At 41.6% G+C, this 288,358-nt stretch overlaps 1 protein-coding gene and 1 pseudogene across 3 annotated transcripts; one reads left to right on the forward strand and one right to left on the reverse strand.

The window, feature by feature from the left end:
- The first annotated feature begins 1,930 nt into the window (after positions 1–1,930).
- Positions 1,931–230,417, forward strand: REPS2 (RALBP1 associated Eps domain containing 2). 3 transcript variants are annotated; one of them, XM_036840950.1, is made up of 18 exons: positions 1,931–2,256; positions 68,053–68,176; positions 79,098–79,246; positions 81,876–82,002; positions 91,653–91,750; positions 109,826–109,964; positions 115,247–115,310; positions 117,310–117,452; positions 120,789–120,883; positions 125,813–125,882; positions 127,342–127,395; positions 131,791–131,836; positions 134,901–135,037; positions 167,192–167,253; positions 197,662–197,745; positions 198,802–198,947; positions 206,750–206,855; positions 225,052–230,417. In XM_036840950.1, exons 1-18 carry the CDS (start codon positions 2,023–2,025, stop codon positions 225,118–225,120), a joined length of 1,947 nt encoding a protein of 648 aa, XP_036696845.1. In that variant the 5' UTR covers positions 1,931–2,022; the 3' UTR covers positions 225,121–230,417. The 3 variants fall into 3 exon arrangements, with proteins under 3 accessions (XP_036696845.1, XP_036696847.1, XP_036696846.1); XM_036840952.1 differs by having other exon boundaries at positions 125,816–125,882; XM_036840951.1 differs by having other exon boundaries at positions 81,879–82,002.
- A 16,716-nt stretch (positions 230,418–247,133) lies between these two features.
- Positions 247,134–248,069, reverse strand: LOC118888946 (annotated as a pseudogene).
- Between the last annotated feature and the right edge of the window lie 40,289 nt (positions 248,070–288,358).

Below are 288,358 nucleotides of genomic sequence, written 5' to 3' on the forward strand. Positions count from 1 at the left end.
ACAGTTTAGCACTTAATTATATATTGTCTTTTATTGTTTGTTTTTATTTGTTGTGTTAGTTTTGTCTTTTCCAGTGAGGCGGCAACATGTCTTGTTTTTTGTTTTTTTTTAAATCTCTCACAGTACTCCAGTAGGAACAGAGTTAATACTTCTTGGTCTACCCATAAGGGTTGACTGATGGATTGATAGACACAGATGTGAGACCTCCTACCCACCTCTGCAGTGCTTAATAAGTATCTGTCAAATTTATTAAACTGACTTGAGTAACAAAGATCAACTCGGAATCTAGTATTCAGCTGGGCAAATCACACCATCTTTGCATCCATTTTCTCATCTGCAAAATGGAGATTAAAATGGGAAACCAGCCTACCTCAGAGAGGTACTATGAGGCTTAAATAGACATCGTAGTATGAACTATATGAATGTTAGGGATTGTTATATCTCACATTTCTTTTTGCAGGAGTCACAGGGAAAAGTGGGGTTTGGCGTTTATCACGGGGAATGGGTCCCTTTCTCACCTTTGTTAGAATGGTGGGCCATGCTCAGGGAAGTCTGACCACAAAGGGAAAGGTAGGAAAGGAATAAACATGATCTCTTGGCTTCCAGTTTTCCTGAGAAGGTTTTACACTTGTGGAAAATACAATGGTGGTGAGATTTTGAAGTGGAAATTCCCCAACTAAGTTAGTCTTTGCTGCTCCTTAACTTACCTATTCTTTTGGTACTCTTCTCTCCAAACCTACCGCTGTCTTAATTCTCTCCTGGCAGGTCTGAAGCAAAAAATGGTATAAGGAAATCTTAGTGATTTTGGGGATCCTCTTTCTCTATTTCATTTTTTTCAGATTCCAAATGGGAAATATTACTCTGGCTATCATTTATGAATTGACATAATTTCTCTTTTTTCTTATGTATCTCTCTTCACTTTTCCCCTTTCCCCCGTCTTTACCTTCCTTTTTCTTTTCCTCTCTTCCTGTCCTTGGTCCTTATTTTAGTTGATCAAAATACCAAAGTATACTTGTTATCATCAGTGCTATTTCCTGAGATGGTTTTTGTTTTGTTTTTAATTAAAATAACACTATTTGGGGTGAAAGATATCTATATATCTCTCTCTATCTATCTATCCATCTATCTATCCATCTATTTATCTAGTGTTTAGTGTTTAACCCTGGACTGATTTTTTTCGCTTGGGTTAGTGTTTCCCAGCCAGGCTTAATGCATATACACGTGCAATTCTTCCCAGGGCCCTTTTCACTCCTATTACTCTAGTATTTAACACTAACCGATGTTATTCCTTTTTAAGGCTCAACTCCAGGTTTGAGCCTTGCCTGAGAAAGTGGCCTAACCCCGTCGCCACCTAGAACACTATAGGAGTCAATGGGACCCTGGTTCGTATGGAGATCTCTGCCCTCCAGCTTTTCAGGACACAAGGGGTACTGTCATGGAAAAAGCGAAGCCTAATTTCCCATGCCTCGTCCCTTTCTGGGAAAGGCACGGCGTGTCGTGGGTACTACACTTGCTCCAGCGTCCTAGGGAGAAAACACCACAGCCTTTCCCGCCCCATGAAAAGCGCCATTCTCCAGGTGGGTCTAGATGTTCCCCTTCGCGGCCAGGGAGAAGGGCCAAAGATGCCCCTCTCGCGCAGGGTGGACGCGGAACAGCGCTAGCTCCTACTCTCTAGACTCTGCATCGCGGACTGAGCAGGTGACCATCCGTAAGGCGGGCAGCGCGCGGAGTTACTTACCTGGCCCGGCGCGCACGGGGCGGGGCGGGGCGGGGCGGGGCCGGGGTGCGATCCCAGGCCGTGATTGGGCCGCGCCGCGCCTGTCTCCATGTGCCGCGCGGCGGAGGCACAACATTCAAGTCCGGGGGCGGGGCCGGCGCGCGCCGGGAGGAAGCGGCCGCGCGGCAGCTGCGGGGCGTGGGGGCGGCGGCGGCCAAGGCCGAGGCTGAAGCGGCGGAGGCTGTGGTGAAGGCGGCGGCGCCTCAACCGGGGACGGTGCTCCGCTGGGCCCCCTTTCAGGCTCCATGGAGGCGGCAGCAGGCGGGGGCTGCGGCTCTGGACCGCCGCTGCTGCTGAGTGAGGGCGAGCAGCAGTGCTACTCTGAGCTCTTCGCGCGCTGCGCCGGCGCCGCAGGCGGGGGCCCCGGGTCCGGGCCCCCTGAGGCCGCCAGGGCCGCCCCCGGCGCGGCCACCGCAGCCTCGGGCCCCGTGGCCGACCTGTTCCGGGCGTCGCAGCTGCCCGCCGAGACGCTGCACCAGGTAGGTCCCCGCGCCCCTGCCCCTGTGGGTCTGTGGGGACCATTTCTACGGGGACAAGGGGGCGGGGTGGGGCGACAGGGCTGCCGACAGGCACCCGGAGGCCTTGGCCAGGTCGCGGAGAGGGGCTTCGCAGCCGGGAATGGCGGCGACGCCCTTGTCCCCCAGGGGACACCAGCCTCCTCCGCAGCTCAGCAGTGCTGGGTGCGCTCCTCATCTTCCTCCCCTGAGACGGACGGACACTCCCTCCCCTCCCCGGCCGTTTCTGGGGCTCTGCAGCCGCCCAGACCCAAAGTTTGCCTTGTTCTGGAAGTGGTGTTTGTTTTGGCTGGTGTCTGGTTTAACCTCTGCTCGAGGCTCCTGCCCTTCCCTCTCCTGGGTGGGTGGGCGCTTGCAGGATTGGAACTTGAAGGGTGTGTGTGTGTCTGTAGGGCCGGGGCCCCACCACTGACTGTTGTCCGCTTTATATAGTACTTGTAATATATACGTATCTACTATATATATTTGCCTACTAACATATTTCTGCATATTAGCGTTAAACTGGAAAGCCTAATGACAAATTGCAGAACAGGGACACAGGGCTGCGAGAGGACGTCTGTCAAGGCAGAGCCAAGCTCCCTATTTAGGGCTAGAGGTGGACCCCAGACGTCCACCGTGGGGGACAGTTGTAGTTTCCCATCTTATCATTATTTGGACTTGAAATAGAATTGCAAAGTAATTGTGTCATAGCTACATCCTTTTGGCTGCTCCACACCTGAAAAAGAACGAGGCGGATGGTGCGCAGTAGATGCTGTTTTTGTTTTGTGCTTTCCTTGGAGCCTGGAGAAGGACTACTTGGTGGGCACTTTGTCTGTCTTTTGCTGTTACTAGCACTTCATGGTGATAAGATCCTTTTTTTTTTTTTTTAGAATTAATGACTATTTAAAAAAAATTTATTTTTGGCTGCGTTGGGTCTTCGTTGCTGCACGCGGGCTTTCTCTAGTTGCGGCGAGCGGGGGCTACTCTTTGTTGCAGAGCACGGGGTCTAGGCACTCGGGCTTCAGTAGTTGTGGAGCCTGGGCTTAGTAGTTGTGGCTCACGGGCTATAAAGCGCAGGCTCAGTAGTTGTGGCGCGCGGGCTTAGTTGCTCCGCGGCATGTGAGATCTTCCCGGACCAGGGCTCGAACCCGTGTCCCCTGCACTGGCAGGCGGATTCTTAACTACTGAACTACCAGGGAAGCCTGGTGATTCTTAATATCAGGCCCCAAATGTGAAATGAACCTTTTCTTAAAAGCTGGAGTCAGTATGAAAGTTAACATCAGTTGTATATTTCAAGTGGGGAGTGGTATTTTAAAATCCAGTTCCAAAGGAGTATTGAGGGTTTTATGGTTCACTTATAATATCATTGTGTGTGTAGACTTTTTTTCTTTTAATCACTTAAGACTGCATTTTATACTTCTGGGGCATGCATACACTCTGTCTGTTTGTGTGCATAACTTTAGCCACCCTGTAATCTCTCACTTTTCAGAATTCAAGATTTCTGAAAATATAATTAGTATTCACAGACCTTAACATGGCTGTTTGTCCCTTAAGAAGTCCTTGCTATGGAGACAGTTCAGCCTCTGCTGTTGAGCAGTTAAGCTTGACCAGGTAGAGGAAAAGTCAATATTTTAAAACACAAACCATAGCTATTACATGAGGCCCTCAGAATACTCCCAAGCATAATAAATTTATTAAATGCTGTTGCTGTTTCTCAACTGAAAGAGGAGTAAGTGACTGAGGCCACAGAGCAAGTAAGTGACAGCTGGACACCTGTTAAGGCTTATTTTGTTGTCAGTAATACATGGAGTGTGATAAGAGATGGTGGGCATATTAAATATGAATTATGTTGGTTGACTTCTCCTAAGGACTTGGGAAGGGGGCTTTCCTGGTGTTAGAACTCATGCTCCCTTGAGGTGTTTAAGATTTAAAAAGAACTCAAGGCACAGTGCCATTGTATGGCTGAGATTATATTCTTGATATCTAGTCGAAACCTGTTTGCAAAAGATGCTGGCAAAAGGGGACATCCCTAGAATATTGCTTGTAGTAAATCTCTCAGAGCTTTAAAGCTCCCTTATTCAGCCCAGCAAAACAAAATATATCCTTCCCCATTAACTTAACACGATGCAGTAGCCCAATATTCTTCGTACAGGTGAACATGAACATCAAATGCATCCTGGACAGAGAAATGTAATCAGAAGAGAGTCAAACAAAGCCAGCAGCCGGCAGCCACCTAATTTTTACCGACCACTTTGGTGGTGTGTGGTGTGGTGTGTCTGGGTGTGGTACACACACGTGCACTCCATTTATCCTGATTTGCACTACCCCATGAGTGTTTTAGCCTTTCTTTAAACAGATGTAGATGTTTTTAGCCTTTCTCTGTTAAACAGGAACCTGTAAGTTTAATTAAGTGACCCAACAGGTATAACTGCCCAAGTCATGGAGGCACTAATTAGACCTGGTAGTTTCTATGGTAACAGATTTTTTTTTCTTTTTAATAAGCATACAGTTAAGATTACCATAATGTTCCAGGAAGGTTGAAAATCTTACCTGAAGCAAATGTTCTATAAAAATACTTAACTTTGTCTCCTCCTTGGAATAAAAATAAACCACTATACCTGTTACTTTGTTATGGAAGTGAGTTATCTTAGGGATTTTGTTTTCAGTTGAAATACATACATATTTTTAAATAGACTTTATCTTTTCAGAGCAGTTTTAGGTTCACAGCAAAATTGAGGGGAAGGTACACAGAGTTCCCATATACACCCTGCCCCACACATGCCCAGCCTCCCCCATTATCAACACCCCATCAGAGGGGTACATCTTTTACAACTGATGAACCTGCATTGGTATATCGTAATCACCCAGAGTCCATAGTTTACATTATGGTTCATTCTTGGCGATGTACATTCTTTGGTTTTGGACAAATGTATAATGACGTGTATCCACCGTTGTAGTATCATACAGAGTAGTTTGACTGCCCTAAAAATCCTCTGTGCCCTACTTATTCATCCCTTGTTCTTGCTCCCAAACCCTGGCAACCACTGATCTTTTTTACTGTTTCCAGAGTTTTGCCTTTTTCCAAAATGTCGTATAGTTGGAATCACACAGTATGTAATCTTTTCAGATTGGCTTCTTTCATTTAGTAATATGCACTTCAGATTCCTCCATGTCTTTTCATAGCTTGATGGCTTATTTCTTGTTAGTGCTGAATAATATTCCATTGTCTGGATGTACCACAGTTTATCCATTCACATATTGGAGGACATTTTGGTTGCTTTCAAGTTTTGGCAGTTATGGATACAGTTGCTGTAAGCATCTGTGTGCATTTAAGTTTTCAACCCCTCTGAGTAGATACCAGTAAGTGTGATTGTTGGATCATATGGTAGGAGTGAGTTTAGTTTTGTAAGAAACTGCCAAACTGTCTTCCAGAGTGGCTGTACCATTTGCAATCCCCCCAGGAATGAATGAGAGGTCCTCTTGCTCTATATCCTCATCAACATGTGGTGTTGTCAGTGTTCTAGATCTTCACCATTCTCATAGGTATGTAGTGGTATCTCGTTGATGTAATTTGCAATTCCCTAGAGACATATGATGTTTAGGATCTTTCCATATGCCTATTTTCTGTCTTGGATTATATTTTAGTGCATCATAATAGCTTATTTTGAAAGGCCTTTTGGTCTCTTTATAGAGAGGTATTGATGTATTTTATTTTATTATTTTTTAATAAATTTTATTTATGTATGTATGTATGTATGTATGGCTGTGTTGGGTCTTCGTTGCTGCGCGCGGGGATCTTCCCGGACCAGGGCTCAAACCCGTGTCCCCTGCATTGGCAGGCGGATTCCCAGCCACTGTGCCACCAGGGAAGTCGTGATTTAGGTAGAAAAATGTTAGAGTAAAACACTTAAATTAGAAAAAGTAAATATGGATGTCTGAGAAACAGGTAAATAGTTTTTGTTTAATACTTCAAGACAAAGAGCTACAAATGTTAGAGTGATTGGTCTCCCAGGTTGTGAAGTATTTCATTGGTATTGAAAGGCCAGCATTTTACTAGAATGCATAGACTTGGGTTGGATGTGTATTTGAGGTATTTGAGTTTCTTTTGTGCATCAGGCACTGTTCTAGATGCTGAGGTTACAGCTGTGAATCAAACATAAATCCCTGTCCTCACAGAGCTTACATTCCAAAGCAAATGTTTTATTTATTTATTTATTTCTTGCTTGCTTGCCACGGGGCTTGTGGGATCTTAGTTCCCTGACCAGGGATCGAACCCGGGCCCTTGGCAGTGAAGGCTCTGAGTCCTAACCACTGGACTGCCAAGGAAGTCCCGCAGTGCAAATGTTTTTATTTTTTAGGGTTTGAGTAAGAAAATATAACAGCTAGAACAAAAGTATCTACCTTAAACTGGCAAGTTTTCTGCTTGATGTAGTGAATTAGCAAACTATATAGACTCCTTTATAATATCTGTCTTTCAGGATGGTGTCTTAGTCTTTGAGAATGCTGTGCATATTTCAAGTAGTCATTATAATTAGTTTTCATTTTTTTTAAAAAAAATTTTATTTATTTATTTATTTATTTATGGCTGTGTTGGGTCTTCGTTTCTGTGCGAGGGCTTTCTCTAGTTGCGGCAAGCGGGGGCCACTCTTCATCGCGGTGCGCGGGCCTCTTCACTATCGCGGCCTCTCTTGTTGCGGAGCACAGGCTCCAGACGCGCAGGCTCAGCAATTATGGCTCACGGGCCTAGTCGCTCCGCGGCATGTGGGATCTTCCCGGACCAGGGCTCGAACCTGTGTCCCCTGCATCGGCAGGCAGACTCTCAACCACTGCGCCACCAGGGAAGCCCTAGTTTTCATTTTTATATGGTTAACTGTTTTCAGATATTTTTTATTGAGATATAATTGACTTATGATGTATTAGTTTCAGGTATATAACATAATGATTCACTATTTGTTTGTGTTGCGAAATGATCATCACAATAAGTCTAGCTGATATCTATCAGCAAACATAGTTACAAAAATTTCATTCTTGTGATGAGAACTTTTATGATTTACTTTCAACATCTTTCAAATGCATAATACAGTATTATCAATTTTAGTCACCATGCTGTACATGACATCCCCAGGACTTACTTATTTTATAACTGGAAGTTTTTTTAAAAAAAATATTTATTTATTTTGGCTGTGCCAGGTCTTAGTTTCGGCGTGCGGGATCTTCATTGCAGCATGCAGGATCCTTTGTTGCAGCATGTGGCATCTTCAGCTGTGGCATGTGGACTTCTTATTTGCGGCATGCATGTGGGATCTAGTTCTCCGACCAGGGATCGAACCCGGGCCCCCTGCATTGGGAGGGCGGAGTCTTACCCACTGGACCACCAGGGAAGTCCCATAACTGGAAGTTTGTGCCTTTTGACCACCTTCACCCATTTCACTCACCCCCACCTCTGGCAACTACCAATCTGTTCTCTGTATCTACGAGTTCCATTTTTTTGTTGGTTTGTTTGTTTTTAGATTCCATATAAAAGTGAGATCATACATACATTATTTGTCTTTCATTGACTTGACAGTTAACTCTTAGACTTTAAGGGAAATAGTTATAAAACACTGTTGATTTTGTATTGTCAGGGGAAATCATTGAATGGGAAAAAAGCCAGTAAGTAATGTCTGATTGTTTGAGTGGCTTTGATTGAGGAAAAGAAGTAAAACAAAGCTACGAGAAGTAGAGGATATTTTAAAAATTCCTGCGCACGGACTCACCTTTGGGAAGAAGTCATATTTAAAGGTTTTCTTGTAATTCTTTGAAGCAACTGTTTAATCATTAAAAACAACTATTGGCAAAAGACAAAATTCTTGTGAACTTTTTCCAGTTGCTGGATTATTAGCCAGAACTATTTTTTTTAATGCAAATGAAACAGTTTTCTGTTTTTACATCTTTATATCATATCCCTTTGTAGCATATGCTTTAGGGAGATAGAGGCCAGCATGCTAAAACGGTAACTTGGAATATGTGCTGTTTGAGATAAAGGGTGTTTTTTTTTGTAAAACAGAATGAATGCCAGCAGATAAAGGAAGTTCCAGAGCCATACCATTGTCTGGTTAAAAGGAGGACATTTGCATAATAGTACCTTGTTAATTGTTATAAAAAAAATTTCAGGTGTGTAAAACTAGAGGGACTACCCAACAATAACTGTGTACCCACTACTCAGCATAAGAAGTAAAACAGCCCAGTTAGTGTGAAAGTTTCCTGTGACCCCCTCTCTGGTCCCATTCCCCTTCCTGCTCACCCCAGAGGTTACTACTGTCCTGAATTTGGTGTGCATGATTTGAAATTTTTTTGTACTTTTATTATAGCTATATGTGTGTATATATATATAGTGTGTACATACATGTATATATATACACATGTGTCACTAAAATGATAAATTGTTTTGTATGGCTTTTCAGCTCAGAAGGAGGAGTATAGTACTCTGTAACCTTCCGCAACTTGCTTTTCCTCTCATTGTTTTGTTCTTGAGGTTCGTCCTTGTTGACACATGTAGCTGTAGTTCATTTATGTTTCTTTTTAAAAAATCTTCGTTACCTACTCTTACAATGACTCATTATTTATTTATAAATTTATTTATTTTTATTTTTATTTTTTTTTGGCTGCGTTGGGTCTTCATTGCTGCGTGCGGGCTTTCTCTAGTTGCGGCGAGCGGGGGCTACTCTTCGTTGCGGTGCGCGGGCTTCTCATTGCGGTGGCCTCTCTTTGTTGCGGAGCACGGGCTCTAGGCACACGGGCTTCAGTAGTTGCAGCACGTGGGCTTCAGTAGTTGTGGCTCTCAGGCTCTAGAGCGTAGGCTCAGTAGTTGTGGCACACGGGCTTAGTTGCTCCACGGCATGTGGGATCTTCCCGGATCAGGGCTCGAACCCGTGTTCCCTGCATTGGCAGGCAGATTCTTAACCACTGCGCCACCAGGGAAGTCCCAATGACTCATTGTTTTATGGTGCTGTAGAGACCTTTATGCTTATGGAAAGTAGGTGACTTTTTTTTTTTTAATATATAGAATGTCACATGACTAGGGAACTGTTCTAAACATGTACAAACATTCAAAATGCCTTCATAGATAGAGAAAGCACACTGATATTCTTGATAGTGTTACAGGACCTTTGAGTTAATTGATTAGGCTTTCATAGGCTTGCTTTTTTCTAGTTTTTTAAAAAATGGAAACAAGCAAACAGATAGACTAATACATTAAACTCTGCACTTGCCACCCCTGCTCAACAACCATCAATACTCGGTCAATTCCATTCCATCTGCATTCCTACCTTGTTCCTTGCCCCCTCTTTTATCCTGAAGCAAGTCTCAGACATCATATGATTCCATAGGGTTTATCTTTAAGGAGGGAACCTGGGGGTGGTCAGAGGGGATGGGAACATGCATGGGTTTAATACCTGTGGCCTATGGTTAAATGGCAAGAGTGAATGATGGATTCATATCATTGAGCCGTTGCCAGTCTTTAAGGTAATGATGTTTGAGTACTGATTTAAAATAAATCAGCTGGGGAAACCAATAGGGAGATTGAAAAACAAAGTGAAGACTAGAAATACAAGATGGATTTGAACATTGTCCTAGTTTCCCACACATAACTGGGGAATGCTCTACTTTAAGGGTGTACAAAATTGGTTTTGAGGAAATCTTGAGGTTTTTTTTTTTTTTTTAAAGGCTGTGCCAAATGGCTTACAAGATCTTAGTTCCCAATTGGGGATTGACACCCCCCCCCTTCCCCGGCAGTGGAAGCGTGGAGTCCTAACCACTGGACAGCCAGGGAATTCCCTTGAGTTGTTTTGCTAATTATTGGTAACTTTTAAAAGAGGGTTTGGTTCCTTTCCAGGTTTTTTCAAACTTTCTGTTTGTTTCCTATAGGCAAAGTGTCTAGTATTTTGTGTTTATATTATTCTTTTCTTCAGTACACGTCTATTAGTGGGCAACTGTCTTAGTCCATTCCGGCTGCTATAACAAAATACTACAGACTGGGTGGCTCATAGACAACAGACAATTATTTCTGACAGTTTTTGAGGCTGGAAGTCCAAGACTAAGGCGCCAGCGTGGTTGCCTTCTGGTGAGGGTTCCCTTCTCGGTTCATAGCCCGTGACTTCTCACTGTGTCCTCACATGGTGGGAAAGGCTAGGGATCTCTCTGGAGCCTCTTTTATAAGGCACTAATTCCATTCATGAGGGCTCTACCCTCATGGCCTAAGCGCTTCCCAAAGGCCCCACTTTCTAATACTGTCACACTGAGCATTAGGATTTCAACATAGGAATTTTGGGAGGACATACATATTCAGACCATAGCAGCAACCAACCAACCTGGGTTGCTCAGAACTGAGTTGTTTCTTAGGGCATGGGACTTCCCGTTTTCAAACCAAGACAGTCCTAGGCAAACTTGGATGGTAGGTCACCCCATCTTTTGGTTACTGCACTAGTTATTTATTGCTCTGGAATGAATTTCCAGAAATGTAAATTACAGCTTAATACAACACATATTTGTTACTAATTGTTTCTATGGCTTAACTGGGTCTTCAGCTCAGGGTTTCACAAGGCTGAAATCAAGGCATTGGCCAGGTGGCACTCCTTTTTGCATCTGGGGACCTCTTCTAAGCTCACATGGTTGTTGGTAGAATTCAGTGTCTTGTGATTTTAGGACTGGAGCCCTCAGCTCCTAGAGGCCCCCCGCAGTTCCCTGCCACATGGTCCTCTCCATAGGCAGTTCACAACATGACTGTTTGCTTCTTTAAGGCCAGCAGGAGATTCACTTTCTCCAGTCGCCTTAGATGAGCGACATCCCATCACCTTGCCATATTCTATTGATTCGAAGCAAGTCACATGTTCTGCCTGCACTCAAGGGGAGAGGATTATAAAAAAGCACAGATACCAGGAAGTGAGAATTTTTGGAAGGGGGGTCACCTTAGGATCTTTCTACCACACTTGCCTTCCAGAGTTTTCTGAAGCAGAAAATTATTCTGGTTCGGTTTGGGGGGGTCAGAATAGATATGTTTTTGCTCAGCCACTCATGTCAAATTTCTTTATCTTTAAAAAAAAATTTTCATGCATAATTCATTTTCTTATGCCAAGTAGGACTGGCAAATATCTTCTTAGGCATTATTTTCAATTTTAGTCTTTAGACAGTTTGTTTTTCCTCTTAACTAGTAGGAGGCGGGAAAAAAAGTGGAAAAGCAGATGTGAATGCTGTGCATGCTCACTCCTGCACAGAGTAAAGCGGGCCTTCTTAACCTGGGTCTGGCTCTCAGGGGTCTTTGAATTTAGATGCGGGGAAAAAATAACAGCTTTCTTTTTACTGGCCCCTAACTGATATTGAGCATTTCCTTCTATTATGCATTGTAGGCAACAAACCACAGTAGCATTAGCAATTCCTGTGACTTGATCACTTATAGAAATAGAATTTTTAAAATCATATTATAATTGTTGCAGGTATTTCAGTGATAATTTACAGTGGTTTAGACCAGCGGTCCCCAACCTTTTTGGCACCAGGGACTGGTTTTGTGGAAGACAGTTTTTCCGGGGGTGGGAGGGGATGGTTCAGGCGGTAGTGCAAGTGACGGGGAGCGGCAGATGAAGCTTCGCTTGCTTGCTGGCCACTCACCTGCTGTGCGGCCTGGTTCCTAATAGGAACCCGGGGGTTGGGGACCCCTGCTGTAGACACTGGCTGATCTTATCATTGTGTTAATAAACACGTGTATTTCCACCACAAACTTGTTTTTTAAATATTTGATAGCTGTAGTTCAATATATTTTGTTTACAATCCTGTGTATTTTATTTTTGGTCGCGCTGCTCGGCTTGCAGCATCTTAGTTCCCCAACCAGGGATCGAACCTGGGCCCTGTCAGTGAGAGTGCCGAGTCCTAACCACTGGACTGCCAGGGAATTCCCAGTAGTCGTGTATATTTTTAAAAAAAATTTTGTTGGAGTATAGTTGCTTTACAATATTGTGTTAGTTTCTACTGTACAGCAAAGTGAATCAGCTATACGTATACATATATCCCCTCTTTTTTGGATTTCCTTCCCATTTAGATCACCATAGAGCACTGAGTAGAGTTCCCTGTGCTATACAGTAATCCTGTGTATTTTAAGTGTTTACTTCTACGCATTTAAATTTATTCTGAGAAGAGGTCCATGCAGGCTGCCCAAGGGGGGTCCAAAGCACAAAAGTGGTTAAGAAGCCCTGCTTGGAAGAGTTGTGAGGTGTCTAGAAATTCCAGTTCTACGTAGCTAATTGTTTCCAAAGTCAGAATGGTAGCAGAATGGTAGCTGGCAAGTCTGGGTCAGGAATGAGATTCCATAAGGCTCTTGTTCCCCCCTCCTCCCCTGTCTGTCCTGTAAGGGGGAAGGAAGCCCAGAGTGAATGGATGCTCAGCTGCTTCCTCCAGGACCTCACCCTCAGGTCCCTGCTGCAGTTCCAGCTCTGAACCCTCTCTGCTCTTGACCTTTCTGTCTGGCCCTCTCAACCTCACTTCACTCCAGAGAGCCCCTCTGGAGCACGCGCCAGCTGGCTGTTGGGCCTGTTTTATTTACCACTATTATCTCTACTTCAGAGGCTGGCTAGAACATGGACTTATAGGAAAAAGTGATTTTTACAGACTGGAGAAACTCAGCTATACTCATAATTTAATTCAGGACCAGGAGAGGCTATTAATATTAGGCTAGTAGTAAATGTTTGCTTTGACTTAATTCATTTGTAACACTTTGCCCTCGGTTTACAGAAAAATATTTTTGTTTAGCCTTCTGGGGGTATAATTAAGTGTTTCACCTGTGTTAATTTACTGACTAATTGAAGTAAATCCCATAAATGCCAGCAATTAAGAATTGTTTTTGTTTTTTTCAAAGCAGGCTTTCTTAAATGCATAATGTTTGCCCCTGATGCCTTCAAAAGAACATATTTAATACAGTGATCTCTTTGTTTCTCCCTTAGTTCAGGGTCAGCCTTGTGAAAAACAGATGATTATACATAAACAGCTTTTTGCCCCTGGAGATGTTTGATGTGCTTGCCTTTTGAGTTAGTTTTTTCTTTAGGCTCTCTTTAAAATTATTTAAAAATGTTTTAACTCCTGTCCTTTGCATATGCTGTGGTGGTTTTATGGTCCTGTTACTGAGAGATGGCAATGGAAGTGAAGCGTGTGAAATTAGTACGTGGATGTTTAGCTTCTTTTAACTTATTCTTTGTTCTAGATCAGGGTTTCTCCACCTCAGCACTATTGACACTTTGGGCCAGATCATTCTTTACAGTGACGCTGCCCTATGCATTGTAGGATGTCTAGCAGCATCCCTGGGCTCTACTCACTACATGCTAGTATCTGTCCCTTCCCCAGTTGTTACAACCAAAATGTTTCCAGGGACTTCCCTGGTGGTCCAGTGGCTAAGACTCCACGCTCCCAGTGCAGGGGGCCGGGGTTCGATTCCTGGTCAGGGAACCAGATCCCACATGTCGCGGCTAAGAGCCCGCATGCCACAACAAGAACAACAAAAAGATCCCGCATGCCGCAACGGAGATCCCATGTGCGCAGTTAAGACCCGGCGCAGCCAAATAAATAAATAAATATTAAAAAAATAAAAATAAAAAAAGAGAAGCAAGCTTTAAAAAATAAACCACAAAAATGTTTCCAGACATTGCCAAATGTCCCTGGGGCAAAATCTACTCTGGTTGTAGATATATGGTGTCTACACGTATACAATCATGGTAGCAGCTACCATGTATTAACTGATTACCATGTACTTGGCCTTGTCCTATAACTTGTAGAGTGCTCATGTCATGTAACTCACGCAACCAAGCCACGAGGTTAGCTACTATCATCCTCAGTTCGAAGAAAACAAAACAGAGGCGCAGAGGTTCAGTAACTTGCCCACAGTCACGCAGATAAGTGACTTCTGGTAGTCCTTTAAAGAATTATCTGGGTTGGAATTCAGTCTTTGTTTTTATTTTTAAATAAAAAAAAGTTTTAAAAATTCATTTTATTGAAATATAGTTAATTTACAGTGTTGTGTTATGGAATTCAGTCTTTGTTAAAGAGGCAAACTAAGAAAGAAAGGGGGGTTTCCTGATGACCTCTCAGGGAGAGGCTGGTGCTTCCATGGCAGTTGTGTGTAGGTGTGGGAGTTCTTGCTTGAAGCGGTGATTCTGTGGCCGCGTGTCTGAGTAGGGTTTGGACCGTTTCTGAGGTGCTTCTGTGGTAGGGTGAAGCAGAACATGGGACAGTCTCGGGGTCAGGCCGATTCAACTTTGAGGCCAAGGAAGCCGTCAGCAATTGGGGTTATCAGGGTCCCTCAGGCGTGGCGTGCCCAGAGGGTTTACTGAGAGCGGGAGCGCTGAGGCGTAGAGCGGCGGCCTCGGCCTCCCTGGCTCTGAGGGGCCAGGGGCGGGAATGTTGCTGTCAGGGCTGCGAAGGGTGCTTCGCCTGCAGGAACAGTGGTCTGGAAGAGCACGGTCATTGGCAGCCCCGTGGCCAGGAGGGGGTGGGGTGGGAGCTGAGGGACAAGTGACCGGCTGTGTCCCCTGCTGGCTGCCGTGCTGGAGGCCGGAGGCAGGGGAGCCTGCATGTGGAAGCTCACGGAGGCTGGCCTCCTGCGCAGAGTGTGGGCCGAGGGGCTGGAGGTGGCTCTGGGGGACGGATGGAGGAAGAGCCAGCTCAGGGTGCCGGCTGGGCTGGGACCCAGAGCCCTGGATCCTCGGGAGAAACGGGCACAGCCGGTGCGGGGAGAGTGGGAGTCCACTCGCGATGGGCCGGCCTACTGTCCTGCCCTCCAGGAGGGCTGAGAGGGCTTCTTCTCACTTCTCCCGGAGGCCTTGAGGCTATGGGGGTGTGTGCGAGTGGGTGCTTTTCGATCAGAGTGGGGCAGGCATTTCCACCGGTTGCAGTGTTTGTTCTTGCTCAGGGCACCGGGAAACATGCAGCCATGGAGCCTCTGGGAGCTTCTGTGAGGACTGGCTGCACATGGTGGGAACGGCACCCTAGGACTGGAGATGAGTTAGTTCAGGGGAGTAGAAAGTGTGTTATAACGTTTAGGGATATGGCCTCGTGTTAGTTTGGCTTTTTTCTTTCCCTGAAGGATAGGATTCCTGTAGGGATTCTTCCTCATCCCAAAATAGGTGTGTGTGTGTGTGTGTGTGTGTGTGTGTGTGTGTGTGTGTGTGTGTGTGTGTGTGTGTGTGTGTGTGTGTGTGTGTGTGTGTGTGTGTGTGTGTGTGTGTGTGTGTGTGTGTGTACTCAGGATTTCTTTGTACATTGCTCAAACTCACCAAGGCCCTGTTGAGCAAACCAAGGCTGTTAAAAAATGTAGAATCCTCCTCATATACTGCAAAGTAAACTCAAATGCAAAGAAATAGCTTGGTTTTTTTTTGCATTCTTCATGGGCTAGCATATCTTCTGGAAAACTTGTTGCCATGGCAATGGGATATTATCTATCTCAGTAGTGTACTACATAAAAATAACCCTTTGTGTCGAGGGTGATGTTGGTGACAGGTGGTTGGGTGAATGTTTAGCAGGGTGCTTTGTCAGCATTCCATTGTTTAAGGTTGTGAAATAGAAATGAGTATTGATTTGTTCTCTCTCAAAATGCAATTTAATCTGTAGAGGGCAGGTAGTGGTGCTCTGTATTGTGAATTATGTCTTTCTTTGCATGTCAGGTGAATATGATGATTGAAGCCACCTTTCATGGTGATAAGGAAATGGCTTCTCTATTCTTTCTGTTGATGCTACAGGGTGTGCAACACAGGATTGAGTGGGGGGCAAGTAGTATAATTCTCTCATTCTTCAACAAATGGTTCTTCCTAAGTGCCTTGTCCTTATAAATCCAAATGTGGCACGTGGTCAGGTGGACTAGATGAGTTCTGAGCTGTTGATCAAATACTCATTTCTTGCAGGTTCTTAAATGGAACAGATTCTTGATGAAAGTCAGTTTCCTCTGCTGCTTTTAGCATTGGTCTCATGTGTAGCCAAGGATGGACTCTTGACCCTAATCTTGAATTTTACTTTAAAAAAATCCTTTGGGCAATTTCTTAGTGGTAACTCTCAAACATTTGTCATCCTCTCACCTTCCTTCTAGAAATTTGTCTTATATGTAAATAACAGCTTCCTAGTGCTGAAATAAAGTTTACTCTAGTTTTGAGAATTTTAGACTCTCGAGAAATACCGTGGCTTGGAGTTTTAGCCTTGAAAGTTATTGCTCTAATTCTGATACGCATTGTACTACTGCAGAAATGGAATCATTACCTTTGTATTTTCTCTTGGAGTCAGTATGAATATGTTTTTGCTGATGATATCAGAAATAGTTGGTGAATGGCTTGCTGGGTACCCAGTACTATTCTTAGAACTTTTTTTGTGTATTAACTCACTTAATTCCCATAAACATTCTGGAAGGCTTTTGTCACTATTTTCCAGATGTGGCATACTTATTAGTATGCCTTTTGGTTTCTGGTGAGTAAATACTGTGCTGTGTAAGACTTGATTGCTCCTTCTTGCTTACCAGTGTGTTGAAGTGTTTCTGATACTGAAAGCATTCTTCTGCCAGGGGATGGCCAAACACAGCCCATGGGCCAAATCCATCCTGTTGCCTATATTTTTTTGCATGGCTTATGAGCTAAGAAGGGTTTGTAAATTTTTAAAGGGTTGGGAAAAAATAAAAATAAAGTTTCATGGCACATGCAAATTGCATGAAATTCAAATTTCAGTTTCTGTAAGCAGAGTTTCCTTGGCACACAGCCACACTCAGATGTTTACATATTGTCCGTGGCCTATACACACTAGAATGGAGGGCTGAGTAGTTGTAACAGAGACTATATAGCCCATAGGACCTAGAGTATTTACCGAAGAAGTTTGCCAACCCCTACTGTTTATTCTTCTACATCTAGAATGGGAGATTGTACTGAATAATAAAAGCAGATGGGATTTATGTACAGGTTCTCTTTTGGTATGTATTATACTTCCCTCTCTTCCACTTGTTACTGTTTTTACTAGCTTAGTCTCCTGTGCTATGGCATATCTCAAATGTACTCAATTTCAGCTCTCTTTCTATACCCATGTTGGTTTTTATCATAGCAGATATTCATAACCCTTCCCAAATCAGGGAGCGTAATGAATTTTATCATTTTACTAGTTAATATGTTTCCTTCGCTAGGTCAGTAATTGTAATTCTCCCAGCTCTATTTATTTCTAACTATGTTGCTTTCTACTTTTGGGCTATCAGCCAACATATAAACATTTGATACTTTAGTAATCCTAACTAAACCACCTGCGCTGATTGTGCTATTTTAATTTAGTAAATCCTCTGTATGATATTGTATCTTCTACATTCGTCCTTTTGGATTTAACATACTCAACATAATCAACTTTGGAACATTCGTGCAATTGTTTTAAAGCAATATGTTTTCTCCTTTTTCTCTTGTTTCCCCAATTTTTAAATAACAGCTTTATTGAGATATAATTCACATACCATACAACTTACCCATTTAAAGTATACAATTCAGTTTTTAGACTATTCACTGTCTAGTTCCAGAATATTTTTTGTTGTTGTTGAAGTATAGTTGCTTTGCAATGGTGTGTTTCAGGTGTACAGCAAAGTGATTCAGTTATACGTATATTTATATACTTTTTCAAATTTTTTCCATTATAGATTATTAGAAGATACTGAATATAGTTACCTGTGCTATACAGTAAATCCTTGTTATTTATCTATTTTATTTTATCTTTTATTTTTTGGCCGTGTTGGGCAGGTTGTGGGATCTTAGTTCCCCGACCAGAGATTAAACCTGGGCCCTTGGCAGTGAGAGCGTGGAGTCCTAACCACTGGACTGCCAGGGAATTCCCTATCTATTTTATATATAGTAGTGTGTACCTTTTAACTCCAAACTCCTAATTTATCCCTCCCTATCCCCTTTCCCCTTTGGTAACCATACGTTTGTTTTCTATGTCTGTGAATCCGTTTCTGTTTTGTAAATAAGTTCATTTGTATTATTTTTTTAGATTCCACATATAAGTGATGTCATAAATAAGTTCATTTGTATTATTTTTTTAGATTCCACGTATAAGTGATGTCATATGATATTTGTCTTTCTCTGACTGACTTACTTCACTTAGTATGATTATCTCTAGGTCCATCCATATTGCTGCAAATGGCATTATTTCATTCTTTTTTATGGTTGAGTGATATTCCATTGTATATATATACCACATCTTCTTTATCTATTCCTCTTTCTTTCTTTTTTTTTAAAAGTTTTGTTTATTCCATTTCATTTGGTGGGAGGCTCTGTACATCTGGATCTATACCTCATCTTACCTAGGAGTCAGTGTTTTGTTATTTATTTATTTAGGCTGCGCCGGGTCTTAGTTGCGGCATGCAGACTTCTTAGTTGTGGCATGCGAACTCTTAGTTGCAGCATGCATGTGGGATCTAGTTCCCTGACCAGGGATCGAACCTGGGCCCCCTGCATTGGGAGTGTGGAGTCTTAACCCTACTGGACCACCAGGGAAGTCCTCTATTCCTCTTTTGATGGACACCTAGGTTGCTTTCATGTATTGGCTATTGTAAGTAGTGCTGCTATGAACATTGGGGTGCATGTATCTTTTTGAATTAGAGTTTTCATCTTTTCTGTATATATGCCCAGGAGTGGGATTGCTGGATCATATGGTAACTCTATTTTTCGTTTTTTAAGGAACCTCCATACTGTTTTCCGTAGTGGCTGTACCAATTTTTACATTACCACCAACAGTGCGAGAGGTTTCCCTTTTCTCCACACCCTGTTTCCAGAATGTTTTCACCACCCCAAAAAGAAACCCTGTACCCACTAACAGTCACCCCCAATCCCAATATATCTAGGCCACCAGTGTTTTCAATGTTCGTCCATGTTGTAGCATGTACCAGTACTTTTTATGGCCCAGTAATATTCTATTGTATGGACATACCACATTTTATTTATCCATTCATCAGTTGATGGACATTTGGGTTATTTCTCCTGTTTGGCTATTATGAATAATGCTGCTATGAACATTTTGGTAAAAGTTTTTGTGTGGATGTATGTTTTCATTTCTCTTGGTTAATTACCTAGGAGTGGAATTGCTAGGTCACACAGTAACTCCATGTTCAGTCTTTTGAGAAACTGCCAGACTCTTTCCCAAAGTGCTGTACCATTTTACATTCCCACCAGCAATATACAGGGATTTCAATTTCTCTACATCATTGCCAACATTTGTTATTGTCTGCCTTTTTGATTATAGCCATCCTAGTGGATGAGAAATGGGATTTCATTGTGGTTTTAATTTGCATTCTACTGACGACTAATGATGTTGATGATACCAGGTGCTTATTGGCCATTTGTATATCTTCTTTAGAAAAATGTCTATTTAAGTCCTTTGCCTGTTTTTATTTTTATTTTTTTTCAAACCACCACTGTTTGTTTGTTTGTTTGTTTATTTATGGCTATGTTGGGTCTCCATTGCTGCGCACGGGCTTTCTCTAGTTGTGACGAGCGGGGGCTACTCTTCGTTGTGAAGTGCGGGCTTCTCATTGCGGTGGCTTCTCTTGTTGCGGAGAACAGGCTCTAGGTGCACGGGCTTCAGTAGCTGTGACACACGGGCTCAGTAGTTGTGGCTCATGGGCTCTACAGCACAGGCTCAGTAGTTGGGATGCACGGGCTTAGTTGCTCTGCGGCATGTGGGATCTTCCCGGCTCAGGGCTTGAACCTATGTCCCCCTGCATTGGCAGGCGGATTGTTAACCACTGCACCACCAGGGAAATCCTCCGTTTTTAAATTAGGTCACTTGTCTTTATAAAGAACTCTTACAACTCAGTATTTTATATATTCTAGATACAAGTCTCCTGTCAGATAAGTGACTTGCTAAACATTTCTCCCATTCTGTGGGTTGTCTTTTTATTTTTATTTTTATTTTCTGTGCGTTGTCTTTTTACTTTCTTGATGGTGTCCTTTGAAGCATAAAATTCAAAAATTTTGATGAGGTTATTTACTTTTTGCTTTTGTTACTTCTGTTTTTGGTATCTTATTTAAGAAACCATTGCCTAATCCAAGATCATAAAGATTTACCCCTATGTTTTCTTTTAAGAGTTTTATAGTTTTAGTTCTTTTATTTAGATCTTTGGTCCCTTTTGAGTTAATTTTTGTATGTGGTGTGAGGTAGGGGTTCAACTCCCATTCTTTTGTATATGGCTCTCCAGTTGTCCTAGTATCATTTGTTGCAAAGTTGTCCTAGCATCATTCTTTTCCCATGGAATGGTTTTGGAACCCATGTCCAAAATCAGTTGACCATAAATATAAGGGTTTATGTTTGGACCGTCCATTCTATTCCATTGATCTGTATTTCTGTCATTATACTAGTACCACACTTTGTTGATTTGTTTTATTCATTTTTGAGGCACATGTTCCCCTTTCCCCCACCACTTAAACTTAGGACATTTCACAATTGGTGGTATCTTAAATTGCATCAAAACTTGCATACTGTGTGGTAGTGGCTTGGGAAAGGATACTAGAGTCTAGATTGGAGCACTGTTAACTCTTAGGAACTGAATGGGTAGGAGATGGGGATGGGGATAGTGAGAAAGGTGGTAAATTGGATGCTCCCTCAGTGTTTAGCAGCAAACTGAAAGCAGGAGTCAAAAATAGTCTAGCTTTGGACTTCCCTGGTGGCGCAGTGGTTAAGAACCCACCTGCCAGTTCAGGGGACACGGGTTCGAGCCCTGGTCCGGGAAGATCCCACATGCTGCGGAGCAACTAAGCCCGTGCGCCCCAACTACTGAGCCTGCGCTCTAGAGCCTGTGTGCCATAACTACTGAGCCCGTGCGCCACAACTGCTGAGCCCGCATGCCACAACAACTGAAGCCTGCGCACCTAGAGCCCGTGCTCCGCAGCAAGAGAAGCCACCTCAATGAGAAGCCCGCGCACCACAACGAAGAGTAGCCCCTGCTCACCACAACTAGAGAAAGCCTGTGCACAGCAATGAACACCCAAAGCAGCCAAAAATAAATAAGTAAACAAACAAATAAATAAATAAATTTATTAAAAAATTAGCTTTACATAATTTCAAAGCTGAGTACTAATGGTTCCAGTTTCTTTTTGTGGATTCTTTTAAGAAATACTGCATCATGAATGCTATTGATGGCACAGAGGACAACACTGGAAAAATAGGGACATTGACCACTCTTGGTCAAAAAGATTGACAGAAGTCCTATTCTAAATGTGAGGAAGTTTTAGGGAAACCTTGAACAATTAATTTTGCTTATTTTCCTTTTTCTGAATGTATGAGTAATAAATGAAAAATCTAAGTCTAAAATAACTCATTTAATAAGTCTAAGATAAATGCTAAGTGGTAAAGTATTGCATCATATCTTATTTGGCTGCGTTTTATTAGTGCTACCTGAAATATTGGTGTCTTAGGTTTGAAATACTGTTATATTCCTTCTTCTAGCTGTATTTACCACCTCAGAGGGAGTTGGATCCTTTCCCAGAGTCAGTTCTATGAAATGACCTTTTTGTTTTCCGCTTCCTGCAGTCACTGTATGTCCATCTGTTTTCTAGCCACTATGATTTTATTCTTCTTTCCCTTTCTCTTGGGCTTGTAGGTTTAAGCCTTTTTTTTTCTTTTTAAAAAAGCCTCGTATTATTACTCTAGTGGAGTTTTGAGTGAGAGTGGAGGTTAACATGTATGTTCAATCCAGTAGGAATATTCATTCAATCACCCAAGAGATGAGCTTACGGAAAATGACTTTTAGAAAAGTTGCAAAAAAATAGTACAGAGTTCCCTCTATTCCTCCCCCTGCTCCTTTAATGTTAACATCTTATATTTCATAGTACAATTATCAAGAGTAGGAAATTAACATTGCTACAGTATTATTAACCAAATTACAGACCTTAATTCAAATTTCATCAGTTTTTCCACTGGTGGTCTATTTCTATTCCAGGATACTATCGAGGATCCCATGTTGAATTTACTTGTTATTTCTCCTTAAGTCTCATCTAGTCTGTAACAGTTTCTTAATCTTGTCTTTCATGATACTTTTGAAGAGTACTGATCAGTTATTTTGTAGAATGTCCCTCAGTCTTTTTGAATAAGATTGTACATTTCTGGCAAGGTTACTAGAAAAATGATGATGCATCCTTTTCATCCCTTCCATGATGACGCATTGTATCATGGATTTCCTAATGTTAATATGCCTTATTACATGGTGACATTTACCAAGGTCCCTTGTTTAAATTGGCATCTTCACCAATTTAGGGGAATATGTTTCCCCTTATACTTAACGCATCTTGCGGGAGGTGTTTTGAGGCTATGCACATATCCTATATCTCCTCAGACTTTTGCCTATTTTTACCATTTATTGGTTGATCTGTATCCATTAATTTCATATCATTTTCTAGAGTATTTGTGATAAACATTTGATTAAGTGAAAGTAGGTATGCGCCCTATAAGAAGCAAAGATCAGTTACAGAAAAGTCTGTCATCTTGGTTAGTGTAACGCTAGCATCTGTGCACCCCAACTTTCAGGGGCTTAACACAACAGAAGCTTTCCTTCCTGGTGTCAGCATTTCTGGTTGTGGAGGTGGTTTTCTGCCACGAAGTGGCAAGGGCCCCAGGCTAAAGTTTTTATTTTGAAGTAATTTCAAATTGACGGAAAAGTTGTAAAAATAGTACCTAGAAATCTTGTACACTCTTTACCTAGATTTACTTAACATTTGCCACATGTGCCTGATTTTTTTCTCTCCATATATGTATTTTATATCTATCCATTCATTCATCCATCCGTTTATCTGTCATCTATCTATTCTAAACCACTTGCGATTAGGTTGCATACATCATACTTTTTATGCCTTAATACTTTAAACTCATATATTTATCTATTTGTTTAGTTCTAGTATACACATAAAGAAGTTTCATAATGGCTAACTCACATTCCTGTGAGAAACAACGTTCACTAACTAGATTATAGCAAGACAGTTCTTTTTTCTTTAGCCTTACTGTGAGTATCTAGTCAAGATATTGTTTTCAGCAGTTTTCCACTGAAGTATTAAATTTGAAAACTGTATACAAGGACATAAGTTATTCAAATTTAGGAAATTTAATTTTTTTTTTAAGATTTTGTTTTGATGTGGACCATTTTTTTTTAAGTCTTTATTGAATTTGTTACAATACTGCTTCTGTTTTATGTTTTGGTTTTTTGGCCACGAGGCATGTGGGATCTTAGCTGCCCGACTAGGGATCGAACCTGCACCCCCTGCATTGGAAGGTGAAGTCTTAACTACTGGACCACCAGGGAAGTCCCAGGAAATTTAATATGGATACAGTACTTTTGTCTCAAGCCTATATTCCAGTTTCATCACTTGTCCCCAAAATGTTATTTGTAGGAATCTTTCTGTTTTTTCCTGATACAGGATCCAACCCAGGATCACAAATTGAATTTATTCGTCATGGCTCTTTAGTCTCCTTTATCTGGAATAGTTCCTATAAGCTTTTCTTTGTCTTTGTGACATTGACATTCTGAGCAATGACATTTCATGACTCTGTCTTGTAGAATGTAGCACATTTGGGTTTGGCTGGTGGCTTCTCTTGTTTAGATGAAGATTGTGCATTTTTGTCTGGATACTGCACCAGTGACATGCCCTTCTCAGGTAGTGAATGCATTGGGGACACATGATGTCTCATTGCCCTTCATTGGTGATTTAAATTTTAATCATTTGTTTAAAGTATTTTCTAAGCCTAAATTGTTTTTAGGTATGAAGTATCTGAGCGATCAGTACCGTGAAGCCTCTCACAACAGTGTTTAGACTGAAAAATAATGATTGAAAAGTCTTTCAAAATCATTCAGATTGACATACCTAACATGAAATCCAAACTGTTTTAACTTTTTTTGCTTGATTCATTTTCTACCATTGAAATGTTAATGCATGATTTAGCCATTCACAACTGTTGGATTTTCTCATATGCAGGCATTTTTTCCCTTAAAATTTTTGTACTGTAGTAAAATATATACAAAATATACCATTTAACCCATTTTAAGTGTCCATTTCAGTGCATGAAGTATATTCGCAAAGTTGTGTAAACATCATTGCTATCCATTTCCAGAACTTTTTCATCATCCCAAACAGAAACTGTGTACTCACTAAGCAATAACTCTCCATTGCCCCTCTCCCCCAGCTCCTGGTAACCTTGTTTTATATGCCATAATAATGGTATTTTAGAGTAAACACCAGCTTCCTGTGTTACCTGGGATAAGGCCACTCGACTTTTGCTCCCCTACCAGAACTATGATAAAAATTTACTTGCCATGTAATGTAGGGCAATTTCTGAATTTTGCCATGAGTTACTATATAGTAACTCCAAAACCTGGTAAGGGAAGCAGTTTTATTGTGAAAGTTAACAGAAATAGTCATTAGTTTGATAATCTTTGCCTCTGGGGTTGGGTATTTTAGATGGGATAAGGGCAAGGAGAGGTAAAATTACTCCTCTAGGGTGGCAGACCAGAGTTTACATTGCTTCTTATGTTTTCCCTCTTGGCTGTCTACCAATTGGATATAGTCATTCTCATCATCCATGCTTTTGTACATGGCTTGGTATATATAGATACATATAAATTTGAATAAATTCTAGCAGTGTTAGAGGCCCAGGGTTCATAAAGACACTTTCCCACTGTGGTCTTTGTGTGTCCCTATTCCCTGGTCTGTAAAGTGAACATAACAAAATTAACTTCTCTCCAAAGGGTGCTTTGGGACAAAACTGTAGCACACTTTGCAGAGTAGAAAGGAGTCCTTATTCTTAGTAACAGTCGTCAGTGTTCTTTGAGGGCTCACCCACTCCCAATCATTCTTCTAACCGTATTAGGAATATTTATAGAACTAATTTTAATAGCACCATAGAATATAGGTAGCACAGCCAAATGGCCTGGTTTCCTTGGCAAATTTGACAAGCCCTTGCGACTGTTGGCAGATTCCTTGGTTCAGGTGGGCTGTAGATGGATGGGAGATTCCAGGGCTAGCCTGTGAGTGTCCTGCTCTTGAGAGATTAGCACCTTGATCGGCTGCACAACCCATTATTAGTTAGGTGCCTGCCAAACTGTGCACAGGGTTTTTCTGGGGTTTCACACACAGAGGATTCCTAGAGGCAAGAGGTCATTCATCTGAAGAGTCGGCAGTTACTCTAGAGTGCGACTCCAGGCTTCCTGCTCTTGGGAGACCTTCACATTCACTTGAATGAGGTAGCCCCTCACCGTTAGTGCCCCTGGGCCTTAACGATTCCTATTGGGATGAATTGACCAGAAGTCAGGTGACCCACTTCCTGCTGAAACGAACTTTTGCCTGAGGATTGAGGATAAGTGACTCTGCGCTCCTGAGCCAGCTACAAGGAGCCTCGTTCACTTTCTACTAATCTGAAGAATGGTCAGGTGACCTCACCATTACTTCTCTGCTGGTACCAAAACTCATGCAAGAAGTGATGACCGTCTGTTGTGGTTCTGTATTGCCACCTAAAAACCCACCCCAGACCTTAGTGGTTTACAGTGATAACCATTCTCACAGTTTTGTCGGTTGGGGGTTTTGGAAGGTGTCAGCTGGGAAGATCGTTTCTGCTCTAGGTGGTGTTGGTTGGGTGGCTGGGACTGGGGGTTCCCCTCTAAACATGGCCTCTTTACTCTTAGGAATGGCCTGTTGGTGTCCGTGGCCAATCTCTTTCCCTGTGGTATTTCATCATCCGGGGATGAAATACCACACGACTTAGGCTTTTCACTCATAGTGGGCCCTGGATACTTGTGCTTCTTATAGGTGGTGATGAAACAAAAGCCTCTATTTTCTTTTTCTCTATTTTAAATTCAGTTAAATATTGGAAAACATATTTGGTACTGGGATTGTGATAGTTATCATTTTATTTTGTCATAACCCAATCAAGGTAGAAACCTGAAGGAAAGAAGGAACACTTCATTGCCTCTGCTCTTCCCGTGGATGATGGGTTGTCCAAATAGCAGGGGGTTCAACTTTTGCCTTGTTTTGGATTACTGAGCACCGTCCTTCAGAAATGATTTCCTAATGCTCTCCTGGCCATCTGGCGTGAGCACAGAACCTTTTACTCAATAGAAGTAAGCTGATAATAATGACAAGTTGAAACATCTTGATAATAAATATATTTGTACAGCTTTTCTAATCCCAGGTTATTGAAATTCTGTCAGCCTTGGCTGGTATCCATGCTCTCTCTGTGCCCTTGTGTTTCCTTTTTTTTCGTGAGTCACTCGTGCTGAGTGAGCACTGGAGCATGAGGAGGAAGAGCGGCGCCTCTGGGGTGTAGGATGGGTGACAATAAAGCCTGGGTTCAGTCGCAGTCATCTCAGTTTTTGGTCAGAGAGGGGCACGGCATCCTCGCCACCATTTTACGCATAAGGAAGATGAGGTATATAAAAAGATAAAATGGCTTTTCTTACTGGCAGCATCTGATTTTCTACCCTCTTCACACTAGTACTGATGGATAACACAAAACAGATGTGCCTTGGACAAGAGAAAAATAGTAGAGCTGGATCTTTTTATGATGCTATGTTTATTATTTGTAGCACTGGATCTTTAAAGTAGGAAAAGCAATGTTGATGCTATCTAGAAATTTTGGACCTTTTAATAAATAACATGTGAGGGAAAATTATAAGGAAAGGTGAGAAAGCCAGGGGTTCCCGGTTTCTGACTCCTTACCTCCTATGGCATAAGTTAATAAATGGTCAGTTTTTAATGCAATAAAAAAGGAAACTTCTGATAAGCTTCAGAGTGCTGTTTATATTGCATACAAAATGCTAAATTTACCAAGCGTTGCGAGCACATCCTAGTCGGGGTTTTGAGTGTCCATAAGCCATTGTCTAGAATGATTTTGAATGCACAGATTGCAGATTTCCCCCCATACCATATATGTATTACCTAGCACTGCCAGACTCTTTATAGGGTGTCAAATATGTGGGAGGATTTAAACGAATTCTCTTAAATGCTTCATGGGATAAGATGATCCAATGGGAACTGAATGTTTTCAATTAGGACGTTTCCATGGTTACCATTAAGACTGCCAAAATTCATAGCCGCAGGAGATTTTACTTGCTTCAATATTGATTAAGAAATCTGAGAACAATCTCAAGGAGTGTAGGAGGTAGGTGGAGGATAAATTCTGGGGGTAGTATATATAAAATTTGCTTTCTCTCCTGTGGTTAAGGGCTAGTCCAGATAAAATTCTAGGCATTCAGCCAAGTCTAACAACAGGATTTATGTCAAGAGAATGTCCAGAATAAAAGTGAACATGGCTGGCTTCTTTTATCCCAGGCGATACTATTTATTTACTTATTTATTTATTAATGTTCACTTTCTTGTATGCTGGGTACAAGGCATTGGCAGTATAAAAAAAAATGACAAAAATCACAACCTTTGTTTCTATGTCATTTCTAAAGAAAACATTCTAAATGATGTTTCCAGACATCTTAGAATTTGCACCTGTCTGGGAAGAATTCACATCTTAGGTTATTATACTCATTTTAAAACATAGATTCTTTACCTGGGTTCTCAGATATCCAAGGGCTCTGCGGATAGAATTCAAGGGGACCCTGACCTTGAATGGAGAAAAAGGAAATTTTTATTTTGACTAACAATGGATATTTAGTATTTTCATGAATTAATGAATGCAGGCAACAAATCACAGTACTATTAGCCCCACCTGTGACTTTGTCATCAACAAATCAGTTCCATATTGCATCATAGCTGTTGCAGATATCTTGAAATATCATTTATGCTGATCACTACTTCAAAATTTTGGCAGTTATTAGTTTCTGCTACTTCTTGGTACTTGATGCCATAATGAAAGAGCATATATATTACTATATTACAAATTTCTATAATATTTTAATAACTGTCTTAATATAATTGGGTTCCTTTGTAGTCCTATATTTTATTTTTTGCATCTAAAAACATCATTCCTAAAATGGATCCAAAAGGCTTCACCAGACTGCCAAAGGGTCCATGGCACAAAAAATGAAGAACCTCTTTCTTAATAGAGTGCAGATTATAAGAGTTATCATATCTTATTTTCTGACCATAATTTAAGAAAGCAGCTTCCTACTTAAGTGCTTTTCATCGAAAATCTTTTAAAACAAATGAAAGGTTAAGAGGGAATTGTTTTCTGTTGCCTCATGTGTAGGCCCTGCAAAGTACTTTGCAGTCACCTTTGACTTTCATTTGAGGATTTGTCTTCAGGGGATAAGTTATTACCATGGACAGAAGTTTAAGAAGAAAAGGTTTTCTGGTCTTTGATGGGCTGCAGTGCAGTAGAACACTGTTAAATCCATGGGAGGGGAGAAAAGTTTCTGATTCAGTTTCTTGTGGATTGTATGACAAGTGCTGTCTTGTAAAAGAAAAAAAATTTTTTTTTAATTTATTTAATTTATTTATTTTTGGCTGTGTTGGGTCTTCGTTGCTGCGCGCGGGCTTTCTCTAGTTGCAGTGAGCGGGGGCTACTCTTTGTTGCGGTGCGCGGGCTTCTCATTGCGGTGGTTTCTCTCGTTGTGGAGCGTGGGCTCTAGGCGCGCGGGCTTCAGTAGTTGTGGCATGTGGCCTCAGTAGTTGTGGCTCATGGGCTCGAGAGCACGGGCTCTAGAGCACAGGCTCAGTAGTTGTGGCGCATGGGCTTAGCTGCTCCGCGGCATGTGGGATCTTCCCGGACCAGGGATCGAACCTGTGTCCCCTGCATTGACAGGTGGATTCTCAACCACTGAGCCACCAGGGAATCCCAAAAGAAAATTTTTTTGTGTGTGTGAAATTTCAAATTCAGTTTTATTCTCCATCAGGTTTGTGAATCTGGGTCCTCCACCTTTTGTGTCCAGATTACATTTTCTCCTTCTCCCTGTAGGGAAGCAGGTTTGCAGAGATTACATTTTCTCCTTCTCCCTGTAGGGAAGCAGGTTTTCAGAGTGGGATCAAGCACTGTACCTGGGAACCTTGATTATCCCCACCTGTTGGCAAAAATTGTATCATGTTTATTTTATAGTGATCTGGAAAAAAGAGATGGCAACGATAAAAAAAAAAAAGTCAAACATTTCTATTCTGGCAGACTTTTTTTTGGGTAATAATTTTGTTACATATGAGTCACATACCACACCAATCACTCATTTAAAGTGTACAATTCGGTGGTTTTTACTATATGCATAGGATTGTTCTACCATTACCACAGTCAAATTTAGATCATTTTCATTACTCTCAGTAAGAAACCCCAGGGCTTCCCTGGTGGCGCAGTGGTTAAGAATCCTCCTGCCAATGCAGGGGACACAGGTTCGAGCCCTGATCTGGGAAGATCCCATATGCTGCGGAGCAGCTGGACCCGTGAGCCACAACTACTGAGCCTTCGCGTCAGGAGCCTGTGCTCCGCAACAAGAGAGGCCGCGATGGTGAGAGGACCGCGCACCGCGATGAAGAGTGGCCCCCGCTTGCCGCAACTGGAGAAAGCCCTCGCACAGAAACGAAGACCCAACACAGCCAAAAATAAATAAATAAATAAATAAATTTAAAAAAAAACAACATTATTTAAAAAAAAAAAAAAAGAAACCCCATACCCTTTAGCAGCCTCCCACCCTAGCCCTGGGCAACCACTAATCTACTTTCTGTCTTTATAGATTTGTCCACTGTAGACATTTCATATAAATGGAATCATACAATATGTGGTCATTTGTGTCTGGTTTCTTTGACTTCACAGAATGTTTTTAAGGTTCATCCATGTTACAGCATGTATCAGTATTTCATTTCTTTTTCTGGCCAAGTAATAGTCCACTTTGTGGATATATATATATATATATATATATACACACCACATTTTGCTTATCCATTCATCCATTGGTGAATATGGTAAGTCCTCTACATACGAACCTTCAAAGATTCGAACATGCGTCCGCATGTCCAATCACTTAAGTTAGTTCTCGTGTCTGGCATACATTGTTACATGCATGCATCCTCTAGAAATGGTTGTGCTTTCGTGCACTTTACTGTACAGTACTGTATAGAGTACAGTAGTACAGTATCTTTATTTCAAGCCCAGGATGTCCGGAAGCAAGTGATTTTCTTTATTTGAGGAGGCATTGTTAGTTTTTGAGGCACAGGATCCGAACGTAGAACGGTACATAAAGGTTGCAGCAGCCGTTCAGAATGCAATCCAGTGCTACCGTGTCATCTATGATGAGAAAAAAAGAGCTGCTACCCAGACATCACTGGATCGTTTTTTCAAGAGGGTAGATAGAATTGAATCCAGCAAGGAACCAGAACCTGTGCCATCACAGTCAGGCATGGGTGAAATTGCAGGTTGCCCTCCGTCTCCTATTGCTGGCAATCCTTCAGCTCTACCACCTCCCGCCTCCTCTCCCTCCTCCAGTCAGTAACTCTTCTTGCCTGTTCACTCGATGCCAGCCCCTGTATGCCAGCTGTTGTTCTGTACTACTGTACTTTTCAAGGTACTGTACTGTAAGATTTAAAATGTTTTCTTTATTTTTTGTGTGTGTTTTTTATGTATTATTTGTGTGAAAAGTATTATAAACCTATTATGGTACAGTACTATTGATATACAGCTGATTGTGTTAGTTGGGTACCTAGGCTAACTTTGTTGGATTTATGAATAAATTGGATTTACGAACGTGCGCTTGGAATGGAACTTTTTCTTATGTAGGGGACTTACTGTATGTGAATTGTTTCCACTTTTTGGCTTTTAGGAATAATGCTGCTTTGAACATTCATGTATAGGTTTATATGTGGGCTTTTGTCTTCAATTCTTTTGGCTATACACTTAGGAGTAGAATCAAATATATTTTTAGGGCTTCCCCGGTGGCACAGTGGTTAAGAATCCGCCTGCCAATGCCAGGGACCCTGGATCGAGCCCTGGTCCGGGAAGATCCCACATGCCGCGGAGCAACTGAGCCCGTGCGCCACAACTACTGAGCCTGAGCTCTAGAGCCCACAAGCCACAACTACTGAAGCCCGCACGCCTAGAGCCCATGCTCCACAACAAGAGAAGCCACTGCAATGAGAGGCCTGTGCACCGCAATGAAGAGTAGCCCCCGCTCACCGCAACTAGAGAAAACCCGCGCACAGCAAGGAAGACCCAATGCAGCCAAAAATAAATAAAAATAAAATAGATAAATTAAAAAAACATGTATTTAAAAAAAATGAAAAACGAATTAGATGTTACAGAATCTCTGAAGCACTTATAGAAACTGTTCACTTCCATAGAGAGCAGTTTGAAAACCAGTGTTAAAGTGGAGAGAATGTTGATTTTTTTGTATGCGTGTTGAGTAAATATGGGTTGAATCTTGGTAGACTGTGGTGAGTTTTGTCAAGTTACCTGTGAATACCTTTCTTCGTGTATAAAATGTTAGTACCTCTGGATGTTTTAGGGGTTGATAGACTGCATAATTGCTTACAAAAGTTCAGTGTCCCTTTCTTGATATCATCTTTGGCCATGGATTTGCTTTGGCCAGTGGCCTGTGAGGGGAGGCGATGTGTGCCTTCTTCCAGGCAGAAGCTTTAAGAGCTAGCATGTGGTTTGTCATGTCTCTTTTACCTTCTGCCATGACGACTGGTGATGTAGACACAGGATGACAATAACGTTGGGCAGAGAGAGTCCCAGTACTGAATAGACTTTGTAGCATGAGCAAGGAAAAAAATGTCAATTTAAGCCTTTACGATTTGGTGACTGTTTGATACTTTAGCACCCAGGTCCTCAAGTAAGAGGCATTTTTGCACTCCTCACCCTGAGACATTTGGCAGTGTCTGGCGACATTGGTTGGTTGTCAGAGCTGGGGAAGGTGCTGTTGGCATGTAGTGGGCAGATGGCGCCAAACACCCTTGAGTGCACAGGGCAGCCCCCACAGCCAGGAATGATCTGGCCCACGATGTCAGTAGCGCTGAGGCTGAGAAACCTTGCTTTAGTGTAACCTAGTTTACCCAGATTAACGCAGGGGTGTTGAGAAAAGATTAAATGGATTAAATTATATAAAACACTCAGCACACAGGGTGGCCCCCTTGTTTTTGTAATTACGTGGTAGGCCCTGGCGATGGCTTCAAAGTCTTCCCTCGCATCCTTGGGAAAAGGGTTCTTTTCCAGCTTTCCTAAGGGTTTAGTAGTTTAGTTTAATTGAAGTTTTGTTCATAAATTGTCTCAATTTTAGCAGAATCATTTACTCCTTAAAATAGCGAGGGAACTAACATTAAATGCTTGTTTAGTACCAGGCTCTTTATATGTACAGTTGACCCTTGAGCAATGTGGGGTTCAGGGTGTTGACCCTCCCCACAGTGGAAAATCACGTGTGAAGTCCGCTGAATCTGTGGTTCCCTTGTATCTGTGGTTACACATCCACAGATTCAACCAACCACAGGTCATGCAGTACTGTAGTATTTACTATTAAAAAAGTCTGTGCGTAAGTGGACCTGTGCAGTTCAAATGTATGTTGTTCAAGGAGCCACTGTATTTCGATTTTTTACAAATACTCTATGAAATTTATTTTCTCATCTCCATTTTGTTTTAGATGAAGATGTTGAGGCATTGGAATTAAGTAATTTGACCAATACACAGATTGTAGGTGGTGGGCCTAAGAATTTGACCCAGATATGTTTGCCTGCAGAACCCTGTTCTTTCCACACTACCATACTACCTGTTTAGCATTGGCTTCAACCTAAAGAAAGGAAGGCGATGCCCAAGTGATAACAATTATGTGTTGTATTAGTTATCTATTGCTGTGTAACAAATTACCTCAAACCTTAGCACTTTGAAACAATAGACATTTATTATCTCACACAGTTTCTGATAATCAGGAATCCAGGAGAAGCTAAGCTCTGTGGTTCTGGTTCAGGATCTCTCTTTGTGTAAAAAATTAATTAATTAATTATTTTTGGTTGTATTGGATCTTTGTTGCTGTGCGCAGGCTTTCTCTAGTTGCGGCGAGCAGGGGCTCCTCTTTGTTGTGGTGTGCGGGCTTCTCATTGTGGTGGCTTCTCTTATCGTGGAGCACGGGCTCTAGGTGCACGGGCTTCAGTAGTTGTGGCACGCAGGCTCAGTAGTTGTGGCTCGCAGACTGTAGAGCGTAGGCTCAGTAGCTGTGGTGCACGGGCTTAGTTGCTCCGCAGCATGTGGGATCTTCCCGGACCAGGGCTTGAACCCGTGTCCCCTGCATTGGCAGGCAGATTCTTAACCACTGCACCACCAGGGAAGCCCCAGGATCTCTCTTGAGGTTGCAGTCAAGTGGTCATCCAGGGCTGCCATCATCTGAAGGCCTGATTGGAGATGGAGCATCTGCTTCCATGATGGCTTATTCACATGGCTATTGGCATGAGGCCTCAGTTCCTCACCACATGGGCCTCTCCTTAGGGCTGCCTGAGTGTCTTCAGGACATGGCAGCTGGCTTGCCCTAGAGTGAGGGTCTGAGGGAGACAGCAAGAGAGAAGCCATAGCATCTTTTATGTCCTTGTCTCAGAAGTCACATATCATCACTTCAGTTGGTCACACAGACAACCCTGATACAATGTGGGAAAGGGCTGTACAAAGGCATCATTAATGCTAGTAGGTTGAGATTATTGGGGGCCATCTTGGAGGCTGGTTGCCACATACGTAGGATCCTTATATCCCATAGTTGCAAAATTATAAATTGTATTTCCTTGTCGTATTCTAAAATTTCAAACCAGAATTTCATACTTTAAAATACCCAAATCATTCACAACGTAAATTAAAATATAAATTTGCCTTTATAAATTTGCCTTTATAAACATTTGTGAATGGGCAAAATCAAATACTTAATATAAAAGCTATGTTGCAAATACTTTATTTGGGAGATTTGTATTTCAGTGGGCTGAACTAGCAGAGGCCTCTTGAGTCCTGAGAAGTTTGGGCTGCTGGTGCTTTCTTTTCTTTCCTGGAAAATTACCCTCTACCAAACACTGAATTCTTCATTTTCCAAAGTCCTTCCAACATCCTTATGTTCTCATTGCTGGTTTGGTATACTTGAGTGACAGCCAAAGTATAAGATAAATGGTAGGTAAAAAGACTGGGTGGTTTCTGTGGAGGCTTCTTGCAGGAGCTCTTCCTTTCTCCATCCAGCCATTGCTGGGAAGTATCCCCTTCCAGTTAATGTGTGGTGCCCATCAATTCGAGTGGCTCTTGGAAAGGGGGTTTGTTTAAACAGATTCAGAACTGAGTTTTTCTAGATAGCTTTAAGGTTCAAATAGGTTTTCCTGAAACTTGAGGATGTTGATGGGTCCTCTTCCTGAAGCAGTTTAACTATACTTTTGTTTATTACACTTGGGTTGAGCTTTGGGAATTAAGGAAGGGCCTTGACTGGGTACAGAGCTATATGGATTTATTGTATTTAACTGTGTGACCATGAAATCAAAGACATTTCCACCTCAGGAATCAACCCATTACTTTTAACCACTATTGATTGCATTGGCTTAGAGCTTCTTGCTTCCTTTAAGTATATTCCTTTTTCTTTTAAAATTGTGTTCAGTTGGATGTGACCAGTTCTACATGGGGGCTGGCTCACTCACTTCGTTTTTGATTCCTACTGTCCCAATGTCATGCTTCATTTATACAGTGATGCCTTTTCTTGACTTTATCTGTTGACTTGACATCCTATGCACCATATTTTCTTTTTTAGATATAGGAAGATTGAAAAAAAGATCAGTATTTGAAGAACACTTGAAAAAGTGAAGAGCGTTGTGAGAGACAGCTTTAATTTTAATTTTCACTGTAGCCAGAATAGGTGGGCCACCTGATGGGCAGACCTGCCTTTCTTTGCACACTGCCCAGGGTAGGTGCCTGGGTCAATCAAGGTTAGGCTGGTCTCCAATACTACTACTGACTTTTAGTGCCGGGACCTTACCATAATTATAGAGGTTATAATAAAAACGAGATGTCAACAATTGTCTGCATGGGTGGTAGCAGGGAGGTGGAGTAGTTGTCTAATATGTGAAAGTTGGAAAGCTGGAGGTTTCAGTAATTTAAGATATCCATTATTAATTTTAAGAATTTTCTGATTATTATAAATGCATGACAGATACTGTTTTCTGATCCTGAGGTTTTGTGGGCAATCATTTTGAAAAGGGGCCAGAATGAGAATAAAAATTAATTATGAAAATCTATTTGAAAAACCGATTATGCTGTGATTCATCACAGACATTTTATGCAACTTATATGTTGTGTTTTTACCTTTGGGACTAGCATTCTTAAGAGCTGATTTTTACTTTGGCCTTTCTAATGTGTGTCAGCTATATCAGTTCACAAGCATGTTTTCATCTGTGCATCATGTTATATTGGGACTTGGATGGAATGTAAATCTTTTATTGGCCTAAATCTGAGTATAATCTTCTGCATGGCTTTGGTAGAAAATCAATTTCTTCTGCTCTGTCAAGATTTTTCAGGTCAGTGCTCTTTGGAAGTTTCCCAGTTCTCTTAGATTAAAATAGATTTTGTTTTTGTGCTACATATTGGTATTCTTTAGTAGGACGCTGGGATCTAGAAAGTGAGAAGTCAGAGCCTGACAAGATATCCATGAGTTCTTCACTTTCAGTTAACTTGTTGACACACTGCACCTTTAAGGAGCCAAGGAGTTTGTGTTCTCTCAGAGACATCATTTGGGGAGCAATTGTAAGTGACACCTGTAGGCGAGGTGGTGTGCTTGACTTTAATGAGTTCCACTTGTTTACCTGCTCACTAGGCTACTAGAAGTGAATGGAAAAGAGAAGGACTAGTCTTGCCATGCTCAGTCCATTTCACTAGTGTGGGCCATTGGAGCTGGAAGTAGGGTGACCAACTCGGACTTTCTCAGTTTTAGCACTGGAAATCCTACATCCTGGGAACCCCTCAGGCCTAGGCAAACCAGGATGGTTGGTCTGGTCATCCTAGCAGTGAATAGCATGGCGATGGATGGTTTGGCACTGGTGAGTACCGCTTGTAGATATTTTAAAGAGGGATTTATTATAGACACATAGCATCTTGCTGTTCAGTGATGTTAGCAGGTGAGCGATTCTGCTTTGATTTGTCTGAAAAACAATAAAACGAGAGTAGATGGAGGTTCTTCTACCTTCTGAACCTAAGAGGATGTGTTTAGGGGATGTTATTAATATTTGTCTTTATCTTTTTTCCTGGACAATTCAAGGCTCTTTAACTCTACTTCTGCCACCTCCCAACGTATTTTTACCGTATTATTTTAGTATTATATATGTATTTTTTAATTGAGGTAACACTGGTTTGTAACATCATGTAAGCTTCATGTGTACAATATTATGTTTCTAATCATATACACTCTATAGCGTATTCACACCAAAAGCTTAGTTTCCATCCATCACCATACAGTTGACCCCTTTTACTCATTTAACTCCCCCCCTCCCTTCGCCTCTTGGAACCACTATGTTCTCTGTATCTGTGTATTTGTTTTTGTTTGGTTTGGTTTGTTCATTTATTTAGTTAGTTTTTAAAAAATATTTCACATATGAGTGAAATCATATGGTATTTGTCTTTCTCCGTCTGACTTATTTCACTTAGCATAATACCCTCAAGGTCCATCCATGTTGTTGCAAATGGCAAGATTTCATCATTTTTTATGGCTGAGTAGTATTCCATTGCATATATATACCACATCTTTATTCATCTGTTGATGGACACTTAGGTTGTTTCCATATCTTGGCTATTGTAATGATGTAAATAATGCTGTGATGAACATAGGGGTGCATGTATTTATATATATTGGATATTAACCCTTTATCTGATATCTGACTTATATCTTCTCCCATTCAGTAACTTGTATTTTCATTTTGTTGATGGTTTCCTTTGCTGTGCAGAAGCTTTTTAGTTTGATGTAGTCACATTTGTCTGTTTTTGCTTTTGTTTCCCTTGCCTGCAGAGACATATCCAGAAAGATATCGCTAAGACTGAAGTCAAAGAGCATACTGCCTATGTTTTCTTCTAGGAGTTTTATGGTTTCAGGTCTTATATTCTTTAGTATTATATATTAAACTCTACAAGAGATTATTTTATGCAGGCATTGTTTGTTCAGCAATCTTTTTCTGTAGAGGGCCAGATGGTAATATTTTAGCTTCTGTGGGCCATATGGTCTCTGTTACAACTACTCAACTCCACTGTTGTAGTGCCAAAGCAGCCATAGATAATATGTAAATGATTGTGCATGCCTATGTTCCAATAAGACTTTATTTACAGAAACAGGGAGCGGGCCAGATTTGGGTTGCAGATCTTAGTTTGCCAACTACTAATTTATATTTATCTACATATTTACTACTTTATTTTTCTTCATTTCTTGTTACATCTCTGAGGTTCTTTTGGGTTCATTTTCAAGGCAAGGATGTCTCCTCCTACCTCTGGTTTTCAACATTGCACTGGAAGTTCTAGCCAGTGCAGTTAGGCAAGAGAAGGAAATAAAAGGCATACGATCAGAAAGGAGGAAATAAAACTGCCCCTATTTGTAGAGGATGTTATTGTCTGTGTATAAGTCTCAAGAAATCTTCAAAATAACTTCTAGAACTAATAAGTGGGTTCAGCAAGGTTGCACGATAAAGATAAAACATATACAAATCAATTGTATTTCTGTATATTAGCATTGAAATCACAATAACAGTTACAGTCGTTCAGAAAATAAAGTGTAAATCTAACAAAGCATGCACAGGACTTGTATCCTGAAACGTACACAGTGCTGATGATAGAAGTCAAAGAAGATCGAAATAAATGGAGAGACATGCCATGTTCATGGATTAGAAGACTCAATGTAGTAAAGATGTCAGGTTGACAAATTGATGTATAGGTTTAACATAATTGATGTATAGGTTTACCATAATGCCTATAAAAATCCCAGCAAGTTTTTTTGTAGATACAGATATGGTTATTCTAAAATTTATATGGAATGGCAAAGGAACTAGAATAGCTAAAACAATTTTGAAAAAGAAGAATAAAGTAGGAAGAATCAATCTGCCTGATATCATATAATATCTGCCTGATATTATATAACTATAGTAATCAAGACTACGTGGTATTGGTGGCAGAATAGATGCATAGATCAGTGAACAGAACAAAGAACCTAGAAATAGACCCACAGAAATATGCCCAATTGATTTTGACAAAAGTGTGAAAGTAATTAAATGGAGGAGGAAAGACTGCCTTTTCAACAAATGGTGCTGGATCAATTGAACATCAGTAGGCAAAAAAAAAAAAAAAAAAAAAGAGAGAGAAAAGAAAAAAAAGAACCTCTATCTAAATCTCACACCTTATACAAAAAATAACTCAAAATGGATCACAAAGTTAAATGTAAGACTTAAAGCTATAAATTTTTCAAAATAAATAGAAAATCTTCAGGACCTAGGACTAGGGAAAGAATTATTAGACTTGACACTGACAATATGATCCATAAAAGAAAAAAACATGATACAATTGATACCATCAAATCCATTTTACGCTGGTAAAGATCTTGTTAAGAGACAAGCTGCAGGGGAGACCTTCAAGATGGTGGAGGAGTAAGACGTGGAGATACCTTCCTCACAACAAATACATCAGAAATACATCTACATGTGGAACAACTCCTACAGAACACCTACTGAACTCTGGCAGAAGACCTCAGACCTCCCAAAAGGCAAGAAACTCCCCATGTACCTGGGCAGGGCAAAAGAAAAAAGAAAAAACAGAGACAAAAGAATAGGGACGGGACCTGCACCAGTGGGAGGGAGCTGTGAAAGAGGAAAGGTTTCCACACACTAGGAAGCCCCTTCACTGGCAGAGACGGCGGGTGGCCTGGGGAAGCTTCGGAGCCACGGAGGAGAGCGCAGCAACAGGGGTGCGGAGGGCAAAGCGGAGAGACTCCCGCACGGAGGCTCGGCGCCGACCAGCACTCACCAGCCCGAGAGGCTTGTCTGCTCAGCCGCCGGGGCGGGCGGGGGCTGGGAGCTGAGGCTCGGGCTTCGGTCGTTGGATCTCGTCGGATCGCAGGGAGAGGACTGGGATTGGCTGCGTGAACACAGCCTGAAGGGGTTAGTGCACCACAGCTGGCCGGGAGGGAGTCCAGGAAAAGGTCTGGAGCTGCCTAAGGGGCAAGAGACTTTTTCTTGCCTCTTTGTTTCCTGGTGCGGAGGAGAGGGGATTAAGAGCACTGCTTAAAGGAGCTCTAGAGACTGGTGCGAGCCGCAGCGATCCGCGCGGACCTCAGAGACGGGCGTGAGACGCTAAGGCTGCTGCTGCCGCCACCAAGAAGCCTGTGTGCGAGCACAGGTCACTCTCCACACCGCCCCTCCCGGGAGCCTGTGCAGCCCGCCACTGCCAGGGTCTCGTGATCCAGGGACAACTTCCCCGGGAGAAGGCACGGCGTGCCTCAGGCTGGTGCAACGTCACGCCGGCCTCTGCTGCTGCAGGCTCACCCCGCATCCGTACCACTCCCGCCCCCCCCTCCCCCGCCTGAGTGAGCCAGAGCCCCCGAAGCAGCTGCTCCTTTAACCCCGTCCTGTCTGAGCGAAGAACAGATGCCCTCAGGCGACCTACACGCAGAGGCGGGGCCACATCCAAAGCTGAACCCCCGGAGCTGTGCGAACAAAGAAGAGAAAGGGAAATCTCTCCCAGCAGCCTCAGGAGCAGCGGATTAAATCTCCACAATCAACTTCATGTACCCTGCACCTGTGGAATACCTGAATAGACAACGAATCATCCCAAAACTGAGGTGGTGGACTTTGGGAGCAACTGTAGACTTGGGGTTTGCTTTCTGCATCTAATTTGTTTCTGGTTTTATGTTTATCTTAGTTTAGTATTTAGAGTTTATTATCATTGGTAGATTTGTTTATTGATTTAGTTGCTGTCTTCCTTTTTTTATATAGATATATATATATATTCTTTCCTTTTTCTCTTTTTGTGAATGTGTATGCTTCTTTGTGTGATTTTGTCTGTATAACTTTGCTTTTAGCATTTGTCCTAGGGTTCTGTCTGTCTTTTTTTTTTTTCTTTTTTAAACTAGTTTTTAGCAATTGTTATCATTGGTGGATTTGTTTTTTGGTTTGGTTGCTCTCTTCTTTCTTTTTTTTTTTTCTTTTTTTAAATTACTTTTAAATTTTTAATAATTTTTTTTTATTTTAATAACTTTTTTCTCTTCTTTCTTCCTCTCTTCCTTCCTTCCTCTCTTCCTTCCTTCCTTCCTTTCTTTCTTTCCTTCCTTCTTTCGTTCTTTCTCCCGCCCTTTCCTTCCTACCTTCCTTCCTTCCTTCTTTCCTTCCTCCCTCCCTTCCTTCCTTCCTCCCTCCCCTCCTCCCTCCCTCCCTCCCTCCCTCCCTTCCTTTCTCCCTTTTCTTCTGGGCCGTGTGGCTGACAGGGTCTTGGTGCTCTGGTCGGGTGTCAGGCCTGTGCCTCTGAGGTGTGAGAGCTGAGTTCAGGACATTGGTCCACCAGAGACCTCCCGGCTCCATGTAATATCAAACAGCGAATGCTCTCCCAGAGATCTCCATCTCAACACTAAGACCCAGCTCCACTCAATGATCAGCAGGCTACAGTGCTGGACACCCCATGCCAAACAACTAGCAAGATAGGAACACAACCCCACCCATTAGCAGAGAGGCTGCCTAAAATCATAATAAGTTCACAGACACCCCAAAACACACCACCGGATTCGGTCCTGCCCACCAGAAAGACAAGATCCAGCCTCATCCACCAGGACACAGGCACCAGTCCCCTCCACCAGGAAGCCTACACAACCCACTGAACCAACCTTACCCACTGGGGGCAGACACCAAAAGCAACGGGAACTACAAACCTGCAGCCTGCAGAAAGGAGACCTCAAACACTGTACGTTAAGCAAAATGAGAAGACAGAGAAACACACAGCAGATGAAGGAGCAAGGTAAAAACCCACCAGAGCAAACAAACGAAGTGGAAATAGGCAGTCTACCTGAAAAGAATTCAGAGTAATGATAGTAAAGATGATCCAAAATCTTGGAAATAGAATAGAGAAAATACCAGAAACCTTTAAAAAGGACCTAGAAGAACTAAAGAGCAAACAAACAATGATGAACAACACAATAAATGAAATTAAAAATTCTCTAGAAGGAATCAATAGCAGAATAACTGAGGCAGAAGAACGGATAAGTGACCTGGAAGATAAAATAGTGGAAATAACCACTGCAGAGCAGAATAAAAAAAAAAGAATGAAAAGAATTGAGGACAGTCTCAGAGACCTCTGGGACAAAATTAAATGCACCAACATTCGAATTATAGGGGTCCCAGAAGAAGAAAAGAAAATGAAAGGGACTGAGAAAATATTTGAAGAGACTATAGTTGAAAACTTCCCTAATATGGGAAAGGAAATAGTCAATCAGTCCAGGAAGCACAGAGAGTCCCATACCGGATAAATCCAAGGAGAAAAACGCCAAGACACATATTAATCAAACTATCAAAAATTAAATACAAAGAAAAAATATTAAAAGCAGCAAGGGAAAAGCAACAAATAATATACAGGGGAATCCCCATAAGGTTAGCAGCTGATCTTTCAGCAGAAACTCTGCAAGCCAGAAGGGAGTGCCAGGACATATTTAAAGTGATGAAAGGGAAAAACCTACAACCAAGATTACTCTACCCAGCAAGGATCTCATTCAGATTCCATGGACAAATTAAAACCTTTACAGACAAGCGAAAGCTAAGAGAATTCAGCACCACCAAACGAGCTTTACAACAAATGCTAAAGGAACTTCTCTAGGCAGGAAACACAAGAGAAAGAAAATACCTACAATATCACACTCAAAACAATTAAGAAAATGGTTACAGGAACATACATATCGATAATTACCTTAAATGTAAATGGATTAAATGCTCCAACCAAAAGACATAGACTGGCTGAATGGATACAAAAGTGAGACCCATATATGTGCTGTCTACAAGAGACCCACTTCAGACCTAGGGACACATACAGACTGAAAGTGAGGGGATGGAAAAAGATATTCCATGCAAATGGAAATCAAAAGAAAGCTGGAGTAGCACTGCTCATATCAGACAAAATAGACTTTAAAATAAAGACTATTAAAAGAGACAAAGAAGGACACTACGTAATGATCGAGGGATCAATCCAAGAAGAAGACATAACAACTGTAAATATTTATGCACCCAACACAGGAGCACCTCAATACATAAGGCAAATGCTAACAGCCATAAAAGGGGAAATCGACAGTAATGCAATCATAGTAGGGAACTTTAACACACCATTTTCACCAATGGACAGATCATGCAAAATGAAAATAAATACGGCAACACAAGCTTTAAATGATACTTTAAACAAGATGGACTTAATTGATATTTATAGGACATTCCATCCAAAAACAGCAGATTGCACTTTCTTCTCAAGTGCGCATGGAACATTCTCCAGGATAGATCACATCTTGGGTCACAAATCAAGCCTCAGTAAATTTAAGAAAATTGAAATCCTGTCAAATATCTTTTCCGACCACAGAGCTCTGAGACTACATATCAATAACAGGGAAAAATCTGTAAAACATACAAACACATGGAGGCTAAATAATACACTACTAAATAACTGAGAGATCACTGAAGAAATCAAAGTGGAAATTAAAATATATGTAGAAACAAATGACAATGAAAAGACAATGCCCCAAAACCTATGGGATGCAGCAAAAGCAGTTCCAAGAGGGAAGTTTATAGCAATACAATCCTACCTTAAGAAACAAGAAACATCTCAAATAAACAACATAACCTTACACCTAAAACAATTAGAGAAAGAAGAACAAAAAACCCCAAAGTTAGCAGAAGGAAAGAAATCATAAAGATCAGATCAGAAATAAATGAAAAAGAAACGAAGGAAATGATAGCAAAGATCAATAAAACTAAAAGCTGGTTCTTTGAGAAGATAAACAAAATTGATAAACCATTAGCCAGACTCATCAAGAAAAAAAGGGAGAAGACTCAAAATAGAATTAGAAATGAAAAAGGAGAAGTAACAACTGACACTGCAAAAATACAAAGCATCCTAAGAGACTACTACAAGCAACTCTATGCCAGTAAAGTGGACAACCTGGATGAAATGGACAAATTCTTAGAAAAGCACAACCTTCCGAGAGTGAACCAGGAAGAAATAGAAAATATAAACAGACCAACCACAAGCACTGAAGGTGAAACTGTGATTAAAATCTTCCAACAAACAGAAGCCCACGACCAGATGGGTTCACAGGCGAATTCTGTCAAACATTTAGAGAAGATCTAACACCTATCCTTCTCAAACTCTTCCGAAATAAAGCAGAGGGAGGAACACTCCTAAACTCATTCTACGAGGCCACCATCAGCCTGATACCAATACCAGACAAAGATGTCACAAAGAAAGAAAACTACAGGCCAATATTACTGATGAACATAGATGCAAAAATCCTCGACAAAATACTAGCAAACGGAATCCAACAGCACATTAAAAGGATCATACACCATGATCAAGTGGGATTTGTCCCAGGAATGCAGGGATTCTTCAATATACGCAAATCAATCAATGTGATAAACCATATTAACAAACTGAAGGAGACGAACCATATGATCATCTCAATAGATGCAGAAAAAGCTTTTGACAAAATTCAACACCCATTTATGATAAAAACCCTCCAGACAGTAGGCATAGAGGGAATTTACCTCAACATAATAAAGGCCATATATGACAAACCCACAACCAACATCGTTCTCAATGGTGAAAAACTGAAACCATTTCCTCTAAGATCAGGAACAAGACAAGGTTGCCCACTCTCAGCAGTGTTATTCAACATAGTTTTGGAAGTTTTAGCCAGAGGAATCAGAGAAGAAAAAGAAATAAGAGGAATCCAAATTGGAAAAGAAGAAGTAAAGCTGTCACTGTTTGCAGATGACATGATACTAGACATAGAGAATCATAAAGATGCTACCAGAACACTACTAGAGCTAATCAATGAATTTGGTAAAGTAGCAGGATACAAAATTAATGCACAGAAATCTCTTGCATTCCTATACACTAATGATGAAAAATCTGAAAGAGAAATTAAGGAAACACTCCCATTTACCATTGCAACAAAAAGAATAAAATACCTAGGAATAAACCTACCTAAGGAGACAAAAGACCTGTATGCAGAAAACTGTAAGACACTGATGAAAGAAATTAAAGATGATACAGATGGAGAGATATACCATGTTCTTGGACTGGAAGAATCAACATTGTGAAAATGACTATACTACACAAAGCAATCTACAGAATCAATGCAATCCTTAACAAACTACCACTGGCATTTTTCACAGAACTAGAACAAAAAATTTCACAATTAGTATGGAAACCCAAAAGACGCCAAATAGCCAAAGCAATCTTGAGAAAGAAAAACGGAGCTGGAGGAATCAGGCTCCCAGTCTTCAGACTATACTACAAAGGTACAGTAATCAAGACAGTTTTGTACTGGCACAAAAATAGAAATATAGATTAATGGAACAGGATAGAAAGCCCAGAGGTAAACCCATGCACATATGGTCACCTTATCTTTGATAAAGGAGGCAAGCATATACAGTGGAGAAAAGACAGCCTCTTCAATAAGTGGTGCTGGGAAAACTGGACAGCTACATGTAAAAGAATGAAATTAGAACACTCCCTCACACCATACACAAAACTAAACTCCAAATGGATTAAAGACCTAAATGTAAGGCCAGACACTATAAAACTCTTAGAGGAAAACACAGGCAGAACACTGTATGACATAAATCACAGCAAGGTCCTTTTTGACCCACCTCCTAGAGAAATGGAAATAAAACCAAAAATAAACAAATGGGACCTAATGAAACTTAAAAGCTTTTGCACAGCAAAGGAAACCATAAACAAGACGAAAAGACAACCCTCAGAATGGGAGAAAATATTTGCAAATGAAGCACCTGACAAAGGACTAATCTCCAAAATTTACAAGCAGCTCATGCAGCTCAATATCAAAAAAACAAACAACGCAGTCCAAAAATGGCCAGGAGGCCTAAGTAGACATTTCTCCAAAGACGATATACAGAATGCCAACAAACGCATGAAAGGATGCTCGACATCACTAATCATTAGGGAAATGCAAATCAAAACTACAATGAGGTATCACCTCACACCGGTCAGAATGGCCATCATCAAAAATTTGCAAACAATAAATGCTGGAGAGGGTGTGGAGAAAGGAGAACCCTCTTGCACTGTTGGTGGGAATGTAAATTGATACAGCCACTATGGAGAACAGTATGGAGTTCCTTAAAAAACTAAAACTAGAACTACCATACAACCCAGCGATCCCACTACTGGGCATATACCCTGAGAAAACCATAATTCAGAAAGAGTCATGTAGCACAATGTTCGTTGCACGTCTGTTTCCAATAGCCAGGACATGGAAGCAACCTAAGTATCCATCGACAGATGAATGGATAAAGAAGATGTGGCACAGATATACAATGGAATATTACTCAACCATAAAAAGAAACGAAATTCAGTTATTCCTAGTGAGGTGGAAGGACCTAGAGAGTGTCATACAGAGTGAAGTAAGTCAGAAAGAGGAAAACAAATACTGTATGCTAACACATATATATGGAATCGTAAAAAAAATAAATGGTTATGAAGAACCTAGGGGCAGGACAGGAATAAAGACGGAGACGTAGAGAATGGACTTGCGGACATGGGGAGTCGCAGTGGTAAGCTGGGATGAAGTGAGAGCGTGGCATGGGCATATATTCAGTACCAAATGTACAAGAGATAGCTAGTGGGAAGCAGCCGCATAGCACAGAGAGATCAGCTCAGTGCTTTGTGTCCACCTAGAGGGGTGGGATAGGGAGGGTGGGAGGGAGACTCAAGAGGAAGGAGATATGGGGATATATGTATATGTATAGCTGATTAACTTTGTTATAAAGCAGAAACTAACACACCATTGTAAAGCAATTATACTCCAATAAAGACGTTAAAAAAAAAAAGAGAGAAGCTGCAGAGTGGGAGAAAATATTTGCAAAGCAAATGTCTTAACAAGGACTATCTGCAATATACTAAAAATTCTCAAAACTCAACATTAAAAAAAGCAAACAGTCCAATTAGAAAATGGAAAAAAAAATAAAAAGAAAATGGCCAAAAGACATGAAGATATATTTCAGTCAAGAGGATCTACAAATGATAAATAAGCACAGGAAAAGATGTTCAACATCATGAGCCATTGGAGAAATTCAAATTAAAGCCAAATGTGATATCACTACATACCTATCAGAGTAGATGTATTAAAAAATAGTGACCTCACTAAATGCTGCAGAGAAATGGGATCACTCATCCCTTGTTGATGGGAATGTACAATGATACAGCCCCTCTGGAAAATAGTTTGACAGTTTCTTAAAAACACTAAATATGTAACTACCATATGGGACCCAGTAATTATACTCCTGGGCATTTATCCCAGAGAAACGAAAATTTATGTTCATACAAAAGCATGTACACAAATGTTTATAGCAGCTTCATTCCTAATAGCCCATAACTGGAAATGATACAGTTGCCCTTCATTGGGTGAATGGTTAAACAAACTGGTACATCCGTATCATGGAATACTACTCAGCAGTATAAAGGAATGAACTACTGATGTACACAACAACCTGTATGGATCTCCAGAGATATATGCTGAATGAATAAAGCCAGTCCTGAATGGTACATATTATGTGATTCCATTTATAGAACTTATTTTAAATGACAAAATTATAGACGTGGACAACAGATTAGTGGTTCTCAGGGGTTGAGGGGGCAGGGGTGGGAAGGAAATGATTGGCTGTAAAAGGGTAACATGAAGGTCTTTGTGGTGATGGCAATGTTCTCTATCTTAACTGTGTCAAAGTCAGTATCCTGGTTGTGTTCTTTCATTATAGTTTTGTATGATGTTACCGTTGTGGGGAACTGGGTAAAGGTTACACAGGGCCTCTGTGTAGAATTTCTTACAACTGCATGTGAATCTATAATTATCTCAAAATAAAAAGTTTAATTTTAAAAATATTTAAGGAAAAAAAGATCTGAAAGGATCAGAGTCAGAAAAATCATAAATACTAAATAATGTAGCACTTTTATATTTGGTGATGTTGTAAGGCCCTGGCCCAGTTTTGTTCTGAAATAGAGCCATGGAGGGGTCCATGTGAGTCTCTGTACAAAGGTGTATGATTGACTTGTTTCCTCAAGTGCTGCTAATTTGAGATGCTATTCAGTGTATGCCCTTTGGGTACCTTTTGCCTCTGGTTTTCTGTTTTACACAAACTGGTTTTTTCATTTCATTTCGAAGGTCATTTCCAATCACCATTAACTTTTATGATCTTGTTCCTGCGGTGGGTGCTCACCTAAGGACCAGAGTGTCTAGACTCTGACTTGTTTTCCTGAGTGATTTTTCTCTTTGCCTATGTGATAGAGATTTCTTGCTGTTCCCTGATCCCTATCCCCTTCTTCTCTTTGGTAGTAGGAACTCCATTTTTGAGCTGGGTGCGCGGCTGCCCAGAGTAGAGGTGGCACTGCTCAGATTTCGTTGTAGCTCAGTGTGGTTGTGTGACCAAGTACAAGCCTTCTGTTTTGATTAAGCTGTACATTAAACAGAGCTACCATTTTGCTGTAACAAACACTTAGTGAATAGGTAAAATCAAATACTTTATATAAAAGCTGTGTGTTTTGGGTGGAATTGTGTCCCCGTAGAAAGATACGTTGAGGTCCTAACCCCCAGTACCTTGGAATGTGACCTGATTTGGAAGTAGGTCTTTGCAGATGTAATGAAGTTAAGATGAGATCATACTGGAGAAGGGCGGACTTCTAATTCACCCAGGAACAATGCCATGGGACGATGAAGGTTGGAGTGATGTATTTACAAGCCAAGGAACCTCCTGGGGCTGCCAGAGGTTAGAAGAGCGGCATGGAACAGATTTTTCCTCAGAACCGTTGGAAGGAACGAACCCTGCTGACGCCTTGATTTTGGACTTCCAGCCTCCAGAACTGTAAGGCAACAAATTTTTGTTGTTTTAAGCCACCCACTTTGTGGTATTTTGTCACAGCAGCCCTAGGGAAACCAGACACTGTTGTTTCAAAACTTCTTTTTGGTGTATTTAAGAAAAATGGGTTGGGGACTTCCCTGGCAGTCCAGTGGTTAGGACTTTGTGCTTTCACTGCGGAGGACCTGGGTTCAATCCCTGGTCTGGGAACTAAGGTCCCACGTGCCGTGTGGCACAGCCAAAAAAAAAGATAGCGTTGGGTATGCAGAGGCTTCTTAATCTGAGTCCTGAGATGTTTGGACTGATTATTCCTTCTTTTTTCTGGAAAATCTCACTGTACCAAACACTGACATTCTTCATTGCTCCAAAGCCCTTCCATCTTCCTTACTTTTTTTTTTTTTTTGGCCGTGCTGCCCGGCATCTGGCATCTTACCCCCGTCAGGGATCGAACTGCATGTCCGCTGCAGTGGGAGCACAGGGTCTTAACCGCTGGACTGCCAGGGAACTCCCATCTTCCTTACATTTTTATTGCTGATTTGATGTGCTTGAATGCCAGCCAAAGTCTAAGGTAAATGGTTGATGCAAGGATTGGGTGGTTTCCATGGAGACTTCTTGCAGGAGCCCTTCCTTTCTCAGTTCAACAGTTGTCAGGGAAACATCTAATTTCAGTTTGTGGGTCTGCCAATTTGAGTGGCTCTTGGAAAAGGATATAGTTAAATCTTTTCAAATAAATTCAGAGCAGAGCTTTTAAAGATTCCCTTCAAGCTATAGTAAGTTTTTCTGTAACTTAGGCATATTAACTAGTCCTCTGCCTGAAGTGATCAAAGTACCGATTTGTTCATATGCAGAAAATGTTGATTTTGAGCTTTGCCAGGGAGGAAAGCTGAGGTTCAGAGAAAGAAAGGCCCAGAGCTAGAGATCTGCTCGTCTGATGCCACATGATTCTAGTCCATAATCTTCAGCATGCCCTACAGTAAGAGAGACCCAAGGGGCCTGCCCCGTACAAGACTGTTCACAGGCTGCAGAGTTGGCAGGCTCAGCACTGTGTGTTTATTGCTTCTAGTTAGGTATGGTTGAATCAGTGGCTGGCATTGGTGGTGGTCAAAGGGAATGGTTGTGAGAGCACAGATTCTAGATATAAGCAGTTCTAATAAATCGGAATCCCTATTGTGACAGCTTCCCCATGGGGCTATGTATGAAACCGTCAGGTATGGTAGATTTCAAAATTCCCCCGATACTGTGCAGCTCCTTCCATCAAGAGGTGGAGCCTGTGTCTCCATCCTCAGGGTCTTGGCCGGCCTTATGGCTTGGTTTGACCATAGTATACAGTGGAAGAGACCTTGGGTAAGTTCTGAACCTAGCCTGAAGAAGCATTTCAGCTTCAGTTCTTGCTCCTTTGGGAACTTTTCCACCATGTGAAAAAGCCCAGGCTCACCAGCTGGAGGATGAGAGGCTGTGTGGAGGAGATTGGAGACGCCCAGTCAGCCCAAGGCTAACTGCGGAAGCATAAGCGAGTCCCACCTGAGTTCAGCAGAGTCTGGCTTAGATCAGTATCATTGCTCAGCTGAGCTCAGCCCACATTGCTGATCCCCAGAATTATGAACTAAATAAATGTTGTTTTAAAGTTTTGGGGTGGTTTGTTTTGCAGCAGTAAATGATTGATACAGCCAGGTTTGGATGCTCTGGACCAATCAAGGCTTCCCTTTGACCCGTCCTCTGTAACACCCAGGATTCTTGGTAACACTATCCCATTAGTAACAGAAATTACCTGTGGGTAATTGAGGCAGAAAGGGAGTTTATTGGCAGGATATTGGGTAGCTCAGTCTTTCTTTCAGGAAACTGGAGAAACATCTTGAAAAATGCACAGCTAAGGGGCAACAGTGCCAGAACAACAGGCACATTACAGCACAGAATTGGTCTGGTGAGGATGCTGGAACTGTAGCTACTGAATATTGGATGCCTCCAGCCACACCACGCATTGCCTGCCCTGGACGTCAGGTGTGGGGCTGGGCACCTTGCCGCCCCTGGGCACTGGGGTTGCTGCTGTTTCCAGAATACAACGATCTATTCCTGCTGCCTCACATCACTCATTACTGATTCAAACACCTGTGTGTTGTGTCTGGCCAAGCTTAGGTGCTGTGCCCATACCCTGATTGAGAAGAAATCATGAAAGTGGGTATCTGACATTTTTAGCTTATTGAGCTGGAGGCAGGTGGAAAATTTCATAAACATTGGCAAGGGGTTCTGATGCTGGGCAGCAAAAGAAAAGTGGCAAATGTTAATCAGTTTCTGTTCTGTACTCTGGTTAGCTCCGCTGGTTACAACGCAGTTAGGATGGAGTGTGCTTTGTGGTTCATTCCTTGGTTCATTTGAGAGAATATACTGAGTTCTGAGGCTGTACCCTTTACACCTGCTCCTTCTCTCACACATGTGTGTCCATGGCCATTTGGAAGGCCAGGGAATCGTGGGACCTAATGTGTATTATCTGTGGCTGCCAAGGTGCAGATAGTGTGTATCTTTCAGTTGGTGAGCCCGATTCCATTCACTGCCATAGTGTGGTACCTAAGAGGACTGAATGGATGGTATCTTAGTGAACATAAGGGGTTGCCTATTCGCTCAGTGAATTTGGTTCACATGACATCTGTAATAGAAATTGTCGGGCGGCAAGATCTTTCAGTTCAAGTGGTTTCTCATTTTCCAGAATTTCTCTAATAACCTTTCTAAACCCTGAAGTACTTATCTGAAAAACCATTCATGTAGGATTAGTTTAAATGTTAGAAATGAAACATAAAAGAGAAAAGTATACTGCCTGGAGGGTGGGTAGTGGGTATTTGAGGAATGTTCATCCTTTTTCCTCAGACTTCTTAGATACACACACCCCAATCAGATTATGTCTTACTTAGCTCAGGCTGCTGTAACAAAATACCACAAACTGAGTGGCTTATAAACAACAGAAATTTACTTCTCACATTTCTAGAGGCTGGAAGTCTGAGATCAGGGTGCTAACATGGCTGGGTTCTGGTGATGGCCCTCTTCTGGGTTGCAGACTGCCGACTTCTGGCTGTGTCTTCACATGGTGGAGAGCAGAGAGAGGAAGCAGGCTCTCTTGTGACTGTGTAAGGGTACAAATTCCATTCTTGAGGGCTCCCCCTTCATGACCTCATCTCATCCTAATCACCTTTCTTTTTTTGCTGCGCGGCTTGTGGGATCTTAGTTCCCTGACCAGGGACCGAACTTGTGCCGCCTGCAGTTCAAGCGCGGAGTCTTAACCACTGGACCGCCAGGGAAGTCCCCTTAATCACCTTTCAAAGGCTCCATCTCCTAATATCGTCACACTGGCGGGTAGGGTTTTAACATATGAATTTGGGGGGTTCACAGATGTCAGTCCATAACAGATTAGAAACCCTTTGAGGGCAGGGACTCTTCTTTCTGCGTTAAGTATCTCTAAGTTGTCAAATCTCTAGGCATGACTTGTGAAAGTGGAGCGGACTTGGGAAAGAATACCTTGGGAGGAATCAGGACCTAGGTCTCAGCTCATCCATTGTGGTGGGGGCATCTGTTTAGGGGGATGGGTGGATTGTATCAGGTCAGGCAATGCAGTCTGTCTCGGCTGATGAATTAGTGTCTCCGTGTGATTGAAGGGAGGAGCTAGCAGATCCACCTGGGTCCTAGGGATGTCCCTGCTGGCAAGCACAGCTCATTGGCAGGAGATCTAAGAGCAGGGAAAGTTTGGGCATCAGGGAAGTGTCAGCAGCTAGCTGGGGGTGAGGTGCAGGACAAGGACAGACAGGTGAGAGCAGGGCCAGGCCTTCAGTGATGGGTGTCTGTCATGCTAGAGAGGAAGAGGATGGACGTGTGTAGCTGGGGCATAGAAAGGGGATTTATTTGGTCATGGAAAGAGGTGGGTTTGGTCAATATAATGTAGCCACTAGGTCACAGTAGGAGCAATAGCAAGATAGGCTTGGGACTGGGTTCCAGCTAGTTGGGCTGAAGCCCCTTAAAGCCATCTGGATTTGCCATGATGAAGCTGGGGACTGAGTGTGCTGGTTGTCACAAGGCCATGCTGGGTGGAGGAGAGCTGTCTTGAACGGGGGGGGGCCGTCTCCAGCTTTGGTGCCCTGCAGTAGCCTGCTTTGACGGGGTCAGCCTCCTCAGAGGGGAGGTGAGTGGGGCGTTTGTTATTTTAACAGCTGGATAGGGTCTTCACTAGGAACTCGACAAAGAAACCCAATTAATGAAGTCAGGTTGCCTACCCCACCAGAAACTGCTGTTCCTGGTATAAGTTTAACTCTGCTGGAAGGTTCCAATCTGTCTGGGTTCATACTGGAGACTGAGAACTCCGGTGTGATCTGAGACTGAACTTGCACTTGTTCATTCCCTCTGAAGCATTTCAAGGATCTGTGTATAATAAACGGATGCTCCACTTACGTGAGATGTCCTGGCGTGCTCTGTTCGTCTCGCTAAGGCACTAGTTTCTTTATTCCTTTTTCTCTCTCTCATGTTTTTTTGGCATTAGTTTCTTTAAAAAAGAAATGTGTGTCTGAGTGTGTGTGTGCGCGCGCGCGTGTGCGCACAAGTATGTATAAAATAAAAGATATAAAATATAGAATGGACCGAAATCAACAAACTTATAAAAATACCAAATAACCTCGACCTGTAACTTTATTTATGAAAAGCACTAAAAATGTCAATAAACAAATTGAAAAGCGAACCCTTTGGCTGCTGAGGTAAGTCTGAGTTGCCAGAACCAGTAAAAGCTTTGTATGATCCTGGCAGCATGTGTGTTCACCTGAGATTTTGCTGTCTCCAGCAGTATGAAATACTGTGATGTGCAGAGGCTAGAAACCTGGGCCAGAATCCCCAAACAAAGTTTCTTTTGTAATCTGACCTGTAATTGCATTTTAATTCAGTTCTAGTGTTAAGACTGCTTTTGTGTGTGTGTGTGTTTCCTTCATCTCAGCAATTCCTGGCGTTTAAGAGAGTGCCTGGCGCACAGTCGGCTGTCAGTGAACATTAGTTCTTACTGGGGATTCTACTGTTCTCCTCCATCACAGTGACTCTCTTCTTGTGGTGGGGGGGTGTTTCCTTTGTACCTCGGCGGTTCACCCCCGGTGCGCTCTTCCCCTCTCCTCCTCCTTGAGCTGTTAGATCCCGGTTTCTCCCTGGGCAGGTGCCAGCCCCGAGGAACTCCTGACCCTGATGAGCGTGCCTGCGTGTGTGCAGCTGGTTTGGGCAGCTTCCAGAGCTGTGGCACTGGCTTGCTGAAGAAGGCCTAGATAACAAAAGTCATAATGAGAAATCATTGTCATCAAATCTCTTCACTACCTATAATCCTTCCTCATTCCAAAAGACAGTCTAGGTGCATGATGAAAAAAATCTGTAGAATCACTCTGTCAAACCTATATATGCCAGTCCACTGTGCAAAAACCAAAGAAGCTAGCCTGAGTGTTGAATTTCTTTGAATTCTTGACTTTAAGAGCCGTATTAATATCATATTCGACTCCTTAGCATACTTGTGTCTTTTAATACAAAAATGTTCCTTCTCCCTCCCCTGTCCCCCCCCCAAAAAAAAAACCGAACCAAACCAAAACAAAACAGAGTACATTCAAAGCCTGGGAAGATATGTTGTATAGTTGGCCCTTGAACAACATGGAGGTTAGGGGCGCTGATCCTCCAAAGTCGAAAATCCACATGTAACTTGGAGTCTGCCCTCCATATATGCGGTTCCTCCACATCTGTGGATTCAACCAGCTGCAGGTCGTGTAGTATTTACTATTGAAAAAAAAATCCACGTTATAAGTGGACCTGTGCAGTTCAAACCTGTGTTCAAGGGTCAACTGTGTTTCTCTTTGCCTTTGCTTGCTTGAAGTTTTGTGATTACAAAATGATTTACCTGAGCTCACGTCAGGTTCTTGCTATCCTTTAAAACTTAAAAATTTTGGGGGGGAATAGGTTGATATATTCACCTATAAGTCACAATTCAGAGGTACAAAGCAACATGCATAGGGGTTCTATTAGTGAGTGAAAAGTTAAGTCAAAGTAGGCATATTTAATTCATTCCATAAGCCTTCCTAACGAGAAATCAGTGGGATGTGTGCTGTGGGGAATGCAAGGATGGTTTTTTAAAAAAAATCCAGGACTTGCCCTCAAGAGACTTACAGCCTTGTTTTAGGGGGATGTAGCAGGTATGCTCAGAACCATAATACAAGTAGAAGTGGTAAGTGCCAGAGGGAGAGGTTCAAACCATAGTTTTAGCTTTCACCCATACAATTCCTTTTTTTAGAATTTTTGGATCTAGAGAAAGCTTTGTGTTCTATATAGTCTGACTGCTTCATTCCAGTAGATGACACGGAAGACCGAGGGAGGTCAGGTGCCTTCTGCATGGTCACCCAGCTAGATAGCGCTACCTTTGACAAAGATGACTAGTTTTTATAAAGTGAGCTGCTATTAAAAAATACCTTGAGACAAATGACAATGAAAACACAACCGTACAAAATCTATGGGATGCAGCAAAAGCAGTCCTAAGAGGGAACTTCATAGCGACACAGACCTTCCTCAAAGAAACAAGAAAAATCTCAAATAAACAACCTAACCTACCACCTAAAAGAATTAGAAAAAGAACAACAAACAAAACCTTAAGTCAGAAGGAGGGAAATAATAAAGATCAGAGAGGAAATAAATAAAATAGAGATCAAAAAAACGATAAAGCAAGCTGCTGCCTCGTCCTATGTTGACAACTTAGAGGAAAGAGCACTTAGTGTGTGTGAAATCTGAGCTTGGTGAGGGAAGACTTTTGCAGCTTTCTCCAGCTGAGCACTTTGTTTTGAAATCGCCCTTCAAGCAGGTGACAGGTGAATGGTTTTGGGGTATGTCTATAATAGTTCTTGCTGACATGGGTTTAGGCTTTGTCTCTTTTTTAAAAAATTATTTATTTTAATTTATTTTATTTTTGGCTGCGTTGGGTCTTTGTTGCTGTACGCAGGCTTTGTCTAGTTGCAACGAGCAGGGGCTAATCTTCGTTGCTGTGTGCGGGCTTCTCATTGCGGTGGCTTCTCTTGTTGCGGAGCACGGGCTTTAGGTGCCCTGTCTCAGTAGTTGCGGCTCGTGGGCTCAAGAGCGCAGGCTGAGTAGTTGTGGCGCACGGGCTTAGTTGCTCCACGGCATCTGGGATCTTTCTGGACCAGGGCTCAAACCTGTGTCCGCTGCATTGGCAGGTGGATTCTTAACCACTGCACCACCAGGGAAGTCCAGGCTTTGTCTCTTACTCTTTACAACTTTTCTGAATTCATTTTAAAAAATAGATCATACATTCACATGATTCAAAATTCAAAAGGTACAAAATGAAATACAGTAAACTCTTCCCTAGCCCTGTACCCTAGCCAACCTATTCCCTTCCCTGGAAGCAGCTGCAGCCAAGCTTGTTAGCTTCAATTTCCAGAGATAGCATATGAATATATAAGTCAATGCATCTAGATTCAACCCCTTTTAAAAAAATGCTGGCCATGCCCTATTGTGTGTCTTGCTTTTTTCTTTTCAGCAGTTTAACCTAATGATCTTTCCATGTGAGTGCACAAAGAGCTTCCTCATTCTTTTTTAGTTGGTGGTTTTTGTGGCATACAAGTGAATCCACTCCAGATGGTTAAGCCCAAAAGGTATTAGGATTTTTAGGTAACTCATGGAATCGTTTGGAGGGCTGGAAGAACAGGGGGCATCTAACTTTCCAGAAACAATGGCCAAGCCATGCATAGTTCTAATATTAGGTGGGAGCCACCCGTGCTCCTGCCTGTACTGAGCAGCAGGTAGCAGGGATTTGACTGGACTGCAGTTGCCTCCACCGTCATCCTGAGCCAGGAAGGCAGCTTCCCCTGCAAAAGTAGAAGCTCTGAGCAGAGTCTCTTATCTTACACTTCTTACTTCTCAAGCAAAGTCTTGTGTGGATATTCCCATCAATGGAGACCTGGTCACATGTTTGCAGTTTAGCTGCAAAGGAGCCTAGGAATTCGATTCTCAGCTTTCAAGCTGGGAGGTGAGATTTGTAATATGAGAAATTTCTCAGTAGAGAAAGGCTTTTAAAGAGATGATGGGCAATCACAGATATGACAGATCTCTACCAGAGCTGCCTAGAATTCTATTGTGTGGATGAACCATGATTGATTAATATTTTAGATGATGGACCTCTGGGTGTTTTCAAATCTGTATCTTAGATGATACATATTGAATGAACTTGTACATATGTCATTTTGCTTGTATAAAGTGGAATGTAAATTCCTAGAGGTAGAATCGCTAGATCCAAAGTTTGATTATAATTCTTTTTTTTAATTGTAATTTTTATGGATGTTGCCAAATGGTCTCTATATTGTTCTGTGCTTCCGTTGGCAGTGTATAAGTTCCTAGTTTTTTGCCCAGAGTCTTTTCCCTGTTCAGATTCCATCTGAGCCAGAGTGGCAGGTTGGGTCTTCCCTACTATTGGGGTGAGTTTTGGCCTTGGGCCACAAATGTTGACAAGCCGGATCTGGGGTCATAACCTCTGCAATTCATTCATTCATTCATTCATCTATCAATTAATTATCTTGGCTGGATTCAGTCTGCAATTTAGTATAGGCTCTCTGGTCCTAAATTAAATGGCATCTTGGGGGATCTGAAAGATAATGGAGCTTCCGAAATTGATTTGCAACTTGGGAGTAGCTTACATGTTGGGAGATCTTGGATCATTATGTGTTCACAGATGCATAGGGATGTTTTCAAAGAATGGTTATGAAGATTTATAACACCTTCTCCTTTTAAAACTAAAAAGCAAATAAGTGAAATAAGACAGATGAAGACAAATACTGCATGGTATCACTTATATATGGAATCTGAAAAAAGAAAAAAAAATGTTGAGCTTATAGAAACAGAGAATGGAATGGTGGTTGCCAGGGGTTGTGGGGTGCAGGAAATAGGGAGAGTCACTGGTGAAAGGGTACAAACTTTCAGCTCTAAGATGAATAAGATACGAGGATCTACTGTATAACATGGTGACTGTAGTTTATAATGGTATTGTGTAAGTGAAATTTGTTTAGAGAGTAGAACTTAAGTGTTCTTACACACACAAGAAAGGTAAATATGAGAGGTGATGAATGTGTCAATTAACTTGATGGTAGGAATCCTTTCACAGTCTATACGTACATTAAGTCATCACATTGTATACTTTACATATATGGCAATTTTATTTGTCAATTATACTACCTCAATAAGGCTGAAAAAAGCAAAATATCATTTTTAGCATGTGAATTATTGCATAGATTTTGCTCATATCTGAAATATGGCTCCAGTTGGTTGCTGTGGAAGTTTATAGTAATGTAGGAAGCCCTAGTTCAAAAGCTCCTGAAAATTTTAAACAAATGTATATAAATGGGTGGAAAATGGGGCGGGGGATACATGTGTGTTCTTTTCTTCTACTGGAACTGTTCACCCTTTAAGTTGGCATTTACTTATGTAGCTGATTAATTTAGGAAAATACCTTTCTGCCCGGCTTTGAGCGTATCTGCAGGATGTCATGCATTGCTCTGGGAGGCAGTGTCTTATCAGGGCTTGCTAACCCTTTCTGTAAAGGACCCGGTAGTAAATATTAGGCTTTGAGGGCCAAGAGGCAAAATTGAGGATATTGTATAGGTACTTTACATGACAAGAGAGCAAGCAAACTTCCACAAAGTTTTTATTGACAAAATTCAAAATATGATAATTGAGTACAAGTTTTTTTTTTGCGGGGGTGGGGATTAATACAGATCTACTAGTAAGAAGCATGGAATTCTTGTTTTGGGGATAACATTTTATCTCATAGAATTCAAAGTTAGTGTTCCGTATTATCAAATTGACTGCAAATGTTCATCTGTAAAAACCATTCTCAGCACATATGAGACCAGGCAGTGGGCCAGATTTGGCTCGTGAACATCAGTTTTCCAACCCCTGATGTAATGGAAAAACCTTTACATTTGGACCCAGGCACATGTAGGTCTGAGTACTGGCTCAGAACCTGTGACCTTGAACATCTCACTGAACTTTCTGAGTTGTGGCATTTATTTGTGCATAACTGGAGGTAAGGACAGCCACCTCATGGAATAAATATCATCCCCATCTTTGTTACGATTTTTGTGTTAAGATTCCAGTTCTGTAGATGCTGATGTAATTTAGCTAGACTTACTTGGAATTAGTATTGGGCAGAGTCAAAAGCTGATTTGTCAGGGGATAGAATTTTCAAATGGTCTCAATGTACTGTGTGAAAATATATTTTTGCAGTGGAGAGATCTAGCAGTCACCCTCTTAACCAAATGGCCAAGCTTGGCAATTAGTGGTGGGATGTTCTGAAATTATGTACCCCTCACTGTTGTGTACCTCTTACTATATCACAGTACCACCTGTGTGGTGTTCTTGCCCGAAATGTTTGACTTGAATGTTATCCCAAGGAAACAAATCCAAAATGTGGAACATTCTGCAGGACAACTGGCCTGAACTCTTGAAAGGATTCAATGTCAATGAAGAACGGAGGTGGGATTGCTTTAGATTAGGGAAAGACAAAGGAGACATAAGGTAAAAATGTAATGCACGAACATTGATTAAATCCTAGATGGGAGAAGGGAAATTCAGTTCTATAGGCCATTTTTAAGATGATTGAGGACATGAGAGTATGGACCATATGTTGTGTGATAATATTAATGTCGACTCCCTCAGATGTGGTGATGATGGGGGGATAGTGTAGGAGAATAGTCCTGTTTTGGTAGGTGAATAGTAAACTATTTAGAGGTGGGGGAGGGAGGAAAAAGAGGGAGGGAGGAAAAGGGAGTTGGGGGAGGATGAGAGAGAGAGAAAAGAGTAAGTCGTTTCGTTCAGCACGGCTTACTTCCTGTCTTGGCACTGAGTGTGGTGCTTTCAGTGGGGAGGTGCCCAGGATACTTTAATAAGTACTTTAAGGTATTAGTGGGCTTCCGTGTCTGAAATCACACCTGAGCCCTGAATGTCTGTCTTCTCTTCAACGGGATGGGGGTTTGGCTTAGGCATGTGCTGTGGCACCTCATGTTGGGTGATCAGACCTGGGGGTTCATATTTTCTTGGGTGGCTCACCCAGGTCCCTCTGGACTGAAAGTCCCTCTTGATATTTAGAACATTTACATGAGTGGGAAAGGAAAACCCAGGACAGTGGACCTGACTCTTCAGCTGTTTCCCGAGAGGCTGAGGTACAACTTATATGCATGTACTTTAAATCCTCTTTATTTCTGTTTTTGAGGGGGCCTGTGTGGAGGCTGGCGTCTCCTGGGGGTATGCTAAGCAGAAGGAGGCTGGAGGCAGAAGGCCGTGATGCATCTTTAGCGCACTGAGTGGCTGGAGCACCACTGCGGTGTTCTAGATTGCGAGGCCAAGGGCCAGGGGTAGGGGCCGAGGGCCAGGGCAGAGCGTAGTGCAGTCTGCTCCTCATTCTCTGACCCTGCCTGGTCCCTCCTAGCTGAGCAGGGAGGGGACAGAGCAGCTAATACGCTGTTATATTCCTGCAGGAACTCTTCGGGCTCTGTGGTGTGAGATGACTAAAGCCCCATTTAGCGGTCACTTGTAAAAGTAATTACAAGATGAGAGAAAGAAGAGCATTCTGGTACTATGGGCTGTGAAAACTAATTAATTCAACAAACATTTCTTGAGCAACTGAATATGTAGTAAGCATCGTAAAGTATAAGTCCTGGGGGATACAAATGATAAAGATATACTCTTGCCTTGTGCTGGGCACTTGAGGGGTATGGGAAAGAGATGGGGTACAGGGGAGACAATGACCAGAATACTGATTTTGCTCTATTAAAAGGCTAGTGATGTGACAGAAAAGCATAGTGAAAAGGACTATGGGAATACAGAATGGAATTGACTGTGGTTTCAAAGATAAGGTTGGTCTTGAGGTGATTTGAAGAAAGAGTCTGGTGGGTAAAGATGGGTAAAGACGTGGGGAGGGGGGACTTTCCTGGTGGTCCAATGGGTAAGACTCTGTGCTCCCAATGGAAGGGGCCTGGGTTTGATCCCTGGTCGGGGAACTAGATCCCACATGCATGCCGCAACTAAGAGTCTGCATGCTGCAACTAAGAAGTCTGCGTGCCACAACTCAGAAGTCCACATGCCGCAATGAAGATCCCACGTGCCACACTAAGACCCAGCGCAGCCAGAAGGAAGGAAGAAAGGGAGGGAGGAAAGAAAAGAAAGAAAGGAAAGAAACATTTAAAAACAAACAAACAAAAAAGAAGTGGGGAGACATCCAGCTTCCAGGTGGGAGACATGCCAGGTGCCGAGAGGCCTGCATGGCTGTCCTGTGTTGAGAGACTGGTTGGCATCTGGAGTGGCTGAAGCCTTGGATGCAGGGTGGGGAGGAGACGGGCTTGTTGGAAAGGTAGTTTAGGCCAGATGGGAGGGCCTCAAAACCATGCTCAGGGCTCTGGGTTTTACAAGAAAGGGCACGAGGAGCCCCGGAAGCCTGCTTGAGTTGGGGGGATGGTCTTGTTTTAATAAGATATCATGGACGGAATGTGGAGGATGGTGTGTGAGGTCCCAGGCGTCTGGGGGCCGGACTTGAAGGAGTAGGTTTGTGAGCAGAGACTCTGAACTTGGGCAGCTGTGGTGGAGGGAGAATAGAAAATAGGGGTCTTCCAGCCCCTCATGCCAGGACTTTGAATTTTTAAATCTCTCTGAGGAAGTCTTTAAAAATACTTGAAAGAGGAAGCTTATTCAAATCTTTGAACAGTTTTGAAAATTTATTACATTTCAGCTCGGAAAGAAAGTATTATTTCAGGCAAACTGGAACGGGTGTGGACTGATTACTCAGCACAGCCACTTAATCTTTCAGAATTAGGTAGGAGGGAAGCTATTTTAGTGGCCTTCCATATTCTTCCAGAACTTGGTCCAGGTTCCTCCCAAATGGTCAGTGAATTTTTCTGATGCGTATCCAGCACCCCGACAGTTGAGTGTACATCTGTAGGCTGTGAGGAAGTTGATTTCATCCATTCCTTTTTTTTTTCCCCATCTCTTCCCTTCCACCTGAGAAAACAAACATGAGTCCATAGGTTCTTGTTATGTGTTAGAACTTTGCACAATGTGTGTAACCTAAGGTGGGTCCAGCTGAGAGGGTTGCAGGTTTGGAGTTTAGACTAAAGAAGAGGAGTGGAGTCTTTTCATTTTTTCTTTATTTTGAGAAAATCTTGGCAACTTGGACTGTTTGAAGGAGCAGTTACATAAAATATCTCCTGCTAGTTGAGTATCTGGGATAAAGCACCACCATTTTTTCTTTAGATTGCATTAAAACATTTCTACCCACAATTTAGAGCTCTTCCATGGAGAATTTAGACTTAGAACATTTTGAACCTCAAAAAAGAAAAAAAAACTTACAAAATTAACCTGCATTTTGGACTGAGAAGTCTCAAGCTTACGAGATTCCATATGTAAGTTCCAAAGGCCTATAATTTATCATCTTTGCGGCTTGACTATTTCAGAAAGTTCTTGGCATGTCTCATGGAGGTTTGGTGTACAAAGAGCAAGAAGAGTGGCCTATGGGCTTACCTCACTTATGTGTGTATATTCTACGTTGGCTACAAAGCAGTGATTCTACTGGTATATAGGAGCAAAGGACAGATTCCAAGGTAAATGAGGCGGTTTACTAATGCCAGATTTGGGGGTTAGTCTTGAAGTACCATAGTGAATATTTTAGCAGCAATTTCAGTTACCTTTAGTTAAGAGCTTTTCTAGTTCTATGTGATAGTTATGGTAAAGGAAGGTTACCTTGATAATAAATTAACACTGACTGAAATATAGTTGTTAAATTGTTCACATGGCAAGGATTACAATTTCTTCATATTAGGAGTTACTCTGCAAGACAACTATATTGATGATGTTAGTTTTTTCCATGTATAGGCAGTCCTGTATCTGAAGATGTGTAATTTATTTATTCACAGTAAGGAATGTATTATAAAACTCAATTACTTGAGCTTCCATGGTGGTGCAGTGGTTAAGAATCTGCCTGCCAATGCAGGGGACACGGGTTCGAGCCCTGGCCCGGGAAGATCCCACATGCCACGGATCAACTAAGCCCGTGCACTGCAACTACTGAGCCTGCGCTCTAGAGCCCACAAGCCACAACTACTGAAGCCTGCACACCTAGAGCCTGTGCTGTGCAACAAGAGAAGCCATGACAGTGAGAACCCCGCACAGTGCAACGAAGAGTAGCCCCCGCTCGCGGCTACTAGAGAAAGCCCGCACACAACAACGAAGACCCAATGCAGCCAGAAAAAAAAAAAAGAAAAAACAATTACTTTTTATTTGTGAGGGTTGCTTCATTCACTTGATGGAGAATTTTTTGGACTGTATGCTGTGTGCCTATCCTTGCGCTAGGAGATAAATAGAAGTTACTCATTGCCCTTGGAGAGAAGACATTTTAATGGGAGGCAGAGATAAACAGATAATTATAATATTTGATAAGTGCTGAAATAGACATTAAAAAGCTTGAATATGGAGAATTTCAAAATGTATACAAATATACACAGTAGGAGGATGAGCCCTCACAAACCCGTCACCCAACTTCAGGCATTTTCAACTCTTGGTAATGCTTGTTTCACCCATACTCTCCAGTTACTCCCTTTCCTCCTTTTATCTTGGAGCAAATCCAAGACAATAATGTATCATGTGATAGACATTTATAGACATTTGAATAGTCAGAGAGTACACTGGGAAAAGAGACTATACCTGGTGACTTGAGAAGGAGCTACAGAGCAGTAACATTTGAGTTTAATCTAGTGGGGAGTGAGGATGTTGTAGGTCCAGGTGAATGGGATGGAACCCAACAATTATTGAACACTGCTAAGCATCATATCAGGTTCATTTAGTACATTATTTAATTTTTTCCCTCATAGTCTTATGGGAGAGACAACATCTCTATTTTATCAGTATATACGCGGAAACTAGATTTCAGCCTGACCAACCTTGACTTCAACGCTGTTTAGTTTCCCATCTTCTGCACCGTGTACCCTAGGCACAGAAATGTAAAAGGTCAAGATGTGCTTGGGAAAGCAGGAGAAGCTGAATGCAGCTACAGAATTGTGTGCATGTGTGTGTGTCCAGAGATGAAACTAGAGAAGCTGCTCAGGGCCAGGTTGTGAAGGAACTTTAATGCTGCGCTAAGAAGATAGGATTTTGTCCTGAGGTGGTGGGGATCCGGGCTGAGATGCCTTTAAGCATGAGAACAGTATTGTTAGCTTTTAAAAGGCAGATATGCAGGCACTGTGGAGGATGAACTGGAGTTGGAAGATGAGCTGAGGAGAGACTGGTTCGAGAAAATTATTTGTTCAACCACTATTTATTAAGCATAATCAACGTGGCAGGGAAAGGAACTGGTGAGCAAAACATACATCTCCCTATTTCATGGAGCTTAGCCTAGCAGAGAATCAGTTACATGCAAATGGCCTATCGTGATGTGATTTTATAATAAGAAATATATATTTGGTTTTCAACCCAGTTCCTGGCACAGAGCTCCAAAACCCTTGAGATTTCCTGTGATAAGAGCAATAAAGGTGTCTTGTTATGTTAACGAGGTGACTTTTGGATAAGTCCCTAGGTAACAAGGTTGGAGGCTGCTTCCAGGGGACCAGATGATTAGAGGGTTGGAACTTTCAGTACTCCCCCCCAAGCCCCACCCAAACTGGAAACTGTACAGATGTCCAGTGGCAGAGGAAAAATAATACTGAGTAACAACAAAAATGAGTGAACCACAGTTTCACTCAACAACTTGGAAGAATGTCACAAACAAGTTTAGAAACAAGCAAGACTAATCTGTAGTATTAGAAGTTAGGAAACTGACGGGTGGGTAGTGACTGAAAGGAGCTTCGAAGGGGGGCTTCTAGAGGCTTGTAAGTTTTGATTTCTTTCTTTTTTTAAAAAAAATTATTTATTTATTTGGCTGTGCCGGGTCATAGCTGTGGCATGCGGGATCTTCGTTGCGACACGTGGGATCTAGTTCCCTGACCAGGGATTAAATCCAGGCCCGCTGCATTGGGAGCGTGGAGTCTTAACCACTGGACCACCAGGAAAGTCCCTATTTCTTGATCTGGGTGCTCGTTATGTAGTTGTATTCAATTTGTGAAAACGCATCTAACTACGTACTATACACTTATTTGTACGCTTTTCTGTTTGTATATTATGCTTTTCTATAGGAGTATACTTCAATAAAAAGCTAAATATATAAATTATTGGAAAAAAGTTTAAGTTTCAAGAGCAACATTTCTTCTAGAAACAAATTCTGATAATAAGTATTGTTGCCTCCTTGCACACCTGAGGAAAACTGACACACTATTATATGAAAGTCACACTTTAAAAAAGAAACCTGTCCCTGCACAGTAATTTGTGTGAATTCTATTAAAAAATAAAATATGTCACGATGGCCAGGTGAGATATTAGGAAGGATTAAGGCATGGCAAAGGAGAAGAGAGCCTTGATTTGGCAGATGGTTCTGTGATAGATGTCGATGTGGTTAGCATCGAAGATAAGTTTCTGATTTGGGATATGGAATTGTTGATGCCAGCAACTGAGGCGAGGGCTGCTGGAAGATCTGCAGGTTCAAGCATATGTGGGGAGGGGCAAATGAGTAGGGCTTATTTAATTTATGTTATGTCTGAGATGGCTTAGGGTATCCACGTAGAGATGTCCAGTAGGGTTTTGGAAAAGTGCATGAAGTATCTGAGTTGTTAGGTTTGGAGAGAGTGGTTTGGTGATCATTAGCATTTGGATGGTCACTGAAGCCTGGGGAAAGAATGAGATTACCAAAGAGCAGTGATTCTCAACCTTGGCTGCACATTAGAATTACCTTGAGAGCTTTACATGAATACCCATGCCTGGGCCACACCACTGACCAATTAAAGCAGAATCTTTGGGGATGGAGGCTAGGTCTCTTTATTTTTCAAAAGCTCCTCAGGTTATCCTAATATGCAGCTAGAATGGGAACAAAATAAACAAGTAGACCAAAAAATTGGACAATGGCATGTTTATTGAATGGACACTATTGTGAGCACTACTACTTTAGCCTTCATGAGGTAAGTACCTGTTTACACTTAAGGGGAGACTGAGGCACAAGAGGTAAGTAACTTGCCTTAGGTTATACAGGTAGCCGGTTGGTGCTAGGGCCAGGATTCACACCTAAGTCATTTACTCCAAGAACTGTTCTCTTTACCATAACACCCTATTGCTTCTCCACTCAAGAATGAATCTGGGAGGGTTGAGACTTTTGGAATGGCAGTGTGAGAAACTCAGCAGATCCTCTTTCCAGTGAAACAGCCTCTTAACTGGTAAAAATTGTAAAGGATAATCATTTAAAGTCTCTGGAAATTGACCTGAAGACATACAGCAAACGTAGAAACATTTATTCAAGAAAATCTCCGAAATCTTAGTAAGAACAGTGAGCCAGCAGCCTTTGAGCCATGACCTCTTCCTCTCCCCACCCCCACCAGTTCCACATGGTGGAGGCTCTGTTTTCAGTGGGTCTAGCCGAGAAGACAGGACTCACTCCCCACAACCCCAGCTCATAGTCTAGGGCTAGGAGAGGTGGACTGTGGGCTACTGGAAGTACCAGAAGTACCAGCAGGAGAAAGGGAGAGAGGGCCAGAAAAATATTTGAAGAAATAATAGCCGAAAACTACCCGAGTTTGATGACAAACACTAGTCTTCACATCCAAGAAGCCCAGCTCTGTCCTGACTCCTGTGGCCGCCAGTCTCACTGTGACTGCAGGCTGGGGATGCCTGCAGTACAGTGAAAATACCTGGAATGCGGGTGGGAGAGAATGGAAGTAAGGCCAGTTAAAATGCCACAAAGCTCGCTGTTCTTCCTGAGATTCAGCTGTTTTTCTTGAATAAACACTGCCCGGATTGCTGCAGACTTTTGCTTAATTTCCAGAGTTCTGTCCATTTTAGTTGGTTTCTCATTGCTCTGATGGAGGAGATAATTTTTGGAGAGGCTTATTCTGCCTTTTTTTGTTGACATCCCAGTTGAATTTTAATAGGAATTTTCTTCAGATTACTTAGTGTCTGTTCATAGTTTGTTCTGAAAGTGTTTGTGAGGTTAATTATTGGAGATCTAAAACTCTATCCATAGGACCAACTAAGAATAATAATAAAAAATGCACAGTGTATCTTTATAGCAGAATATTATGCAGTTGTTAAAATAAAACGGTAATTTTAACTGTGCGCTAGAGAAAAATATTCAGGGGATGATGCTAAATGAAAAGCAAGTTGCAAAATAGTATGTGGTATTCTATTTTCATAAAGTTTGAATAAGCAATGAGGAAAACTGGTGTGTGCTATGTATATATGCCGAGAACATTTCTAGAAGAAATGTATAGTGTTTTCCTCTGGGGCACAGGGAGTGGGGGTGCTTCTTACTTCTTCACCCCCACTTACTATTATTTGAACTTTTGAGTATCTCTTACTTTGAAGTAACTTTAAAGAAGTCATTGAAGGGACTTCCCTGGTGGCGCGGTGGTTAAGAATCCGCCTGCCAATGCAGGGGACACGGGTTCGAGCCCTGATCCCACATGCCACGGAGCAACTAAGCCCATGCACCACAACTACTGAGCCTGCGCTGTAGAGCCTGCGAGCCACAACTACTGAAGCCCACGCGTCTAGAGCCCGTGCTCCGCAGCAAGAGAAGCCACCGCGAGGAGAAGACCGTGCACCGCAACTAGAGAAAGCCCGAGCAAAGCAACAAAGACCCAACGCAGCCAAAAAAAAAAAAAAAGTCATTGAATATTTAATTTGTTATTTTTAAACTACCAATAGGACATATCATGTTAGTTTGTCTGCAAATGAAAGATTGCAGTATCTTGATAATATTTGTGTGTATAGTACTTTTTTTTCTCTGAAGTGTGCACTCAAGATGTAATTTTAATGCTTAGGAAATCATTTTGCTTGAGAACTTAAAAAATAATGAACTCAGATTTCCCTGGTGGCGCAGTGGTTAAGAATCTGCCTGCCAATGCAGGGGACACGGGTTCGAGCCCTGGTCCGGGAAGATCCCACATGCCGCGGAGCAACTAAGCCCGTGCGCCACAACTACTCAGCCTGCGCTCTGGAGCCTGCGAGCCACAACTACTGAGCCCGCGTGCCACAACTACTGAAGCTGCGTGCCTAGAGCCCGTGCTCCGCAACAAGAGAAGCCACCGCAGTGAGAAGCCCGCGCACCACGACAAAGAGTAGCCCCCGCTCACTGCAACTAGAGAAAGCCCGCGCGTAGCAACAAAGACCCAACGCAGCCAAAAATAGATAAATAAAATAAATAAATAAATTTTAAAAAATCATTAAAAAAAATAATGAACTCATTTTTAATTTTGATCAACTAGGATAATCCACAAGTAGTGGTGATGACAAATCTGTTCTCTTTTCACCCCGGTGACTTTCTAGACTTTAGACTTTGTATATTACAATCCACCCCCTGAAAAAGTCACTCTTTTGTAAGAAGCTTAACAGCCATCCTTTGTCACCTTTATTTTTATCTTTGAAAGAGGAGGAATAATCACCCAGTCCTGAAACATCACGCGTAGGTAGAATTGAATTATCCAAATTGAAAACCTCCCTGCAAACTGGATGAAAAAGAATGCGACCAGCCTGTACCCGTAGGTTCTCCAGGGACTTTTTGGTTAGTTACCCCATGAAATCCGTGAGAGTTCATAATCTATTTTGTCTCATTTTGCTGTTATGAAATGGAGTTTTCAGCATCCTTTCTCTTGTCTGTTTTCAGATCACAGAACTCTGTGGTGCAAAGCGGGTTGGTTATTTTGGTCCAACACAGTTTTACGTTGCCCTGAAATTAATTGCTGCAGCACAGTCTGGCCTCCCCGTGCGGATAGAGAGTATTAAATGTGGTAAGTATCTCCCATTGATACATTTTATTATCCATGACAGGTTTCCTGTTTATGAGAACCATTTTTAGTGGGTTTAAGGCCTGTTCTATAAGCATTTGTGGAATTTTTCCTTTCTTCTTCCAACTCTTCTTTAAAGTAAAATAAAACTTACCAGGTATCTTAGTGTTTTTTTTTTTAATGAGAAAAATTCAGATAGTGACCTGAGATTAGTTCCTTTTAACTCACTTGCAGTTAAAAATAGATTTCGTTCTTTAGCCGGAAAAGATTGGGACAGGATTCTAGAGCCTGTGGCAAAATAATAAGACCGTTTAATTTTCCACTCGAGGAATCTATAATGTCATTTAAGGCTCTGTTAGGGCTGAGTAACTGGGAGAATTTGAGTGGAACTGCCCCTTCTGTCTCTCTTCTTTCCCTGCCAGGCACATCAGGTATGATCATCTTTTAATCTCCCAATTCTCAAAGCACTATTTTCATGATTGTTAAGTACTCGGGGGCTACCAAAGTTTTTGCAGAATGAATTTATCTTCTCAAAGTTTTGATTTACCATTTTCTTACCCTGCTATCCCTGCCCCCAACCCGCGACATACTTGAGCACTTAAACCAAAAGTAAAGTCCCAGACCCTTAGCATCATCTGCAGTGCTTCAGTCCTGGTTTTACCAGGCTGTTTAAAGAAGGTGATTATTCAGTGGATGTGCTGAGGTCCTTTTTTAGTTCACTCTGATGTGAATTACTTTCCTATGGCCACACAGCTATGCAGGAACTTTGTCCTTTTCCTCATTTTGAGATAAAAATCACTCAACTGTTCCTACCTGTTCTGTGAAGTCCCTGGTGGACCTCAACGTGGGTTGAGGATTTATGGTTAGTCCATGACAACCTTGTAGGACAGCTGCAAATAGCAGAGAAGATTCTGATAGCTTGACTATGGGAAGTGAAGCCTTTTTACACTAACCATCAGTAGGCCGCAATCATCTTGCTAATCTTTATTAAAGGCTTAGTGGGTGCCAGACACTGTCTCATTTAGTCCTCATGACATCTACCTAAATTAGATAATTGTGTCAGTTTGCATTGCCTTCGATAAGCTGTGGTAACAAGTACCATTGAAATCTCAGTGCCTTAATGGAATAAAGGCTCGCTTCCTGCTTTGCGGTGGGTCAGGCTGAGTAACTTGCCTAAGGATTGTAAGGTTCTAACCAACTCTAGCCAGGAGCTCAGCCTCCAGTTCCCATGCTCTTCATTGCTATGCAGAGTAGCCTCTTCTGGATGATTCTTTCTGTTTAGTAAGGTGCTGACTCGAATCTGTAATCCTGGATGTTTTCCAAATGGGAAAAAAAATATGACCCCCAAAGCATCCCTCAGTATTACAAAATTTGGTTCCTTGAAATAGGTTTCATGATGAAGTATTATTTCAGTGGCTGGTTTGGTGTCTAACGGTCACTGCTATCATTCACTTGCTGTGATTAGTTCAAAGTTACAGCTCACTGAATTTCGATTTGTGGTAGGCACTGATAGTTTCCATTCCATTGTAAATGGTCATTAAGCTTTATTGTAGTATCACCCAACTTCATCTTCTGGAAGAGTTAAGAGCTGCTTTGTTGTATAAAAGAATAAACTTCTGACACCTTTGTTGCTTATATTTGGTTAGACTGAAGTCTTTTACCTGATTTGTGCTCGGATCTACAGCTTAATTTCCTGGGGGGAGGGGGTGAAAGGGATGGACTAAGTTATCACTTGTGTAAAGGATTAACCCTTTTCCCAAATACAAGGCTTTCTCCATTATTTTATAAATCCTGATGCTGCCTTTTGCCTCTGAGGGTTTAATTATACTCAGAGTTAATTCTGAATTTTCTTCCTTCATTTAAAGATTTATTAAATGATAGTTATTTGCAGTCAGCATATGTTGAGTAAGGATGAGGGCAAGACTGGGCCAAACTTTGAGCTGCTACTTAGCATTTTCTGATTTGTTGCTTGAAATACATTAGCTTAATGTTTGATGACACAAACCTTGAAGGCCAAAGAGAATGCTCTCTGAGAACCTAACCTGAAAAGCTACTGTCTCTAAAAGGCCCTATCACACCCAAGGAGTTGTGAGTCTACCCTTCCTTTTCTAAGAGTCATACCCTTATTTCATGAATGACATGTGCCTGTGTGTATGTGTGTGTTAACCTCTAACCCCTAGCCATTCCCATTTTGCTGAATACCCCTACCATATGCAGTTGCTTAAGCCAGGAACTTAGAAGCCATTCTTTTTTTTTTTGATATTTATTTTTTATTTTTTCTTATTTTTTGGCTGCACTGCACAGCATGTGGGTAGAAGCCCTTCTTGATTCCCCCCTTTCCCTCATTCACAATATAATCCATCAAAATCCACTGCGCATTCCCTCCATCTCTCTGCCTCTGCTAGACCAGGCCACCTGCAGCCACACCTGAGCACCACGATGATTTTGTCATCGGTTTCTTGGCCTTCTCTCTTCTCTACTCCAGTCTCTTTTCCCACACAGCCGTAAGAGTGGTCTTTTCAAAATAGCCACCAGTTCATTTTATCCAGCTTCTTGAAACCCTCCCAGTGGTTGCTTGTTGTGCACAGTGCTAAGTTCAAAGTCCCTACACTGATCTGTAAGGCCCTGCATAACCTAGTCTCTGCCTACTTCTCCATCCTCATCTCAAAACTCTTCTTCTTGCTTGCAGTCTGTCCCCCAGCCTCACTGGCTTTCTAGCCATTTCTGGGCCACCTCTTTTCCTGCTGTAGGAAAGACCATATGTTATGTCAAGGTGTTGGGTTGCTAGCGGTCTGTTCTTCCCCCTCTCCTTCCCGTGCCGGCTCCTCCTCCTTATTCTTCAGGATTCCGAGGCTGTCCCCACCATCCTATCTAAAGTATGTCCTGTCAAATTAATTCATTAACAAAGGAACCAGCATGTAGTAAAGCTGGTTCAAGAACGTCAGAGGTATTTATAGTCATGGAAAGAAAGAATGCTGGAATAAGATTGCTAAATTACATATAAAATTGATTAATGCCCTACAGCACAATAAAACTGTAACTGGGTTATTACACTCTTTTCTAAGATAAAATTCATTTGCATTGCTGTCAGACAAGAAATATTTGTTAGCTAACAGTTTTCTACAAGTTAATATCTACCTTTTCAGAATTGTAAAATGCCTAATCAAGAGTAAATGGTAACTTAAAAAGCACACATCCCTAGGGAATTAGGTAATCCTTGGATGGGCCTGTTAGATAATGCTAGATAATGTGGCAGTCCCCTCCCTACTTTATTCTCTCTCACCGCCTGCTCCTTCCTAGCACTTTTATCAGAGTTTGTAAATACTCCTTTACAGGTTTGACAAGTTTTTTGTCTGTCTTCCTCAGCAGTCTGCAAGTCCAAGGGGAAAGGAGGAGCATCTGGTAATCCCTGCACTGAGGGGCCTTGTGGGTACTCAGAGCATGTTTGTTGAATGACTGACTGACTGACTGAATGAATGAATGAATGAAGACATAAATGCCTATGCATGGGGAGCGAGTCTTAATCAGCTGCCACTCTTTAAACTCAAACATTTGGAATTCAGGTTCACCTGGACCTCCTGAGGGATGCCTACAGAAGTCATCTTTCTCAGGCTTTGGTTCCCACCCTCGTCTGCGCTTGAGAATCATCTGGGTAACTTTAAATGCAAAATAAAAAATACAAGTACCTGGGGCCACCTGCAGAAATTATCATTAAATTAGTCTGGGGTGTGGCCTGAGCGCGGGGGGTTTTCAGAGCTCCCCAGGTGATTCTTCTGTGGAGCCAGGGTTGAGGGTGACTTCTAAAGACAGCTGGGTGGAGTATTTTCAGGAGCTTTGCTTAAGCTCTGAGTACAGATTTGGTCACATCAGGGCCTGAACTGGGGGTAGGCAAGAGGCGCCCAGGGCGTATAACTGTAGGGGGCGCTCGCTCCCCGGGCCCTGCAGGTGCTGACACTGCCTTTCCAGGGCCCTGAGAGCGCTGGCCCCAGGCTTCTCTCTGGCCTCACCCTAGTGGAAGCTGGGGCGACACGTTTGGTGAAAGCTGACTTAGAAGGGCGGACGGCGGGTGTGAAGTTCAGGGCCAGCAGAGAATTCCTGCAGAGGAAACCACGTGCGAACATTTGCCCTGGGAGCTCCTGTACCTTCCTCCTTTCCGAAGACAGGCCAAGAGTGGATGTGAGGACTGAGGGAAGGTGTAGCAGGGTCAAGAGTAGGGTTTTGAAGCTTTTTGGTGCTATGGGCCCCTTTGGCAGTGTGAAGCTTGTGGACCCCTTCTTGGGATAATGTTTTTGTTTTTTTTTTTAAATCTTATTGGAGTATAGTTGCTTTACAATGTTATGTTAGTTCTGCTGTACAGCAAAGTGAATCAGGTATATTTATACATATATCCCCTCATTTTTGGATTTCCTTCCCATTTAGATCACCACAGAGCACTGAGTTCCCTGTGCTATACAGCAGGTTCTCATTAGTTCTCTATTTTATGCATAGTACTGTATCTATGTCAATCCCAATCCACCAATTCGTACCCCCCCCCACTTCCCCCCTTGGTAGCCATACATTTTTTTTCTCTACATCTGTGTCTCTGTTTTGGAGTGATATTTTAATTATTTATTTATTTACTTATTTATTTTTTTGCTGTGTTGGGTCTTCGTTTGTGTGTGTGGGCCTTCTCAAGTTGTGGCAAGTGGGGGCCACTCTTAATCGCGGTGCGCGGGCCTCTCACTGCTGCGGCCTCTCTTGTTGCGGAGCACAAGCTCCAGACGCGCAGGCTCAGTAGTTGTGGCTCACGGGCCCAGTTGCTCCGCGGCATGTGGGATCCTCCCAGACCAGGGCTCGAACCCGTGTCTCCCGCATTGGCAGGCAGATTCTCAACCACTGCGCCACCAGGGAAGCCCCGCGGAGTGATATTTTAAATGCGTACAACGATGTGGGATAATAAAGGAAAGCAATTAAAACTGACCCTTGAACAACTGGAGGGTTAATCCATGTATAATTTATAGTCGGCCCTCCATATCCGCGGTTCTTCCACATCCATGGACCCAGCCAACCGCAGACCGTGTAGTTCTGTAGTATTTACTCTTGAAAAATATCCGCGTATAAGTGGACTCACAGCGTTCAAAGCTGCATTGTTCAAGGGTCAACCGTATTTTGAAATTAAAACTGAGATATTTAAAAAAGTTGTCATATAGCAATATACATGCTTCTTTATTAATGTATTAAATAAAAGATCTGTGATCCAAATAACTAGCATACTTTCAGAGTAGTGATGAACATAAACAGTACTTGAGGATGTCCACAGCAACTGTAATGTGATATAAAAATATCTGATTTCGGCGGGTGACAAAGTTGCAAGCACTGCTAACGATATTACAGCAGTTCATTGCTTACATTCATAATTGAAAGAAATGCTAACTTATGGTTAGGGTAGGGAGAATAAAGATGTAATTTACTTTCTTATCCAACATGACAGACCCCTTGATTTTTTTCCACAGCCCCTTTAAAGGGGAGTCTCTGAACCCCAGTAGTGCAATAATGTGATTCATGTGGCTTCTAGGGCTGTGTTCCTCATTCCTGACCTGGTGGTAGTCTGGCACAGTCTATAGGGAAAGGAGAAAGAATTAGGACAAAGGAGTGAGTTATTTATAAAAGGAAATGTATTCTATTTTAAGATGGTTTGTTTGGTTTCCTTTTGTTAAATGCTCTTTTATGAAATTGATAATGGATAATTGTAACTTACTCACCATCACCCCTCCAAAAAATTATAAGATCAGCCTTCCCACACCAGCCTTCACCTGCTCATCTAGCTATCTAGCTTCCCATTTCCAAATTAGCAACAAGTTTTTCCAAATTAACAGGTGGATAGTGCAGGTAGGCGATTATAAGGCTTTGATCAACCCAGGTTTGGGTTAGTAAGACCAACCTGATGTTTTTCCAAAGTAACTTAAGGAAAATGTGTGGGTTCGGCTTCACTTTGGAATTACTGAACATCGTTGTCATTAATTTTTGTTAACCTATAAGTAACTGGTATAAATGAATAGGCGACGAAGAGTAGTGGGAAGAGAAGGGAGCCCCAGGAGGCCAGGAGTGTTGTTAAGGCTGTAGCTCTGCCGCCATTTTGCTGCATGAGTAAGACAAGACCCACCCTCCCCTTCTTGGGCTTAGTTCCTCACCTGTAAGATGTGGATAATTCCAGTAGATTTTCTCTAGACCATTTCCCCCTCTGAAACGCCACAGTTTCAGCCTGAATGTTCAAACCTGCAATACAAAGACTATTTTAATTTTCAGGATGACAGTGTAGCCTAGTGGCTAAGAGTGTAGGCCCTAGCAGTAGACTACCTGATTTTGAATCCCTGCTCCATCACTCTTTGTGTACCCTCAAGCAAGTTTCTTAATCTCTTTGAGCTTAAATGGCTCACCTGGAGAAGGGGTGTACCAGTAGTAGCTGCCTTGTAGTGTTTTTTGGCCAAGCATCTAAGCTGTGCTGTCTCATATGGTAGTCACTAGCCACCTGCGGCTGGCTATTGAGCATTAAAAATGTGTGTAGTGTGAGTGAGGAATTGAATTTTTAATTAAATTAATAATTAATTTAAATTAAAAACTCAAGTAATGTAAAATATTTTTCCATTAAATGCAACTGTATTGTTTTAGTAAGAGTACATTTTACTTGAACCACTGTATTGTGTAAGACAGGGGTCAGCAAACTTTTCCTGTAAAGGGCTAGGTAGTGGATATTTTAGGCTTTGTGAGCCATATGGCCTTTGTTGCAAATATCCAACTCTGCCCCAGAACTGTGAAAGCAGAAGTGGACAATATGTAAACAAAAGAGTGTGGCTGTGTTCCAGTGAAACTATTTATGGACATTGAAATTTGTATTTCATAATTTTCACATCCTGAAATATTTTTCTTTTGATGTTTTCCAAACATTCAAAAACGTAAAACCCATTCTTTTTTTAATGGTAATGCTATTTTTTAAAACTGAAGTATACCTTGATGTACAATATTATATAAGTTACAGGTATACGGTACAGTGATTCACAATTTTTTAAGGTTATACTCCATTTATAGTTATTATAAAACATTGGCTATATTCCCTCTTGTACAATACATCCTCATAGCTTATTTTGTACATAATAATAGGCAGCAGGTTGAATGTGGTCCATAGGTATATCCCCAAGATAAATGAATTAATGTCTGTCAAAAACCATTTATAAGAATGTTCACAGCAACTATATTCCTAATGGCTCCAAACTGGAAACAACCCAAATGTTCATCACAGGAGACTGGATTTAAAACATTTCAATATATTCATAAAAAATGGATTATTCCATAGCAATGAAAAAGAATGAACTATGTCTTTGGATGATTATGTGGTGCATTGGATGATTATCACAGACAAAGTTTTGGTCAGAGAAGCTGGTCACAAAGATTAATATTATATGATTCTATTATGTGAAGTTCTATAATGGCAAAGGTAATCTGTGGATTTAGAAATTAGAATAGGTTGCTAAGTGGGACAAGGTGGGGGGATTAACTAGAAAGGGATATGAAGGCAAATTCTACATGATGGAAATGTATCTTAATTTGGGTGTTTGCTATGAGCTTATATATACATTTGTTAAAAGTCTTCAAGTGGTACACTTAAGCTTTATATGAATCATCCCTCCATACAAAATACTCCTTACGTAATTTAAGAAGAAATCAGTTAGTTGTTAACGTTTAACATTATAGTATTTCTTAGTCAAATCCAGATTTCTGGCCATAATGGTCCATATTCCTTCATAGCAACCATCAGCCAAACTGTGCTGTTCCAGTAGGGTAGCCAGTAGCCACACTACTGCGGCGCCTGAGTGCCTGAAATATGGTGTATCTGAATTGAGGTCTGTGGTACAGGTAAGTACACATGGGGGTTTGAAGCATTAGTCTGAAAAAAGAATGTAAACGATTATATTAATTTTTATCTTGATCACATGCTGTAATCTATAACATTGGGTTAAAATATACTAAATTAATTTCACCTGTATCTTTTGTGCTTTTTTAACGTTAAAAAATTTTAATTGTGGCAAAATATATAGAACATAAAATTTACCATCTTCACCATTTTTAAGTGGACAGTTCAGTAGTGTTTAGTATATTCACGTTGTTGTGTGACCAATCTCCCCACCTTGCAAAATGGAAACTCCGCCCCCATTAAACAACTCCCCACTCCCCTTCACCCCCGGCCCATGGCACCCACCATTGTACTTTCTGTTTCTGTGAGTTTGACGATTGATCCCTCATGTAAGTGAAACGATGCAGTATTTGTATTTTTGTCACTGGCTTCTTCACTTAACATTTTTTTTTGGTAATGTAGCTACTACACAATTTACAGTGATATATGTGGCTGACATTATATTTCCATTGGACAGCGTTGGAGGACACTGCATAGCAGCTGCCACTTTGTAATTTGCCATTTGTTACTGCATTTATGCTGCTTATGTTTCTTCTCATGGATTGAGGAGATTGAAGTATTTCTTATATTCATGACTCCATCAAACATGGGAAAACAAAGGATTTTTTCACTTAGAGGGTCACATGTTTAAAAAAGGAGAGGCATAGTTTTCTTTGTGGAAGGGAAAAATAGTCATTTCTATTTAATATACAAAGCATTTCTGTGTTCAAAGAATACAACGTAAGATACCATTATGAAACAAATGATTGCTGTGCTCATTGTGTCCTTGGCCCCTATCAGTATTTCATTTGAACTCTTGATGTGTTTCCTGGTGTTAATTCAGTTTGGGAGAAAAGATTCTAAACAACTACTACAAATAAATCTTCTCCTGTGATTACTTGACATAATCACTGGATAGCAGGTACTTTATTGATTAATTTTCTAATAAAGTTGCACTATTAAATTTGGTGTACACATAACTAGGAAACAACATTCAGACTGAACATCAACAAACTAGAGTTTTACTTTTCACTTTTTAAAAGCTTGCAGCATTAAAAAAAAAAAAGCTTGCAGCAGCTTAAGAAAAATAGCACCTTCATTAAACTTTTCAATGATAGGGATATCATTATATATGGTTACAATTCTGTTAAGTGAGAGTTGTTTAAAACCTCGTAAACAAAGAAGGTACGGAGAGAAATTCAGCTGTATTTTGTCTTTTGCTATCTGGGGAGAGGGAGGTTCTTTCCCAGGTGAACAATTCTGGAGAAATGCCATAGCCAGGGAAGGAGAATGTGTGACGTGACGGTGTCCTAAAGGACAGCTGGGGGCTCTAGTGTAATAGTTGGTATTCATCAGCCGGGTTTGTGTTCCATTGTTCCCAGAGTTATCTGTTGAACACCAGTGAAACGCTGGTCAGGGAGCTTACAAATGCCAGGCGTTTACTTCTTTTCTCCCTCAAATAGGGCTTGGAAGTAGCATCATCTTCTCATGGGCAGATTAGAGTGCAAGTTATTTTATGTGATCTCGTTCCATTTTTTTTAGATCCTTTTTGCAGACTGAGCTGAAACAAATACCTTTCTGAGAAGAGAACCATAGGATTAGCTGATATTTGATTTACTAAGAATCTAGACTTTCTTTTTTCTTGCCTTTTTTCTTTTGAAGTCCATTCCTGCCTTGAGTGTTGGAGAGCTGCCATGGTTAGGGAAGAGTAAAACATTAAAAATGGTGGCCATCCTGTCTTTAGAGGAAAGTCTTGGTTTAATTTTCCAGATTGGTTATTCTATTTATGTCTCTTGGGCCCTTGGCTGATTGATCACGCAGGGATTTGTCATATTGCCTACTTCTTTAAATCAAATGTGGACATAGCAACTAAAAATAAACATGATGTGGATATTAGAGAACCAGGGGCCTTCTTTGCCTGGGGAGCTGGGATACTGCTTGCTGTTGCTAAGAGGTTTTCTGGCTTTTTAGCACAGCTTCAATCATTGGAAGTGCAGCTGTGTTTTTGGAAGAGGGAGCTAAGGGAAGGCAGAGGCACACTGATGAGTATTATCCCGAACAATGGATCCAGATGCAAATCATTATGCCTAATCCAGAATATTATACCCATTTTTGGCATTCTTTGTGCTGTGTTGTGTGTGATTTGCTGTGCTGAGAACTCGAAGTGTGCCAAGGTATCATTTCTGTTTTCAGAATAGTTTTGTTAGAAATTTGAAAGCTAAGTAAATATACCAGACAGTTGGGTTTCAGCTCTTTGTGGCATAGAGTGTAGCTAATGGTTTTGACAGTAGAATCTGACTGAACATTGGACTGATTGCTCTAACTTTATACCATTTTCCTTATTCCATTATGAAAAGACAACTGGAGATTGAGTGTGAAAATTCTTTAAGCGATGACATAAGGTGAGAAAGTGTTGTATGCAGTAAGTTTGTCCTGGGAATGAGGGGCCTTTCTGTAGGTCAGCAGCAGTGGCTGGTGAAGGGCCAGCTCTGCCACAGATGAGCTGTGTCTTCTTAGCTCCTTCTGGTCTGTTTCCACATCTGTAAAAGGAGGCTAATGATCATCTTACTGTAGTGAGTTGTGAGGATTAAATGAGTTAATATTTGCAGATCTTAATACAGTGTCTGGCATATAATAAGCACTATATAAGTTCTGCCTGCTACTGTTTGTCACTTGATACTGATTTCTACGATGTCACATCCTTTTTCTTGGTGCCGAACTGAAGGCTGAAGTGGGAGATCTGTCCAAAACCTGAATTTGTTCTGCGCTGATTCAACAGCATTTAAAAATGTTCAGCCAGGATACAGTGTTAAACTGTAGCATTTTTCTATTATGACATTATTATAGGAGTCCTCACTGTGTTGAAATCAAATTTAATCTATATTTAGTGTTCTGGAATTTTTCCTCAGAAGTGACTCATCTTTTGGCCATTGAGTTCCCTTTTTTGCAGTTTTCAAATAAAGTCTCACTTGAGCTTCTCTGATTCTGCTCCTAAAGAACTGCCGCTGCCTCGCTTTATGATGTCAAAAACTGATGCTGAGATCCGGTTTGGGAACATGGCTGAGCTGCATGGAACTAAAGTTCAGATTCCATATTTAATCACAGAAAAAAATACCTTCAAAAGAATGGATGATGAGGATAAACAGGTAAATAGTCTGATCAGGCATGTCTGTTTGCTTTTGACCATGAATCCTCACAGAGCAGTGCCTCTTAGCTGCTGTCAAGCTTCCAGTGAATTGCACCATCTGGGTTACAATTATAGACTTGGAAGTGAGCCAGTAAAGTTTCCTTGTAGCAAGAAGAAGAGGCTGATGCATAGAAATTACCATGAGCCACCTATGGGCCATTTAGAGCTTACTTTAATGTAGAATTGTGTCTCAAGTAAGGCTACTGATTTAACACACTTACTTGATGTCTCTAATCACCATTTCCAAATGGGTTCTTCGAAATGTAACTTCTAGGAGTTTTTAATAAGTCCTTTCTTCCAAAAAAACCTGGAGAAAAGGTTTCTCTGGTTAAATATGTTTGGAGAATGCTGCTTCATGGCCTATTCTTGGGGGAAAGGCTAAATACTCAGTCTTAGATGTTCACAGTGCACATTAGCACAGCAAAGGCCCTGAGAAGTCCTGCAATAAAGAGACCTGGAGATCGGCACTACTAAACTTCTTTCACCAGGGAATCCCTTCTTGGGGAGCATGTTTGGAGTGCCATGTTGGGAAATGCTGCCATTACATGTGTAGCCGGAACAAGAATAGGGTGGACGGGCTTTTAAAATTAGACCACTACTTGCAATAGTCAGATAGTGACTGGTAGAGACCAAAGTGTAAATTCCAGATGAGTGAGCCTATCAAGAAGAGGTAAAATAGACTTACACGTGTATTAGTGAACCCTCAGGGCATCAAGGTACATCTCATACTTCCAATGAAGATAAGGTACTGAATTATGCAGAAAAGTCAAATTATATTCAATTATAGTATCTTCTATAAGGAAGAGAAATCTGTTATGTTTAGGAAGACCAATCAAAATTTTTTCAAATGCAAGACAATTAAAGGATTAAGTCGGAAAACTAATGTATATGGCTCACCCTGATAATGCTGGATATTTGAGGTATTGTTGCAGAAGTTTCATATTTAAGGTAGGTGTAGCATGTTCTGTTGCTTTCATAATTCTCATACGTTTTAAACTAGTTCTTCAGGGATTGATTGATTGATTGATTGATTGATTTTGTTTTATTTTTTTTAGGGATTTAGATAAAAAGGTGTACAAGCGCATACCTTGGAGGTAGTGCGGGTTCGGTTCCAGACCGCCACAATAAAGCGAGTCACACGACTTTTTGGTTTCCCAGTGCATACGGAAGTTACATTTACACTATACTGTAGTCTACTAAGTGTGCAAGAGCATTATGGCTAAAAAAAAAAACCCAGTGTATATACCTTAATTAAAAAAATACTTTATTGCTAAAAACTGCTGTCATTTTAGCAAGTAGTAGTAGCGTCAAAGATCACTGATCACAGATTACCATCAAAATACAATAGTAATGAAAAAGTTTGAAATATTGTAAGAATTACCAAAATGTGACACAGAGATGTGAAGTGAGCAAATGCTATTGGAAAAATGGTGCTGATAGACTTGCTTGATGCAACGTTACCACAAACCTTCAATTTGTTAAAAAAAAAAAAAGTAATATCTGTGAAGCGCAATAAAATGAAGTATGCCTGTATCAGAATCTTCAGCCAATACTCTTTGGCATGTTTTCCCACCAGCATTTGGAGAGGAATGAGGGTCCACTATCCCAGGATGGTTGGATTCCCTGGGAACTTTCCAGGCCCATCCCCTGGCTGCGTGATTGAGGACACATCCTTTCACTTCAGTCTGGGTTTATGCTAGGCCCACCCAGTCTGTGGGTGTGAGCTTACAATTCAAAGCAAATATTCTTTTTTTTTACTTGAAAAAGAGTACTTGATTAGTATCTCAGATTGCATTGTTATTATTATTTTTGACTAAGAGCACCTGTATATTCTCTATATTGATGAAAAGTACTGTTTCCTTATTACTTGGGTATTCCAAAGTTACCAGTCTATTGGTAGCATTAAAAAAAAAAAAAAAAAGGAGGAAGCCCAGTAGCCGAGTAAGAAGGTTGCTTGTCTTGCCTGGGGTCCTACATAAAGTTCACATTGGAGTTGAGATTTGAATTGTAGTTTATTAAGGCTCCATCCTAGTGTTCAGGGATAGGCTAGTTGGAGTGGTTTACCCATAATGAATTGTTTTGCAATTTCTCAGTATAGAAAATAAAGCTGGCATTTTACTTTGGCTAGCCAGCTCCCAGAATATTTAGCATTAACCATTTAAAATATTAAAAAAATATCCACATTGTTGGAAGACTTGATAAGTGTAAATCCAGGAAATAGGAGCCTTTATTAATGAATGAAAATTGAATCTATTCACGAAGAGATCAAAATTGGGGAGTATGAATGTTATTTCATGTGATCAGTGTCTTTCGTTTCCCCAAGGAAAATATTATTGGAGTAACTGCAAGTGTTTCAGGCTTGTTTTAGTAATTTAGGTAACTGAGCTCTGGCGAGACTGTTCTCTGGGCGACTTTTGAATCCTCAGACACTGCTTTTTAACCAAGCTGCGTTTCTGAGAAAACATCTCCTCCATTTATTAAAGCAGCCGGCTTACTGGCAGTAGAGTTGTGTTATACTTCATAACTGCAGCTCAGAGCGCCGGGCTCCTTGAGTGACCGTCTCTGAACTCTGCTCTGGTTCTTTGAAGCAGGAAACGCAGTCTCCCACGATGTCACCCCTCGCCTCCCCTCCTTCTTCCCCGCCTCATTACCAGAGGGTGCCCTTGAGCCATGGCTACAGCAAACTGCGGAGCAGCACGGAGCAGATGCATCCAGGTAAGAGGCCAGCTGTCCCAGGCAGTGCCTTAGAGGCTTCTTCATCTATCGGGCAGCAACGCCACCAGCTGCTGAGCCTCCTGACTTAATTACCTCTGGCTTTGGAGACAGGGCTCAATTTAATTTTATACTCTCAAGCAAGGTTCAAAAAAAATATAAAATGAAATCTATGTTAGTAATGCCCTGTTTTCTGTCCTACAAACTAGTTCATCTTTAGACTTGTAGATAATGATTTAGATGATTTAATCCTTCATATACAAATTTCGTTACACAGGAACATAGCACATGAAGGATTTGTATTGTTTTGGAATTGTTATTCCTTTCTGCAAACCTACCAAACATATGATAACTGCTCTTATGAAACTACTTAAAAAATAGAATTCTGCAGAAGAGTTGATTCAACCTTTAAAGACTGAGCACATAAATGAAAATATTTAGCTCTTGTGTTTGGGAATAAGAATAAGCGAAATGCCAGGGGAGGCATTGTGCTCAGGTGTGTGAAGTGCCCAGTTGTGGGGTTGCCTCCTTGCTCACATTTGCACTATGCTGGCCATGTTAGTGATAAAATACGTTAGTTGGTTCTGAGAATGACTTGCAGAGTTGGCTCCCTAGGCTGCAATGCTTAAAGCTCCATAAATTCACTGCAGCATCTTGTCCTTGTGGGGCTCAGGTTCCTAGTTTAAGATATGACCAATTAAAGGTATTCTAGAATTGGATATCCGTAACTCCCTCCCTCCCCGCCTTTTTTTAAAATTCTGTGAGCTGTAACTGAAAGTGACCCAGTTTCTGCAGGTTTTTGCTGCATTGAAAATAGTGGTGACTTCTAGAGGGACACAGATTTAAAAAAAATGTGTGCTAGGCTGGACTAAAGAGAAACTATGATCTTGCCAAGAGAAGCAGGTGTAGCATGATGGAAAAATCTTTTGATTGGAATCAGAAGGTGAGGGTTTATGTGACTAGCTATGTGACCTTGGGCAAGCCACTTACTGCTCTGAACCATGATTTTCCTCTCCTCTTTTTAAATGGAGTCATAGTATCCTATAGGGGTGTTGTGAGGATAAGCGAGAGCATGAGTATAAAATCTGATTGGAAATTGAATCCTGTGCAAATGCAAGATAATGCTGTTGGGGGATAGGAACGAAAAATCACTCCCCTGGAACCTGAGTGTCCCATTGGTGTCTGAAACAAAACGGGGTTGAGAATTCTTCATTTTCCTTATAGTCTCTCCTGCCAAATTTCCCTATTTTTAGAAGTGGGTTTTTTTTTCTTAATTTCATCTGGGTTTGGAAATTGGAGTCCTATGCCTAGCATGGTGCCTAGTTTTTGGATTTTAGTTCACAGGTGAGTAGTTTTTTGTTCTACCGAGTCACCGGGTTCTACTCTTTTTTTCTGGTATTCCTTAAAAAACCTGTCTGTACCAGCTCTCTCTGCTTCATGCTCCATTTTCTCCTCATTCCATTCAAATTGGGCTTTCATTCCCCCAGTGGCAAGGAAATGACCTGCTTCTCTCCTTCACTCTTTTAGCGGTGTGTGTCAAGGTTGTCCGTGCTTTCATTCTTTCTTAGCCTTTTTTTTAAAAAAGTGAGGTAAAATTTACATATGATAAAATGCACACATTTAAAATCTTCAATTTGAGGGACTTCCCTGGCGGTCCAGTGGTTAAGACTTCGCCTTCCAGTGCAGGGGTGCGGGTTTGATCCCTGGTCAGGGAGCTAAGATCCCACATGCCTTGGGGCCAAAAAAAAAAAACCCAAACAAAAAACCACCCCAAAACATAAAACAGAAGCAATATTGTAACAAATTCAATAAAGACTTTAAAAGTGGTCCACATCAGGACTTCCCTGGTGGCGCAGTGGTTAAGAATCCGCCTGCCAATGTAGGGGACACGGGTTCAAGCCCTGGTCCAGGAAGATCCCACATGCCATGGAGCAACTAAGCCCGTGCGCCCCAACTACTGAGCCTGCGCTCTAGGGCCTGCAAGCCACAACTACTGAGCCTGCGGGCCACAGCTACTGAAGCCCGCATTCCTAGAGCCCATGCTCCAGAACAAGAGAAGCCACCACAATGAGAAGCCTGTGCACTGCAACGAAGAGTAGCCCCCGCCTGCCGCAACTAGAGAAAGCCCGCGCGCAGCAAGAAAAACCCAACACAGCCCAAAATTAAAAAAAAAAATGGTCCATATCAAAAAAAAGTCTTTAAAATAAAATCTTCAATTTGAGTTTTAACAAATGGATATACTCATGTATCCACCACATGAATAAAATATTTCCCTGCCATATGATCCAGCAATTCCACCCCTGAGTATATATCTGAAGGAAATGAAAGCACAAATTTGAAAAAATACATGGACCCCAGTGTTCATAGAAGCATTATTTACAATAGCCAAGGTATGGAAGCAACCTAAGTGTCCATCAACAGATGAATGAAGAAGGGAGATACACGTACATACATACACACAATGGAATATTACTCAGCCATAGAAAAGAATGAAATTCTGCCATTTGTAGCAACGTGGATGGACCTAAAAAGGGAATTACGCTTAGTGAAATAAGTCAGACGGAGAAAGACAAATACTGTGTGTTATCACTTATATGTGGTATCTAAAAAATAAAATAGATGAATAAATATAACAAAACAGAAACCTACTCACAGATATAGAGAACAAACTAGTGGTTGCAGGGTGGGGGAGTAGGGGACTAAGAGGTACAAACTACTATGTAGGAAATACATAAGCTACAAGGATATATTGTACAGCACAGGGAAATACAGCCATTATTTTATAATAACTTTAAATGGAATATAATCTATAAAAATATTGAATCACTATGCTGAAATTAATATTGTAAATCAACTCTAGTTCAATAAAAAAAGTAGTCTGCCTGACATTAAAACCAAAATTTCCATCACCTCAGAGATGCCCCTTTCAGTCACTCCCTCCCTGCCCCTGCCCCCCCAATGCAAGCATAGTTCTGATTTTTATCATCGTAGACTAGTTTTGCTTCTTCTGGAACCTCATATAAATGGAATCATATTGAATGACCGTACTCTCGGGTGTCTTTCCCTCAGCATAGCGGTTAAGATTCTCCATGGTGTTGTGTCTCAATAGTTTGTTCCTTTTTATTACTCAGTATTGTTCCATTGTATGAATGTATCATGGTGTGACGATCCATTCTTCTGTTGATGGACATTTAGGTTATTTCCAGGGTTTGGCTGTTATGAATAAGGACGCTATGAACATTCGTGTGTGAGTCTTTTTGTGACATTGTTGTCATTTTCCTGGCACCTAGGAGTGGAATTACTGCACCTTAGGGTAGGTGTATAAGAAACTGCCAAAGAGTTTCACCAAGTGGCTGCATACTCCCACTGGCAATATATGAGAGTTCAGTGCTCCTTGCCAGCAGTTGGTACTCTAGTTTCTTTCTTCAGTGTTTTTAATCTTAGCTATTCTATTACATGTGAAGTGACATCTCCTTGTGGGCACTCTTTTGTTCTTGAAACATTGTTTTCTAAGTTTCTGTTGCCCCTTCCTACATCATGATCCTTAAACTTGGATTTATGCATTTTCAGAAAGCAGCTTTGCTGCTAGGACAATTTTCTAGGAATACATTTTTCTGGGGTCATTCTCTGTCCAAGTCTCTGCCATGATTCCTGGCTAATGGGGCGTATGTGTATGTTTTAAATCAGACTGAGCATCTTTGGACCAGTCTGTGATTCAGAGCCTCTCTTCTACCTCTCTCCTGGGCTCCTGCTAGTCTCCTTTGCTGGATGTATCTGTAGCTTATGCTCATTGGGTAAGACTTACGTGTCAGGCATTGTTCAGAGTTCTTTATGTGCACTATTTTCTACTTACCACAACCCTCAGAGGCAGATACTGCTATCTATATTTTATCTATATTTTAAAAGATGATGTTTAAATCGCAGTAATACTTCTCCTTCCCACTCAACCTGTTTCTGGTCTCTAGAGGCAACTACCTTCTTTCCTTTTTTAAAAAATTTTTATTTTTTTAACTGAAGTACAGTTGATTCACAATGTTTCAGTGTACAGCAAAGTGAATCAGTTATACATACATGTATATATATTCTTTTTCAGATTCTTTTCCATTATAGGTTATCACAAGACATTGAATATAGTTCCCTGTGCTATGCAGTAGGTCCTTGTTGTTTACCTATTTTATATACAGTAGTGTGTATCTGTTAATCCCAAATTCCAAATTTATTCCTCCCCTCCTTTCCCCTTTGGTAACCATAAGTTTGCTCTCTATGTCTCTAAGTCTATTTCTGTTTTGTGAACATTTACTTATTTATTTATTATTTATTTACTTTTTGGCCTCTCCACACAGCATGTGGGATCTTAATTCCTCAACCAGGGATTGAACTCGTGCCCCCTTCAGTGGAAGCACGGAGTGTTAACCACTGTACCGCCTGGGAAGTCCTGTATCACTTTTTTAGATTCCACATATAAGTAACATATTTTTCTTTCTCTATCTGACTTACTTCACTTAATATGATAATCTCTAGGTCCATCCATGTTGCTGCAAATGGCATTATTTCATTCTTTTTTATGGGTAAATAATATTCCATTGTATGTATATGTGTGTATATATATATATAAATATACACACCACATCTTTTTTTATCCAGTCATCTGTTGATGGACATTTAGGTTGCTTCCATGTCTTTGCTGTTGTGAATAGTGCAGCTATGAACATTGGGGTGCATGTATCTTTTCGAATTAGACTTTTGTCCAGATATATGCCCAGGAGTGGGATTGCCAGAGCATATGGCAACTCTGTTTTTAATTTTTTAAGGAACTTCCATACTGTTCTCCACAGTAGCTGTACCAATTTACATTCCCACCAACAGTGTAGGAGGGTTCCCTTTTCTCCACACCCTCTTCAGCATTTATTATTTGTAGACTTTCTGATGATGGCCATTCTGACCAGTGCGTGGTGATACCTCATTGTAGTTTTGACTTGAATTTCTCTAATAATTAGTGATATTGAGTATCTTTTCATGTGCCTGTTGGCCATCTCTTTGTCTTCTTTGGAGAAATGTCTATTTAGGTCTTCTGCCCATTTTTTTTATTGGGTTGTTTGTATTTTTGATATTGAGGTGTATGAGCTATTTGTATATTTTGGAAATTAAGCCCTTGTCAGTCACATTGTTTGCAGGTATTTTCTCCCATTCCACAGGTTGTCTTTTCATTTTGTTTATGGTTTTGTTTGCTGTGCAAAAGCTTTTGAGTTTAATTAGGTCCCATTTTTAAATTTTTGTTTCCATTACTCTAGGAGACGGATCCAAAAATATATTGCTGTGATTTATGTCAAAGAGTGTCCTGCCTATGTTTTCCTCTAGGAGTTTTATAGTATCTGGTCTTATATTTAGGTCTTTAATCCATTTTGAGTTTATTTTTGTGTATGGTGTTAGAGAGTGTTCTAATTTCATTCTTTAACAGGTAGCTGTCTACTTTCCCCAGTGCCACTTATTGAAGAGACTGTCTTTTCTCCACTGTATATTCTTGCCTCCTTTGTCATAGATTAATTGACCACAAGTGCATGGGTTTATTTCTGGGCTCTCTATCCTGTTCCAATGATCTATGTGTGTGCTTTTGTGCCAGTACCATGCTGTTTTGATGAGTGTAGCTTTGTAGTATAGTCTGAACTGAGGGCATGTGATTCCTCCAGCTCCATTCTTTTTTAAAAAAAATACATTTATTTATTTATTTTTGGCTGCATTGGGTCTTCATTGCTGCATGCGGGCTTTCTCTAGTTGCGGCGAGTGGGGGCTACTCTTCGTTGTGGTGCGTGGGCTTCTCATTGCAGTGGCTTCCCTTGTTGCAGAGAACAGGCTCTAGGTGCACGGGCTCAGTAGTTGTGGCACGAGGGCTCAGTAGCTGTGGCTCGTGGGCTCTAGAGCGCAAGCTCAGTAGTCGTGGCGCACAGGCTTAGTTGCTCCACGGCATATGGGATCTTCCCGGACCAGGGCTCGAATCCATGTCCCCTGCATTGGCAGGCAGATTCTTAACCACTGCGCCACCAGGAAAGCTCTTCAGCTCCATTCTTCTTTCTCAAGATTGTTTTGGCTGTTCAGGGTCTTTTGTGTTTCCATACAAATTAAAAAAATTTTTTGTTCTAGTTCTGTGAAAAATCCATTGGTAATTTGATAGGGATTGCATTGAATTTGTAGATTGCCTTGGGTAGTGTAGTGATCTTAACAGTATTGATTCTTCCAGTGCAAGAACATGGTGTATATTTCCATTTGTTTGTGTCGTCTTCCGTTTCTTTCATCAGTGTCTTATAGTTTTCTGAGTACAGGTCTTTTGCCTCCTTAGGTAGGTTTATTCCTAGGTATTTTATTCTTTTTGATGTGATGGTAAATGGGATTGTTTCCTTAATTTCTCTTTCTGATACTTCGTTGTTAGTGTAATATGCAACAGATTTCTTCATATTAATTTTGTATCCTGCTACTTTACTGAATTCACTAATGTGCTCTAATAGTTTTCTGGTGGCAGCTTTAGGATTCTCTATGTATAGTATCATGTCATCTGCAAACAGTGGCAGTTTTACTTCTTCCTTTCCAATTTGGATTTCTTTTATTTCTTTTTGTTGTCTGATTGCTATGACTAGGACTTCCAAAACTATGTTGAATAAAAGTGGTGAGAGTGGGCATCCTTGTCTTGTTCCTGATCTTAGAGGAAATGCTTTCAGCTTTTCACCATTGAGTATGATGTTAGCTGTGGGTTTGTCGTATATGGGCTTTATTACGTTGAGGTATGTTCCTTCTAGGCAGAGGCAACTACTTTTGACTCTTTTTACCTGTTTCTTCTGATATCTAATGTCTTATCTTAAAATCAATGTCTGTTCTACTTTTTCTTATACATCTTATTCTGATGTATCAATTCTAGGTATCTTCTCACTTAAGAGCATGGGCTGTGATGTCTGGCTCCTGGGCCTAAAGGTAGACTTAGTGGACCTACATTTCTCATTTCTGTCCATTTCTAGCCTCTGTGACTATGGGTATTTTGCTTTTCTGAGCCTCAGTTTCCCTTATCTGTGAAATGGAATAATCTCTGCCTCAGAGGTTTGCTCTGTGGAGGAAACGAGGAATGTTATATAAACATCTGTTCCTAGCACAATTCGTGGCACATTGTAGGTGCTCAGATATTCCCTTGTATTTCCTTTTGTGTTTCTAGAATCTGGCACCCGTTTTATTTTTGAAGCTCTTAGGTATTCTTGAAAGTCATCTTCTGGATATCATTCATTGGGTGACTGCAGATGGAGAGTCTTTATGGGGCAGTTAGTTGTAGTCTCTGTTGTAGTTTGACATTGAATCTCAGAGTGATGAAACCTTTAGGGTTCATTTTATACTCCTCCCCTTGGAGAAAGGTGGTACTTCTAGTTCCTTATTCAACCTCTTATAAGGGGATCTAAGAATTGTTTATTTTGCATTGAGTTGCATGTTTCAGGCTTTATTTGGGAGGAAGGAGAGTAGAGGCAACGAGCCTTTTACCTTTTTACCTCCTGAGTTCAGTTTCAGTTGAGGAGCGAGGCAGGAGTAGACCAATGGTGGCCTGAATATCAGCTGTGGTACCAGTAGAGCTGACTGGAGCACGTGTCTAAGATTTGTGACCAGAGGGCTTTAGGCACTCACCTTTCCAGTCACAGGCAGGTGTGGACAACTCAGGCTTCCCACAGGAGTAGGAAGAGAAAATCTGCCATTGAGGCCAGGCTTCTCCAAAAATGACCCACCATGTGGCTGAGTGTTCAAGCCTTATTGATAAGATGTGTTTGTCTCTTCCAAGGGAAGGGAGACCCTTGTCGGTGAGGGACTGGAGCCATGGGCCAGGCGGCCTTCCTCCACACGTGTCCCTCCTGAGCAGTAGAAGCTCCCTACCTCTGAGGGGAGCCAGAGGCTGAGGCATGTGAGGTCAGCTTCCCAGGAGAAGCTCATGACCACTGGTATCCCAACCGTGGTACAGTTTGCTGTGGTTCAAACCTTCCGACAGGAGTTAAATTTGATGTTCCATCAAAATGGAATGATCTTAAAAATCCTTCTTTGAGGACAACACCTGCCTACCATGTGAGACTTATTTAAGATCTGGACTATGTGCTCTCTGTGTATGTTTCTTTTGCAGGTTTTGTATTTTTAATACATTCTTAGCAGGGTCAAAAAATCCACGTCATGGTTTGCCAGGCAGTGATTTTGATGTTTTAATGTAATTTAATGTGTTATAATACTGTGTTCCAGTTCCTCGGAGGAAATACAAAGAGCAGTTGTGAGCCCAAGAGTGGTTTGTTGTTCTTAACGTGCTCTTATACCTTCTTTATTTTAAAAAGTTCAAAGTATGCTGAAGGTGATGCCATAATAGGCTGCTCTGCTGTTTCTACCTAATTTTATTTATAAGAAGCTACAGAAAAAAGGCATTTAATTGTTTATATACTTCCAAAAACCTGAACTGTTAACCCACAGAGATCAGAAATGGTTTCATCTTAAGTGATAATTTCTCCTTTCTGTTGGAGCTGAATACTACCTGGTTACATTTAACTGTTTTCCTGCCATATTGGCAAGGTCGTTATTAAGTGTTCTGGAAATAAAAGGAATGAAAAAAATGCATTCATTTTGGTGGCTTAAAACCTTTTCTTAAAGGTAGCAAAATTATTTTTAGTTTGGTTATTAAGTGATAAAATAATAAATATAAAATGCATTTATTCCTTTTTGTAGTTTTCTCTACTTGGTTTTACATTCTTAATGTTAAGGAAAAGATGACAGTGGCATTTATTTTCAAAAATAAAACAAAATAGGGGCTTCCCTAGTGGCGCAGTGGTTAAGAATCCGCCTGCCAATGCAGGGGACATGGGATTGAGCCTTGGTCCGGGAAGATCCCACATGCCTTGGAGCAACTAAGCCCGTGTGCCACAACTACTGAGCCTGCACTCTAGAGCCCACGAGCCACAACTACTGAGCCTGCATGCCACAACTACTGAAGCCCACGTGCCTAGAGCCTGTGCTCCTCAACAAGAGAAGCCACCACAATGAGAAGCCCGCGCACCGCAACAAAGAGTAGCCCCCACTCGCCGCAACTAGAGAAAGCCTGCGCGCAGCAACGAAGACCCAACGCAGTCAAATAAATAAATAAATAAAAATAATTTTTTAAAAAAGTACTTAAAAAAAATAAAACAAAATAAATGACAACACTGATTCTTAATGTTCAAAATGCATATTCCTTTTCTTGCTTCTTTGGGGGTGTGGATGATGAATGGAAGCCTTTTAAATAGCAGGGTATATATAGAATTTACCTTATATTTAGAATTTGAACACTTAAAACATGGCACTTTTCTAACTACTCTCATTATTTTATATCCCAGTTTAGGTTCACACCATTCCACCTTTCTAATTTATTCCTAATCTTAACCTGATATAAATATTTTCCTGCCTTATCATGAATTAGGCGACTGTCTTTAGATTGTTCAGTTAAATTGTACCCAGGGGCACCAAGGTTTGTTTGTCTTAGGTGGCCCTATCCCTGTAAACTCTAATTCCTTTGCTAATTCTTCCCTGAAAAGCAGACACTGTAGCAATTTGTGTGTGAAATCATAATTTTTGGGTGGAATCTTTGTCTACCATGCTGACTTTCCCTCCTGCTGTTTCAGCTCCTTATGAAGCTAGACAGCCCCTTGTCCAGCCTGAGGGACCCTCGTTGGGGGGCCCAGGAGCCAAACCCCTTCGGCATCAGGCTTCCCTTATCCGGGTAAGTGACGCCGCTGTGGGGTTATGCCAGTGGGAGACTTCGGGGGTATGGCTTTTTGATGGCCCTGTTTTTGTTTGTTTGTTTGTTTTGTTTTTGTAAGGAGGACATAAAACTGCCCCCTAATGCAAATATTGTACTTCTTGTTCTGTTGCTTGTGTATTTTCCTAAATCTTTTCTACTGTGTGTGTTTCTCCCCTTCTCAGTGTCTCTAGACTAATCCGGGCTGGTTCTTAATCTTTGGTATGTCTAAAATGCCCTTCCACCTTTATCTGCTTAATCAGTAGGCACCTCCTTCAGGAGGCCTCTACTTTTTCCAAAACAGCCTATCTTATCTCTGCCTTATTCTTTAATATTACTTATTCAGTGCATAGTTCGCTATTGCCCATTTTGTTTTGTACCTCCAGTTACATTGCAAGCTTTGGAAGGCAGAGGTGGTTCTCCTGTATTTTCTCTCAGTGCCTAGTTCAATGCTGTTTGGAGAACAGTTATTTTACAAGTGGCAGCAACTAGTTTCCTGTTTGTAATCGATACAATATGGCAGAAGCACAAGTGATCTCCCAGTTTCTCCTGGCTACACCACAACTTAGCAAATTTCAGCTTCCCTTTCTCCAGTGTTTCCTTCGGATAAAGAGCTCTTATTTTTTCCCGTGTCTGCAACCGTTATCTTGTGTAGTACCTCTGAGTCCTATGCTGGTGAAGTCATAGTCCCAAAAAAGGGTGTGTGTGTGTGTCAGCATGAGAAAAACCCTGAGAAAACTGGATTGGCTGTTTGACTCTAAAGACAAGAGGAAGTAGGGTGATTTGTATAACATTTCAATTGTCCAGCTTAGGAAGAAGGATCATTTATGCTCAGGGAGTTCTCACAATAGACGGGTGATGTCAGATCGTCCCATAAAGAAGTGGGCTGGTATTCTAGAAGAGAATAAACAAGGCAAAGGGAGATTGAGGTGTTCACTTTATAGCCTCTGGGGATGGGTCTCTGTGTTAGGCGTGGTACAGAACTTAACTTCTGAGGTAGAACTCTGTGTACGAAGAATTTTCTTAAAGGTGGTAGATAATTGAGCCATATGCTGTGTATTTGTGTATAATTCTTCCTCCAACCATCAGGTCTAGGTATTGTTGTATCTCTTAGTATAGGTGAGGTAACTGTGGCCGAGAGAGGTCAGGTCATGGGTCTAAGGTTTCATTCATAACTAGTAAGTGGCAGAGCCAGAATTTGAACCAGGCCTGCCCAATGTCAAAACCTGCTCTTTCAAATACTTTCCTATATACGTTAGAGTCCCATGTTATAAGGAGGCTAGGTTCTAGAGTTGCTGTATAAATAAACATTGGGTGTAGTAAAAATATTCGGGAAAATCCCTTATTGGTACCACACTGGGGAGCCAAGATGCCATTCCCTCCTAGGTCCAGTAGAGCTCAGTTTTACCCCCAAGTTGGAACAGACAGTTGTTTCTTCAGCTGAGCCGCAGATGGAGTAGTTGGCTGCATTTAGAGGTCCTGTGGTACAAAAATACGTGTTTTTAAACATGAGAATCACACCCGCTGTGGAGTGATGGTTACATTAGGAAAGGTATGGGCAGGACTGGGATTCATGTAAAAAATCTGTGAGGTGTGGCCATGCATGTTTCTGCAGAGTCTGTTCTAGTGCTGTGGAGACCACATCCTGAACTGTTAGAATGACGGGCAAACAAGCAGTAAATCCCGAACCTCGCCATGGTTGGATGGGGCTCACTGGGCCCTTTCTGCGTAGCCACCTGGCTGAGATGGCCATGGGCTCTCACTTGGATTGGTGTCCTGGGGCTTCTCTTCTAATCTCTAGGTCCGTTTTTCTGCTGGTAAACGTGCTTCTTGAGCGCTTCAAGCAACTAATGTTCACTAAATACCTATTAAGTGCCAGGTATTGTGTTGAGAATACAAAAATGAGGTATAACACACCCAGTCCCTGCCCTCATGGAGCTTATAGACTATTGGAGGAGATGGCCATTGATCAGACCATCACAAAGTAAATATATAATTATGATATGTGGTGAGTGGAAATTACAGTGTGCTTTGAGGATGAAAAATGGCGGCAGGAAGTTAGGTCCTAGCCTTGGCAGGCAGGGGCTGATCAAAGAAGGCTTGCAGAGGGGAGTCACACTCGAGTTGAAAGGGGAAGGATTGAACCATCTTAACCAGGTGGGGGGGGTGGGGCGGGGGAGAGCAGGCGAGAGGATAGAGGGAGCTGCGCGTACAAAGATGTTTTCTATGAGCTTAGCACTTTATACACCTCTCTTGCAGTGCTCAGAGCTATCTTATGAGGTAATTCCTGTCATTATCCCATTTTTCAGATGACAAAACCTGAAGTATAAAGACCTTACTTAGTTTGCCTAAGGTCACAGCTAGGAAGTGGTAGGGCTAGAGTTCAAACACTGGACAGGATTTCCTGGTCTTTGTCTCAGGAACCGCATGGATGGTGATGTCATCTGTTAAGCCTAGAAGCCCTGAATGAAAAGCTAGTGTTGGGAGTATTGAGGCAAGATCCTGAGATCAGTGTTGCATATTGGAACTTGAGCCTTAGAGACAGCCAAGAGGAGGTGTCAAGGAGTTGCTAGGATATATGGGGCTGGAGCTTTGGGGAGAGCTGGGGCTGGATAGAAGTATTTGGCAGCCATTGGCCATTAGAAGGACTTATGGGATTGTGCAGAAAAAGCAGACAGGTTCCCGCCCAGGTCCAGGCAGACTCTCCATGCCCTTGGGCAAGTTCCTTCTCTTTTCTGTAACACGAATGAGCTGGAATGGATTTAACAGACCATTGTAATACTCTGCAGCAGTCTGATTCCCTTAATGTTTGTTTGGTGTCAGTGGAGGTCCCCCCTCCTGTTTGGAGCATTGCCTTCTGTTTAAGATGAGAGCAAGGGGCCTTTTTCGGGACAGCAGTCTGTGGTTTTCATGGCTGATGTGTTTTTCTTTCTTCAGTTCTTAGGTTTCCTTCTTACTCCTTTGAACTTGGTTTGGCTGAACTCCATGTCCCAGACAGCAAAATGCCAACCTGAGTTAGCCATGTAGATGAGAGGATGTAAAGTGGAGGATTTTGGTGGTAGGGATGCTAGGCTGGGCCGGGGTCACTCATTCCCCATGTTGCCATGCACATGGGCTGATGGAAGCCTCGCTCTCTCCTAGCTTCCTCTGTGGCCTTGTATTTAAGTCCCTCCTGCCTGATTGGAAGAGGGGTGGCCTCTGGGAACGGGGGAAGGCTTTTAGGGACTCTGAGTCAGCACTGTTGCAGCTCACGGGCTTGGCATTTCAGAGGTGCTGATGTGGAATTCAGTCCCAGACATTGGAATGAACAGTCTTAATATTTTCGGAATTTTGATTTTTTCGTTCAGGTGTTGGATGTTGTTTTTCCCCTTGAAATTTCAGATGCTGAGCACATCCTATGTTGGTGGGTGGTTGACAGTGGTTTGTAAAGAAATGGTAAATATTCTTTCCTGCTTCTCTGTCGTGGTGTGTTGATAGGTCATTTTGTGGTTTACTTTTCACAAGTGATCCTAACCATCTAGATCACGTAGTCATTTGTGATTTTGCTGGCGTAGGGTTTAGAATTGACCCTCCTGCTCCCACTGTCCTCTCCTGGTTTGTCTCCTGCTTCTGTGACTGCCTCTTCCTAAGCTTTTTATTTCAATTTCCCTCCTCACCTGCCCCTTGCGTGTTGGGGATCCCTGGGTCTAGTTCTCACTCTGTTACTATTTAGCTACATGGAGCCTGATGGCCACATCTCACCACCTGCCAGATGTCTTCACTCGAATGTCCCACTGTCACTTTTTTTGTTTTTTAATATTTATTTATTTGGCTGCACCAGGTCTTAGTTGCGGCACGTGGGATCTTTGTTGCCGCGTGCGGAATCTTCGTTGTGGCATGTGGGATCCTTTTTTTTTTTTTTTTTAATAATAGTTGCGGCATGCATGTGGGATCTAGTTCTCCGACCAAGGATTGAAATGGGCTCCCTGAATTGGGAGTGCGGAGTCTCAGCCACTGGACCACCAGGGAAGTCCCCCCACTGTCACTTTAAACACGTCTTTTCCCACAAAAGCAGTTCTCACCCTCCCGCCCCTGACTCCACGCCCCTGGCACGTGGGCCAGCACACGGCTCGCTGTTTCTGACGCCCCTCTCATCCCGTCTGCCCATCGGCTACCGAGTAGTAGTCATATCACTTTCTAAATACCTCTCTCAATTGTCCGTTTCTCTGCACTTCCTCAGTTCATGCTGCCCTCTGTCACCTAATCTCATATGTCAGCCTCTGACTCTTTCTTCCTGCTTCCCCCACTGGCCTCTTCAAATCCGTTATCCTCGTCTTGGACAAAAATCACCTTAAAAAACACGATGTGATCCTCCTGCTCCCTTGATTGAAGCCTGTCCCTCTCTGCCCACTGCTCCCGGCAGGTCACCCGCGGCTCTCGGGGCGCCGGTGTCGGGCCCCTGCGCACCCCCGTAGCCACAGCAGGCCCCGCAGAGCTGCCCAGTGTTTCCCACACAGTCAGTGTTCTCTGCGTGGGAACCTTACTCTGCAGCCTCGGTCTTGCCTTCCGGGTTTTCTCCTTTGTCTCAATTCATCTATGCTTTTTCTCCATTGATAACACGAAGTGTGAGAACTTTCTAATATTTCTTGTACGTGTGAGGTTTCCATTTTTTCATTCTTAAAAAGCAGTTCATTGCTCGTCCGCTCATTTATCCGTGAGGATCAGCTGGAGGGATGGGCGTCTGATCTTTCTTGGTTTTCCATCCCAGAGGCAGCCAGTGTGGTCTGTTTGTTTTGTATTATCCCGGGAATGTTTTATGCGTATATGAGCAAATACAAGTATTCTTATATATCTAATACATGCAGTATACCTTTACCTGGCTTTAGGGAGACTGGTTTGGGAAGTGAAATATCCTTCCAGCCAGATCCCACTTAAAAATATCTTTTATTTTAAACCAAACACACTTACTTTTTTTTTTCCACACTTACTTTTTAAACCCAAAGCATACGTGCTGTGATTTTTTTTTTTCTCTTTATGGAAGGATGAACTTAACAGTCTTTTGGGGGCAAATTCTCAGTACTTGCTGCTCTTCTTATTTCAAAGACAAAATAATGACAAACAGAATTTAGAGAACTTTATCACCGTGCCATTCTAATTGGGGGTTTGGCTATGTTTTCGGTGAAAGTTTGCTGATGAACAGGTATAGGAGGAGATGTTAGACATCGGTAGCCAGCCACTATATAAATCTAAGAGTCTGCAACTTGAAAAACATGTATTTAACTTAGTTGTCTCCTTTTTCCCCTCATTCTCACTCAATCTCAATTTCTTGCCATGCCCCCCTACCCTGCCCCATAGGTACTTTTGGCCAGAGACGGGTATCATCTGCTCCTTTGGTCCTTTTGGTGTGGTTCTAAATAGCAAAGACCGTGTCATGGGTGGTGAAAGAAATGAATACCCCCACGCTCTGTTGGAGTGGTGTTGGCATAAATCCGGAGAGAATTGATAGTCGCCACAAGTGAATTGTTCATTCTAAGAGTTTTGATGGGAACAGGGAGAAACAGTCTTTCTGGGAGGCTGACACCGCACTGAGAGAACTTTCTGTGGTGGGAAAGCTATTTTATAGGTAGACTGGACCAGCATGCCAGGAGGACAAGGAGAGTAGAAACTAGAGATTATTGTGGCGAAGGATTGGGGTGGGATGGAGTGAGGTGGCTGAGAGTTGAGTCATAAGGGAGCTGGTGCTCCGAGTTTGGAGCAGAAAGAAGCAGGAAGCAAGTAGGGCACACCAGGTCCTGTCCCAGCCTCTGTGGTTCCCTTCCCTAATGCTCAGCCCAGGGAGATGACCTAGGAGGTAGCCAGCCCGTGGCGGCTCTTTCAGGGTCCGGGACGTCCCTAGCAAGGCATCATTTGGCCTGTGTGTGGGTTGGTTTTTTTTTTTTTCAGTAGGGCCTCAGGCCTTTCCCCCTTACTTTGGAATCTTTCCCCTCGCCCTTTTTCTGCGAGCTCTGACTTTGCCCCCTGTGAAGCTCCCCGCGTCTCCTCCAGCACCGGGCCACTTCCACTAGTCCTCAGGTTGCAGGCCGACCACGTGCCGTTCTCCCGAGTGGGTGGAGCCCAGACACCGCCTAGTGATGATCTCCCTCCTCACTAGGCGGCAGCCAAAGCGCTCCAAGATTTTGGTTGCTTGTTTCAGATTCTGCAGTAAACACCATGCTGTTATTTTATTGGATCATGGGCTGTGAGCTTTCAAATACTCTTGTTCTTCAGAGCAATTAAAAATTTTTAAAAAATGTAAAAAATTCAAAAGATACAAAAGGGTACAGAGAGAGACGTATCCTTCCCACTCTTTCTCCCAGCCATCCAGTTCCCCATCCCAAGGCACTTGACATGACCCATTTCTTTTGTATCATTAGAGGATTATTTTATGCATATACAAGTGAATATAGGTATTCTTATATGTAATTATATATAATATATGCAAAATATATAGTTCCACTTTTTTACATGTGTGGTAGCATACTATACATCTGTTGTGCACTTTGCATTTTTTTACTTATCAATAAGCTTTAACAACAGTCTGTAAGAGTACATAGAGTATGTCCTCATCTTTTTGGTTTTTTCGAATGCATAGTATTTCCTTGTGTACATCTGCCAGAAATCATGTAACCAGTCCCCTCTGATCAATAGCTAGAACTTGCAATCACAGTGTTTGTATATATGTAGGAATAGTTCCTAGAAATGGAATAATTGGGTGAAATGGCTACACATTTTAAATTTTTGGTAGAGATTTTCAAATTGGAGGCGGTGCCCATTTACACACTTACTAACAATGTATGAAAGTGTGTATTTTCTCATACCCATGCAAATGCAGTGTGCTAAGAAACTTAGGGATCTTGGCCAATCTGATAGGTGAAAAATGAAATCTTGGTGTAGTTTTAATTAGCACTTCTTTTGTGTGGTCGAGAGGAGGTCCTGGGCCCCTGATGCCCTTGGAGGAGGTTAGGGACCCCACTTCCTTTTGGTTCTGGAGTGCCCCAGGCCCACTGGCACTGACTTCTTGTTTCTACCTTTATGGCAGTAAAGTTGAATTAGTTTATGGCTAGAGATTAGGGCTTGGAAAATTTTCTTTTTTAAGGATGGTAAATGTCAACACAGTGTGTGTATGTGTGTGTGTGTGTGTGTGTGTGTGTACCTCTCAGCATTGCTCAGACAACTAAATTCTCTTCCTCTGACTGAAATGGAAGGGTGAGGGGAAAGGGGGGAGGAGGAGGAGGAAGGGAGGGACAGCAGGGAGGGAGGGAGAGGGTATATGTGTGTTTGCCTTTGTGTGTAACAGGAAGAACTGGTTTGATGAAATTTATCGGAATGCACGTGACTTGTTCTCGGTTTGACATCTTGTTTTACCAGATTCACTCCCTATTTGATTTGAAACCCTAGATGGAGTTTGGTCATCTCCTAAGGGGTGAAAGGTTGATGTGTTCTACTTCCCCGAATCTACCTAGAACACACAGATATCCCAGTGGTCACTGTTATTACCACAAAGAGGTCCTATTTTTCATAGTATCCAGCCTCTTTTTCCTACTTATTTCCTTCATCTGCTTATAATTCTTATTCAGATTTTCTATCCCTTATTTTTGAAACGTTTTATTGAATTATACTGAAATTTACTTTTCTCAGCCTAAATCTTTTGTAGCTGTCGCTTATGGTATTCCTCAGGTGCTCCCCATGTACCCACACTTCTTAATGATTAAAGTGATGGCAGTCACCTGGTTTCTTCGCTGGGAGACACTTCTACGTGAAAGGCAAAAATGTTCTGTGTTATGAGATAAGAAAAGTAAAGAGATACTGGATCATTGAAAGAAATGTGACTCTAGGATATAAGAGGAGGGTGCCTGGGATAGAGATTGAAGGATGTTTATGGGACAAAGATATTGATTCAGTAAATATCATGACTGATTGGGGTGCCGCCTTAAGGCCTTTCGGAATCCGTGCTTAGAGGCGGTGGGGAGCGTAAGAATGGTAGGCTGGTACACATTAGGATTCTAGCGTCCATGTGGTTAGACAGGTTGGTTAGATGAAAGCAAATAAGCACATTTTATTTGTGGGGTCAGTGTTGCTTTTCCACCCCAGCTGTGAGCATTTCATTAAAGGCTTATGGTGTCCAGAACTTTCCTGCTAGTAGCTAGGGCCCACACTGATTTGGTAGACAGGGTGCCTCTGAATTAGCCTCTTGGATATAGCTGAAAACACCCAGTTAAACTCCTGGTGTCAGAGAGTACTTTGTAAAGCTGGAAAGGAGTGTGGTGTTTGTTTCCTAGGACCCTTTGGTCTCAGTAGATAGTGTGGTGTGAACAGGAAAGGCTCCCTTACAGGGGCACCATTTTACCCCTAAACGCATCAGTATCCCCCGATCTCAGGGCAGCAGGCGGTGTCGTGCTCCCGATCATCTGTCCCAGCAAGAGGCACTACTGACAGTGTGCTTCTCTGGACCCCGTGCTGTGCCGGCCTCTTCACTAGTCTGTGCCCTTTCGTCCTCCCAGCAGTCTTGATTGCAGGGTAGACTGCCTGCCAGATTGTGTCCTCGACTCATCCATTGGGAAGTACTTACTAAGTGGCCTCTATGGGTCAGCCGCCATGCCAGCGTGCCCTGAGGATGACAAACATGGTCCCTGCTGTCGAGGAGCAGTCGAGCGGGGGAGATGGATGGGAATCACATGATCCTGCCTCTGCGTGTATAATGGAAAACTGACAATTGCCCTGAAGGCAAGAGAGCAGTTGGATAGCATATAACAGAGAAATTGGCCCTGGGGCTGGAAAGTGAAGGGAGGCTTCCCTGAAGAAGTGATGCTGGACTGAACTGTGAAGGAGGACTCGGAGTTCACCAGGCAGGGCGGGATGGTGCTGGGAGGTGAGGAGAGGGGTGTCTCACGCCCCAGGAAAAGTCTGGACAAAGGGCATGCTTCACTGTTGACACCAGAATCTACTCTGACTAGCTGAAGCAAATAAGGATTTATAATAAGGGGTGTGGAGGGCCTGCCAACTCTTTGGAAGGACTGAAAATTCAGACTGTGTTCTGAGATTGCAGGAACAATTCCCAAACCCCACAGCAGAACTGGTGACTAAGGGAGCCTCGCCTCTGCCGCGAGCAGAGCTGTGGAATGGGGTGACTGCTGCCCTAGCTTTCGCCCTGGTGCCCCACCTGCATGACCAGGGCTGGCAAAGTGAATGCTCTGTTCCCTGCCTCTTTCACCGTGCGACTCGGTTCTTCATCTGTCTTCCGTGGGCGTGTTTAGTGGAACCTGACTCCAGCGTGGCATTCTAGCAGCAGAGGTGTTCAGAAGGTGTAGTTTTTACGTAGCCGTTGTCTGCAGTGCAGGGCGTTATGCTAAGAGGGGGTGGAGCCCATGTCTAGAGAGCCCTTGTGCCATGTGTAGTATGGAGTACTGGAAGAGGGCTGGCGTGGCTGGAGCCTGGAGTGGTGGGGATGTGAGGCCGGAGAGGTAGGCGGGGAACTATTGGCTCAGAAGTGAAGTAAGTGACCATCCCAGATTTGAACCCAAACCTGTCTGCCTCCAGAACCTGCACTCTTGTTGCACCTCCAGTCTGTAGCCTCACTCTCTAAAGCCTTCCATGGATTCAGCCTGAGTTCTTGGTGCATCTGTTTCCCAGCTGACCTCAGGCTGCCTTGAGTGTTAAGGGGAGGACAGTGGGGAAGAGACAGGCAGCCTTGACCTCATCAGCAAGGATGGGGCTGGCACGTTAGTGTAATAGCACCGGAAGCCCGCAGCCTCATCCAAGGCTCCTCTTACTGCTGATTTCTTGCTTTCTCCTGCTCTTCCCCTCTAAGCAGAGAGCAAAATCCTGACAATCGTAAAGGAAAAATGCCCTTCTGAGCAGGAGATCTTGGCTCCTGGTGGAAGAATTGGAGACAGTGATTACTCATAAGCATTTCTTTTGTTAATCAAAGTAGTGTTAGTGCCACATACTAAAATAACAGCGCAGTGATTAAATATCTGTATTGTATGGCTCTCTACAGGATTCTTTCCTGATGCGAAAACATGCCAGATGCTTATAAGCAAAAGTTATGTGAGAAATAAGATGGTGCTCTGTCTGTATGATTTAATAGTTCACTGGCCAAAATCTACAACTAAACTAGGTAATGGAGGGGTAAGTGGAAGTATAGGATATTTGTATCCTCAACTCAGATCCTCAATCTGCAGAATTGCGACAGTATTTTAGGCATTACAGTGACGTTAGTTCTTAAAAGGAAATGGTACATGGCTAAAGGATGGATGGATGGTTAAGAGGGGGGAACCACAGAGCTCGCTGAGTGAGTACACACTCTGGACTCCGTTCATGTTCTGGCTCTACCATTTACTAGGTGTGTGGTCTCGGTAAGTCACTTCCCTTCCCTAATCCTCAGTTTCCTGTTCTGCAAAATGGGACTAATGGGACCTACTTTGCAGGGTTGTTGTGAAGATGAAAGTAGATCCTGTGTATTAGGTGCTTACAGTGTCTGGCACGTAACGAATACATGTTATCTGACATTCTCTGATGTCTGTGGTGATCATCTAAAAAATTTAGTTTATCATAATAAGCAGCAACTGTGCATTGCTCATTAGACTCAGAGATTCCTATAGTCTGGGCTTCAGCCTTCTAAGCTGTTGAGATTAGATCCCTAAGTAAGTTTGGCAGTATGTGATTAAAGGCATCTTTGTGAATTTATTTCCATGAAGAAACTGATAAAGTTGAATTGCTTTGTTAGGATTTAATTGTAACTAACTTTGCTACAGGTAAAAACAGAAGTTATTTATTGCAACTTCCAGCGACTCTATAACATTTTAAAATAAAAAGAAAAAAAAAATTTTCTTCCCCCTCTGATTTCATAGGCAAGGGAGGGGGCGCAGCCTTTACACTGCTGGGTGACAGTTGTTTGGCAAGTGCATCTAAACTTCAGCTCCAGTCATGATAGGAGGGCTCAGGTTAACCGTTCTGTCTATGAGTCAGAACTGGCAGCTTGTCCCATCATTTGTTTATTTGTTCACTCATTTGCCAAACGTCTTTTGAGTGTTTCCCATGTGATAGGCACTTTTCTAGGCTCTGGGGTATAGCTGTTATCAGAATAGACAAAATTTCCTGTCCTCATGGGCCTTACGTTAGAATGAGAGCGAGGTGGGAAACAGTATAAATGAGGCTATAGAGTATGATACGGAACAGTGGAATGTGAAAAACAAAATTGCAGAGCTCCACCTCCTTCTTTAGCTCCTTTCTTCATTCCTCATTTCCCAGTTTTTCCCAGTTTTACCACAGCCCTCTTTTCTCTTTACTCTGTACTTCCTCCCTGAGAATCTCCTATCAAACTCATATTAACCAAGCATAGAAAGACGGCTGTAAAGATGCATCCACATGCTGTCCCTGAAGGTAGTCTTCGTGAGCAATCAAATTAGAAAGCTATTTGGGCTCAGAGCGGTCTCAGGTCATTAGGTGGTCAGATTACAAAAGGAAGATGGCTTCATGCTTCGTCTTCAACGCAGGAGTGGCTGTGCTGTTGGCGCTAGGCAGGTGTGCCTTTTCTTTGGGCCTCGCTTGAAGGGTAGGTTGGTTAGAGTAACAGCCGCTCTAACAAATACGCCCCGCATTTTAATGACTTCCCACAGCAGGTCTGCTTCTCACTCATCTCACAGATTGGCAGGCAGCTTTCCCCCACATGGTGATTCAGGCGACAGGGCTGCTTCTGTCCTGTGGCTGTGCCGCCCCTTCTCAGTGGGCTGATGGGGACAAGCATAGAGGAGGACCACGGGGTGCTAGCCCTGCCTGGCAGTGGTGCAGGTCGCTTGCGCTCCCACTGCACTGGCTAGAACTCAGTTGCATGGCTGTGGCTAATTGCAGGAAGGGCTGGAAAATGTCATTACTGGCTGGGCAGCCACTCGGTGACACCCGTACACCAGGCATGTAGGGCGTGAGTGGTCAGAGGACAACCACCATAACCCCACATAGAAGCACGGCTATCATTTGCTTCCCTGACTCTTCTTTTTTCTCTGCCCCATGACGGATCAATCCCCAGATCTTTCTGTAGGCAGCTTAATTGTCACGTGGGCTATGGTCTAGTCTTACCAGCCTGTGAGCCAGTCTTCCCCTTTAGGGTGGTTGAGTCTTTTCATATCTTTGCTCATGAGATCATGCTTTGATCAGTGGTCGCAGTATGGTGTTCTTATTTCCAAAAGGTCGTTGGCAGGGGAGGTGTCCTCACAGAGTCACTGTGGGCTTGCTAGGAGGTTTTGCTCCCCCAGACGGTTTGCTAAGGCACCAAAAGGACTTTGTTCTAACAAAGATCATCGCACCCTCAGGTGAAATGGCTGGACTCTAAGGCAGCATTGACAGGAGGCCTCCAGGGTGGGGTTATATTCTAAACAGAAATGTTCTGTGGTTGTAACAGTACACACCCCCTTCTTAAGTTCTCCCTGACAATGCCTCCTTGCAATTCGTACTTTTCAGCTATGTTTGATTTTAAGATACTTCAGGGGTAAATGTCACCTTTTGGGATTTTATTAATAGTATTACTTTTTAATGAGTCTTTTGAAGTCTCTTTCATTATAAACAGCCTGTATTCCCCAGAGATAACAAGTTGCAGTGCCAGATATTTGCATTTCACTTGAAACAAAACCAAGGGTTTGAATGTTTTAAATATAAGCAAATCTAATTCTCCTGTGTCTAGAGGAACTGTATAATGAACCATATGTATGAGGCTTAAGCACACAGATGCGGAAGATTCTCTCTCTGTCTCTCCTTTTCTCTCTCTCTCTCCCTCCTTTTATATTTTCTTAAAAACGCTGGTAGAGCTCAAAATTGGCACCAAGTAGCAAAAATCTCCACCCAGCCAACCAAACCACTAGAGCTGGAGTGGAACTGGGGCGCCTCTTGGGTGCACACGGAGGTGGGGCTCTCCCTGGTTACGGCTTCTCCTGGGAAGCCCAAGGCTCCATCGTTCCCCCGCCCGCGTTTCTCAGTGCCTCCAGTCTTTGCAATTAGACATTCTCTCTTAGGTGACTGATTTCAGGTCTTTGATTGTTATGATTGTCTTTTGGGTTCATTTCGAGGAGATGGCCCCCTAGCTGCTGCCAGAGAGGTCCCAAACCGCTGGAATGGGCCTTCATGTGGTGGGGGCCCTATGGCTTTTTTCTCTTACTCCCCTCATAGCCCTCCCTACCTCTGGGCCACCGTGACCTCTGGCCGGGGTTGCCGATATGGCCTTAATTGGTCTTCCGACCTTTAGTCTTCCCTTCCATTCTCCTCACTGAAGTGATCTTTCTGCAGCTCAAATCTGATTATTTCATTGGCCTGTGTCATACTTATCTGTGGCTCCTGATCATCTTCTAGATACAGTTTAAAGCCCTTAACCTGGTGCACCTGAACCTTCATGGTCTGGACCAGGGGTCCCCAACCCTTGAGCTGTGGACCGGTACCGGTCCGAGGCCTGTTAGGAACCGGGCCGCACAGCAGGAGGTGAGCAGCGGGCGAGGGAGCGGAGCTTCATCTGCTGCGCCCCGTCGCTCCCCATCGCTCGCATTGCCGCCTGAACCATCCCCCCCCGCCCCACCCCCCGGTCCGCGGAAAAACTGTCTTCCACGAAGCTGGTCCCTGTGCCAAAAAGGTTGAGGACCACTGGTCTGGACCGTCTTGAGGCAACTCCACTCGCATCTCCTCTGCACTGGCAGCCCATTCTATCTGTATGTAGCTCAACCAAGCTACTTTCAGGAGATGGCTATTTTCTGGCATTTTAAGGTGTCTTTGCAAATGCTGTTCCTTTTGCTTGCCTTGCCCTGCATGTTTTGTAGCATTGCTTCTCAGACTTGAGTGTGCTTTGCATCATCTAGAGGGCTTGTTAAATTGCAGATGCCTGAGCCTCACTCCCAGACTTGATGATTCACTAGGTGTGGGGTAGGGCCTGGGCTTCTGTATTTCTGACAAGTACCCAGGTGATGCGGATGCGGGCGGTCGGTGGACCAACTCCCAGCCGCGGAGCTCTGGAGTTCCCTATCTCACCGCAGCTCACACCTCACTGTTTTGCGATTGCCCATCTTTCTCCCTCACTGGACTCTAGGCTTCCTGGGAAAAAGAATGTGTTTGACCATCAGAGTATCCCTAGTGTCTAGTGTCTGGGATGTTGGTGATGTTGAATAAGTGTCTGTGAATGAATGAATGAATGAATGAGCAGGTCAGTGTTTCTGCAGCAAAGTTCACATCGTTTGGCTTCTTGTAGTATAGATCAGCTTTCTTTTGGAATATTTCGGCTTCAGGGAATGTGGAATGTGATCCGCCCCTTCCACCTGTCTCTGAAATCACTCACTTAATGAATAAGGAACTTGAAACTTCTCCATAGAGATCAGACCATGGGACCGACAGGGACGTCTGTTGATAGATCTCAAACTTTAAAATATGAAATGGGGACTTCCCTGGTGGTGCAGTCGATAAGACTCTGCTCTCCCAGTGCAGGGGGCCTGGGTTCGATCCCTGGTCAGGGAACTGGATCCCGCATGCATTCCGCAACTAAGGAGCCCGCCTGCCGCAACTAAGACCTGGTGCAACCAAATAAATAAATATTAAAAAAAAATCAAGTTGTTCTTTAAAAAAAATAAAATAAAATAAAACATGAAATGGACTCATAGGCTTTCTTTCATTACCTGCAGCATAGAGTAGTGTTTTTGCATCTCTTTCAACATAAGACATACCCCTGAAGTTGTTAGAGCCCGTCAATAAGTGGCCCCCACCCGACTTTTATAGTGTCTGTGCTGAGCCTGCTAGGGGCTGTGTGCAGAATGAAGGCTTAGATGATATGGTTCTTGCCCTCCAGGTCGAAACCTGAATGAAGATATTTAACAGCACTTTAAATGTTCAAACTGTGTGATACTTAGCATACTTATAATAAGGATTCATATTTTCTAAGATGCTCAAATCACTTGGTTTATCAAACCAATTCAAAACATGCAGTGAGGAGCAAGGGGAAAGAGATGGGGGTAGGTTAACACGTTTCGTGCAGGCCGGTAGAAGGGCCGCACCAGGTACAGATTGCCCGGTGTTCACATGCCCTCTCTCATTGTTGGAAGGCACTTTAAAAAAAAAAATTTTATTTATTTTTGGCTGCGTTGGGTCTTCGTTGCTGCGCGCGGGCTTTCTCTAGTTGCGGTGAGTGGGGGCTAGTCTTTGTTGTGGTGCGCGGGCTTCTCATCGCGGTGGCTTCTCTTGTTGCGTGCAGAGCATGGGCTCTAGGCGCTCGGGCTTCAGTAGTTGTGGCTCGTGGGCTCAGTAGTTGTGGCTCGCGGGTCTAGAGCGCAGGCTCAGTGGTTGCGGCACACGGGCTTAGTTGCTCCGCGGCATGTGGGATCTTCCTGGGCCAGGGCTCGAACCCGCGTCCCCTGCATTGGCAGGTGGATTCTTAACCACTGCGCCACCAGGGATGTCCTGGCACTTTTGGTTTTAAGGAGCAAGAACTCTCCTTGTCAGCTTAAGTTTTCTTGAGAAGGAGGAAGGGGTTGGGGTTCTCATGGGAATCCCAAGAAATGAGAGACGAGGATTGGCCCTGTGGTCCCCAGGAATGGGAGTCCTTGGTTATTCACGTTTGTTCTGCCATGAACAGACTTGGCCCTAGTTGAGTTTGCTTCACTGTCCACTTATCTTTTGGCTGCCAGCAGCCACCCTCGCCCCGGACTCTTTCTCGTACTTCCGTTCCTCACAGGTTCTGCTTGTGCTCAGTTCTTGCTCCCTTGTGACTTCAGGTCCCAGGTGGCCTTGGCTTGACACCACCGCCCTGCTATGCATCTGCTCAGGGTCTGCTTTCTCTGCTTGTTGATCTTTCTACTTTTTATCCACATCCCCAAGAATGAGCATCTGGCCCAGCTTGTTCTCGCTAGAGAAAAGCTTTCTATGCCAGAGCATCCCAGAGGCCAGCAACTGTGAGCCCACCCACACTTACCTGGACTCAGCTGGGGGAGACCGGGCATGAGGTGGGCCATGCTGTGCACATGTGGTTCCAGACCCATCTTCTTAGCCAAGCTGGGGGTTGGGGGCAGGTAGCGCCTCTGCAGTGGCTGTGGGCCTGGCAGGTATGTCAGAGAGTCCTTCGGGGCCGTGGGACTTGAGGATGGGTAGGATTTGAGTGGGCTGGGATCAGAGGAAGGGTGGTCTGGGAAGAAGACGCAAACCTGACCCATGAGGAGAGAGCATGTGGGCTATCAGAAGCCTGCTATGAGTGACCAAGGAGGAGGCTGGATTATAAGGGCCCTAAAAGCCAGGTGGAGGAGGGGGATTTGTTTTATTGGGCAACAGGTCATCCTGAAAGCTTTTAAGCAGAGGAATCAGTCACTTTCTCCTGTCCATTCCTGATTCCTGCTGTCAGATTAGACTTGAGACCTGCTAAGAGACCACTGATGCCACTTAGGGGTCAAGTAATGTGGGAGAGGAAATAGGGTGAGCAGATGGTTATGGTATGACACTACCAACAGCGACTGGGTATGGCAGCTTCGGTTCCAGGTGCGAAGGAGAGTGCATTTTAGGGGAGTAGAAGCTTCCATGTCAGCCCCAGGGAATGCAGCAGGCAATACCTAGCATGGAGATTTTGGCAACAGATTAAAAAAAAGTGGGCACTTATTTGCTGACTGCAGGGGTTCAGTGAAGGATATGGGCATGTCCCTTAAGCTCTCTGAGCCTCGGTTTCCTCATCTGGGAAAAGGATACTAATACCTGCTGTGTCAACCTCTCAAATGTTTGAGGTGTGCTCAGGTGAGATAGGGGTGTATGAAATGCTTTGTAAATTTCAAAACACTCTATGAATTTAAGGCATTAACTACTGGATAGTGACTTTCAGGGCATTTAAAAACGGTTTGATTTAGATTTAGTGGAAACTCATCTAGTATGCAAACTTCAAAGATGGCATCTCAAGGTCATATCACAGCTCAAACTTTTTACAGAGTTGTTTCTTCTCTGAATGGCATCAGAGGAGAGCCAAGTGTTCCTGGGAAGAGTTACTTCCAGAATGTGGTGTGTGTTTGTTGGGGAGGTTGAGGCAGGGGGTGGAGATGGTCTGCTGTCTTTTCCGGGGATAGTGAGTAGAATACCTCCTAATGATTAATTCCTTGGTAGTGTGTTCATTCAGAAGCAGGCACCTTGATGGGTATTAGTAGTAATACCTCTCCCCTTCTTTCCTAGTCTCCTTTTATCTTAAAGGCTCACCCTCCTTGTGTTCACCTTTTAGTTCCATGAAGGTGGCCCTTGGCAAGTAGCACCTTAGCCTTAGGGTAGATGGGAGGGATGCAACAAAGCCCTGTGCTGCTCCTTCCAGAATCACCATTTTTGCTTCTTTCCCCATTGCTTAGCAGAGCTGTTTTCTCCTGCACTACTACTCTGGTTCTCTGTATCCTTAAATTCTCAAATTTGGCTTGCATGCCCCCTAGTGGCAGGTCGGATGCACCCCTTGTTACCCTGTTTGTTGTGGTACCATGACAGCCCATCTTTGCACTCAGCTCTATTACTAAGTAGAACCCCCAGTTCACAAATGTGGAAGGAGAGGTTTGGTGATCCTGACTTGCCACTCAAGTAGGACCTGGGGACGTGGGACTTGATTCGGAGCTTTTGATTCCCAGATTTATACAACGGGAATGCCTCAGAAAAAAAGATGGTGTGGTTATAGCTGTTCTAGATTTTAAAAAAATGGTTTAAAAAGAATCTAGATTATCTTACTATCTACTCAACTAATTTGAAAGGATCAAAATGTGGTGAATATTTGAAGAAAAGAACGATTGTATTTTTTCCCCCTTCATCACATTGGAAAATCTTTTGTCACTCACCCAGGTGTTCAGTATTTCATGCTCAGTCCTGTTAACAACTTTGGGAAATACAAAAGAAAGGTATAAAGCATCATGTCTGACCTTCAGAAGTTTACAGTCCCATTAAATTCTACTCACAAGGTGTTTAAATTCATTCCCTTGAGGAAAAAAATAATTATAATGCTTGGGTTTAATATTTCTACTTCGTTTCACAAAAGACAGATTCTGTGAGCATCTGCTTATTGATTTCTTTTTAAAGTCCTTTTCAGTGGAGAGAGAACTGCAGGATAACAACAGTAGTTACCCAGACGAACCCTGGAGGATAACGGAAGAGCAGCGAGAGTATTATGTCAACCAGTTCCGGTCCCTTCAGCCTGATCCGAGTTCCTTCATTTCAGGTAACAAAGTCTGGCCGGTGAGAACACGGGTCCCAGCTCACTGTCTCACATAAATAACAGCGCCCATCTTGAGAAATAGTCCACATAAAATGAGTACAACAACCTTCTATGATTTCAGTTTGTTTTTCTCTGAGGTTGAATGTCTCATCAACTATAAACCATGCAGAAAAACACTTGGCAATGATATTGGGAAAGTTATGTTTCCGTTTCAAAGGGGGGGGTTAAATGGGAATTTGGAGCATCGTGGTTCAGATCCTGTGCCTTATTAGCTGGAGCAGTTCCTGAAATGAGTGTCGCACCTTTAATTGTGTACTCATTATGTTGGTGTTACAGCAAGGACATAGTGTAGCCTCCCAAAGAGTTGCTGTCACAGGTCTCTTTATGTTATATACACCTTAGAGTTCAAGTTCATGTTCGTTTTCTTTGGCTGCATTCTTTCTCCTTTGGTTTTTCTGAGAGAAAATATGGGAGGAAAATTGGCCAGCATTTTTATGTCCACATGTTAGTTCTTCTGGGTTATCTTCAGAAATACATATTCCTATTGAGTTCTCATGCAAAATTCAAGCTGAGAGGAACTGATTTAACTCCCACGTGCCTACATTTCACCCGGCTGAAGACTAGACAGTGAAATAGTAGAGTCTGGAAGACAAATTCATAAAACTTTCTTTTTATACTTCAATTGTGAAGAATAACAATATGTCCTTGATAATTGTAACCTGACATATTGCAGTGTGGACTAAGATTAATTTTCTCTCGTGAAATAAGGTGCGTAGTTGAAATATACCTGTATAAACACAGATATCATTTTCTGGTTGGTGGCAGTGGCTTTATTTGAAGGCAGAATATTGTAGATACAAAAAATTAACGTTGACGACATGATTTAAAAAAAAGCAGAAACCCAGATTGCATTTATTGACCACTTGCTAACTTTACCCACTGCTTAAGTGAGTTTCTTCACAATGTATGCAGATATTTAGCCAAATACAAATAGGTAGCTGTTAGGAATGTTTTTATTTTCTTTTAACCTTTTCATTTTGCAGAATTTCAAATACAGACACAACTCAAGTGGCTAGTATAACAAACTCCTATGTACCTATCACTCAGCTCTCACAATTTGGTTTTATTTATACCCTCTCTGAGCCTAGGTGGTTCTGAAGCAATTACCAGGCTATTTCATTTGAAAATATTTCAGAATGTATCTGTAGAGATAAGGCCTCTTTTAAAAACATAACCGCAACTCATTAGCACATTAAAAAAACCCCACAAATTACTTAATATCAAGTCTTGTTCAGATTTCCCCAATTGTCTCACAAATGCCTTTTTAAAAAGTTTAGTTTGATCAAGGTCAGGAGAGGTTCATACATCGCAATTAGTTGATGTCCCTTTTTAGAAAGCATCTGTATTTAGATGTAACTTACATACTCTAAATTCACCCATTTAAAGTGTACAATGTTTTTAGTGTAGTATAGTCACAATCTAGATTTAGAGCACCTCCCCCCAGTAAACCACCTACTTATTAGCATTTATTCCCCATTCCTGCTCTCCCCAGCCCCCAGCCCTAGGTTACCATTAAACTACTTTCTCTCTCTATAGAGTTGCCTGTTCTGGGCTGTTCATATAAATGAAATTGTATAATAAGTGTTTTTTGGTGTCTGACCTCTTTCACTTAGCATAATGTTTTTAAGGTTCATCCATGTTGCTGTATGTACCAGAGCTTCATTCCTTTTTATGGCTGAATATCATTCCATTGTATGGATAGACCACATTTTATTTATCTGTTCATCAGTTGATTGACTTTTGAGTTGTTTTGGCTGTTAAGAATAATGCTGCTGTGAACATTTGTGTACAAGTTTTTGTGTAGATGTATGTTTTTATTTCTCTTGGATGTATACCTAGGAGTGGAATTGCTGGATCATAGGATAACTCTGTATTTAACCATTTGAGGACTAGTCAGACTGTTTTCCAAAGTGGCTGCACCATTTTACATTGCCACCAGTAGTGTCTTACTCCACATCCTTGCCAACACTTGTTTTTATCTCTTGATTGTAGCCGTCCTAGTGGATGTGAAGTGGTATCTCTTTCTGGATGAAGAATGGCATTGAGCATCTTTTCACGCTCTTACTGTCCATTTGTATATCTTCTTTGGAGAAATGCCTATTCAGATACTTTGCCATTTTTAAAAAAAAATCGTTGAGTGGAAAGAGTTCTCTGTGTATTCTAGACACAGGTTCCTTATCAGACATATGATTTGTAAATATTTTTTTCCCAATCTGTGGCTTGTCCTTTTATTTTCCTAATGGTATCTTGCGAAGCAAAAAAGTTTAATTTTGATGTTCAGTTTATTTTTTCTTTTGTTGCTTGTGCTTTTGGTGTCATATCTAAGAAACCATTGCTTAATCCAAGGTCATATTAGTTTTGTTTTATTATTATTATTATTGGCCGCACCATGTGGCTTGTGGGATCTTAGTTCTCAGATCAGGGATTGAACCCAGGCCCTGGCAGTGAAAGCGCAGAGTCCTAACCACTGGACTGCCAGGGAATTCCCTATGTTACAGTTTTATTTCTTACATTTAGGTCTTTCGTCCAATTTGCATATGATATGGGGTAGGGGTTCAAATTTATTCTTTCACATGTGAATATCTAGTTGTCCCAGCACCATTTGTTGAAAAAACTATTCTTTCCCCCATTTAATTGTTTTAGGTTCCCTGTCAAAATTCAACTGACTGTAAGTGTGAGGGTTTATTTCTTTACCAATTCTGTTTCACTGATTTGTATGTCTAGCCTAATGCCAATACCATACTGTCTTGATTATTATAGTAAGTTTTTGAAATTGGATAGTGAGAGTTCTCCAGCTTTGTGCTTTTCAGTTTTATTTGTTTTGATTTCAATTTTTAGGGATTGTGTTCTTAAAATTTAATTTTTTACTTATATAAAATATTAACACAGTCCTAAAGTTGACTGTACAAAACAGGCTACATTCGAAGAAGTCTAGTTCCTGTCCCTATCTCCTCTACCCTGTTCCTTCCTTGTTCCTATAGGTAAACATCTTGTTTAATGGCTTATTTGTCTGTTTTTAAAAATAGAAGCAAATACGTGTATGCGCATATCTCTATATATGTGTGTGTGTGTTCTTATCTCCATATTTTCTTAGATAAGTGGTAGCATACTACTTATTCTTTCCTCCACCTTGCTTTTTTCACTTAACAATATATTCTGGTGATTACTCGGTAGTCGTATGTAGAGATATTTCTCGTTTCCTTTTATAGATTGTGTGAATGTGCAATCATTTATTCAGCCAGTTCTTTATTGGGATTACTTCTAGTCCTTTGCTATTACAAATATTTCTCTTGTAAATAGCCTTCTGCATATGTCTTTTTATATTTTTGTTAGTGTATCCTTGGATAATTTGGAAGTGGGATTACCGGGTCAAATGTGATTTTGCAAAACACCCCTTCTTTGGGGTTGTGCCGTTTTGTCACCCCACCAGCATTGTATGAGGTGCCTATTTTCCCATAGCCTTGTTATCAAAACACGTTATTGAACTTTTGTATTTTTCCCATCTGACAGGCAAGAAATCATGTCTTTGTGTGGTTTTAACTTACAGATGTCTCACGAACAAGGTTGAACATTTTTTTTCAATATGATTAAGAGTCAGTTGCATCTATTTCTTTGAACTCTCATAGCTCAATCAATTTTTACAGTGGGTTACTGGTCTTTATTTTTTTTTAAAGATCTGTATATATTGGATGTATTAACATTCAGTCACTGATGGATCAATGCTGGGGGTAGCTGTAGTTTACTGGGCTGAGAGACCCCTTGTAAGAAAAAGTCTGGATTCATGGTTTTGATCTTTGACTGCTGACAGCTTTTAAGCCTCCCTTCTACCTCTTCTGCCCCACCTGTGGCTCTCAGGTGGATCTGAAAATGGCTGGAGAGAGCAAGGAAAGGAGGCTTGTTTGGGGTTTCTCTGTTGCTTGGGGGTGGGGCTGGGGCGAGGGTTCCAGCTCCCCATTTGAACTTCTGTCAGCACCGAAGGAGGGAGCACTCGGGCTTGCTCAAGTGCTCCTTCTCTGACCTTGTTAGCCGCCATCTTCCCTGTGGGCGCCACCCAACCACTCTGGGACACCGTGGGCCGACAGTCTCTCTCTACTGTGTGAAGACCAGGCCACTCTAGCTGTGGGTTTGAGCCTATTATACTTTGAAGAAAGGAGATCAGGAGGGAAAAAGAAGAATGAAACTAGGGGAGAATGCCTTTCTATGTATAAAATAGCTGGCAAATGGGCTTTCAAGACATTTCTGACAAATGTTTGACAAGACAAGGAGGCTGCATGGATGGCCAGCAGTCCTGTGTCAGCATGATTTCCAGGGTGCTCTTGGGGAGAAGGCTCATTCGTTTATAGGGTACTTTGTCTTTGATCCTTCATCTATCAAAGGAAAATAAGTCTGCCTTAGGGTCCACTATAATCCTTTGTTTCAAGGCCAGTTAGAAGTCTGTGATGGCTAAGGAAAGACTTTTGACTTTATCAGTTTAGAATAGAGTTTAGGGCTTTGATTTGAGTGTTCTTTGTATTAGACTTGAGGCTTTTGAATTGTGAAACTGTTTTGAGAGCAGAAAGCATAAAAATTTCAATCTCAATAAGGATTGGGTCTAAACATTTTAAGTGCAATTGGGACTTGAAGCTACGTAACATGTAAAATGGAATGATTACCTGATTTCCATTGATACTGGTAAATTTGCAGTGAATAAAGAAAGTAGCAAGAGGTTCCTGGATGCGATTCTTGAAGAGCCACCAAGAGATCTTAAATCTCACTGAAACGCTTTCCCAAGATGTCTGTCTTATCTCTAGTATGATGAGATTAATGGTGTTAGTTTTTCTTCTTTTTGCTGTTTCCTACCATGATCGTGTATTACTTTTGCATCCGTTCATTAAAAGTGCTCGACAGATTTTTACTTTGATAATTTTGATAGTTATCTTTTGAATTTTTAGTAAATTTTGCAGATTTTTGGAAATACAAAGAAGGAATTCATATAATTTTCATGTCATAATAAGTATTATGTCGTTAGTTCTTTTGCCCTATTCTAATTTACATACTCTTTTAAAAGCCGTTTGTATGTTGCTTTTAGCCACACAATTCGTAGTTGCTTTGATGAATAATTGTTATATTTGTGGTTATATGGTAGGAATTGCTGAATGAAAAAAATGGTGATTCATTTACATGTAAATATAAAAGCTGCTCTAGATAAGTAATTCATGATTTACTTAAACAATGGCTCTTGACAGGTTCTGTGGCCAAGAACTTCTTCACCAAATCAAAGCTTTCCATTCCAGAACTCTCCTATATATGGTAAGTACAGTTAATGCCTCATAGTATCATACTGTTATCCATAGCCATCCCTTAGCTCCTACTTTTGCATTTTAAAAGTCTAATCTTTTGAATTTTTTAAAAAACAGACTAAGAGAATGAAAAGAACTTAGATTATTGTTGCTGTGAAGATTAAGTAAGTTATATGAAAAGCACAATGAATAGTGTCTGGCACATACTACGCACTGTTTTAGCTCTTATTTAAAAAGCAATTTCCTAATTATTATCCTCACCTAGATGCCTTTTCAGTCTAAGCAGTTGTGTGAGCGTATGAGAATTTCCATCTTGTGTGTTTTATTTTCAGATTTTTCTACTTGATGTGGTGTAAGTGACCAGAGAACCTTGAAAAGCTATTCTTTATAATATTTTATGAGGCCAGGTGAACAGAAGTTCCACAAATATTTTGGAATTAAGTTAAATTTGACTCTTCTCGCCGCCTCTGAGCTTCGTAAATTTGGCTGGTGTTTATCAGCTGGGCCCTGGTTCAGACTTGCACATGTGGCGTGCCCGGTGCTTTGCTGCTGTGCCGGCTCCATCCCCAGCTCCAGAAGGGCTGTGCTGGTTGGTCCAGATGTTTGCGTTTATGAAAACGCTCTGTACCTCTGTAAACTCCGGCTGCGTGTGGGCTCTTCTTCCTCAAGACTGGGTGGGAGACCACGCTGTGATAAATATATAATTAAAGTATTGGAATATTTATGTAAAACTTTTTTTCATGAGGATTTGCAAAAAAATTATAATAGAGTTTAAAATTGCTTGTCATGTTTTGTACATCATATTGGAAAACTATTCCACTGACACTTGTGAATGCCACTGTATCTGGGATCCTGAGCTGAATTTCGGTTTTTCGGCAACATATTCTAGCATAAAAAAAAAAAAATGGCAAGCCTTATTAGGCTTTAAAGCTAGGAAAAAAGAGAAACTATCATTTTGTAAAGAATACAGTCTGTTTTGGCAGAATTCCCAGTCTTAACATTATCGGCATGAGGGTTTCTATCTTTTTGTTGAGACATATCCATGTAAGCTTTGTGGGATTCTCTCCACCCAGTGTTTGAAACAGTTCCCTGGCTCCTCACCTTGGGGAGCTGGTGCTTTCTGAGTATTCAAGGCGGACAAGGATGTGAAGGGTCCAAAGGAAAGTTCCGGAGCTTACCTTCCATGGTTTTTCTTTCAAATAGTAACCCCCTTTCTACTATGATTGTATATGCCTTCTCGCTCTGCTTGTCCTAACACAAGCGTACTCGTCTCTGTACACCTAAGAGACTGGTTGAGCTTATGGGGTCTTAGTTACTTTGGCAGATAGGTCTCTGCTTTTCAGTGGGAAACAACGGCTGAAGCAAAGATAAGCCTTTTCAAGCCTCTCCCTTTCTTCCTTTCTATCTCATCTGGTTCCAGCCTTCCCTAGTTGCTAGTTTTATCTGAAAACATAATTCAACCAGTATTTACTGAGCTTACTTGTGTTTTCCCAGGAGGGAATTCTCAAGCAAAGTTTTGATACAACATTTGCGATTTGAAAAGTTCAAGGTTTTTCCTTAAAGCTGAAAAATGAAGTGCTTGTATCTGAGCTTGGGTAACTGAATAACGGCCAGGACACCCTGAAAGGGCAGGGCCAGCCCTTCCTCTGACTGTTTCGAGAACCAAGTCCGGGGCTCTTCACACAACGCATTTACTGAATGAGTGTCAACTAAGTGTGAATTGTGGGCATCGTTTTCCTTTTCCTCCCATAGTTTTTTTACTTGTGTACTCTGTTGTAAAACAGATCTATTGGAGAATCGGAAGAATTTAAATTTTTATTTATAAAGTGCCACTCATGCTAGTGGTGTCGATTTTTCTTCCTCCGTGTGGCCCCCTGAGATTTTATATGGGTTTGGGGACCCTGCAGGGCCTCCACCAGAGAGCCTGGGAGTCGTGTTTGCATGTTTGAGGCTGAGTAACTTTCCCTCTGAGCCCCGTGTTAGGCGCTCATAACATCTGCTATCCTTAGGGAACTGAGCGATGCTGACTGCGATGGAGCCCTGAGCCTGCCAGAGTTCTGTGCTGCGTTTCATCTCATTGTGGCTCGGAAGAACGGCTACCCACTGCCTGAGGGCCTGCCTCCAACTCTGCAGCCAGAGTACCTGCAAGCAGGTAGTGCCTCATCATAAATCCTAAACCTTAGGCATTTCCTTCCAGACCTTGGAAGAGAGTTTTGTTCCTTAAGATGTTGTCCAGACACTTTGAGGAGTCCTTTGTATGTGCAGTTACTGTTCATTAACTGATATTAGACTCTCACAACTTATAATGTGAGTCATAGGGATGATCTAGCAAATGTGAGCCATCTTTTATCTCCATTCTAGTACTGTCTGGATGGATTTGAACCAAAGTCACTTAACCCTTTCATGAAAATTGTAGACCAGGCAACTACTGAATCCCCAGCTGATAAAAAGATTAAGAGGAAGATCTTCCTATAGAGCCAATGCTGCCTTGCCATCTTTAGGCCCATCCCGGTGTCCCCGAGTGGCCTTGGGCAATGGAATGGACTAGGAGTCTTGTACCTAACGAAAAAGATTAAAAATTACATGCAGTGAAATGTATGAAAGGCTCCGATCTTAAATGTACATTCGATTTTTTTAATGTGTATCCACCCATGTAACTGCAATCAGATAAAGATATAGAACATTCTAGCACGCCAGAAAGTTAGAATAGAGCTCTCTTTGTCTTTCTCATTAATAAAACAGTTACCCCCAAATCCTTTGGATAGGAAAGAGTCATGGTGAGTCCAACCTTTGTATTAACTTCTTTGGAAGATTGAAAAAAATTAATAGTATCTCTTGCCCTTTCAAAGGCAGTGGGCTGATTTCTGAGGTGAATTCTATTATTCACAGAAGTATAGCCTCCATCGAAAGGGTACAGAAATAGCTGGTGCTTTCAACAGCCTTTCTCACTTTTTAGAGAGGGCCTCTAAAACATGAGAGCTTAGTCATTGATGATTATTGGCAGGAGGGAACCAGTGTCTAAAGAAAATGTGATTAGTCATGAACAGATCATAAATTTCATGGTTAGATCTGGAAAGGCCTTAGATTATCTTGTCTTGTCCCCTCCTCATAACGGCACTAGATTCAAAGTAGCCAATGACTTATCTAAGTCAGTCTTCGGGTCTCTGACTCTTTAATAAAAAGTCTGTCATTCTGTGTTAGGTAGTGACGGGGTGGAGGCTCAACCAAAAGGAAGAGACTAAGTATGTGGCTGGTGCCAGGGACCGGTGAACATGTTGGGGGAAGCATGACCCTCAGAAAATGTACAAAGGGGAGGGTTCAGAGAGCAAAAGCTATTACTTGTTTCAGAGCTTGGACTTTGCTAATCGCAGCTGCTTTCTGACTCCAGCGGGCCGTAACTCCAGCGTGTTCCCCTTCCTTACAGGCTTGGGGAGACCCTCAGGGGTCCCCAGGAACTGGTTTGCAGTTGTTCAGCATTACACACTGCTCTGTTTCCTCTTTAGTGTCTCTCTCTGTGTCCCTGTCTCTGTCTCGCTCTCTCTCCTCCCTCTCTTTCCTGTTTGGGGTCTTGAGGAATGCTGTTTCCTTGTTCTTATGCGGTGTGGCTATGGAACCTAGGCTGGGTGTCATGACTCCTTATTTGAGGAGTCACTTTGTAGGTGTTCAGGTGTTTCACGGACTGTTTCAAAAGTCACTGATGAAATTTTTAAAGATCTGAAAGCCCTGAGCAAAAAGTATATTAACAAAGGAGAAATAGCCTCTTGATTCCTTTACTGCTGCAAATGGCTGCTTTTACCTTGCTTACACAGTACAGGGGAGTCTAAAAAATAGAGCCTCAGTCAAGAGCATCTCCCTTCATTTTGAATGAAGTCCCCCCGCCCCCCATTTCTTAATGGCCTTTTATGGAGCATGCATTTATATAGAAACAACTGAAGAAGAATCCATCATATACCCTTCAATTAAACAAAAATTGCACATCATTTCCAGAGTTTGTGGGATTAATCTTAAATAATAATTAAATAGTTCTAACAAAAATCATGAGAGACCTCATAAAACCCCATCAAACTTAGTGATAGTATATTTTAGGCAAACCCTAAGGGTTTAGTAGTTAACTTTTAAATGGTTTATCACCCTTGTTTATTTTTGTATTTGGTTCAAGAAAATGGCCAGAACTCTTTGGGTCTTCTCTGTGCTTTTTAATTTTTTTAAATAAATTTATGTATTATATTTTTGGCTGTGTTGGGTCTTTGTTGCTGCGAGCGGGCTTTCTCTAGTTGCGGCGAACAGGCTTCTCATTGCGGTGGCTTCTCTTGTTGCGGAGCACGGGCTCTAGGCACGCGGGCTTCAGTAGTTGTGGCTCGCCGGCTCAGAAGTTGTGGCTCGCAGGCTCTAGCGCGCAGGCTCAGTAGTTGTGGCGCAAGGGCTTAGTTGCTCTGCGGCATGTGGGATCTTCCCGGACCAGGGCTCGAACCCGTGTCCCCTGCATTGGCAGGTGATTCTTAACCACTGTGCCACCAGGGAAGTCCCTGCCAATCCATTTTTAACATTTGATTCAAAAAAATGTTTTTAAACATGGCATTAAAATTTTGATTTCTTAATAGCTGGTCTTGACAAATTTGATTTGTAGCTTCTGTTTACTGTCTACCCCAGTCTGCTTTTCCTCTTTGGAATATTGACAATTTTCCTAGTTGTTGAGACATTTCTTTTTTACTTACTTTGTGACAAAAGTGGTGAAACAGAATCTGTTTCTAAGAAATAGTGTGAGTGTTCAGTGTTAGCGTACCAGGTAGCATGGTTTTTCTTACGCTGATCCACTCAGCTACCCAGCTAACAGCTGCTGTCAGTGTACTATGTTGGAAGAAACCCATAATGTGATTCTTATTTCATTGTTATAAATCAGGAAGAACTTGTGCTCTTATTTTTGTTATTCCTGCTAACCAAAAGAAATGAGTATTTCATAAAGTTTTCTTCGGCACATATCATTGTAAGATCTTGTCTATTTACTTCCAATAGTAATAGCTAAAATGAAGTATTTCCTCAATTAATGTTTATGGTATTCAAACTATCAACATAGTTACTGCCATTTTAAAATGCTGCTAGTAGCTTAGTTAAAACTGAAGTATTGTGATAGTGATGGTTAAGGTGGAAAATGACTTCTATGTTACAACATGAAATGCTGACAGCATGGACCCTCCAGCAGGAGTGCTGGCAGTTCAAGTCCCTGCTCTTCATTTACTGGCTCTCTGACCTTGACTAAGGTGCTTACCTTTGCTGCTCCTTAGTTTTATTGCATGTAAAGTGGGCATGGTAGAAGTACTGTACTAGCTTGTATACGTAAAGAACTTGAAATACTACCTCAGCGTGATTAGTGCCATCTCTAGTATATAGGAGCTGGCTGCTTTTGTTGTTCTATTTACCAAGCACAGAAAAGCTATGACCACCATGACTATAGTACATATTCTTATGCATTCTTTTTGTTTCTTCTTAGCCTTTCCTAAGCCCAAGTGGGAGTGTGCGTTATTTGATTCTTATTCTGAGCCAGTGCCAGCAAACCAACAACCCCGTGACTTGAATCGGATGGAGGTAAAAGATCTTCATATGTTAATAAATAAGGATGTGTGTACTATTAAATCCATTAGCTGATTGTTCTTTACAAACTCTGGAAAATTTGCTTTCATAACGATTTCTCTTAATACTTAGTACTTACTTTGAAGCTCAGCATTTCAAATCTAGACATCAGATATATCTATAATTATCTTTTTTTCTCTTCTCCCTAAAACTAGATTTGGTGAAAAAAGCAAAGTAGCCTCTTGACCTTTTAGAGGTGAAATTTAGGTATAGCCAAACTAAGCCAGAAAAATGTAAGCCAGGTTATTTACTTTAACCGAGCTTTAATTTTGAAGTAAACATTGTAAAGCTGTATTTTTAGCAGCTGAGTATTAACAAGGTGTAATGAATCAGAACAGTTTTGAGAGGAGGTTTGAGAACTGTATATGAGGGCCCCAGATCACATTGAAAGCTGCCTGATTTGGATGATCCTCAAGAGAAACCCGAAGAATTCCTATAACGTTGGGCCACTGATGCAGGGACTTAACTGTGTGCTTTAGGGGTCCTTATGGTTATTGTTAATATCAGCACTTTCGTCACCATTATGATTGCTGTGATGACAACTTATGATATCGGCTGTTCCCACCCTGAAAAAAGTCTGGAAATGTTTCATAAATGGAGGTTTGTTCATAGGCTCCTATTACAGTGCTCCGACGTTGCAAGATGATAGAAGTCAAAGGCAGGATACAGGGCCATTTAAAAAATTTCTTGTGATTGTGTGTGATTATTTATTCTTTCCCACAAGGCTCTCGTGCCTGTAGTGCGTGTTGTGGATGCCATCCTCTGCTCCTCTCTGAGCGAATCAAGCCTGCTTCTGCTGCGCCCCCTCTGATAACGTCTCTCTGGGCCTCTCTACTGCTCTTTCTTTGAGTTGTAGCCTCCGTGTTCCTTTCCTCAGCAGATTTCTACTCTTGGGAAGGATAAAGTGATTTCAGGTGGAGTGATAGATGTGCATTCAAAGAGTTTTGGCTTTTTCAATTTCTTTTTCTGTAGAATGTGTATGATGGTGAAGCAAGTATGATTGTCAGTCACTTTTCCCGGCCCTCAGTGTACTCTGGGGTTGCTGACAGTGTACGGAGAAGTTTGTCAGGCCAGGACAGACACCTCTACAACTGTCTTATGCAGTTGCCCTGTTTTATTTTTTGTTTGTTTTGTTTTGTTTTTTTGTTTTATTTTTAAATTTTTAAATTTTTTTGCTATGGGTACTCCTGCTTGTGTAAAATTATGTTGTTGTTAGGTGATTTACTTAAAAAGTCATAATTCGCATTTTTTCTAGTTAAACGTTTTGTTCCAACTTGCCACGGTATCAGATGGTCTTTGCTTTTCCAACAGAGATAAATAATGCTGTTTTTTTTGGAGAAATTAATTACTGACTCATGTTGCTGTTCTTCATGTACTCACTTATCATCTCTCTAAAAGGAAAGGAGCAAATATACAGGTGGCTGTGAGGTCTGGAAATGGAGATATTTTAAACACAGGAATGCATGCTTGGAGTTTATTTTATTTTATTATTGTTTTTTTTGGCCACGCCACGCAGCTTGTGGGATCTTAGTTCCCCAACCAGTGATTGAACCTGGGCCCTCAGCAGTGAAAGCGTGGAGTCCTAACCACTGGACCGCCAGGGAATTCCCCATGCTTGGAGTTTAGATAGATCTTGGTACCAGCCCTGTGAAGAATGACTCCATAAAGGTGTTTGTTGTGAATGGAGCTGTAGCTGAGTCAGGTCTTGAGAAGTTTGCTCAGCAGTACATCTTTTTCTAAAGACAGCAGAGCTGTACCATGTACTTATTTCCATCAAGAATTAAAGATTATAATTTCACGGACACTTGTCTTTAGCAATGCTTCTTAGATTACTGGATTTCTTTCTTTTGTAAACAGGCTTATTGAGATATAATTCATATACTATATTCATCTAAAGTATACAATTTGTATAAAGTATACAGTGGTTTTTTGTATATTGACAGTTGTGCAACCATCACTCTAGTCGAATTTTAGAACATCTTCATCACTCCAAAAAGAAAGCCTGTACCCATTAGCAGTCATCTACTGTTCCCCGCTTCCCCCAGCCTCTAGTAATCACTAAGCTATTTTCTGTCTCTGAATTTGGCTATTCTGGACATTTCATATAAATAGAAACATAAAGTATGTGGTCTTTTGTGACAGGCTTCTTTCACTTAGTATAATGTTTGCTTTTGATCTTCCAGTTTTATTGAGATAGAGTTGACATATAGCACTGGCTAAGTTTAAGGTGTATATACAGCAAAATGATTTGACTGACATACATCTTGAAATGATTACTGTGTTAAGTTTAGTGAACATCCACCATCTCACATAAATACGCCATTAAAGAATTAGGAAAAACATTTTTTTCTTGTGATGAGATCACTGTGTAATGTTTTAAAGTTCATTCACATTGTAGCATGTATCAGTGCTTCATTCCTTTTTATTGATGAATAGTATTCCGTTGTATGGATACTAACACATTTTTTTGTTTGTCCATTCTTCAGCTGATGGACATTTGGGTTGTTTCCCCTTTTGGGCTGTTAGAAAAAATGCTGCTATGAATGTCCATGTACAAGTTTTTGTGTGCACACATGTTTTCAGTTCTCTTGAGTATATATTGAGGAGTGGAATAATTGGATCATATTGTACCTTGTGTTTAACTTTTTGAGGAACTAACAAACTACTTTACAGAGCAGCTGCACCATTTTACATTCCTCCACCAGCAGTGTATGAGGGTTCCAGTTTCCCCATATCCTTGTTAACATTGGTTATTATCTGTCTATTTGCTTTTAGCCACCCTAGTGGGAGTGAAGTGGTATCTCGTGGTTTTGATTTGAATTTCCTAATGACTACTGATATTGAGCATCTTTTTGTGTGCTAATTAGCCATTTGTATGTCTTCTTTGGTGAAATATCTATTCCTATCCCTTGTCCATTTATAAACTGGGTTGTTTATTGAGTTGTAAGTGTTCTTTATATATTCTGGATATAAATCTCTTATTAAATGTATAATTTGCAAGTATTTTTCTTTCTTTTTCCCTCCTTTCTTGATAGTATCCTTTGTAACACAAATGTTTTGTATTTTGATGAAGTTCGATTTATCTAATTTTTTTCTTTTTTTGCTTGTGCTTTTGGTGTAATATCTAAGAAACCATTGCCTAATACAAGATCTGAAGGTTTATTCCTATGTTTTCTTCTAAGGTTTTTATAGTTTTAGGTCTTACATTTAGGTCTGTGATCCATTTTGAGTTAATTTTTATATATGCCGTGAAGAAGAGGTCCAACTTCACTCTTTATTTTTATATGGATATCGAGTTGTCCCAACATCATTTGTTGAATAGACAGTTTTCTCCCACTGAATTGTTTTGTACCCTTACTGAAAATCAGTTGACCACAAATTTAAGGGTTTATTTATGGATTCTCAATTGTATTCCATTGCTCTATATGTCTGTCATTATGTGAGTACTACAGTGTCTTGATTACTATAACTTTTTGGTAAGTTGTTCTTCTGTTTCAAGAATATTTTTGTTATTCTGGGTCCCTTACATTTTTATATGAAATTTACGACCAGCTGGTCAAATTCTGCAAAAAGCCAAGAAGGATTGCTTCAAATCTGTAGATGGATTTAGGGAATATTACCATCTTAACAATATTAAGTTTTCTGACCCATGAGCACAGGGTGTCTTTCCTTTTATTTAGATTTAAAAAATTTCTTTCAACAGTGTTCTTTTGGATTTCTTTTTATCTATATTTTCTACTCCTAAATTATTTTATTCTGCTAAGGATCTGGTTTACAATCCAGGTGGGACAAGAAAATGAAAGAAGGGCACTATTGAGATACATTCTCTGTTCTAAATTACATCTGGAGGCTTCATTGTAATGCCAAGAATGACTTGCCTGTGGATGGCTAAACCCTAGATCAGGTTACCACCAAGCAGTATTCTAACTCCATTCTTTGAAACAGTTTGAAAACAGAAGTATTGCTTATGTCTCTTGGGCTGTTCAGATTCTGAGAGGTAAACCAGTTAACCTTTTGGAGCACCGGCTAACTCCAGGAATTTACCCTACTTCTTTAAGTTTTAAAATTTATCTTTATTTGATTTTTTGAATATGTTTAAAATAAAAAGAATATCAAAAGGCATATAGTGACAAGTTCTCCTCTTATCCCTATCCCCACCTACCCAATCACCCTTCAATTTTTATATATCTTTCTAGAATGTGTTTACGTATATATATATCAACTATGAATATGTATTATCCTTTAATCTTATCAGAGGACAGAGTCCATGTTAATTGAGAGTGTACAAGAAATTATAGTAAGTAGATTTTACATAGAATTTTAAACTAATCAATACTTGATCAATTTGGATATTCATCTTCTTAGTGTAAGTGAGGACTTCTCCCTTCAGTGAGTTAGCAGAAAATTTTGTTCTGCTCATCAGTAAAATTCTCTTATTCCATGACAAGGAGGCTGTTTGAATCAGGGTTGAACACCCTCTACATAAGAGATCCTGGCAAACACCCATGTGATGGGGCCACTTGTCAGAACCTCTCTCTGCTCGTGAGAAAGTACCTAGAGCACAGGTTTGTTGTTGACTGGAGTCGTGGGCAAATGCTCCACAACTCTGGCTGAGTCCCACACCAGATTAAGATATAATGTGTGGTCTATACATGTACCTCAATCTAAGTCATTATTTTTTTCCTCTGTGTATATAAATTTTTCAATACAAATTAACTTATACCTCACTAGAAACCTAAAAAATAAAATAGTATTAAATTTCAGGGTTTATGGGAGACAGAAATATTGGCAAGATATATAGCTTTTAACAACATTTGCATCAGATGTGCACATCACTTCATTTCCATTCCAACCCATATTATTAATTTTCTTTTCTTTTCCAAGAAGCTATCTATTAAAGACGTGGCCGACTTTCCTGTCCCTACCCAAGATGTGACTGGTGATGACAAACAAGGTATGAAAAGAATGAGTTTTCTCCCTTTAGGGACATTTTACCTATATATATTTTTAATCTACTTCTCTTGGAATGGCTGACTTCTAGAGCATCTGAGGACTGTTCTCTGTATATGAACACATTTGGATGGATTAAGTAGTTCCAGCTGCTGTCACGAAACTATAGTTCATAAAGTGGTAACAAGCCCTTGAGTGTCCAAAGCCCTTCAGTTACGACCCCGTACTCACTGCTGACCCTCAGGCTACTCCAACACCTTTTTTTGGAATCTGGTCGTACTAATTAGGAAATGACTAGAAGCTGAACGGTTTGTGAGCATAACATCTTGTGTTGGCAGATGTGATCCCAGAATATCAATATACATGCACATTTGTACACAGGTCTAATCCTTGAGGAAGTTACCTTCTCGAGAGAGTTCCTATCCCTGGGCTTTATTCTCTGTGACTTTGTGGGTGTTGGGTTGTGACGATTTGCTTATCTTGCTGGACTGGTGAGAGCAGTGCAGCACGGTGTTCTGTGTTACAGCTAGCATCAAGCACAGGGCTGAGTTGGCCTGGGACTTATCTAGAAGAGCAGGAGGAACACCCCACCTCCTGCCGTACTTCTGTATAATGCTTTATAATCTATCAGGTCCTTCCTCATGCACTGTATTATTCAGTCCTCACAAAATGCAGTGGAGGCTGGTATGTTTTATAACCTAAGATATAGAGATGAGTAAACTTAAGTTCAGGCAGTATGAATTATTTGCTCAGTAAGAAAAAGAGCAGGGATACGAACCAAGATTTTCGAATTCTCAAGCCAGTATTCCTTCTATTATCTGATATTGATTCACTGCCCATGAATGAAAGGCTTATCTGAAGGGACTAAAAATCAGTGAAGCTATTTCAGGTTTTGTTATCATGACCTGCCATGGATGTAGCTTTCTATGGGAGTTAAACATGAAAAATATGTTTCCCATTAGGAAACAGTAATTGCATGCTCTCTGTTTCAGTATTTGCTCAGGAGAGGCAGGCAGACCTAGATGTTGTCTGTGGCAGCAAGTACTCTGATTACTGTCTTTACTAGTGGGTCTTAGCCTTGACTACCCATTGGAATAACCTGGCGAGCTCTAAAAATCCTGAATCCTGGCTCTCACTCTCAGAGGGATCCTTATGTCTTTGCTCTGGATGTCAGGAAAGAAACGGGGAAATTTGTTACTTCCTGGTAATACTCCTCCCAGCCACTCTCTCTGGAACATTGAAAATACCTCTGTTCTCTGTAGGAGGAGAACCTGTTACCATAGTTTAGGAGACTTTTATTGTTTTAGTAAGTGCTATAGCGACTTATAGATGTTTGTAACACCGTTTTCATTAAGTGATGACTAGGGATTCTTTGTTTTAATGTAATGTGCCTGAGACATAAAATTTTTTTTTCTTTTCTTTTCTCTCTCTTGTTCTTTAAAAACAAAACGAAACACTGCTAGCTTTGAAGAGTGCTACGGATGAAGCCTTACCAAAAGATATGTCCGAGGATTCAGGTAGGAGAAAACCAATTTAATATATTTTTAATGTAATTATTTCTTAAACAAACAAACCAAAACAACCCTGTAGTTTCAGTGAGAAAACTGGTACATCTGTGATAGTGTGTGTGTGTGTATATATATATATATATTTCTCTCCAAATATTTGTCTTGTGTTTTATTCTAAGGAAACCTTTTGGTTTCTTTTTTACTCCTCTCCTCTTCTCAGGTATGAGAAGAGGGTGATTTCTTTTTAAGTTCTGAATACAGGTTTCACTGAAAGGATCTCTCAGTTTGAATCGAGGGTCTCATTGTCACTAAGTATAAAATTGAGAAGACTTGGATTTGGGAAGATTTCAACAAGCCATTGTGATTTCTGTGTAGAGTAAGCTGATGGGGTGGATTAACGGGAGGCTCACAGGTGAAACTTTCCATTTCCAAAGCATAAATCTCAAACGCTTTCATTATGCTTCACCACCAGGAAGGCAGGTAAATGTGCTTACACATGGAGTGGATTCCAAGGAGAGAAATAAAAGTCGTGTTTGCCCAGGTTCTTGGAGAGTCAGAACTGTGTCTGGGAACCATGGAGATGGTCGGGCCTGTGGCCTCAGCTTTCTTGACAGAGCCATCACTGAACCAAGATGAACCTAGCTGAGAACAAACTGGCTAGGGATGGCATTACTATTTGGAGCTCTGATTATGAGCACATGAAAGACGTTGCTGCTTTCTCTTTTATTGTTCTCTCTCTTAATATTTAATAAGTAAATCATGTTTGTTTTGGTTAACTAGCTATCATCCAGGCTTTATTTTTTTAAAGTTGGAACAAAGGAATCAATATACATCGAGGCTTATGCTACAGTACGGTATTTCCCAAACACTAAGTTCATTTAAGGTTTAAAAGAGAGAGGGGTAGAGGGGGAGAGAGGGACGGAGGGAGGGAGAATGAATATGAACGAGAATATATGATTGATTGCAGTGATGAGGCCTAAGAATCTGTATTTTTAGGCAGCCCCTCTCCCCCAGGGGTTCTAATGTTCAGCCTATTTTGGGAATCACTACCTCTAGAAAGCGACGTTAAGAAATAGAAAATTAAGATCGTAGATCAACTATGACTCCAAAAGTGGTAGGAATTCTCAAACCTAGTTTTGGCTTTTGGAACTGATTCAGGTTCCTTCATCATAGGCAGAAATGCTCTATTTGCGTAGGACAGATGCCTGAGGTAGGTACTTTACAACTCTAATTTCTGGAAATGAAGTGGATACATTCTAGTTTTTGTAAACTTCATGTTATGGTATCAGTAAAAATTATTTAAATTTGGAGAGTTAAATTGTGCTTCTCCAACAGCTTTTTAGGCTAATAGCTCTTCCTATTTTTTTCCATGAGCATTACGTGTTCTCTGGGGCATGAACTTTATATGTCATTTTCAACATTCCTTCATTGAGTAGGGCATGGCGTCACCAGACAGAACCTATCAGGGTGTGCGTGCCACAGTATGTGAAGTATATCTGAATTTGTTTCACATTCTGCCTGGGAGCATGCTATGTGGTTTCTGATTTGTTCTTCCCTTTGCTGCCCTTTCTGGAGTGGATATGAGGGAATCCCTCATCTGAAAACGTATTTAATACCCTCTTTTCCGGGGAATGCTTGGATTCCTAGCGGGAGACACGAGAGTTTCAAGGTGGTAGTTTCTAATTCTGGAAGGCTGTCCATGCCATGTGGGCAGTTCACCTCAGTTGAGTTGCCGCCTTCTGGAGAATTAAACTTTAGGCTTGCCCTCCTATCCTGTTTCTGTTTCCTGGAAAGATGACATGCCTGGAGTGTTCTAGGAAGTTCTCATTCTTCTTCCCTCTGCCCAGCTCAGTGAGAAGCTGTGATCCGCCCGTGGGCTTCTGCCTGGATTCTGACCCAACCTGCCCTTGCCATTTTTGTGGATATTCACATGCTCCAAATGCTGAGTCTGACTTTCAGGGGCTTGGAGGCTGATGGAAGACTTAACTAAAATCGTGTTCTCCAGCTTTTTCTGATCTTGAACCTGTGGAAGCTTACCAGCCCTGCCTGGGATCTCATTTCCCGCTTTTGCTCTTCCTTCCGCAGTGGGTGGTGATAGCCATGATAATAGTAATGGTGGTGAAGAAAATGTGATGGCTTACAGATGGGATGGGACTGTGTCATCAGGGAGCGCGATATTCCTTGTTACATATTTTTCTCATAGACCCTTACCCTTTTAAGTGCTGAACATGTACATATTAGTGGAATCTGATGGATTTCTTAGCTAACGGCACATTCTAGCCTAATTCAAAAGGCCATACTGCACCATGGCCATCTTTTTCTGTGTGTCTCCAGGTCCTGCCGAGGGCGTTGGGCCTGCTCGCCCTCACACTGTAGTCTTCAGCCTGCTGTTGGTGATTCTCACAGCTGCCCAGTTGCCGGCTGCCACCCCTTGGTCTCTCCTTCCATTCCCTGCGGCCACCTGCACCTCCTGTGCTGTCCTAGAAGGAACTAAATTTCATAACCAGATTTCTAAGCTTGAAAAATTAGGAACACCCTACAACAGTAATATGTTGCAATTCTAGAATACATTTAGTTTTTAAAGCGCCTTCACTTCCTTATCTCTCTGAGTGAGAAGGGGGCCTCATTTTTACTATCTTCATTCTGTAGCTGAGGAGACTGAGGTTCACGGAGGTCACAGCCACAGAGGGTCGTGGCCAGGAGTAGCCCCTGGACCTCAGGACTCCTGGCCTGGGCTCCACGGCTCAGCCACACCCATCACCCCATCTGCCTGCCTGTCTATCTCTCACCAGCAGGGCTCCCCCCTCCTTCCACACCCATCCCTCCCCCCGGCACAAAGACAGAGATAGTGGCAGTGGACAAAGGAAGTAATGGTCACCGCGGTCTGGTTTGGGGAACAGTCTTTTAAAATGGCTGAGACTTCTGCCCACATATTTCTGGGAAGCAGTGGGGCCTGAGAGAAGCGGGCCAGAGCCAGCCGTGGGCGGCCCGCTTGGAGGGTGGCTCTCAGCCCCGTGGTGAGTGGCCCTCGCACCGTCCGCCCAGCCCCCAGGTAGCCTGCTGGGCTGGAGGAGAGGCTCTCTTGGGCCGCCATCTTTTGCCGCCGGGGGGCTGGAGGAGGGGAGGTGGTTGTCCATCTTCGTGCGGGCGCACAAGACCGGGCGAGGCAGGCTCACACTGCTTGGGCCTCCCGTGCTTCTCGGGGCTCCGGCAGCCTTTCAGTGGTTTGCAGTTAAAAGGTGCCTGTGTCCTCACTCCAAGAAGTCAGAGCGCTTCAGTTGGGAGAAAAGCACGTCTTCTATAGCTGACTGAAGCTAAGGGGACGTGTGTTGCTAGTTTGCTTTGGGCCTTGTTCGCATCTCCGCTCCGCGTTCTGCCCCGCTTATCTAACCCAAGGAGTTTAATGATCGTCAGAAATCCAGCATGCTTCATACCAAGGAGGGGTTTTATCTTTGGAGTAATGTAAAAGAGGATGGCATCACGCAGTGGGACATTTTCTTTCCGGAAAAATTTGTGCAAACAGTATACAAACTATATTCTCCTTGCTCCTAGTTAGTAGCACTTTTTCTTTGAATTTTTATGACATTTTATGATGAAAAATTTGCAATGTTTGCAAAACCTTAGCACAGCTAGTGGTTTCTAAAGTTGTCTTCCGCAGAGGATTGAAAACGTAAAAAGAGGATTAATGTTTTTGTAAGTATTTCTCATTACTCCCAACAACTTATGATGGGAAAGTCGGCTCTGTGTGTGTTGGTAGTGAGCAAGCTAGTTCATGATTTAAATTGGAGAAGGAAAAGTTATATGGTTGACAAATATTTTAATGATTTCACTCCATAATACTCTCTGTACGATTTGGGACACAAGAATATTTTCTTATAGGAAAAGCTGCATAGATCATTTCGACTTAACTGTGGGACTTTGATTTCTTGTGGTCATGCGGTCCTGGTGGTGTATTTTAAGAAAATCTTAAAATATGTAGCCCAATAGATTTCTTCCTAACCTTCAGGGGAGATTGGTTCAAAATCTATTATTACTAGGCTATCATGATAGACCAAGAAACCCTCAAGTCTGAACCCATCATTGTATAAATAGATAACCTCTTGAGAGAGTTGTCTTTTAGGCTGGAATTTGTTCATTAATCAACTTCGATTTGAGAATGGCTTCGTGGCTAATGCTCTGATGAAAGGAAAAATATGTTGGTTTTTCTTTCTTCTTAATTGTGCCTTTAGCTTTAGAAATAAAATTATGGAATCACGAAAATGTGGAAGCGGTCAAGTTTTCCACACGGATACCTGTACCTCATGTTTACCTGTTGATGTGTTCTGTACTAGCCCAGGTGCTGCTTAAAACCTGTTTAACTGCAGACATGAAACCCAAGCAAACAACAACTAATCTTTGTTTCAGCCACTCCTAAGGATTCCAACAGTCTCAAAGCAAGACCAAGATCCAGGTAGTGTTTGTTTAACTTCTGCTTGAATGCCCTTTGTGCCATGTCCCTGACTAGAAACAAACCTCCCAACCCAAAATCTTTTCCCTTCAATTTGAAGCTCAGGATGAGGGTGAGTTCACTCGTCATGAGGGGCCTGACTGGAGCCCGCAGTGCTGCTGGGGAGGCGCTTAGTTTCTGTGTTTGTTGGTGCTGGGAGAGGGGCTGCTGCTCTCTGGCCACCTGACACAAAGAAGGGGCGATGTGATGTGACCCGGTTGCTGCAGGATGATAACGAATAGGGGGAAAGTAGCTTTGGAAAGAGGGAAATATGGTTAAAAGGTAACTAACACTGAGATGTCCTATCATGACAAGGTGAACACCAAGAAATAGGAAGTCTGGGGGATGAAATCTAGAGTAGGGAACTAAAATGCTTCGGCGATTTCAGTGTGGCTCGAAACTTCAGGTAAGCAGTGTTTGTGGACTGTTTCGTCCTCTTAGAGCCTCTTCTCAGCTTCACAGTTTTTAAGTCAGTAGAGGTTAGTAGAAGAGGGAGAGCCAGTAAGGCAGTGCTGTGGTTGACATCAGACATCAGAAGGGAGGAACGAAGAGAAATACAGACTCTCATAGAAATACTAGAATCTCAAAGAGGGGAAATGGTGTTGAGACCGCTCTTTACCAGTAGACTGCAGTGGGAGACAGGATGCTACATGTGTGTTTGCCAAGTTTTGCTTTGGCTCTTAGTGACTTTTTTCCTCCTTTGGCTGCTAGATGTATTCCTGAGAAAGTGAATTTAAATCTGATCATATTTTGTATGCTTGCAATATTGCCAATTTAAGGAACTCTCGTCTCCTTGTAAGTCAGAGAGTTACCCCTCAGTTTATCTTTTATGTCTGGATTTTCCAAGTTAGAGTTTTGTTTCCTTGTTTGTAGAAGGTACAGATATCTGTGTTCATATTTTTTAAAATAATAGGTACACTAATTCATTTTGGTAGGAAAAGAAGTTATAGTTCCTGTTTCTCTCTATGGCCACCACATTTACTCATCCTGTTTTTGAAGGATGAATGGATCTTTTACAAGTTAGTCCGTGATGGCTTTAGGATGTAGGAATAGTAACATTTATCTGCCTTCATAGTAGGCAAACCCTTCTCTGAATGGCAGAAATTGAACCTCACAGTTTTTACTTCTGCTGGCTTCCTCTCAAAGCGAGTGAAATGACAAAATCTCAGTCACATATTCTATTATTAATATCTCTGCTAAATTTTATATATTATTCTTTTAGGGATTGGTCTCTTGGTCTAATTTGGATGTTTTTATTTTCGCTGCACCCAACTGGGTCCTCACTGAGACTGTGAGAATTAAATTACTTTAATCCTCCTTTTTAGAATAATAAAGCCGTGTAGAAATGTAAGGGAAAGGGAAATCACCCTTCTAACACTGCTACATTCATCATTTTGTTGATTCCCTGCACATTTATGTTTTAATTGGTTGCAGTCATAGTTTTACTGTATCACTTATTGGATATTCATTTAACTTTCCATATAAAAATACAAATACACAGGTTATATATGGAAGTAAAATGGAATAAGATGTAGTATGAGATTGTGTGCTCAAGTATATGTATGTGTGTATATATACACACACACACACACACATGATTTATACACGTACACATTATTTTCTCTTTCTTGAGTGAAAAATGTCACTAGAGCTGTATCTGGCATAGAAAGTTCTTTCTAGCCAGGGTCTCTAATTTCCTTTTTAAATCAAGAGTTCCCATTTGAAAACTTTGTTGTCCTTTTCTATGGGTTCCTTTTTATTCTGGTTGAAAGGATCAGAGCACCCTTCCTGCTAGTTCCTGCCTGCCTTTGCCTTGCCTGTCTTGCCAGTTGTGTTACAGGGACCACCCCAGAGCATTTCACATGCCATTGTGGTGGCTTTATTAAAGATTGCAACCTTGCATGACAAAAAAACTCTGGACTACCACAAAGAAACCTTGAGGAAGTTATTCAGGAAAATAAGAACTTGCTATGTCAAAACCAGCTTTACCAAGAACTGAAGTTGCTTAATAGTAATGGATAGATTCTAATTTCCTGAGTGCCACTGTAATAGCTAAATACCAAGACACTTTTCTGAGGTTAATTTATCTGTAGGACACATCTCTGACTCAAAGGTCATTTTCTTCTTTGACAGGAAGTTAGCTCAAAAGCTGAATAGAACAGCTACTGAGTTGAATTAATTTAGAAAATAAGTAGGGCTCTACTATATAGTCTAGCTGTGCCCCAAGTTTTCTTCCCTGGCTCATAGGCAGGCAGTCTCAGAACATTTTAAAGATATAATTTAGAAACTGAGACTGGAATTTGAATGAAACCTATGTAACCTTCTAGCTATGTGACCTTTAGCAACTTACTTAGTTCCTTTTTCATTAAATGCCGTGAATTGGAGTTATAATCTCTGAAACTGCCTAGTTAGCTCCTGCTTTCTTACAGATTGAGAGAGAAGGTTAAGAGGAGGCCTTTGCTTTGAAAATTTCCCCAAACCTGTATTTCTCATGGTGAGACAACCAAGGCCCCTCAACCTGACTGATGTGTGTTTTCCTCTCCTGAATTTCATTTGTGGCATATTCCGTTGAACATTTGATTCTTGCTCTCAGCTTATCTGTCCCAGTTCCATTTGTGCCTGTTATCACGTTTGCATGTAAACAGAAGAGTTCTGCGGTCAGTTAATACCATGAAGCCCTTCTACTGAAGTATGGAAGTACCTAAGTGGAAGGGTTTACGTGTTATTCTTATTAACAATTCCAATCGAAATGGATTTGAATTTACAGAAAGTGTTCCCTCTGGGGTAAGTTTAGGTCTAAGGTATAATAAGAGCAAAGAGGTTAAAAAAGGTTGTGACTCAGGGTTGGGGGTCGGGCGCTTGTTGCAGCTGGTGTGGCATCCAGGGGGCAGCAGCGGGCCTGGCCGCTCCGGGAACTCAGCAAGCCTTGGCAGTCGCTTTGCCTTTTGTGGGTATTTTCTGTTTCGGCCCAATTTCAGAGAGTAAAGCTTTGCTGTGTGCCTTCTGACCTTCCCTTATTTTGCTGCAGATCCTACTCTAGCACCTCCATAGAAGAGGCCATGAAGAGGGGCGAGGACCCTCCCACCCCGCCACCGCGGCCACAGAAAACCCATTCCAGAGCCTCCTCCTTGGATCTGAATAAAGTCTTCCAGCCCAGTGTGCCAGGTGAAGTGCCCCTCTGCGCCCAGCCCTTCCCTTTCCTGTTGGAGTCATTGGATGGGTGTCACTGCAGAGACCTCTGTGGGTCCAGAGAACGAGCAGACCTGGCCCGGACGGCCTTCACGTGGCTGGCACATAGATATCACGTGTGTCTGGAGCCTTGCCCACACTTGCTGTGGACCAGGAATTGTGAAATTCTGTACCCAGAGGATGAAAATGCTTCCTCCCCAGACAGTCCACTGAGTGCGTGGCCAGGGTCTTGTTCTCTGCATCGTGGTAATTTGTGTCCAGGATTGCCATCTGTGATTTCCTCAGACGCTTATGCCGTCTTCTGTGAAAGGTCTCGGTGGTCAATGCCTGGCCAGAATTTTCTGCATTTTATCCTTCTGGTGAAGATCCTGTGTCCTCCAGGCTTAATGCTGAAGGGGGCTCTGCTTTCTAAATCTGACTGATGGTTAGGTGTTTAGTGTGGGCGTTTGGGTCAAGGGCTCCTTCAGTTGGGCTGCTCTGGGGCTTCTGGGGATGGGACTTGCTCAGGGCAGCTGCTGTACAGCTGGGCTGGAGGCGGGAAGTGTGGGGCGGCCTGTCTGCTCCCCTGGCTCCCCGTGAAGAGGAGCTGTCCTCCCGGGAGCCTGCAGAACCGCAGATGCGAGCCATGCCTTCACATGAGTGAAGGTGCTAGCGTACAGCTGCTGTCCCAAGTGTTATTTTGGGAGCCGCAAGGGCCTTTCCACTGACTAATGCAGGCAAGCTCTAAATACAATGATTTCCTGGAACTTTTTCTGTATCTCTGTGCATTTTAAATCAAGCCAACCTCAGATGCTAGTGATTTGCAGATGATTATCTTTTTTACTAAAGCAAGGAAAGAATCTCCTTGGCTCACACATGAGCATGACCCCTGTGTCCCGGCAGAGCTCAGCATGTTTTATTTGTTCTAATAAAGTACTCTCCTCATAGTAAAGTTATAGATTGTTTTTTAATATACCAGAATCTGGAACTGTCTATGAAATTTGATTCTCTGCCATGAGTTCATCAGATAAAAATTTGTCTTGAATTTCCCCCCATACTTTGATCCAAATTCTGGCGTAATTCCATAGTAACTGGTATTTGGGGTGGGAGTAGCCATGGATGATGATGCTATAAAAATTTCACGTGGCTGGTGGATGATGACCTAGAAGATTTTTCTGTGGACACAAGAAGATTAAAACAATCTGGGCAACCATCTCCATACGTTTTCCTTGCAAGGAGAGAGGCTGGAAGCATGCCCCCCTTTCTCAGGCTGTGTCTCTCTCCCCACGAGGAGCGCCAGCTATGCTGGAGAATGGACGGGCCGTGGCCTTTACCACGTGGCACCCTAGAGTGGGAGAGAGAAGACTGAATTTGGAGTTTAGCTCAGCTGCTTATTAACTATCTGATTTTCAGCAAGTGGCTTAATCTTTTCTGCATCTCAGATTCCTAATCTTGAAAACAGGACCAACCCTCCAGAGAATTACAGGGTGTTGATGAGGTAATAGATGTCATTCAAGTAGCGCCATGTTTGGCCCCTAGGCACTCACTCCCACGGAAGACCGACGGGGAGAGGGGGTCTGAGGAAAGCCCCTGACTCCCTGACCCCCGGTGGGACAGTTCTGTGACTCGTTCCTCGCAGTCCCCGGGACGGCTCGCAGAGGGACCGAGCCGTGGTCACCTGTGGCAGTAGCTCCTTCATTAACACACCTTGTCTGGGCCCGCTGCCCTCCTGCCCTGTCGTGCTTGCCTCACACCCAAATCAAATGCCTGCTCCCAAGTCCCAGCGGTAGGGGCTGCTTTCAGGAGAGCCTGAATTCAGACGGCTTCTCTTTACGTCTCCGATGTTGATAGGACTTCAAGGGAAAAGTATTTTCATTTGATAAATGCCAAAGAATAGCTAGGTGGGTGACATCTGTATTCATAGCTTAATTCCATTGTCTTTCCAGTACAGGTTTACACAAATGAAATTTTAATGAGCAGTTTAAATTGATCACATGAGAAACAGAGCATGTCTGCATTATGAAAAGCAGGTGGTACCATTTTATCTACTTAATTTGTTTGCCTGTGGCTTAATTCTCACAGGCAAGTCCAAGGGTCTGTCTAAACTATGTAGACTTTTAGTGTATTGCATATTGCTAGAAATTACTTATTAAAATTCTGACAAGCTAGGAAAGCACGAGGTAGAGTCTAAACCAGTCACCATAGCGCCCTCAGTGAGAACCGTGGTGCCCACGTAGTGACCCCTCTGCCACACTTGTCTTTATGTGTCACTCTAGCTAAGCTGGGTCACACTGTGCTTGCTGTCCTATATCCTGAGGTTCCTGATTCACCGTCTTTCATAATATGGAGCTGTGTCGTTTCTTCGTGCCTGTGTGATGTGGTTGATTGCGCCCTGTGGGGCTTTCTCTCTCCCCGTCTCCCCCCATCTCCTTCTCCTGTCTCTTCCTCATGGTCTTGTCTCGTGCTCACATGCTGCTCCCCTCTCCTCCCTTTCCCTCTCTGCTTCTCTCCTCTCCGCCTGCCCCCACAGAGGCAGGGACCTCTCTTTCCCAGGCTCCGCCACTAACCTCTCTCTGCCCTCATGTCATAAACAAGGTAGAGGTTATTAATGACTTCGTATCTATATCTTTGTTTCCTTGTCTACTTATTTTCTTGGGCTGAAGTCGGAGATGCTGAGTCAGAGGCCATATACCTTTGAAGTGTAGATACAGGTTGCCAAACTGTGCTGTCAGAAACTTGTGCCTTATGACCTTATCTCACTGGTAACGTCGCCTGAGAGTGTTTCCTCACACCCTCACCAGCACTGGGTAATGTTCATCTTTTTAGTCGTTACCTATCTGATAGACAAATGTTTGCATTTCCTTGATTCCCAGTGAGCCTGAACATCTTTTCCTCTGTCGTTACTGGATGTTAATATTTCTTCTTTTGTGAATTGCCCGTGTGGAGGCACACTTAGCTTCCGGGGCTCCTGCTCTTTGCCTAACCACAGAAACCACTTGTCTCTTCGTTTTTCCTGTGAGGGTCTGGACCTGTCTTATCTGAAGCACTTGGGAATGTGAAGGTGGCCTTGGGGAAGCTAAGCTAGCCTGCTCCTTCATGCGGACCATGTTCTTCCAGCCCCCAGTACCCCATCTTTTGGCCAACTTTATCACTTACGACAGACTCTACCTAGGCCATCCTGTTTATAACAATAGAAGAACGAGGAAAGGTAAAGAAAACAGGGAAAGATAATGTGCGATGAAATAAGATATGAACTTGAGCTGAAAAGGAAGGATAAAGTGAAGCTAATGTTTTTAAAAATGAGAATCATAGGATTGTGAAAAACAGAGTGAATGAGGCTAAGTTGCTGAGTCAGAGTAGCCTAAAGTGGAGCGATAATGTGGAGAAGAAGTAGGATGGAGAGAAGATGCAAAGAAGCAAGAATGAAAGAGGGAAATGGAGGAAAAGGTGAGATGGTTGTTATATAGTGGTGATGATGTTTATACAGAGAGAGAAGCAAATAGGATAAGAGCCTGAAGAGACCAAGTGGAGAAGAGCCCGCAGACTCGGTGTAGGATTCAGATAGCATTCAAAGGACTCTTGGGAAGGAAGGAATAGCTCAGAAGTGGGTGGCATTAATGCCTTCAAATTTATGATAGGTAACATAATATGGAGAAGAATAATGAAGGATTGTTTTAGATTGTAAATCTATAAAAATGAACCAGGCCAACTCTGGCAGTGTGGGACAGTTGGCTTTAACCTTGATATCTGCAAAGAGGGTGTGAACATGTGATTTGCAGGAGTCTAGACTATCCCAGGGCTCGAGATAGGTAGGTGCTGGCATTACATCTAAAGCGTGTGTTTTCATAGGGAGAAGTTGACATAATAGGATCGCTGTGCGGAAAAGGGAGCTCACCTTTGTCATAGCTGATTCAGGCCGTGGAGCCATCCTTTCACAGTCCCATGTGGCTGCTCTGTTGGAGGGAAAAAAATGTGCAAGAAGGTCTAAGGCAGTGATGATGCAAGCATACAAAATCTAGGCAGTCAAAGCTGGGCCTTGCTCAGTGAGGTTTAGATTTTATAGCTCTATACTTACAGCCACGTAACATGTTTTATTACTGAAATTCCTGTAAGAAAAATCAGACAGTGAAGACGATACTTTTTAGATCCTAACCTCTTTTTCCTCACTGAAACAGTTGTTTTCATAAGGCTTTTCTCCCCCTTCGTAAAAGGGTTCCTTCTGTTTCACTGTGTGGGGTGGGAACTCCCCTCCTCCCACTCTTGACACTGCCCTGCCTCCTCCAAAGCCATGGGTTTGCAGCCCGAGGTTTCCATAGTGACGGCCAGCTGCCTCAGTGCTGCACACAGCCCTGTCCAGCCACTGAGCCTCCGCCTGGCAGAAGGGGCAGAGATTACGGCGGGGAGACATAGCCATCCCTTTAGAGATTCAGACCAAGAATCTTCATCATGTCCGCACACATCTAACAGGGGCATCTTAGTCCCTTGGATAGAGCTAGCTGCCAGGCAGTGGGAAAGGAAGTCCCTGGCAGGGCCGCCACTTCCCAGTGCCACCCCGCTTACTTTAAGAAAGGAGAGTGCATTTTGGTGGACAGCTCTTTCCACCACATCCCGTATGGCCGAGGACACTGAGAGCCACATGTTAAAGCCATTACGATGGCCAAACAAAACACATCCATGGGTAGTATCTGCCCATGGGTAGCTAATGTCCTCTGTCTGCTTTAGACACACTGATAATAAAAGTTCACTCCATGGTTAAGAAATTATGGTACATCCATATCATGGAATCTTATGAAGCTGTTAAAAAGAATAAGGTACGTGTACTACGTGGAGAGCTATCTGAGACGAGTGAGAAAGGCATTGGTGCAGAATATGTATGTTCTTCATTGTATAGACAGTTTCCGGAAGGATACTTAAAAAAGTGGTAGCAGTGGTTGCCTGTGGGGAAGAGAATAGGATGACCGGGGCCCAGGAGTAAGAGAGAAACTTACTTTTCATCGAATATCGATTTGTATCTCTTCAGTTTTGCCTCACGTACAGATATTACCGACTACAAAAAATTTAGTTTTCACTCTATAGCTGCAGTGACCAGATGGCACCTGAGAGTACCAGAGATGGCCTTCCCGGATGAGTTTATCTGTCTCAAACCTGCCTACCAATCTGAATCCAGGGTATTTTTACAACCAATCTGCTGCCACCTCCTAGAATGGAGCTGAAATGACAGAGCATTCCAGAGCGTTCTTTAAGGCTCTGATATGTTCTTCGGATTCCTCCTCAGTGGCCCTCCAACACTGAGGAATAGTTTTGGAGGACTTCCCATAGCCTGCATTGTGAGATGTACGGATGGGCAAAGGGTTGTGATAAGGGCTCTGTCTTAATTTGGTGGTGGTGGGGGTGTGTTTATTGAGTGATGAGCTGAGAGCAGTCTGTCCTGGGTTTTCTACAGGTGAATATTTCTTTCTGCAACTTTATTTTATTTATTTGTTTATTTTTTGGGCTGCTTTGGGTCTTCGTTGCTGTGCGCAGGCTTTCTCTACTTGCGGCGAGCAGGGGCTCCTCTTTGTTGCGGTTTGTGGGCTTCTCATTGCGGTGGCTTCTCTCATTGTGGAGCATGGGCTCTGGGCACATGGGCTTCAGTAGTTGTGGCCTCAGGCTCTAGAGCGCAGGCTCAGTAGTTGTGGCGCACGGGCTTAGTTGCTCCGAGGCATGTGGGATCTTCCCGGACCAGGGCTCGAACCCATGTCCCCTGTATTCACAGGCCGATTCTTAACTACTGCGCCACCAGGGAAGCCCTCTTTCTGTAACTTTAGAAAAGGTAAACACCTTGGGAATAAGAGATGGTCTCAAGACCAAACTTGCCTTTCAAGTTTTCTAAAGGATGAATTTGGCCACACAGACGGCTGTGACCTTATAGATTTCCTTATTGTATCATTGCTGTGAGAGCTACTTGCTCCCTTTTAAAATCTAGTAGGATTTTGAAATCTAGTGGCATTATGGGATTCCTGCCCCATGCCCAGACTTTGGGGTCCATAGTACATAGCCAGCCAAGGGTTCAGTTTGTCAGTCTAGACAGTTTTTTTTTTTTAAATGAAAGCTTTATTGAGATATAATCCACATTCTATAAAATTCACCCTTTTAAAATGTACAATTCAGTGGCTTTTAGTGTATTCACAGTGTTGTACAGCCACCAGTATTGTCCAATTTCAGAACATTCTCACCACCACCCCCAAAAGACACCCCATACCTGTTAGCAGTCATTCTCCACCCCACGCTCCTCTCCCCAGAGCCATGGGCAATCACTAACCTACTTTCTGTGTCTATAAATTTGTCTGTTCTGGACAAATATATATATATAGTCTTTTGTGATGGGCTTTTTTCACTTAGCATCGTGTTCGCAAGGTTTATCCATGTTGTAGAATGAACCAGCACTTCATTCCTTTTATGGATGAATAAATAATATTACATTTTATGGATATGGCACATTTTATTCATCCATTTATCAGTTGATGAACATTTCAGTTGTTGCTACCTTTTGACTATTATGAATAATACGGCTGTGAGCATTCATGTACAAGTTTTTGTGTAAACAAGCATATGTTTTCCTTTTTCTTGGGCATATACGCGAGTGGAATTTCTGGGTTATATGTTAACTCTTTGTTGAACATTTTGAGGAACTACTGAACTGTTTTCCAAAGCAGCTGCACCAGTTTACCATCTCAGTAGCTATGTATGAGGATTGCAATTTCTTCATATCCTTGAAACCTTTGTTATCGTCTGTGGTTTTTATTTTAGCCATCCTAGTAGGTCTGAAGTGATATCTTATCATGGTTTTCATTTGCATTTTCTAATGACTAATGATGTTGAACATCTTTTCCTGTGCTTATTGGCTACATTTATGTCATCTTTGGAGAAATGTCTATTCAGAATCTTTGCCCATTTTTAAATTGGGTTATTTGTCTTTTTTTGTTGAGTTGTAAGGGTTCCTTATATATTCTGGATACAAGTCCCTTTTCAGATATATGATTTACAAATATTTTCTCTCATTTTGTGGGTTGTTCTTTCAAGCTTTTTGATGGTGACCTTTGAAGTGCAAAAGTTCTTAATTTTGATGACGTCCACTTTATCTATTTTTTCTTTTGTCATTTGTGCTTTTGGTGTCATATCTAAGAAACCATTGCCTAAGGCTTCCCTGGTGGTGCAGTGGTTAAGAACCCACCTGCCAATGCAGGGGACACGGGTTCGAGCCCTGACCCAGGAGGATCCCACATGCCGCAGAGCAGCTGGGCCCGTGCGCCACAACTACTGAGCCTGTGCTCTAGAGCCCGTGAGCCACAACTACTGAACCCGTGTGCCACAGCTGCTGAAACCCGCACACCTAGAGCCTGTGCTCCACCACAAGAGAAGCCACCGCCATGAGAAGCCTGCGCACCACAACGAAGAGTAGCCCCCGCCCGCCACAACTAGAGAAAGCCCACGCATAGCAACAAAGGCCCAATGCAACCAAAAATAAATAATAAGTAAAATAAATAAATTAAACAAAAAAAGAAGATACCATTGCCTAACTCAAGGTCACAAAAATTTACTCCCCTTTTCTTTTAACAGTTTTATATTTTTAGCTCTCACATTTAGGTCTGTGATCCATTTGAGTTGATTTTTGTATATGGTATGAGATAGGGGTCCAGATTCATTTTTTTGCATGTGACTACTCAGTTGTCCCAGTACCATTTGTTGAGAAAATGATTGATTCCCTGTTGAATTTTCCTGGTACCCTTGTTGAAAATCAATTGACCATCAACATAAAGGTTTATTTCTGGACTCTCATTTCTATTCCATTGATCTATATGTCTATCCTTATGCCAGTACCGTACTGTCTTATTACAGAATGGTAATAAGTTTTAAAATTGGAAAGTGCATAACTACCCACTTTATTCTTCTTTTTCAAGATTGTTTTGGTTATTCTGGGTACCTTGCATTTTCATATGAAATTTAGGATCAGCTCATCAATTTCTGTTTATTTAAAAAAAAAAAAAGCCAGCTGGGATTTTGTTAGGGAGTGTATTGAATCTGTAGATCAGTTTGATTAGTATTGCTATCTTAATATTTTTTCCCCAACTTAATTGAGGTTAATTGACAAATAAAAATCGTATATATTTATGGTGTATGCATGGTGTTTTTGATTTTAACAATATTATGTCTTCCAGTCTTAATGGAAGAATGTATTTTCATTTGTTTAAGTATTTAGTTTCATTCAACAATGTTTTGTAATTTTCGGCATACAAATTTGCACTTCTTCAAATTCTTACAGTCAGCCCTCTGTATCCTCGGTTTCTGCATCCACCGATTCAACCAATTGTGGATTGAAAGTATTAGGGACAAAAATTCCAGAAAGTTCCAAACAACAAAGTTTGACTTTGTTGTGCACCAGCAACTGTTTGTATTAGGTAGTATAAGTAATGTAGAGCTGATTTAAAGTATATGGGAGGATGTGCATAGGTTATATGCAAGTATTACATCATTTTATTTAAGGGACTTGAGCATCCTTGGATTTTTGTATCCACAGGGGGTCCTGGACCCAATCCCCAGGGATACTGAGGAACGACTATATTTTATTTATTTTGATTTTATTCTAAAGGGAATTGTTTTCTTTTTTTTTAAATTAATTTATTTATTGGCTGCGTTGGGTCTTCGTTGCTGCGTGCGGGCTTTCTCTAGTTGTGGCAAGTGGGGGCTACTCTTTGTTGCGGTGTGCGGGCTTCTCATTGTTGTGGCTTCTCTTGGTGTGGAGCACGGGCTCTAGGCACGCAGGCTTCAGTAGTTGTGGCATGTGGGCTCAGTAGTTGTGGCTTGCGGGCTCTAGAGTGCAGGCTCAGTAGTTGTGGTGCATGGGCTTAGTTGCTCCGCGGCATGTGGGATCTTCCCGGACCAGGGCTCGAACCCATGTCTCCTGCATTGGCAGGCGGATTCTTAACCACTGCGCCACCAGGGAAGCCCAGGAAATTGTTTTCTTAATTACATTTTTGCAATCTTCATTGCTAGTGTATAGAAATATAATTGTTTTTTGTATATTGATCTTATATGCTGTAACTTTGTTGAACCTGTCTATTTGTTGTCTGGGCACATCTTATCCTTAACTTAGATAATGAGGTAGGGAACACACTCATTATTGGACTTCTAACTGTTTATCTAATCCTGCATCTTTCCACAAGTCAGGGAGGAAATCCCTTTTAGTGTTTGGGAAACATGGAAAGAATCATTACTAAATGCTTGCAACTAGTTTTACTTTTTCTCTCATTTGTGAAACCAATTGATCTAGTCCCATTTATTGAATAGTATATTCTTTACCCATCAGTATGCAATGTCCACTCTGTCCTAAGCAAAGTTTCCCTATTTGCAAGAGTTGTTTCTGGGCTCTCTACTCCATTAACACCAAGTACTAGGTATCATAGTGATAATGGCTGATATGAATTCGAGGCTTACTTTGTACAAAGGACACATTTAAAGTACTTTATATGCATTATCTCTTATCCTGACAACAATCCTAATGAGGTAGATGCTGTTTTATCCTTATTTTATAGATGCAGAAATTGAGGTACAGAAGTTAATTTGGCCAAGGTCATGGAGCTAGTTGATGGTGGAGCTAACGCTTAAACTCATGCAGTCCAATGCTGGAGCCTATGCTCTGCTGCCTCAAGAAGGGGCAAGTATTTCTCTTCTCTCTACCCTACTTGCCTCTCCCAACTTGTCTATTTGGCCAGATATTTACTAGGCACGTCTCTCTCTGTTCAGCTGCCTCTGCTGCAGATTGAGTTCTTAAGAGAGGGTAGAAGGCAGAATGCTATTATTCCTGTTGGTTGCAGGCCTCACCCTGCTTCACCAGCCAGCTGAGGACTGGGATTCATCTCCAGACCTGGGCAATTGGCTGCTACTGCAGTCATTTGCCTTTGAAGGGCCAGGGAATGCCTTCCAATTTTCTAGACCTGAATCCTTGCTTTCAGGCCTGGTCTTGTTTGTGCAGGGGTCTATCGTGAGAAGTAACACACTCAGAATTCATTAAGTTTTCCCCTTGGGCTTCTCAGTGGTTGATAGATAAAAGGTGTTGGCTTTTATAAAAGGTATAGTGTCACTTTGTCATGAGATTTGAAGTCTGGAAGTTCATTTAAACATAGAGAAGTAGATGTGACTGGGCTGTTGGGCTCGGTGAACATTTTTGGAGGTAAAAATACAGTCCAGGTGCTTCAGGTTTGTCTGTGCCAGTGTTCAGTGTGTTCATCCAGACTCAGGCCAGTCTCAGCCTTTCGAAGCTGTGGTTGCAGTGTACTGTCTGTCTTTGGCTTCTTTTTGCCTTTTCCTGTTCCTTTCTCTATTTATAGAGGTTTCTTCTTTTCCAGTAAGTTATGTGAGAGTTTCTATAGTAGCACAGTGTATGCTTTGTATCTGTAAAAGACAAAAAGCTGGAGGTTTACAGAGGCCTACTGAGGTGAGGGTACAGCTGGTCCTGCCGTTGGGCAGGGTGCTTTCTCTTTTAGATCCACCGTCCAGTTTTACAGCCCTCCCTGCTGGCTGAGTGCTTTAACTAGGGAGTGTGGGGAGGAACAGGACTGGAATCTCAGGAGGATGGGGTGGGAAATATTAGTATAACCTTTATTTTTAAAATGTTTGTAAAACTCGTTTGAGTAATAGAAAAATACTTTCTCGTGTATAAAATTCATACATTACAGATGTGTCCCTTAACCTCATCCCCACCAAGCCCAGTGTCCTCCCCTGGGAATGTATTTCTCTGACATTTTCTAGTGCACTTATTAATGTATATGTGTACCTATGACATCATTTTTGTTTTTTGTATTTAAAATAATTGGCGTCACGCTGTGCATGTTTCCCCCATGCTTTTTCATACTATATTATTTCTTGGAGATATATCCATATCAGTACTGGTAATTTTGTCATTCTTTTTATATGTGTTCTATACACTGGCTACTCTGTTAAAAACTGTATTGTGGAAAATATCAAATGTGTGTAAAAGTAGAGAACCCCTATCCCCGGGTTATTTTGAAGCAAATCCCAGATAGTGTATAGTTTTATACATAAATACTTCATATTATCTCTAACAGATAAGGCCTTTTAAAAAAATGACTAAGCCTTTATCATATGTAACAAAATTAGCAGTAATCCCTCAATATCATCTAATATCTAGCCAGTGTTCAGATTCCCTGAATTGCCTCAAGTATGTCTTTTTTATAGTGGCTTGTTCCAGTCAGGATCCAAACAAGGGCAACATGCATATTGTACTTGTTTTGCCATCTGTTAAGTCTCTTTTTATTGATAGGGTCCTTTTTAAACCCCTCCCTTGCTATTCATTCTTTCATAAGAAAATCATCCACCCCGTAGACATTTCCACGTTCTGTATTTGACTTGTTCTCTGTTCTTCCATCTCCTGTATTTCCTATAAACGAGTAGATAGATCTAAACTTGATTAGAATCAGATTCTATTTTCGGCAAGAAGACGTCCAAGTGATAACTGTGTACTTCGTACTGCATCACATTAGGACGTTCTTAATGTCTAATGCCTCTGTTTTTGTCATGTTTGATTGATCGGTGGGTTCATGTAGTATTTGCCTGATTCATCCATTATGATAAAGATCCCCAACAGCCTTTCAAATAATTGTTTTTTCAGGTATTGATCACCATTGCCTGCATCTAGTGGCGTGTTAGTAAATATTTAACAACTGGCCATTATCAGTTTTTATGGTGTAAACATTCCTGCCACGGCCAATTTCACTCTTACTGATGGGTCGCTGAATGTGGGGTTTGGACAGATCTGCACAGTCGGCTCTCACAAGCTGGTATGAGCTGTTTCTAGCAAACCACTGCTTAGATCCATGACTTCATTGGAAGTTGCAAAATGGCGATACTCTTATTTTATTTCTTTTACCTTTATTAACTTGGACCATGGCTTATTTAACCATTTTCCTATTGTTGGACATTTTCCTATGACCCATATAATGCTAATGAGCTGAAGAGTACCACAGTATAATTTAATTGTCAATACATCACTAAATTCCTTATATGCATTTGAGTTTATAGAATTGTATGAAAACTGAAATAGACTTCAGTACTGGTGACCAGGAAAAGTGTCTTATTCATTTAACCAGTACTTACTTAGCACCTAACTGTATCCTTGGTACTGTGGAGAATTCCAAGAGGAGTACGGATATGGCCACATCCTGCCAATCGGTATTGCAGTTACATGTGAGAAGGGTGCTGAGTCTGGGTGGTTTCTAACTAGGATGATCTGTGGATGTGTTGGGGAGAGGTGTGCACACTGTTAAGCTAATCTCTGAAGGGTGGATATGATTTTTGGAGTCAAATTCTGTTCGTCTTTCTTTGGTATCTGCCTTGGTTCAGTTTTTTTTTTTTTAACATCTTTATTGGAGTGTAATTGCTTTACAATGGTGTGTTAGTTTCTGCTTTATAACAAAGTGAATCAGTTATACATATACATATATCCCCATATCTCTTCCCTCTTGCCTCTCCCTCCCTCCCACCCTCCCTATCCCACCCCTCTAGGTGGTCACAAAGCACCGAGCTAATCTCCCTGTTATTACCGCTTGCCTGGGAGGCTACTTAAGTAATCTCCAGTCTGGTTTGCTTGCTTCGTTCTTTACTTCATAGAGCAACAGGATTAATTGTTTTGAGCACAACTATGTTGTGTCACCTCCCTCCTCAAAACCCTTCAGAACCTTCTGTGTAAATACTAGATTCCTTTGTCTTGACAACTGGACCTGAAGCCATTAGAGTACATGAATTCAGTAAGGGACATAGTACCATGACCTGGCATACCCAGGGAGGAGTGTATTTCAGGAATAAGTGGAGACTGGAAGTCTAAAGTCTGCTGACTGGCCAAGGAGAATGGAGACTAGGGGAGAAGGAGTTTGTAGGAAGTCAGAGCAGTCCTTTGGCATGGTAGGGTTAATACGGATCGCAAAAGGTTGTGGAGTGATTAAGAAACTTTGGTGTGAAGTAGTTATCACAAATTCATTTTGAAATGTTTAAGACTAAAAGTTGGTTTGACTATATGTCATATTTTAAAAATCCATCATGGAAAAGAGACAATTCCAATAGAATCTTTCTCCAGGTTGCCTGTCTGCCTGCCTTCCTTCCTGCCTACCTTCCTTCCTTCCAACACACAACGCCTGTGCGTGCGTGCACATGCTCACGTGTGCATGCGTGTCCCCGCGCACGTGTGCACACACACAGAGCTGGTGATGTAAGGAGTTTAATAGTAAAATGATTAGGAGAAATACATTTATGTAAATGTAATACGAGAAATGAAACTTGTCTTTCACTGAAGTTAAATCTTATGTGTTTTTGTCATTTAACTCTGTCTGTGTCTCCATGTGAGAGCTAACTAACCCTTGTCACATATCCCATGGTGCAGGAACAAGGAGTTATTGGTAAACACTGGCAAATAAATTCTAGAATCATAGAAAGTCAGTGCTAAAAGAGAACTTGAGCTCTCTTGTCATCTTGGCCAACTCTCACATATTACAGGCTAGGAGACTGAGATCCAGAGAATGTAATTGTTTTGTTCTCCATCAGAATCCTTTGAAGATGGGAAATCTTTGTTCAGATCTTTGTTGCAGCAGATTTGGTATCAGAGAAAGCAATCTATATTAATTTAATTTGGGGGGCATGCCTTACTATTTTTCTATGGGTAATAACACTAATTAATATCTAAAGTTAAATAATATATTAAAGAATAAATTTGTTGTCCTCTATATGCAAGAAAGTAATATCATTTTCCTGTGTTTCCTTCTACGTGATTTACAGTGTTGGACAGATTTCCCTGAGGTACTTCAGGGAGACAGGAAAGGAAGTTTCGCCTTCATAAGTACTTGGAGATGTTAGGAATATATCTGTTCTTTTAATGATTAAAAAATTAAGTTATTATCAAAAACCTTATGTGTGAGAGAGAGAAAAGGAATAGAATACTGAACCCGTAGCTTCAATAATTATCACTATGTTTCACCCATCTTATTTCACCTGTATTCCCATATGATTAATTATACTTTTTCTCCATGCGTAGCTTTAAAAAAATATATTGAATAAACAACAAGATCCTACTGCATAGCACAGGGAACTATATCCAATATCTTGTAATAACCTATAATGGGAAAGAATCTGAAAAAGAATCTATATCTATATCTATAAAAAAAAGTGAATCACTTTGCTGTACACTGGGAACTAACACAACATTGTAAATCAACTTCAATTTAAAGAAAACAACTATTGAGGTATAATTTGCAGACCATAAAGTTCATCCATTTTAAGTGAACAACTCAATGATCTCTAGTAAATTTATGAAATTTTGCTACTGTCACCATATTCCAGTTTTAGAACATTTTCAGCACCCCAGTAACATCCCTTCATGCCTTAGAGTTAATCTCAATGCCCAGCCCCAGACAACTACTAATCTACTTTCTGTTTCTGTAGATTTGCCTTTTCTGGACATTTCATAATAAATAGAATCATACAATATGGGATTTTTTGTGTCTGGCTTCCTTTACTTTGTATAGTGTTTTTGAGGTTCATCCATGTTGTAGCATGTATCAGTATTTCATTTCTTTTTATTGCTGAATAGTATTCCATTGTATGGAATCAACATCTGAGTTGATTTTCCTTTTTGCCTATTATGAGTAATGATGTCAGGACTTAAATGCATGAAAATCTTTGTGTGAACATATGTTGTCATTTCTTTTGGCAGGATACCTAGGAGTGGAATTGCTGGGTGTATGGTACATTTATTTTTAACTTTTTTTTTTTTTTTACCTCTCCGAGTAGCATGTGGGATCTTAGTTCCCCGACCAGGGATCGAACCCATGCCCCCTGCATTGGAAGCGCAGAGTCTTAACCACTGGACCGCCAGGGAAGTCCCTAAATTTAACTTTTAAAGAAACTGCCAAACTAGTTTCTAAAGTTCATGTACCATTTTACATTCCCACCAGCAATGCTTACTATTTCTTAACATATTCACCAACACTTATTATCTTTTTTGTTATAGCTATCCTAGTAAGTATGACGTGGTATTTCATTGTGGTTTTTATTTGCATTTCCTTGATGACTAATGATATTGAGTATCTTTTCATGTGCTTATTAGTGATTCCTATATCTTCTTTGGTGAAATATCTACTCAAATCATTTGCTCACTTTTAAATTGGGTGTTTGTCTTTTTATTGTTGAGTTGTATATTCTCGAGTTCTTTGTATATTCTGGATACAAGTCTTTTATCAGACATGTGACTTGCAAACATTTCCCCCCAGTCTGTGCCTTGTCTTTTCATTTTCTTAACCGTGTCTTTTGAAGCAGAAAAGTTTTGAATTTTGATGAAATGCAAGTTATGAATTCTTTCCTGATTGGATTGTGCTTTTGGTGTCACAGCTAAGAAATCTTTGCTCAATGCAAGGTCTTGAAGATCTTCTCCTGTTTGCTTCTAAAGGTGTTATAATTTTAGCTCTTACATTCACATCTCTAATCCATTTCGATTTAATTTTTGTGTATAGTGTGAGGTAAGGGTCTAAGTTCCTCTGTTTATATGTAGATATCCACTTGTCCCAGCGCTATTTGTTGAAAAAATACTCTCCTTTCCCTATTGAATTGCCTTGGCATCTTGGTCGAAAATCACTTGATTGTAAATATAAGGGTTTATTTTGCAACCCTCCATTCTGTTTCATTGATCTGTATATCTGTATGCCATTACTACACTGAATATTTTCTGAAGCAGGGGAGTTACATGTAGGCTTGTGAAGAGGCATTCACATGAATCAGAAGGCTAAATATTTGCTGCAGTGGCACATTTTTAGGTAGTGTTTAGCATCTTACTTAAATGAGTTTGTGGTGTGTAGCATATGCAGAAGCATCCTTTAGTTTCAGTATTCTTGCTTTATAGCCTTCTGACATACTTATCTCTGGATATAGAATAACCCCTTTGCAGCTGCTTATTTCCCATCTCAGTGCCCTCTTCTGCTGTTTACCACTACCTGTCCTATAGGTTCAAAGTGTGATACTGATTGCTACATCACAGTAGCCTTGTGACCTTGATGATGTCATTTTACTGCCCCAGGCTTTAATTTTCTCATCTGTAAAATGAAAGAATGGAATTTGATCTCATTACTTTTCCAAACGCAATCATTAGTATTTTCCTTCTTGAACAGTTCCAAGGCATATGTAAGTACATCTCTTTTAACTGGTGAAAAAATTATTCCGCTTAACAGAGAATTTAATGATCTTTTATTTTTTTTAGAGTAAGTTGGTCATTATCAGGGGATCAAGGCAGGTATTGTTGGAAAGGTACTCCTGGCACACACTTCATCATATATATATAGGTGTATATGACATAGTGAACCCATCACTATGTGTAACTGGGTGATCAGGGGGCAGGCATAGGCTCACACATGCTTTTGTGATTAGAAAGGAGAGAAAGAAAGAACAATTTCTTTTACAAAGAAATAGCCATTTTTATAAACTTGCCGAGAAGAGGAATGATCCTTAACTGATGAAATCCTTGAAGATTTGCATATGGCCAACTCTCTACTTGAATGATACTTAAAAGTGTAGGTCCCACAGGCAGGCTTCTTTCAACATTTTCCATCCTTTAAGGGTTTTTTTTTCCTTTGGCATTTGAATGCTTTTATTTTTTTCATAAAATATTCCTAGTTTGGGGGAATGGGAGCCCTTTTCCACAGCTGAAGTTATTCCAAGTGTTATTCCCCCAAAGAATCGGCTTTCTGTTCCTTGAAGCTTTCGGTTGCTACGTCTGCTGCTTTATTTCCACTCAGTAAATTGGAACATGTTTTCATTTAGTCATTGATTTGGGGCTTTGTAAAAATCTGAAGGAAATTAGTAAATAGGCAGTAATATAAATGAATAATATTTTGTTGGGAAATTTCTAAGCATAATGAAGTAAGAGGATAAAAAATTTTAGAGGTTAGTGTTTTGGATAAAGATACTAAGAAGCTGAGATTCAGCAGATCAGTGTCAGAAAATGCATATCTTTCAATAAATTTAATAAACACTGGAAATTATTACTGTGTTTTCTGAATTTAGGATTAAATGGTAGTTTCTTTCATGAAGTTTTTAATCAATTTTTCAAGATATGGGTATTTATTACTTTTTCCCTGATAACACTTACAAAAAATTTTTAAAACAAGTATAGTTGATTCACAGTGTTGTATTACTTTCAGGTGTACAACATAGTGATTCGATATTTTTGTAGACTGTACTCCACTTAAAGTTATTATAAAATATTGGTTGTATTCCCTGTGCTGTATATTACATCCTTGTGTCTTATTTATTTTATACCTAGTAGTCTATATCTCTTAATCCCCTTCCCCTATCATGCCCTTCCCTTCAGCCCTCTCCCCACTGGTAACCACTAATTTGTTCTCTGTATCTATGATTCTGTTTCTGTTTTGTTATATTCATTCACTTATTTCATTGTTTAGATTCCACATACAAGTGAAAACATGCAGTACTGGCCTTTCTCTGACTTAACTGAGCATAGTACCCTCCAGGTTCATCCATGGTGCTGCAAATGGCAACATTTCGTTCTTTTTTATGGCTGAGTACTATTCCATTTTGTACATATACATACCACATCTTCTTTATCCGTTTATCTGTTGATAGACACTTACTTGACAAAGCCTTACTGATATCTGGTGTCCCACCTTATTAACTGTAAGACTTTAGGAATAAACCTGTAATTGCTTCACGGGTATGGTTGCTTTTAATGTATGCAGAAAATGTGTTCTCCTCCCCTCTTTTCTCTCCTTCTCTTCCTTTCTGGGAAAGCAGGTGGTACTATTAACAGGTACATTGTCATCTTTTGCATGTGTACACGAGATTATTCAGCTGAAGTACATTTTCAATTTCACTGTGCATGAAGGTGTACTTTTTAAAAAAATTGATTAGAGCATGCTGGATAAAATATTTGAATCTAATTTAAGGTCATGAATGGACTGAAAATATTATAGGAAAGATTTTTCACTAAATTAAATTCCAGTTATTCCTTGTGTACTTACTAAACACAAGGTAGTGTGCTTAGGCGCCATGGGAGCCCAAAAGATGAATTAGACATAAAATTGGTAGAATGAAGCTAGATTAATATCTCCTGCCGTTAAAGGAAATGAACACAGAATCATAAACACATGGAAGAAATTTCTCAGCAACAACCAAACAAGGAAAGATGCATGAGCTAATGCCATTTTCGGGGGAAAGAGTAGCAGCTAAGGGAAAAACGGAGGCTTGGGGGTGCACTCTTGGCTCTGCCTGCCTCCTTCCAAGAGACGTGTGTGAGTAGGCAGATCTTAAGATTTCTTTCTTTTTAAATATTTATTTATTTATTTAGCTGCGCCAGGTCTTAGTTGCAGCACGCGGGACCTTTGTTGCCGTGTGTGGGATCTTTGTTGCGGCATGTGGGATCTTTTAGTCTTGAGATTTCTTACTGATGCTCCAAATCTGAAGTGAAGTGGAATGAGTGGGAACTCTTAGTTTTCCCTTCTCTTGACTGAGAGTCAGTGGACATGACTTCTGGAAAGAGAGGGAAGAAGCTGCAAAAGTGAGTAATCACAGCTGATATCCTGATACCATGGAGTTGAAGGCCAGGGCTCCATGGTGAACTGACAGGACAAACTGAAGTCTGGGAAGTTCCTCCGAGGCCATTGATTTACCTCAAGACTTGGGAGAATGCACTCTGCTACAGAGTTTTTAATGTTGCTTATTTTGGTATTTCCTTCATATTTCAAAATAAGATATTTGTATAACCTCTTGTTGGCTTTACAATTTTAGTCATCATTTACTGTCTTCCCTCCCCTGTCACCTTTCCCCTCTTCCACCCCACCAATATAGTATTATTATCATTTTGGTTAGATTAATATTAAGTGTTTATATTATTACTATGGCTATGTAGTCATATAGTAAATTTTTCACTTTTCCTACTGTACAGATTTTTGTTTGCTTTGGAGTGAATAATCATCTTGTTTCTTTTTAGTGTACTTGCCCCTGAATCAACTGTAGACTCCCTCAGTTTTCTAAGGTTACTCTTATGAAATTCTGAAACATCAGGTATTAGTTTCATCTTTTTGAGGATATCTAAAATGATTGTGTTCTATGCCTGGTATGTAGTTTTCATCATGGCTTCTCCTTATACTGTCATCCAAGGATTCCCTTCCTATTTCTCCCATGTTGGATCTCCTTTATCCTGTACCTCATGTCTTACTCTTTCTTGGTTTACTCTTTTGTTTTGGTAAAGCCATCCTTGAGAAGCTTTCTTGGAAAGGGTACATGGTGCTCAATTTGAGACCTTGGATGTCTAAAAATATCTTTAATTGAACCATCATGCAGGCTGCTAGTTCGGGTATATAATCATAGGTTGGAAATCAGATTTCTTCAGAATTTTGATGGTATTGCTCCAATGAATTCTAGCTTCCAGTGGTATAATAAGAAATCTAAAACCATTTGGACATCTGATCCTTTGTATGTAGCCTTCCCTCCTCTCCCACCCCCTGGTGGAAAATAGTAGAATCTTCTAACTCCAGTTTTTTGAAATTTCATGTTGATGTACCGTGCCATGGGTCTGTTTTCTTCCACCATCCTGGGTACTCAGTGGGCTCTTTTATTTTATTTTTTCAAAAACAGTGACTCTTTTTTTTTAAAATTAATTAATTAATTTTTGGCTGCGTTTGGTCTTCGTTGCTGTGCATGGGCTTTCTCTAGTTGTGGCGAGTGGGGGCTACTCTTTGTTGCGGTGCACGGGCTTCTCATTGCAGTGGCTTCTCTAGCAAGGGCTCTAGGCATGTGGGCTTCAGTCGTTGTGGCTCGCGGGCTCAGTAGTTGTGGCTCGCAGGCTCTAGAGCGCAGGCTCAGTAGTTGTGGCTCATGGGCTTAGGTGCTCCGCAGTATGTGGGATCTTCCCAGACCAGGGCTCAAACCCATGTCCCCTGCATTGGCAGGCAGATTCTTAACCACTGCGCCACCTGGGAAGTCCCTCTGTGAGCTCTTTTAATTTAGAAACTCATATTCTTCATTTCTGGGAAATTTTCTTGAACTAGTTAATTAATTGATTTATTACTATTTTCTCTATTTCTTTTTGTGGAACTTTTGTTTGGATATTACCCTACTTTCTTTGAGATTTCCTTAGACTTTGAACCTTTCTATTAAGCTTTTCCTCTTCTGCTGTCATGTTTTTAATTTCCAAGTGCTCTTTTTAATTTTTTGAATATTCTATTTTCAGTAACATCCCATTATTTCATCTTTGCAAATAACATTTTTTATCTCTTATTGAGGCTTCCCCTGTTGACTGTATTAAAAATTTCATCCCTCACTCCTACCCTATTATCTGTCTTATCAATGAAATATAAGCTTCATGAGGATAAGACTTTTTTTCCTGTTTATTTTTTTCCCACTGATATTTTCCCAACACCTTAAACAGTGCCTGGGACATAGTAAATGTCTGAATATTTCTGGATTAAACCGAATAATCATTCTGATGATATTAATAACATTAAAATTTTTTCTCCTTGTATAGATCTAATCTGTTTCTTTGAGGCCAGTTGTTTTCTATTTTTATTGCTCTGTCTTAGGTTAGAAAATTTTCTGCAGATATCTGGCGGTAGTTCATCACCTGCTTATATTTAAGAATGGGGGCTAAAAAGCTGATTGGAATTCATTAGTAAATGGATGGGACTTGCCATGTGTGGGCTTCATGTTAGAATGATCTGGCTGGACCATCTTCTTGGAGATCTCTTGATGTTGATATCTAGATCTTCCATCTTGGCTGGTCCAATTGCCTGGAGCACAGTCTTCTAGTCTCTGGGTAAAATAGTCTGGGAGCAGATAGGGAGAGGGCTGGAAGTGTCTCAGCGTCCAGAGTCCTACATTTACTGTTTTCAGTGTGGCCCCTGTGCCTTCATCTGGGCCTTGTGTCCTCCCTGGAGAAGAAAATATTTCTAGCATTTTTCTGGAGTGGAAGAAAGGCTGAAACTGTGCAGGATGTGTGAGAAAAATCTCAGAATCTAACTGCTCCTAAACTCCTTCAATCAGCTTTTTAAAAATGTAGGAATGGAACATAATAGTATAGTTCTTTCTTATGTTAGTTCAAACAAATATTTGTTGGTCATTTACTATATTCTGAGTTATCCAGGTGAATTAGAGGCAGAAGGGACCACAGGAGCAGGGATCCTGAAGTCCAAAACAGCATGAGGTGTAGCTGGAACCAGAACTTCAAGGGTCTTGCCGAGGTACGCCCTTCTCCTGAAGGATGGGAAATAGGATCCCCTATCAGTTAACTTTCTTTACTTTTCATTACTTTCCTCATTTTACCCCTACTTCTTGAAGAGTTTGGTGTCACCAGTTCTTGAGAACTGGGGGCTTCTCTGGTCCAAACTGGTTACTCTCTGCCTTCTCTACTACTCTACTCATTCAGCTATCAGTCACTCATCCTTTTTCCCAATTCCAAATTTAAACAATTTAAACAAGAAAATTTTAACAGTTCTCATCACTGTTCTGTTGATGAGGTAAGAGTGAGATTAGTTGCAAACATTCAAACTACTATCTTTACTCAAAAGTCATACTTATAGGACATTTAACAAAATATCAGGACAGCAGAAATTAGGAATCCTACACATTATCAAACCAAGATTTTAGTTTAAAGTGGTCCCAGGTTGATAGTGCCTTTAGGTTTCTGGCAGAAGTAATAGAAGAGGAACCCACTTCCCTCTTAGGCCCCGAAGTATTCCTGTAGGTAACATTTAGAATTAAAGGTTGCATTCAAAGTTAAAGGTTGCCAAGCACTCTAGGAAGTGGAACACAATGGCAGAGAGCCCACAGAAGCAACAAAACAGTAGGAAATACAGACCCCTCAGATTTTGGAATTATCAGACACAGATTGTTAGCTAATATGTTTAGTATATTGAAAGAAAAGGAGATGAAGAAAGTGAGTAAGTAGCCAATCAATTATAAAAATGGAAAAGCCATTTTGAAAAAAGACCAAATAGAACTCCTAGAAATGAAAAATTTAGTAACTGAAATAAAATGAAAGACTGGCTTAACAGGACATTAAGTATAGTTGAAGAGGGAACTGGTTAATTGGACAGCAGATAATAGAAAATTATCCAGGATACCTCATGGTTAGACAAAGAGCTTCAGAAGGAGAGGTGAGAGAAAATGGTGGAAAGACTATTTGAAGAATCACTTACAGTTTCCCAAAGTTAATGGGATGCCACATGGTTCAGAAATTCCGACAACACTTAGCAGCTTATGAAAGAAAAAGAAGGTGAGGAAGTACACATGCAGATGCAAGGTAAGATTGGTATTGCAGGGTACCAAAAACAAAGAGTAGATCTTAAAAGCAACCAGAGAGAAGACAGACCACCTACCAAAAAACAATGATTCTATTGACATCTGACTTCTCAACAGCAATAATGGAAGCCAGAAGACAGTGAAATGTTATTTTCAATGTGCTGGGAGAAAATAGCTATCAGTCTAGAATTCTGTACTCAGTGAAATCATCTTTCAAGAATGAGGGCAAAATAAAGAGTTTTTAGTTAAAATGACTAAGCTTGCTACTAATAGGCGCTCAATAAAGGAAATTCTAAAGGATGAACTTCAGACAGAAGGTATTATCATAAAAGAAATTGTAATGGAAATCAGGAAAATTTAAAAACTGAATGGTGTCACATATCAAAACCTATGGGAGTATATTAAAGAGATACTTGGAAGAAAGTTTATAACCCTAAATGTTCACATTAGAAAAGAAGAAAAGCTGGAAGTTAATGAGCCAAGCAACCAATTTAAGCTAGAAAAAGAACAATAGGATAAGCCCAAAGAAAGTAAATGGAAGGAGATGAGCAGATATGAATTGAACAGAAGACAAGCATATAATTTAGAGGCTCAAAAAAGTTAAAAGTTGGCTTTTTGAAAAGAGTACTAAAACTTGACAAATGTCAGGTGAGATTGATGAAGGAAAACTAGAGTGATGACACAAATGGTATTAGGAATGGAAAAAGAAAATTACATATGCAGAGATTAAGATGATAAGGGGGGTTTGAACACCTTTATGGCAGTAAATATGAAAATTTATTAGGCAAAATGAATAAATGTCTAGAAAAATATCATTTATCAAAACTGACTTAAGAATTAGAAAGTATGAATAATCCTATAACAGTTAAAGAAGTGAAATCATTAAAAATCTCGTTTCAAAGAAAACTGAGGCCCGGATGGTTCTGCTGTCATGTTTTACCTCACATTCAACAACAACAACAACAACAACAATTTTCGATCTCATACAACCTATTCCAGAGCATAGACAGGGGGAACACTCTCCAGCCGAATCAAGCGTATCAGAGGACCATATGAGAAAGGAAACTGACTTGTCAGTCGAACTCATGAATATAGTTGCAAAAATGCTAAACAAAGTATTAGCCAACTAAATCTAGCAGATAGAAAAACCTGACCAAGTTGGGATTATCCTAGGTCTGCAAGAGTGTTTTAATATTAAGAAATTCATAGTGTAATTTACCATATTAATAAATCATAAGGAAAAAAAATCATACCATCACCTCAACAGATGGAGATGTGGCTTTGGTTAAAATTTGACAATGAATTATCATGAAAAAAAGTCTCAAAATAAATGGGAATTTTTGTAATCCATTAAGGGGTATCTACAACAAACCTACAGCAAATGCCATACTTAATGGTGAAATAGTGAAAGCCTTAGCTTTGAGATCAAGAGAAGACAAGAATGCTCATGTCACCATTATTTGACTCTATAGTAGGTGTTGTAGCCAGGTAAGGAAGAAATAGATAAAGGTACTGAAAAGAGGAAAGAAAACTGCTGTTAATATTTATGATGTAATTTTATCCAAAAGTATATTCACAACATACCCTTACATCATCTTTTACAAAAATAGCGCATTTGTTTTGAAAAATTAAATAATAGTAAAAGTGAAATTAATCAGACATGAATCTGGAGGCAGGTTCTGTTTCTAGTAACCTGCAGGGCTGTCAGCAGGGACAGTGAGTCACGGAGCTCACCTGGTTTGTTTCCTGTCTCTCAGGGATCACTGTCTTTTGTTGCCTGATTTTCTGGTGTCTAAAGAACTGTTTCTTTTATATAAAAAACATCTATATGTTTGTTTCTGGCTGTTAAAAAGGGGAGGGTGAATGTGGCCTGTGTTACTCCATCTTGGCTGGAATCAGAAGTCATTTAATTAAATGGCTTATTGCTTCTTAGCCCTCTTTTGTTAATGAAGGGTTGTTTTAACATACACTTCGTTATGGTGCAAGACCTCTCCTTTAAAAGCAAGCATAGATTTTGTGTTTTGTTGGTTTTTTCATTTTAGTTTTAAAGTAACTCGTAATTTAAAGGCCCAATCCATGAGGACCTATAGAGTGGGGGCCCTGAGGTGGATAATTCCTGAGGCTTTTGTCATTCTCTGTTGCTACATGCTTTGTTACCGAAGGCTGTTCAAGGTCTCACCACCTCTGGAGTTTTGACTCACTGATGTGTTTCATAAATGTTAATGAAAGACAGATTGAGAGAAATCACTGATGGGCCCACATGGTTGTACCACATCCATGCACTGGCTCAGGAGGAAAATCTCTATGAAATTACTGAGTTACCTTTGTGGAAAGCCCCAAACTCCACCTTCTAGCTTGTCTGATCTAGCTGGGTCAAATCAAAAGTGATATACAAAAACCTTTATGTTCTTGGCACATTGCTATGATTTATTTTATTTTATTTTTTTGTTATCTGAATAATTATTTTCTTAACATCTTTATTGGAGAATAATTGCTTTACAATGCTGTGTTAGTTTCTGCTGTATAACAATCATATCCCCTCCCTCTTGCGTCTCCCTCCCACCCTCCCTATCCCACCCCTCTAGGTGGTCACAAAGCACTGAGCTGATCTCCCTGTGTGATGCAGCTGCTTCCCACTAGCTATCTATTTTATATTTGGTAGTGTGTATATGTCCATGCCACTCTCTCACTTCGTCCCAGCTTACCCTTCCCCCTACCTGTGTCCTCACGTCCATTCTCTACATCTGCATCTTTATTCCTGTCCTGCCCCTAGGTTCTTCAGAACCATTTTTTTTTTTAGATTCCATATATATGTGTTAGCATATGGTATTTGTTTTTCTCTTTCTGACTTACTTCACTCTGTATGACAGACTCTAGGTCCATCCACCTCACTACAAATAACTCAATTTCATTTCTTTTTATGGCTGAGTAATATTCCGTTGTATATATGTGCCACATCTTCTTTATCCATTCATCCGATGATGGACACTTAGGTTGCTACCATGTCCTGGCTATTGTAAATAGTGCTGCAATGAACATTGTGGTACATGACTCTTTTTGAATTATGGCTTTCTCAGGGTATATGCCCAGTAGTGGGATTGCTGGATCATATGGTAGTTCTATTTTTAGGTTTTTTTGTTTGTTTTGTTTTTTAATTAATTTATTTATTTTTGGCTGCATGGGGTCTTCGTTGCTGTGCGTGGGCTTCCTCTAGTTGCAGTGAGCGGAGGCTACTCTTAGTTGTGGTGCACGGGCTTCTCAATGTGGTAGCTTCTCTTGTTGCGGAGCACGGGCTCTAGGTGCGTGGCCTTCAGTACTTGTGGTGCACGGGCTCAGTAGTTGTGGCTCATGGGCTCTAGAGCACAGGCTCAGTAGTTGTGGCGCATGGGCTTAGTTGCTCCCCGGCATGTGGGATCTTCCTGACCAGGGCTTGAACTTGTGTCCCCTGCATTGGCAGGCAGATTCTTAACCACTGTGCCACCAGGGAAGTCCCTTATTTTTAGTTTTTTAAGGAATCTCCATACTGTTCTCCACAGTGGCTGTATCAATTTACATTCCCACCAACAGTGCAAGAGGGTTCCCTTTTCTCCACACCCTCTCCAGCATTTCTTGTTTGTAGATTTTTTGATGATGGCCATTCTGACTGGTGTGAGGTGGTACCTCATTGTTGTTTTGATTTGCATTTCTCTAATGATTAGTGATGTTGAGTATCCCTTCATGTGTTTGTTGGCAATCTGTATATCTTCTTTGGGGAAATGTCTATTTAGGTCTTCTGCCCATTTTTGGATTGGGTTGTTTCTTTTTTTTGATATTGAGCTGCATGAGCTGCTTGTATATTTTGGAGATTAATCCTTTGTCAGTTGCTTCTTTTGCAAATACTTTCTCCCATCCTGAGGGTTGTCTTTTCGTCTTGATTATGGTTTCCTTTGCTGTGCAAAAGCTTTTAAGTTTCATTAGGCCCCATTGTTTATTTTTGTTTTTATTTCTATTTCTCTAGGAGGTGGGTCAAAAAGGATCATGCTGTGATTTATGTCATAGAGTGTTCTGCCTATGTTTTCCTCTAAGAGTTTTATAGTGTCTGGCCTTACATTTAGGTCTTTAATCCATTTTGAGTTTATTTTTGTATATGGTGTTAGGGAGTGTTCTAATTTCTTTCTTTTACATGTAGCTGTCCAGTTTTCCCAGCACCACCTATTGAAGAGGCTGTCTTTTCTCCATTGTATATTCTTGCCTCCTTTATCAAAGATAAGGTGACCATATGTGCGTGGGTTTATCTCTGGGTTTTCTGTCCTGTTCCATTGATCTATATTTCTGTTTTTGTATCAGTACCATACTGTCTTGATTACTGTAGCTTTGTCGTATAGTCTGAAGTCAGGGAGCCTGATTCCTCCAGCTCTGTTTTTCTTTCTCAAGATTGCTTTGGCTATTCGGGGTCTTTTGTGTTTCCATACAAATTGTGAAATTTTTTGTTCTAGTTCTGTGAAAAATGCCAGTGGTAGTTTGATAGGGATTGCATTGAATCTGTAGATTGCTTTGGGTAGTATAGTCATTTTCTCAATGTTGATTCTTCCAGTCCAAGAACATGGTATGTCTCTCCATCTGTTTGTATCATCTTTAATGTCTTTCATCGCCGTCTTATACTTTTCTGCATACAGGTCTTTTGTCTCCTTAGGTAGGTTTATTCCTAGATATTTTATCCTTTTTGTTGCAGTGGTAAAGGGGACTGTTTCCTTAATTTCTCTTTCAGATTTTTCATCATTAGTGTATAGGAATGAAAGAGATTTCTGTGCATTAATTTTGTATCCTGCGACTTTACCAAATTCATTGATTAGCTCTAGTAGTTTTCTGTTAGCATCTTTAGGATTCGCTATGTATAAGTATCATGTCATATGCAGACAGTGACAGTTTTACTTCTTCTCTGATTTGGATTCCTTTTATTTCTTTTTCTTCTCTGATTGCTGTGGCTAAAACTTCCGAAACTACGTTGAATAATAGTGGTGACAGTGGGCAACCTTGTCTTGTTCCTGATCTTAGTGGAAATGGTTTCAGTTTCTCCCCATTGAGAATGATGTTGGCTGTGGGTTTGTCATATTGGCCTTTATTATGTTGTGGTAAGTTCCCTCTATGTCTACTTTCTGGAACATTTTAATCATAAATGGGTGTTGAATTTTGTCAAAAATTTTTTCTGAGTCTACTGAGATGATCATATGGTTTTATCCTTCAATTTGTTAATATGGTGTATCATTGATTGATTTGCGTATATTGAAGAGTCCTTGCATTCCTGGGATAAACCCCACTTGATCATGGTGTATGATCCTTTTAATGTGCTGTTGGATTCTGTTTGCTAGTATTTTGTTGAGGATTTTTGCATCTATGTTCATCAGTGATATTGGCCTGTAGTCTTCTTTCTTTGTGACGTCTTTATCTGGTTTTGGTATCAGGGTGATGGTGGCCTCATAGAATGAGTTTGGGATTTTTCCTCCCTCTGCTATATTTTGGAAGAGTTTGAGAAGGATAGGTGTGAGCTCTTCTCGAAATGTTTGATAGAATTCGCCTGTGAAGCCATCTGAGCCTGGGCTTTTGTTTGCTGGAAGATTTTTAATCACAGTTTCAACTTCAGTGATTGTGATTAGTCTGTTTTCTTTTTTCTCTTTCTTGCTGGTTCAGTCTTGGAAGATTGTGCTTTTCTAAGAACTTGTCCATTTCTTCCTCGTTGTCCTTTTTATTGGCATATTGTTGCTTGTAGTAATCTCTCATGATCCTTTGTATTTTTGCAGTGTCAGTTGTTACTTCTCCTTTTTCATTTCTAACTCTGTTGATTTGAGTCTTCTCCCTTTTTGTCTTGATGAGTCTGGCTAATGGTTTATGAATTTTGTTTATCTTCTCAAAGAACCAGCTTTTAGTTTTATTGATCTTTGCTATTGTTTTCTTCATTTCTTTTTCATTTATTTCTGATCTGATCTTTATGATTTCTTTCCTTCTGCTAACTTTGGGGTTTTTTCTTCTTTCTCTAGTTGCTTTAGGTGTAAGGTTAGGTTGTTTATTTGAGATGTTTCTTGTTTCTTGAGGTAGGATTGTATTGCTCAAAACTTCCCTCTTAGAACTGCTTTTGTTGTATCCCATAGGTTTTGGATCGTCATGTTATCATTGTCATTTGTTTCTAGGTTTTTTTGATTTCCTCTTTGATTTCTTCAGTGATCTCTTGGTTATTTAGTAGTGTATTGTTTAGCCTCCATGTGTTTGTGTTTTTACAGATTTTTTCCTGTAATTGATATCTAGTCTCATAGCGTTGTGGTTAGAAAAGATACTTGATAGGATTTCAATTTTCTTAAATTTACCAAGGCTTGATTTGTGACCCAAGATATGATCTGTCCTGGAGAATGTTCCATGAGCAGTGGAGAAGAAAGTGTATTTCGTTGTTTTTGGATGGAATGTCCTATAAATATCAATTAAATCTATCTGGTCTATTGTGTCATTTAAAGCTTGTGTTTCCTTATTTATTTTCATTTTGGATGATCTGTCCATTGGTGAAAGTGGGGTGTTAAAGTCCCCTACTATGATTGTGTTACTGTCGATTTCCCCTTTTATGGCTGTTAGCATTTGCCTTGTGTATTGAGGTGCTCCTATGTTGGGTGCATGAATATTTACAATTGTTATATCTTCTTCTTGGATTGGTCCCTTGATCATTATGTAGTGTCCTTCTTTGTCTCTTGTAATAGTCTTTATTTTAAAGTCTATTTTGTCTGATATGAGTATGGCTACTCCAGCTTTCTTTTGATTTCCATTTGCATGGAATATCTTTTTCCATCCCCTCACTTTCAGTCTGTATGTGTCCCTAGGTCTGAAGTGGGTCTCTTGTAGACAGCATATATATGGGTCTTGTTTTTGTATCCATTCAGCAAGCCTGTGTCTTTTGGTTGGAGCATTTAATCCATTCATATTTAAGGTAATTTTTGATATGTATGTTTCTGTTACGATTTTCTTAATTGTTTTGGGTTTGTAATTGTAGGTCTTTTCCTGTAGGTTGTGTTTCCTGCCTAGAGAAGTTCCTTTAGCATTTGTTGTAAAGCTGGTTTGGTGGTGCTGAATTCTCTTAGCTTTTGCTTGTCTGTAAAGGTTTTAATTTCTCCGTGGAATCTGAATGAGAACCTTGCTGGGTAGAGTAATCTTGGTTGTAGGTTTTTCCCTTTCATCACTTTAAATATGTCCTGCCACTCCCTCCTGGCTTGCAGAGTTTCTGATGAAAGATCAGCTGTTAACCTTAAGGGGTTTCCCTTGTATTTTATTTGTTGTTTTTCCCTTGCTGCTTTTAACGTTTTTTCTTTGTAGTTAATTAAAAAAAACAATCTATTTATTTATTTATTTTTGGCTCTGTTGGGTCCTCGTTGCTGTGTGTGGGCTTCCTCTAGTTGTGGTGTGCAGGGGCTACTCTTCTTTGCGGTGTGTGGGTTTCTCATTGTCGTGGCTTCTCTTTTTGCAGAGCATGGGCTCTAGGCACACAGTCTTCAGTAGTTGTGCATGGGCTTACTTGCTCCGCGGCATGTGGGATCTTCCTGGGCCAGGGCTCGAACCCGTGTTCCTTGCATTGGCAGGCAGATTCTTAACCACTGCGCCACCCGGGGAGCCCATGTATTTAATTTTTGATAGTTTGATTAATATGTGTCTTGGCGTGTTTCTCCTTAGATTTATCCTGTATGGGACTCTCTGTGCTTCCTGGATTTGATTGGCCATTTCCTTTCCCATATTAGGGAAGTTTTCAACTATAATCTCTTCAAATATTTTCTCAGTCCCTTCCTTTTTCTGTTCGTCTTCTGGGACCCCTATAATTCGAATGTTGGTGCGTTGAATATTGTCCCAGAGGTCTCTGAGACTGTCCTCAATTCTTTTCATTCTTTTTTCTTTATTCTGCTGTGTGGTGGTTTTTTCCACTATTTTATCTTCTAGGTCACTTCTCCGTTCTTCTGCCTCAGTTATTCTGCTATTGATTCCTTCTAGAGAATTTTAAATTTCATTTATTGTGTTGTTCATCATTGTTTGTTTGCTCTTTAGTTCTTCTAGTTCCTTGTTAAATGTTTCTTGTATTTTCTCCATTCTATTTCCAAGATTTTGGATCATCTTTACTCTCATTACTCTGAATTCTTTTTCAGGTAGACTGCCTATTTCCTCTTCATTTGTTTGGTCTGGAGGTTTTTTACTTTGCTCCTTCATCTGCTGTGTGTTTCTCTGTCTTCTCATTTTGCTTAACGTTCTGTGTTTGGGATCTCCTTTTTGCAGCCTGCACGTTCGTAGTTCCTGTTGTTTTCGGTGTCTGCCCCCAGTGGTTGAGGTTGGTTCTGTGGGTTGTGTAGGCTTCCTGGTGGAGGGGAATGGTGCCTGTGTTCTGGTGGGTGGGGCTGGATCTTGTCTTTCTGGTGGGCAGGGCCATGTCCGGTGGTGTGTTTTGTGGTGTCTGTGAACTTAGTATGATTTTAGGCAGCCTCTCTGCTAATGGGTGGGGTTGTGTTCCTGTCTTGCTAGTTGTTTGGCATGGGGCGTCCAGCACTGGAGCTTGCTGGCCATTGGGTGGAGCTGGGTCTTAGCGTTGAGACGAATATCTCTGGGAGAGCTCTTGCTGACTGATATTACGTGGGGCTGGGAGGTCTGGTGGACCAGTGTCCTGGACTCGGCTCTCCTACCTCGGAGCCTCAAGCCTCACACCAGGCTGGAGCACCAAGACCATGTCAGCCACATAGTGGATGGTTTAAGGAGCCCTGCCTGGGCACCTGGAGTGTAGTGGGTGCGCTGTGAACCGCAGCCCAAGATCTACGTGGCCAGTGGAATCGCAATCCGCCAAGGAAACGCAGAGCTGAGCTCCTATCCTGGCAGCAGGAGAAAGGGTATGATTTATTTTTAAGGCATAGAAAGTTGTCCAAATATTAGCCCACATATTACAGATTTGGAAATAAACTGCATATAGTTATATAGAGCACGGTGTGCTTTTCTAAGGAGTTTGTAAAGAATGTGGTTTAACTTGGCCAGTGTGTGATGATAAACTTATTTCTTGCGTGTGATCATGAGCCTTATTTATAATTCAATAGCAGATGTTTGTTTTCATTGTTAAGTTACAACTCAGACGTTCTTGGTTTAACTCCAGCTCTGTCTGTATCTCGCAAAATTTTTTTAAAAAGTTAGAATGAAACTTTCTTTCAGAAGATGCTTCAAATGGGGCCAGATTATTTTAGAAACAGATTTAATTATTCCTGATAATAAGGAACAGTGGGAGAAAAGGAAATTGAGATCTTTGAAGAATCCCCAAATATCATTTTAGTCCATCATTTTCAGCCTCTCCTACTGCTATCAGACCCACTCACTTACAGGGCAGCAGCACTGCCTTGTTGGGATTCTGGATTTCTGGCTCCCAACTCAAGCTAATGAGCAGTGTAATGGCTGAGAGCTTGGGAGAAATAGGAGAGGAGCCAAAGGGCCTAGAGTATTTGAAACTAAATAATTAACATCAGATTAATTGGGGATTGACTGTCCTTCCCGTGCTGCGTTCCAGTCTTTTGATCAAAGGGTGTCATTTCCTTACTGTTTTACACTGTCTTAATCACAACAGCCTATATAAATATTTGGATTTTGGATAGGAGGAAAATGAAAAAGGGATTGGAAATAGCATGTGCTCTTTTTTTTAAGAAAAAAGAAAGCCCTCAGATAGATTTTAAAAAGTTAAACATGTTAAATGCGATAGCTCTTCCCAGTTAACAAGTGGAAGAGTGCTGTGTGTTGTTTTCGGTGGTCCTTAACTGTGTGTATTTTTCTTTTCAGCTTCTAAGTCAGGATTGTTACCTCCACCACCTGCGCTTCCTCCGAGACCTTGTCCATCGCAGGTAGGAGACGATGTTGATTTCTGTGAACTGTCTGTCAGTAGGCAGTTGTCCTCCCACTGTGGTTCCTTTGCGAGGGTTGATCACCACAGAACTGGCAGGTCAGGTTCCCAAGATGATGTCTGGACTGGACTGGGAGAGCAGAGCGGGGTTGAGTTTCTTCCTATCCAGCCAGCCCCCAGCCTCATGTGGAAAAGGGACAGTTTCCTCCATAAGCAACCAAGCAAATGTGTGAAACAGTTCAGTCTTGGCTGTAGAGGGTTGCATGTGGTTTTCATTACAGAGAGAGGAGCAGAAGGGGTGCCTCTCCGATTGGCGCTGGGGAACGTGGCTTTTCTGTGCAGTATGTGCAGTCTGAGTGCCTGTATTTTCCTCAGTGTTTTAGGAGCTGTGTTAATTCTGCATAAACTAAAAATAAATGGTCATCAGCATGGAGTTAGTGCGCGCACAGTGCTTTTTTTAGGATGGTATTTTCCTTTGGGACAAGAAGCTGAATCAGCAGCGTTGGGAGACTGTATCACCCGAATCTGTTTCACCTGTGAATGAATTCCGCCTTACTGACATGTGCTACTATGGCCTTATACATGAACACTCTTTGTAGAGTTGAAAATGAGAAGCAAACAGCAAATCCGTGGAGTGTGGTAAAGAGTGCTACAGATCCTTCCTTTCATTAATTGCCGCTGAAGAAACTATCTTTAAAGACCCTCTCTGACTTTGGGCAGGAAATGTTGAGAAATTTCTCTATAAACAGACCCAGTTTCTACCTCATTGCTCTGGGTAGTTCAGAGCATATGTTTCCATATGGTGCATCTCAGGACTCGCTGAGTCACTGCAACCACTTTAAACGTTGGCTTGTCCTTCTTTTAGAGGATTAGATGGTCTTTAGTGTCCCCTCAACCTCGAGATGCAAATACCATGAGACATGGGCTTCCTCCTTCAGTTTGAAGGGTAATTAAAAGCCCTCTTCTTCCTGACCCACATATAAATAAGTGAGAACCGTTTTTTCAGTATTCCAGCGTTAGCTTTACGAGAGATTAGTTAACCAGTCAACAAGTGTTTATTGAGTCCCTGCTATTTACTACTGCCAAGCTTTAGTTCCATCCTTGCCCTTCCTTGGCTGTGATTTCTACTCATTTAAATTATTAGCTGTGTTTACTGAGCATCTATAATAGAGCACGCATTTGTGCTAAGTGCTTTCAATGCATTATTTAATCTTCACAAAAACCCTATGAAGTAGGTATAAATATTAACCTTAAAAAAAGACCCCAAAAAAACAGATGAGGAAGTTGAAGCATACAGGGGTTAAGCAAGTTACCCAAGGTGACACAGCTAGTAAACAGTAGAGCCAAGGTCCATCTCCTGAAGGTTCCTCCCCCTTCCCATTGTTGGAGTCAAAGTATCCGTGTGTACAGGAAGACAGGGCTCCATTGCACTGGCAATTGAGGCTTTTACCACGTCCCCCAGGAGGACCTAGATGAGCTGATGCTCCTGATTTGCACCAACAGCAAGCCTGTCACAACATTAGTGGGCATTCCGGAGGTGCTTATCTACGAGCTGCTGGTTTCAGACCAGGACTTGGGAGCCACCTGGATGAATACTTGGAAGACTTGTCTGAAAGGGCTTTTGTGACCAACCTCCTTATGTTTCTCCTGCTGCACAAGTGACAGTAGTTAGTTCCTGGTTGTGAACCGTGCTGCCGCTATCAGCAGTCCTCATCTGAGCTGCTCTAGGTGGGCTTCCTGCCTGCTCTGGGGCTTGGTGACTGAGGAGCTGATGGGGGCCTGGGAATTCTGAAGTCACTGTTAACGAAAGAGACTGCTTTTTTGTCTATCAGATTTCCCATCACAGTGTAAACAGTGAGCCTAGCGCTCAGCCCAAGCCTCCAGCTCAGCTGCCTAACTATGGAGTTTTCAGACTATAGAAACAGGTGTGTACGAAAAGCAGGCAGAAGAGCCCTCCACCCCTTCGCTCCCCTACACTCTCCCCCTCGCCCACTGTACGTGGGACACACACGGTCAACAGAGGAAGTCCTGGCTGATCCACACACGGTGGTGGTTAGTCTTTGTGCCATGTCAAATTCCTACTGTTGGCCCCAGGAGAAAGTCACCTAACCACCTGTATGGGGCACCTATATGTTTCAGTCTTTCCCAAACTACCTGTGATGAAGCATTCTCCTGGGAGATATTAATAGGGCTGTGTGGTAAGACAGATTTGCTGCCTCTGTACCTGCTCTGGGAGATTTGCAGTGCACGCCAGCTCATTAAGGGCTTTGAAGTCCTACAGTAAAGCAACCTGGTCAATTTTGTTAAAGCTGGCAGTTTTCTAGCTTGTGACCATTCATCCCTTTATTTATAAAATACTGTTAATATCCTGAGGGCGTAGCAGTTAGGACACATGATTATACACCAGCCTTAAGGTATTGGTAAGAACATTTCCAAATATCTTTAATCTGTCACCTCATCTGTATATTATGTGATTAAAGTTAAATTTTTATATCTTATGCCAATAGGTTTCCCTAGAAGAGATGAAAATGAAAAAGAAAGTTTACCACACATTAGCTTGGGATTTCAAATTGTTGTGTTTTCAGTTTGTTGTGTTTTCTTTGTTGCTTCCTCATGTGAGAGGAAGAAGGAACAGAAAAGCAACAAATTTTATTATAGAGAACTTAAATACTCTGAGTTATTCTTTTGCTATGTTAAAATTTTTTTGACTGTTCCTTGGTATATATGGACAATCAAGGTGACTTTGGAAAAATATATATATATACTTAACTACAGAGACTTCTTTTGTAGGGCTTAAACTGTAGTACTTAGGGGAGAAGCCAGGAAGCCTGGTATAATTAAAATCATTGTATTTATTAGTAGCTTTGAGAAGAGATTAAGATAAAAAGTTTTTGGATTTAACATTTTCATATTATATAACTTGATAAACGGGCAAGACTAGATTATAATAAAGAAAACATTTTATTCCCCCAAGAGGAACACTATTTAAAAAACTATGTGGCCAATCAGTAATGCACTATCAGTTTTTAAGTATGTAAGAGAGTTTGTACATTTGCAGATATGTGCACAAAGAGAGAGATATATATATATATATATATATATATATATATGTTTATATATATATATATAGATAGATAGATACATACATACATACATACATATACCAGAAGTCTGTCTCTACTTTTATCAGGTGAGAGATGAGGTTTAGGTTTTCAGCATAAAATGCAGCCTCACTGGCCCTTACTTAGACCAGACACCACCATGATATGAACATCTGGATTAAGTTATACAAATGGGGCCCTGGAGTTAGGAAAAGGAATAAATTCAAAGAAACTGATCTTATTTTTCGTGCTATATAGGTAAGATCAAGAAGGACCAAGTGAATATATAAAGAATCAAATGTTTTGGTCCCACGTTTTCCTGTGGACAGGCCAGAGAGCAGGGTGTAGTATTTTGGCTCAGGCTAGAGGCCAGAGGTGACACTTTTTTTTTTTTAAAAAAAGACTGATTCATAGTGTAAATGATTAAAAAGCAGTTAGAGGTAACTGTTTCATATGGAGCAGTGTTAAAATGAGAGTTAGTTAAACTTATTAGCTCATTGTTTGTGTGCATATGAACTGAGTAAAATGTCATTCACAGGGTTGGTGCTTGTCCTGTTTTCTGCTCGGGGCCTGTGTGGTACTTCAATAGCCAAATCCCTTTAATAGTGTTGATCTCGGGCCAGATTTCTTATAGCAATTGTGATAGAGCCACAGCTTCAGTGTAATTATCTTTAATAAAGAGAAGATTTTTTTTTTTGGTCCAAAGGATAATCTTTTCAGTTTTGTATTAGCACTACATTTGTTGAATTGCGGCTCCCTGTAGACTCATGTGCTCCGAATTTTCCTACTTATACCACTAATTTCTCACTTTATAACGGCAAGTGCTCTTTGCGAGCAATGCAGTGAGCGCTACAATAGCACTGGGGGATGAAAGCGCTATGGAGGAAGCATTTTAGCAATACTTCTAAGCTCAGAGAGACCAAGAGGGCTTCGTGCAAGGGCTGAGGTTACCAGTGAACTGAGTTTTACAGAAACAAGAGAACTTTTCTTTTTAATGGCTGAGGGGTTCAGAACATTACTGAAGAGAAAAAGCAAATGCAAAGAAACAGGTGTACAAGAGGTCCCTGTGTGTCGGAGGAACTGCCCGCAATTTGGAAAGCTAGGAGATTTTAGAGGAGAGAGATTTCATGTTTGGAGGCGGCAGTGAGGAGCAGCCGGCCTGCTCACTTGAGTCCCGGTGGTGCCAGAGCTGTGGGAGGGGAAAGGCCCCCCGATGAGAGAGTTCTGTCTGGGGAGCAGCTGCTGAGGGGACAGCACAGGGTGTCACTCAGCCCAGCAGCACTCACCCTTGCGGACACCAGCATCGTTTGGGGGAGCTTGCAACCGACTGAGGCCTGGGCGATGGGAGTTTGTAGAAGCTCCCCAGGTGATTCTGAAGTGCAGTCAGGATTGAGAAGCACTGGATTAAGGTGAGAGGAAGGAGTGTTCAAAGAAGAAGTTGAGAATATAGGGGACCTGTTGATGCTCCACCCTGAGTTCTTAAAGGGCACGGTGGGAGGCTTTCTCAAGCTGGGGAGGGTGGGAGACATGGTGTCCGGTTAGGGGATATATCTAGACCCTGTGGGGACAGGGACCCCGATCACAAGGAATGGCCTGGGGGTCCCGGGCTTCTGGTGATAACTGATTTCAGCAGGGTCAGGGGGCATGATGGGAAGGTCTTGCTGGAATGACTAGTCGCTGTGTGCCTCCAGTCCTGTGTGTACTGTTGTGAAGGACTGGCCATGAACACAGATGGCCTTGAAAGGAATCCATAGTCCATTCAGCTAATCTGTCGTCTGACTTTGCCATCTGGCTAGGATCAGGTCTCTAAGGCAATACTGAATCCAGTAGGAATATGCTGGGCATGCTGCTTTACTTCAAAGCCAGATTTCTTAGATACAACTTGATATAAAATACTCTCTTCATTTAATTTGGAAGGGAAGACGAAGCTCACTTAAACTCAAATGGCAGTTTGTAGGCCCTGAAGTTCTGAAATATTTGATACTCCATGCTTTTTTAAAAAAAATACATTGTCCTTGTAAATGAATATCTTTTCATTTCAAGACTGCTTTCCTTAAGTTAATATAGTTGGTGATACAAAATAGTAAATTTTCCTGGGAGAAATTAAGGGTTTTAGAGTTCTCTCTTTTTTTGGCATTACTAGTGATTATGTAAGGTTATGTAATCTGTTTTTAAAATGTAAATTTGATTAACGTATAGCATGCATACTGAATCCATTTTAAATGCATACTAAATCCATTTTTAGGAGAGTAAAATGAAGTATTACCTCACTGGCGATTTTCTAATATCTATAAGAAAACAGCAAGAAACATTCTTGAAATGTAAACAATATAGAAATGTTACTGCTTCTAAAACTTTATGGCTTTTTTCTTTATCAAATTAAAACCCAGTGGGCATATATCACATATCATGAGATCTTTTGCTATAATGTATTCAGATGATCTCATGTAATGTACATTAGTTACCAAATCACCTTAATATATTACTTATGTAGATGAAGCATATTTGTAAGCTTTCCAAGGTATATACAGCATCCTGATTTTCACTCACCAAAATTAGTATATGTCAAGAGGTAGTCTTCTATGTATTTATGTATTAGAAACTCAGTAATTATTTTGAAGAGAATTTACAAACATATATCACCTAAGATGCCATCTTCATTTTCTTCCAAAGTGTTACTCTCTTCTGTCCTACAGTGCATGCTGAAGATTAGCTGAAAATCACAGTATGTTAGTGAGTGTTTCAGTGATTAAGGAAAGAAGATCTAGGTCCAGGATTTATCTTCATCTGTGATGATGAAAGAACATAATGAAAGCTGTACAGCATTATACAAATGTGTCTGTCTGTGGTCTTATTCTTAACCTTACTATTATGAAGCTCTATGGCTTTGTGGGAAGTAAGCAAATTCATCTGACAGACCTACTATCTCTTCTAGAAAGTGAGAAGATTAGACTAGATAGATCCTTTTAGTGCTTAAGGTTTCTGATTATGTGTTGTATTCCTCTGTCAAAGAAAAATTTTGTTGCAAATATAGATGAAACATCACAAAACACAATTGAGGACAAGATGGCTTAGATTAATTTCTCCCTGCTCTCCCACTGCTAAGTACAACTAAAAACCCTAGGCATAATATGGCAGAAAGAGGATTTCAAAAGATGTAAAGAGGAAAGGGCTGACTAGGGCCTCAGGACTTGAGGAATAGCATGGTAGTGAGTCCCCTGAGTTTTAACAAATCTTTCATATATCCTGGACTGGGCACTGGAGAAGCCTGCAACCCAGAACCACTGACAGATGCAAACAAACAAATATACTCCCCAGCCAAAGCACTGGGAAGGAGGTAGCTAAGCTGGATATAAACCTTTTTAACAATACTTGCTGTACCCCACCCAAACACCATGGATGCTCCCCCCTCTGATGTGAGCGGAGACCTACTGGAGAGGCTGGTATTTTGCTCCTCATGTGGTAGCAGTAGACAGCACAGAGTGTTGCTTTCCTAGTCAGCAAACATGGCTTCAGCAGAGACCAAAGGGGGAATCTAGTCTCTCAACTGTGACTGATGGCAGCAGATGGCCTGGGGAGGCACTTTACACTCCCACAGACAGTGTCACTGGAGACTGAAACATTCCCAGATAAGCAAAACCTCAAGGAATTTGTCATTAGTAGACTTGCCCTATAAGAAATGCTAAAGGATGTCCTCCAGGCTGAAATGAAAGGATATTAGACAGTGCCTTGAGGCTCTAAAAAGAAATGAAGAAAGGTAAAGGTAGCTACATAGGTAAGTATAAAAGCCAGTAGTGTTGCATTGTTAGTTTGTAACTCCTTTTTTTTCTATATGATTTAAAAGGGAAATGCTTAAAACAATAATTTAAAATCTGTGTTAATGGGCACACATGCATAGAGATGTAATTTGTGACAATAGTAATATAAGGAGGCAGCAGGGCTGTGTAGGAGCAGAGGTTTGTATACTATTGATATGAAGTTGGTATTAATTCAAACTTGTTATAAAGTTAAGATATTAACTGTAATTCCTAGGGTAACTACTAAGGAAAAAACTTTAAAAAATATGGAAAAAATGAGAAGGTAATAAAAATGTTACACTAAAAAAAAAATCAGTTAATCACAAAAGAAGATAGTGATGGAGGAATTGAGAAGAAAACAGGTATAAGACCTGGAAAACAAACAGCAAATGGCAAAAGTAAATCTTTCCTTATTAGTAATTACTTTAAATTATATGGATGAAAATCTCCAATTAAAAGGCAGAGACAGGGACTTCCCTGGGGGTCCAGTGGTTAAGACTTCACCTTCCACTGCAGGGGGTGTTGGTTCGATCCCTGGTCAGGGAGCTAAGATCCCATATGCCTCATGGCCCAAAACCAAAACATAAAAAACAGAAGCAATATTGTAACAAATTCAATAAAAATACATTAAAAGAAAATATATATATTAAAAAAAGGGCAGAGACAGAATGCATTAAAAACTATCCAAATATATGCTGTCTACAATAGACTTCACTTTAGATCCAGTGATACAAATAGATTGAAAGTGGAAGGATGGAAAAAGATATTACATGCAAATAGTAACCAAAAGAGAGCTGGGGTGGCTACACTAATATCAGACCAAAATAAACTTAAAGACAAAAATTGTTACAGGAGACTTAGAATGACATTATGTGTTGATAAATGGGTCAATCCATTAATGTGATAAAAAATTATAAACATACACACACCTAACAACAGAGCCCCAAAATATATGAAGCAAAACCAACAGAACTGAAGGGAATAATAGCCAGTTCTACAATAATAGAGGCTTTAATATATCACTTTCATTAATGGATTGACAACTAGACAGAAGACCAGTAAAGAAATAGATACCTAATAGACATCTATAGAACACTCTACTCAACAACAGCAGCCTACACATTTTTTCTCAAGTGCACATGGAACATTCTCCAGGATAGAAAATATGTTAGGCCACAAAACAAGTCTCAGTACATTTAAAAAGACTGAAATCATACAAAGTATCTTCTCTGACCACAGTGGAATGAAACTAGAAATCAATAACAGAAGTAAAACTGTAAGATTCAGTAATATGTGGAAATTAGATGACATACTCTTAAAAAACCAAGTGGCCTTAAGGGATACACAAAACAACTAGATGTACAAATGCAGAGTTGTTAAAATGCATTTGAAATTAAGAGATGGGCAACTTAAAACAATCATATATATTATATGATATTTATAGCATATTTTATATATTGCTATATAAAAACTTCATGGTAACCACAAACCAAAAATCTATAATAGATGTACACACATAAAAGAAAAAGGAATCCAAATATAACACTAAATATAGTCATCAAATCACAAGAGAACAAAAGAAGAAGAAAGGAACAAAAAAGACCTAAAAAAACACCAAACAATTAACAAAATAACAATAAGAATATACATATGAATAATTACCTTAAACGTGAATGGACTAAATGCTCTAATCAAAAGACATAGTGTACCTGATTGGAAATAGAAACAAGACCCATGTACATGCTGTCTACAAGATACGCACTGTAGAGCTAAAGACACACACAGACTGAAAAGGAGGGGATGGAAAAAGATATTTCATGCAAATGAAAATGACAAGAAAGCAGGGGTAGCAACACTCATATCAGACAAAATAGACTTTAAAAGAAAGGCTATAAAAAAAGACAAGGGCATTTTATATGACAAATGGATCAATACAAGAGGAGGATATTATACTTGTTAATATATATGTACCCAATACAGGAGCACCTAAATATATAAAGGAAATATTAACAGACATAAAGAGAGAAACTGACAATAATACAATAATAGTATGAGACCTTAACACCCCACGTATATCAATGGACAGATCAGATGGAAAATCATTAAGGCAACAGTGGTCTTAAATGACATAATAGACCAGTTGGACTTAATAGTAAGGACATTGCATCTGAAAAGAGCAGAATACACATTCTTTTCAAGTGCACATGGAATGTTCTCCAGGATGGATCACAAGCTAGGGCACAAAGGAAGTTTCAACAAATTTAAGAGGATAGAAATTATATCAAGCATTTTTTCCAACCACAGTGGTATGAAATTAGAAATCAATTACAGAAAAAAACAGGAAAAGCACAAACACGTGGAGAGTAAACAACACACTCCTAAAAAACCAATGGGACAATGAGGAAATCAAAGAGGAAATGAGAAAATACCATGAGACAAATGAAACTAGAAACACAGCTTTCTAAAATCTGTGGGATGCAGCAAAAGTAGTTCTAGAAGGGACGTTATAGGGATACATGCCTTCCTCAAGAAACAAGAAGAATCTCAAACAATTTAACCTAAGCATTCTAAAGGAATTAGAAAAAGAATAACAAACAAAGCCCAAAATGAGCAGAAGGAAGGAAATAATAATGATCAGAGAGGAAATAAATAGACCAAAAAAAAAGAAAATAGAAAAGATGAAACCAAGACCTGTTTTTTTGGAAAAGATAAACAAAATTGATAAGCCTTTAGCCAGGCTCATCAAGAAGGAAAGAGAGAGGACCCAAATGAACAACATAAGAGATGAAAGAGGAGAAATCACAACCAATACCACAGAAATGCAAAAAATCATAAGAGAATACTATAGACAGTTATATGCCAACAAATTGGACAACCTAGAAGAAATGAACAAATTTCTAGAAACATAAAACTTGCCAAAAATGAATCAGGAAGAGACAGACAATTTGAACAGACCTATCGCTAGCAGTGAAATTGAATTTGTAATAAAAAAAGCTCCCAGCAAACAAAAGCCCAGGACCAGATGGCTTCAAAGGAGAATTCTCCCAAACATAAGAAGAGCTACTACCTATCCTCAAACTATTCCAAAAAATTTAAGAGAACAGAACAACACTCCCAAATTCATTCTATGAGGGCACCATTACCCTGATACCAAAACCAGACAAAGACACTACAAAAAAAGAAAATTACAGACCAACATCTTTGATAAATATAGATGCAAAAATTCTCAACAAAATATTAGCAAACTCAATCCAATAGTGCATAAAAAGGATCATACACCATGATCAACTGGGATTTATTCTAGGGATGCAAGAATGGTTCAGTATTCACAAATCAATGTAATATACACCATGTTAACAAAAGGAAGGATCACTATCATGTAATCATCTCGATAGATGCATAAAAAACCTTTGACAGAATTCAATACCTATTCATGATAAAAAAAAACTGTCATCATAGTTGGTATAGAGGGAACATATCTCAACATAATAAAGGCTCTTTATGACAAACCCACAGCTAACATCATACTCAGTGGTGAAAAGCTGAAAGCATTTCCTCTAAGGTAAGGAACAAGACAAGGATGCCCACTTTCCACCACTTCTATTTAACAATGTATTGGAAGTTCTGACAGCAACAATCAGAGAAGAAAAAGATCAATAAAAAGCATTCAAATTAGAAGGGAAGAAGTAAAACTCACTATTTGAAGATGACATGATACTATACACAGAAAACCCTAAAGTCTCCACCTCAAAACTATTAGAACTAATTAATGAATTCAGTAAAGTTGCAGGATACAAGATTAATATACAGAAATCTGTTGGTTTTCTGTACACTAATAATGAACTATCGGAAAGTGAGAGCAAAGAAAAAAAAAAACACCAAAAAACAAAACCAAAAAGCAGTTGCCCCAAAAAGAACAAAATACCTAGGAATCCATTTAACCTAGAAAGTGAAAGACCTATACTCTGAAAACTATAAAACATGGATGAAGGAAATTGAAGATGATACAAAGAAATGGAAAGATATCCTATATTCTTGTATTGTTAGAATTAATATTGTTAAAATGTCTATACTACCCAAAGCAATCTACAGATTTTTAAAAAAATTTTTATTTTATTTATTTATTTTTGGCCACATTGGGTCTTTGTTGCTGTGCGCGGGCTTTCTCTAGTTGGGGCAAGCGGGGGCTACTCTTCGTTGTGGTGCGTGGACTTCTCATTGCAGTGGCTTCTCGTTGCAGAGTACGGGCTGTAGGCACACGGACATCAATAGCTGTGGCACGTGGGCTCAGTAGTTGTGGCTCGCAGGCTCTAGAGCGCAGGCTCAGTAGTTGTGGCACACGGGCTTAGTTTCTCTGCAGCATGTGGGATCTTCCTGGACCAGGGCTTGAACCCATGTCCCCTGCATTGGCAGGAGGATTCTTATCCACTGCGCCACCAGGGAAGCCCCAATCTACAGATTTAATGCAATTCCTATTAAAATACCCATGACATTTTCCACAGTAGAACAAAGAATCCTAAAATTCATATGGAACCACAAAAGACCTCAAATTGCTAAAGCAATTTTGAGAAAAAAAGAACAAAGCTGGAGGTATCACTCTCCCTAACTTTAGACTATACTACAAAGCTACAGTAAGCAGAACAGCATGATACTGGCACACAAACAGACACATAGATCAGTGGAACAGAACAGAGAACCCAGAAATAAACCCATGCACTTATGGCCAATTAATTTACATCAAAGGAGGCAAGAATATACAATGGAGAAAAGGCAGTCTCTTCAGTAAGTGGTGTTGGGAGAACTGGACAGTTACATGTAAAAGAATGAAATTAGAACATTTTCTCACACCATGTACAAAAATAAACTTAAAATGGATTAAAGACCTAGCTGCAAGACCTGAAACCGTAAAACTAGAACACTTTGACAAAAGTAGAAGCAATACATTTTTGGATCTGTCTACTAAAACAAAAGAAATAAAAGCAAAAATAAACAAACGGGACCTAATTAAAGTTAAAAGCTTTTGCACAGCAAAGGAAATCATCTGCAAAACAAAAAGACAACCTAATGAATGGGAGAAAATAATTTACAAATGATATGACCAACAAGAGACTAATATCCAAGATAAATAAACAGCTCATACAACTCAATATTTTTAAAAAAGCAACCTGGCTAAAAAAATGGATAGAAGACTTGAATAGACATTTTTCCAAAGAAGACCTGCAGATGGCCAACAGGCACGTGAAGAGATGGTCAGTGTTGCTAATTATTAGAGAAATGCAAATCAAAACCATGATGAGACATCACTTCATACCTGTCAGAATTGCTGTCATCAAAATGACCACAAATAACAAATGTTGGCTAGGATGTGGAGAAAAGGGGGCTCTTGTACATTGTCAGTGGGCATGTAAATTGGTGCAGGTACTGTGAAAAACAGTATGGAGGTTCCTCAAAAAACTAAAAATAGAACTACCTTATGATCCAGCAATTCCACTCCTGGGTATACATCCAAAAAAAAAATGAGAGCACTAATTTGGAAAGATACATGCACCCAATGTTCATAGCAGCATTATTTATAATTTCCAAGGTGTGAAAGCAACCTAAGTATCCATCAACAATGAATGGATAAAGAAGTGGTGTATATATATAAAATGGAATATTACTCAGCCATAAAAAAGAATGAAATTCTGCCATTTATAGCAATATGGATGGACTTAGAGAATATTATGGTTAGTGAAATAAGTCAGGCAAAGACAGATACTGTGTGTTATCACTTACGTGTGGAATCTGAAAGGTAAACGAATGTATATAGTAAAATAGAAATAGATTCACAGATAAAGAAAACAAACTAGTGGATACCAGTGGGGAGGGGCAAGATAGGCATGTGGGATTAATAGGTACAAACTACTATGTATAAAATAGATTAACAACAAGGGTTAGGGTTAGGGTACAGCACAGGGAATTATAGCCATTATTTTAGAACAACTTTAAATGGAGTATAGTCTGTAAAAATGCTGAATCACTGTGCTGTACACCTTAAACTAATATAATATTGTAAATCAACTATACTTCAATTAAAAAAAAAGAGGAGGAGCGAGCTAAACCCAAAGCTAGCAGAAGGAAGGAAATAATAAAGAATAGAGTGGAGATAAATAGAGAATCGGAAAACAAGAGGGAAATCATTGAAACCAAAAGTTGGGTTTCTTAGATGATCAACAAAATTGACAAACCTGTAGCTTGACTGACACAACTCCTCTTGTGTTGTCCTCTAGTTAAAATAAAAGTCTGTATTTTAAATTAAAATTAGATTCTGATAAATTTATCTCTCACTGTAGATAACATTGTTTTGAATTTATCAAGGCTGAAGGTTCAAGTAGATTATTCTGCTTTGTGTAAGACCTTTTTTCATATATTGATTTTGGCAGTACATTTTACTCTATGGTACCTAGCTGTAGAATTGTTTCATAGTTTACTCAAAAAGCTAATCATATTTCCAGGTTGGTGTAGCATGAAGAAACAGTTGTGGTTTAGACCAATCTTTGTTGATAGAATTTTGAGAGCTCTCCAAGTCCTTTTATAAGGATTTATTAAAGGAATTTGAAAAGTACTATTTTCATACAGCTGGCACTGAATGAGAAATTCAAAAGGCAAAGGAAATGGCCGTAGTGAGAAGTTCAAGGAGAAGAGAGAGTGATGAAATACTGGCATTGGAATAGAGGAGGAAAGATTAAGTATAAATCCCCTCCTTTTAAAAGGAGCACTCAAAGTTTGCCAGCTATCAACAAATGCCATTAGAATTTTCCCCAAGAGCTTGTTCAAAAGAAAGGAAAAGTTCTATGATGACATTTATTTTAGTATTATTGATAAAAATTAAAACAATACAGACAACACAAATGTCCAAGAAGAAGGCTCTGGTTAAGAGTATTGTATGTATATCCACCCAGTAGAGTATTAGACATCCATTAGAATGTTTACAGGGAAAATAGTAGAAAAGATCCAAATACAGAAATGTTTACTGATTGTACCACATGAAAGTATTCAGTAGACCTTTGATAGTAAGATATTCTACTCTCTGAGAGTGATCTTGAGGGTCCGTAGAACACACTGATTGGCCCCTTTGCTGTGGTCAGAGTTTAAATTCCTTTTCCTTTGTTGCTGGCCACTGTTCGCTCCTGATTGGGCCTTTGAACTTTGAAGTTAACTCCTCAGTGAATTTCCACTAACTCTTTTTAGGGGTCTAAAGGGGTCACTTAAGTAATTCATCTATAATTTAGCTATCTCATCTTATGATAAGTTGTTTATATAAGTACATTCTCTATTTTGGGGAGACTCTTTGTGAGAGGTAGGTTTGTGAATTTGGGTATCCTTGAAGGTCTCTATACGTTTCAATCATAAATGTCACATATCTACTGTTGAGCATTTGGAAGTGGACTGCGGTAATTGGTAGAAATTTAAATAGCTGTTTTGGTGGGGAAATTAGGCAGTTTTTCTTTTAAAGATTTCCTCTTTCAATTAAAGATTGGGAGAAAGGGAAAAAATGCTCTCTGTTATGACAACTAGAATAAAAGAAAGTCAAAGCTCTATCAGAATAAAATGGCCTTTGGAAGCTACTTTTAAGAGACCATGCTCTCAGAACTTGTGATGAGGCATATAATATTGCATAATCGTATAGTTAGGGTAACTCCAGCAACTGTGAGCTTCACAGAACCCTTTTATTGAAATACATCACCTAGTAGTTTTTTTTCATCCATGTTCTCTGGATGGTAAACTTATTGCCCTTTCTCTTAAGTGGTAATTTTGCTGCATGTATGAATAGAATTCTAGGTTGAAGATTATTTTCCCTCAGCATTTTGAATGTATTACCTCCTTCTCTTCTGGCATTTATTTTTGTTGCTGCTGAGTATTCTGTGAATCTATTTTGGGTTCCTTTGGAGTGACTATCTTTTCTCTGTGGTGGCTTGTAAAACTTTATTTTCGATGTTCCGTTGCAATTTCACTGTGATGTGTCTAGGCATAGATTTAAATTTATTTATTCTAGACGATGATTGGTATGCACTTTCCATCTGGAAAATCATGTCTTTAATTTTAGAACACCCTTAGTCATATCTCTGCAGGTTTTGATTCTCTACTTATTTCTTCTATTTTCTTCTCAAACTCATTAGCTATGCTTCTGTGTCTGTCAACACATCTTTTATTTCTAATAATGGCACTTTCATCTTTTTATGTCATGATCTCTCTGGGTTGGCTGTGGATGAAATCTTTGACTTCCAAGTTTATAACTGTTTATGATTCCAGGTTTTATAGTCCATTCTTTTTTATGTCAATCTGTTCTTGTTTCACTTTTCCCAATTTCTGTTTCATACTTCTCTGTTCTTTTTCAGGATGCCTTCCCTACTTTTAACTTTGTGGGTTCTAAACAAAATTATTTTAAAGTTATTTTCAACTTGTTCTGTCTTCATTTTTGTCAGGAGTAAATTCATCGTATTTTGGGGAGGCTGTTCTTATCGCTGGCTTTTTTCCTTCCATGCTTTTCGGAAATTTGCTTAGCAGTTTTATTTGGCATCGGAGTTTCAATTTCATTCTCAGTTCTCTGAGCTCCTCTCTTCCTAGCAGTTCAGTGGTGTCTCTGCCAACCATACCCCACCGCCCTGCTCCCATGGGCCTCTAGTCTGGGGCCAGTTCTTCTCCTTGAGGTTCAGCACTTCCGTCTGGTACAGATGTTAGTGACCATGCAGATGTCACCAGATGGTGGCTGAGCCTAAGACCAGGCTACAGTGTTGTATCTGCTTCTGCTTCCTTTCCTCAGGAGGCAGCCCCGAGCACCTTCACAGGCTTCTTCCTGGCTTTGCAGGTTTATAGGTAGTGAAGTGTCACCTTAGCCTCTGGCTTTAGGGAATGAGCTTGGTGCGGGACCCCTGCCTCACGTGGGGCATTTAAATCCCTGTTATTCTGCTGGGTATGAGCTCTCAGCTGCCTCCACCTACTGCTGAACCCTCAGACTGGCCTACCACTTGGGGTTTTTTTTTGTGGTTTTGGATTTTATTGCTTTTATACAACAGGTGCTTATCAGTTATCTATTTTATGCATATGCCTGCCACTTTGTGATTTGGCCCCACAGGGATCTTTGTCTTGCTGCTGAGTGTGTCTCAGTCTTTCGAATTTTAACACTTTTGTGCTCATGCTCTCCTTTGTCATTGCATAGCATTTTACAGAACAGGAAGTTGAAGTTCAGAAAGCGGAAGTGAACTACTTGGGACCTCATCGTTAGTAAGTGACAGAACCAGCTTTTGTAGAACAGGAGAGCTGGGAAAGGTTTCTGGGCTGGTGCTAGAAATTTAATGATAAACCTTGAGAGAGAGAGAGAGAGAAATCATTCATCGCACATCATAAAAATTAACTATATATCTGCTAAGCACAAGTTAATAAGGATTTTCAGTCTCTGTGCCCATTTTATGAAGTATCGATATTTCCTAATATTAAGCTAAAACGTTTATTTTTTAAAGTGCCTTCCCCAGTGCAGACTTAACGTTCAGCTTTGCCAAAATAGGTTGCACAGTTTGGTCACTGGGCCATATTTGGTGTAGCAGAAGGCCAAGTGTAATCCATATCCTGCTTTCAAAAAGGGAAAAAAAGGCAGAAGTTTTACATCATAAATAATTATTATTTATGCATTTCAAAATTGATTTTAAAAGTATACAAACCATTGAGGCTTTGTGATTATTTATTTTATAAATTTATCATGTACTTAATTATAGTGTTTATGTGCCAGATGCTCTTCTAAGTCCTTTGTAAATATTAACTTATTTAATCCTAGCAACCATGTGCAGTAGGTTCTCTTGCTATCCTCACTTTGCAGATAAGCAAACTGAGGCACAGAGAACTAGAAATTTGCCCAGCGTCACCCACAGCAAGTTAAAGCTGCGATTCTGACCCTGACTATCTAGGCTCAGAGTGCCGGCTCCACTTACCATGCTCTGCTATGCAACCACGTCTCACAGTTATTTTCTTAACCTTTCTCTTCTTTTATATATTTATTTATTTATGCATGCATGTGTGGGCTTCAGTAGTTGCAGCACGTGGGCTCAGTAGTTGTGGCTTGCGGGTTCTAGAGCGCAGGCTCAGTAGTTGTGGTGCACGGGCTTAGTTGCTCTGTGGCATGTAGGATCTTCCTGGACCAGGACACGAACCCTTGTCCCCTGCATTGGCAGGCGGATTCTTAACCACTGCGCCACCAGGGAAGTCCACCTCTTTCTTCTTAACAACGGAGTTGACACATTATCACCAATACATTTTATGTTCTGAAACCTCTTAATAAATTAGCTTTATCCTGCCACTGGTAACTTGTTTTCTTTCCTAGGTTTCCCCCTCCTTATTACATTTCGCTTGTAGTGTTACTGTGTAAAGCTTACTGTGCTAGCATCACTCCTCTGGAAGATGCCTTAAGTTCATCTAATCAATTCATCAGGTGTTAATGAAATGTGCTTATGAGAGGCCCACACTTTGCTGACAACTATGGGAGCACAAAGGTTGTGATGTGCTCCTTCTCCTACAGCTCCTTTCTCCTCCCCCACCCTCTGAAAGCAGTCACGCCTAACACCTTCCATCCTATAGTCTCTCATGGTGTACGTATGTAACTGTGTCATTTTCCATGTGTCTCATCTAAACCCATTTTCTCATGCTCTGTGGTCAAGGATTATAGGCGATAGCTGGACACCATGTTTCCTATAACTAACATATAGCCCAGTGTTTCCCCTGGGAGTCAACTACGGCTGATTTCTAGGCTCCTGAACAAAGGAACCCTTATTTCTCTTCTCTGAGCCCCCCGCCACACACAGTGACAGAAACCAGGAAGCGCCCCGTTTCTAAGTGTCAGGGGAGAAGCGGGATGGGATGGGAGGGTGCCGCCTTGTGCTGTGGTGTCACTAGGAGAGGATGGTGGAGGATGCTCAGAGCGTGGGCCCAGGGAGGCAGCCTGACAGAGTCGCTAAGGACATGCGCTCGGGGTGCAGATCCTCTCTCTGCCTCTTACTGGCTGTGTGTCTTTGGGCACATTTAACTTAGCCTCTCCGTGTCTCAGTTTCATCATCTGTGCAATGAGGATAGTTGTAGTGTCTACTCTCATAGGGTTGTGATAATTAAGCAAGTTAATATCTGTAAAGCACTTAGGATGGTGCCTGGCATATGGTCAGCTCTCACCGACAATGAGCTATTATAATTATCAGTACAGGCCCAGCGAAGCAGAGGTGGAGTCTAGTTGGCAAACAGAAGAACAGACTCAGGACAGCCAGAACTTCATGATCACGAGCCCAGAATGAGTGCCGGACTGGCTTACTAAGCTACTTGTGTTTGAACCACCTTCTTTCCCACTTCTGTGACCTTTCACGGCTGGCCTTCTGCCTACATCAGGGGTCAACAAACTACAATCTATAGGCCAAATCCACATGTCACCTGTTTCTGTAGATAGTGGAAATGAAAAGGAAAAGAATCAACAGAAAGACAGTCCCCCCATCAGCCTTTTAACCCACCATCTCCTAACACAAGGATTGCGATGCCTGTGTCTATAGTTTGCGGCTTTGCCTTGAGGACCCTTTTCTGATCAAGATGCTCTGCCTTTCCGACTTTACTAGTAAAACCTTGAGCAAATATCATTTATTCACCTGGCAGCTTCCAAGGCTTGCTGTGGGTGGTCCTTCTCAACTCTGTGTTTCTCAAGCATAATTAGAAGAAACCAACTAAGGCCTTGCCTTTAAGGTGAGGAAGAGGGAAAGAAGCCTGTCCTGGGAAAATAGGATAAAGGAGTTGTTTCTTCCCGTCTCCCTCCTGAATACCCTGCTCTGCTCAGCAAGTTCTGTAGGTATCCCTTACTTGTGTGCTGGTAAATCTTCTCTCTGAAAAAAGAAAAAGCCCCTATTTGTAGCTGTTGCCAACCTCTGGTTGTAAATATTCCCACCATGGTTGATCGCAGGTGCAGTTGGGAAGGAATGTGCATCATCATTGGCTCATTGGTACCAGCGTGCCCTGTGGTAGACAGCTTTATTTTGCCACTGAATCTTTGTGTCAGTATTCTCTGTGCCAGGGGAAAGGTTTTTTGTTTTTTGTGGGGTTTTTTTCCGTTTGTTTTTAAATCTAGGGCACTGTTCCAGCCCAGTCCCAAAATGTGCTGATAGAAATGGGGCCATGTTTTTCAAGTCAACTTGAAATGAATCTTCCTTCTTGTTTACATTTAACTTGTGCCACTAGGTGGCACTTTAAGGACATTACAGGAAATTGGCTTTACTGGATTTATTTTTTAACTTTTTATTCAAGTACAATATGTGTATTGAAGAGTACATATTGAGTGTTCAACTCAATGAATTATCACAAGCTCAACACACGTGTGTTATTGGCACTCAAATCAAGAAGCAGAATATTATTGGTGCCTAGAAAGCCCCGCTTATGCTATTTTTCAGTTCCTATCCCTTATTCTTAAGGTTCTCACTATTCTGACTCACAGCAGCATAGGTGAGTTTTACTTGTTTCCTGCCTTACATAAGTGGAACCATGTAGTATATATACTCTTGTGTCTGGCCTCTTTTGCTTACACGCTGTTTGTGTGATCCATCCAGATTGTTGTATGTAGTTGTAGATCATTGCTGTATAGTATTCCGTTGTGTATGCAAATATATCACTGTTTTCTTTCTTTCTTTCTTTCTCTTTTTTTTTTTTTTGGTCTTTGTCGGGTCTTCGTTGCTGTGCCAGGCTTTCTCTAGTTGTGGCGAGCGGGGGCTTCTCTTCATTGCAGTGCGTGGGCTTCTCATTGTGGTGGCTTCTCTTGTTGTGGAGCCATGGGCTCAAGGCGCGTGGGCTTCAGTAGTTGTGGCGTATGGGCTTAGTTGCTCCGGGGCCTGTGGGATCTTCCTGGACCAGGGATCGAACCCGTGTCCCCTGCATTGGCAGGTGGATTCTTAACCACTGAGCCACCAGGGAAGTTCTATATCACTGTTTTCTACTGTTGATGGATATTTGGGTAGTTTTCGAATTTTGGCAGTTAGAAATAATGCTGCTATGCATATTCATGTACGAGTTTCTGAGTGGATGTATGTTTTCATTTCTCTTGGGTCTATCCCTAGGAGTAGAATTTCTGCGTTATACGGTAAGCATATGTTCAGCTTTAGTGGATGATGCCAAATGGTTTTATAAAGTGTACTGATTTATAGTCCATCAACAGTGTTCTCATTTCACTTCCACATCCTCATCAATACTGAATTTATTTTATGGCTGGTTCCTAACTCTTACATAATTTTTACAGCTCCCTCTCTAGCCAGCTATTTCTAATTGAGTTTCTTCTAAAGCCACTTTTCTCTGATGGACCTGGCTCATGCAGGAAGGGCCATGTCATCCCAAAAGGGGACATTTATCACAGTCTAAGTATGAGCTATCAGCAGTTAGAAGAAATGTTATTGAAACACTCCATCACTAACACAGAGCAATGGGAATGGGAAAGGAATTCAAAATTATAAGTGTGGTAAAACATCGAGTGAAGCTAGGACTTTGAGGCGCTTTGAAATTTTTATATTTTATTGTTGCCAGTCTGTGTATGTCAGGTGTGAGGGACCAGCAAAAGATTTTTAAAGGCCTCATAACCAGATACCTTTGAATTTTGATGGTGGTGGGTACCTGTTTTAGTAAGAGTCTGTTTGGTGTGGCAAGGGGCGTTCATATAGCATCTTTCTTCAACCTTACAGTGGGGAAAATGGGTCTCAAGAGAATCTTGCCGTATATCACCTTATCTGTGAGGCCTATGTTGTTGACTCTTAGGGCGGTGTTGTAATATGGCTTTACATATGGGATGAATAGAGGGTGGGGCTCAGACTTGGTTCTATTACTAGAAAAGAACCAAAATCTAGTTATGGTCAAATATGTTTCTTTTAGACCAGAATGCAGTGCCCATAGTCCTCTAGTTGTAACAGCAAGTCTGTTTCATGGATGTTGTCCATAATCCAGTAGGTTCCAGGAATCCCTGAGTGGTTATGCTTTGTGACTTTTGTATCCAGGGGCTAGTTGTCCATTATAGTTGCTGATTATCCACTTCCATTGAAATTGTCCCTGAGCTCCTCTGTCAGTGTTCCCCCAGGTGTCCCTGATGTTGGATTGGCCTGCTGTAAGGGCCACCAGAGATACTCAGTGCAAGCTGCCTGAGATGTTTCTACTGAGGCAGCCATGAAATCTGCTTTTATTTGTAAAAATGTCTTCCCCCCAGTATTGGTAGCAGTAATATCCAGTGGCACAAATTTGGATTGTGGGCAGCCTGCTCTGTGGGATCTGCTTATTATCTAAACTAGAGTCAGCACTCTCCCAGTCAAGGTTTTCATCTTTTGGCAAGAGGGGAAAAGTCCCTTATGTTGAGTTAGCTTCTACTTGCAGAAATAGATCCTGTGCCTGGGAAACCAATTGTAATTTTACTCCCAATTATGATAGTAGCTGCCATTAGTGAATAGCTACTGTGTTATTGTGCTTAGCACCCTAGACAGATGTTTCACTTAATCTTCACAATGCTAGGAGTTAGATGGATTATCCCCTTTTGCAGATGATGAAATTGTGGCTCAGAGAGGTTAAGCCCATGCCCAAGCAAGTGCCAAGCCTGGATTTGACTCCAAAGCCTGTGCCCTGTACCTGCTGTGCTCTGCGGCCCCAGCTACCATGGGGTGAAGTTTTTGACTTGTCCACTGGAAAATGAAACAGTGTTGGATTCATTACTAGTTCATTGCATACATTGATCAGAGGACCTGCTGTTTGCTGGTCTTCAGCTTCGGCACTGGGAAAGCGAGAGTGAAACAAGACCCAGCTCCTGCCCTCCAGGTGCTTATACTTCAGCTCCATTTCTGTCTCTCATAAGTGACTTGGGTCATGGATTTTGGTAATTGTTCTTGCAGAGAACTCAGTCCTCTGGATTTTCTCTCTGAGACTGACTGTGGAATGATGGGGTTTGTTGTGGCCACTGTGCTGCTGGCTGTTGGTTCTGCATCTTCTATGCCTGGGTTTGACCACAGGGCTTTCTGGTGTGTCCTTAACCAGCAGAGATTGGGGTCAGGTTAAAGTCAAGCACCAAATGACACTGAGACTACCACTAAGATGCTGGAGATCCCCTAGATACAGTAGCAGAATTATCTGCTCACCTGCCTAGAAATTAGCCTTGCCCTTTGTGATTCTGTCTTGGGATCTACCTGGATTCTTGGGAGGTAAATGAAGCTGGAGTTTCTTTTTCTAATCTGTCAGTAGCATGAATATGTGATTCTTTGCTTGTTGCAAATTCGACTTTTATTTATTTTTTAAAAACACATTCATGTTTCTTTTTTTTAAAGATTTTTTTGATGTTGACCATTTTTTTTAAAAATAAATTTGTTTATTTTACTTATTTACTTTTGGCTGCATTGGGTCTTCGTTGCTGCGCGCCGGCTTTCTCTAGTTGCGGCGAGTGGGGGCTACTTTCGTTGCAGTGAGTGGGCTTCTCATTGTGGTGGCTTCTCTTGTGGAGGAGCACGGGCTCTAGGCACTTGGGCTTCAGTAGTTGTGGCGCATGCGGGCTCAGTAGTTGTGGCGCACGGGCTTCGTTGCTCTGCGGCCTATGGGATCTTCCTGGACCAGGGCTCGAACCTGTGTCCCGTGCATTGGCAGGTGGATTCCTAACCACTGCACCACCAGGGAAGCCCAATGTTGACCATTTTTAAAGTCTTTATTGAATTTGTTACAATATTGCTTCTGTTTTATGTTTTGTTTCTTTGGCTGTGAGGCATGTGGGATCCCAGCTCCCCCGACCAGGGATTGAACCCACACCCCCTGCATTAGAAGGTGAAGTCCCAACCACTGGACTGCCAGGGAAGTCCCTCGACTTTTAAATAAAAGTCTTACTGGTAAAAAATTTTGCACAGCTTCAAATATGTATTTATTTATTTATGAAACCATATTGCATATACCACCTATTGCCTCCATGGTAAATGGAGAAGAAAACAAGAAGCCTAGTTAGTTTTTGCTGGAACACCTGTGGCCTTTTCCAGACTAGGACCTTGGAGACTTGGTTTTCTCATTTCTTAAATGAAGAGTTTGGGCCATCAGTCGTCCCTAGCTGGTCTGGGCTAGCTACATAAAAATCACCCAGGGAGCTTGTTAAAATAGAAGTTCTAATGTTCCAGCCCTAGGAGATTCTAATTAGAGAAGTCTGGGGGTAGTATCTAAAAGTCTGAAATTTATAAAAATTCCCCAGATAATTCTCTTATGCAGCTATATTTGGGAACCACTGGGCTAGAAGTTCTAGAATAAATAAACAGAATTGAGTTGAGAAGAAACTTCTGGTGTGTTTGAAGACTCAGGTAATACTTATGTGCCTGGAGCGGGTTCCCGATCAGCAAACTAACGCAGTTATGATGCAGAGGTAAATTGGAGCCAAATGATGGAAGATCTTTTTTTTTTTAATTTTTTTTCCTATTCCTTTATTTTATTTAATTAATTAATTAATTTATTTTTGGCTGTGTTGGGTCTTCGTTGCTGCACGCAGGCTTTCTCTAGTTGTGGGGAGCGGGGGCTACTCTTCTTCGTTGTGGTGCGCGAGCTTCTCATTGCATGGCTTCTCTTGTTGCGGAGCACGGGCTCTAGGCGCGGACTTCAGTAGTTGTCGCATGCGGGCTCAGTAGTTGTGGCGCACGGGCTGTACAGCGCAGGCTCAGTAGTTGTGGCACACGGCCTTAGTTGCTCCGCGGCATGTGGGATCTTCCCGGACCAGGGATTGAACCCGTGTCCCCTGCATTGGCAAGTGGATTCTTTTTTTTTTTTTTTTTTTTTTTTTTTTTTTTTTAAACATCTTTATTGAAGTATAATTGCCTTACAATAGTGTGTTAGCTTCTGCTTTATAACAAAGTGAATCAGTTATACATATACAATATGTTCCCATTTCTCTTCCCTCTTGCATCTCCCTCCCTCCCACCCTCCCCATCCCACCCCTCTAGGTGGTCACAAAGCACCGAGCTGATCTCCCTGTGCTATGTGGCTGCTTCCCACTAGCTATCTATTTTACATTTGGTAGTGTATATATGTGGCAAGTGGATTCTTAACCACTGTGCCACCAGGGAAGCCCGATGGAAGATCTTTAACTGGCTGAGAGATTGTGTTGTGTGCCACAGGCCTTAGGGACCCATCGAGGGGCCTTGAGAAAAAGTGTTTTGATGAGAAGGCGCTTTACAAGATGAGTTCCTCAGCGGTATGCAGGGTGGATTAGACCAGGGGAAAAACCGAAGGCTGGAGAAAGACCCACTGAAGTTTCGGCAGTGGCCCAGTTTTGGGGGGGGGGGTGTGATGAGCACCTGGGCTCAGATGGGAGCCGCGGGGCCTTTGTGAGCTCGCCTGCCTGGGTGGAACTGGAACCTGAGACGTGTTGTTTTTAAGCTACTTCAGAAAAAAATCCATAAGTTATCAGTGTTCTGTTCATGTGTTTTAACTACCATAAGGAATGATTTTTATTGTGTTTGTGTCCAAGAGGTTTTAGAGGAGTGCAGTAAATAAATTCTTGCAGAGAAGTAGTTGGCGGCAGCAGCAAGAGCTGCTACTGCAGGGAAGCGGAGAGGCAGGGAGGGAGCCCTTCTTGCCCAGCAACAACCCGTCCTCACCCTGCCTCACACGCTTGGCCAAGGCTAGAGGCAGAGGGATGTACGTTTGACTTGAATGGAGTTTGCCATTCAAATCAAATGGAATGGTTTTCCTTTATTCCTCTAGAACCCAGTCTGTAGGTCAGTGTTTCCCCAAGTGTGTTCCACAGAACATTAGTTTTGCTGGATGGTAATGTGAATTACATGAGAATAAGGAGTCGAAGCCAAATACGTTTGTGAACTGCTGGGTTAAACAAAGGCAGTGGCTTCCTTTACCTCACAGGAGTTCAGGGTGTGTGGCGTGCTGTGCGCTCTCTGGATTTCTAAGAGGGAGAGACTCTGCAGTGTTTCCTAAGCTTATGTGTAGAATCTTTTCCCCTCCAGGTCAGGGACTGGCAAACTATGACCCACACACCGAATCTATCCTGCCACCTGTTTCTGTAAATGAAGTTTATTGGGATGTAGCCACGCCCGTTCCTTGTATTGTCTGCACCTGGTTTTGCACTCAGCAGCAGAGTTGCAGGTTGGCAGCAGAGACCTGGAGACCCAGAGACCGAATGACGGGGACAACTGAAAGTATTTACTATCTGGCTCTTTCCAGAAAAAGTTTGCCAGTCCCTCCTCTAAGAAATTCGTGGAACTGGTGTTCCCTTGGAACCCTTATTGGATGGGTTGTTCTACCACTGGTTTGTGATGAGTCTGCTTAATTTTATTCAGCTACTGTGCTGCCATGTTTCTTTGCTCTTGCTTTAAACTATTTCCTGTCTCAACCATTTGCCCATTGTCTAAGATGGAAGCCAGGACTCCGTGTATCACTGTTCTTTCACTTCCCACACTCCACCAGTCTCCAAGGAGGTATCCAGTTTCCAGTCTAAATAGCTCTCAAATCTGCCTAACCTCACTCTCACCAGACTGGTTTGAATGACCATCGTCTCTTGTCTTGTTTACTTCTTTAGCCTTCTAATTGAGTTCCCTTCCTCCAGTATGGGTTGCTTCCAATTTGTTTTACTCATTGGATCCAGAATGATCCTTCTAAAACACAAATCTAGTCAGCTCACTTCCCTACCTGAAATCCTTCATTGGCCCCTGTGGCCCTCGGGATAAGCTCCAAATCCGCAGTATGGATGTACCAACCAAACTGTAGTCAGGAAAACAGAAACTGCTCTAGGTGTTTCACACTAGAAGAGATTTCATTCGTGGAATTAGGTGCTTACAGAAAGAGTTAGATGTGCTAGAGGAGCAGAGGTGAGTGAAGGCCACCGCTAGCAGGTTTACCACAACTTACTGGAAGTGCAGATATTCCAAGAACTAAAGGAAACAGCTGGAGATGCTCAGGCTGCCTGCAGCATGGAAGTCATGATTTGCAGGGAAATGTCCAAGGCCACAGCAAGATCTTCTGACTGCTGAAGCCCATGCTTTTCTGCCCACCGCTGCCAGAGGAGCAGTAATATAGCTTGTTTTCTCTCACCTCCTTGGTTTCATGTGAGTGACTCTCAGTGGCAGTAAGGAACTGTGTTGAAAGGAGATTCTATAAATGTAGTTCCCAGATTCTGACCCACTGCAGTGTAGGGAAGAGCATAGACTTGGGGAATGGTACTGAGTGGCTGATAAATAGTCCAGGACGACCATCTGTAAGACCATGTGTGGTCCAATCCACTGCCCTTCTCCAACTTCAGCTCTCCCATTGTTCTCCACTGTTCACACTTATTCCACCCTACTAGACCCCAAGTTCCAGACTTACTAGAGTGTATTTTTTAAGAGGCCTGAAACAACAAACATTTATTATCTCATAATTTCTGTGAGTTACAGATTCAGGAGCAACTAATCTGGGTGGTTCTGGCTCAGGGTCTCTCATTAGGCCACAGTCAAGACATCAGCTGGGACCCGTGTCATCTGAAGGCTGGACGGGGGCTGAAGGATCCACTTCTAAGATGGTGCGTTCACATGGCTGTTGGCAGGAGGCCTCAGTTCCTTCTTATGTAGGCCTCTCCACAAGGCTGTCTGAGTGGCTTCAGGACATGGCAGCTGGCTTCCCCCAGAACAAGTGATTCAAGAGACAGCCCAAGGAGAAACATACTAGAGTGCTTTAACTCCCCTCTTCTGGGAGCACATTATCTGGTGTCTCGGGTCCGGTTGCCTAGAAGCAGAACCTGAGCTGAGGATTCTTGGAAAGTGACACATCAGATGTATAATATAATTATCTGTATAATTGAATAACTGAATGATCCCTTCTTCTGGTGGAGAATCCAGATGCTTAGCCTCCCTGGGCCTATGTCCCTTTCTGGGGAGCCAACTGAGCAGAGCCCATGTTGTCCCATCAAAACCCCACAGCAGTTCTCAGCATCCTGAGTGGCAGCACCTTCCAAGTCCATGTGACCTGTCCAGGTTTTTCGTTGCAAAATTAGAATGAAAATATGTTTCTCATTTCTGGATAGGAGAGTATTAATATTAAAATGACAGTTATATTTTCAAAAGGGACCTTAGCTCAAGTTTCAATGAGCTCTTGGCTAAAAGTGCTTTTTCCTGGCTTGTCACATCCCGGCTAGGTATGTGTTGTTACACATGGAGCCATGAGGGTAGGACTGATATTCCAATATTAATTGTAATCCACATATTTATTTCTTTCATAAAGTTCAGGCATTGGATTTCGCTTCAGACAACCAGAACTTTTGGACAAGGACGTATTGTCCATATTGATAGCAGAGTTGTTCCCCCATTTCTCTAATACACAGTGAAGAAAGGGAGCCACTGAGGTCCCCCTGTTTTCATGGGTTTTCATTCTCCCAGAGTTGTTAACTTAGAAAAGTCTGAAGAAATAGCAACAAAATCTCCCAGTTTGTTCTGCTTGCCAGCTGCTAAGTCTTATGTAAGCTTCATACTATTTTCATGAAGGGAAGTGAAATAGTTTATTGGGAAGAGGGGCTTTTGCATGTCTATGTCTCATCTTTAGGTTTTTTAAATTTCTTTTTTTTTAAACACAAAGCTAGTTTTCTTTTTCCATCTCTTTTCCTGGGATAAGTTCTGGCTGGGGTGAGGCTCTGCCTTTCCAGGTCCTTCCTAATTCTTGTGTTCTAGGCCCCTCCTGAGATTTGCTCTTTTGAATGTTAATAGGTGGACCCATTTAGAATGGATCCTGGAGCAGTAGAAAGTGGTGGGGAGGTCTTGAGTTTCCTCTTAAGGAGACTGATGGTTAGATCAGCCTGACTTAACACTGTGGAGTTGTTTGTTATTAGTCATAGAGCTAGAAAACCCAGGCCCTTGAATACAATTTCAGGAAGGTAAATTTTAAAATGGAAAACAGTTTTCAGGCTTCACAACTGCTCCTCATCCTTCCCAAGCCCCACCCCATTGTTGTTGGTGATTTAGAGATGTTTACAAGAAAAGGAAGTCAGTGATAAAGACACTCTACTGCTTTTGCTGTGCTCAGAATCCTCATTTTTGTTGAAAAGAGGATGAAATTTATCATTTCCCTCAATATTTCCACAAGAAGGAGACTTCACTCATCTCCCCAGGAAAGGGAGCGTTAGGATGGACACCTCTCTCCACCTGCCTGATGATATGGAGGGGAACTGACCAACTGAAAGGTGGGGTGACTGGTCCATCACTTCTTTCTTCTCTGCCTGGCCGCTGGGCCATGTGGGCGCACACCTTGTGGTCCCTGTGGAGACCGGGTGGGCCGTAGCAGGGCAGGCAGTGGATTGGCAGTGGAAGGCGAGTGCGGGCCTCAGGTCCAGGTCCTGTTCATCAGCACAGGTCACGGGCAACCCTGCACTAGGTGCTTGTCAGGTCCTTGCTCAGCCATGCAGAAAGCTGACATTGGACTCATGCATCTTGGAGTGTGATGCCATCTGTCTGAACCCCCGAGAAGGTGGGGGAGCCTGACCATGAATGGCTCTTGACCGACTTCATTTGGATGCTTCCGGGTACTTCAAACTCAGTGTATCCCAGAGCGGGCTCCCCTTCCCACCTGCTTCTCCCTCGGTTCCTGTTGCGGGGATTGGCCTCCGTGCTCTCGTGGTACCCCAGCATGCCCTCCCGGGTGTCAGAGCCTGGGAGGCCCCTCGATCCTCCTTTCTCGCCACCCCTGTGCAGGGCCCCTGTGCACCCAGCTCGCAGCCGGGATGTCACCTTTGCCTGAGTCTTGGCGACCCACAAGGCCGGCTGCTGTTGTAGCCCCCGCACACCCTCGCCGTAGTCCTTATTCCCCTGAAGCCTGTTTGCCTGCTCATTCTCTGCCTTTCCCGCTAGACTGCAAGGTCCAGGGCTTGTTCATCCTTGAACACTGGTGCTGGTACAGGGGCTGCCTGTCGTGGCTGTTGGATAGATATTTCTTGAGTGAATAACACTCAGGCCCAAGAGTGCTGGAGGCTGTATAGCATAGTGGTCACAGCCCAGCTTTGGAACCTGAGGCCTGGGTTTGGACTCTGCTATTTGTGTGATCTTGGGTGAGTCCCTTACCTTCTGGGTCCTTAGTTTCTTCCCTACTTCCTAGGACTGTGATGATGAAATGCAATAATCCATGCAAAACACCTAGAGCAACATGTGACACATAGCAAGTGTTCGGTGGTTCATAGTACACATCTCTTAATAACACTAACAACAACAACAATAATAATACAGTTGCCCTTAATGGAAAGGGGAAGGCTATAAGAAAAACTTGGAACTAGGAATCACGCGTGTTGAGTGCCTGCAGCGTGGGTTTCAAAGAGGCGGGGAGTTGGTTGGGCACCAAGGACTCCAGCGCGGGCAGTGGAAGTGTAGGAGCACACGGGCTTCCTGTGGGAAAGAGTGGGCAGGGAGGGGAACGTGGAGCAGGAGAACCCAGAAGAGAACCTTGAAAAACCCCGCACGTGAGGGCTAAGAGGAGCCAGAACAGGAAGAGAGAATGATTCCAAGTAGGAGGCTGCGACTCATCAGATGCCAGGGACAGGAGCTTTACAAACATAGCCGAGGGTGCCGAGCTGGGCTGCTGGTCTCTGAAGACCAGAGGCAGCTGGAACGTGATGGGTGGGGCGGTGGGCGGGGAGGAGTAGGGTCCGAGTAAGGAAGAAGCCAGGCCCCGCAAGTGTTTGCAGAGGGCTGCTTAGCTAGCAACGAAGTAGGTGCCCTCAGGCCCGTAGGTTGTACGCTGCAGTGTGTGTTTCTGTGATGCAGATTAGTTTGTGGGTCAATAGAGGACTGATAATGTGGAGGTCACTGTTGGTTCACATGTTAACATTTTGCATCACTGGCTAATAGTGGCTGAAAGCCAAGGACTCTAGCAGCGCTGAATGTAGCAAGCCCGGGAGTTAGGGAGCTGAGCAGGACACCCGCGCTCCCTGGGCTCTGCGCCGGGCTGTGTGGCCCCGCTGTCTTGCAGGCCTTTGGGGCCATTCCTCCCCCGTCTTTGTGCTTTTATTCACGGACTCCATACCACTCGGCAGCCAGAATCCCTCTGTTTACCCCTTCCATCATGCTTACCCCTCACCTTTTTTTAAGGTAAAGAGTCATATCTACTACAGTGTTTATCAGAAATTTAATATTTAAAAAACTTTCAGTGCATTTTGTTATAATTATTGTTTTTGTTAGTGCTCGGGTTGAAATTTTAACTTCTTTCCCCACCCTATTTTTCTGATAAACTTTGTTATTCTTAGTTTGTGCTTTCGAAGCATTAGTTTTTAGCAATATATACATCCAATTATAGAAGACATTCCTGTGACTTCTTTTCCTAAGATTGAACAATGCTGGGAGGAGGGATGGGAGGGAACAGCAGGGTCTACAGAAGCTTTTCTCAAGGATCGGCAGACCCGACCAGCCTTGGCTCTTTCTCCTTAGTAACTCTTTTCCTAAGCTCTCTTCATTACATATTTAGGTGGTTATGTTTTTGCATTTTTTTCCTTTCTGTGATCTTTTGCTACAGTCTGAACAAGGATCTGAGGCCGAGTTACACCCTCAGCTGAACAGAGCCCCCTCCCAAGCTGCGGAAAGTAGTCCAACAAAGAAGGTAAGGCCAGCGTGAGGGTGTTACTGTGATGGCCTTGTGACCCCTTCCTCCCCTGGGCTGCTTGCCTCTGTTAGCAGACATACCGTTTTAAAGTTTTCATGCCCTGACATGAATGTTTACGATCCATATTTCCTAGAATCTGGGTTCTTTGTGAAGATTAGGGTCCTGATGATTCCTGGGCTCCACCTTGATGCTTCTGACAGTTTGTACTTCCCTCTTCAACCTCCCAGCTAAATATGGTGGCCTTGCTTTTAGCAAGACCAAGAGGTGCAGTGGGGAGCCCTGCACCCTGCTAAGCCTTGAGGAGCACCCTGGGGGCTGGGGTGGTCTCCCCTTCCTAGTCTTTTTGCCACGGTCTCCCCTTGCCCACCCATGTCACCAAGTCCTGGGCCATTTGCTCGCTCACTCACCGTGCTCTCCCATTCGTCTTCTCCCCCTCCTTTCTCCTTCCCCATTTTCTCAGGCCCTCCTCCCATCACAGAGCACGGGGGCCTGGGCTCGGGAGCACAGGTGAGGCAGGGCCTCCAAGGAAGCAGGCCAACTGTCTCCTTCCAGAAGACACAGTGGCTCGTCAGCTTGGCTTGATGTAGGAGCTGGGGGTAGGAGAATGATGAGCATATGACGAAGACCTCTACAAACTTTAAAACTTAGAACAGATTCAGAACATATTCCCAAAAGCCCCAAAGTGAGGCAAGAGTGAATTTTGTCTTCAGTAAGGAAAGGCCCCGTGGTGTGAGATGCACACAGCATTTAAACAAGAAAGAAGGGGAGGGAGAGAGGGCATCTGAGTCCTGTGTCCTTCCAGGTGACAAAAGAGGTAATAGGCTGCAAGCATGAAAAAAACAAGAAAAAGAAAGAAGGAAAGGCCCCTGGAATCTGATGCCCAGGTCTCTCCAGGTCCTGCCAAGCCACGAATCAGCCACTTGTCCTGAGGTGTGGAGTTTGAATAGAGCACACGACTGACCTTGGGGATAGGCCGAGAGGAACATGGGGCATTGACATGATGGGTGGCATTTAATTGTTTAACTTTTGGTTTTTTTTTTTTTAAATCCACAGGACATACTGTATTCTCAGCCCCCATCAAAGCCCATCCGTAGAAAATTCCGACCTGAAAATCAAGCTACAGAAAATCAAGAGCCTACTACTGCTGTAGGCGGGCCAGCTTCTGTAGCAACCGTGAAACCCCATCCAACAGTCCAAAAGTAAGTAGAACAGATAAATGAGCGAAAGGTCGGAAACTTCATTTTAAATCTGCATATACATGTGTAAATGTAAACTTACATTTACACTCATCCCCGTGGACAGGTGTGATTTTAATGGTTATAGTCTTACCTTACTCATTTCTATGATGGAATTACAGTCTCCCAGTCACATAGAAAGAGGCTTTCTAAGTGATAGGGCTTAACTTGACCCCAGGGACGAGCAAGTCCCAGGCTGGGATGTGCTTTCGGTTGGTTTGATTTCCTTCCCCTCCTCCCCTCCTCTGCCTTTCCTTCCTACCCCTCTTCTTTGTTCTGGCCTGTGTTTTCCTGGGAAGAAGACAGTAATATAAATGGCAGTTTCCCTCTTTGCCTGTCTTATCTCATGTTCCCCGGTGCACGTGGCCAGCTTCAAGACTCTCAGACCCGACTTTGAGTAGATGTGGTGTGTGATTCCTTTTCATCCCCATGAAGAGGTTCTGTTGTTGAGCATCTCAGCACAGAACGGTCACATGCAGAGCTGCTAAGATATCTGTCTGTATGATCAGCTGGATGGAGGGTGGAGACACCTGTGGACATGGCCCGGGACCGAGAAGACCACCCTTCTCCAGGCTTTGGCTTTAAGAAGAGCCATCCCTTGCCTCAGTGAAATTGAGCCAGGTGTCCAGGGCAGAAAACTGCTGCTGCGTGTTACTTCAAGTGAGCCTGACTAGTCACTAACACAAATGCTTGGGATATGTCATGGCACCACTCCAGGGGCCTTGTGGGTCTCAGGGGCTGCTTCGGAGTTACTCCTGCTTACACTGTTATGGGAAGAAAAGCAACAGGTTCTGTGGGTGCAGCTTGCCTTTGAAGCCAATCCCCATTCTGAATCTGTGCAGCACTCTTCTTCAGGTAATGGCTTTTGTTTTTTCCAAATAGACAGTTCCCTGGTAGTATTAGTGCATAAAGGAAGTATATTTTGTCCTTAATAGTCACTGAGAGCTTTGGCCATCTTCCAGCCTAGAGGATGGATCTCTATCAGGGACACAGACAGCTAAACTTGCTTCCATGTTCTCCCCAGCTTTCCACTGTAATCTGCACTTCACATCAATGCTAGTCACTCAGTGGTGGCTACGACATCCTCCAAAGTGGATGGCAGGGCTGCTGGTGGAGTTCATGCAGAGATCTTTTTTTTTCATCTTTTATTTTTAAATATATAAATTTATCTATTCAGTTTTGGCTGCGTTGGATCTTCGTTGCTGCACGCGGGCTTTCTCTAGTTGTGGCGAGCGGGGGCTACTCTTCGTTGCGGTGCGCGGGCTTCTCATTGCAGTGGCTTCTCTTGTTGCGGAGCACGGGCTCTAGGCGTGTGGGCTTCAGTAGTTGCGGCACGCGGGCTTAGTAGTTGTGGCGCATGGGCTTAGTTGCTCCGCGGCATGTGGGATCTTCCCCGACCAGGGCTCGAGCCCATGTCCCCTGCATTGGCAGGCGGATTCTTAACCACTGCGCCACCAGGGAAATCTGAGTTCATTATTTTTAAAGTTCTCAAGCAAAATGATTTCCTAAGCATTAAAATTACATCTTGAGTGCACACTTCAGAGAAAAAAAAGTACTATACACACAAATATTATCAAGATATTGCAATCTTTCATTTGCAGACCTTAAACTAACATGATATGTCCTATTGGTAGTTTAAAAATAACAAATCTGCTCCATTTAGGGGAGAGGAACTAATAAAATATTCTCTCCAAATGAGCTGCTGAGTCCAGGTTATAAGTAATAAACAGCTCTCCAATTGTGTCATCATTAATGAGCTACCCGTAAGGACAGAAGTGGGTTTTTCTTAGAAATAATTTAGCTTGATTTTTTTTCCCCATATCTAATGTATCTGCTAAGGATGGATTTTGGGAAAAGAGAATTGTTTGAACAGTTTAGAACTAGAGATATTGTGTGGCAGTACTGTGACTGAACCTGTGCCAGCCTCTGTGGCCTTTGCTCTTCTCTGGAACCCCAGGAATTGTCCTGGGCCGCCCCAGGGCATTCCAAGGAGCTTGCGTGGCAGTGTCTGCTTGTCTGTATGACGTTCTCAGTGTGGTTGGGATTCTATTTCCCTTCCCTCCTCATGTTTGGCAACACTGGAATATCTGTGGGGTTGATGATTGGCATCTCTAATGAAAACCTACCATTTCCAAGAAGAGAAAAGGCAGTATAAACTCACTTCTTAAAAGCTGTACTCAGAATTCCGTGGGAGAAATCAGGGCCCAGGGTGAAGGCTAAGAAGATTTTTCTCATCTAGAGACCCCAGTTTATATTCCTTCAAACATTGGTTCAGCTGCTTGAACATAAACCAGGTAACAGTCACTCACGTAACATAGAAATTAACTAATTTCTTATGTAAAAGTCTGAGTTGGTGAGTGGTCCAGAAGAGTACCTGCCCAGAACCCAGGTACCTTCTGTCGTCTTGTTTTAGATCCCTGTGAGGGTTGCCTTTATCCATAGGGTCGGAGGTGGCTCACCTCTAACATGTTCGTGTTCCAGGTCCCAGGAAGGGGGAAGGAACAAATGGAGAGAAAACAGATTACTTTTAAGGACATGACTCAGAAGTGGCATACATCACTTCTCTCGGATCCCTTTCACCCAGACTTAGTCACGTGGCCTCATCTACTTGCAAGGGAGACATGGGAATGCAGCTAGTTTCTAGTTGCATGGCCATGTGCCTAGCTCAACCTGAGGAGATGCTACTGAAAACAGGAAGGCATGAGAATAGGATTGGAGGACAGTCTGCCACAGAACTTTCAGTGGATGAGCCTCACAGTACGCAGTTCTAAACTGAGAGATCGCCTGATGTACAACAGCAGCAGGCGAAATAAACACCTTGCTGTTACTCCCTTATCTTCCTCCTTGGAAACCAGGCCACTTAGAGCCCGCCTTGGAACAGTGAGTAACAAAGTTAGGAGAACCTGGAGAGACAAACTCTAGAAGCAAGTCTTAAGAGGTGAGGCAAGTTAGACACCTTTACTGAACCCTTGAGAGGTTTTTGGGGCCGGATCCTGTCTTTGTGTTACTTAGGGCTCATTTGGTTGTAAAACATAAAAGAGCAACTTGAGCTAGCAAAACCCTGTTCATTATTATAAGAATACAGGGGTGACTCATGGAAACCAGGGGCAGGGATGGATTGGGAGAGAGGACTGTATACCTGTTGGCTCTCCTCCTGATTCTTCTCTATTTTCTGTCATTTTTATCTGTGAAGACTTCTCAACCACCTTCAGCTCCAGATGTTACATTCTCACTGTGCAGGGCCCAGGCTAAACCAAACTCTTAACCAGGACCCATACATCCCTGGGAGAGAGAATCTGGTCAGCTTAGCACAGGCCAGCATCCGTTCAAGTGTGAAAACAGAGCTGAGCCTTTCTTAAGACAAATAGGACTGTCTGCCTGGGGCCCATCCCTGTGGAGGGAGGGGGAAGGGGATGGAGACAGTTCCCAGAGAAGGGGAAACTGTTATAAGCTGACACACTTAGCGTGGTACTCGTTTAAGTAGGGGCATCCAGTTCTGATCAACATGTATTTTCATAAAACTTTTGGACTTCCCTGGTGGTGCAGTGGTTAAGAATCCGCCTGCCACTGCAGGGGATACAGGTTCGAGACCTGGTCTGGGAAGATCCTACGTGCCTCGGAGCAGCTAAGCCCGTGTGCCACAACTACTGAGCCTGCACTCTAGAGCCCGCGAGCCACAACTACTGAGCCCACATGCCACAACTACTGAAGCCCGGGCTCCTAGAGCCCGTGCTCCACAACAAGAGAAGCCACCGCAATGAGAAGCCCGCACGCCACAACGAAGAGTAGCCCCCTCTCGCCACAACTAGAGAAGGCCTGCGTGCAGCAATGAAGACCCAACACAGCCAAAAATAAAATATAAATAAATAAATTTATTAAAAAAAACCTTTTTGTTTTGTAATAATTATAGATTCATAGGAAATTCAAAACTAGTACAAAGAAGTCCTGTGTATCTTTCACCTAGTTTCTCTCAATGATTACATTTTACCTAACTGTAGTATAATATCAAAACCAGGAAATTGACGTTGGGACAGTGTATATGTATAGTTCTTTGCCATTTTATCACATGTGTGTGTCTTGTAACCACCACTGTAATCAAGGTACAGGAGTCACCCTTACCCCGTCTTCTTCTTTACTCCTGACCCGTGGTAACCATTGACCAGTTTCCCATCTCTATAACTTCGTCATTTTCTGAATGTTATATTCATAGAATCACACAGCATGTGACCCGAGTTTGGCTTGTTTTCACTCGGCATAATGCCCTTGACATCTGTCCAAGTTGTTGTATAAATCAGTACTACTAAGCAGTATTCTATGCTATGGGTGTACCGCAGTTTGTTTAGCCATTCACCTATTGAGAGATGTTTTGTTTGTGTCTAGTTGTCGAGTATTACAGATAAAGCTGCTGTGAGCATCTGTGTACGGGTTCTTGTGTATACCTAAGTTTTCATTTCTCTGGGCTAAATGTCCAAGAGTGTGATTGTTGGGTTGTGTGCTAAGCGTATATTTAGTTTTTAAAGAAACTGCCAAGTTGTTTTCCAAAATGGCTGTACCATTTTATCTTCCCACCAGCACTGTATGAGGTTCAGTGTCTCCACATCCTCACCAGCATTTGGTATTGTGACTGTTTTTTAAATTTAGCTGTTCTAATACGTGCGTAGTGGTATCCCACTGTGGTATTAATTTGCATTTCCCTAATGGCTAGAACATCTTTTCATGTGTGTATTTGCCATCATGTGTCCTCTTTGGTGACATGTCTCTTCATCTCCTTTGCCCATTTTCTAATTGAGTTGTTTTTTAATGTTGAGTTTTGAGAGTTCTTTATATATTCTAAATACAAATCAATGTGGTTTGCAATGTTTTCTCTCAATCTGTGGCTTGTTTTTTCATCCTCTTAAAAGAGTCTTTTGCAGAGCAAAAGTTTAAAAATTTTAAGGAAGTTCAACTTACTTATTTCTTTTCCTTTTATGGATTGTGCTTTTCTTGTCACCTCTAAAATCTCTTCACTAAGCTCTAGGTCCTGAAGATTTTTTCTCTTACGTTTTCTTCTAAAAGTTTTATAATTTTACACTTTACATTTAAGTTGGTGATCCATTTTGTGTTAATTTTTATATAAGGTGTGAGATTTGGGTCAAGGTTCATTTTTTGGCCTATGGATATTGAATTGCTTCAGCACTTTTGTTGATAAGGCTGTTCTTTCTCCATTGACTTGCTTTTGCACGTCTGTCAAAAATAAGTTGGTTGTACTAGTGTGAGTCTATTTCTGGGTTCTTTATTCTGTTCCATTGATCTATGTGTCTTTCCCTCTGCCAATACCACACAAGATAGTAACGAAGATTAGTATCTTCATTACTTCACCACTTGATACTATAGCTATATAAGTCTTCTGTTTTTCCCACTTATAATTATTTTTCAAAATTGTTTAGCTATTCTGACTCCTTTGACTTTCCATTTGATTTTAGAATAATTTTGTCTTGAGCTACAAAAATCCTACTGGGATTTCTATAGGAATTATGTTAAACCTTTATGTCAATCTGGGGAGAGCTGACATCTTTTACTATGTTGAGTTTTCCAATCCATGAACATTTATTTCTCTATTTATTTAGATCCTATTTTATTTTTTTCATCAGTGTTGTATAGTTCTGAGCATGTAAATTACGTATATGTTGTGATATATCTAAGAATTTCAGCTTGAGTCTTTATAAATGAAGTTGTAGTTTTGATTTTGATTTTCAGGTGTTCATTGTAAGTATATCAAAATACTATTGATTTTTGTAGATTAATCTATCTTGCAAATTCACTTCTGTCCTTACTGAAATCACTTGTTAGTTCTAGGAGTCTTTTATAGATTCCTTGGAATTTTCTTCATGGACCGTCGTGTCATCTACAAATAGGGACAGTTTCGTTTCTTTCTTTTCAATATGTGTACCTTTTGTTTCCTTTTCTTGTATAATTGGGCTGGCTAGGACTTCCAGCACTATGTTGAAAATAGTGATGAGAGTAGAAATTTTTGCCTTGTTCCTAAGCTTAGGGGGAACCATTCAGTTTTTCATTAAGTATGATGTTAGCTATAGTTTTTTTGGTAGAGGTTCTTTATCAAGTTGAGGAAGTTCACCTCTATTAATAGCTTTCTGAGAGTTTTTATTATAAATTGGTGTTGCATTTTATCAGGTGCTTTTTCTACATTAGTTGATATGATCATGTGATTTTTTCTTTCACCTGTTAAGATGGTGAATTATATTGATTGTTTTTTGAATATTGAATCAGTCTTGTATCCCTGGAGTAAACTCCTCTTGGTCATGATATATAATTCTTTTTTATATTGCTGAATTCTATTTGCTAATATTTTATTAAAGATTTTACATCTATATTCAGGAGGGATATTGTGTCTAATTTTCTGTCTTGTTAGGCTGCCCCTTTCCAAGTCCTTTGGCTAGAGAGAGCAGAATTATGGGGAGGCTTTATATTGTCTGCTCTCATTGGCATTTATGGGATACATGAAATGAAAAAGAAAACCTAGGGAATTCATGGCTATTCTTTCCCTGGATATTGAGTTCCCTAGCTGGTTTGCCTTCTTCACTCCACTTTGCAGAGTCATCTTATATTATTCTATATATTATGTCCAGGGTTTTAACTGTATTTAGTGGAAGGAATAGAGAGAAGTGTGCCTACTCTGTCTCATCCTGAAACCAGAAATCCAATCTGTATCTTGTAAAGAATAGATTTTGAAGCTTCTTCCCTTCCTATTTATGGGTAAAAAAAAAAATTAATCTTTCAACTTGTTGGGGAGGGGACATGCCTTCTACAGGTGAGCAGAGTGGCTAACATAGTGTATATTCGTAGTGATCAGTCACCAGATCTCTCTAGTGGTCACAATGCATTCTAGTTCAGTCGCTCTGGCCTAGAACCCTTCTCCCAGTGATTACAAATATGTTTGTTTTTCTAGGGGAACTTAGATTGCCCTTTTGCTCTGAGAATTCAGTATTTCTTGCTGTGGGATATAAGAATGTAGATTCTACAACCACATTGACAATTTTGAGGGGGAAAGAGGGTGCTAGGAAAAATTAGGGCCAGACAGGCAGCGTAAGCAGAGACAGTAATGGGCTGGGGTGGGATGTGTGGTCCCTTTAGTTATACCTGTTCTGTGAATTTACTCTTGACTTAATTTGGGAAGACTGGTATTAAAACATTTTTGTGTTTTTCTCAAGTGCCACAGAATGTATGTTGGTGTATGCACATGCACACACGCACTCACACACATACACACTCAGGCATTCATGCCAAAAATAATAAATAAAAGAGAGGTATGTAGGCTGGCTAAGTTAATGTAGGATTTTTTGCTAAAGGGAATATTATTCTATTCTTTTTCTTCACACTTGTCCACGGGGCCACTTGCAGTTCTTTTAAACGCCATTAATGATTGCACAAAAAGGGCATTCCAGTTAATGTCGTTTGTCAGGAAGAAATAGTTATTAAAATGTCTTTGGATAAATGGAACGAAGAGTGTTTGAAAAGGCCCAATTCACAGCTTTTCTTCAAGTTATAAAATGGAAATTACTTCAGGTGTAAATAATTCATCCCAACAAATTTGTTTCCTTTGGTGTGTGCCTGCCTGCCTGCCTGTGTGAATATCTGATTTTATTTTTGGAGCCCTGTGACATTAGCCCCTTGTTAGTTTAGCACTTACCGTGAATCGGAGAGTTCTGACCCACAATGATCCAGACCTCTAAGTTCTATTTCAGTGAACTGTTTGTACTTTTTTGTAGACAGTCTTCCAAACAGAAGAAGGCTATTCAAACTGCTATCCGCAAAAATAAAGAGGCCAATGCAGTGCTGGCCCGGCTGAACAGTGAACTCCAGCAGCAGCTCAAGGTAAGCAGCTTCCTGAATTTGGATTACCAGGCTTTGTGTCTGTCGTGTTTTGTTTTGACAAACATTGGCTGAGCATCTGGTTCCATTCCTGTTGGTAGGACTTGATCTTTGTTCTCAAACTCCTTTTGGAAGGCAGAGTTGCTGTATTTAAGTTTCGTGGGTTGGTTCTTGTATGCTTAGAGGAAGACTCGTAGCTTTAATATGCAGGCTGCATATTGTGTGCTAGTTAAAAAGACAGAGAAGCTATTACAAAGGCTCTTTGAAGCATTCTTTATTGTCGAAGCCTTCTGGGTAAACCCTTCATTTGTTTAGATCCTCCATGAATGATGCTATACTTATTTCAATGGAAGAGGGTAGCCCTGATCCTCTTGAAGGCTAACTCCTGCCCTGGGATCTTGGAAATGGTTCCATATCAGCTTCTCAAGGACATCACCCCCTCCTCATCGCCTGTTTCTCTTCACCATTAATCTCCCCTGTATTAGTTTCCCAGGGCTGTCCTAACAAAGTGCTACAAACTTGGTGGCTTAAAATAGTAGCAACTTATTCTCTCCCAGCTCTGGAGGCTAGAAGTCTGAATCACGGTGTCAGCAGAGCTATGCTATCTCTGAAGGCTCTAGGGGGGAATTCTTCCTTTCTTCTTCCGGTTTCTGGTGGTGGCTGGCAGTCCTTGGCTGGTAGATGCATCACTCCAGTTTCTGCCTCTGCTGTCACATGGTGTTTTGTCTGTGTCTCTCTGTGTCTGTGTCCAAATTCCTCTTTTTATCATGCCCTCTTTTTATAAGGATACCAGTCATTGGGTTAAGGCTCACCCCAATCTAGCACAGTCTCATTTCTTAACTAGATTATATCCACAAAGACCCTGTTTCCATAGAAGGTCACATTTACAGGTACGGGGGGTTGGGAGTTAAACATATATTTTCGGGGCACCCACGACAGCCCCTGATTCTCTGCTGTTGTCCAGTGTACTGACGCCACATCCTCCTGCTGCTGCCGCCCCGTCTCTCTGGTTTCCTTTTCACAGCCAGGTTTCTTAAGAGTTGTTTTCATTTACTGTCTCTCATTCCTCACCAGCAGTTTTCTCTCCCTCCACTTCGTTGTGGCTTTCATTCTCCTCCACTTACACCCCTCTTACAGCCAAATTCAGTGGGCCTGTTTTAACATTATTTGGATTTTCAGAAAAATCTATGCCATTGACCGTTGACCATTCCTTCTTCTGAAATGTCTTTTCTAACTGGTTTTTGGGATATCATACTTTCCTTGTTGTCCTTCTACTTCACTGGTGATTCCTCTTTAGCAATCTCTGCTGTCCCTTCCTTTTTTATTTTCTGTTTCGTTACTACCCCGCTTTGCCCTAATTTTTTTTGTTTGTTTTATTTTTTTTGGCTGAGCCATGTGGCTTGTGGGATCTCAGTTCCCCAATCAGGGATTGAACCCAGGCCATGACAGTCAAAGCCCGGAATCCTAACCACTAGGCCACCAGGGAGCTCCCCCTAATAGTTTATTATGAACATTTTCAAGCATACAAGAAAGTTGAAAGAATCATACAGTGAATATTTTCATAGCCACAACTTTGGTTCTGCCATTCACATCTCGTTGTACTTGTTTTATCACATGTTTTTCTATCCCTCTTATCTATCCTTCAGTCCATCTTATTTTTAACATGTTTTCAAGTAAATTGCAGACATCTGTATGCATCCCCTAAATATTTTAACATGCATATCATTAACTAGAGTTCAATATTTTTACAAGTTTTTCTCATGTTGTAAATTTTACATACAATGAGTGTACAAATCTTAAGTGTACACTTGCTGACTTTTTAACAAATGCATCTACTTATGGATCTCAACCCCCTATCAAGATATAGCACATTACCATCTCCCCGGAAAGCTCCCTCATGCTCCTTCCCAGTTAATTTCTGCCCCACTCACATAGAGGTAACCACTATTCTAAACTTCTTAGGCCATACTGTTGCCTATTCTGTAACTTTATGTAAATGGTGTCCTCTGACATGTACTTTTATGGAAAGCTTCTTTCACTTAGTATTATGTTTTTGAGATTCATTTTCATTGTTGTATGTCTCAGTAATCTGTTCCTTTTTATTGCTGAGTGGTATTCTATTGAGTGAATATGCTGCAATTTGGTTATCAATTTTCCTATTAGTGGGCACCTGAGATGGTTCTAGTTTTTGCTATTTTGAATAAAACTACATTCTGGGATAAGTCTTTGTGTGGGAATATGTTCTCATTTCTCTTGGGTAAATTTCTAGGATTAGGATTAGTAGGTAATATGGTGACTGTGTGTGATTAGTTTTAATAGAAACTGATAGAGCTTTTCCCAAAGTGGTTGTAGCGTTTAGTACTCCCACCACTACTGTGTGAGAGTTCTGGTTGTTCCTCATCCCCGCCAACACTTGGTGTTATTGTTGTAATTTTTAGCTAGTCCTGTGGTGAGATAGTTTTTATTTTACATGTCCTTAGCACTTTTCTATGTGATTATTTACTTTTCATATATTTTACTTTATGAAGTGTCTTTTCCAAATATTTGGCCATTTAAAAATCATTTTCAGCCTTTTTTGTGGAGTTGTAGGTAGATGCTTTTTATATATCTTGGTTACCAGTCCGTTGTCAAGGTATATATTTTATGAATGTTTTCTTGTAGTCTTTGTTTTGCCTATTAATTTTTTTAACTGAATCTTTTCATGAACAGAACTTTTTAATTTTGATAAAGTGTGATTTATCATTTTTTCCTCTTATGGTTTATTAACTTTCTTCCTATATAGGGAAACTTTGCCTACATCTAAATTATGAAGATATTCTCCTATGTTTTCTTCTGAAGCCTTTATTGTTATAACTTTTACATTTAGATCTATGATAACATTTGGTTTTTTTAAACTACTTTATTGAGATATGATTGTACATACCTCAGTAAAGCTGTACATATTTAATGTATGCAACATGATGAGTTTGGAGATAATTATACATCCATGAGTCTGTCACAGTTTATGCCATAAAACTGCCCATCACCTCTAAAAATTCCCTCTCACCCTCATTATTATTATTTATTTTTATTGAAGTGTTGTTCCTATAGTTGCTGTACAATGTTATGTAAGTTATAGGTGTACAATATAGTGATTCATGATTTTTAAAGGTTGTACTCCATTCATAGTCATTATAAAATATTGGCTATATTCCCTGTGTTGTACAATATATCCTTGTAGCTTATTTTATACCTATTAATTTGTACCTCTTAATCTCCTACCCCTATAATGCCCCTTTCCCCTTTTCTCTCCCCACTGGTAACCATTAGTTTGTTCTTTATATCTGTGCGTCTGCTTCCTTTTTTGTTGTCTTCTCTTTTGTTGTCTTCTCTTTATCTTTTGTGAATCTACTCTAGGTTTTTGTATTTGCTTTGTTGTTATCATGAGCCTTACATAAAATATCTTGTAGATATAACAGTCTATTATATTCTGATAACAACTTAACTTGGACTGTGTATAAAAACTCTACCCTTTTACTTCCCCCTTTTTGTTTTTGATGTCACCATTTACTTCTTTTCATATTTTGTATTCATTAACAATTTATTGTAGCTATAGTTATTTTTAATATTCTTTTCCTTTAACCTTTATACTAGATTTAAGTGGTTAACACACTACCATATTACAGTAATAGAGTATTCTGAATTTGACTATATACTTAACTTTACCCCAGTATATTGTATGTTTTCATGTTACTAATTAGTGTCCTTTCATTTAGCTTGAAGAACTCCTTTCTACATTTCTTGTAAGGTAGGTCTAGTGGTGATGAACTCCCTCAGCTTCTGTTTGCCTGGGAAAGTCTTTATCTCTCCTTCATTTCTGAAGGATAACTTGGCTGAATAGCATATTCTTGGTTGGCAGTTTTTTTCTTTTTCTTTTAGCACTTTGGATTATCATCCCACTCGCTCAAAAGGTGCCTGCTGAGAAATCCACTGATAGCCTTATGAGAGTTCCCTTTTAAGTTACAAGCTTCTTTTCTCTTGCTGCTTTTAAGATTTTTCTCTTTGTCTTTGATCTTTGACAAGTTTATTATAATGAGTCTTAAAGAGGAACTCTTTTTTAAAAAAATAAATTTATTTATTATTTTATTTATTTATTTTTGGCTGCATTGAGTCTTCGTTACTGTGCACGGGCTTTCTCTAGTTTCGGCGAGCAGAGGCTACTCTTCGTTGCAGTGCCCACGGGCTTCTCATTGCGGTGGCTTCTCTTGTTGTGGGGCATGGGCTCTAGAGCACAGGCTCAGTAGTTGTGGCTCACGAGCTTAGCTGCTCCGCAGCATGTGGGATCTTCCTGGACTAGGGCTCGAACCCATGTCCCCTGCATTGGCAGGCGGATTCTTAGCCGCTGCGCCACCAGGGAAGCCCAGGAGGAACTCTTAAGGTGAGTTTGTTTAATGATCTGTGAGCTTCATGAACTTGGATATCCATATGTCTCCCGAGATTTGGGAAGTTCTCAGCCATTATTTCTTCAAATAAGCTTTCTGCCCTCTTCTCTCTCTCTTCAACTTCAGGAACTCTCATAATTCACAAACTATTTCTTTTGATGACATCCCATAGATCATGTACCTTTCTTCATTCTTTTAAATTCTTTTTTCTTTGTTCTTCTCTGACTGGATAGTTTCAAAATCCCTGTCTTCTATCTCAGATTCTTTCTTCTGCTTGATCCATTTAGATGTCGATGTTCTGTATTATATTTTTAATTACATTCATTGCATTCTTCAGCTCCAGAATTTCTGTGTAGTTCTTTTTTATGATTTCTGTCTCTTTGTTAAACTTCTCATTTTATTCGTGTAGTGTAGTTTTCCTGATTTAATTGACTTCTCTTTCTGTGTTTTCTTGCAGCACATTGAGTTTCCTTAAAATAGCCATTTAAAATTCTTTATTGGGAAAATCATAGATCTCCATGTCTTTGGGATTGGTTACTGGAAGATTATTGTAATTCTTTGGTGGTGTCACGTTTCCTTGAAGTTTTGTGTTGCTGTCTTCACATTTGAAGTAGCAGTCACCTCCTCCAGTCTTTACTAACTGCCTTCAGGAGAGAAATACTTTCTATCAGCCCATTAGAGATTCTGAGAATTTCTCAGATCTTCTATGGGTACACTTGCTCAACATTTCTTTTTCCTTCTTGTGGCAGAATTCTTAAGCTTGTATGCCTTATTCTGATCCTGCACAACACCAGGCCAACTGCTAACAGCCTCCCTTTTGTTTCCCAAAGATGGCACTACAGCTCAAATTTGTGGTCTCTCATGGTGCACAGATTTGGGCCAGCAAGGCTTTCTGTATGTGCTCAGTCATTCATGCTGCTGTCATCAAGAATGTGAACAGGAAGCTTGCCACAAGTTGGTGGTGTGTGTAAGTTCCATGGAGTGCTGAGAGTGCCCCATGGCCAGTTGGAAGATCCCCAGGGGCTTATGGGTGGGCTTCTTGATGGAGTCCCTGGACACATTTAGTGGGATCCATGTTCCTTTAATCCTCTTTTGAGAGTCCTGTTCGCCACTCTCCAGCCTCTTCCCCCTCCCCACCCCCAAGTCATGCAGTTCACAATTCAGTGCTCTGGATGGGGCGAGACAGGAATGAGCCTCTTTGACAGTGTCCCACACACCCAGGGAAACTGGGTGCTCACGTATGCGCTCTTCCTTCCCCTATGGGAGAAATCATAGGCCAAGATCTTTTTTAGTCCTAAGCTGTGCTGCTTTGTGAGAACGTGATGTGAGTAGTCAAACAGTTCTTCTTGCCCTCCGCAGTGCATCTAGACTTGTATTATTTTTCTTTAGCATTGTGCTGGAACTTCTCTGCCTGAACCTTGAACTTCCACAAAGGCTGTTTCATCTGTGGGTGATTGTCTAAAACAGTGTTTTCGAGGGTCTCCTGGACTGTGGCTGAGAGGGGCTAGAGCTGCTTCATGGGCCCCTGCTTGGTCCAGAGCTGGAACTGAGGTCTGTGTGCCTATTACCTGATGCATGGCTGGACGAGACTCCTCTTGGGTCCCTTGGTGTATGGTGCTGGATCCCAAAGCTCCCAAAAAGGCCCTTTGTCTGTGAATAGAGGCCAAATTGTTATTGGCAGGGGGATATGGACGAAGGATGTCTTACTCAGCCGTGCTGATGACATCACTCCTGGTAGTTCTATTTTTAATTTTTTAAATGAACTTCCATAGTGTTTTCCATAGTGGCTGCACCAGTATCTATGATACATTTTGAATTATGTTTTATATATGCTGTGAGATTAGGGTCAAGGTTCATTTTTTTCCATACCAGTATCTCATTAATCTAGAACCATTAGAAGAAAAGAGTTTCTTTTCCTCCTTGGATTACTCTGGTGCCTTTGTCAAAAATCTAATGACTATATAAGTGTGATTTATTTATGGGTTCTTATTCCATTCTATTAACCTATTTGTTGATCTTTTTTTTTAAACGTCTTTATTGGAGTATAATTGCTTTACAATGGTGTGTCAGTTTCTGCTTTATAACAAAGCGAATCAGCTATACATATACATATATCCCCATATCTCCTCCCTCTTGCGTCTCCCTCCCACCCTCCCTGTCTCACCCCTCTAGGTGGTCACAAAGCACTGAGCTGATCTCCCTGTGCTATGCAGCTGCTTCCCACTAGTTATCTATTTTACATTTGGTAGTATGTATAAGTCCATGCCACTCTCTCACTTCGTCCCAGCTTACCCTTCCCCCTCCCTGTGTCCTCAAGTCCTTTCTCTCAGTCTGAGTCTTTATTCCTGTCCTGCCCCTAGGTTCTTCAGACCCATTTTTTTTTTTTAGATTTTCTATATATGTGTTAGCATACGGTATTTATTTTCCTCTTTCTGACTTACTTCACTCTGTATGACAGTCTCTCCATCCATCCACTTCACTACAACTAACTCAATTTCGTTTCTTTATATGGCTGAGTAATATTCCATTGTATACACGTGCCACATCTTCTTTATCCATTCATCTGTTGATGGACACTTAGGTTGCTTCCATGTCCTGGCTATTGTAAATAGAGCTGCAATGAACATTTTGGTATGTGACTCTTTTTGAATTATGGTTTTCTCAGGATATAGGCCCAGTAGTGGGATTCCTGGGTCGTATGGTAGTTATATTTTTAGTTTTATAAGGAACCTCCATACTGTTCTCCGTAGTGACTGTATCAGTTTACATTGCCACCAACAGTGCAAGAGGGTTCCCTTTTCTCCACACCCTCTCCAGCATTTATTGTTTGTAGATTTTTTGATGATGGCCATTCTGACTGGTGTGAGGTGAGACCTCATTGTAGTTTTGATTTGCATTTCTCTAATGATTAGTGATGTTGAGCATCCTTTCATGTGTTCGTTGGCAATCTGTATATCTTCTTTGGGGAAATGTCTCTTTAGGTCTTCTGCCCATTTTTGGATTGGGTTGTTTGTTTTTTTGATATTGAGCTGCATGAGCTGCTTGTATATTTTGGAGATTAATCCTTTGTCAGTTGCTTCATTTGCAAATATTTTCTCCCATTCTGAGGGTTGTCTTTTCGTCTTGTTTATGGTTTCCTTGGCTGTATAAAAGCTTTGAAGTTTCATTAGGTCCCATTTGTTTATTTTTGTTTTTATTTCCATTTCTCTAGGAGGTGGGTCAAAAAGAACCTTGCTGTGATTTATGTCATAGAGTGTTCTGCCTATGTTTTCCTCTAAGAGTTTTATAGTGTCTGGCCTTACATTTAGGTCTTTAATCCATTTTGAGTTTATTTTTGTATGTGGTTTTAGGAAGTGTTCTAATTTCATTCTTTTACATATAGCTGTTCAGTTTTCCCAGCACCACTTATTGAAGAGGCTGTCTTTTCTCCATTGTATATTCTTGCCTCCTTTATCAAAGATAAGGTGACCATATGTGCGTGGGTTTATTTCTGGGCTTTCTATCCTGTTCCACTGATCTATACTTCTGTTTTTGTGCCAGTACCATACTGTCTTGATTACTGTAGCTTTGTAGCATAGTCTGAAGTCCGGGAGCCTGATTCCTCCAGCTCCGTTTTTCTTTCTCAAGACTGCTTTGGCTATTCGGGGTCTTTTGTGTTTCCATACAAATCGTGAAATTTTTTGTTCTAGTTCTGTGAAAAATGCCACTGGTAGTTTGATAGGGACTGCATTGAATCTGTAGATTGCTTTGGGTAGTATAGTCATTTGCACAATGTTCATTCTTCCAATCCGAGAACATGGTATATCTCTCCATCTGTTTGTATTGTCTTTAATGTCTTTTCATCAGTGTCTTATAGTTTTCTGCATAGAGGTCTTTTGTCTCCTTAGGTAGGTTTATTCCTAGGTATTTTATTCTTTTTGTTGCACTGGTAAAGGGGAGTGTTTCCTTAATTTCTCTTTCAGATTTTTCATCATTAGTGTATAGGAATGAAAGAGATTTCTGTGTATTAATTTTGTATCCTGTGACTTTACCAAATTCATTGATTAGCTCTAGTAGTTTTCTGGTAGCATCTTTAGGATTCTTTATGTATAAGTGTCATGCTATCTGCAAACAGTGACAGTTTTACTTCTTCTTTTCCAATTTAGATTCCTTTTATTTCTTTTTCTTCTCTGATTGCTTTAGCTAAAAATTCCAAAACTACGTTGAATAATAGTGGTGACAGTGGGCAACCTTGTCTTGTTTCTGATCTTAGTGGAAATGGTTTCAGTTTCTCACCATTGACAGTGATGTTGGCTGTGGGTTTGTCATATATGGCCTTTATTATGTTGAGGTAAGTTCCCTCTATGCCTACTTTCTGGAGGGTTTTTATCATAAATGGGTGTTGAATTTTGTCAGAAGTTTTTTCGGCATCTATTCAGATTATCATATGGTTTTTATCCTTCAATTTGTTAATATGGTGTATCACATTGATTGATTTGTATATATTGAAGAATCCTTGCATTCCTGGGATAAACCCCACTTGATCATGGTGTATGATCCCTTTAATGTGCTGTTGGATTCTGTTTGCTAGTAGTTTGTTGAGGATTTTTGCATCTATGTTCATCAGTGATATTGGCCTGTAATTTTCTTTCATTGTGACATCTTTATCTGGTTTTGGTATCAGGGTGATGGTGGCCTCGTAGAGTGAGTTTGGGAGTGTTCCTCCCTCTGCTATATTTTGGAAGAGTTTGAGAAGGATAGGTGTGAGCTCTTCTCTAAATGTTTGATAGAATTTGCCTGTGAAGCCATCTGGTCCTGGGCTTTTGTTTGCTGGAAGATTTTTAATCACAGTTTCAACGTAAGTGCTTGTGATTGGTCTTTTTATATTTTCTATTTCTTCCTGGTTCAGTCTCTGAAGGTTGTGCTTTTCTAAGAATTTGTCCATTTCTTCCAGGTTGTCCATTTTATTGGCATAAAGTTGCTTGTAGTAGTCTCTTAGGGTGCTTTGTATTTCTGTGGTGTCTGTTGTAACTTCTCCTTTTTCATTTCTAATTTTATTGATTTGAGTCCTCTCCCTCTTTTTCTTGATGAGTGTGGCTAATGGTTTATCAATTTTGTTTATCTTCTCAACGAACCAGCTTTTACTTTTATTGATCTTTGCTATTGTTTTCTTTGTTTCTGATTCATTTATTTCTGCTCTGATCTTTATGATTTCTTTCCTTCTACTAACTTTGGGTTTTGTTTGTTCTTCTTTTTCTGGTTCTTTTAGGTGTAAAGTGAGATTGTTTATTTGAGATGTTCATTGTTTCTTGAGGTAGGATTGTATTGCTCTAAACTTCCCTCTTAGAACTGCTTTTGCTGCATCCCATAGGTTTTGGATCGTCGTGTTTTCATTGTCATTTGTTTCTAGGTATTTTTTGATTTCCTCTTTGATTTCTTCTGTGATCTCTTGGTTATTTAGCAGTGTATTGTTTAGCCTCCATGTGTTTGTATTTTTTACAGATTTTTCCTGTAATTGATATCTAGTCTCATAGTGTTGTGGTCAGAAAAGATACTTGATAGGATTTCAATTTTCTTAAATTTACCAGGGCTTGATTTGTGACCCAAGATATGATCTATCCTGGAGAATGTTCCATGAGCACTTGAGAAGAAAGTGTATTCTGTTGTTTTTGGATGGAATGTCCTATAAATATCAATTAAGTCCATCTTGTTTAATGTATCATTTAAAGCTTGTGTTGCCGCCATGCTTATTTTCATTTTGGATGATCTGCCCATTGGTGGAAGTGGGGTGTTAAACTCCCCTACTGTGATTGTGTTATTGTTGGTTTCCCCTTTTATGGCTGTTAACGTTTGCCTTATATATTGAGGTGCTCCTATGTTGGGTGCATAAATATTTACAATTGTTATATCTTCTTCTTGGATTGACCCCTTGGTCATTATGTAGTGTCCTTCTTTGTCTCTTGTAATAGTCTTTATTTTAAAGTCTGTTTTGTCTGATATGAGTATTGCTACTCCAGTTTTCTTTTGATTTCTATTTGCATGGAATATCTTTTTCCATCCCCTCACTTTCAGTCTGTATGTGTCCCTAGGTCTGAAGTGGGTCTCTTGTAGACAGCATATATACAGGTCTTGTTTTTGTATCCATTCAGCCAGTCTATGTCTTTTGGTTGGAGCATTTAATCCATTTACATTTAAGGTAATTATTGGTATGTGTGTTCCTATTACCATTTTCTTAATTGTTTTTGGTTAGTTATTGTAGGTCTTTTCCTTCTCTTGTGTTTCCTGCCTAGAGGAGTTCCTTTAGCATTTGTTGTAAAGCTGGTTTGGTGGTGCTGAACTCTCTCAGCTTTTGCTTGTCTGTAAAGGTTTTAATTTCTCCATCGAATCTGAATGAGATCCTTGCTGGGTAGAGTAATCTTGGTTGTAGGTTTTTCCCTTTCATCACTTTAAATATGTCCTGCCACACCCTTCTGGCTTGCAGAGTTTCTGCTGAAAGATCAGCTGTGAACCTTATGGGGATTCCCTTGTATGTTATTTGTTGCTTTTCCCTTGTTGCTTTTAATATTTTTTCTTTGTATTTAATTTTTGATAGTTTGATTTATATGTGTCTTGGCGTGTTTCTCCTTGGGTTTATCCTGTATGGGAGTCTCTGTGTTTCCTGGACTTGATTGACTATTTCCTTTCCCATCTTAGGGAAGTTTTCAACTATAATCTCTTCAAATATTTTCTCAGTCCCTTTCTTTTTCTCTTCGTCTTCTTGGACACCTGTAATTCAAATGTTGGTGTGTTTAATGTTGTCCCAGAGGTCTCTGAGACTGTCCTCAATTCTTTTCATTCTTTTTTCTTTATTCTGCTCTGCGGTAGTTATTTCCACTATTTTATCTTCTAGGCCACTTCTCTGTTCTTCTGCCTCAGTTATTCTGCTATTGATTCCTTCTAGAGAATTTTAAATTTCATTTATTGTGTTGGTCATCATTGTTTGTTTGCTCTTTAGTTCTTCTACGTTCTTGTTAAACGTTTCTTGTATTTTCTCCATTCTATTTCCAAGATTTTGGATCATCTTTACTCTCATTACTCTGAATTCTTTTTCAGGTATACTGCCTATTTCCTCTTCATTCGTTTGGTCTGCTGGGTTTTTACCTTGCTCCTTCATCTGCTGTGTGTTTCTCTGTCTTCTCATTTTGATTAACTTACTGTGTTTGGGGTCTCCTTTTCGCAGGCTGTAGGCTTGTAGTTCCTGTTGTTTTTGGTGTCTGCCCCCTGTAGCTAAGGTTGGTTCGGTGGGTTGTGCAGGCTTCCTGGTGGAGGGGACTAGTGCCTGTGTTCTGGTGGATGAGGCTGGAGCTTGTCTTTCTGGTGGGCAGGACCGCATTGGTGGTGTGTTTTGGGGCGTCTGTGACCTTATTATGATTTTGGGCAGCCACTCTGCTAATGGGTGGGTTTGTGTTCCTGTCTTGCTAGTTGTTTGGCATAGGGTGTCCAACACTGCAGCTTGCTGGTCGTTGAGTGGAGCTGGGTCTTAGCGTTGAGATGGAGATCTCTGGGAGAGCTTTTGCTGTTTGATATTACGTGGAGCCAGGAGGTCTCTGGTGGACCAGTGTCCTGAGCTCGGCTCTCCGACCTCAGAGGCACAGGCCTGACACTCGGCCGGAGCACCAGGACCCTGTCAGCCACACAGCCTTTGCTTTCTTCTGCCAGTTTTCCCCAGGATTCTGTAGGCTCTGGATCGAGTGGGATGTCCCAGCTGGTCTTATCCTGGCCACCAGAAGCTCATGAAGAGGTGGAAAAATAGTTTGCCCTCTTCTTTTTTTAGTGAGTGCTTGGCCGAGAACCGTTTTTTTTCTAGGGCACCTTGTAAATGGAAAAGCTTATCCGAGTTAAAAGTTCTTGCTTTGGCTGCTGTAATTCCCGGTTATCTTGCGTAAGGTTAACCCGCTTGTTCGGTCTTAAAACAAAATTTATTCACCTGACGCCTCACGCTGGGCCCAGTTCAGCTTCAGTCTGACCCCTATTTGTTGATCTTTATATTGGTACTACGCGGTCTTGATTTCTGTAAGTCTTGAAATCAGGTAGTACAAATTTTTCAAGATTCTCTGTCTAATTGGTTAGGTTTTAGAAACACTCCTCTCAGTGGTTCTGAGTGTGTAAGTATTATGTGTCTTTTGTTAAATTTGTTCCCATTGTTTTGGTGACACTATTGCAAATTGAACTGTTTCTTAAAATTTCATTTTCTAATTGAGTTTATGAAGGCCACAGAATATAAGGTCATACAGAAAGCAATTATATTCCTATATACAAGCAGTGAACAACTGATCACAGAAATTTGAAAAACAGTACCATTCATAATAGCTCACCCCCTCCCCCAAATGAAATACTTAAGTATAAATTCATCATAAAACACAGGATCTGTATACTGAAAACTACAAAATGGTGCTAAAAGAAATCCAAGAAGACCTAAATAAAGGGAGAGACATATGCTGTTTGTGGATTGAAAGACTCAACGTAGTAGTGATACTATTTTTCTCCAAAGTGATCTATAGGTTCATTGCAACCGATCAAAATCCCAACAGGATGTTTTGTAGATATAGACCAGCCTATCCTGTAATTTATATGTAAGGGCCAAGGAACTAGAATAGCTAAAACAAATTTGCAAAAGAAGAACAAAGGTAGAGGAATCAGTTTTAGTGTCAAGCTTCAGTAATCAAGATAGTGTGGGATCGATGACAGATCAGTGGAGAGGGATCGGGAGTCCTGAAGTAGACCACATGAATATAGGCATTTGATCTTTGACAAAGGTACAAAATCAATTCATTGAGGAAAGGATGGTCTTTTCAAGAAATTGTTTTGTAACAGTTGGTCATCCATCTGTAAAAAAATGAACCTTGATCGAACACCTCACTCCTGATACAAAGATTAACTTGAAATGGATCATAGATGCAAATGTAAAACATAAAGGTATAAAACCTGTAGAAGAAAACATAGGAAAAAGTTATTGTGACCTGGGGTTAGAAATGATGCCAAAAGCACAATCTGTGACAAAAAAAATCAATAAATTGGACTTCATCAAAATTAAAACTTTTACTCTGCCAAAAACACTGTCAAGAGAATTAAGAGACAAGCTACAGACTAGGAGAAAATATTTGCAACCCACCTATTTGACAAAGGACTAGTGTCCAGATTATATAAAGAACTCAAAACTCAGTAATAAGAACTCTCAAAGCTCAACCAACTCAATTTAAAAATGGGCAAAGGACGTGAACAGACACTTCACCAAAGAGGATATAAGGATGGCAAGTAAACATGTGAGAAGATATTCAGCATTGTTAGCCATTAGGCAAATGCAAATTGAAACCATGATCACAGACCAATATACACAGTGATAGAATTGCTAAAACAGAAAATCGTGACAGCATCAAGTGCTGGCAACTGGAACCCTCGTGAATTGGTGGTGAGAATGCTGAATGATACCCCACTCTGAGTAACTGTTTGGCATTTTCTTATGAAGTTATATATACATTTAACCTTGTGACCCAGCAGTTCCACTCCACCTTAGTGAAATGAAAAATTTATGTTCACTCAAAAACCTGTACACAAATGTTCATAGCAGTTTTATATCATAGTGGAAACGTGGAAAAAACTCAAATGTCCTTCCAAGGATGAATGGATAAACGGAGTACGATGAAATAGTACTCATCAGGCAAAAGGAATGATACACGCAGCAATTGGAATGAAACTCAAAGGTGTTATGCTGCGTGAGACAAGCCAGTGTCAAAAGGTTATGTACTGCATGATTCCTTTTATTTGACATTCTTGAAAAGGCAAAACTATAGTGCTGGAAAACAGACCACTGGTTGCCAAGGGTTATGCATGAGGTGAAGGTTTGTATATCAATGAGTAGTACCAGGGAGCTTTTTGGTTGTTGGAACTGTACTGTACCCTCTTTGTGGTGGTAGTTTCACAAGTCTATATGTGTTAACATTTGTAGAACTGTACAATAAAAGAAAAAAAGTCAATTTTACCATATGATAATAAAAAATAAAATTTTGTAAAATGTCACACTTCGTTCTGTTTTATGGATCTTTGTATGTGATCTCGTTTTTGTTTTGCATTTTGCTTTTGCCTCCCCCTGCCCCCACCTTTGCTTTGGCGTAGGTCACTGTTATCCATTGGTCTCTATATTTGGTAGGCCCTTTTAATTGGGAAGCCCATATTTCTCAGTTCCTGGAGTTTTCTTGATTTTTATTGACCTCCCTCCCCCCATTTTCTCTGTTCTCCCTTCCTGATATTTTTCAGACACTGGACTTCTTAGTTTGGTTTTCTAATTTTTCTTTTCTAGTTTCTTTCTTTTCTCTTCTTTCTTTTTCTTCTTTCTTTTGTCTATATGTGGAGACATACTTATTTTTAAACTCTAAATCTCCTGTGTTTAATAACCAAGAGTTCATTTTTTTTGTTGTTCTCTGATTCTTTTCAATGGCATCCTATTCTTGTTTCATTGTTGTAATATCTTCTCTTAATGGTAGTTTTTCTTCTTTCTCAATACTTGCTTTTTTTGTTGTTGTATATACTTCTAATTAGATACTTTCCTTCAGTAGCTGATGGTCCTTCTCTGCTTATATTTAGGAGGAGGATGAGAATGCATATTGCAAGTTCATAGCCTGTTGTGGGGCTTGTCAACTTTGAGCTTCATTCTCCCCCAGTTTGGCTGAGCTGTAGAGTTGGGGAACCCCCAAAGACAGTGTCATTTGCTGTTTCCTCTTGGTCTGGTTGGAGTCCTCAGGGAGGAGACTCTTGTGGTCTCCTGCATGGAGGGAAGACCTGGTTCAGTGGAGGAGAGGGCTCTGGTTCTCAGCATTCAGGGCATTCATTTAATCTCCCTATTTCCAGTCCAATTTCTAGTCCTTAATTGTATCTCTGTATTGCTAATCCAGAGGCCATCTGTTTTACCTTTCAAAGGAATAAATCCTCAGTGTTCTACCATAGTGGCAGGAAGGATTCGGGGATCTAATTACTTCTGAAGCAGACTTTCAGGCAAAACTTATTTAAGCCAATCGTCCTCCCCTCTTTCACTCCCACTTTCGTAGGTATCTGGTGCTGCCAATTTGAGTCTTTCAGGGATTCTTCTTTGTAAAATCAGATTGGTTCTTGTTTTATCCCCATGCTTGGCTTGCAGTTCACTTTTCTTTACTTGATCTGTAGAAGTGAAAAAGTTCTAGGTCTAGTGAACAGAAGTCTGAAGAATCATCAAGCAGGGCTCTAGTCATGGCTTCTCAGTCAGTTCCCAGACTAAGTCAGTTTACAGATACAGAACCCTTGAATAAAGGGGCCTCTGAGTCACCTTTAGGAAGGACCCTACCCTGCAGCCAAAAGTTTATATTGTTAATCTTTCTCCCAGCCTTTCCCAAAGTGTGTGACTGTGCACTGGGGAAAAGGGACTCATCAGATTTAGGGGGGATTACTGGACACAGGCTCTGAACTGATACTTATTCCAGGAGACCCAAAACATCACTGTGATCCACCAGTTAGAGTAGGAGCTTATGGAGGTCGGGTGATCAGTGGAGTTGTAGCTCAGGTCCATGTCACAGTGGGTTCAGTTTATCCCCGAATCCACCCTGTGGTTATTTTCTCCAGTTCCATGATGCGTAATTGGAAGAGACGTATTCAGCAGCTAGGAGAATCCCCACATTTATTTTTCTTGGATTTGCTAATTCATTCAGCATTCATCAGTTTGCCTTCCAGCTTACCAATTTTATTGCTATCACCTCTTCCCTTTTGTCTTCCCTGTCCTTGTGTGTCTATGACCGTGTGCACCCCCCCCCCCAGTTAAAAAAATTGTTTTAGTAGAGTTGCAGTAGGGAATGAGTTTGGTACATATGTTCAGTTCTGTCTTTACCTGCAGCCTCCATCTATTGGGTTGGCCAAAAAGTTCGGGTTTTTCTGAAAGATGCTGTGGAAAAATAGAACGAACTTTTTGGCCAGCCCAATATATTATTTTGCTGGGTGATGTTACATAATCTTATGGCTTTGAAGGCCATCCAATCTCATAAATTTATGCCTCAAGCCCTACTTCTCTTTCTTCTAAGCTCTACACATGTATTTACAACCGCTTATTCAACTTTTCTCCTGATATATCTGATACACATCTCAGATGCTTCATTCCCAACCCTCTCCTTGAAATGCCCATTTCTCATCCAATCTTCTTGTTCTCAATTAATACCACACTACCAGCCGCCCACTTGCTCAATCCCAAATCCCTTTCCTTCTTTCCTATATCACCTTCATCAACATCTCCTATTAGTTCTAGATTTAAATTATGTCCAGAATCCATCTCCTTCTCTCAATCTTTATGGCTGCTACCTCATCTAAGCCATTTTCATTTCTCACCTGGTTCCATGCAGTAACCTCCCAACTGCTCCCTGCTTCCACTCTTGTCCTGCTACAATCCATTGTCTACGCAGTAGCCAGAGTGAAAATTCTGAATTCTAAGTTAGGCCGAATGCCTTTCCTGATTCAAAGTCCTCGTTGCCGTATACTTTGAATGGCATCCACACTCCTTATTCTGTCCACAAGGTGCCTGCCTAACTCTTTGACTTTAGCTCCTGCCAAGGTCTTCATTGTCCCCTCTGCTCTGGTCACACAGGCCTTTTGGTTCATCAAACACACCAAGCTTGTTCCCTCCTTTGGGGCCTTAGCGGTTGCCATTTTATCTCCCTGAATATCCTTCGCCTGTATTTTCATGTGGCTCACCTCTCACTTCATTCAAGTCTCTGCTCTGTAGCATCTGCTTTGAGAAGCCTTCCCGGGCCACCCTCTCCACCTTTCTCCCAGATCCCCCATTACTCTCTATTACATCATCTTATTTATTTCCTTCTGAAAGTATCTTGGTTGTTTTTATCTTTTCTTCTGACTTTCTTGTCTTTCTCTAGCCATTTGCGTATGAGCCCTGTGAGGGCATTGGTTTGATCTGTCTTGTTCCTTGGTGGTATCATCACACCCAGAGCAGAATCGGGCCCATAGTAGATAGATACTCAAAGACTGTTGGATGGTAGGTAGGAGGGTGGGTGAATAAACGTTGGTTGAGTTCCACGCTACTATTAGCATGTTGTTTCTTCTGGGACGTCTCAGAATTGAGCCTTTATACAGAATTCTTTCCCACCTTGACTGATTCAACTTCAGAATGCCTTTACGTATCCCCGTCTCTCCCTGCCAGTAGGTCTGTTTAGGGCTCAAAGTTTGAATTCCCAAATAGCAGATTGTAGATCCTGTTTTCTACCTTTAGCTGAGAAGTCACACCTTCAGCCATATTTTGTGCAGGAGCCTGGATGACACTTTGGTGGAAGGACGACCAGTGCCCTTTCTCATCCCTCAGTCCTGATCCAGTATGGCGCTGGAGTGGAAACAAGAGATTGCAACTAGAGATGTAGTCCTGATGGCTCGCCTCTCAGTATTAGGAGTCTGCTTTTGCTTTTCTGCTCCCTTCCAATCCGTTTTTTAATTTTTAACATCATTCTGTGCCAGCCACTGTTAAAACTGAGGGTGAGATTTAGGCGTGGGGGGTGGGGAGGGTTGGTCAATCAGTTTCATTTCATCATCTTAAGAAAGGAGTCGAGAGACTGCAAATTGTGAAGCCTCCTGTGTCCGGTCACCAGCTTTAAATGTGACGCCTCCCAGTCCACTTGTCCTTGAGTCATATGGCACCTAAATGCTTGTGGGTCCAGTCATAAGTTTCTTTTCAGTATCTGATGAAGTAGGGATGAACCCAGGAAATGACCCCTCTCTTCTCTTTGTTTTGTACAACTCAGGAGGTTCATCAAGAACGGATTGCATTGGAAAACCAACTGGAACAACTTCGTCCAGTCACTGTGTTGTGACCCCCAAGATTCAAGTAACAGTGGGTGACCTTTCCTGCCAAGATCTTTCCTTTGAATGTTTCAACGCAACTACTTGTCATAGATGTCTGAGACTGTGTCAAAAGCTCTTAGCGGCGGAATATAATCCATATCACCTTTTCTCTTGTGCTTCACGTGTACGTTTTACTGTGGTGGAAAAAATACAACTGATTATCACACTTGAAATTGTAACTATCAGTGGAATTTACCTCCCATTCTTAAGTACTTCCTCAAGGTGTTAGATGTTGCTCCTTACCCAAAACCAATCTTCTAGCAAATAAAAACAATTTAGAGCATTACTTATTTAAAGAATTTATGACTTGTACAAAACCTTGTAATCCTTGTAATCCAGTACCTTCAGGTTTTATTTTCGTATGTATATCACATACAGTAGATTGGTTTCCTGAATAATTGTGATTCCAACTGGATAGTCTTTGGCATGATGATAATAAAAACAAAAAGTAGAAGAAAACAAAAGCATTAGCTTTAGACTGGCGCTGTGCCCTCCACCACTATATGCCAAAAATTGCTTCTCTAGTGCCATCTTGATATTATATCTAGCTATAAATAATACATGACTATTGTTTTCTATTGAATGGCAAAGACTTATTCAGTCTTTACACCTCTGTAAAGTAGTAGTTTTGTCCATGATCTATTTAACTTGGCCCAGCTAAGCCGTCAACCCAGACAACTCAGCCCTTTCATGTAGATTTTTGGGCAAGAGCAATCTGCCTGAACTGCCTTGCCCGATCAAATTAAATAAATAGTTGCCAGATCTCTACTTTTATCCTGCATGGGTTAACATATCTGTAAATGCATGAATTTGGAAACCACCCATCAAATGTGAACGGCTGACGAGACTGTTTGGACTGATAAGTATTTGTTGTTTGAACACAGGTATTCAAACTAGGGAAGAAGGGGCAATGGTTGTTACCAGTAATCCAGCAATCTCTGGTAGTTATTTTTGTCTTTGTTATTTTAACCCGGATCGTGAGTGTATTGGGTATGAAGAAATAATGAAAGAAAGCCGATCCTCACACTGGATATATGACTATTTTGTTCTCTGTGAAGTGTACCCTTGGGAAGGGATTGGTTTATGTGCAGTTCAGAGGCGCCCAACCGACTCCAGTGTAAGTGATGTAAAACAGTAAGCTCAAATTGCAGAAGCCAGTACTCTATAGAAATTTACATAGCCTCTGCTTCTCCTGTAAGCTCAAGTTGAAAGTGGGAATTGATCGACCCTCCCAGGTATCCGGCCTCGCCAGCTTTAACATCACTTCAGGAGACGGATGGCAAGACATGCGGTCTCTTGTGCATTTTGCTAATTTACTGATTCTTAGGATAGCGGGGTGGGGTGTGCTAGGGTTCTTTCTGAAGTGGTTTAGGATAGGTTTGCGGTACGCGGGACTAAGCCTTTGATTTCAATAGAGTTGACTGCTTTTAGAAGAAGTAGGCTTTTATTTTTAATGCTTTCTTACTCCATTAAGCTGTATCAATAGCTTAATGGCAGAAGAGAAACGCTCAAACAGATGATGTTTTTCCAAAAAAACCCAAATTGTTGATTCTGTTCTGCGCATATTAAAGGATTCTGAATTGCTTGGATTTTGAAAATCACAGGACTTGAACTATTTCTCTAGTCCCCCTTTCCTTCCCTTTTGGCTGCCTTTTTTGTCCCCGTGGGAGGGGTTCAGAGTCAGTTTAAACCCTTCCTAAGATTATGAATGGGTGAGTGCACATTTTTTAGGTAACCTCTTTTCACTTGTTCTGAGATCTGGGGGCTGCAACACATTTTATCAACAGTGTCCTTGTCACAGACGTTTCATATCATGTTTGCCTTTTGTTCCATTCAATCCAGGAAAGACTAGCATATGCACTTTATCTCATAATCTTCCAGGACATATGCACACACTCCAGATAGCACTTCATATCCATTAAAAAGACATATAAACTAAAGAATGTTAGTCTATGTTATGCATTTTTAAAATATTGACATGTTTTTCTCCCATCAAGCCAAGGCCAGAGTGAGCCAAATTAGGAGGTTGGGGTTTTGTTTAGTTAGCTTGGTTTTCATTGAAGGAAAATACTTGCATTGGACAATCAAAGCCTCATGCGTTGCACAGTCTAACCAGTAATTTAACATAGGCATCATTAAAGCCCACACCAATAATATCTCCACCCCACCTTCTTGACTGGACTTAAGAGTGACCACAGTTTCTTAGTTGCCTAGAAGTGGCTTTTTAAAAAAACAATCACACCCCCCCCACACACACACAGAACGTGATATTACCTAACTAATGCTCATCCTCTGTTTCTCTGTTTTCGTAGGATGTATACTTTTATTTAATTTAGGATTATAACTCCTGATAATGTTTCTGTGAGCCTTTAATATGATTTATAGGGAGGCTGGGTTATTGATATCACCATTATACCTCTTCTGTAAAACTACTCAAGCATAAGACCTTGTTGGGCAGAAGTCTCTGGGCAGAATGTTGATGTTGCCCCCATCCCCGGGGGTTTAGTAACCTTATTGTTAAGTGGTCTTCCTCCATGGGAGTCCCATAGTCCCAAGGGTGAAAACACGGTGGGAGTAGATCACCAGCTTATTGGGTACCTCAGTGTCTCTGGTATGTGGCTTATTGCTTTGGCCACCTCCCTATCCAGCAGCCATGAAGCAAACCCAAAAGGTAGATTTCTGGAACGCAGGAGTGTGTTGGAATCAAGGCAGACATTTGCCTTAGTTGGAGGGATCTGACTGCTTTATAAATATTAGAGGAGTGCTTTGGGTCTGGTTGGGAGAAGGAGGCAGCTTAGCTGGGAGCTGTGCCCATTTTCTTCTCATTGCACAGTAGGATGTCAGAGATGAGAGGACCCCTTCCCATATCCTGCATTTGTTTGTGGGGAGACCAAGGCCCTAAGAAACCACAGTTCCTAGTCCAAGAATCCATAGAAGGAGGGAGCTGGTGGCAGAGTTGGGATTTTATGGATTCTCAGTTGAGTCCTCTCGCCACTAACATTACTAAAAATAGATTAGAAGGGTTTTTTCTGTGTACCATGTTGAATCTTATTTACTTAATTAATCAGTCTTAAAATATGAAAACATGTCTTAGTGAGTTTTAGGTCTAGATAATTCTCTTGGATTGAAGCAAAAAATAAAATCTGAAGAGAAAGAATATGATTGAAGTATCTGTTCTTCAGAACACCTCGTCTTTCATGATGCAGTAAATTACCCTGAGTTTCTTGGCAGAACTTTTGACAGCTGTTGCTTTGAATGGATTCCATTCCTGTATTCCTTATGGGAGTTTGTTTTTAAAATAGACTACTGTGATTGAAATGAACTCAATATGTAGTAAGTTATAGTTTTCTTCAATATATCTTGGGTTACTTGGGTTGCAAATGTTCAGTTTCAGCACAGTTTAGGGTGAGTAATCAAAAACATGGATTTTTCTTTGATTTCCTAGTAATGTCTGAACTATCATAAAGCATTCTTCTCTTCATATGTGACTTGATTCTAATCTGTTTCTAAATGATATTTGTCCATTTCTTAGATGAGCTCACAACCATGGTAATGATAGATGTGCTCTTAGAAGATCAATAAGAAAATAATCTGGAATGGATGTTTTTCTTGAAATTAAGACAGACATTTGCAGATGTAGTAGTTGGAAAGATTTCAGTTTCATTATAACACCTTAGAGCTAAAAACATTTGTTCAGCACAGGCTAGAATCACACCTCCTGACAAGATATCACTAAGGGAATTTGATTTTTAAAATATTAAAAAAAAGAATTACAGATATCATAGCACCCAGATCTTCCCATATTGCTGAGAAGTAGGACTCAGTAGGTTGTGGTTTGAACATTATGAATGTGAACAAAATGAAATCTCTGTTGAGAGGTCTTTTTCTCCTCTAGTTAAAGAGAACATTCTAGTAACTTTGGTTTCTCTTTCCGACTGGTTTACTCTGTTTCAAGTGTACTCTTTTGAAACTGATTTCAAAGGATCACTTGAATTTACACTTTAGTTATGGGTGCTTTGTTATAGTTTTTTGACTCAGTGTAGTTCAAATTCCTAGTGAGAAGTGGGGGGATGTGGGCTTTTGCAGTCCTGAAGTGGCATATTCTGCTTCCCCTTCAGCCCAGGCTAAGGGAGGCGGCCCACCGATGCCCACGGATTAGTCATCGACGGCAATTTATGAGAGTCTGACTCTAGGAGCCTCCCCACTTTGCTGTTTGCAGTGAGAAATGTAGCTGGTTATGTGACCCTCCCAAGAGCAACTGTAAGAACAGCAGACCAAGAGGGCCAGACATGAAGAGCAATACAAACCGATTCTCCCCAAAATAGACTTTCAGAGGTTGCCTTACTAAGTGTTCCCTTAAACAGCCAGTCTGTGAATGTGGGGAGACATCCCAGGTGCACGGTCACGTTCAGGCTTGTCTCGTTATTTTCTACATGTGATTGATAAAGGAACCTTTTCCGAAAGGCATTACAGCCAGCGGTTCAATCGACAGGATTTGTTCTAGTGACAGAAGTCTTGCTCTGCTCTCAGCACTTGAGGAGTGTTTAGTTTTTGTGTTTTGGGGGTTCTACTGTCCTGCTCTAAGCTAAGTTCATGACTGTGGGAGGTTGGAGAAAGTGGTTTAGGATTCTGAAGACCAGAGGACACTGGAACTTAAGCAGGCCAGAACTGGAATTTGAGGGCTGCAGTAGGGAAACTTCTGGTCCCAGTTCTGTCATAAAGCACTATGTCAGATGTCAGGACTGGATCCTAAAGCTCCTTCAGGGAGCCCTGACCTGGGAATGGAGCAGGTGACGCAGGGACCCCCTTGTATGGAGATTGGATCAGCTGAGTTGTGTGGGTTTTATTTTGTTTTAAGGTAACTTGTGTGAGGGCTTCAGCTGCAGCCACCCTGGGAGCTGGGGTGTACCCTTACCTTTAGCCATTCTTTTTGTCTTCAGCACAAATCCGATGTTCAAGTGAGCCAGAGGTGGGAAGAGCCATTTTACTCCTTGTAGCTGTGGGCCTGGAGAGATAATGAGCTGATGGTCTATTTTAACCTCGAAAGTAAAAATGTATATTTTTTCACTACAGTTACATTGAACAGTAGAATGAGGAACAGCAAAGTATGTATTTGATGCCTTCTGTCTTTTCATGATAATGTGCTAACAAGTTGTGTTAGTATTTTACTCAGCCAGAGTCTCATTCATGTGCTAAGCATTGGGAACTGTATGTATATTGATCTTAAACATAAATAAATACAGGGTGTCCTATATTTGGATTGTGACCTGTCGACTCAAGCTAACCTTACTGCCTCTCTTTCACACTTGTTGGAAAGTTTGTGGAGAACATAGTAGGTTAAGAATCTCCAACTCTGGAAAATATACATGCTGTGAAACTGGGGTGCTATGTGAAAAAATAAATGTCTGATAACGAAGTGTGGCTCTGGTGGAGTCTTGGTGTCAGTCAGTATATTGTGGTCCGCATTTGGTCTCGTGCATTTAATGCAAGTGACGTGAAAAGGAGTTGGAGGTCTTCCCAGTTAAATCAAAGTCTGAGACCTGGTTATTTTCACCTCCTAGTGATCTGAGCTGGGTCCTTAAATATCTGTGCACAGTTGACAGTCGGCCTTCATGGGGTATCATGGCCAGCTCACAGTGCATTTTAAAGATCCACCAAACTGAAAACTTGGATTAATCTAGGGTCAAGTTTTTTGCCTCATCTTCTTGGCATTCTTTGTGTTCAGAAATGTTTCCATCATAATGTCCTTACCTAGCATGCAAGGGAAGGGGAGGGATCAGGAAGGGTTGGCTTTAAATCCCAACCAAGTAACCTGGCACCCCAGTTGCAGTTTCTTATCTTTAAAACTTGGGTAATTTTAGGAGCCACCAGTCTCCTATCAGGTGGGAGTTTTATTCCGTACTGTGAATGCAAATTGGCCACACATAGGATATTTCCAATCTGGTAGTTCCAAATGCCAAACTAACTCTGGAAGAATCGTCCATGATTTGGCTCATAAGGTTGGCCACTGGAGACCACCAGGCCCTGACCGTTCCCAGGGATCTGAGATCATCTAGGCAAGTGGTTCCCAAGTCTGGTCCCCAGACCATCATCAGGGAACTTACTCGAAATGCAAATTCTTGGTACCCACCCCAGACCAACTGAATTAGGAACCCTGGGAATGAGCCCGGCAATCTTCCTGTTAACAAGCCCTCTAGGGCACAGTGATTGCTCACTAAAATTGAACTCCTGATCTTGCTAACCACATTTTACAGTCAGGGACACTGGTGCAGAGAGGCAAAAGTGACTCATCTAGGGTCTCAGCTAATTCTGAGCAAAGGGTAAAAATGTTCCCAGGGCCGACTTTCTGCTGTGCTACAGTGTCCATTCATAAGTTTGTTCCCTCTCCTGACCTTCCTTCCACAGATACTTACTGTGGCCCTACTCTGTATCAAACACTATGTTAAGAGCTCGAACTGAGACCTATAGGACAGAATCCCTTCCCTCAAGGAACTCACAGAGACCAGATGACTTGCAAGGCAGTGTGGGGTAGGCGCTATGATGTATTAGTCAGTGCCAGCTAACTGCTATCTATAACGAAGAGCCCTGAGAGTTCAGTGGCTTGACGCAATGAAAGTTTCTCACTCAATGTATAGTCCAGAGTGGATGTTCATAGTTGTGCCATTTTTCTTTGTGGTTATGTAGGAACCCAGACCCCTTCTATGTGTGCTTCCATCTTCCTCTAGGGCTAGAGAGTTTTCTCCTTTTAGCCAGTGTGTGGAAGAAAGAACTGTAGAGAGGATACAGTTTCTCTTCACACATCACTTCTATGCATATTTCATTTCCTGGAACTCGGTCATGTGACAAGAGTTAACTGCAAGGGTGACTGGGACATGTAGTCTAGCTGTGAGCTCAGGAGGAGTAAGTTGCGGTGAACACAGCATCCGCCAGAAGGCACAAAGCCAGGTGGCTCTGAGAACACACAGGAGGGGCATCTAATTCAGACTGTGGCGATCCAGGAAGGCTTCACGGAAGTCTTAAAAGAGGGAGCGTTAAGCAAGAAAAAGAGGGTGTTCCAGGAAGAGGGAGCTGTGTGTGCTAAGGCAAGGCTGGAAAAGAGCATGCCACCTTCTGGGAACTGCAAAAGAGTCTCCTCTGGATGGAATGAGGGGAGGAAGTGGCCAGAGTCAGGCACAAGGCCAGAAGAGAAGGCCTTGCACGTCCCAGGAAGGCATAAAGCACCCAGCCATTGCAGCCCCCTTTCAGATTTAAGCACAGTGAATGAAGTCACTTCACTGATATTCAAGGAGTGGTTTGTGTTCTCCCAATTTTTTTCCCCCAACCTCCTCCTGAAATGCTTCACTGGAAGATTGTAAACTAGTGTTTCTGGCATGAACCAAGCCCGCTAGTTTGATTTGTTACATTTCTGGCATGTGTTTGGACAAAGGGCCAAAGCCCAGAACACAAGGGCCTAAGCCCTGGTAGGCAGGAGTCCTCCCGGATGACATGAGACTTTATCCATCCTCAACTCTTTCTTTGGGGGCAGGGGGAGATATCAGGGGCTCTGAGGTGACCGAGAGGTGCAAGGTCCCCCTCTGCCCCTTTTCTTTGGCAAGAAGGCTTATCAAAGTACAGAAATGAAGAGTTTGAAAATGAAGCTGAAATATCCAATTCCATTTGAATAAGAATTCTGAGTTGAGTTTATTTAACAATTTTGAAAAATCCCTGAGCCTGAGGGGGAAGTGCTCCAAGTTTAGCATCTCAATGGCAAAATGCAACTCCAGAGAGCCCTGCCATATTGTTTTGTAAATATAAGGTGTTCTGGAAGAGCCAACTTTAGTGTTTGCGGGTATTGGAGTGGTTTTCCCCTCCCTGCATTTTTCTTTCAAACACTGAATAAAAAGTATCTTTGAGAATAAGATTGTAACCCAGATATACATTCCTTTATTTGCCCTGAAATCCTCTTAGCAGATTTGGCAGGAAAAAGGAATTGGCACAGAAGCTGTATAAAATTTTCAAGGTTCACCTGTGAGTATCCTGTAGCATCGTAAGCAAAAGCAACATCAGCAGAGGACATAAATACTGTATGTGTGTGTGTGTGTGTGTGTGTGTGTGTGTGTGTGTGTGTGTGTGTAAAATATTTATGTTCTCTGCTGATGTTGCTTATGCTTATGATATATAAATATAAATATGTATATTAAAAAAGAATAACGACAGTAATCATTTAGAACATAGACCAAGAGAATCGGGGGTGGGGGGAGGGGTGTTTTATCACTGACAAATGTCTAAACAATTTTGGAAGTGCTGGTGCACGCTGATTAATAAAAGCAGACTGACTTTTAGTCAAATTTATTAATGTTTTAAAATTTTCTACCGAAAATGTACCCCTTATTCTTGTACCTGCGTGGACCACTCTCATCCTTGGTACCTCACTGGGGAACAGGGTACAGGCCGCCACCCCTGCATTAGACTTCATCAAAGCTATGAGGCTGAAGGAAGGCCAAGGGGAAGAAAGATAATGCCTGGGGAATGAAATAAAGGGACAGCAAAGCAAATTAAAGACAGATACAGAGAATTGTGATGCAGGACCTTTGAAATGCAAATGAAATTGGCTTGAACCTCAACCCACGTGTGCTGAGAGCCTGCATCTTTATCTTTCTGGGGATTCTGAGAGGCAGAGGTAATGGTGGAGGAGCTGATGTTTTTGTCCTAGTCACTCGGAATGGGAAAGGGGCAGAATTTATAGACTATTTAGAGAGATGGGAGCTTTTAAATAGTTTATATCTAGGGCCACACATTGCACAACTCTAGGGGACATTGTTCTTATATTTTACACAGAAGATGCCCCTTGGAGTTTGTGAAGCCGCTGCCCCACTCACAGCTCCCCGTGGCACCATCCACTCTTTCTCTGTCAGTCTTCCTCTCCCTCTTTGTAGATCTCTTGTTCTGCTTGTTGAGGGAAGGTGGGTAGATGGGAACTGCGGGGGTCCTGCCTGTGTTCCTAACCCAGGGCCCGTACCCACTACACATCTCCCTTCCTTTTTCCTGTTTCTGCTCTGGGTCTAGGCCAGCAGTTCTCAACTGAGTGCGATTCTGCCTTTGCTCCCAGGGAACGTTTGGCAATGTCTAGAAACGTTTTTGGTTGTCACAACTTGGGAGAGCATCTAGTGGGATCCAGGGATGCTGCTGGACATCCTTCAGTGCCCAGGACAGCCCTACCACCAAGAATGATCTGGCCCGCAGTGTCAGTAGTGTCCATATTGAGAAACCTGCTCTGGAGGAGCCCCTCGGCCGTCCTTCCGTCTCCCTCAATTATCCAGAGCTATGCAGCCTTCTCACCATCACCAGGAACGCCTCTTCACATGGCCAGAGCTACGGCAACAGGCTCTGCTAAACTAGTCCATTCGTTCAAATACGCCCAGGATCCAAGCAGCAAGGTAAATGAGTGAAGCAAGTCCAGAATAAGATGAGAGATGGCACTGGCCCATCTGCCTCAGTGGTGGGGAGCGGTAGGTGGGGCCTGTCATAGATTGGAGCTTGCACACCGTGTCTAGAAAGGCAGCTCTAGACTACTGCCATACAGGCTTCTGTGTTGCTAGATTTCTGATTCCTTGAGAGAGGCTCAATATCTCATCTCCCTTAACCCCCAGAAAGTCCCTTTTGTGTTATTTTTCATTGAGGCTTAACATTGATACATACATACATGCACCAATGTTAAGTGTCCATCTCAATGAATAGTCAAGATAATCTTGAAGAAGAACAGATTGGAAGACTTACAGTACTAGATTTCAAGACTTACTAGAAAGTCACAGTAATTGAGAATGTGGCATTGTTGCACATGTTAGACAAATAGATCAATGGTACGGAATAGAGAGGCCAGAAACATCCACACATATATGATCCCTTGATTTACAATAAAGACACCATCATAATCCAGTAGGGGGTGGTGGGGAAATGGTCTTTTCAATAAATGGCGCTGGAGCAATTGGATATCCACGTGGCAAAAAATGAACCTGGATCCCTACCATGCCCCCAAATTATTTCAGTATGGGTCTTAGATCTAAATGTGAAAGGTAAAACAATAAAGCTGCTAGAAGAAAGCATAGGATAATATCTTCATGAATTTCATAAAGAGTTTTTTTTTTTTAAACAGGGCATACAAAGCAGTCGCCATGAAGGAAAAGACTGATAAATTGGATTTCATTGAAATTAGGAACTTCTGTTTATCAAAATTCACAACTAAGAGAGTTTTGGCACACTGCAGAACAGTAGAACTTATTTGCAATACATCTGTCAAAGGATTCTTGCCTATTTTTTTTTTTAATATGTTGGCCACTATTTCCAATTTAAAACACTGAGGGGGAAAAAAACCCCACTGTGCAGGCTAACATTCTGCAGGCCAAACAAAACATGTCTGCGAGCCAGCTCGGCCCCTGCGTGGCCAGTTTGCAACCTCACCTTTAGCGGCATAGGAGAATGATAGAAGCTTTCACATTTCCGTATTTTCTCATTCTTTCCTTGCCAGCCTCTGTAAGGGGAAGAAACAATGTAGAGATCTACTTCTCAATAATAAGAATTTTTCCCTTGATGGCAGAATGGCTGATCATGAATTTAGCTTCTAAGTAGCACTTCCCTCCCTCTGATAGACACAATAATTTTAAAAAATATTTAAAATATGATTTGATCAAGTTTTTTAAAAAATTATAGTTGACTTACAATGTTGTGTTAGTTTCAGGTGTACAGCAAAGTGATTCAGATATATATATGTGTATATATATATATTTTTTTTTCTGTTTCAGATTCTTTTCCATTATAGATTATTACGAGGTATTGAACATAGTTCCCTGTGCTATACAGTAGGATCTTGTTGTTTATTTTATATATAGTAATGTGTATCTGTTATTCTCAAACGTCTAATTTATCCCTCCTTCCCCTTCCCTTTGGTAGCTGTAAGTTTGATCAAGTATTTTTAATTGGCCCCCACTGTGTGTTCAGCCTGCTGGGCTCTGTGAAGTCCACAGCTGATCCATTTTTCACTCTGCTCTCTAACTCTAAATTTTCTCAGCATCCCTGGAAGTCAGCTTCAAGCTGCAGTGAGGCAGAAGACGTGGAGAAATAGAGCTTAAACTTTTAACATTTTGAGCTCATTGATGTCCACCTTCCTTACTTTCGACCTCCTTCCCTAACTCTGGTTTCAGCCTCCTCTTTTTATTCTTCTCCCAAGCACCACTCTTCCTTAATTCTCTGATGGTCCAGTTGGAGGCAGTGGCATCGGGTGGGAGGATAATCTCCTATTGTCACCTCTTCTGATCCCACTGTTAGAATGAATACGAAGAGGTAGCCTGAAGGATGGCATTCTGGCAGCATAGCATAGTGGTTAAAAGCATGAGATCGGGAGTTTGCCTGGACTCAAATCCTGGCTCCATCTCTTTTATTTATTCATTTACATTCTTTTTAAAAAAATATTCTTTTCCATTATGGTTTATCATAGGATATTTGCTTTAAATTTTTCTTTTATTTTAAAATTTTATTTATTTTTGGCTGCATTGGGTCTTCATTGCTGCGTGCGGGCTTTCTCTAGTTGTGGTGAGCGGGGGCTACTCTTCGTTTCAGTGCGCAGGCTTCTCATTGCAGTGGCTTCTCTTTTGTTGTGGAGCACGGGCTCTAGGCGCGTGGGCTTCAGTAGTTGTGGTGTGCGAGCTTTAGTAGTTGTGGCTTGCAGGCTCTAGAGCGCGGGCTCAGTAGTTGTGGCACATGGGCTTAGTTGCTCCGCGGCATGTGGGATCTTCCCAGACCAGGGCTCGAACCCACGTCCCCTGCACTGGCAGGCGGATTCTTAACCACTGAACCACCAGGGAAGTCCCTACCATAGGATACTGAGTATAGTTCTCTGTGCTATATGGTAGGCCCTTGTTGTTTATCCCTTCCGTATATAAAAGCTTCCATCTGCTAACCCCAACCTCCCACTCCGTCCCTCCTCCAACCCCAACCCCCTCCCCCTTAGCAACCACAAGTCTGTCCTCTATGTCTGCGAGTCTGTTTCTGTTTCATAGATAGGTTCATTTGTGTCATATTTTAGATTCCACATATAAGTGATATCATATGGTATTTGTCTTTCTCTTTCTGACTTACTTCACTTAGTATGATAATCTCTAGGTCCATCCATGTTGCTGCAAATGGCATTATTTCATTCTTTTTTATGGCTGAGTAGTATTCCATTGTATGTACGTACCACATCTTCTTTATCCATTCGTCTGTCAATGGACATTTAGGTTGTTTCCATGTCTTGGCTATTGTGAATAGTGCTGCTATGAACATAGGGGTGCATGTATCTTTTTGAATTATAGTTTGTCTGGATATATGCCCAGGAGTGGGATTGCTGGATTGTATGGTAGTTCTATTTTTTGTTTTCTGAGGAACTTCCATACTGTTTACCACAGTGGCTGCACCAATTTACGTTCCCACCAACAGGGCAAGAGGGTTCCCTTTTCTCCACACCCTCTCCAGCATTTGTTATTTGTAGACTTTTTTTTTTTGAGAGCTTTAGTAATATTTAATTAGCTTACCAGTGTTTCTTACATTTTTATAAAACAGGCTAATTTCGTATCACTCTTCACCATCACATATATATGGAGAGAAACAACAGTCAAAAGCAGTATCTTGGAACCCAAGGATAAATTTCATTATATGCTAAGAGGTAAAAAGCAAGATATAATATTTACATGTATTTATATGACTGGAACAAAATTAAATATTAGCAGATTATTTTAAGATTATGGGATTATACATTTTTTCTTTTTAATTTTTCATGTTTTTTTTAAACAAGAAGCACATCCTTTCTAATATGAAACCATAAAAATTTCTTTGTGACATTAATTAAAAAGTGACCTCAGCCAGACTGATCAAACATAAAACGTTAGTTAATGAGCTTGAAGAGAGAATTCTCAAGCTTTTCATTGTGTTCTAGTTTCTGCCTAAAGTACCTGTTTGAACCGCCAATCTAGTCATAACAAATCCTTCTAGAAGCAGAGTGAAAGAATAGAATGAGTACGCAGTTTCTATGCCAAGATAAAGTTAAAAAAATTTTTTTAACTTCAGCTGCCAAGGGTTGGTTAAGTACACTCCTAGGTTCATGGCCTCTCTTTTTAAAATTTCATTCCCATATCCCATCCTCATTCCTGTCCTCCCATCGGAACTGGCCTTGTTATGTAAATATCTTTTGGCTTACAAGAGTTCTTACAAAATATGTATTCTGTGTTTGTCATGTATTTTCAATTTATATAAAAGGTATGTCATTATTTTTGTTATTTTCACTAATCTTGTATTTTTAAGATTCATCACATTGCTATACATACATCTAACTCAGGTTTCTGATCATTGCATAGTACTCCATTGAGTGCATCTACCAATTTACCTATGCACTTTCCCTGTAATGGACACCCAGGTCGCTGTCAATTCCCAACAAGGCAAAACACCAGCAGTGCACATCCTTGTCCATATCGCCTTATGGACCTTGTGAGACTACCTTTGTTGCACAGACCCAGAAGTGGAAATCTTGGATCATAAGCTATATGTATACTTGATTTTCTACATTAGTACCAAATTAATTTCCAGTCTATATTCCTACCTGCAATGCATGAAAATTCCTATACTTCCACCTTCCTGCCAATAATTTATAGTTTTGCCAGATTAGAAATACAAGTTTCTATACCATTGTAGACTTTTTAATGATGGCCATTCTGACTGGTGTGAGGTGGTACCTCATTGTAGGTTTTTGTTTTTTTAAAAACATATTTATTTATTTATTTATTTTTGGCTGCGCTGGGTCTTCGTTGCTGCGCGCGGGCTTTCTCTAGTTGTGGCAAGCGGGGGCTACTCTTCATTGCGGTGCTCAGGCTTCTCATTGCAGTGGCTTCTGTTGTTGCGGAGCCTGGGCTCTAGGTGCGAGACTTCAGTAGTTGCAGCACTTTGGGCTCAATAGTTGTGGCTCGTGGGCTCTGGAGCACGGGCTCAGTAGTTCTGGTGCACTCGGTTAGTGGCTCCGCGGCATGTGGGATCTTCCTGTACCAGGGCTCGAACCCGTGTCCCCTGCATTGGCAGGCGGATTCTTAACCACTGCGCTACCAGGGAAGCCCTCATTGTAGTTTTGATTTGCATTTCTCTAATAATTAGCAGTGTTGAGCATCTTTTCATGTCTGGCTCTGTCTCTTAATAACTGTGTGATCTTAAGTAAGTTACTTGCTTCTCTGTGCCTCACTTCCTCATCCATAAGTTACCAATAATAGTGCCTATATGTTAATATGACTATAAAGCACTTAGAATAGTGCCTAGTAAGCATTAGACATGTGTTTGTTAAATTAAAAATTGACAGTTGGTGGTTGTCAGGCCTTGGCATTGTGTCCAGTGTTGGGAAGTAGAAGACACAGGAGCTCCTATCTCAGAGATCATCTCAGAGCCCCAAAGCCCTGGTTTCAAGATAGGCAAACAGCTTGGCCAAACTGCTCCCCCCTTCTTCAAACTGGCCAAAATGTGACCACTGGGTCATTTGATGACATTCTTCTTGTGGAGCCTGGTAATGGCTGAAATCCAACGCCAATCAGATGATGATTAAGGTCATTCTGTGGAGTATTCTCTCTCCTAAAATTTAAAACTAGAATTATTATGCAGATGAGGAAGTTTTTAACCCTGAGAAGTGAAGTAACTTACTTAGGACATGGCAGCATGATAGAGAAAAGCCTAGATTTCCTTGAACAGACTGTTAGTAGAAATACGGATATTAAAGGGTGCTGGTGGGGGCTCAGAAGGATTACGGACAATTACAGAGAAATCCTAAATCACCTTAGAGAAAGCCTAAATACCATGGAGAAACTTAGTAGAAATCTGGACTGGGAGGCCATGAGGAATGGATGGGAGTCATGGGGGCCACCAGAGGGTGGATTGTGCTGAGCAGAATTTTGGCCCCAAGGATCTTAGCCCTCTGGTGTTACTCCTGTAGTTATGTTACATGGTAAAGCGGACTTTGCTGATGTAATTATGGTTGCTAATCAGCTGACTTTTTTTTTTAACTTTTTTTTGGGGGGGTTTATTTATTTATGGCTGTGTTGGGTCTTCGTTTCTGTGCGAGGGCTTCCTCTAGTTGCAGCAAGTGGGGGCCACTCTTCATCGCGGTGCACGGGCCTCTCACTGTCGCGGTCTCTCCTGTTGCGGAGCACAGGCTCCAGACGCGCAGGCTCAGTAGTTGTGGCTCACGGGCCCAGTTGCTCTGCGGCATGTGGGATCTTCCCAGACCAGGGCTTGAACCCATGTCCCCTGCATTGGCAGGCGGATTCTCAACCACTGCGCCACCCGGGAAGCCCCAACTAATCAGCTGACTTTAAAGTAGGGGAATTATCCAACAGGCCCAATATGGTCACATAAGCTCTTAAATGCAGAAGAGGAAGGCAGAAGAGATGCAACAGAAGAGGAGGACAGAGAGATGTGAAGCATGAGAAGGACTTGCAGGTGGAAGGGGCAATGTGATGAGGAATGCAGGCGGCCAAAGAAATTGAGAGAGGCTTCTAGCCGACAGCCAGCAAGGAAACAAGGACCTCAGCCCTGTAGTCACGGGGAACTGATTCTGCCAACACCTTGAATGTGCATGGAAGCAGATTCGTCCCCAGAGCCTCCAGAAAGGAATACAGCCCTGCCAACACCTTGATTTTGTTTTTGAGAAACTCTAAGCAGGACTCACTTGAGCCATGCTGTACCCAGATATCTGATCTCCAGAAGTGTAATATAATAAATTTATGTTGTTTGAAAACACTAAATTTGTCAGAATTTGTTACAGCAATGATAGGAAACTAATACAAAGTCCTTATTCTACCAAGAATTTCCTGGGTTTGGAGTAGGAAGGGATAGGGGAGAGGCCAAAACATAAAAAGCCCTTTCTGACCTCTCCCAGCAATCATAGTTTTTATGAGACTGTCTTGAAAAGTTTAAAAAAAGGTCATAAAGGTACAGTGGGTTCTTCTAGTGGGTTTCTAGAGGAGATTCTGTTCCTATCTACGTCAGTCCTGCAGGGTTATTATTTACTCTCCAGTTCATGAGCCTGGCCACGAAAGCAGCATTTCTTAGCACAGTTATAAATAGGTGCCGTAACAATGACGTTAGGAAAGTGAGCATCAGATAGCTGGACTGTGTGGGGTGGGAGTTAGGAGTTAGGAGTCCCTGGAGACTCCCACGTCTTCCAGAGGAGGACCCTAGGGCCAAGTACTGGCTCCTGGGCCCCAGATGTCCACAACACAGAACAGAAAGAGCAAGAGATCTGGGATCAGAAGGCCTGGGCCAGAGGTTCGATGATCACTTCCGGGCTGTGGCTGTGTGACATTCACTTCTCCTAACTTCTCCTTGGCCTCCTATCATAAAGTGGAGACGAGAAGACCCACCTTAAGGAACTGTAGCCCCAATTAAGTAACGTGATGCACGTGGAAGCATTTTGTCAGCTGTACAGCATCCCATAAGTCACGGTTGGGATTTGTGACAACTGTGATACTGACACAAAACTTAAGTCAACAGACATCAGTTGAGTTCTTCATACAAAACGTCTTGGAGAGTACAAAAGAGACCCTGCCATGGCTCCTGCTGATGGCAGATGTGGCTGCCGACATGGGACCCCCCCCAAGAGCCGTATCTCCAGTATCCCAGAGGATCGCTACCTTCTTCATGGCTCCAGTGTGGGACAGAGGCAGGAAGTGGAAAGCTGCCTCCTACCTCTTTTCCACTTCCACCCAAGGTGGTTTTCTTGGGAGGGCTGGGGGAAGCTGAGGTAGTACTACGTTGAGGGATTTGTGGCATTTTGATTTCTGAGTGATTTTTCAGGTAAAAACCATTTCTCCAGGAGCATGGTATGAGGAGCTCTGCACCTGTGCATGCGTGTACACGTATAGTGGTGGGACTGGGAAGAGGCCCCCACAGTGTATACGGAAACACTGAAATTAACTGACGTGAGACTGGGACTAAAAAGAGAGAGAGCCATTCTGTTGAAGGTCAGGTTCCTCCTGATTGGGGAATCTCAAGTGCCTGTGGACTACAGATATGATCTGGACGTGATGCACCTGTGTTCTGTCCTACCTTGGTCTCTTTTTCTGGGAGGGCTAGAATGGTTAGGTTCTGTAAGTGGTTACGTTCACAGGGCTTGACTTTTATAACAGCAGGAATGGTACATGTCTGGTTTCTGCAGGTAAATAGAAAAGGAGTGTTTTTAAAAGCTGAGTTGCCAGAAAATGATTATGGGAGTATCTGGAATCATTCAGGGAAATTTCCAGAAGCCTGACAGCTTCCAGGCAGCAAATATAAATAAAAGAGAAAAAAATGAAAGCATTTGGCAAATATCCCATCCCTAGGACGTCTCAATAGTGGAATTTATTATCTTACAAAATAAAAAGTCCTAAGCAAGAGTGGTTTTGTGGCAGATCAATTAAATGGCTTGACAGCCTATCCAGAACTCAGGTTCCTTCCATCTTTTTGCTCTGCCATCTTTAGAAGGTTGTAATTCCTCAGACTTGTCTCTTCCTGACCACAGGGTGGCTTTACCAGTCCCAGCCACTTTATTCTTAACAATAAGGTGGGAAAAGCTATTTTCTCTCATGTGTCTATTACTTTTTAGATTTTAAAAAATTGACATAAAGTTCACATAACATAAAATTCACCATTTTAAAGTGAAGAATTCAGTGGCAGTACATTCACAGTGTTCTCCAACCACCACCTTTATCTAGTTACAAAACATTCTCGTCACCCCAAAAGGAAACCCCATACTTTAAATGGGGTTTAATTGAGCAGTCATAGCCCATTCCCCCTCCCCCCAACCCCAGGCAACCACTACGCTGCTTTCTGCCTCTGTGGATTTGCCTATTCTGGACATTTCATGTAGATGGAATCATACAGTATGTGACCTTTCTTTCACTTAACACAATGTTTTCAAGGTTCATCTGTACTGTAGCATGTATCAGGACTTCGTTCTTTTTTATGGCTGAGTAATATTCCATTGTATGGGTAGACCACAATTTGTTTATCTAGTCATTCATTGATGGGCATTTGGGTTGTTTCCATATTTTGCATATTATCAATACTGCTGATATGAATTATTTGTGAATGAGTTTTTGTGTGGACAAGTATTTGTATTTGGTGGCAGGGGGGTACATGCTTAGGAGTAGAGTTGCTAGGTCATGATAATTCTGTTTCACTTTTTGAGGGCCCGCCAAACGGTTTTCCACAGCAACTGTACCATTTTCATTCCCTCCGGCAGTGTATGAGGGTTTCAGTTTCTCCACAACCTTGCCAACACTTATTTACCCTGTTTTTTGGGAAAGCCTAGTGCATATAAAGTGGTACCTCATTGTGGTTTTGATTTACATCTCCCTAATAACTGATTATATTGAGCATCTTTTTTAGAGGTTTGTTGGCCATTTCATTTGCCTATTTTAAAGCTTCCCTCCAGAACTCACATGATGCTCACATTTTATTTCTCTGGGCCAAGAAGAGATTCTTCCCCCTTTCCTGTATGTTATTTGTGGAGCGTTCATATCTGGTGCCCCTGACACGGTTGCAGGTGTAAAGTAAATGCCGGGTGAATGGATAGACACACAAAAAGCCACTGCCCACCCGTCTCTCCTGTTATTCTTTCCTGATAGAAGCCCAGTTTGGTTCAGGTAATGGGTAGCCATGTGATTCACGGGAGGCTAAACCATTGAGACACTGGTTGGCTCAGTATATAAACACTCCAATGATGAACTCAGGGAGGAAGAATGAAGTCAATAACAGGGCTGGTTTAGCTTTACATTCTTAAAATAAAAAAGTACTGTCATACCTTTTGACCTAATAATTGTACTTTGCAGCATATATCATAAGCAGATAACCAAAATGAGAGAAAAAGTGGCATGGAGATAATCATAGTCTAAGAAGCGAACTTTTTATAATCCCATTCCCCTTGCCAATGATTGGTTTAGGGTGGACATACGGCCAGTCCGTCCAATGGGATGTCAAGACAGGTCTGCTAGGGAGACTTCTTGGAAAGGTTTCCTCACAAGTCAAAAACAGACACTTTTGAATGTTAGTGTGTGAGGATGTGATGGTTGTAACTGCTTCAGACACCTTGTGACCATGAAGAGACAAACCTGAGGACAAACCCAACATGCTAAGGATGGTGAACAAGAAGATGGGAAGGATGCTGATGGAATCATTGAGCCATTAATTAGCCTTCTCTGAAACCACGCTACCTTTGAACTTCTCATGTGAGACAAGAAGTCTCCCTACGTTTAAGCCAGTTTGACTCGCAGTCAAAAGCTTCCTGAGACACACAGTATGAACTGGATGGCTCTTGTCTCTCCAGTTTTCATCCAGACATTGAAAGCTTAGAATATAATAGCTGGCCTCCTGATTTCCAGCCAAGTTTTCACTTGTTCAAATAAGTGTCAAGATGTGGTGGCTTTGTGATGTGTCGACTTGGCTAAAAGCTGGTACTACATTTCTCAGAGTTCCCTTCCTTGTATGTTTCTAGTTAGAGTTGGTCACAGGAGACATTTGCAGGAGGTTTGCAAAGGGGAAGTGAAGCAGTCGCCGTGTTCGCTTTCAGAAGCTCAGCATGGGTCAGGCCCTGTTAACAGTGAGTGCACATTTTCCTGGATCTCCTGCTCTTGTTTCCAGAGCAGCAGTCAGGCTCACAATTCAGTTACCACGGGATCTCTTTCCTCAGCTTCTCCAAGTCCTGGGTCAGATGTCAGTGTGGCTTCCTGGCAAGAGCACCAGCTTCTCCTGCTCGTCACCCAAAGCAGCGTGGCTGGAGGCTTGGAGATCAATGCAAGTTCCAGTTTGTTCCTTGCCAGTTCCAGTGGCCCCTATTCTCTCCTACCTCATACCTACCTGACCCCAGGCTCTGTACCAGACACAGAAGAAGCAACCAAATCGAGACCATTTCACCTCTTCCCGTAATTGCTCAAGGTCAAATCCCTATAATAAATTCCTACTCTGCGTCACTCCTCATGGTTCTGTTTCTCTGACTGAACCCTGTCTGATACACAGAGTCAAGTTTTCCTGATCCCAGGTTTTAACTTTAGCTTTTACATCCTATTCGTAGCAGTGAAAGAAGTTTAAACGAATGGAGGTAAGCTCTCTAATATAGACTCAGTTATTCTTGCTGGCTTAAAAGAAGACAAGAAATGGTGGTTTCATCATGGCATAGGATCGCATCTCTAGATTGGATATGGATGGTGGGCCACCGGTTTGCACCCGCTGATCTGGGTGTTTTAGAATCCATCCATCACTTATCTAGGTATTTATGAGTATTCAGATGACGTGCTGAATTTATCCGTTTTATGTGAATTTGGGGGTTTATTGCCCAAGAAAGGATATACTCCTCAGTCTCCATCCTTACTGTATTAATTATCTATCTCCATCAAAATGCTGTGTAACAAATCACTGTGAAACTCAGTGGCTTAAAATATTAACTAAAAATTGAATGTGTCTGAGGGTTGGTGATTTAAGCTGGGCTCAGCTGGGCAGTATCTCTGGTCTTGGCTGGGCTCACTCACATTATCTGGCGATTAGCTGACTGTCAGCTGGTCCATGATGGCCTTGGCTAAAATGAGTGAGGTTACCCGGCTCTGCTCCACACATCTCTTATCTACCAGCAGGCCATCCTGCGCATTTTCTCATGGTGTTGGCAGAATGCAGGAGCGAGCCAGTCCAATCATGGAAGCTCTTTTCAAGCCTCTGCTTGTGTCTTGTTCATCTCTATCTGGTTGTCCTAAAGTAAGCCACATGGCTGAGCCCCAAGGCACAGCAGAACACTGCAAAGTTACTTTGCAAAGAGAATATTGATACAGGGAAGGGTAAAGAATTGGGGCAATTTTTGCAGTCTATCACAATTACCAACATTCTCCCCTCAGAGGCGTTAAGTAACCATGTCAGCTGCTGCCATTTCCAGAACCATTTCATTTCCAGTATCTAGATTTCTCAAGGCTTGTAATTGCCATGTTAATGCGTGATGCAAATTGTTCACTGTCAAAACCACTGTGTTCAAGCCTTGAGCTCAGCACCCCCTCTCATTAGGATAAGTAATCACCTTAAAAAGCTGCAGTTTTGTGCAATGAGCTTGCTTTCGTCTTTTCTTCTCAGGTATCTTATGAAAACAAATGAGTAAGGGATCACAAAAACAAAAACTCCAGGGGTGAAGAGTTGCTGACAAATAGACAAATATATACTGTTAGGCTGAGAATAAACTGAGTGATGGCCAACATTGCCTGAGTTCTCCGTCAGAAATGGTGAGGAGCAAATCAACTCTAAGTCAGCTGCATATATTATTGCTTATTTTTAATCACACTGGTTTTATAGACAGTAATTATAAACATATTATAGGCTGAAAAAACCACAAATTTGGGGCTTCCCTGGTGGCGCAGTGGTTAAGAATCTGCCTGCCAATGCAGGGGGCACAGGTTCGAGTCCTGGTCCGGGAAGATCCCACATGCCGTGGAGCAACTAAGCCCATGCGCCACAACTACTGAGCCTGTGCTCTAGAGCCTGCGAGCCACAACTACTGAGCCCGCGTGACACAACTACTGAAGCCCGCGCGCCTAGAGCCCGTGCTCCGCAACAAGAGAAGCCACCACGATGAGAAGCCCGTGCACCGCAATGAAGAGTAGATCCCCGCGTGCCACAGCAAGAGAAAGCCCGTGCGCAGCAACGAAGACACAACACAGCCAAAAATAAAAATAAATAAAATAAATAAATAAATTTTAAAAACCCAAAAGTTTTAGGTTCTTTTTTCTTTTTCTTTTTTACCCCAAACTGATGAATTACAACTTATTTTTTACACTTAAAGGCTGACGAAAAACCATTTCTAATCCTATTAAAGTCCAACACAACATCTCAGATGAAAAATATGGTAACCATATTTACTCATTAAATACTGTTTTTTTAAAACACAACTTGGAAACAGCCAGCATGCATGTTTAATCTCAGTGCAATGGATTCAAAACCAACTATACATATTACATGCATCAAGGCTAGATTGCAAATTATCATAGTCATGTCATAATCTTCTTCACATTTTCTTTTCAATGCGTTTGATGATTCATTGGCAGTATTTGTGATGACACCATGTTAGTTGTAATGAAAATGATTTTGAACCTAATTTCATGAAGGAGTAATTAGAACATTCTGAACTACTGATGTTGCAGGAATTGATGCTTTTACAGCTGGAGATTTTGAAGTGGGCATCTGTACTGTAAACCTTTGAGGTTCACTGGAGTCCCTACTTTAGTTGACACAGATGTGGTTTGTTGGGTTGGTGGGCCAAGTGGGGGAGTACTTGGTCTGCTAGTAACTGAACCAACACTTAACTGCGGAACTGTTATTCTTCCCGCAGAAGTAGGTACTTTTTGTGGTAAAGACTTACTTAAATCTATAATTTGGAGCAGTCAAACAATATCTATCAGGTGGCAGTCTAGGGCCTGAATATAGCTTCATCAATGGCAAAGGGATTTGATTTCTTTGCCTTGCAATATCTAATACAAAATCTCTCGTGGGGAGGAGAGGTAAAAGACTGGTCAGCACGACACTGGATTGCCAGTCGCACATCATCTGCATCAACAGTAGCTTTCTTAGCATGAGTTGAATAAATTTTTGCATCATATAGAATTGTGGTTACATATCGGAAGGCAAACTCCAACATCTGATTTATAACTCTTGGCTCATATTCTGTAATCCCCATATCCTTTAGAATTTGTGCCATCATCTGTGTATCTTTTGGCATGCTCTTGGGAGAAGCCATCTTGCCAGACTCCATGATATACGGTGATCAGACTTCTCGAACTAAATCACCCACAGTAACATATTTCAGTCCTGATCTTGATGGAAGTTCTTTGCCTAGTGTGGTTTTCCCAATCCCTGTTGTACCGGTGAGCAGGATGTTCCGAAGCAACATGGTCCTCACTGCGCTTGCTCAGGACGCCTCTGCACATGCACCCTGCACGTGACAGGGAGGGACCAAATTTTAGGCTCTTGAAGTTCTTGGTAGCTTTTCTATTCAAGAGGAGTATGTTCGTTAGCAAGATTTCTAAGAGATGCTCATTATTCACTAAAGGTGCCCACTACATATTTGTCTTAGTTTGGGTACCCCCAGAAGCCAGTCCTGAGACAAGGATTCAAGTGCAAGTAGTTTATTTGGAAGTAAAGCAAATGCCAGTAGGGAAGTGAGGAAGTGAGACAAGTATGGGAAGGAAGCCAATAAAGGATACATTATCAAGTCAGGTACTTCTGTAGGCAATTGGAGAGCATAATCTTGTTGTGGAACTCTGGAAAATGGCGTGGAACACGCATTTCAGTTACTCCACCCAAGGGATGAGGAAGCTGGGATATTTCTATACCAATCAGTTCCCAGCAGTCACTGGTTGAAGGCAGCTCCTCTGGGGCCATTAATTTCCTGGCACTTCTGGCCTGACATATGGCAGGCAAACTAGGCTTCAGTAGCTAGAGAAATCCATCAGGCAAACACAGTTGCTGGCTGTTGGAAGTGGGAAGTGGTAAGGGTGTGGGTATAAGGGCAGACGACCAACAGAGCCTGGATATGCTCTGGTACCTGAGCTATAGGTATTGGAACACTTCCTCTGCCTACAGAAGGTTACCTTCTCTAGTTGAGTGAAACACCAAATTAACTTTTCACTGGAGAATAACATGCATTAGATTAATACATTTTCCAGTGGTATTAAGGTATAATTGACATACAAGAAACTGCACATATGTAAAGTGTACAATTGGATGAATTTGACATATGCATACACATCAATGAATCTTGCCTGGAGCAGGTATTGCTGTGGTGTTCTAAGGGTGATTTTCTCTTTCTCTTGTTCTTTCTGCATATGAAATTAATTGAAATTCTTCTGTATGGAATATTTGCTTCTTCATCCCCATTTATTATTCAATCATTTTTTCTCCCTTTATTCATTTTTTAAAATTAACTTTTATTGGAGTATAGTTGCTTTACAATGTTGTGTTAAGACCCCGAGTAGTCAAAGCAATCTTTTTTTTTGTTTTTGTTTTTGTTTTTTTTTTTTTTTAAATTTTTTATTTATTTATTTATGGCTGTGTTGGGTCTTCGTTTCTATGCGAGGGCTTTCTCCAGTTGTGGCAAGCGGGGGCCACTCTTCATTGCTGTGCGCGGGCCTCTCACTATCGCGGCCTCTCTTGTTGCGGAGCACAGGCTCCAGACGCGCAGGCTCAGTAGTTGTGGCGCACGGGCTTAGTCGCTCCGCGGCATGTGGGATCTTCCCAGACCAGGGCTCGAACCCGCGTCCCCTGCATTGGCAGGCGGACTCTGAACCACTGCGCCACCAGGGAAGCCCCAGTCAAAGCAATCTTGAGAAAGAAAAACGGAGCTGGAGGAATCAGGCTTCTGGACTTCAGACTATACTACAAAGCTAAAGTAATCAAGACAGTATGGTACTGGCACAAAAATAGAAATATAGATCAATGGAACAGGACAGAAAGCCCAGAAATAAACCCACGCACATATGGTCACCTTATCTTTGATAAAGGAGGCAAGAATATACAATGGAGAAAAGACAGTCTCTTCAGTAAGTGGTGCTGGGAAAACTGGACAGCTACATGTAAAAGAATAAAATTAGAACACTCCCTAACACCATATACAAAAATAAACTCAAAATGGATTAAAGACCTAAATGTAAGCCCAGACACTATAAAACTCTTAGAGGAAAACATAGACAGAACACTTCTTGACATAAATCGCAGCAAGATCTTTTTTGACCCACCTCCTAGAGTAATGAAAATAAAAACAAAAATAAACAAATGGGACCTAATGAAACTTAAAAGCTTTTGCACAGCAAAGGAAACCATAAACAAGATGAAAAGACAACCCTCAGAATGGGAGAAAATATTTGCAAATGAAGCAACTGACAAGGGCTTAATCTCCAAAATATACAAACAGCTCATGCAGCTCAATATCAAAAAAACAAACAACCCAATGCAAAAATGGGCAGAAGAACTAAATAGACATTTCTCCAAAGAAGACATACAGATGGCCAACAAACACATGAAAAGATGCTCAACATCACTAATTATTAGCGAAATGCAAATCAATCATTTATTTATTTCAGTATGGGCTCATGGATATTATTTATTGGGTTAAAATCCAATGCTATCATTAGTTATTTTGTTGTTCAAATTGTTTTATCTTTGGCAATTGGAAGTTAAGATGTTAATTATAATCCCCAGGGCAGTTGCTAAGAAAATAGCTAGATGTAGAGAATGGACTTGAGGACACGGGGAGGGGGAAGGATAAGCTGGGACAAAGTGAGAGAGTGGCATGGACATATATACACTACCAAGCGTAAAATGGATAGCTAGTGGGAAGCAGCCACATAGCACAGGGAGATCAGCTCGGTGCTTTGTGTCCACCTGGAGGGGTGGGATAGGGAGGATGGGAGGGAGAAGCAAGAGGGAGGAGATATGGGGATATATGTATCTGTATAGCTGATTCACTTTGTTATATAGCAGAAACTAACACACCATTGTAAAGCAATTATACTCCAATAAAGATGTTAAAAAAAATAGCATATCATGTGATGGCAAATGCCATGGAGAAAAACAAAAAAATGCAGAGCAAGAGAGGTGAGAGAGAACAAGAAGCTGGGAAGTCTTAAAAAAAAAAAAAGAAAATAGCTAAAAAATATAATAAAAGAAATAAAAAGAGAATTAAAGTGGTACACTAAATATATGTATTTAACACAAGAGAAGGTAGTAATGGAGGAATATAGGAAGAAAAATGACATAATTCATGTATTTAGAAAACAAATAACAAAATGGTAGATGTAGATCCTATATTATAAAATGTAAGTGGATTAAACAATCAAAAGGCAGAGATTGGCAGAATGGATATTTGAAAAATGATCCATGATATGCTGTCTACAACAGGCACACTTCATCTTTTTGAGGCAAATATTTTTATTAAACATTAATATTATTAGTAAACTAATAATAATTTTACTGCTGCTATAATTGATATCACTACTTTTCCCAATTTTAGCAACTTGTGCAACATCACAGCTATTTAGTGGAGACAACAGAACTTCGAATAGAGCAGAATATATTTTTGTGTGTGTGTCATGTTTATCTGAGTCAACTTTCAGTTGATTTAACAGCTGGTATTGCCATCTATCACCTTATCAATCTGCAAAGCTTGGTTTTCCATTTCACATATGTAATTTTTCTTTTTTTATTGAGGTATAGTTCATTTACAATATTATTTAAGTTTCAGGTGTACAACATAGTGGTTCACAATTTTTAGAGGGTATATTCCATTTATAGTTATTATAAAATACTGGCTATATTCCCTGTGCTGTACAATATATCCTCGTAACTTATTTATCTTATACTCCTTAGTAGATTACACCTATTAATCCCCTACCTCTATCTTGTCCCTCCCCTCTTCCCTCTCCCCACTGGTAACCACTATTTGTTCTCTATATATGTGAGTCTGCCTCTTTTTTGTTAAGTTCACTAGTTTGTTTTATTTTTTTGGTTCCATATATAAGTGATATTATATAGTATTTGTCTTTCTCTGTCTGACTTATTTCACTTAGCATAATATCCTCCAAGCCCATCCATGTTGTTGCAAATGGCAAAATTTCATTCTTTTTTATGGCTGAGTAGTATTCCATTGTATATATATATACCACATCTTCTTTATTCATTCATCTCTTCTTTTTTTTAAACTTTGAAAAAAAAATTTTTTGAACATCTTTATTGGAGTATAATTGCTTTACAATGGTGTGTTAGTTTCTGCTGTATAACAAAGTGAGTCAGCTATACATATACATATATCCCCATATCCCCTCCCTCTTGCTTCTCCCTCCCACCCTCCCTATCCCACCCCTCTAGGTGGTCACAAAGCACTGAGCTGATCTCCCTGGGCTATGTGGCTGCTTCCCACTAGCTATCTATTTTACATTTGGTAGTGTATATATGTCCATGCCACTCTCTCACTTCGTCCCAGCTTACCCTTCCCCATCCCTGTGTCCTCAAGTCCATTCTCTACGTTTGCATCTTTATTCCTGTCCTGCCCGTAGGTTCTTCAGAACGTTTTTTTGTTTTTTGTTTTGTGTTTTTAGATTCCATATATATGTGTTAACATACGGTATTTAATTTTCTCTTTCTGACTGACTTCACTCTGTATGACAGAATCTAGGTCCATGCAGCTCACTATAGATAACTCAATTTCATTTCTTTTTATGGCTGAGTAATATTCCATTGTATATATGTGCCACATCTTCTTTATCCATTCATCTGTCGATGGACACTTAGGTTGCTTCCATGTCCTGGTTATTGTAAAAGGTGCTGCAATGAACATTGTGGTACATGATTCTTTTTGAATTTTGGTTTTCTCAGGGTATATGCCCAGTAGTGGGATTGCTGGGTCGTATGGTAGTTCTATTTTTTAGTTTTTTAAGGAACCTCCATACTGTTCTCCATAGTGGTTGTATCAATTTACATTCCCACCAACAGTGCAAGAGGGTTCCCTTTTCTTCACACCCTCTCCAGCATTTAATGTTTGTAGATTTTTTGATGATGGCCCTTCTGACTGGTGTGAGGTGATACCGCATTGTAGTTTTGATTTGCATTTCTCTAATGATTAGTGATGTTGAGCATCCTTTCATGTGTTTGTTGGCAATCTGTATATCTTCTTTGGGGAAATGTCTATTTAGGTCTTCTGCCCATTTTTGGATTGGGGTTGTTTGTTTTTTTTGATATTGAGCTGCATGAGCTGCTTGTATATTTTGGAGATTAATCCTTTGTCAGTTGCTTCGTTTGCAAATACTTTCTCCCATCCTGAGGGTTGTCTTTTCGTCTTGTTTATGGTTTCCTTTGCTGTGCAAAAGCTTTTAAGTTTCATTAGGTCCCATTTGTTTATTTTTGTTTTTATTTCCATTTCTCTAGGAGGTGGGTCAAAAAGAACCTTGCTGTGATTTATGTCATAGAGTGTTCTTCCTATGTTTTCCTCTGAGAGTTTTAGAGTGTCTGGCCTTACATTTAGGTCTTTAATCCATTTTGAGTTTATTTTTGTGGATGGTGTTAAGGAGTGTTCTAATTTCATTCTTTTACATGTAGTTGTCCAGTTTTCCCAGCACCACTTACTGAAGAGACTGTCTTTTCTCCATTGTATATTCTTGCCTCCTTTACCAAAAATAAGGTGACCATATGTGCGTGGGTTTATCTCTGGCCTTTCTATCCTGTTCCATTGATCTATATTTCTGTTTTTGTGCCAGTACCATACTGTCTTGATTACTGTAGCTTTGTAGTATAGTCTGAAGTCAGGGAGCCTGATTCCTCCAGCTCTGTTTTTCTTTCTCAAGATTACTTTGGCTATTCGGGGTCTTTTGTGTTTCCATACAAATTGTGAAATTTTCTGTTCTAGTTCTGTGAAAAATGCCACTGGTAGTTTGATAGGAACTGCACTGAATCTGTAGATTGCTTTGGGTAGTATAGTCATTTTCACAATGTTGATTCTTCCAATCCGAGAACATGGTATGTCTCTCCATCTGTTTGTATTGCCTTTAATGTCTTTCATCAGTATCTTATAGTTTTCTGCATAGAGGTCTTTTGTCTCCTTAGGTAGGTTTATTCCTAGGTATTTTATTCTTTTTGTTGCACTGGTAAAGGGGAGTGTTTCCTTAATTTCGCTTTCAGATTTTTCATCATTAGTGTACAGAAATGCAAGAGATTTCTGTGCATTAATTTTGTATCCTGCGACTTTACCAAATTCATTGATTAGCTCTAGTAGTTTTCTGTTAGCATCTTTAGGATTCTCTATGTCTAGTATCATGTCATCTGCAAACAGTGACAGTTTTACTTCTTCTTTTCTGATTTACATTCCTTTTATTTCTTTTTCTTCACTGATTGCTGTGGCTAAAACTTCCAAAACTATGTTGAATAATAGTGGTGACAGTGGGCAACCTTGTCTTGTTCCTGATCTTAGTGGAAATGGTTTCAGTTTCTCACCATTGAGAATATTGTTGGCTGTGGGTTTGTCATATATGGCCTTTATTATGTTGAGGTAAGTTCCCTCTGTGCCTACTTTCTGGAGGGTTTTTATCATAAATGGGTGTTGAATTTTGTCAAAAGCTTTTTCTGCATCTATTGAGATGATCATATGGTTTTCATCCTTCAATTTGTTAATATGGTTTTTCACATTGATTGATTTGTGTATATTAAAGAATCCTTGCATTCCTGGGATAAACCCCACTTGATCATGGTGTATGATCCTTTTAATGTGCTGTTGGATTCTGTTTGCTAGTATTTTGTTGAGGATTTTTGCATCTATGTTCATCAGTGATATTGGCCTGTAGTCTTCTTTCTTTGTGACATCTTTGTCTGGTTTTGGTATCAGGGTGATAGTGGCCTCATAGAATGAGTTTGCGAGTGTCCCTCCCTCTGCTGTATTATGGAAGAGTTTGAGAAGGATAGGTGTTAGCTCTTCTCTAAATGTTTGATAGAATTTGCCTGTGAAGCCATCTGGTCCTGGGCTTTTGTTTGTTGGAAGATTTTTAGTCACAGTTTCAACTTCAGTGCTTGTGATTGGTCTGTTTATATTTTCTGTTTCTTCCTAGTTCAGTCTCGTAAGATTGTGCTTTTCTAAGAATTTGTCCATTTCTTCCAGGTTTTCCATTTTATTGGCATATAGTTGTAGTAAGCTCTCATGATCCTTTGTATTTTTGCAGTGTCAGTTGTTACTTCTCCTTTTTTTAAAAATTTATTTATTTATTTATTTTTATTTATGGCTGTGTTGGGTCTTCGTTTCTGTGAGAGGGCTTTTTCCAGTCGTGGCAACCGGGGGCCACTCTTCATCGCGGTGCGCGGGCCTCTCACTATCGCGGCCTCTCCTGTTGCGGAGTACAGGCTCCAGATGCGCAGGCTCAGTAATTGTGGCTCACGGGCCCAGCCGCTCCACGGCATGTGGGATCTTCCTGGACCAGGGGTCGAACCCGTGTCCCCTGCATTGGCAGGCAGATTCTCAACCACTGCGCCACCAGGGAAGCCCATAGTTCTCCTTTTTTATTTCTAATTCTGTTGACTTGAGTCTTCTCCCTTTTTTTCTTGATGAGTCTGGCTAATGGTTTATCAATTTTGTTTATCTTCTCAAAGAACCAGCTTTTAGTTTTATTGATCTTTGCTATCATTTCCTTCATTTCTTTTTCATTTATTTCTGATCTGATTTTTATGATTTCTTTCCTTCTGCTAACTTTGGGGTTTTTTTGTTCTTCTTTCTCTAATTGCTTTAGGTGTAAAGTTAGGTTGTTTATTTGAGATGTTTCTTGTTTCTTGAGGTAGGCTTGTATTGCTATAAAGTTCCCTCGTAGAACCGCTTATGCTGCATCCCATAGTTTTTGCGTCGTCGTGTTTTCATTGTCATTTGTTTCTAGGTATTTTTTGATTTCCTCTTTGATTTCTTCAGTGATCTCTTGGTTATTTAGCAGTGTATTGTTTAGCCTCCATGTCTTTGCATTTTTTAAAGATTTTTTTCCTGTAATTGATATCTAGTCTCACAGCATTGTGGTCAGAAAAGATACTTGATAGGATTTCAATTTTCTTAAATTTACCAAGGCTTAATTTGTGACCCAAGATATGATCTATCCTGGAGAATGTTCCATGAGCACTTGAGAAGAAAGTGTATTCTGTTGTTTTTGGATGGATTGTCCTATAAATATCAATTAAGTCCATCTTGTTTAATGTGTCATTTAAAGCTTGTGTTTCCTTATTTATTTTCATTTTGGATGATCTGTCCATTGGTGAAAGTGGGGTGTTAAAGTCCCCTACTATGATTGTGTTACTGTCGATTTCCCCTTTTATGGCTTTTAGCATTTGCCTTATGTATTGAGGTGCTCCTACGTTGGGTGCATAAATATTTACAATTGCTGTATCTTCTTCTTGGATTGGTCCCTTGATCATTATGTAGTGTCCTTTGTCTCTTGTGACAGTCTTTATTTTAAAGTCTGTTTTGTCTGGTATGAGTATTGCTACTCCAGATTTCTTCTGATTTCCATTTGCATGGAATATCTTTTTCCTTCCCCTCACTTTCAGTCTGTATGTGTCCCTAGATCTGAAGTGGGTGTCTTGTAGACAGCATATATATAGGTCTTGTTTTTGTATGCATTCAGCCAGTCTATGTCTTTTGGTTGGAGCATTTAATCTGTTTACATTTAAGGTAATTATTGATATGTATGTTCCTATTACCATTTTCTTAATTGTTTGGGGTTTGTTATTGTAGGTCTTTTCCTTCTCTTGTGTTTCCTGCCTAGAGAAGTTCCTTTAGCATTTGTTGTAAACCTGGTTTGGTGGTGCTGAATTCTCTTAGGTTTTGCTTTTCTGTAAAGGTTTTAATGTCTCCGTGGAATCTGAATGAGATCCTTGCTGGGTAGAGTAATCTTGTTTGTAGGTTTTTCCCTTTCATCACTTTAAATATGTCCTGCCACACCCTTCTGGCTTGCAGAGTTTCTGCTGAAAGATCAGCTGTGAACCTTATGGGGATTCCCTTGTATGTTATTTGTTGCTTTTCCCTTGTTGCTTTTAATATTTTTTCTTTGTATTTAATTTTTGATAGTTTGATTTATATGTGTCTTGGCGTGTTTCTCCTTGGGTTTATCCTGTATGGGACTCTCTGCGCTTCCTGGAATTGATTGACTATTTCCTTTCTCATCTTAGGGAAATTTTCAACTATAATCTCTTCAAATATTTTCTCAGTCCCTTTTTTTTCTCTTCCTCTTCTGGGACCCCTGTAATTAGAATGTTGGTGCGTTTAATGTTGTCCCAGAGGTCTCTGAGACTGTCCTCAATTCTTTTCATTCTTTTTTCTTTATTCTGCTCTGCGGTAGTTATTTCCACTATTTTATCTTCCAGGTCACTTATCCGTTCTTCTGCCTCAGTTATTCTGCTATTGATTCCTTCTAGAGAATTTTTAATTTCATTTATTGTGTTGTTCATCATTGTTTGTTTGCTCTTTAGTTCTTCTGGGTCCTTGTTAAACATTTCTTGTATATTCTCCATTCTATTTCCAAGATTTTGCATCATCTTTACTCTCATTACTCTGAATTCTTTTTCGGGTAGACTGCCTATGTTTTCCTCATTTGTTTGGTGTGGTGGGTTTGTAGTTTGCTCTTTCATCTGCTGTGTTTCTCTGTCTTCTCATTTTGCTTAACTTACTGTGTTTGGGGTCTCCTTTTCGCAGTCTGGAGGTTCATAGTTCCCATTGTTTTTGGTGTCTGCCGCCAGTGGGTAAGGTTTGTTCAGTGGATTGTGTAGGCTTCCTGGTGGAGGGGTCTGGTGCCTGTGTTCTGGTGGATGAGGCTTCATCTTGTCTTTTTGGTGGGCAGGACCACATCCGGTAGTTTGTTTTGGGGTGCCTGTGACCTTATTATGATTTTGGGCAGCCTCTCTGCTAGTGGGTGGGGTTGTGTTCCTGTCTTGCTGGTTGTTTGGCATGGAGCATCCAGCACTGGAGCTTGCTGGTCGTTGAGTGGAGCTGGGTCTTAGCATTGAGACGCAGATCTCTGGGAGACCTCTCACCAATTGATATTACTTGGGGCCAGGAGGTCTCTGGTGGTCCAGTGTCCTGAACTTGGCTCTCCCACGTCAGAGGCTCACGCGTGACACCCAGCCGGAAGAGGAAGACCCTGTCAGCCACACAGAGATCCCAGAGGGGAGTCACTGCATGCCATGTAGGGTCACAGAGGAAGGTCCAGGTTTTGGTCAGGTGGCAAAGACAGGAGCAAGAGGAAACTCTAGGCCAGAGCCTTTAATGGGGTTTCTGAACATGAGTTTACTGGGGAATAGCAGAGGAACTGCAATTCTGGAAGGCTCATTGTTGCAGGTTACAGGTCAGTCTGTGGAGAGTTCAGGATGGGCTGTATTTATGGGGAAGGAACACACCTATTCATTCATCTCTTGATGGACACTCACTGCTGTGAACATTGGGGTGCATGTATCTTTTTGAATTATTATTATTATTTTTTGTTGGAAAAATACCCAGGAGTGGATTTGCTGGGTCATATGGTAGTTCTGTTTTTAGTTTTTTGAGAAATCTCCATACTGTTTTCCAGTGTGGATGCAGCAATTTACATTCCCACCAACAGTGTAGGAGGGTTCCCTTTTCTCCACATCCTTGCCAACATTTGTAATTTGTGGTCTTTTTGATGGTAGCCATTTTGACAGATGTGAGGTGATATCTCATTGTAGTTTTAATTTGCATTTCTCTGATGATGAACGATGATGAGCCTCTTTTCATGTGCCTGTTGGCCATCTGTATGTCTTCCTTCAAAGAATGTCTGTTCAGGTCTTCTGCCCATTTTTTATTCGGGTTGTTTGTTTTTGTTTTTTTTTTTTGATGTTGTGTTGTATGAGCTGCTTATATATTTTGCTTATCGATCATATCCTTTGCAAATATTTTCTCCCATTCAGTAGGTTGTCTTTTTGTTTTGTTTATAGTTTCCTTTATTGTGCAAAAGCTTTTAAGTTTAATTAGGTCCCATTTGTTTATTTTTGCTTTTATTTCAAGAGGCACACTTTAGATCCAAAGACACAAATTGGCTGAAAGTAAAAGAAAAAGATAACATGAAATGTAAGCAAAAAGCGTTAGAGTGTCTATACTAATATCAGACAAAATACGCTTTATTGCAAACATTGGTACTAGAGACAAAAAAGGATATTTTATAATGATAAAAGATTCAATTCATCAGGAAAATAGAACAATTATAAATATATGTGCATGTAAGAACAGACTCCCAAAAATCATGAAACAAAAGCTGACTGGATTGAAGGGAGAAATAGACAAAACTTCTGGAATGCAACTCAAGCAGTGCTTACAGAGAATTTTATAGGTATAAACGCCTATATGAAAAAAAGAATGATCTCAAATAAATAACCTAATTTTCTACCTTAAGAAATAAGGAAAAGAAGAACTAACTAAACACAAAGCAAGCAGAAGGGAGGAAATGACAAAGATTAGAGTGGAAATTAATGAAATAGGACATAGAAAAACAATAGAGAAATATCAATGAAACCAAAAGCTGGGTCTTTGAAAAGATCAACAAAATTGACCAACCTTTATCTAGATTGAGCAAGAAAAAAAGAGAAGACTCAAATTACTAAAGTGAGTAATGAATGTGAGGACATTACTACTGACCCTATGAAAATAAGAAGGATTAGAAGGGAATAACATGAACAATTATATGCCAAAAATTGGATAACCTAGATGACATGGGTAAATTCCCAGAGAGATACAAGTACTGAAACTGTTTCAAGCAGAAATAGAAAATCTAAATATAAGTAAGACATTGAATCAGTAATCAAAAAACTTCCCGCAATGTAAGTCCCGTGACCAGATGACTTTGCTCATGAATTCTACTAAGTGTTTAAGGAAGAGGTAACACCAAGCTGTCGCAAATTCTTCCAAAAAATAGAAAGGAGGGAATACTTAACAACTCATTCCATGTGGTCAGTATTACCCTCATACGAAAACCAAAGACATTACAAGAAAAGAAACTATAGACCAATATCCATTATGATTATAGATGCATAAGTACTCTCCAAAACGCTGGGAAACCAAATCCAAATATAGAAAGGATTTTACACTATGACCAAGTGATATTTATTCCATGTATGCAAGATGGTGTCAGTGTATGAAAATCAATCAATGTAATACATCATATTAATAAAGAACAAGAACCCCATAATTACTTCAATAGACAAAGAAAAAGCATTTGACAAAATCCAAGACCTTTTCATTATTAAAAAAAACACTCAACAAATTAGGAATAGAAGGGAACTTCCTTAACTTGGTATAGGGCATCTATGAAAAGCCCACAGCTAACACCGTACTTGTGACTGAAAGCTTTCTCCCTAAGAACAGGAACAAGATGGGTGTCCACTTCTTGCTTCTTCTATTCAACACTTAACTGGACGTTATTGCCAGGGCAGTCAGGCAAGTAAAAGAAATAAAAGGTATCTAGATTGGAAAAGAAGAAGTAAAACTATCTCTATTTGCAGATGACATGATCTTGTATATAGAAAATTCTGAGGAATTCTCACAGACACACACACACACACACACACACACACACACACACAATTAGGGCTAATCAACAGGTCAGCAAAGTTGCAGGACACAAGATCAATATTAAAAAATCAATTGTATTTCTATACACTAGCAATGAAGAATCCAAAAATAAAATAAAATAAAACAAAATAATTCCATTTACAAAAGAAATAAAAAGAATAAAATGCTTAGGAGTAAATTGAACAAAAGATGTGTAAGACTTGTACCCTAGGAAGTACAAAACATCACTGAAAGAAGTTAAAGAAGACTTAAATAAATGGAAGGGCATCTCATGTTCATTGATTGAAAGACTTAATGTTGTTAAGATTACAACGTTGATCTATAGATTCAGCACAGTCCCTATAAAAATCTTAGCTGCTTTGTTTTTAAAGCTAAAATTGACAAGCTTCTCCTAAAATTCACATGGAAACTCAAAATACCTAGAACAGCTAAAACAATGTTGAAAAAGAAAAAGTTGGAAGACTCACAATTTCCAGTTGCAAACTTATAATACTTCAGAGCAACAGTAATCAAGATGGTGTGGTACTGGTATGAGAATAGACATATAGATCAATGGAGTAGAACTGAGATTCCAAAAATAAACCCTTACATTTATGATCCATTGATTTTCTGCAAGGATGCCAAGACAATTCGATAAGGTATGAATAGCCTTTCCAATAAATGGTGACGGGACAACTAGATATCCATATGCAAAAGAATGAAGTTGGACCACTACCTCACATCATATGCCAAATTTAACCTAAAAATGGACCAAAAACCTGAATGCAAAAGCTAAAACTATAAAACTCTTAAAGTATACACATAAATAAATCTTCATATTCTTGAATTAGACAATAGTTTCTTAGCTATGATAGCAAAAATATAAGTGATGAAAGAAAAAAAATAGATAATTTTGACTTCATCAAACTAAAAACTTTTGGGCTTCAAAGGACACTATCAAGAAAGTGAAAAGACAACTCACAAAATAGGGCAAAATATTTACAAATCATATATCTGATAATGGACCAGTAACCAGAATATGTAAAGAGCTCTTACAACTCAACAATAAAAATCAAATAACCCAATTTTTTAAATGGGTGAAGTCTTTGAATAGATTTTTCTCTAAATAAGATATACAAATGGCCAACAAACACATGAAAAAATGTTCGACACCATTAGTCATCAGGGAAATACATGTCAAAACCATAATGAGATACCACTTCATACACACTAGGTTGGTAATAGGAAAGAAAAAGCAAAAAATAACAAATTTTGCAGTAATGTGGAGAAATTAGAACCCTTATACAAAGCTGTTAAGATTGTAAAATGGTGCAGCTCCTTTGGAAAACAATTTGGCAGTTCCTCAAAAAGTTAAACAGAGAGTTACCATGTGACCTAGCAATTCCACTTCTACACATACACCCGAGAGAATTGAAAATATATGTCCATGCAAAAACTTGTACACAAATGTTCATAGCACCATTATTTCTAGTAGCCCCAAAGTGGAACCACCCCAAATATCCATCAATCAAAGAATAGATAAACAAAATATGGTGTGTCTATACATATCCATAAAAGGAATGAAGTATTGACAAACAGGCTACAACATGGATGAACCTTGCAACATTATGCTAAGTAAAAGGAGTCAGACACAAAATGCCACATATTTTTTTAAATTGAAGTATAGTTGATTTACAATGTTGTGTTAGTTTCTGGTATACAGCAAAGTGATTGAGTTATATATGTAAAAAGAATATATATATCCTTTTTCATATTCTTTTCCATTATGGTTTATTACAGGATATTAAATATAGTTCCCTGTGCTATACAGTAGGACCTTGTTGTTTATCTATTTATATGTAATAGTTTGTATCTACTAATCCCAAACTCCTAATTTATCCCTCCCCACCCCCTTTCCACTTTGGTAACCATAAGTTTGTTCTCTATGTCTGTGAGTCTGTTTCTGTTTCATAGATAAGTTCATTTGTGTCGTATTTTAGATTCCACATGTAAGTGATATCATATGGTATTTGTCTTTCTCTGTCTGACTTGCTTCACTTAGTATGATAATCTCTAGGTCCATCCATGTTGCTGCAAATCAAAATGCCACATATTGCATGAGTCTCTTTATATGAAAGGTACACAATAGGCAAATCCATAGAGGCAGAATGTAGATTAGCGGTTGCCAGGGGTTGGAAGGAGAGGCAAATAGGGAGTGACTATTAACGGGTATGGGGTTTCTCTTTGGGGTGATAAAATATTCTGGAATTAGATAGTAGTGATGGTTGCAGAATTTTGTGAACATTACTAAAAATCACTAAATCATACACTTTAAAACAGTGAATTTTATGGTATGTGAGTTATATCTCAATAAAAATTAAATAATAAAAGTAACGTGCCTTTTATTCTCCGCTTTAAACCTTCTCCTGGTCCCCCTTCTGTTGGCTTGATTGTGGATTCCTTATTTTGAATGACCACCAGGGTGGACGGTTTGACAGATAGTACAAATTGCCCACTCACTTCCATTCCAACCCTCTATAGCGTGCCTAACTGCATGCTGGGGATTTGAAAGCTAAAGTCATTTCTCATTTTCTCTTATAGCTTGGATTCCATATGTGTCCTAGGTTTTGCCGTGAAGATAACCTCCCTGAGAGATTTGTTAAGTGGAAATGAGGTGGACACCATGCTTCTCATGGCACACACAGTTGTAGAGTTTTGTTTCTCTGCAGCAGCATTTACAGTGGTCCCTGTATGAAGCCCTCCCTTCATGGGTGTTGAGGGACAGATCATGGGGCTTTTGTTTTGTTGAGGCTGTATGGTAATTGAGCAGGAGGTAACAAACTTTTTCCTTTTTTTAAATTTTTATTTTATATTAGAGTATAGTTGATTTACAATGTTGTGTTAGTTTCAGGTGTACAGCAAAGTGATTCAGTTATACATGTACCTATATCTATTCTTTTTCAAATTCTTTTCCCATTTAAGTTATTACAGAATACTGAGTAGAGTTCCCCACACTATATAGTAGGTGCCCGTTGACCATCTATTCTAAGTACAGTAATGTGTATATGTCAATCCCAAACCCCCGTTTTATCCCTCCCCCCCACCTTTCCCCTTTGGTAACCATAAGTATATTTTCTAAATCTGTGAGTCTGTTTCTGTTTTGTAAATAAGTTCGTTTTTATCATTTTTTTTACATTCCATGTATAAGCGATATCATAAGATATTTGAATAAACTTTTTCTATAGAATGCCAGATAGTAAATACTTGTGGCTTTGAGGGCCATGTGGTCTCTGTTGCAACTGTTCAACTCTGCCATTGTAGCATGAAAACCAGCATATACAATACATAAATGAATGAGCATGGCAGTTTTCCAATAAAACTTTATTTACAAAAATTTGGCCCATGGGCCATAGTTTGCTCACCCCCTGTCCTAGAGCAATAATTGTGGTGATGGTAGTTTTATGATATTTTATTAGCTTTTTTGTTGCAGCAGAGGTAGTATTTCCTTCATCGGGTCAGTGCTATGTATGTTCTAAACAGTTGACTATCTTTTAGTAGTTGCTTTAGGGATTGCAAAATGCATGCTTAAGTTTTCACAGTTTATTTAGAATCAGTGTTTTCCTACTTCGATGAAAATGTAGAAACCTTACGACCATATGGATCCCTCTCTCCTTCCCCCTTATACTATAGTTTTATGTATTACATCTACATATATTGAGATCCCCATCATACAGTGTTATGTAGTTTGCTTTCAACCTTCACGCATGCTTTAAAGAACTGTGATTTGCCTATATTTTTACCATTTTTGTCTCTAGTTAACTTGTGCTCTTTCGTCTAGCTTCTTGAACGTATGGAATACAGTTACAATAACTGTTTTAATGAGTTTGTCTACTAATTCAATCATTTCTCCCTTCTCAGTCAGTTTCAGTTGATTGATTTTCCTGCTTCTTTGCTTTCCTGGTATTTTTTAAAAGTAGATTCCAGGCATTGTGAATTTTACCTTGTTGGGTGTTGGATATTTTTTTGCATTCTTCTAAATTGCTTTCCCTTTTTCTGGGATGTGGTTAAATTACTTAGAAACAGTTTGATTCTTTTGGGTCTTGCTTTTAAGATTTGCTAGGCAGGACTGGGCAGCATTTAGTTTAAGGCTCATTATTTCCCACTTTTGAGTCAACAGGCTTCTGAGTACTATACCTGATGCCCCGTGAATTCTGAGACTTTCCACTCTGGTTGGTGGGAATGGGTGCTGTATCCTGCCTTGTATGAGTTCTAGGTCATCTTGTTCCTGATTTTCCCTCTAGCTACTCTTCACTCTCTTGAAAATATCCTCAACTCCATGTCCTCATTGTCCTTTAATTGTACTCGTCTGACAGAACCCCACCCTGGGTCAGTCTGGCGCTCAGACTCATTCAATCTGTAGCTGCGCCCATGGGAAAAAGTTCAGACAATGGCATATACAAAGTTAGATTGTCCAAGTTAACTGGGGCCTCAAAACTGTTATATAGTCATTCTCTGTGTCCTTAGATCTCTCCCATTTTCTGCCAGAGTTATTTTCAAACTTCTCCATTTTCTTCAGCACTGCCCTCCACCAAGACACGCACACGCACACGCACACACCACCTGCATTGAATTTGCAGGAAATAAACTTGTCATCATTTTCCTAGAGAAAACAGAAGGCATCAGATGGGAACTTCCTCAGCTTCTGACCACCAAACTTACTAACAGCCCTGATTTACTCCACCCGAAGACAGATCCGGTGAGTCAGTCAGACTGTGAGAGAAGCCTTTGGCAATGCCTTTTACAAACAAACTCTGCACATTTAAGTGAGAGATGGACAAACCAGTGGGAGAAACTAAGGGAACCTGGGCCTTTGCCCACTGCCACCAACAGAACCAGATTGGATCCCGGCTGCCTCGCTTGGGACGGGCTCAGCGATGAAGTGCCTATTTGTTTGCTGGTTAGAAATTGTTCTCGACGCCTGGGAATCTTGTTCTCCCCTTGTGCATTTAAAGTGAGCCCAACATTTTCATGTGGCTCTTCCTCCCCAAGTTCTGTTTCAAGGGATGTCGCTCTCTCTCTACCCCTGAGGGGATTCTGGTTGTGACCCAACCTGCACCCTTTTGAGTTGCCTGAGGGAGGAGTGGAGTGGGTTTTCGAGCAGACTGCTTTGGAAAGTTCCTTGGAGTCTGCCGTTTGCAATGCCCTGGCCTCATGTCAGAACGTCATGCTAGGGAGACTGTTACCTATCACTCACTGACCTCCACGCTTGGGCAGGGGGCCGGTATGGAGGGAGGCGAGGTTGGGTGGAAGGGAGGAAAGAGAGCAGCCTGGGTGCTTGTTTGCTCATGGTGGTGAGAAGGTTATGCCCTGGCCTTCTTCTCCAAGAGAAATGATGCATTGCTTTACGCAGGTAACCTGATCCCTCCCTGCAAAAGTGTGTTTAGACGCTGAGGTACAGGTGAACAAAAGAGATGTTCTTTTCTTTTCTCCCATATGCTCCACTGATTCTTTTTTTTCATTTTAATTTTTTAAAAATTTTACTGAAGTATAGTTGCTTTACAATATTGTGTTAGTTCCTGCTGTACAGCAAAGTGATTCAGTTATACGTATACATATATCCACTCCAAAAGAGATGTTCTTACATTTACTAAAAGAAAGAAAGACAGAGAGCAAGCAAGCTGTGACTTCATCTAGTGCTCTATTTCTAAAATTCCTTTAAGCCTTCCTGATTGTTATACATGTTGTTTTCCAAGACCGCACCGGCTTCCAGCGCAGGAGGAAGGTTAAATAATTGCCAAGCTCTCTGTTGCCGCTGATTCTCGCCCCTGGCATGGGTGATAATGGCAGTGGAGGATTTGGAAGTGGCTGGTGGGAAGAGAGGTGGGGGAGGTGTTGTTTTCTTTGCCGCCCACAGCGTCCCTGAATTTATTTCTCCTCTGATACCAGAGGGTTTGTGTCGTCAGCAAAGCCCAGAAGAGAGATAACCAGAGTGGCTAAGACACAGAGAGCTTGGTCTTCTCTGTGACTCCAGTGACCATGGGCTACTCCCCAGGAAGCGTATTTGTTTCCTGGCTACAAATCCACAGCCTGCTGTACTGGGGGGAAAATAATAAATGAGCCCAGAATGTTCTGTTGGGTTTTAGCTCATTAACTTAAAAGGCTGAGGTATAATTTCCCTGAGATCTTTACAGGCATGATCATCTGCTCACAGGAGCCTGCAACATCTGCAGGCCTTGTTGTCATTCTTTGCAAAGGACCATGAAGTTTATAGAAAAATGAATCCACCCAGACACAGAGGGGACCTGGCAGAGCCACCTTTCTGGCTGAGAAGCTGGTTATTTTGTCTTGGGGCATGGGCAGCAGAACGCTGGGAGGCCGTCCCTGAGGACGTGTGGAAGAAGACGGGGTCCCCCGGCCCCACCCCGCCCCAGTCACGTGTCCACCCAGCCACACTTCCGGGGCCCCTGCTGCACGCGGGGCGCTTTCTCATTTGTGTTGTCGCCTTAACCTCTCACAGTGCCTCTGTCGGCAGCCGTGATCTCTCTCCCCAGCAATGTTTACATATGTAGACAGACAATTTTAAGAACACATACTGATTTGGGAAACCGCAAGCCCCGAGCATAAGTTTCTTGTCTGTACTCACAATCGTGTGGGGAGGAAGAAGAGTTAAATAGAGGCAGCAGCATGAAGAAGGAGCCCTGGATTGGGAATGGGGGACCTCCATTCTGGTCTCAAGCTCTAGGGCCTTCCTACGTCCCTTGATTTCTTTGGGCCTCCTGTTTCTCATTTCTTTCTTTCTTCTTCTTCTTCTTCTTCTTTTTTTGGCCGTGTGTTTTATGGGATCTTAGTTCCCTGACTAGGGATCGAACCCGTGCCCCCTGCAGTGGAAGCGTGGAGTCTTAACCACTGGACCGCCAGGGAAGCCCCCTGTTTCTCATTTATATAGTGAAGAAGTTGAGCTCAATTTTCTTTGTCTCTTCTGGCTCTCATACTAAATAAATCAGGAATGACTTCAGTCATGTAACATGAGCGTGTAGGAGGAAGGTGAGAAGGAACTACATCAAAATGTTTTTAGTGGATACCTTTGGGTGGTAGGATTGTGAAGGGGTGGTAGCTCTATTCTTTGGGGTTTTTTTTTTTTGGCTCTTCTAACCCTTCTGTAATGTGCATGTATCATATTTATGGTCAGAAGGGCGTTGTAGAGATATTGAACAATTTGGTGAAAATGGCGCCTCCTTTTATTGTGTCATCTCCTTCTTCAGCTCAGCCTCCGTTATGGCCTCCAGACCAATACACCACCTCCATTGAGGCTTCCCTGCATAACCGTCGTCTCCCCAGATTACACCCATGGCACTGCCTTAGACATGCTTACTTTTAGACTTTATGGTGTATGTGTGGTTTATATACCCAATTAAATTTTTTTCAATATTGGGGACTGTGGGTCTTCTGCTGGGTTTTGTTTTTTTTTTACAACCCTTCTAGCACTGCATGTGGTAGGTACCTACGGTTACTTGTTGAAGGAGTGTTTGAGTGAAAGATGACAATGTCTTGGATCTAGGAAGTTTCTTCTCTTACTCAGCCAGCAAAACTGATAGGGCTTTGTGCTAGGGGCCAGCACAGGGGTCTAAAAAGTTCTATCCAATGTGGCCCCTGTCCTTAGGAGCTTGTAGTCCAGCAGGAGAGATTATACACATATGTGAATGTCTGCAATTAAAAACAGTGTATAATTGGTGCCATAGGATGATGGGAATTTCAGAGCACAGGATCCCTGAGGAGGGAGAAATCCCCTCCAAGCAGACATTAGAGAAATCATACCTAACCTCTTTGGTACCTCACAGAACACTCCCTGGTCTCTGATTTCAGACACAGCTGTAGTGGATTGTTCCAGGCAAGCTCAGGGTCTCAGGCTGAGAGCACCCCACTTGGAGCCTGCACGTGTATCTTTCTGCCTCGGGTCTTTCCTCTCCTGCTGTGGAGCTGGCTCAGTCCGCATGCAAGAGCAGCCTGAAAGTGCAGAGAAGATACTACTCTCCAGGGTCACCCTCAACCAATAAAAATGGGAGCTGGTGGATAAAGGTTCCACCTCCACTTCTCTGAAGGATGGACAGTTCTGAGAGGCATTCTGTAGCTGAGCGGATCCCTGTGGAATCAGCTCCCATGCCCATAGCAGTGATCTCAGTAAAGCATCCTTATATTGGCTTTTCCCGCATCTCTGTTCTACGCCTCACACTTCTTCACTCAATATCTGTACTCAAGCCCTTGTCTCAGACTCTGTTTTGGGGAGAGCCTAAACTAAGGCAGAAGCCACCATGGAATAGGAGGCATTTGAGCTGGGATGGTCCACAGGCAAAGACGAAGAGGAGGGGGAGGTTTTAGGTAGATGGCACATTGTGTGGAAGGCATGGAGAGTACAGCACATATCTGGTGGAGTCGTTTTGAAGTTTCTTCGATCAAGAGGTGGAATCTATTGTCCACTCTTCGAATCTGCACTGGCCTTGTGACTGGCTTTGTCCAATAAAGTGCTGCAAAAGTGAGTGACTTGGGAGTGTGGGCCTTAGTTGGCTCTGCCCAGTCTGCTCTCATTCTTCCAAGCCCGCCGCTGCTGTGTCTACAAGCCTGGACTAGGCTGCAGGAGGATGAGAGACCACATGAAGCAAAGGCAAGCCAGCTCAGCTGAGAAACCCTTTGGACCCAAAGTCCCAGCCAGTCTGGAAGCTGACCACAGACACATGAGTGAGCATCGCTGAACCAGAAGAATCTCTCAGCTGAGCTCAACCCAAACGGCCAGTCTGAGGAATTGTGAGCTAAATAAATGGTGGTTGTTTTAAGCCACTAAGTTTTGAATGGTTTGCTTTGCAACACAAGCTAACCGGTATGTCTGGCAGAAAATTGGGTTATCCTGATTGGCTAGAAGATGGTCTTCATGACTTGAATTGGAGCCAAGTTGGGGTAGGCTTTTAAAAAATTTTTTTTTAACTTGTTTTTGCTGCGTTGGGTCTTTGTTGCTGAGTGCAGGCTTTCTCTAGTTGCGGCTAGCGGGGGCTACTCTTCATTGCGGTGCGCGGGCTTCTCGTTGCGGTGGCTTCTCTTGTTGCAGAGCACAGGCTCTAGGCGTGCGGGCTTCAATAGTTGTGGCACGCAGGCTTAGTTGCTCCGCGGCATGTGGGATCTTCCCGGACCAGGGGACTGAACCTGTGTCCCCTGCATTGGCAGGCAGATTCTCAACCACTGTGCCACCAGGGAAGTCCCTGGGGTAGGCTTTGAATGCCACCCTAAAGAGTTTGAAAGTAATTCACTGGGCAGAGAGGTGCTGTGGAATAGATGGTTGGCTGATGACCAAACATTTGTGTTCCACATTGCACAGTGTAGAGTTGTCGCTGGGCACAGACTGCCCAGCCAGGAACCATGTTTTCCCAGCTCTCTTTTCACATGACTAGTTCTCTCCAGTGGGATGTGAGTGGTAGGGGTATGTGTTACCTCTAGGCTGAGATGGCTAGGTATTAAGTATGAGATCCTCCATGCTCTCTCTATGCCCCACCTGGCAGCTGGTGATATCAGCTCAGCCTCGAACACACAGGATGGTAGAACCTCAAGATGGATACAACCTGGATTCCTGAGTCTCCCCTTAGAGGAGAACCACTCAGCAGAGTGGACCTTGCATGAGCAAGAAATAAACTTTTATCATGTTCTACTTTACTTTATCACGTTGAACTTTTAGGTCACTGAGATTTGAGGGTTGTTTGTTACAGCATCTGGCATTACTCACCCAGACTAATGTAGGCACCATTGCAAGCTTTTGAGTGGGGGTATTGGAACCCTCAAAGGAGTGATTTGGGGATGCTGGCTTTAGCAGCCGAGTGCAGGGTCAAAAGGCTCCTGCAGTATTCTGGGTCTAAGGAGACAATTATCTGGATGTGGCCTTAGCCATAAGAGCAAAAAGGATAGCACCAAAGTAGATAGTCCTTTCAAGTTAGACACCTTCCTTCCAGGGGAGGAAACTAGTTAAATCGTGGACATTCCCACATACACAGGAAAATACTTATGCCTAAATTGGTTTCCACCTGTTTGGTTGTGAATTAGAAAATGGGTCCTGGTATTTTAGGATTGGAATCTGAAAAGGCCAGTTTTTCAAAAGTAAACACATCTGAAGGTTTTTTTTAAAGGATGATGTTGATGATGATGATAATAAAGCTTGACCCACCAGAGGGGCACTATTCTTCCTCTAAGCCTGGGGATAAGTGGCACCTTCCTCTCCATGTGCTGCTGCGCTCCTAATCTAAACAAGATGGATGCCACTGTTTCACTGCTTAGTTCCTTGTGAGTGTGGAGACAGGTCCTCCTGAGGAAATGTGAGGATCCTTTAGCAGTTTTCCTGGGGAAGATTTCGATGGATTTCATTTTTTACCCTGTTCCCCCTGGGAGTGGTTCCATGCCTGTCCCTGGAAGTGTTTTGGAGCCACATGCTTCTGAGGGAGACTCATCCCTTAGAATTGCTCCTTGGGACCACAAGCCATCCTTAGCATCTCCTAGCTGTGGCACTGCTACCAGCAGCTTGGCTCCCTTGTGCTGTCAGTGGCTTGGCCTAGCCTCTGCCCACCAGTCTCTGCCAGACACCCAAGGCCAGGTCTGTCCCAGGCAATGAAAACTTTGTAGGACATCCCTGACTCCATCTGCCTGTCTGGCTGGCCATTTGCCTATTGCCTGTGGCCGCACAACCAGACACCTGGCCTGTAGGTCCGTGATGTTGGCCCCTCCCCTGCTCCAGCCTGTTTGTCAAGTCTCCTTGGCCTGGTCTGCCTCAGCCAACCCAGATTTTGACACTATCCCAAGGGCAGCTGTAGCTCTTCAGCTGTGCTTCATGGTGGCCTTGGAGTGCTTCCACCTCCCACCCAGCGCCCAGAGGCCCCTGGAATGTTGAGAGAGAGCGTTGACCTAGAGTTGGCTCACCTCACACCATAACTAACCAGTTTAATGTAGCATGCAATCAACCTCAAACCAGCTTGACTCAGATTCTTAAAGGGCCAGTTCACCCCATGTCACCCAGCAGAACGTAACGCTAATTGTATTTAAGAACCTCTTTCTACCATTGAAGTGGGCGAAATGTGTCTTCAGCAACCCACAACATAGCATCTACTTTAGGTCTTTCAAGGGTTGTGATATTCCTTTTAATATCTGAATTAATATGCCATCATTATAATTCCTGTGTTTATCTTTTGCACTTGTTTTAAAAGCTGAACCTAAGAACAACACGAGGACTGAAATATTGGCCACCCCTACAATGGCAGGTTGGTTAATAATAATAATGATGATGGTAAACACTAACAAACATTTATTGAGCACTTACTATATACCAGGCTCATTTAAAAATAAATTATATACACTGTCTTATAGAATCTCCATGATATCCTTACCTTATGAGGTAGACATTATTATGCTCTCATTTTATAGATGAGGCGAAATAATTTGCCCAACTTCAGAAAACACAGCAGTTGGGTAGTCAGGCTTGGAATCCAGGTTATGTGGTACTAGAATTAGTGCTGTTAGCTCTCGGTTATCCTGCATCTCTATGTGTGGCAGACAGACTCTATGTGGCTAGTTTTCCTCTGTTAATTCAATCTGGAAGCAATGATGGTGGAATTTTTTTTTCAATAATTGAAAAAAATAATTGGGAGTTATTTATTGATTGATATATTTTGTTTAATTACACCAAGAAATGTCAACTCTTCAAAGTAGAAAAATTAAAATAACTTTCTAGAATTCTGGAATATAAAATTCAACCACAGTTTTACCACCCTGACATAACCACTGTTAACATTTGAATATTTTATTCAGTATTTTTATTTTCAGTGTTTTCTAGTGTTATACTAATAATGCAAGTAACTTTAGAAGAAACAGAGAATTGAAAAGAAGGAAATAAAAGTCACCCCAAGTTCTACTATATTTGCTTCCCAGATTCTGTGTGTGTGTGTGGGAGGGTATTGGATCATATTGCTTTATAATCTGAGTTTATAGTTTAGTAATATTTTGTAGATGTCTTTCATGTAAGAGAATGTTCTTCCATGACACCTCTATTAGTCTCTATTTCAGTGTAACAAATTACTACATATTGAGTGGCTTAAAATAACACACATTTATTATCTCACAGTTTCCATGGGTCAAGAGTCCAGGCCTGGCTTAGCTTGAGCCTCTGCTTGAGGTCTCACAAGGCTACAGTCATGGTGTAGGCCAGGCTGTATTCTCATCTGGAGGCTTGATGAGGAAGAATCCACATCCCAGCTCATTCAGGTTGGCGGCAGATTTCATTCTCTTGAGGCTGTATGTCTGAGGGCCCTGCTTCTTTCTGGCTATTGGCTAGGGGCTGCTCTTAGGTCCTAGAGGCCACCCGTGGTTCCCCGCCATGTGGCTCTCTCCTTAGGCAGCTCACAACATGGCGGTTGTTTCTTCCAGGCCAGCAAGAAAGTCTCTCCAGTGTGTGCTAGCAAGATCAGTATTCTGTCTATGTCTATATCCACATCTACATCTCTCTCTCTCTGTATCACTATTATAATCTAACCACACCAGTGACATCTCATCACCTTTGCCATTTTATTGATTGATTGATTGATTGATTGATTGGGCTGCATTGGGTCTTCCTTGCTGCGTGCAGGCTTTCTCTAGTTGAGGCAAACGGGGGCAACTCTTCATTGCAGTGTGTGGGCTTCTCATTGCTGTGGCTTCTCTTGTTGCGGAGCATGGGCTCTAGGCGCGCGGCCTTCAGTAGTTGCAGCACGTGGGCTCGGTAGTTGTGGCATGCTGGCCCTAGAGCGTGTGGGCTTCAGTAGTTGTGGCGTGCAGGCTCTAGGATGTGCACACTTCAGTAGTTGTGGCATGTGGGCTCAGTAGTTGTGGCTCACGGGCTCTAGAGCACAGGCTCAGTAGTTGTGGTGCACAGGCTTAGTTTTTCCGCGGCATGTGGGATCTTCCTGGACCAGGGATCGAACCCGTGTCCCCTGCATTGGCAGGTGGATTCTCAACCACTGCGCCACCAGGGAAGTCTACCTTTGCCATATTCTATTGGTTAGAATTTGCAGGTCCTGCCCACAGTCAAGGGGAGGGGATTATGCAGGGTGTGAACATGAAACTACCCTAGAATCTGTTTGCTGCACACCTTTTTTTTTTTGGTTAAATTTTATTTTATTTTACCCTTGTTAAAGATTTTTTAACTCATTAATCAGTGAATATGGAATAACCAGGGATATGGTATAACCAGTTCAAAAGAAAATCCAAAGAACAGACATTTATAGATCAAGAATATTGGCATGAATGTGCCAGTGGAGACAAAACCAGCCTCTTCCACAGTGGGGGAGGTCAGCCAGTTGAACCTCTGTGGGACAGGACAGGGCAGGATTTGCATGTCTCTAAGCAAGAGATATTTTCCATCGCTATCAGTTATACAATTTAAAGAGTTGTAAAATAGCTCGCGTGGAATCAGAGTCAGATAACATGGAAGGGCGTGCCACACACCATTTAAAACAGCCATGCGAGTTTAGTTTTTTTGATGTGCTATCATTTATTTAACGAATCCATTATATTCGAACATTAGTGTTTCCATTTTGTCATTATAAAAACTGCAGTGATCACCCTTGTGGTTGAATTTTTTCAAAGACATCCTTAATTATTTCCTTTGCATGACTTATGAGACTTTGCTTGGTCAAAAAGTTCACGCATTTTAAAGGCAATTGCTAGGGCTGCTAAATTGCTCCCCAGAGCAATTTCCCGCAGGGGTGTAGGAAGGTACAGGAGGCTATTTTAGTGAACTTAGCCGAGTTCATATTATTTGTAAAGTGCTAGAATCGTGCTGGGCACAGCGGAAGGCCATATGTAGATATAAAGTAAAATAAATAAAGAAAATCGAGTTGTTTCATCCTCACAACAACCCTGTGAGGTAGGTTAATGATATGTTCATTTTATAGAAGAGGAAGATGAGGCCAGAAGGGTTGAAGAGAAAGATGACTGAATTAAATACCCAAAGGCCTGAGCCGTGTCCCAGCTCCTTCACTTACCAAGCATATGACTTTAAGCCAATGATTTTTCCTGTCTGAGTTTATTGTCTGCTCTGTCAAATGGGGCCAACCTCAAGGGAGCTAATGCCTGGGCGAGAACTTGGAGGCTGTAGCCCAGTGATTCTCGCCCTTGGCTGCATAGTGGAATCACCTGGGGAGCTTTAAAAAGCCCCCGATGCCTGGGCCCCAGCCCCGGAAACGCTGACGTCAGCGGCGTGGGCAGCGGGCGTTTTTTTAAAGCTCCCAGGTGATTCCACTATGCGGCCAGGGCCGAGACCCGCGACTGGAGCCGCCGCCACATACACGGCGTTATTTGTGTCTGCAGCCGAGGAAGCAACAGTCAGCTCCTGCTCGCTGCTCCGAGCCGTCAGGAAATGGCCCGCCAGGGTCGGGCTGGAGTCAAACCTCTGTCTTAAACTTCAGAGTCAACTCAGTCTGCTAAGTTAGTTTGGGAAGCCATCAGTTACCTGCTGTTTTACCCTCCGGTGCGGGTCCCTGGGCAGCGGGGCGTCTGCATCAGCCGTGCTGGCAGGGCTGCTTTCCGGTAGAGCTTGCTGCTGCTGCTGCTGTTTTTCTAGAAGCCAGAGCAGATCTTCAGCGCCCTGCTGCCTGTCACTCACAGCTGCCCGACTGAGGCCGAGGGACCAGACGCCTGGCTGTCCGCCACTGGAGCTGGGTAGCAGATTTGCTGAGGTGTCTTTGGGGCCAGGCCAGCCTTCCAGCTCACTGTGAGGACTGGGGATGAATTTCTCTGAGCAGCCAAACGCAGCTTGAAATGAACGTGATCCATCAGTGGAATGAAAGCCTTGGTCCGGTTGCCCCAGCGTGACAGAGCAGACCAGTACCAGGCCCTGTCTTTCTCCCGCACCTGATAAATTGCAAGAGGTATGTGTTTTGGCGATTTCACCGAGGTCAGACACCACCACCAACACTTGGTAGTGTTGAGAAGTTTCCAGAGAAAGACAAGAGAATGGAAACTCATGTTTAAGGGAGGTGGACAGTAGGCGTGTCGTCTCATTGAATCTGAGCATTACAACCACCACAGAAACGGGGTGTGGTTCCCTGTAGCCTACAGGTGAGGAGATTGTGCCGCCCAGGTGAAGTGTCCTTGCGAGGTCACACAACTAGCCAGTGACCAAGCCACATTCACGCCTTGTCTTGTCAGCCTGCATAGCACTTGGTCTGTGTACACGATTTCTCAGACCGGGAAGGGGACTTTTGGATCCAGGTAGCTAGTTTTCTGTTGGTTTGTTTGCTTCTTGTGAGGATTATTGTCCGTGGGGCCCATCCTTGGCCCAGTTGTGAAACATCAAAGGTTGCTTTTCTCATGGTTCAGCTTCCCTGCTGAATTAATGGAGGTAATGTCAGCTGCTGTAACAAAGAAACCCATCGATCTCAGGGGCTTAACACAGGCGACATTGGTGTGTGGCTCACACAAAGCCCAGCTGGCCATGTGGGGAGGGAGTTCGGCTCCACGCGTCATGCAGGGCCCCAGATCCATTCCACCTGTGGCTCTGCCCTCCCGGGCTTCGCTGTTGCCTGCGAGATCCTCTGCCTTTGGAAGGCAGGTGGGGCAGGGGAGCGCAGGGGCTCCTGGAGGAGGTTCTGTGGGCCAGACGAGGACGAGTCGTCCACATTTCTGTCCACATTCCGTTAGCCAGAACTCAGTCACTTGTCAGTGCCTAATGCAAGGGAGGCTGGGATATGTATCCTGCTGTGTGCCAGTGAAGACAGGAAAGGGAGTTAGTGAACACATCACAGACTTGGCCATAGCCCTACATGCCCCTGGGGACCTCTCCTCCCTGAGCCCTCTCCCTCTTGAGCCTCCCCACGCCATCTCCAGAACCCCATCTTGTGCTTTGTGTCCGCTCTCCTCTGGTTGACAAGGACCTTCTACCGAGTTTCTGCCTAGGATGCAGAGATTGGGGCCGGAGCATCAAGGGTTCCTGGCCACGGCTTTGCTGAAGGTCTTCACGAGGCACCTGGGCCACAGTCCGTGGGCCTCTCACCAGCTACGTGGCTCGCCTTCCTGCCACCCCTTCCGAGGAGGGAGCCAGTAATGTAGGTTGCAGACCCTTGGCTTAACTCTTCATTTGTCTAATGATGATGAATGTCGGCGTCTCTGAATCCGAAAGCCCTGGCTGGTTTTCCTGCAGGGTCTCCTCCTCGATGTGTTTTCTTTTTCCTCAGCTCTGCTAGCTTCGGACCCCAGGGGGAAGATGAGTTTTGCAGTGATGGACGGTAGGGATTTTTCTCACCTGCCAGTTCTGACATCCCAAGTCAGCAGGATCTGTGCAGCCAAGATACATGATTTAGAGGCGCTCCATTCAGATGAGAAATGCTCCCGTAGTGTGTTCATGATCCTCTGTGGTCAAGGACGCCTCTTAACAGAATTTCCTTCAGAACAAGCATGGGCAGGAAAGGCTCCATGTGGAGTGAGGGTTCTTTGGTCGCCTCCCCTCCGCGGGAGAAGGGCTCCCACACCCTTTCCCACTGTAACCCCAGGGTGAGTGCTTAGCACTCAAGCCTTTGTGCTGTCACCCTGACACCTGGCAGAACCACTCGGGCTAGCCCAAGCAAAGTTGACCGAGGAAGCTACTTTCGATGGCTTCTAGGAGACCTGTTAGCGTTTGAGCAGAGAAGGTCTTGGCCCAGAAAGTTTGGTGAGCTTGCAATACCTCGCCAAGGTTGCGGAGAGACAGGGCCGTTGGTGAGGGGAGCCAGGCCCTGTCACGCTGTGGCTTGCAGCCTGGAGAAGGAGCAGTGTTGGCCGGGTGCCTGTCACCAGGTGGTGCGAACAAAGGTCGGAGGCTTTAAGCAGTCAGCTCCCCCTGCCCGCCCCTCACCGAAATCAAGCCCGTGGGAACGGCAGCCAACCCCAGTCATACTCGCCTTTTGTCTTAGGATGGGTTCCCTAAAGCACACCCTGGCCTGAGGCTTCATGGGACGGGCGCTGTATTTAAAGACCGGGAGGGGAGTGGGAAGTGGGGCTGGGGAGGGAAGGGGGCCCGGGAAGGGCGAGGCAACTGGCAAAGCCCATGGGGGTAACTGACTCATGCCTGCAACGGTGCTCTGGAGTTTGTGTCCGCGTGAAGGGGCAAGAGGTGTTTACACACTATACCCGTCAGTACGTCACCAATACACTGTCTCTGGGCAGCTCATTGGTGATGATCAGAGCAGCCCGCCAAAGGAGACACAGGTACTGGTGATTGGGTGGGAAAGCGCACCAGGTGCCGTGTGCCAAAATGGGGAATAGCTCTGAGAGCGTGCGGGTGGATGACTGACATCACCGACTTTGTGCCCAGTTGGAGGCTGCTTTTCCCTTGTGGAACAGCCATTAATAGCCACTTTAGCCTAAGAGCACAGAGTGAGTTTGGCCTGGGTTGGGGAGATGCTTTGTTGTAGGTGTGGGGCTTCCCAAGCCCCTCTCTGTATAGGGCAGTGGCCCGGCACGTGGAGCCAGGCCATTAGGAACTTAGAAGCATTTTCAAAGGAAACTTCAACTTAATTCACATTCCTTTCACTGTGGGAAAGGGACTGGAATCTCAGATCTGACACTTCACAGTCTTTTAAGCTGAGCTGGCTCTCTGGGGGTGGGAATCTGTGTGTGTGTATGTGTGCGTGTGCGCACGCGTACGCATCAGTAATCCACGCTGAGGGTGTCTGAGCTGGCACTCCTCTCCACCCAACCCCGTCTGCAGAGCCATTCGCCTCTTGGACCCAAGCCCCGCAGTGTCCCTCCTCAGAACTCTCGTAATGCCTTGCAAGCATTTCTGTCATTGCCTGAACCACATTATTTTACAAAGATTTGTTTATATGTCTGTGTTTTTTTTTAAATGAAGAGTAGTTGATTTACAATGTCATGTTAATTTCTGCAGTACAGCAAAATGATTCAGTTATACGTATATATATATATATATATATATATATATATATATATACATTCTCTTTTGTATTCTTTGCCATTATGGTTTATCACAGGGTATTGAATATAGTTCTCTGTGGTATACAGTAGGACCTTGTTGTTTATCTATTTTATATAGAATAGCTTACATCTGCTAATCCCAAACTCCCACTCCATCCCTCCCCCAATCCCCTCCCCCTTGGCAACCACAAGTCTGTCCTCTCTGTCTGCAAGACTGTTTCTGTTTCGTAAATAAGTTCATTTGTGTCATATTTTAGATTCCACATATAAGTGATACCATACGGTATTTGTCTTTCTCTTTCTGACTTACTTCGGTTGGTATGAAAACCTCTAGGTCTATCCATGTTGCTGAAGATGGTATTATTTCGTTTTTACTTATGGCTGAGTAGTATTCCACTGTATATATGTACCACATCTTTATCCAGTCATCTGTCAATGGACATTTAGGTTGTTTCCACGTCTTGGCTATTGTAAATAGTGCTGCTATGAACATAAGAGTGTATGTATCTTTTTGAGTTATAGTTTTGTCTAGATATGTGCCCAGGAGTGGGATTGCTGGATCATATGGCAACTCTTACATGTCTGTCGTAATCAGGCTGAGCTCCTTGAGGACAGAGTCCACATCTTATATTTGTCCAAGCTCTAGCCCCCAACTTGATGTCTGGATGTAGGGTAGGTGCTGAATGAATGAACTGTGTGGGAGAACTGAAGAGTTACCCAAGGAAAAAGCCAAGGTCATGAGGCCAGAACCATGACTGAAAGGGAGACAAAAGGATGGCAAGAACTGGAATCAGTAAATCCATGAGACCAGGATGTGGAACAATAGGAAGCCTCACCCACTGCTTGTGGGAGAATGGCTGAATCTAGACTTTAGTATTACCAAGTAGACCTGCCCATGTGCACACCGTACAAAGCAGCAGTCCCGTCCCACAGTGTATGCCCTAGAGAAATTCCTGCACACATGCACTAGGGGGTGTGTGCAAGAACGTTCATGGACGCATAATAGCTCCAAACTGGAAAAAACCCATGTGTCTGTTAACAACAGAATGGATGAATGAGTTGTGATAGCATAGCGCGTATAATGGCATACTATACAGCAGTGAAAATGAGGAAACTACAGCTACCTACATCAACATGGCTGAATCTCAAAAAGTAGATGTTGCTGGGAAGAAGTAAGTCACAGAGGGAGTCATGCAGAATGATTCCATTTGCCTGAAGTTCAACAAAGGGGAAATGAAAAAATTAAGAATAACTGCACAGATGATAAAAAAAATAGAAAGCAAACCAAGGGGGAGATTAATACACAATTAAGGATAACAGTTATCTCTGGTGGGGGTAGACAGGATAGTTCAATTATAGATGGACATGGGGGTGCAGGGGCTTCTGGGGGAAGATAAAGTTTGAATTCTTAGGCCGTGTGATGGTACATAGGTGATCAGTTCATTGCTCCTCTGTGGACTGTACATATGTTTTATACATTCTTTTGTACATGTACATTTTTATTGATATTTTATTTAAAAGAAAATAAAAGAGAGTTCTGAAGCATCTCTCCTCTCAAAAATTTCACACAAAAAGAAACACTTCCAAATTACGGATGGCACCGTGAAAAACAAGGGATATTCTACAAGAGTGCTCAGCTGCTAAGAAGTCAAACTACTCATTTCTCTAAGAGTTACTGGGAATTTCTCCCCTTTTAGAAGCTCAGTGTGGAAGCATGGGTGGGAGGGGAGATTGGGACAAAACAGTATTGTTTCCATGAGCACATTCACCTTTCCTTCTAGTAAACCATGGGTTGGCAAACTGGCCTGCAGGCCAAATCCTGCCAGCCACCTGTTCCTGTAGGTAAAGTGTTATTGAAACACAGCCCTACTCACCCATTTACACATGGTCTATGGCTGCTTTCGTGCTGCAATGACAGTATTGAGTAGTTGCCACAGAGACCGTACATGGCCCACAAAGCTGAAAGTATTTACTGTCAGGCCGTTGAGGAAGAACACTGCCCACATTGCAGGCAGCGGGTCCCTGAGTCCACGGTGTGTGAGGCAGCGGTGCTCAAGCATTACCGTATACAGGAATTACCCGGGGGCGGGGCCTGCGCTTCTGCATTTCTAACAAGCTCCCAGGTGATGATGATGCCCCTGGTCCAGGGACACACCTCCTGGCTCTCCTTCATTCCAGAAACATTTGTTGAGTGTCTTCAATGTGCCAGGCCCTGGGGACACAGAACTGAGACCAAGGCAGCACCTGAGTTTGGAAATTTCATCTAAAAGGGGAGGCAGAGGGGCTTCCCTGGTGGCGCAGTTGTTGGGAATCCGCCTGCCAATGCAGGGGACACGGGTTCGAGCCCTGACCCGGGAGGATCCCACAGGCCCCGGAGCGGCTGGGCCCGTGAGCCACAACTACTGAGCCTGCATGGAAGCCTGTGCGCCTGGAGCCCGTGCTCCACAACAAGAGAAGCCACCGCAATGAGAAGCCCATGTGGTGCAAGGAGGAGTAGCCCCCACTCACCACAACTAGAGAAAGCCTGCGCGCAGCAACGAAGACCCAACGCAGCCAAAAATAAATAAGTAAATAAATGAATTAATGAATGAATGGGGAGGCAGAGACCCTCGAAAGGGACTTAATTCTGTATTAACAGCCAGGACAAAATGTAGCCCAGAGGAGGGAGGCATCTCTTCCTGGAGTGGTCAGGGATTGTTCCCTTGAGGAGGTGGCATTTGAGTGGGGCTTGAAGGAGAAACCATGCACCTGAAGAAAAGCAGTCGAAGTGAAAGGAAAAGCAGGTGAGGCCATGATCATGGGGGCAGAACTGGCATGTTCTAGAATGTCGAGTTCAGTTGGTGTTGGTTGAGCCGCTGGAACTCACCATCTCTGAACCTCATGGTAACCTCAGCGGGGTTCCTCGCCTTCCCTCCACCAGACCTTCCCTGAGAACTACCAGAAGAGGCTAGCTCTCTGCCCTTTGCCCTCTCTCTGATGACAGAGGTGCTAATGAGCCCTGAAACGCACAAGGTTCCTGATGTGGGGCGGGGCGAATAGTAGAGGAGCAGGGCGAGCTGGAGGGCCCGGGCCTGAGGCTGCAGCATGGAAGCGAGGGCCCTCAGCTCCGCCCCAGAAGCCGGGACGAGGGGTCGGGCTAGAGGGCTGCCTCTGGCCGTGGAGAGCCAGGGTGGTCCTCTTCTCCAGTTGTTCTCCGCTCCCGTGGCCTCCCGCCGCGTCAGGTCACAATCCCAAAATGTTAAGCTTAGGAAGCACGTGGAAGACCATTTGGCTCACCCTCCTCACGGTGCGCATGGCAGAATCAAACACCTGCGCCGGGCTGTGCCGAAAAGTTATTATTTGATCCTTAATGAGTCTGCTAAGGCCCCACCTGCTTGTTGGTGGGGAAGAACGTACACGAAATGTCCAATCTGGTTTTGATGTAGTCAGTTGTGATCATGTAAGTGGGCCTTTGAGGAGATATTCAGACTTTGAATTGGTGAAAACTTTGTTTCTCAGAGCGCTTTCCCAGCTCCAGGAGGAAAGGGACTTGGGCAGGTTCCTTAGCCTCTTGTGGACACTAGACCTCTTGTGGACACTAGACCGATGTCTTTTTTGCTGGTGCAGCTTGGGCTCGGACCATTCTCTGGGGGTGGTCAAGGCCTGTGGCCCTCCCGGGATGACTAGGCGTCCCCGGGGCTCGTGCTGGCTGCAGCCCCCTGGGTACCTGTGGACGCATCTGTGCAGCCCCCTGCAGGGTGACCTTGTCCTGCCAAGGTAGGCTCGTGGTGGGCCCTCTTGCTCTTAACTTAGGTGTCATGCCCTCCCGGGAACGAAGGCAGCTTGGGGAGACCAGAGACCCCTGTGCTCAATGCCATTACCTCCCAGTTGACTTTAAGGTGACGGTTTGAGGTTTGTCTGAGGCCCTCTTGTTTCTCAGTGTGGCTACTGCACGTTCCGGAAAGGGGTGCTCAGGACACACCCCTGTGACTGCCTGCTCACCTCACACTCTTCTACTTTTCACAAATTCGTAGGCTGGGAAAGGGGTGGGCTTTTATTTCCCTTTTGTCATGTTTCCTTCTTCCTGACTCCAGCTATGCCTTCATGGCAGACAAAGGTCTCCCCTTTTCCACCGTTGTAAAAACCCAGAAGCGGAGTCGTCCAAGTTCATTTGCTGACTGGCTCCAAGAGGTGACAAAGGATTCTGGAAAATCCTTCCTGAAGACCATCTCTTGGCTTGCAAGCCCCTTGCCTGCTGCATATTTCAATTTTGAATGTCAAAAGCCAAATATTACTTTGGTCTTTCTCACCACATTCCCTCTATAGGAAAATAATCTCTCACCCTGCCCCACCCTATCTCCCAGTAGATAGAGGCCTTGGCCTGACCAGGGCAAGGTCATGTCCTTGAAGAGGCACAGGAAAAAATGTGCCCTAAAATTGTGGGAAAAAAACTGTCCTGGTGGTCTATACGAGAGGCAGCTGAAGGTCATAAAGGTTATCTTTAGGACCCTCATTTCCCAGCTACTGGGAGCTTTGGCTGATAACTCATAGCTGCTCCTGTCTCTGCAAGCTCTGCCCCTCCCTTACTTAAACCTCTCCCCCAAACCCCCACGACCTTGATCAATCACTGACTGGCATGGGGGTAGAAAAGCCTTCTGGAATTCTGACCTACTTGGTGGTGCTATTTGTGATCCAGAGCTCCTCATAGGATCAGGCTGAAGCCCATCTCCAGTAGAGACCACATCGTTGCTTAGCTTCCCTCCTCCCCATCCTGTCCTGCTCCCCCCACCCAATCACTTGCACAGAAATCCTCATCTCAGGCTCTACTTCTAGGGAACATGACCTAAGACCAATTTTCTATTGCTGCCTTAAAAATTACCACAAACTTGGTGACTTAAACAAGACAATTTTAGTAACTTACAGTTCTGTAGGTCAGAAGTCTGACATAAGTTTCCATGGGCTAAAATCAAGGTGTTGGCAGGGCTGCATTCCTTTCTGAAAGCTCTAGGAAAAAATCAATTTCTTTGATTTTTTTTTTTTTTTAGCTTCTAGAGGCTGCCAGATTCCTTGGCTTGGGGCCCTCTTCTGTCACCTTTAGCATCACATCTCTCTGACCATTCTTCCATCCTCACATATCTGTCTCTCCATAGTTGGAAAAGATTTTCTACTTTTAAGGACTCATGTGATGCTATAGGGCTCACTTGGACAATTCAGGATAATCTTCCCATCTCAAAATCCTTTGAGTAACCTTAATCACATCTGCAAAGTTCCTTTTGCCATGTAATGTAACATATTCATGGGTTCCAGTGATTAGTGCATAGACATCTGTTGTGTGTTGAATTATGTCTCCCCCAGATAGGTTGAAGTCCTAACCCCAGTACCTGTGAATGTGACCTTATTTGGAGATAGGGTCTTTGCAGATGATCAAATTAAGATGAGCTCATTAGGGTGGGTGCTCATCTGATATGACTGTGTCCTTACAAAAAGGGGAAATTTTGGCACAGACACATGCACACACACAGGGAGAACAACCATATGAACACGAAGGCAGAAATCAGGGTGATGCATCTACAAGCCAAAGAACATCAGAGATTGCAAGCAAATGTTTTCTCCCATTCAGTAGGTTGTCTTTTCATTATGTTTATGGTTTCCTTTGCTATGCAAAAGGTTATAAGTTTAATTTGTTTACTTTTGCTTTTACTTCCTTTACTTTAGGAAGTGGATCAAAAAAAGTATTGCTGCAATTTATGTCAAAGAGTGTTCTGCCTGTATTTTCCTCTAGGAATTTTATAGTATCCAGTCTTACATTTAGATCTCGAATCAATTTTGAGTTTATTTTTTATATGGTGTTAGAGAATGTTCTAATTTCATTCTTTTACATGTAGCTGTCCACTTTTCCCAGCACCACTTATTGAAGAGACTGCCTTTTCTCCATTGTATATTCTTGCCTCCTTTGTTGTACATTAATTGACCATAAGTGCATGAGTTTATTTCTGGGCTCTCTATCCTGTTCCACTGATGTATGTGTTTATTTTTGTGCCAGTACCATACTGTTTTGACGACTGTAGCTTTGTAGTATAGTCTGAAGTCAGGGATTCTTTTTTCTCAGGATTGTTTTGGCTATTCAGGGTCTTTTGTATTTCCATACATATTTTAACATTATTTGTTCTAGTTCTATGAAAAATGCCTTTGGTATTTTGATAGAGATTCATTGAATCTGTAGATTGCCTTGGGTAGTATGGTCATTTTAACAATATTAATTCTTCCAATCCAAGAACATGGTGTATCTTTCCATCTGTTTGTGTTGTCTTCAGTTTCTTTCATCAGTATCTTACAGTTTTCTGAGTACAGCTCTTTTGCCTCCTTAGGTAGGTTTATTCCTAGGTATTTTATTCTTTTTCATGCAGTGATAAATGGGATTATTGCTTTAATTTCCCTTTCTGCTAGTTCATTGTTTGTGTATATAAATGCAACATATTTCTGTATATTAATTTTGTATTCCGCAACTTTACCAAATTCATTGATGAGCTCTAGCAGCATTCTGGTAGCATCTTTAGGATTTTCTATGTATAGTACCATGTCATCTGCAAACAGTGACAATTTTACTTTTTTACCAGTTTGGATTCCTTTTATTTATTTCTTTTTTAATGTTTTTTTTAATTGAAGTATTTACAATGTTGTGTTAACTTCTGCTATACAGCAAAGTGACTGAGTTATACACATATATACATTCTTTTTTATATTGTTTTCCATTATGGTTTATCCCAGGATATTGGGTATAATTCCCTGTGCTATACAGTAGGACATTGTCATTTATCCATTCTATATGTAATAGTTTGCATCTACTAAGCCCAAACTCCCATTCCATTCCTCCCCCATCCCCACCCTGGCAACCACAAGTCTGTTCTCTATGTCTGTGAGTCTGTTTCTGATTCGTAGATAGGTTCATTTGTGCCATATTTTAGACTCCACATATAAGTAATATCATATGGTATTTGTCTTTCTCTTTCTGACGTACTTCACTTAGTATGATAATCTCTAGTTGCATCCATGTTGCTGCAAATGACATTATTTCATTCTTTTTTATGGCTAAGTAGTATTCCACTGTATATATGTACCACATCTTCTTTCTGCATTCATCTGTCGATGGATATTTAGGTTGTTTCCATGTCTGGGATATTGCGAATAGTGCTGCTATGAACATAGGGGTGCATGTATCTTTTAGAATTATAGTTTTGTCCAGATATATGCCCAGGAGTGGGATTGCTGGATCATATGCTAATTTCATTTTTAGTTTTCTGAGGAACCTCCATACTGTTTTCCATAGTGGCTACACCAACTTACATTCCCACCAGCAGTGTAGGAGGGTTCCCTTTTCTCCACACCGTCTCCAGCATTTATTTGTAGACTAATTCGAAAAGATACATGGACCCCAATGTTCATGGCAGCATTATATACAATTGCCAACATATGGAAGCAACCTAAGTGTCCATCAGCAGAAGAATGGATAAAGAAGATGTGGTGTGTATATATATATATATATATATGATGGAATATTAATCAGGCATAAAAAAGAAGGAAAATTTGCCATTTGCAGCAACATGGATGGACTCAGAAGGCATTATGCTAAGTGAAATAAGTCAGAGAAAGACAAATACCGTATGATACCACATGTGGAATCTAAAAAATACAACAAGGTAGTGAATATAACAAAAAAGAATCAGACTCATAGTTGTAGAGAACAAGCTAGTGGTTACCAGTGGGGAGAGTGAAGGGAGGGACATTTTAGGGGTGGCGGGGTGGTAGGTACAAACTACTGGGTGTGAGGTAGGCTCAAAGATGTATTGTGCAGCACAGGGAATATAGCCAATATTTTGTTACAACTGTAAATGGAAAGTAAGCTTTAAAAAATGTATAGATTTTTTTAAATTAAAAAAAGAAAGAAAAAAAGATTGACAGGTAACCACCAGAGGCTAGGAGAGAGTCCTGGAACAGATTCTTCCTCACAGCCCTAGCAACCTAATATATCTTTGGGGTTGCTAATATCCTACCTGTGCTACCAGGCCCACGAATTTGGAAACAACTAGAAAGCGTCCTGGATTCAAGTAGTGTCCTACCTGCAGTTCACATGACTCTGAAAGGATATCATGAGTTGGGGAGAAGTTGCCATAGACCTTGGCCTAGAGTGTGTCTGCTGTCAGGGTCTGGTCTCAGTTCCACAAGCCTAATCCTCCTGAGTGAAGGAGGAACAGAGATTTGGAACTCCATTAAGGGGTTAGTGGCCAAGCTGTGGGGATGGGGTAGGAGGATGGAAGGTGAGGATGGGGATTGATTGTTCTTTGAGACAAATCGTTCATAGCTTAGTTAAATACTAACCCCCCAAAATAGATGAAGCCTCAGAACAAGGCTGTGGTTTATGTTTGGGGTAAATAAATGAGGCATCTAAGTGGAAGCAATAAAGAAGGCCAAAGACCCAAGGACAATTTTTTAAAGATAATTTAATATTCTGAAATGCACTCATGCCTCACACTGCACAATAACACACTTACCTCTCGGGCTTTGACTGTGTAACCATGTCCATTTGTGTGGTAAGAAGCTTTTCCTGCTCCAGCTGACCTTTTGTTCTTTTCATCTCCTGGTCTGAACTGCTCCACTCTGTCCAAACAAAAATGTAAAAAGAAGAAAAACAGAACAAAAAGCAGAACTGAGTTATTTTACTTTCTTGCTCATGATAGTATGAATGTATTGAGGCTGAATGAAAACTCCCTCTGGGATAGGTGGTAAATGATGAATGGGAGCAGCAGTTCTAGACAGACATCCTCTGGAAGGGGCTTGGTTGCCAAAACCATTAGGAAGTCCCTGTGGCTCCTTAGCCACCTTGTCCTTAACCTTGTTATGCTATAGGCAGAAAGGCATTTCACTACAGACAGAGGCTTTTGAAGTCATTGGATAATCCTGGTAGGTTATTACCATAAGGTTTAGTGCACACTTGGCCTCTGTGTTCAATCTTTCCTTGACTTGATTGCATACCCCAAGTTTAACCCTTAGGAGATGGCTCCACCCAAATGCCACTAAAACACAACATCACCTTATGAAATAAAAAACAGACCAAGGTTTTAGTCTTAGTTCCATTACTTATTAGCAGTATGATCTTTGTCTGGTAGGACTGTGTTTTCCAAAGATGCTGCAGCAATATCTTCCATCCCACATGCTCTTCCAAAACCTTGCTCCTCCACCACCCCCATCAGAAGATCAGAAGGTGGAGTCTAATTCCCCTACACTTGGATCTGGGTGGACTTGTGACTATTTCCACAAATAGAATGTGGTAAAAGTGATACTGCATGACTTCTGAGGTTAGGTTATAAAAAGATAATGCAATTTCTGCCTGGTTCTTTTTGACACACTCATGCTTATAAGCCAGCCACCATACTGTGAGGAAGCCCAAGTAGCCTGTGGAGTGGTGGTCCAAGTGGAGAGGAATTAAGGCCCCTGACCCACAGTCCTGACTGAGTTCCTAATCAACAGCTGACAACCGCTTACTAGTCTTGTGAATGAGCCATCTTGAAAGTAGATCTCCCAGCCCACAGTTGAACTGACCCAACTGATACCACTGAGAACGGAGGTGATCCATCCCTTCTGACTCCTTGCTGAATTGAAGATGATTTGAGGTCAAAAGGAAATTATTGTTATTTTTTAAGCCACTAGGTTTTGGGATGGTTTGTTGCACAGTAATAGGTAACTGCAACATTTGGGACCCAAAAGACCTACATTTCAGAATATATTCTATAGACACACAACCATCGGTATATAAGTAGATCTATAAAGATGTACTTGTGTCTTGCCTGTAGGGGAAAAAAACTCTTGAAGCAGCCAGAACACCAGTCAACAGAAAAATTGTTGCATAAATTGTATATCCTATTCACAGTGTGTAGGCTGTGCAGTTTTTACAAAGAATTATTTAGATCTATATTAGTTGCCTTAGAAGGATGTCTGTGATGTATTGAGTTTTTTCCTGTTTTTTAAAAAAATTTTTATTGGAGTATAGTTGGTTTACAATGTTGTGTTAGTTTCAGGTATACAGCAAAGTGAATCAGTTATACATATATATATATATATATCCACATGTTTTTAGATTCTTTTCCCATATA

This window comes from Balaenoptera musculus, chromosome X (assembly GCF_009873245.2).
Source record: "Balaenoptera musculus isolate JJ_BM4_2016_0621 chromosome X, mBalMus1.pri.v3, whole genome shotgun sequence".
NCBI classification, from domain to species: domain Eukaryota; kingdom Metazoa; phylum Chordata; class Mammalia; order Artiodactyla; family Balaenopteridae; genus Balaenoptera; species Balaenoptera musculus.

What these genes read in the sequence shown, in the direction of transcription:
- REPS2 (XM_036840950.1), top strand. Translation starts at nt 2,023, where the DNA reads ATGGAGGCGGCAGCAGGCGGGGGCTGCGGCTCTGGACCGCCGCTGCTG. An exon ending in GTGACTTGAATCGGATGGAG is followed by an intron (nt 120,884 to 125,812) that starts GTAAAAGATCTT and finishes TTCTTTTCCAAG; the next exon opens with AAGCTATCTATTAAAGACGT. An exon ending in AAAGTAGTCCAACAAAGAAG is followed by an intron (nt 197,746 to 198,801) that starts GTAAGGCCAGCG and finishes TTAAATCCACAG; the next exon opens with GACATACTGTATTCTCAGCC.